The sequence below is a fragment of the Panthera tigris genome, chromosome A3 (genome assembly GCF_018350195.1).
Source record: "Panthera tigris isolate Pti1 chromosome A3, P.tigris_Pti1_mat1.1, whole genome shotgun sequence".
Lineage (NCBI taxonomy): Eukaryota > Metazoa > Chordata > Mammalia > Carnivora > Felidae > Panthera > Panthera tigris.
This window is the reverse complement of record NC_056662.1, coordinates 45,688,440-45,946,286: the sequence shown is the minus strand read 5'-3', so window position 1 is coordinate 45,946,286 and position 257,847 is coordinate 45,688,440. Positions and strand designations below refer to the sequence as shown.

Below are 257,847 nucleotides of genomic sequence, written 5' to 3'. Positions count from 1 at the left end.
TCTCTCTCCCTGGAATCCCCTCTTGGCTCCACAAATCACACTCAATCCTAAAGGCTCACCTCAAGAGGCCACTGAAAGTATTTCTCCTTGCTACCTGGCATGCAATATTCATTGCCCCATCCTCCTCTGTGATCTGATGCCACTTTGTTTAAACTGTTGGTGTGGAAATTAGAGAAATTGTTATCCCATGTTTTACTTAAGAACAGCTGAAACTATTCCAGAGTATTAATGTCTATGGTGAAATCTCTTATGTCTCCTGGAAATAGCTCCTCCTCCTCAAGTATTTGGTTTCCTTGGGAGGTGCTATGTTCTTAGAACTCACACATCATATGGGGGTATGGACAGCTAGGCAAGTTGGGCCATTGAGAGTCCTTGCTGAGCATTTTTGTACTTCGAACCATAAGGAAGGTAAGGCACCCCTCCCATATGGTTGAAAGCTGAAAGATAAGAATGGGATTTATTGCCAGTCTGCAACCAAAGAAGCAGATTTAAGTCCCTGTTTCCGGTGGTTTTTGAATACAGCTAAATCCGTCTTCCTGCAGTTTGGTTGCTAAACCTCTCCTTTAATTCCATGAACCAATAAATTCTTTTCCCCTAAGCTGGTTTGGGCTAAATTCCTATCCCTTGCCAAGGAAATAGTACAAACAACCCAGTAACAACATTTGAGGAGTACACAACTAATTCACTGGGTGCTAAAATTGCTTTGCGTAAATTAGGTACAAAAATTGAAATTTTGGGCAGAAAAGGGGAGAGTGAAAGGTAGAGAAGAGAGGGAACCTGAAAGTGGCAGGAAGATACAGGCTGTGTTGTGAGATACCTTTCTCAGCCTAGTGTTTCCAGTAAAATCTACTAAACTCAGGATGGGTGTCAGTTTTGTTTTGTTTTGTTTTGTTTTGTTTGTTTTGTTTTTTTTTTTTTGTTTTGAAATCAAAAAAGAGGATGAGTCTCATGTTGGGGTCACTGTTGTCTAAACCCACAGAGCTACGCAACATAGCAGATTTCAAGAAGCAGAAGAGGTGAGGAGAATTTATAAGTATTGGAAATTAGAAGGAATATTTAACCAGGTTGTAAACTTCTAAAGGCTGGGAACTATTAGGTTTTGAAACATTAGGTTTTTTGCCTAAGCCTGAAGGGGGCAGAGAAAGGCCCCCAGCTGACATCTGGATTACATTAATATGAAGATAATATGAAATATATAGAAACCAGTATTTTTAAACATTCATAAATTTATTTTAAAGCCCTATTAACATTGTAATTATAGAAAAGAGTCTTTGTGGGGCGCCTAGGTGGGTCAGGTAGTTAAGTGTCTCACTTCAGGTCATGATCTTGTGGTTCACGGTTGCGAGCCCCACGTCAGGCTCTGTGCTGCTGGTTCAGAGCCTGGATCCTGCTTCAGATTCTGTGTCTCCCTCTTTCTCTGCACCTCCCCCAGTTGAACTCTGTCTCTCTCTCTCTCTCCCTCTCTAAAAAATAAATAAACATTAAAAAAAATTTTTTAAAAAGAATCTTTGAGAAACTGTTGCCCGTGATTGCTCTCTGGATTACCAAGTGCTTCCTTTCCCTCATTGTCTTTATAAAATTCATTTTGAATAATGTGATATGTTTGAAATAATAGTTGTGATGGTTAATTTTATGTGTCAGTTTGACTGGGCCACAGAATGCCCAGATACTTGGTCAAATTTTATTCTAGGCTTTTTTTTTTTTTTTTTTTTTTTGTGAGGGTGTTTGCATAGGAAATTAACATTTTAATTGGTAGAGTAAAGCAGCTTGTCCTCCATAATGTGAGTAGGGCTCACTCAGTCAGCTGAAGGCCTGAATAGAGCAAAAAGACCAGCTTCCTAGAGCAAGAGGGATGTTTCCACTAGACTGCCTTCAGACTTCACCTGCACCCTCCCCTTTGCTGGGTCTCCATGCTGCCAGCCTTTGGACTGGAACTGCACCATTCATTCTCCTGGGTTATCCAGCTCATACTGCAGATTTGGACTTGACAGTCTCCCTAACTGCATGAGCCAATTCCTTAAATATATATCAAATAAATAAATAAATAATCATTCTGTTTTTCTGGAGAACCTTGACTAATATAGATTTTGGTACCAGTCTGGTTTTAGAGGACTAGAATCTTCAAGATTAATTTTCTGAATTGGTTTTGGGGCTTCTGGAATTGACTGTCCAATCTGATTAGAATTAAGCACACTAATGACTGTCTCCATTAGTAAAGAGAGCACTGAGAGTCCACGGTGTGACCTGGCAATAGAGAGATGCAAAATATCACCATTGGATACCCTCATCAACCTAATCAACTTGTAAGAAGAACAAAACATTTTTGTCAACCAACAAATATGTAATGAGATTGGCTGGTTGCTCCTGGCATCATGGGGCAAAGTAGAAGAAGAAAAAGATGAGATCAGGGATTCAATTTCCCAGCTCAAACATCATATAAATGACCTCACAGTGTCTGCCCTGAAAGAGACATTTATCACCTATGGCACAGCTGATATTGCTGAGAGCCAAACTCCGAACCTCATCATGGGAGTAGCTGACTTATAACACAGATGGCATTCCCAGCCTCCCAGGTGTCTACTGTTAAGATAAAGGCACTGACTGGAAAGGAATGAGGTCCTGAAAACTGGAATGCCGACATGTGAGAAAATTGATGGTGTTGGGAGCCTATGACCATTCATTCTGATTCGTCTTTGCCCATAGAAGCAGCCTCTCTATTCCCACCTGTGGAGATTAACTCTGCATTGCCTGGGGAAACTATAATGGCCTCCCCTCTTTCAAGGCAGTTGCCTTGAAAGATGATACTGATTCTCCTCAGGACCCACTCCCACCTCCCCTCTTTGCTTCTAGGCAATGTCTTAGTCTCTTTGGACTACTGTAACAAAATACCATACACTGAGTGGTTTATAAACACTAGACATGTATTTCTTACAGCTCTAGAGGCTGGGAAGTCCAAGATCAAGGAGGTAGCAGGTTCAGTGTCTGGTGAGGACCTGCTTCCTTATTGACAGTCCTCTTCTCAGTGTAATGTCGCATAACAGAAGAGGCAAGGGTTCTCTTTAGAATGCACAAGCATTCATTCTATCTATAGCAACCTGTAATTAGACACAAGTCCCAGCAGGCCACTAAAAGTGAGGTGCAAAGTGTGACCCATGAGGTGCACTACATTCCAAAAAAACTACTTAGATTTTCTAATTTATACAGACAGAAATCCAGAGAGTATGTGTGGGAATGGATACAAAGTGTGTGAAATAATGGTAGAAGAAACCTAAAGTTGGGTCAGGGCAAATTTATTGATGTGGGCACACTGAGCAGGGATTCTGCATTGAAAGTAGCTCTGGGGCTTAGAAATGGGTCTGACAATTTGGTTGGCTGAAACATGGACAAAAATATGGCACACTGTGAGCAAGTTAAAAATGCTGGACCTGCCTTGGTTTAATATAAAAGAAGAGAAAACTCAAGCCTGGTTTACAAATGGTTCTGCATAATATTCAGGCACCACTGCAATACTATAGCCCCTTTCTGGGACATCCTGAAGGACAGTGGTGGAGGGAAATCTTCCCAGTGGGAAACACTTTGAGCAGTACACCCTTGTTCATTTTTCTTGTTAGGAGAAATGGCAGATATGCAATTATATACTGATTAATGGACTGTGGCCAATGGTTTTTCTGGGATCAAGGACTTGGGAGGAACAGAAGTGGAATATTGGTGACAAGGAAGTCTGGGGAAGAGGTATGTGAATAGATCTCTGTGGAATGGTAAATCTCTGTGTCTTGTCAATGCACACGAAAGGGTGACGTCAGCAGAGGAGGATTTTAATAATCAGTTGGATAAAATGCCCCATTCTGTGGATAACAGCCTCTTTCAGAGCCACCCCTGTCATTGCCCAATGGGCTCATGAACAAAGTGACAGCAGAGGCAGAGATGAAAGTTATGCATGGACTCAGCAACAGGGACTTCCACTCTCCAAAGCTGACCTGACTACAGCGATGCTGAGTGCCCAATTTGCCAGCAACACAGACCAGCACTGAGTTCCCAGTATGTCACCATTCCCAGGAGGCATCACCCACTACCTTGTGGGAGGTTGATTATATTGGACCACTTCCATCATGGAAGGGGAAGCATTTTGTTCCTAATGGAACAGATGTGCACTGGATATTGATTTGCCTTCCCTTCACACAATGCACCTACCAAAACTACCATCCGTGAACTTACAGAATGTCTTGTCTATCATTATGGTATTTCAAACAGCATTGCTTCTGATCAAGGAACTCACTTCATATCAGTGAAGTGTAGCAATGGTCTGTGCCCATGAAATTCACTGGCCTTTCCATGTTCTCTACCATCCTGAAGCAGCTGGTTTGCTAGAACAGTGGAATGACTTTTCAAAAAATGTTTATTTATTTTTGAGAGGGAAAGAGAGAAAGGGTGCAAGTGGGGAAAGACAGAGAAAGAGGGGGACAGAAGATTTGAACCAGGCTCTCTACCAACAGCAGAGAGCCTGATGCAGGACTCGAACTCTTGAACCATGAGATCATGACCTAGCTGAAGTTGGATGCTTAATTGACTGAGCCACCCAGGTGCCCCTGGAATGTCTTTTTAACTACTCTGTTACAGTATCAGGGGGGCAATATCTTACAGGACTGGAACAAGTTTCTCCAAAGAGGCTGTATATGCTCTCAAACAGCATTCAGTATATGATGCTGTTTCTCCCATAGCCAAGACTCACCAGTCTAGGAATAGAGGTGTGGAGATAAGATTGGCACTACTCACTATTACCCATAGTGACCCAGTAGCAAAATTTTTGCTTCCTATATTTGTGATCTTACACTCTGCTGACCTAGAGGTCTTAGTTCCAAAGCAGCAATGCTTCCAACAGGAGACACAGCAATGATTCCGTTGACCGAGAAGTTAAGACTGCCACCAGGCCATTTTAAACTCAGGCAAAAAAGGAAGTTACTTGATGGACTGGAACTACCAGGGGAAATGGGGCTGCTACTCCATGGTGGAAGTAGGAGAGGGTGTGCCTGGAATGCAGGAGACCCCTGTGTTATGTCTTAGTGAGATTAACATTCAAATAGGTGGACTTTGAGTAAAGCAGATTACTCTCCAGAGTGTGAGTTAAAGTCTTCATAGAACAAAGACTTCCACTGCACAAGAAAGAATTCTGCCAGCAGACTGCCTTCAGACTGGAACTGCAACTCTTCCCTCAGAATCCAGCCTGCCAGCCCCACTCCCCATCAGATTTTGGACTTGCCAAGCTCTCTCAATCTCTCTATGTCTCTCTTTCTCTCTCTCTCTCTCTCTCTCTGAGTGTGTGTGTGTGTGTGTGTGTGTGTGTGTGTGTCTGTCTCTATGTCTCTCTCTCTCTCTCTCTCTCTCTCTCTCTCTCTGTCTCTCTCACACAAACACACACACACACACACACACACACACACACACACACACACACACACTTTTGATTCTGATTATGTTTCTCTGGAGAACCCTGACTAATATATTGGTCAAGATACCTAACCTTTCTGCACCTTAGTTTTCCCAACTATAAAATGAGGATTATATACTTCATGGAGTTTCTGTGAAGATTCAATGATACGACACTCAGAGCATGGCCCAAAACATGCCAAGCACCCAGCAAATGTTAGCCATTGAATGGTTATCTGTTGGGTTTTTGCCTTGAGGAAGCCTCACAATTTTGTTAGTGTGATCCACCTAAAAGATCTTGGACAATTTAATCACCTAATGGAGCTTCATTTTTACATCCCCCACCCAGCATTAACTTTCTGGCATTGAGGCTGTCTTCATTCTCTCTTGGTTGTATTTCCTACACATTCTCACCTCATTGAGTGTATGCTGCTAGTCTTCCCACCACCTTCCTGCCAATTCAAATTACACTTTTTCTCTCTCTCTTCTCCATGAATGTCTTCCAGAATGTGAGTGCAAACTGGCTCCTGCCCACTGTCATCTTCCATAGCATTCCCTGACTTCTACATGGCATCTCATCTTCCATTTCATTATTCCTATGAACATTGTGTTTAATCTATCAGGGTAAGCTGGGTTTTGCTATGGTAATAAATAATGCCTGAAATCTCATTAACTTACTGTAAATGGGGTTGGGCTACTCCCCAGGGATATCCTCCATAAGGTGACTCAGGGCTTCAGCTGCTTTCTTCCTGTAATTCTGCCAGCTCAACACATGACCAGACCATTGTTACTAAAAGGAAAGACTGAGCAGGAGGGATGTCCTGGGTGGTTTTTTTTCTTAAAAATTTTTTTTAATGTTTTTATTTTTGAGAGAGAGAGAGAGACAGAAAGTGAGTAGGGGAGGGGTAGAGAGAGAGGGAAACACAGAATCTGAAGCAGTCTCCAGGCTCTGAGCTGTCAGCAAGAGCCCAACGTGGGGCTCTAGCCCCTGTACCATGAGATCATGACCTGAGCTAAAGTTGGATGTTCAACTCGGGTGCTCCAGTCCTGGGTGTTTTTAAAGTCCAGGCTTGGTTGTGGCTTATTCATTTCCACTTTGGTCCATTTGACCAAAACCCAGTCACATAGTCCCAACCCAACTGCAGAGACACACCTGCAGAGGAGATAAGGAAATATAGTCTTGCATGCCCAAGGATAGGAAAAGGAAAGAGGATTGGTGAACACATGGCTTTGTCTCTGCCACACTCCTCAGCAAATTTGCAAATCAAATTGGCAAATATATATTTATGGTCCACAGTCTTTGCTATGTATGTTGGGTACCATAAGCAAAATAAATTATTTCTCCCAAAGAGCCTACCATCAGTAGCAAGGATAAGCAACAGCCACAAAATATAAAATAATAAAATAAGTCACAGTTTAGCCAACAATAAATAAGTCTCATATCACAGTGTATGACTGCAAGCCCAAATGAGCTGCATAGATAATAATTGCTACAGACATTGAGAAAAGACAGAGATCTAGTCATCTAACAGGGTCGTCAGATGATAGGGAGAAAGAATACACTGAGTCTTGCAATAACAGTAAGATTTGATTGAAAATAAAGAGGTGTGGAAGGAGATACTGTAAGTTCCCTGGAATCCAGCAGATTCTCAATAAATACATTGATTGAATTGAATTCTTAGAGCAATAGTTCTCAAAATGTTGTCCAGAGATCCCTTGGGTCCCAGAGACTCTTTTGAGGGGGACTTGAGGTCAAAACTATTTTCATAATAATATTCAAGTGTGATTTACCCTCTTCACTTTCATTCTCCAAGAGTATAATGGGATTTTTCAGAGGCTATAGGGTCTGATATCTTAACAAATTGAATATCAGAAGTAGATGTGACAGTAATCCAGTTGTCATCTATGAAGCCAGACATTGAAGGATTTCAAAAAATGTAAAACAATGTCATTCTTCTCACTAAATTTCTTCTGTTGGGGAAATATAGATACTTTCATAAGATAGGTTAACGTGCATGAGTTTCCTGCTATTTTAAGTGAATTAATAAATTAGTATTTTAAAATTTTCTCAAGTTTGATTTGTAACATGGGAAATATTGATAGATATTACACAAAAGCCCCTTGGAGTGGTCATAATTTTTAAGAGTATAAAAGAGCCCTGAGACCAAAAACTTTGAAAATCTCTGTCTTAGAACATAAAATGGAAATAGAATCTACATGTTTCTGCTCTTAGAAACAATGCAAAGCTTACTTTTCAATTTTCCAAGATTTTTGTATATTGAGATGTTGTCTCAAGTGCTCCTTGCTACCTAAAACACTCTGCAATCATTATCACCAAGTACAAATAATAGCTACAAATGAACATGACATTGGCGAGCTGACACACAAACATGTTTGTTGATACACATCCTATCTCTGTTGAACTTCAGACTGGAGCTCAGAAATAAAGGTACAGGAGGGCAATACAGGGATGTAGATAACCAAAAGATGTATTTTTTAAAGTTTGTTATTTATTTTGAGAGAGAGAGAGCACAAATGGGGTAGGGGCAGAGAGAGAGGGAGAGAGAATTCCAAGCAGGCTCCACATTGACAAAGCACAGAGACCAACGTGGGGCTCGAACCCATGAACCGCGAGATCATGACCTGAGCTGAAATCAAGAGTCAGGCACTCAACCAACTGAGCCACCCAGGCACCCCCTTCAAAAGATTTATTTTTAAGGCCGTAATATACACATTGCTAAATTTATTCAGAAAGATTATTTAACTCTAAACTTTCTCAGTGTATACTCATGCCTTAAGTTAACCAAAGAGCTATAACAATAAGTAGTGTACTCCAAAGTATGTGAGAAATAGGATCTGTGGTCAAATAATTTTGGGAGCTTTGGGTTAAATTGAGCTGAGTAGACCGCAATTCTATGGCCCTCTTTGAGCCTTTTTGTATGCCCCATTTCTACATTTCTCTAACCATGGGAAACCCCCCCCCCTTTTTTTTGCAAGGCATTTTGCAGGTTTTGTATCCCTGGGAAACAGTGTGAATAGATGCTATAAGTGTAAGTGTGTACAGGCTGCTACTGATGTTTTAGCAAGCTTTGGCTGCCTGTACTCAGGTTGCCAAGAATAGGATTTGACCAAAACCGTGAGTCTAAATCCATACTTGTTATTACATGGATTTAGATGACAAATCCCATGCTCTAAAATGTAACCCCAAACAGTCAAAGCCTGCTAGAACATGATTCGCTTGTAAAGCAGGTACAAGATGTCCTAGATCCAGCACTATGAAAGGGTCCTACTACATTTTATTTCCTAATATGACATCTGAGAAAATTCTGGCAGATTTCTGTTTAAGGCCACAGTTTGTATTGTCTCCTAAAGCAAAAGACAGGGAGTTGACAGAAGGCACATATTTCAAAGAGTTGAACGGTAATAATTCCCTCTGGGTGTATAAATGGGGGAAGCTGGCTAGAAAAGACCTTGTTTAGAGGATAATAAAGTGTAAAGCACTCAGAAGTGTTGAAGGTAAGACCTCAACCCTACAAGCTGATAAGCAGGCCCAGACTTTTATTTATAGTGACATGAGTGACATTTATCTGCCTTTCACTAGAACATCTAATCCACTTGTCAAGGTGTGTCTTGAACAGAGACCTGGTTTCTGGCCATGGTTGGCAGGCTTCGCATACAAATGTGACTACCCTGGCTGAAATTCCCGATTGAAAAACACATCAATGGTATATGAAATTATGGAGTAAATATATCAACCCAGTTTCAATTTGCCTCAGAGACAACATTGTCTGAAAAGGGTCTTGGCTTTGTGATAGAAATTATAGTCTGTCCATGAAAGTAGAAGTAGAGATAAATTACTGAGGGGTTCACAAATCCCAGTGTCTTGCTCCTTAGTCCCGAAGTACAAGCATAACAGGGCCGTAGATGTCTCTTCCTTACCCTCAGTTGTTAACACAGTTCACTTTTAGGAACTGAAAATCAAAATGAACCGAGAACACCTACAAAAACTGCCCAGCTGCTATAGTTAAGGAACCGTTAGAGATTCAGGATACAGTGCTCTCTTAAGGAGCTTTTTACAGATTATAAGGCATGACACATTTAAAGTTAGTAGTGATAAGCAATTTGAAGAACAGTTCAAGAAAAAGGCCATGGTTATTTACAGACAAATTAAACTTACTAGAAGAGTACAGAGGAGAGAAAGAAGAAATGGTTGCTGTGGGTAGGGACTCCAGCTAGAATTTATGAAGTGAAATTGGAAGTGGGTCTTGATGGAAGAGTAATATAAACAAGATCTTCAGCAAAACTGATATGTTATTAATTAATTTCAGGCCATAGGTATCCTTACACACACACACACACACACACACACACACACACTCGCATGCACACTCTCCTCCTCTATTTCCTATTCATATGCTGCTTTGGTCACTTAATCCACACTGCCATTTATTGTTCTTCAATGTAGGGCCTTTATGTCATAGGACTTCACCTCATCTTCATACTAGATGACAAGCACCTTAGGAAAGTTTCTTCTGTCTCCTCTTTGCCATGTGTAGAACTGTGCCCAAACAGTTCTTTTGTTCTTCACCAATCAACTTTATTAAGATATCATTTACACACATTAAAATGAATCCATTTTACATGTACAGTTCAATGAATTTTGACAAATGTATGTACTCGGGTAACCACCACTACAACCAAGATATAGAACAATTCCATTGTCCCCAAAAGTTCCCTGTGCTCCCGTGTTGTGGCAACTCCTTCCTCACCCCTGGTCTCAGGCAACGTTGATCTGCTTTATGTTCCTGTAGATTCGTTTTTTTCTAGAGTTTCCTATAAATGAAATCATACCATTTGTAGTCTTTTGTCTGCATTCTTTTACTCAGTATATGTGTTTTTAGAATTCATCCACGCTGTGTGAACCCATCGTGTTTTTACTGCTGTGTAGTATCTTGTTGTGAACAGGGTACCACAGTTTGTTTACCCATTCACAAATTGATGGATACTTGATTTGTTTCCAGCTTCTTGAAATAAAGCTCCTATGGACATTCCTGTACAGGGTTTTTTTGTTGTGAGGAAGTACATTTTTACTTCTTTGGAGTAAATACCTAGGGATAAGGGTTGCACTGGAGGTATATGTTTAGCTTTGTAAGAAACTACCAAACTGTTTTCAAAGTAATTGTACCATTTTACCTAACTATGTTTGATGATTATAGGAATGACCTCCATGAGCATTTTTGTCACTGGAAACCTTGGAAGGCTCTCTGATTTCCATAGAATAGAATTCACACTCCTTAGGCTAGCATCCTTGGCCCTCTACAATCTCCCTTTATTTTATTTTTTTTTCAGACTTTGTCTTCCACTGCTCTGGTATATGCTCACTTCACTCTCTCATGCACCACTGTACTACTTGCTCATCCACAGATGAGCCATACCTAAGTCACAGTGCAAGTGGATTTGTACAAGTCCAGCTCCTCTGTTTACCTTGTTGTCCATGTAACAAATGTCACATGCTTGGCAGCCAAATGGCCAGGGTTAGGGCTCAACAGGATCAGGATTAGGCAACAACTTACATGTGTGACTCAATACAGTCCTAAGACAGATTTCATAAACATTATTTTTTTGAAGTTTTTATTTCATTTTATTTTATTTTTTTAATTTACATGTAAGTTAGTTAGCATATAGTGCAACAATGATTCTAGGAGTAGTTTCCTTAATGTCCCTTACCCATTTAGCCCATCCCCCCCCCCCACAACCTCTCTGGATTACTACAGAGGATAGTAATCCTCTGTTTGTTCTCCATATTTAAGAGTCTCTTATGTTTTATCCCCTTCCCTGTTTTTATATTATTTTTGCTTCCCTTCCTTTATGTTCATCTGTTTTGTATCTTAAAGTCCTCATATAATGAAATCATATGATATTTGTCTTTCTCTGACCAATTTCGGTTAGCATAATACCCTATTGTTCCACTCCACCAAAAGTCTGCTAGAACTGATACATGAATTCAGCAAAGTCGCAGAGTACAAAATCAATGTACAGAAATCAGGTGCATTCTTATACACTAATAATGAAGCAACAGAAAGACAAATAAAGAAACTGATCCCATTCACAATTGCACCAAGAAGCATAAAATACCTAGGAATAAACCTAACCAAAGATGTAAAAGATCTGTATGCTGAAAACTATAGAAATTGAAGAAGATATAAAGAAATGGGAAAACATTCCATACTCATGGATTGGAAGAATAAATATTGTTAAAATGTCAATACTACCCAAAGCTATCTACACATTCAATGCAATCCCAATCAAAATTGCACCAGCATACTTCTCGAAGCTAGAACAAGTAATCCTAAAATTCGTATGGAACCACAAAAGGCCCTGAATAGCCAAAGTAATTTTGAAGAAGACGACCAAAGCAGGAGACATCACAATCCCAGACTTTAGCCTCTACTACAAAGCTGTAATCATCAAGACAGCATGGTATTGGCACAAAAACAGACACATAGACCAGTGGAATAGAATAGAAACCCCAGAACTAGACCCACAAAAGTATGGCCAACTCATCTTTGACAAAGCAGGAAAGAACATCCAATGGAAACAGGACAGTCTCTTTAACAAATGGTGCTGGGAGAACTGGACAGCAACATGCAGAAGGTTGAAACTAGACCACTTTCTCACACCATTCACAAAAATAAACTCAAAATGGATAAAGGATCTGAATGTGAGACAGGAAACCATCAAAACCCTAGAGGAGAAAGCAGGAACAAACTTCTCTGACCTCAGCCGCAGCAATTTCTTACTTGACACATCCCCAAAGGCAAGGGAATTAAAAGCAAACATGAACTATTGGCACCTCATGAAGATAAAAAGCTTCTGCACAGCAAAGGAAACAATCAACAAGACTAAAAGGCAACCAACGGAATGGGAAAAGATATTTGCGAATGACATATCGGACAAAGGGCTAATATCCAAAATCTATAAAGAGCTCACCAAACTCCACACCCGAAAAACAAATAATCCAGTGAAGAAATGGGCAGAAAACATGAATAGACATTTCTCTAAAGAAGACATCCGGATGGCCAACAGGCACATGAAAAGATGCTCAACGTCGCTCCTCATCAGGAAAATACAAATCAAAACCACACTCAGATATCACCTCATGCCAGTCAGAGTGGCTAAAATGAACAAATCAGGAGACTATAGATGCTGGAGAGGATGTGGAGAAACGGGAACCCTCTTGCACTGTTGGTGGGAATGCAAACTGGTGCAGCCGCTCTGGAAAACAGTGTGGAAGTTCCTCAAAAAGTTGAAAATAGACCTACCCTATGACCCAGCAATAGCACTGCTAGGAATTTACCCAAGGAATACAGGAGTACTGATGCATAGGGGCACTTGTACCCCAATGTTTATAGCAGCACTCTCAACAATAGCCAAATTATGGAAAGAGCCTAAATGTCCATCAACTGATGAGTGGATAAAGAAATTGTGGTTTATATACACAATGGAATACTACGTGGCAATGAGAAAGAATGAAATATGGCCTTTTGTAGCAATGTGGATGGAACTGGAGAGTGTCATGCTAAGTGAAATAAGTCATACAGAGAAAGACAGATACCATATGTTTTCACTCTTATGTGGATCCTGAGAAACTTAACAGAAGTCCATGGGGGAGGGGAAGAAAAAAAAAAGAGGTTAGAGAGGGAAAGAGCCAAAGCATAAGAGACTCTTAAAAACTGAGAACAATCTGAGGGTTGATGGTGGGTGGGAGGGAGGGGAGGGTGGGTGATGGGTATTGAGGAGGACACCTTTTGGGATGAGCACTCGGTGTTGTATGGAAACCAATTTGACAATAAATTTCATATTTAAAAAAAAATACCCTATAGTTCCATCTACGTGGTTGCAAATGGCAAGGTTTCATTCGTTTTGATTGCCGAGTAGTACTCCATTGGTGTGTGTGTGTGTGTGTGTATACACATATGTGATATATATATACACACACATATATATACACACACATATAGATCTATATGTGTGTGTATATATATGTGTGTGTATATATATGTGTGTGTTTACACATATATATACACACACATATAGATCTATATGTGTGTGTATATATGTGTGTTTGTGTGTGTGTGTGTGTGTAGTGTGTGTATATATTTATACACATACACATCTTCTTTTTTTTTTTTTCAACGTTTTTTTTTTTTTTAATTTATTTTTGGGACAGAGAGAGACAGAGCATGAACGGGGGAGGGGCAGAGAGAGAGGGAGACACAGAATCGGAAACAGGCTCCAGGCTCCGAGCCATCAGCCCAGAGCCTGACGCGGGGCTCGAACTCACGGACCGTGAGATCGTGACCTGGCTGAAGTCGGACGCTTAACCGACTGCGCCACCCAGGCGCCCCAACACATCTTCTTTATCCATTCATCTACTGATGGACATTTAGGTTCTTTCCATACTTTGGCTATTGTTGATAGTGCTGCTGTAAACATTGGGGTGCATGTGACCCTTCAAAACAGCATACCTGTATCCCTTGAATAAGTACCTACTAGTGCAATTGCTAGGTCGTAGGGTAGTTCTATTTTTTAATTTTTTGAGGAACCTTCATACTGTTTTCCAGAGTGGCTGCACCAGTTTTCATTCCCACCAGCAATGCAAAAGAGATCCTCTTTCTCCAAATCCTTGCCAACATCTGTTGTTACCTGAGTTGTTAATCTTAGCCATTCTGACAGGTGTGAGGTGGTATCTCCTTGTGGTTTTGATTTGTATTTCCCTGATGATGAGTGACATTGAGCATTTTTTCATGTGTCAGTTGGCCATCTGGGTGTCTTCTTTGGAGAAGTGTCTATTCATGTCTTTTGCCCATTTCTTCACTGAATTATTTATTTTTTGGGTGTTGAATTTGATAAGTTCTTTATAGATTTTGGATACTAACCCTTTATCTGCTATGTCTTTTTGCAAGTATCTTCTCCCATTCCATTGGTTGCCTTTTAGTGTTGCTGATTGTTTCCTTGCTATGCAGAAACTTTTTATTTTGATGAGGTCCCAATAGTTCATTTTTGCTTTTGTTTCCCTTGCTTCCGGAGACGTGTTGGGTAAGAAGTTGCTGTGGTTGAGGTCAAAGAGGTTTTTGCCTTCTTTCTCCTTGAGGATTTTGATGGCTTCCTGTCTCACATTTAGGTCTTTCATCCATTTTGAGTTTATTTTTGTGTATGGTGTAAGAAACTGGTCCGGGTACATTCTTCTGCATGTCGCTGTCCAGTTTTCTCAGCACCACTTGCTGAAGAGACTGTCTTTATTCCATTGGATATTCTTTCCTGCTTTGTCAAAGATTAGCTGGCCATATGTTTGTGTGTCCATTTCTGGGTTCTTTATTCTGTTCCATTGATCTGAGTGTCTGTTTTTAATTTCACAAACATTATTAAGTTTGAAATTATGTTTGTCTCTAAACATGCCAAACATGTATCTAGGATTTGAGAAATCGTTTTTTGAAAGGGAAGGGAATACAGAGGGCATTCTCTCTTCATAGATGCAGTCCACAAACATTTAGTGAGCATCTTTTATGAGCAAAGCTTTGTGGGACATACAGGCACATAGTGTCTCTGCAGGATGAGTGTGAGTCACTGCAGCAGTAGGAAAGGGGAAATAGCAGATGGCTCTTAGAGAGCCTAAAGTATCTAAGTGGGTAGATGTGACTTTAACTGAAGCACAGACTGGAAAATTAGAATATATGATTCATGACAATTACAAAGAGGAAGAAAAAAGAAAAAGAGCAATGTAGTTCACCCTGCCTCATTATTCATTCACTGCTTAAGCAAATAAACTTAAAATCATCCATTTGGTGATGCTGAATTTGAATGAAGTCTATTGCTATTAGAAATATCATCATGGGCAAGATTAGGCTCCATAATGTCTCCTGGGCTCAGCTTGTGGTTTCTTCAAGGTAATGCTAATCGTGAGAATAAGAACAAGGTTAGAAAGGAGCAGAATTGTGCACTTAAAAAATTTCCAATGGCTAATTTTGCTTGTAATACAATGATATCAATTTGAACAAGAAAATACATCAGTAATTTAGTGTATAGAGTGTGCAAGCACTATTTCTCATTTCTTCTCTCTTTTTTTTTTTTAAACCTGATTCACACTGTTCTGCGAATCCCCATATTCTTTCCCGAAATGAATCTTCCACCTGAACTAGTGTGTTTCTTTGTCCTAACAGATGTTGCTTAAATAGAATGATTCAAGAAACTTGAATAAGAGCTAAAAGATAGAATTGGACTCTTGTTTTATGCAAAAATGAGTCATTATTTGGTTTATGGCTGCACAATGTGTACTGCTCATACTCCAGATGTAGTATAGCATAATAGAAGAACACCTTAAATTAATTAGCACTCTCAGAAATGCAACAAAGGTAGGGATCCAAAAGCTTTTCAGTGAGTGAATAGCAGTAAAAATGTTTCTATCTTTCTATCATGGAATCACTTTCCTGAGAATTGGCTCAAATCTCTAGCTTTTACAGAGAGTTCTTTAGCTGATGGTGGGGGTGGGGAGGAGGGTGGGAAGGGAGAGGATTTTATGATACCAAAGACCAGGAAACTTTTTCACACAGCTTATCCCACCACCCAAGGCAAATCAAATGACCTAAAAACTCCAAAAGGAATGCATTGCCCTTCTGTGTAGTACACAGAGATTTTGCCCAACACATGAGCCTGAATTGTATCATACAATTCGTATCATCCAACTCATAGTCTTATTTCTAAAATCTCATTTGTTTGTGTCCAGCCAGCATTGCCAGGCTAGGAATGCTCATTTCCAAAAAGTTGCTGTACTGAAGAGAGGGCTGTCCTTCTCCAGAAGAATAAAATACCTGGAGTTTTAACTTTACCTCGTTACCCAAGTCATGGAGCCTGGTTCCTAAACCTACTGCTGTGTGACCTTGAACAAGGGTCTCCCCTCCTTTGGATCCTACCATCTTCACCTGTAAAATGAGGAGCAACACCAAGTCACCTCTAAGGATCCTTCTGGCTCTAATGGCTCAGAATTAGACATTCCTTCCATTGTCTGAAAGCCTGTGACAATTGTGATCTGTATTTAAAATGTTGATATACATGGCCTTAGTGCCACTTATTTTCTGCTGTGTGGGTCTTCCTTTCCTGGAGTCATTCAATGCAGTCAATAACATTTGAGAAATCTGAACTGAGCAGCTACTGTGTGCCAGGCTCTGTTGTATGTGCTGAATATTGGGCACAAAACGCCTGGTCTCCTAAATTTTACAGTTTTATTTGGGGTGGGGGATGGGGTGGGAGAGAGATAGCAAATAAGTGAAAAAACAATGTGTAATACTATGTTGAGTTGTGGTAAGTGCTTTTTGTTTTACTATAAAACAGGGCAAAGGGATGGGAGGTAATGGTGGGCTGGGGCCTCTTTTTTAGGGTCAAGGAAGGTCATTTTTCTATTTTTTAAATCGGGCTATAATTGAAATATCATAAGATGAACAGTTCTTAAAGGTTCAGTCAATGGGTTTTGGCAATTGTTCAGACCTGTGGTGTGTTAAAACATGTCTGACAATTCTGTGGCCTTAGTGACTTGATTCCAATGCACAGAATGTGGTGGAAGGGACATAGTGTAACTTTTGAGGTTAGGTTAGAAAAGGCAATACAGCTTCCATCTGACACTCTTTCTCCCTCTCTTTCTCTCTCAACCCATCCACCATGCTGTAAGGAAGCCAAGCAGTCACATGGAGAGGCCAGTGTAGGTATTCCGGCCCACAGTCCCAGCTGAGGTCCCAGTCAACATCAACATCAACCACCAAATATATAAGTGAATGGGCCTTTCCAGCTCCCAGCCTTCAAGTTTTCTAGCTAAGGTCCCAGATATTACAGAATATATTGTTCCTGTTGTGTTCTGTCCGAATTCCTGTCCCACAGAAATTCTCAGAGATAATAAATAGTTGTTTTGCGTAACTGAGTGTGGGGTCGATTTGCTACACAGCAATAGATAACAGAAACATCCATGGGAGAGTCACCATCCAAAATGAAATATAGAATGTTCTCTTGTGCCCTCCAGGCAATTCCCCCTCTACCCAGAGGCACCTCCCTCTAACTTTTACTGGCATAGATTAGTTTTGCTTATTCTAGAGAAGGAAGATGCTCAGGATGAAATGAGTTTTGATTAGACACCTGCAGGTAGTAAGGGAGTGAATGACACTGGCAAAGATCCATGGGATGTAGACAAAGGGAATAGCCAATGCAAAGGCCCTCAGACAGGACAATGACTAGGGAGTTTGAGAAACATTAGGGACTAATTTGGCCTGAATGAGGTGAGTGGTAGATAGGAGCTGGGAAAGGGGGCAAGGATCAGATGAGATAAAGTTGACAACCACAGTGAAGAATTGCAGTTTTAGTCTGGACAAGAGGAGAAGCTACTAGAGAGTTTTTAGGATAGGAGTGACATGGTCTGGCTTATGTTTTCAAAGGAAGTCTGGAAGTTATGTGGAGAATTATGGGGTGGGAAAAGTGGAAACAGGAGCTATGGGGGGTTAAAAATGACCACAAATTCTTGGCTGCTCTGCTCATCCAGAGGTGGACTTTATTCCTCCTGATTTAAATCTGGCCAGTCCTGTGACTGCACTGACTAAAAGAATGCACAGCAGTTATTCTGTGTAACTTCCAAGGCTGTAATTTTAAGGACTGTGTATTTCCCTTTCAGTGCTACTCCCTCATAGAAGTCATGCTGTGTAGCAGCCTAACCAGACCCCTGGCTAATAACTCCAGCTGAGCTCCTAACTGGGAAGTCATCACAAACTGCCAGCCATGACAGTAAGGTCATAATAATCCTTCTAGCCATCCCACACCCCAGCTGACACCACATTAAGCTGTAGAACCACAAACAAACAAACAAACAAACAAACAAACAAACAGAACAAAAGCTGTAGAACCACCTGTTCAACTCACAGAATCATGAGAAATAATAAAATGGTGTTGCCTTAAGCCATTAATTTTGGGATTGTTTGTTACACAGCAATAAATAACAGAAACAACCTGTAGGAGACTATTAGTCTGGGTGGGAGATAATGGTGGTGTGACCTAGAGTAGTAGAAGCAGAAAACAAAGATGACAGGATTTGTTATTATGTAATAAAAGAGAGAGACAAGCTCTGGGTGATGCCAAGGATTTAAGCCTGAACACTTAGAAGAAAAAAGTAGTCATTTACTGAGATAAGAAGAATGCCTGAAAAGCAGGTTTGGGGCGAAATCAGGAACTCAGATTTGAACGTGTTGAGTGTGATATGCTGATTAGACTTCCAAATGGAGATGTTGAGTAGGCAGGTAGATTTGTTGCTCTGAAACACAGGGGAAGAATTTGGGCTGGAGACTTAAATTTGGAAGTCTGCACTGTATATTATTTAAAGTCATAAATAGAGATGTCATTACTTTGGACTAGTGCTAAAAAGGAAGAGAAGAGTTCTGAGCACTAAGCCTCCAGGGAACTTCAATATGTAGAGTTCAAAAAGATGAGGAAAAATCTCAAAGGAGACTGAAAAGAAGCTGCCAGTGAAATGAGAAAGAAATCAAGGGACTGTGTCCTAGAGGCCAAGAGAAAAACATGTTTCAAGAAAGAACAACTGTGCCCAGTGCAGCTGATGGACTCCTTGAGTACAGCCATGAAGTCTGCTATTTTACCAATCATTTTATATTTGTTGAAACTTGCTCTGTGGCTGAGTATGCAATTGATGTTTGTTAATGTGTCTTCTGCAGCAGAAGGGAGCAGTATTCTGTACATGTCAGATAAAACTTGCTAATTGTTTTCAAATCCTTTATATTTTTCATTATTCTTTTGGCCTGTTTGATCTCTCTATTACTGAAAATAGCTTATTAAAACTACCCACTAATGGGTGATTTTATATATTCCTCTTTGTAGTTTTGTTAATTTTTTTCCTTTGTATATTTTGAGGCTATGTTATTAGGGGCATTCAGATTTAAACTGTTTAGATTATTACAGTGTTACATCCTTATGAAGTAGTTCTTTATTTTGAGAAATGCTTTGTGTCATAAAATCTAATTTGTATAACATTAATATAGCTATACTGGCTTTCTTTTGATACTTGTCAGGTATATAATTTCTCCTTCGTTTTCTTTCACTTATCCTATATTCTGCTTTTTTTATGTGTTTCTTTCAAATGAAAAACAGCTTTTTTTTTTTTTCCTTTTTAAATCTGACCATCTCAGTTCAGGTGCCAGACAGAGAGTTAAGAAGCCATCCTAGACATCCAGCCCAGGTGAGCATTCAGATGACTCCATGTTCAGCCATGGGGTTACCAATGCAAGATCCCAAGCAAGCACCGCCAAGCTAATCCCAGTCAACCCACAGAACTGTGAGAAATAATGAATTATTATTTAAAGCCGTTAAGTTTTGGAGTGGTTTGCTACACATCAGTAGGTAGCTGAAGATAAAACTAATAAGAGAAAATAGAATAGTGGAAATACTCCCTCCCCCATAAAAAAAAGAGCTAATGATTTGACTATGTATAAAATATTAAACTCTTGTATGTTCAACTAAAAAATATATAGAAAGATAGAGACCTATTCTGCTTCCAGTATCATGTGAAACCAAGAGCTCTGGGCCCTTCTAGCCCCACAACAGGTAGATACTACACATTCTTTTATATATATATATCTATAATTTATTGTCAAGTTGGCTAACATACAGTGTATACAGTGTGCTGTTTTGGGGGTAGATTCTCCTAATTCACCGCTTAAAGACAATACCCAGTGGTCATCCCAACAAGTGCCCTCCTCAATGACTATCACCCATTTTCCCCTTTCTCCCACTGCCCCCCCCCCCCCGCATCAACCTTCAGTTTGTTCTCTGTATTTAAGAGTCTCTTGTGGTTTGCCTCCCTCCCTCTCTGTTTGTAACTACTTTTTCCCCTTCCCTTCCCCCATGGTCTTCTGTTAAGTTTCTCAAGTTCCACAAATGAGTAAAAACATATGATATCTGTCTTTCTCTGACTGACTTATTTCACTTAGCATAATACCCTCCAGTTCCATCCACATTGCTGCAAATGGCAGGATTTCATTCTTTCTCATTGCCAAGTAGTATTCCATTGTATATATAAACCACATTTTCTTTATCCATTCATCAGTTGACGGACATTTAGGCTCTTTCCATAATTTTTGAAAGTGCTATTGTGCTAAAGTGCTATTGTGCAATAGCTAAGTGCTATTGTTGAAAGTGCTGCTATAAACATTGGGGTAAATGTGCCCCTATGAATTAGCACTCCTGTATCCTTTGGATAAATTCCTAATAGTACTATTGCTGGGTTGTAGGGTAGTTCTATTTTTAATTTTTTGTGGAACCTTCATACTGTTTTCCAGAGTGGCTGCACCAGTTTGCATTCCCACCAACAGTGCAAGAGGGTTCCTGTTTCTCCATAACCTCCCCAGCATCTGTTGTTTCCTGAGTTGTTAATTTTAGCCACTCTGATTGGTGTGAGGTGATATCTCAATGTGGTTTTGATTTGTATTTCTCGGATGATGAGGGATGTTGAGCATCTTTTCATGTGTCTGTTGGCCATCTGGATGTCTTCTTCGGAAAGGTATCTGTTCATGTCTTCTGCCCATTTCCTCACTGGATTATTTGTTTTTCAGGTGTTGAGTTTGGTAAGTTCCTTGTAGATTTTGGATACTAACCCTTTATGCGATATGTCATTTGCAAATATCTTCTCTCATTCCATCAGTTGCCTTTTAGTTTTGTTGATTGTTTCCTTTGTTGTGCAGAAGTTTTTTTCCTCAACGAAGTCCCAATAATTCATTTTTGCTTTTATTTCCCTTGCCTTCAGAGATATGTCAAGTAAGAAGTTGGTGCAGCCGAGGTCAAAGAGTTTGCCGCCTGTTTTCTCCTGTAGGATTTTGATGGTTTCCTCCATTTAGGTCTTTCATCCATTTTGAATTTATTTTTGTGTATGGTGTAAGAAAGTGATCTAGTTTCATTCTTCTGCATGTTGCTGTCCAGTTTTCTCAGCACCATTTGCTAATGAAGCTGTCTTTTTTCAATTGGATATTCTTTCCTGCTTTGTTGAAGATTAGTTGGCCATATATTTGTGGGTCCATTTCTGGGTTCTCTATTCTATTGCTGTATGCGTGTATTTTGTGCCAATACCATGCTGTCTTGAGGATTACAGCTTTGTAATACAGGTTAAAGTCCAGGATTGTAATGCCTCCTGCTTTGGTTTTCTTTTTCAACATTACTTTAGCTATTTGGGGTCTTTTGTGATTCCATACAAATTTTAGGATTGTTTGTTCTAGCTCTGTGAAGAATGTTGGTGCTATTTTGATTGAGATTGTATTAAATGTGTAGATTACTTTGAGTAGTATCGAAACTTTAACAATATTTGTTCTTCTAATCCATGAGCATGGAATGTTTTTCCATTTCTTTGTGTCTTCTTCAATTTCTTTCATAGGCTTTCTAGATTTTTTAGCATATAGATGTTTTACCTCTCTGGTTAGGTTTATTCCTAGGTATTTTATGGTTCTTGGTGCAGTTATAAATGGGATCAATTCCTTGATATCTCTTTCTGTTGCTTCATTATTGGTGCATAGAAATGCAACTAATTTCTGTACATTGATTTTATATCCTGCAACTTTGATGAATTCATGGATCAGTTCTAGCACGGTTTTTGGTGAAATTTTTTGGGTTTTCTATGTAGAGTATCGTATCATCTGCAAAAAGTGAAAGTTCGACTACTTCTTTGCCAATTTGAATGCCTTTTATCTCATTTTGTTGTCTGATTGCTGAGGCTAAGCCTTCCAACACTATGTTAAACAACAGTGGTTAGAGTGGACATCCCTGTCATGTTCCTGATCTCAGAGAGAAAGCTCTCAGTTTTTCCCCATTGAGGATGATATTAGCTGTGGGCCTTTAATATATGGATTTTATGATGTTATGTTCCTTCTATCCCAACTATCTTGAGGGTTTTTATTAAGAAAGGATGCTGTATTTTGACAAATGCTTTTATTGCATCTATTGACAAAATTATATGGTTCTTATCCTTTCTTCTATTAATGTGATGTATCACATTGATTGATTTGCAAATATTGAACCAGCCCTGCAGCCTAGGAATAAATCCCACTTGATCATGGTGAATAATTCTTCTAATATACTGTTGAATTTGATTTGCTACTATCTTGTTGAGAATTTTTGCTTCCATGTTTATCAGGGATATGGGCCGGTAATTCTCCTTTTTAGTGGGTTTTTTGTCTGGTTTGGGAATCAAGGTAATGCTGGCTTCATAGAATGAATCTGGAAGCTTTCCTTCATTTCTGTTTTTTGGAACAGCTTCAGAAGAATAGGTATTAACTTTGCTTTGAATGTCTGGTAGAATTCCTCTTGGAAGACATCTAGCCCAGGACTCTTATTTGTTAGGAGGTTTTTGATAACTAATTCAATTTCTTCACTCGTTATGGGTCTGTTCAAATTTTCTGTTTCTTCCCTTTTGAGTTTTGGTAGTGTGTGGATGTCTAGGAATTTGTCCATTTCTTCCAGATTGTCCAGTTTATTGGCATATAATTTTTCATAGTATTCTCTAATAATTGTTCATATTTCTGTGGTATTGGTTTTGATCTCTCCTCTTTCACTCATGATTTTATCTATTTGAGTCCTTTCTCTTTTATTTTTGAGAAGTCTGTCTAGGGGTTTATCAATTTTGTTTATTCTTTCAAAAACCAGCTCTTAGATTCATTGATCTATTCTACTGGTTTTTTTTTAAATTCTATATTATTTATTTCTGCTCTAATCATTATTATTTATCTTCTGCTGGCTTCAGGTTTTCTTTGCTGCTGCCTTTCTAGGTGTGAGGTTAGGTTATATATTGGGGACCTTTCTTCCTTCTTGAGATAGGCTTGAATTGCAATGTATTTTCCTCTTAGGACTGCCTTTGCTGCATCCCAAAGGGTTTGGACTGTTGTGTTTTCATTTACATTTGCTTCCATATATTTTTTAATTTCTTCCTTAATTTCCTGAATGACCCATTCATTCTTTAGTAGGATGTTCTTTAACCTCCATGTATTTGGGGCTTTCCAAATGTTTCCTTGTGGTTGATTTCAAGTTTCATAATGTTGTGATCTGAAAATATGCATGATATGATCTCAATCCTTTCATATTTGTTGAGGGCTATTTTGTGACCCAGTATATGATTTATCTTGGAGAATGTTCCATGTGCACTCAAGAAGAATGTGTATTCTGCTACTTTTGGATGAAAAGTTCTTAATATATCTGTTAGGTCCATCTGGTCCAATGTGTCATTCAGAGCCACTGTTTCCTAATTGATTTTCTGTCTAGATTATCTGTCCATTGCTATGAATGGAGTATTAAAGTCTCCCACAATTATTGTGTTATTATTAGTAAGTTTGCTTATGTGTGTGATTAATTGATTCATATATTGGGGTGCTTTATATTGGGGGCATAAATATTTACAATTGTTAGCTCTTTTTGATGGATAGACCCCTTAATTATGATATGATGCCCTTCTTCATCTCTTGTTACAGCTTTTGTTTTAAAATCTAGTTTGTCTGATATAAGTATGGCTATTCCAGCTTTCTTTTGACATCTATTAGCATGATAGATGGTTCTCCATCCCTTCACTTTCAATCTGCAGGTATCCTCAGGTCTAAAATGAGTCTCATGTAGACAGCATACAGATGGATCTTATTCTTCTTCTTTTTTAATCCATTCTGATCCTATGTATTTTGATTGGGGCATTTAGTCCATTTACATTCAGAGTGATTATTGAAAGATATGGATTTAGTGCTATTGTATTATCTGCAGGTTCTGTGTTTGTGGTGATACCTCTAGTCCTTTGTAGTCTTTACAGCATTCCACTCAGAGTCCCCCTTAGAGTCTCGTGCAAGGCTGGTTTAGTGGTCATGAACTCCTTAGTTTTTGTTTGCCTGGGAAAGCCTTTATCTCTCCTATTCTGAATGACAGCCTTGCTAGATAAAGGATTCTCAACTGTATAGTTTTACTATTCAGCACTTGAATATTTCCTGCCACTCCCTTCTGGCCTGTCAAGTTTCAGTGGACAGGTCTGCTACTACCCTTATGTGTCTACCCTTGTAGGTTAAAGTCTGTTTGTCCCTAGTTGCTTTCAGATTTCTCTCTTTATCTTTGTATTTTGCCAATTTCACTATGTTATGTCATGGTATTGACATAATTTTGTTGATTTTGAAGGGAGTTCTCTGTGCCTCTTGAACTTGATGTCCGTTTTCTTCCCCAGATTAGGGAAGTTCTCAGCTATAATGTGTTCAAATAAACCTCCTTCCCCTTTATCTCTCTCTTTTTCTTCTAGAACTCCTATGATATGGATATCATTTCATTTCATTGAATCACTTAGGTCTCTAATTCCCCCATCGTGGTCTAGTAATTTCCTTTCCCTCTTTTTTTTCAGCTTTATAACTTTCCATAGTTGTATCTTCTGTTTTACCTATTCTCTCCTCTGCTTCTTTCATCCTTGCTGTCACTGCATCTGGTTTATTTTGCATCTCATTTACAGTATTTCTTAATTAATAGTGACTATTTCTTAGGTCTTTGATCTCTGCAGCAATAGATTCTCTGCTGTCTTCTATGCTTTTTTCAAGCCCAGCTATTAGTCTTATGACTAGTAGTCTAAATTCTTGTTCAGATATATTGTTTATATCTGTTTTGAGCAATTCTCTGGCTGTCATTCCTTCCTGGAATTTCTTTTGAGAAGAATTCTTCTGTTTCATCATTTTGGCTAGATTTCTGTCTTTTTTGCTTATGTGTCCTGTACTTGTAAGTACTATATTAAGGGGTCATATGCTGTCCAGGGCCTGGCACTTCAGGAAGTGTTTTTGGAGTGTGTTGCGTGCACTCTGTTGTTGCATATTTGGCTGCCCTATTCCACTACTCGTAGTGGTGGACTGTTTGGACCTTCCACCAGGTGTGCTTTGATTTGCTTGTTGAAGTAACCCTGGAAAAAAGGAAAGAGGACACCTTATCCCATACAAAGAGAGAAATGAAAGGGGTGGGAAAAAAAAAAAAAACACCAGGCAGAGCTTCAAAGAAACTATAAGGCTTAATTTAGGGGGGGGGGGCGGGAATAATGAAGAAAGAGATACAGGAAAGGTGTAAAAAGAATAGAGTAAAAATGTCTGATTAAACAAACAACCAGAACAGAGGAAGAAAGAAAGAAAGAAAGAAAGAAAGAAAGAAAGAAAGAAAGAAATATATGATAAGAATGGACCAAAAATCAAATCAGAAACTATGAGCCTGATTCCAAAGGAAAAAAAAAAAAAAGAAAAAAGAGACGGGTAGAAAGAAAAAGAAGGGAAAAGAGAAGAGAAGAGAAAAAGAGAAAAAAAATGAAAAATAGAAAAAAAAACAGACTAATGTACAAAACCGTAGGACAGTTGTCAGTTGGTGCCTGGGACTGATGGCTGTACTGGTTTGGAGGAGAGGCCAGCTGGTTCGGTCAGTGTTAGTCCCACTCAGTATACAAACAGTTACCAGGCTCAGAGAGGTGAGGCTTGGTGTAAGTGGTCCCGCCTCCACTGGGGGCCCTCTGTTCTGTTCCCTGAAGGAAGATGGGGAGAAAAATGGCAACAACCCAATCTTTTATCCCTGGACCAGGTGCCTCAAACCACACTGTTCAGGCAGCCCTCACAGAGTAGTGTAGGTGACCAGCTTGCACTGCTCCACAGTCTCCCTCACCTTCTGGGCGCTCAGCTGAGATTCAACCCCCAATGTCTTAAAGGGTCTCGCACCTCGCAGACCTGGTTCCGGGGTAGCACCACTCTGCCCTTGCCCAGCTGACACAAGGTCTTGAACTCCTGGTTCTTTTGTCCTTGGGGGTGGCAACAAAAACTCTCTTCCCACAGTGCTCAAGAGAAGGGACTGTTGTCTCCCAGTGCGCCCCTGAGATGGCTACTGTTCCCCCCCCCACCCCAGGGGCTGGCTCCCTCTCCTCCAGATACACCCACAGGGCAGGAGCTCCCGTCTAGAGAACATTGGCATCACTGAAAATTGCAATCTTCAGCTCCTAAGGCTGTTTGTAAAGTAGAAACTGTATTTATTGCTCCCCAGCCCATGGTCTGGAGAGGTTTTTCTCTTGTCCAAACACACAATCCCACACTTCCACAGCCTCTCTTTCTCATCCTTTTGTTTCTCCACAGAAGGGGTTCCCTCCCTTCCGTGCCTACATTTTATCTCTTCCAATTCATGTAAACGCACCTCTGTCCAGCCAAGTTGTCTCCATCCACCTGTGGAGATTTTTCTGTCACTCCACAGCCTGTATACCCGGGTGTTCCAGTGTTCTGACCTCAATACAGCTGAGTTTGAGGGACGAGGGCAATCCCGGTGCCCCTACTTCTCCACTGTCTTAACTCCTAGTCTAATGCAATCTGCCTCTGGTCGTGCCTGTGGCTGGCTCAGCCTCCAAACAGACTGCAGTCTGTGTCTTAATTATTTGTAGTATAGTGCATTGTAAAATACTTATTAAAAAGAGAGACTTTTGGTTATGGTCTCATGGTTCGTGAGTTTGAGCCCCGTGTCTGGCTGTGTGCTGAGAGCTCAGAGCCTGGAGCCCGCTTTGGATTCTGTGTCTCCCTCCCTCTCTGTACCTCCCCCCCCCCATGCTCTCTCTCTCTCTCTCAAAAATAAACATTGAAAAAAAGTTAAAAAGGGAAACTTTGGGGCACCTGGGTGGCTTAGTCGGTTAAAGGTTGACTTCTGATTTCAGCTCAGGTCATGATCTTGCTGAGAGTGTGGAGCCTGCTTGGAATTCTCTCTCTTTCCCTCTCTCTCTGCCCCTCCCTTGCTCATGCTCTCTCTCTCTCTCAAAATAAATAAATAAACTTAAAAAAAAATTTAAAAAGAGATACATTTGATGTACTCTATATTTTTAAATGTCTTATGAAATATAATAAATATAATATGGTTTCCTACCTTTTGTTTTGGGTAAAATGAATATTTTCGGCCACACAATGGGGTACATAAGCTTCTATAGGCTTATCTGAACACCTTCCTATAATCATGTAGAGTACAGTATGGGAAAATGCTTTCTGATGGTAAAAACAACCAATTTGTAAATGGACTTTGAAAGATAAATTGTTCATAAGATGGGTTCAAAGGCAGTTGAACTATCCAGTAAAGTTTAAATTCTCCATTACTCCTGAAATTCTTCTGCTTCTATTCATCTGTAATTACCTTTAATTGGGAACCAACTCAAAGCTTGACTCTTGCCATTGTTGGAAGGTATTATTTTAGCATATAACTCAGCTCTTCTATTCTTTTCCATGTTCTACTAGGGATCAGTTCAGAAAATATTGTCTAATAAACTGCAAGAAAAAAAGGGATTTTCTACCATGTCACATAATTTGGAGACATGGTTCTCCCAAAGTATGAGGATGTGCAAAGAAAACAAGGTGAGAGAAGGTAATCGATGCCACAGAGATCTAAGGCAGTGTTTCTCAAACTGTGGCCCCTGGACCACCAATAATAGCATCTCCTGGAAACTTATAAGAAATGTATGTTCTCAGTCCCCACCCCCAGACCTCTGGATCTGAATCTTTGTGGGTGGGGCCCAGGAATCTTGGTTGTAAAATGCTTTCTCCAGGGGATTCTGATGATTCTGATGCCACTCAAGTTTGGGAACTGATGTTCTAAGGAGTGGGGGAGGAGGGTTAGAGCTTCACTGCCTAACAAGCCAGCTGGTTTTCTAGTGGACACAGGCATGCAAGCAGGAAAGGGAAGCATCTTATACTAAAGGGGCAGGTTCAAACAGTGCCAGGTTTGTCCAAATTCAGGTGTTCAGGTGAACCAGAAATTGCAGGAACATCTCCAAGTAGAGAGTTTTCTATGTTCACAGAAAATCCACAGGGAACATGTTAAAAGACAAAGTGAGGCATATTAAAAATTATAAGTTAATTTTTGGAGTGCCTGGCTGTCTCAGTCAGTGGAGCATGCAACTATTGATCTAGGGGTTGTAAGTTTGAGCCCCATATTGGGTGTAGAGATCACTTAAAATCTTAAGTAAAAATTATAAGTTAATTGGATGAAAAATTGATTTGAATCAGGGAGCACCAAACAGGAAGTGGTTAGGAGCACTCCATGCACAAGAGCTAGAAAAGGAAGGACTTCCCTAAAGAAGAGGCTGAAGCAAAGCAAGGAAATTATTGATTGGCTGTAACTTGAGTGGTTGCCTTATTTGGAAAAGTCTAGTTGGCTGTGATTGCTTGTCCTTGGGTTTTGATTTCTAAACTTTGAGAGATTTATAGGCTTGAGTTTTGGTTTGTTTATGCAGGCTACTAAGGCATTAAGGCCACCTCACTGATTGGCCTCCTTGTTTAATTAATTTAACACTAGTGAGAGCAAGAATAATTTCTGTTTGCTGTCTCCACTGGCTCCCCAGCCTATACCTGATTCTGTTTCAGAGAAATCTTCTTGGGATGTTGGTTTTCTCATTGTTGAGTCTCACCTGACAAGTAAGAATGTGGAGGTTCCAAGATAATAGCTATGGGAAGCCTTGGCAGAATAATCTTATGGGGAAAAGGTTGGGGGCCAGGGGCTGAGGGCTAGTGGGTAAAGACAAAGGTGCAGGGAGCTTCTCCCTGACCTTGTGGTCTGCCTTTCACAGGCCAGAGAGCATCCCCCAAGTCCATCCCTTCAATAAGAATGTGGCCACCTCAGAATCTCTGTTTATAATCATGAGGATGGGGGAAGATGACCATGATCCCAAACTGCAGCCATAATACTATTTGACATCTATTTACAATTTCAGGATTAAACTTTTTGCTGTCCTAGAAAAAGAGACTGATGGGTTTGGCAAATGGATGCAGAGTTACAATGGAGGGGTGAAGAATGGTTTCAAACAAGCCTTGTAAATAAGCTATGCAAACAGGACCTGGTGTGCTATTCTGGACTCGTGTGGGCCAATGTTATCTCCCACTTTCTGCGAAGAGAGGCTCAGAGTGACTTAAACCTTAGGCTTCTTCAGCAAATTACAAAGCTAGGAGCTGTGACAAATTCTTTCCTGACCAGGGCAACAAAGGTAGCATGAAGATCTAAACACTTTGTACTTAAAGATGAATTCAGGCCAAGACTGGCCTCAGAGGGAGAACCGCTTAGTCTCTTTCTGCCCACTCAAAGCCAGGCTTGAGAGTCCTACTGGGCTGAGAGGCTCTTCAAGGATCTCAAGTTTGCCCAGCAGGGATGATGTTGACCTTCTGTTTTAATCAACGGTTCTTCCCCTGAGGCCGCACAGAAGATGGAGCCTGCAATCTGTCCTTTCCCCTTCTTTTCTCTCTCTGAAGCCCTTCCTTAGTCCTTGCAGAGCTGTTTCCTTGGGAAGAAATAGATAAACATTTACCTCTGACTTCCATGGTCCTAGGGATAGTCTGTGGGGTTCCCATAGTGGTCTGTTTTCTGATGGTTTCCTGGGATAGAAGGTGGAAGAGGGGAACTGTCCAAACCAAAGGTCATGCATGGTCCCTTTCCCTGCAGGCAGAGGACTTACAGGAAAGGGACTGTGCCTTAGAGAACTGAGAACATGAATAAACCTTCCAAAGCCCTTGTACACATTTTGGTGTCTATTAGAATAAAATAATGACTTCCCTACATGATGCAAAAGCAGTAGAAGCTCATCAGGACCCTTCAGGATCCTTCCATGCAGTATCAATAAGAAGCTTGTGAATTTATTTGACTTTAGGCTAGATAATGTGCAAACCAAGAAGAATTAGAACAGTGTATGTCTGGTTCTTCCTGCAAAAAAAAAAGATTACTTTTGTTAATGACATGACTAGTGTTAATAGACTCTTGTATTCTGGACTCCTCCCTGTTTCTGGAGATATGCTACCATCTCTTCCACCAACAGAAGCAAGAAGGTCCTGAGCTGACTTACTTTCACTCTCTTGATACCACATTGCCAAAACTGTCCACCCTCTTTTCTTCCTAATCACCGGGTCTCATTCTTTCTAAGCATCACTTCCCAGAGTGATTAATCTCTACTCAAAAAAGGTACCCTGAAGTAAACATTAAGGAGGTAGGCGTTCCCCTAAAGGAAACAACTTGGAATTACTAATATTATTACAATATACCATATAGCAAGGACACTAAGTGTTTATGTATGACCATAAATGAAAATAATATATATGAAACATGTTATAACCTACAAAAGACTAGTTTAGAATAGTCTTTACCACAAATGATAGCCCCTGTTAAAACTCAGGACCTGTGACAAAGGTAGAAAAGGTGTTGCTCCCCATTCTGAGAGGAGCAAATTGCTGCCAGGTAATAATCACACTGTGAATTTCTAGTTATGATCCTTTTCTTCAGTAAGTTCAAGAATTCTACATGTCTCTAAAAACCAAATGCAGTGAGTAAGCCTCAAGTAGCTTCTGCAGCTTAAAGAAAATTGCCCTAAGGATTCATTTGGGCACAAATAACAAAACTCAAATATAGACTATCCGTTGAATGCCATTGCTGAGTTAATGTTAATTGTCTTAAATATGACCATAGTAACGTGATTAGGTAGGAGATGTCCTTATTCTTCAGAGATGCAAGCTGGAGGATGTAGAACATCCATCAGGGAAAAGGGTACCACAGAGGAAAGGAGAGTAGAGGTATCAGAAGCCCCCACTGGTTGGCTCAAGACCCCACTCAGTTAGATGGAAAACATACTTTTTTGCACATCTCTTTCTGCATAAATAAACCAGCCTGAAACATAGAGGCTTACAACAACAATTGCTTGTTTGTTCCCAATCTGCACTTTGGGCAGGCTGCTAGTATCTCCTTTGTGTGGCATCACCTCTGGTGCTCAAAGGGTTGAGGGCTGGACTTGCTGTTGTCCAGGTTCCTTGGTTCTCCTCCTCAGATCTTCTCATGTGGTTAGCTTGGGCTTCCTTACAGCATGGTGTTCTCAGAGAAGTCAGATTTCTTACACAGTAGCTGATTGCCCTTGAACAAAACTTGGAACCTTCCGAGTGTTCATAAGTCTTAGGCCTAGAATGGGCACTGTGTCAGTTCTGCTGCAGGCCATAAGGCCAGGCCAGATTAAAAGACTTAAATACCAGAAGGAGGGGCTCATTGTGGGGGTCACTAAATGAACAGTTTGCCACACATAGAGATCAGGGACTGTGACCAGTGATATTTCCAATGGGGCAGCAACTGCTGGAACAGGGTACATGAGAGGTGACTATGTTTCAAAAATCTTTGGCTCCTTGATCTCTGTTAATAGTAGTTGAACTGTTCCGTAAAAACAGAGGGAAACAAAGGTATTCTTCTTGCAGCTCCTCTAAAAGAATTGAAGAAGCTCATCTACATTGGGATATAGTATAAAATATTTCCCAGACATATTTGACCATGGTGAACACTTTATAAGAGTATGCTTAGAGACATTAAGAACTGTAAAGACTCAAATTTAGATGAAAGTAAATTTAAAATTTAATAACACTTTAAAAAACTGTGGTAAAATATACATGACATAAAATTTACTATCTTGGGGAACCTGGGTGGCTCAGTTGGTTAAGAATCCAACTCTTGGGGCGCTTGGGTGGCTCAGTCGGTTAAGCATCTGACTTCAGCTCAGGTCACGATCTCGCGGTCCGTGAGTTCGAGCCCCGCGTCGGGCTCTGGGCTGACAGCTCAGAGCCTGGAGCCTGCTTCAGATTCTGTGTCTCCCTCTCGTTCTGACCCTCCCCCATTCATGCTTTGTCTCTCTCTGTCTCAAAAATAAATAAAACATTTAAAAAAATTAAAAAAAAAAAAGAATCCAACTCTTGGTTTTTGCTCAGGTCATGAACTCGAAGTTCACAAGTTTGAGCCCTGAGTCGGACTCTGTGCTGATGATGCAGAGCCTGCTTGGGATTCTCCCTCTCTCCCCTCTGTCTGCCCTTACCACCCCCCGCACCCCTCTCAAATAAATAAATAAATAAATAAATAAATAGAAAAAAATTACTGTCTTAACCATTTTTAAGTGAATAGTTCAGTGGTATTAAGTGCATTCACATTGTTGTGCAATGATCACCACCATCTGCAGAAGTCTTTTCATTTTGTAAAACTAAAAGGCTATATTCATTAAACACTGATTCCTCATTTCTATCTCCTCTCAACCCCCCAGCAACCACCACTGCACTTTCTGTCTCTACAAAATTTATCCACTCTTAACTATGTAAGTGGAATCATACAGTATTTGTCTTTTTGTGATTAGCTTATTGATAGCCACCCTTGCTCTCTTTTGGTTACTATTTGCATGGGATATATTTTCCATAGTTTCACTTGCAATCTGTTTGAGCCTCTAGGTTTAAAGTGAGTCTCTTGTAGACAGCACAGAGTTTGATCATGTTTGTTTTTTTTTATCCATTCTGCCAATCTCCATCTTTTGATCAGAGAGTTTAGTCCATTTACATTTAAAGTAATTACCAATAATAAGGGATTTGTTTGTGTTATTTTGGTATATTTTATATGCCTTGTAGCTTTTTTTTTTTTTAAATTTTTTTTTCAACGTTTTTTATTTATTTTTGGCACAGAGAGAGACAGAGCATGAACGGGGGAGGGGCAGAGAGAGAGGGAGACACAGAATCGGAAACAGGCTCCAGGCTCTGAGCCATCAGCCCAGAGCCTGACGCGGGGCTCGAACTCACGGACCGCGAGATCGTGACCTGGCTGAAGTCGGACGCTTAGCCGACTGCGCCACCCAGGCGCCCCTATGCCTTGTAGCTTTTTGGTACTTCATTTCCTTCATTATTATCTTCTTTTTTGTTTAGTTGATTTTTTTTTTTGCAGGGAAATGTAATTCTTTTCATTTCCTTTTGCGTATATTCTATAGCTATTTTCTTTGTGGTTGCCATGGGAATTACACTTAACATTCTAACATCATAACACTCCAATTGGAATTTATACCAGATTAACCCCAGTAGCATACAAAAACCTTGCTCCTATACAACACTGTCCTCACCCCCTTTCAGTTATTGATGTTACAAAGTTACATCTTTATACATTGTATGTCCAAAAACATAAACTAGCAATTGTTTTTTAATGCATCAATCTCTTAAATTATGTAGGAAGCAAAATGTGAAATTATAAAACCAAAGCTATAATAGTAGCTTCTAAACTGATAGTTTTAGAAAGTATATTAGTCTCTTAAATCATGTAGAATACAAAAATTTGAGTTATAAACCAAAGTTAAACTAATACCAGCTTTTACACTTGTTTGTGTGTTTATATTTACTGAGATCTTTATTTCTTCATGAAACTTCAAGTTACTGTCTAGTGTCCTTTCATTTCAGCCACAGCATTCCTTTTAGCATTCTTGCAGGGCAGATCTAGTGGTAATCAACTCTCTCAGCCTTTGTTTATCTGGGAATATCTTAATTTCTCCCTCACTTTTGAGGGACAGTTTTGCCAGATGTCAGATTCTCGGTTGACCTTTTTTTTTTTTTTCCTTCAGCACTTTGAATATAACAGCCCACTACCTTCTGGCCTCCAAAGTTTCCGATGGGAAATCTGCTAATAATATTACTAAGGATCCCTTATATGTGATGCATTGCTTCTCTCTTACTGCTCTTAAGATTCCCTCTTTGTCTTTGTCATTCAACAGCTTGATTATAATGTGTGTTGGTATAGTTCTCTTTGAATTCATCCTACTTAGAGTTTGTTGAGCTTCTTGGATGTTCATATTCATGTCTTTCATCAGACTTGGGAAGTTTGGGGCATTATTTCTTTGACTAATCTCTCTGCCTCTTTCTCTCTTCTTTTTCTGAGACTCCCACAATGCATATGTTCATCCAATTTATGGTGTCCTACATGTCATTTAGGCTCCATTCACTTTTCCTCAGGCTTTTTTCTTTCTGTTCTTCAGACTCGGTAATTTCAATTGTCCTATCTCCAAGTTCACTGATTTTTTTTCTTCTTCTGGCTGCTCTGCTATGCCTTTGAATCACTCTAGTGAATATTTCTTTTTAATTATTGTACTTTGTATTTCCAGAATTTCTTTTTAGTTTCTTTTTATGTTTTATATCTCTATTGATATTTCCATGTTGCTCACATTATTTTCCTGACGTTCTCCCTGTCTTTCTTTAGTTCTTTGAGCATCCTTACATACAGTTGTTTTAAAGTCTTTGTCTAGAAAGACTGCCCTCTGGTCTTTCTTTGTGACAGTTTCTGTTGGTTTCTTTTTTTTCTTTTTCCTTTGAATGGCCATACTTTCCTATATACCTTGTGATTCTTTTTTTTTTTTTTTTTAAATACTGGACAATTGAACCTAATAATGTAGTAACTCTGGAAATCAGATTCCTCCATTTTCTTGGGATTGATGCTTTTTGTTTTTGTGTTTTGATTTTTGTAGGCTGTGTCTGTGCTGGGGATAAGCCTGAGGCATAAACTTAAGGTCTTCTCAGGGCTTTTTTTAAGCCTGTGCCTTTCCTGGCCATGTGTGGTGATTTTTTAAGTGCCCTCATATATGTGATTCCTTTTGAAAGTCCTAGACTTTATATGTCTGGCTCTCATAAAGGGGAACGGAGAAAGGAGAAAAATGAAGAGGATAAAAGAGGGAAATAAAAGGAGTGCTGGCCCTTGAATTCCCCTGGAAGTTGTTTCAGTTGGAGTGGGAAGGGCTTGCAACATTGTGAGGAGAGGTGCAACAGTGGACACCTGCCTATGTTTCTGCATCTCCAAGATCAGAAGCAACAATCAACAATCAGAACACAAATCCTCAATTTTTGGAGGACGGTGTCCTTATTGCCCACCCTGGCACCCAGTAGTTGACTGATGCCACGTGCCATGTGGCTGAGTGCAGGAGGAGGGGAGAGTGTTACAATGTTGGGAGCTGAAATTGTCCAGAATTAACTGCGACAGGCATTCCAATTTTCCTCTGGAAGTTGCAAGTCTTGAAGCATACTCCAGAGTTCCAAAATAGTTACATCAGCCAGATTCTGCCAATGCAATCACTGCATAGGTCAGGAGACAGATTCCTGGTGCTTTCTACTCTGCCATCTTCCCAGAATCCTTTCTTCTCTAGTTTGGACTCTTGTCCTCCAAACATAGAGGATGAGTTTCTCATTGTATTATAATTCTGGTTTTTCTGCTGTCTGTCTTCAGTGCCAACATGACACTTGCCCCTGAGTCTCATGATGTATGTTGATAGTCTTTCTTCTCCTATATCCTGCCAAGGGGATCTGAGGTTCAATGTCACTATAGAGTCAGAATGTGAGACTCAGGAGCCTAATATGAGCTCCTTTGGTATGAGAAAATCCTAATTGCTCAAAGGTAAAAATAATTATGTGGTCACGTAGTTCCTTTGGCACATGCATGCCCAGAATGACTGAACTCCCACTTGCTCAATTTCTATTGGTCCTTTGAGACTTAGCCAAAGTTTACCTTCTTATATAAGCCTGATAGGACTCACTCACAGACAGTAGTCTATTTAATCCTTTAACTGTATTTCCATGGAATGGCAAATAATATTCTCATCTAATACTAATTGGGTACCTACTATGTGAATGATATTGTGTTGCGTACTGGGATTCAAATATAGGCTCGTTTGCCTCCTGAACCTGAGTGTTTAACCATTTCATGATTTGGCCTCTCCAGAGATGTTCCTCTATCAATATTTAGCACATAGCATTGTGTGTCAAAGGCTACCAGTTTTCCACCAAAATCCATTGTCCTCTTTTTCCTGGCAATATGGCTGCCCAGCTGGAGATTGTTTCCCAACCTACTTTATAGCTAGGTATGGCCAAATAACTAAGCATTTGCTGATGAAATGTAAACAATAACCATGTCATCCCTTAATAGAAAATTCCTTTCCTAGGACTTCCAGTCTCTACCTCCTCCTGTGTCTGCAACCCAGTTTGGCCATGCAGACCAAGATGATGCCCTAGGAATGGTGGAGGAAGAAAATGGAAGGAACCTGGATTTATTTTTTTTAAGTTTATTTATTTATTTTCGAGAGAGAGTGAAGGAGCAAGGGAGGGGCAGAGAGAGGGAAATATAGAATCCCAAGTAGGCTCTATGCTGTTAGTGCAGAGCCCAATGTGGGGCTCAAACACACAAACTGTGAGATCATGACCTGAGCCGCGATCAAGAGTCTGACACTTAACTGACTGAGCCACGCAGGTGCTCTGGAACCTGGATTTCTGAATGTGTAAGAAAAGACCATCTGCCAAACCTGGGGCTGTTAATGAAAGAGAAATAAATTTCCATATTCTCAAAGCCACTGTATTTGGGGGCCTATTTGTCATAGCAGCTAAAACATCACCCTAAACAATTTGCATATAGATGACCTGTTTCTTTCCTATGAGACAGGGAAGTCCTTGATTCATCTCTCCATATATTTGGCCTGGCATAATGGCTGGGGCATAGCAAGTGCTCCAGAATGAATGCTCTTATTAAACAAGTGATTGAATAAATTGTTACTTCTCATACAATTGCAAAGATGCCTATGAGAAATGTTTGAGCACTGAGAGTACATACAGGCATATCTGAAAAGGGCGAAAGAACTGGTCCTTGGCAAGAACTGGGACCAGGATGTAAGACTGACAGCATTCTTGTTGCACCAGAGGGAGGGATGTATTTTGATTTCAGCTAATTTCATACAGTTGCCGTAACTATGCTTGCAAGTGCTATTAAGGCCTGGCCAGCAGGGCCCTATGAATACCATTTAGTAAACTATCATGGTGATTAAACCACAGGATGCTGCAGAATGGCTTCCTAGCTCTTTTCTCCAGCATGTTCCCTTGGTTGAGAAGCATCCAGCTTTAAATTTGGGAAGGCAGGGGATGGCAGCCATACTGTCCATCAGTATCATCTGTCGCCATCTTTGAGCTGCCAGCATGACAGCTGGGGTAGAGCAGGATCAGGTTGACTGGCAGAATGTTTTACATCTAATGAGTTTGTGCACAATAATAGTATAATAAATAAGGCTCTAGAGGAACTCGGTTATCGCTTGCATTCCAAAAGTGAGATATGGCCTTACCAGAAGCTCACAGAGCCATCTGTCATCAAATATTAGTCTTTGTGTCAATGGCTGGACTGGCCTGAGGAAATGGAAAACATCAGCGCAGTGAGGCAAATGGCGACACCACGTCGTTCAAAAAGATTTAAAGGGAACTACCTTAAGGAGCCAGAGATTTCCAGATGATTCTGAAATAAATACACAGGACCACTACCAGAAGCAGTTAGACTTGAAATCTTGGCTGCTGAATGCTAATGAGTGTTTCTACTGGATGAGTTCAGTTTCTGTCACTCGGGGTAAGTTCTTGAGTAATATAATCCTTATCTGCTTGGATTTGGGGCTGGAATTATTGCAATCTTCTTTAATGTGTTTTTGCCAGTTTGATACATCGAAATCTGATCATCACCGAAGCACTTTGCTGATGACACAGCTGTAGTGACAGGAATATTGAAAGTGGACGAAAGCTTGAGAACTGGATAAAAGCTTTCAGGATTCATAGTTTGGTTTCCTTATTTTTTCTTGAGGGTAGGGAGGAGGGAACTCATGAGCTGTCACCAATGGAGAATTGGTCAGTAATGCCACTAATGCTGAGAGTGGCAAACCACACGGTAATGAGAGAAGCCTGGGAGGACACAGTGGCGATCAACAATTTAAAAAGCAAGTGCAATTAGAAAAGCAATTCACCAAGATGAAAGGTTCAAGGCTAGCCAAATCCCAGTGGCAGAAAACATGGGAGATTTTATGGGCCTTTTTCTAGACCATGTCTTCATCCAGCACTGACCTTCATAGGATTTATGCCTGGAGGAAATGTGATTTCCCACTGTTGTTGGAAAACCCTGCCTACACTTCCGTGGGGAGCTACAGGGATGGATCCCAGGGACAAACTTCAGTGAGGGTGACTTTGGTCATTCAAACTCAACGTAATCCGCCCCTGAATTTGGCTTCCCTGTTTAGAACAACCCTTCCCAAGTGTATTCCAGGACCAGTACTGGTAGATCTTTACAGTAGATATGGTAGGACGGTGCTTAGCATCCATTCCAGCAGCCTGTGGTACGCTTGCTATACTGCAGATCCTGGAAAGCTAAAAATTACATTTTCTAGATTCCCCTCAGCTAGAGTTTTTTGTGATTTAGGCAGGTCCTACCAATCAGCTGTATGGGATTTGGACAGTGGTTTCATAACAGTGGCTGAGATTGGTCAGTTGGTGTTTAATAGGCACAGAGCTGCAGTTGTACAAGATGCAAAGAATTCTGGAGATGGATCGTGGTGATGGCTGCCCAAAAATATGAATGTACTTACTGCCACTAAACTGTGCCCTGAAAATGGTTATGATGGCAAATTTTACTTTATGTGTGTTTTACCATAATTAAAAAAAAAAACTTAAAAAAATATTCCACTTTTGTGCACATATAAAAAGGCAAATGTAGTAGACCAATTAAATGTCACTGCTTTCCTAAAACTCCTTCACATATAGAATGTGCATCTTCTAAACCATTTTTTTTAATTTTTAAAAAATATTTATTTAGTTTTGAGAGAGAGAGAGAGAGAGCGTGAGTGGGACAGGGGCAGAGAGGGAGGGAAACACAGAATCTAAAGCAGGCTCCAGACTCCGAGCTGTCAGCACAGAGCCCGACACGGAGCTTGAACCCATGAACCGGAGATTATGACCTGAGCCAAAGTCAGACACTTAAATGACTGAGCTACTTGGGTGCCCTTAAATCACTTTTTGATTCAGAGTTGCTGATGTCAACAATTCTCCATGTTTTCCTTGTCTGTGCCATGAGGTGTGTTGGCAGGGTAACATTTAAGAGTGCTCCCCAGGGCACCTGGGTGGCTCAGTTGGTTGACTGTCTGACTCTTGATTTGGGTTCAGGTCATGATTCCAGGGTTGTGAGATTTGAGTCCCACCTCAGGCTCCAAACTGAGCATGGAGCCTGCTTAAGATTCTCTCTCTCTGTCTCTATCTCTCTAAAATAAAAAAAAAAAAAAAAGAGTGCTCCTCTAGTGTCCCCATAATTTTCACCAAGTGGCTGCCGTGCATTCTGCACATTGGTGCATCAGCTCAGGCAATGACGTCTATGCCCCGAGTGTTAACTGGGCAACACGATACATGCCAATTGCAGAGTTATTCAAATAAAAAAAAAAATGTGTTAGAAGCAATGACATATTTTTCCTGACTGTTATTAGATGATGAGCTGGATAAGCCTGAGATAAGAGTGCAAAATTCTCTCTCTAGATGGAAATCTCTTCCTGTTTAAAACTCTTCAATGGGGGCGCCTGGGTGGCTCAGTCGGTTAAGCGACCGACTTCGGCTCGGGTCATGATCTCACGGTCCGTGAGTTTGAGCCCCGCGTCGGGCTCTGTGCTGACAGCTCAGAGCCTGGAGCCTGTTTCGGATTCTGTGTCTCCCTCTCTCTGACCCTCCCCCGTTTATGCTCTGTCTCTCTCTATCTGAAAAATAAATAAACGTTAAAAAAAATTAAAAAAACAAAAAATAATAAAACTCTTCAATGGCTTCCAAATACTGATCAACAGAAGAAAGTCCAGACTCCTTAGCATGTGATACAAAGTTCTTCATGACTCGTTTCTTTAAAAAATTATAAACTATTTTATTTAATTTATTTTTTATTTTTTTTAATGTTTTATTTATTTTTGAGAGAGAGACAGAGACAGAGCATGAGTGGGGGAGGGGCAGAGAGAGAAGGAGACACAAAATCCAAAGCAGACTCCAGGCTCTGTGCTAACAGCTCAGAGCCTGATGCAGGGCTCAACAGGAACGAGATCATGACCTAGGCTGAAGTCTGACACTTAACCGACTGAACCACCCAGGTGCCCCCAAAAATTGTAAACTATTTTAAACACACAAAAAATGCAGAGAACAGCATTACATGAATGACATGAAACACCACCCAAATTGGACAGGTATTTGACAAATGTTAACATTTGGCTATATTTGCCAAGAATATTTGCTTATTAATCTAAAGAAAGAAGCTGTTACTGATGCATTATACTTCTCTATTTACCACTCATCATAGTGTCTTTTTTTCTTCCCCAGAGCTAATCACTTTCTTGGAGATGTTGTGAACCTCTTCCTTGCATGTTTTTATACTTTTGTCATATACAAACCTTCTCTCCCCTTTCTATAAACAACACACTGAATTGTTTCATGTTTTTCACTTTTACATGTATTTTATGAACTGTATAAATCCTCCAGCAATGTGTTTCTTATTGTTTTCTTGTTGGTGGGCACTAAATGTCCAAATTTTTACTATTTCAAACAATACTGCAGCTAAGTTTTTGTCTCTCTGTGTACTACAGTGAGAGTTTCTCTTTGTCCCATAGAGATATCAGAGAGCCACAAATGTGTGTCACATAGTAATTTAAATTTTCTAGTAGCCACATTAGAAAATGTAAAAAAAAAAAAAAACTGGTGAAATTAATTTTAACAATATATTTTGACTCAACATATCCAATGTCTCTATTTCAAGCTATAACCAATATACAAATTAATGAAATAATGAAATAATGAAAAATATAATGATTTTACTTATATGTGGAATCTAAAAAAACAGTTAAGCAGAAACAGACCCATAAATACAGAGAACAAACTGTTGGTTGCCACAGTGGGGGATAGAGGGATAGGCAAAATGGGTGAAGGGGAGTGGGAGATACAGGCTTCCAGTTATGGGGTGACTAAGTCATGGGGATAAAAGGCACAGCACAGGGAATATAGTCAGTGGTACTGTAATATTGTTGTATGCTGATAGATGGTAGCTACACCTGTAGCGAACATAGTGTAATGTATTTACAAAATTAGTGAAGTATGTTATGTTATTTCTTTCAGAGACAGTCTTGAGATCCAAAATGAATTTCTCAGTTTGGACTAAGCCAAACTGCTCACGTGCTCAAGAGTCACGCACGGCTGGTGATGACTGTATTGGACAGTGTGGCTCTATATATTTAGAGGGAGAACCATAGCGTCATAGGATCTGATATGCCATCTGCAACCTTACTTGATGTGTGTTTCTTCATAGTTAATGAAAGTCCTTCTTTCCTGCTTCCTACCCAAACCTCAGAGTGATCTGCCTCCAATCTTGGCCAGTCTACTGGCTATGAAATGACACCCCACTGTACTTTTCTTTTGCTGTTTGCTATACTAGTAACTCTAAGTACCTTTTATGTTTACTGATCATTTGGTTTTCTTTGTCTATGAATTGCTCATTCTAATCCTTTTTTTCATATTCTGCTGAGTTGTATTTTTTATTGATCTATGCTTCTCTATGTATACAGATCTTTGATGGGCATGTATCCTACATAAGTCATCTTCTAGCCTATAATTTGTCTTTTCATATTGGTGTTTCAGTTATACGGAATATTTTCATTTCAATGTGGTAGTATTTATCAATATTTTCTTATGTGAGTTTGTGCATTTTCCTCATGGGTTAAGAAATTCTTCTTTGTTCTGAAGTCATAAAATTAATTGCCTAATTTTTTTTATTTAAGAATTTTCAAATTTTTCTTTTTCACATTTGCTTCTTTATTTGAGCTGAAATTTCCTTTGTATTGAGAGTGAGGGGGGTGCCTGAGTGGCTCAGTCGGTTGGGCATCTGACTCTTGATTTTGGCTTAGGTCATGATCTCATGGTTTGTAAGATTGAGCCCCACACAGGGTTTTGCACTACAGTGTAGAGTCTGCTTGGGATTCTGTCACCCTCTCTCTCTCTCTCTCTCTGCCCCCCACCCCTGCACTCTCTCTCTTTCAAAAAACATAAATAAAAAAACTTAAAAAGGAAAGAGTGAAGTAGAAATTTAATTTTACCACCTCACCACCTGAGGATGGTTACTATCAAACAACAGAAAATAACTGTTGGTGAGGATGTGGAGAAGGTGGAATCCCTATGCACTCTCCTTGAGAATGTAAAATGGTACAGCCACTGTGGAAAACAGCTTGGTACCATAATTATCATTAAACAAGTAAAAAATAGTATGGCGTTTCCTTAAAAAATTGAAAATAGAATTCAGGCACCTGGGTGGCTTGGTTGAGCTTCCTACATAGGCTCAGGTCTTGAAGTTTGTGAGTTTGAGCCCCAGATTGGGCTTGCTGCTGTCAGCACAAGCTGTCCCCCTCTCCCTGCCCTTCCCCCACTTGCACTCTCTCAAAAATAAACATCTAAAAAAAAATAAATACAAATAAAAATAGAATTGATGATCCATATGATCCAGCAACTCCACTTCTGGGTATATATCCAGAAGGCCTGAGATCAGGATCTTGAAGAGACGTTTGTACATCCATGTTCATAGCAGCATTATTCACAATAGCGGAAACATGGAAGCAACCCAAGTGTCCATTGACAGATGAATAGATAACCACATATCCATTCCACATATCCATGGAATAGATTACCATGTATATGTGGCATATACATACAATGGAATATTATTCAGCCTTAAGAAGGAAAGAAATTCTGACACACATCTCCAGTGTGGGTGAACCTTAGGGACATTTATATGAGTGAAGTAAGCTGGTCACAAAAAGACAAACGCTGCATGATCCCACTTATATGAGGTACCTTGAGTAGTCAAAATCATAGTGACAGAAAGTAAAATGGTGGTTGCCAGGGGTTGTAGGGAGGGGGAATTCAGAGTTTTAGTTAAACAAGATGACAGAGTTCTAGAGATGGATGGTGGTGATGGGTGCACATTGTGAATGTATTTAATACCACCAACTCATACATTTAAAAATTCTTCAGATGATACATTTTATGTTACCTACATTTTGCCACAATAAGAAAGCTTGGGAAAAAATGTACTGGGGGGAGTTGGAAGGGCATCGAATGTACCCTGAATGAATAAATGAATTAATTAATGGTGGGAAGGAGTGAGGCAGGGAAGAGGGAACGGCCTTTACTTTCTTTAATCTGGAAAGAAAGGAGATGTCAGCCACTAAGAGGTTGCAGCAAAAGGAAAACAAAGCAGCTTATACTTCAATCTCAGCAAAATAGGGGACAGATTACATCCTTCAGCCAGGGGAAGAAAGAGGTTCAGAAGGGCTGGGGCAGTGGCGTGCCATTGATAAAGGGCCCTAAATATGTCACTAGGCACTGAGAGTGAAATTTATGCAAAAATAAACATTTCATGATGACCATGTAAAAAAAAAATTAGCTTGGTATCTTGCCACGTGGTTTGCCAATTGGTCCAGTACCATTTATTGAAAAGTCTGTTACCGCCTCCCTGATTTCTAAAACTACATCTGTCTACACTCAGTTCTCCTGCCTGGGAATATCACTAGAGCCTCCCTTCTGCTCCATGTTTTTATCTCCGAGCCACTACCACAGGGACTAATTACTATTCTTTATAATAAATCCTAATGTTTGCCACCACAAGACCTCCTTTCTATTCTTCAAACTTGTCATGGCCATTTTGGTCCTTTAAATTCCTTCTCAGTTTTATGACCAGTACTGCAAAAGACCTGTTGGGATTTTGATTGAAATGGAATAACTTTCTGGATTAATTTGGACAGAATTGTGAATTTCAAGATACAGGATTGTCCCCAAAATGGAACATGTCATTCTCTCTTGTCTCAGTAAGTGTGTACAATTTTGTCTTTCAATAATTCCTTTAAAAAAATTTAGATTTTTGATACATCATTTTGGTTGTTACTGTAAGTGACGTCTTTCAAAAATTTAGTTTCAAACTGGTTTTCCTAGTGCATTGCTGAACTGTCACCAACTTTGCTGAGCTCCATGGTTCTAATACGTTGCCTTTAGAGTCTTTTGATTTTCTTTGGAGATAATCAGATTGTGTGAAAATAAAACACAGAGACCAGTCTTGAAAATTCTGGGCAGGGGCACCTGGGTGGCTCAGTCGGTTAAGCATTTGAGTTCAGCTCAGGTCATGATCTCATGGTTTGTGGATTCGAGCCCCGTGTCAGGTTCTGAGCTGACAGCTCTAAGCCTGGAACCTGCTTTGGATTCTCTGTCTACCTCTCTCTCTCTGCCCCTCCCCCGCTCATTCTCTCTCTCTCTCTCTCTCTCTCTCTCTCTCTCAAAAATAATAAACATTAAAAAAACAGTTCTGAGCAGACAAAACCACTTCAGTCGTACAAGCAAAGCTTAATTTAGCTTATTTTGTGAGACAAGCGAGGCTAACTTGACCTTTACCTCTTGCTTATACTTTTGAAAATCATAAGTGAAACTTAAATTGTTACCCCAAGTTGATAAGTGGTAGCCACTAACCAATTCCCTTTCATTTAAGAATATTCTAACGTGGGACACCTGGGTGGCTCAGTCGGTTGAATGTCCAACTTCAGCTCATGTCATGATCTTGCGGTTCATGAGTTCGAGCTCCACAAACTGCTGTCAGCTTGTCAGCGTAGAGCCCGCTTCAGATCCTCTGTTCCCTTCTCTCTGCTCCCCCCCCCCCCAACTTGCACTCTCCCAAAAATACAAAATAAAAATAAAAATAAGAATATTCTAATGGAACCAATCACTATGAAGAATAAGTCACTGGTTCTGTACTGTTAAGCTGCTTGATGAAAACAGACCCCTGGGCCTCATTCCATGTTTTGGTTTCAGTGCTCCTGGTTTGCAAACATTTTGGCATGTGCATGACAAACTTCTATGAATTACTACTTCAGTGATTGAATAGTTTTGCTTCTGGTCTTTTCGAAACATTTGACATCTGTGGCTAATGAGCACAAATTCTTTCCCTCCCAGCCAGAGTTGCTACCTTCTCTTGGTGTGCCCCCCTGCCTTCGCAGATGTGTGCTCATGCTTGCTGCACACATGTCTTGTGCTAGCCTCACACAAGCATTGCTTGTTTCCTTTACACACATTCTTTTGGGTCTCAGTCTTGCAAGAGTCATCTCTCTGCCTGTAGTCCCTTATTCCTCCAGCACCGCCCCATCCCAACAAATGTTACCTTCCCTAACTCAACCCAGGAGGGACAATGTTTTCACTCCTCTGAGCCTGTGTGTGTGTTTAAGATTATCTATCATCTGTCATCATCTTACTGTACATAATGTACCTCGCTTCAGGCTTTGTCTCCTTTGTTGAAGTGTGAGCACCCTGAGGTCAATGACTATGTTAGATCCTCCTTGTATTATTCCCAATGACTAGCACAAACAGTGCCTGACATGCAGAAAGTGTCAGAAGAAGCTTGCTAGTAAGCAGATGTTAAAGCTGTGTCTGAAGCTCGATTGGTAGGTGCTGGAAGGGCAGTTACTTCTGACATAGAGTTGGGTCCTTAGCACTGAGCTATAGCACTTGATTTTGTCAGGTGTTCAGGTCTCCATGCTAACCAAGCTCACCAAAGTCTCATTTATAAATTTGAAGACCACTGGAAATTAATAGAGAATGTATATTCTGGTCCTCTGCTCTCTGGTTCCTGACACAGAGCTCTAAACAGTTTTAAACTCTTGGAATTTCCCTGGGTGACAGGAGTGTCTTTTGTTCTGATGAGGTGATTCTGGGTGGGCTCCTGGTAGCTTCAGATTAGGGGCTCGTCACCAGGAAGACCAAGTCATGATGAGAAGCTTGGAACTTTCAGGCCCATCCCCCCATTCTTTGGAGAGGGGAGTGGGGCTCTGTAGAAGTGGGGTTGATAATCTATCATGCTTACATGATGAAGCCTCCATAAACATCCCAAAAGTAGGAGGTTTGGGAGCTTCCAGGTTGCTGAACACAAGCAGGTGCCGGTAGAGTGGCCCACCTGGCCAGGGCATGGAAGTTCCGCACCCCTTCCCACACACCTTGACATGCACCTCTTCCATCTGCATGTTCATCTATATCCTTTATCATACCTTTCATGATAAACAGGTAAAAGGAATTGAGTGTTTTCCTTAGTTCCATGAGCCACCTAGCAAATTATCAAAACCAAGGAGGGGCTGTGGCCATCAGATTTGTAGCCAAGTCAGACAGAAGTTGTAGATAACCTGGGGACCTACTACTTGTGACTTGTGTCTGAAGTCGGGCGGGGGTGGGGCGGTCAGCCTTGTGGAACTGTGTCTTTAACCTGTGGGGTCTGCACTAAGCGCAGGTAGTGTCAGAACTGAATCGCATTGCAGGACGCCCAGCTGGGGTCAGATAATTGGTTGGTGTGGGAAAACCCCACATGTCTGGTGTCAGGAGTGTTGTGAGTTGTGGTAGCGGTATGAGGGGGCAGGAGAACGTGGTGGAGGGAGGGTGGTTCATACAAATAGTTTACAAACTTACATTGTCCCACTGCCTTTACCTGGGGAAACAAGACCACCTATGGGCCAGTGCATGACCCTCCAGGAATTTAAACCCCTGGAGACCCCAAAATGGACCAGAGAGCTGTCTGGTGAGCACAGCACAGTGGAGCTTAGTTAGCCAGCCCCTTAGCCATGCCCACCAATCACTTGTCCTGTTATTTTCTTAGTATAATTTAAAAAGTCAATTATCTTCTTTTCTTTACAATGTATACAAAAGGGAAACTTTATATTACTTCTATGCATTTTAAATCAGGGTCACTTGAGGTCAATAGGAAGGAAAAAAAGAATGTTATTAAATTTAGCTGGAAAATTTGCCTGCAAAAGGTGTTGGGCCCCAGGCCTACTCTACCACTATTCAGAAGTAAGATTAAGCATTAGGAAAGTGGTAGACTGCACAAAGCTAGGCTTTGTTCTGGGTCATCATCAGTACACATGACATGTGATCTCCAGCAAAAGGTGTTCAGATGTAGGACTCTGTATTCCACGAGCACTGCTGACAAATACCTGGCTAGTGTGCTGGCTGAAGGGCTGTGTTATTGTCTGCTAAGATTTAAGAATTAAAAAATGAAATGTTCAAGACAATTTGAAAAACAAAGAAAAGGTAAAAACATAGAAAAGGTCTGGAAGGGTATCACCCAAATGTTCATGTTTACTGCTGGATTTTTGTGTGTGGAATAATTTTAGATTTATAGAAAAGTTGCAAAGATAATACAGAGTTCTTGTTACATCCCTCTGATCTTACCTTACCACAGTACATTTGTAAAAACCAAGAAAACAACACTAGTATAATTACTATCAACTAAACTCCAAACTTAATTTGGGTTTCCCCAAACTTTCCATTAATGTCCTTTCTTGGTTCGAGGATCCAACCTAGGATCCCACATTGCATTTAGTTGTCATGTGTCCTTTAGTTTGTGACTGTTTTTGTACATTTTCTTTGGAGCAATGTCGATTCAGAACTTTTGCTCATTTTTAAATTGAGTTTGTTGTATTTTTATTGAATTATAAAAATTCTTTATATATTCTGGATACAAGTCCCTTTTTAGATATATGATTTGAAAATATTTTCTCCCATTCTTTTTACTTTCCTGATGGTGTCCTTTGCAGCAAAATGTTTTAATTTGGGTGAAGTCCAATGTATCTATTTTTCTCAGTTAAGGGCTTTTGGTGTCATATCCAAGAAACCATTGCCTAATTCAAGGTCAGAAAGATTTACACAATGCTTACTTCTGAGAGTTTTATAGTTTAGCTCTTACACTTAGGTCCTTGATGCATTTTGAGTTAATTTTGTATACAGTGTGAGGTAGGGATCTAACTTCATTCATCTGCAGTTCTTTGGCTCTTCAGTTGTCGCAGCACCATTTGTTGAAAAGATCACTCCTTCCCCATTGAATGGCTTGGCACCTTTGTCAAAAATTAAGTGACCATACACATGAGGATTTATTTCTGGATTATCAGTTCTAGATTATATATAAATTGATATTTCACTGATCTGTATGTCTATGCCAGTCCCATACAGTCTCAATTACTACAGCTTTCATTTATTTGTTTGTTTATTTCAGCTTTTAAGTAAGTTTCAAAATTGGGAAGTGTGAGTACTCCAACTTTGTTTCCTTTTTCAAGGTTGTTTTAGCTATTCTGGGTCCCTTGGATTTCCATATGAATTTTAGGACCAGCTTGTCAATTTCTACAAAGAAAGCAACTTACATTTTGATGGGCATTGCATATCACTTTGTTTTTTGATAACACTTCAAATGAATATGCTAGTTTATGTTTATGCCATGGAATTTCACTCCAGTAGCAATATGGTCCCAAGTGCTCCTATTAAACAATTAGGAAGCTTTAAAAGACATGCTTGTTTAGGACATCACATACAAACACAGGGTTTTAGGTTATTTAATGACTTTATGTCCAATGGTTGTTACTGCTTATTAGTCATAAAAATCACCAAAGTCATCGGCAGATGTGTTATGGTTTCTAGGGCGTAAAGCAGCTTCAATTTCTGAGTTACTGTCGTCGGATTCATCCCAAAAGGCTGGAAGAGAAAAAAAGACAGCTATTTAACATCTCTCCACTCTGATAAGCTTGGCTTCATCAGTAGACTGGTTCCAGGGGACTGGAAGCACTGGCCTGCAAAAGGCCTACTAGGGACACTGAGGGCTGAACCTGACCAGGTGCATCTGGACGCATGTCCATACTGCACAAATTTGCACATCTCAGTGTGTTCTATGGCAACACTGCAGAATATTTCCTTCCCCTTTTGTTGTGCTCAGCTCTTTACTGCAGGATGGGGATTTTAAATCAGGATTAACACAGAAGCAGGGTTAGCCAGGTATTTCACCAGGCCTGAGACCACCTCAGCTTAGCTGTTCTTGCACTTTGATCCCCTTCTATACTTCACAAGGAAGACATGGTGGAAGAACAGGAGGCCTTGGGTGCACATGGTTTACTTGGGCGGTGATCCTGGGAACGATGGGAGGGGCTGGAATAGTGACACAGGAAGAGAGGAAGCCAGCAGAGGGTGTGTTAATGAGGGGGGCTGGCAGTGGACAAGGCGGCTCAGGCCTGCAGGGCACTCTCTGAGAAACTCAGAACTCTCCTCGAATTGTCCCAACAAAGAGTAAGGCAGTGGGGTTATTTATTGACCAACTTCCATTTCTCATTAGTTGAAGGTTATTCTCATTCTCAACCAGGGCATCAACTCCCGGGTACTCTGGGCTGCCCCATTGGGGCTGGGCATGCGCCTGCAGCCAGAGAAAGCCCTTAGGCAGATGCACAGCTGCCTGTGGTGGAAGGCCACAGCATGCCCACGAACTGCACTGTGATCTCCAGCGTGGTCGGACAGGATGTGGTGGGACACGGTCTGCTATACGGACAATCCCCATGACCACCGCTATCTCCATGGCACTACCTGCCATTCTGTGATGACTTCTTACACACAACCCCATTTCATCCTTGTACCAACCTGGGAAGGTAAGTGTTAATGTCTCCATTTACTGAGCAAATGGGCTGAGAGAGGTTAAGTAACTGGCCCCAATCACAGAATTAGCGGGTGTTGAAGCCAGGAGTCCCACCCAGGTTGTCGGACTTATACCCACGCTCTCGACCACAACCTACTGGGACGGGGGTCTAAGCAGACAGGAATAGAACAAGCCCAAGCTCTGCATAGGTATATCCTGCATAGGATATACCACAGTGTTAGCATGGAAGGTGGGGCTGAAAGACAAATAGGAGCTCATGGTGCTAAAGAAAAGGGGGGGAAACAGCATGAGCAAAGGCACAGAAGTACAAGCGTGGTATACAGGCATACCCCATTTTCCTGTGCTTTGCAGAGACTGTGTTTTTTTTATAACTGAAGGTCTATGGCAACCCTACACAAGGCAAATCTATTGGTGCCATTTTTTCAACAGCATTTGTTCACCTTGTGTCTCTGTGTCACATTTTGGTACTTCTCTCATTATTCCAATTATTATTATTTCCATTATTATATTTCCTACAGTGATCTGTGATCAGTAATTATGACTCACTGAAAGCTCAGATGATGGCTAGCATCTTTTAGCAATAAGGTGTTTTTTAATTATTTTTAAAGTATTTTAAGTTAATTTAATGTTAATTAACACTTTTTTAGACATAATGAATGCCGTTGTACACTTAAGAGACTACAGTACAGTGTAAACACAACTTTTACAGGCACTGAGAAACCAAAAAATTTACTTGGCTTTGTTACGGTGGTCTGGAACCGAACCTGCAGTATCTCTGAGGTACATCTATATTTGGAAAAAGCTGACTGTGACTAGATCCACAGAGGACAAGATCTTGGTAGGGACTGAGCTAGAAAGTAGGGATGTGGCCAGACCACAAAGGGAGAAAGTTGTGGACTCTATCCTGCACGTAGCAGGAGGCATTAGCAATTTTTAACCAGGAAGGTAAGAAGGTTACGTGAGATTTTAGATGCTGGTGGCCAGGTGGAGGACAATGGGGAGTGGGAGAGGGGCCACATGGGAGGAAACCAGTTAGTGTCTACTGTAAGAGCCCTGTCATGTCATGAGCAGTGGGTACTCTCAGGGCATTAGCCATGAGGATGGGGACAGAGTCAAAAACCATTTCACAGGTAGAATATACCAGTGTTGTCAATCAATTGGATGTGGAGGCTGGGATACCCTGCAAATTCATACTTGCAAGTTAGAATGCTATGCCACCGTGGCCCATGGCACGCCATATATTGTCAGCTCATAGCCCTGTCATTGAAGAATGGTTCCTCGATAGCCCTCCAATCCCCTCAGAGACCATAATCACCCTGGGGAGAGCCACAGGGCGCCCAGTGATCGCACACACGCTTCACAGTCCTTACAGGAGGGTGCAGGAAACAAGAAACACGTCACAAAACAACTCTGGGTTAAAACACAAGATGAAAATCTAGCCTCCAGTGATTTCTCTTACCTTTAGACTCTAAATTGGTAGTTAGTTTCTTTTCATTTTCATGCCTGAAAAATAAAGAAATAGCCTGAGTCTTGCAAAGAAAATGACAATCAGACTGATATTTTTACAATGAGCACATTAGCAAAGAAGTACTGCACTGAAAGGCCAGAAATTTTACACTTCTCCCTGAGTCTTAAGAGCAAGAAGAAAATGTCAGGCGGTGCCTGGGGGGCTCAGTCAGTTGAGCTTCTGACTTGTGATCTTGGCTCAGGTCATGATCTCTCGGTTCGTGGGATAGAGCCCCGCACCGGGGTTGTGCTGACAGCATGGAGCCTGCTTGGGATTCTCTCTCTGCTCCTTCCCCGCTCTCTCTCTCAAAATAAATAAATAGAACACTTTAAAAAAAGAAGAAGAAGAAAATGTCAGGACCTCGGTGGCCAGAGGTACTTGCTGATGCTTTGGTGGGTGGGTCCCTATTGCGACAGCATCACCAGTATCCCTGAGTGCATTCTCTGCTGGCCCTGCAGACACCGGGTCATAGTGTGCCCTGCGGGCATCGCTTGCAGCGCAGGACAATGAGCACATGGTGAGGTAGAGGATCCACTTCCCTTCAACAGCCTTCCCAAAACATGTCCAGACAAAGCTTTGGCACTTTTAGACAAGCTAAAAGTGAAATACCCGAAGTAGAGAATCCAAGATAGAACACAAGGAGAAGCTGGCGGGGAAGATAAGATCCTCATCTCCATCAAGCCAGTGATACCAATCCTTAACGGCTTGACAAGGGAGTCCAAGATAAACTCTCAGTCTGCTTAATTAAAAACACTAACTCAAGACAGAGAAAAACGTAAGTATCCTGGACACCGAGGTGTAGGTTTCTGGGTATCACATACACAAAGATGCTAGTGTCTATGGCATCTAATACCTAGCAACCTGTTCTTGCCAAGGTATTTGTTGGGATTTACATTTATATATTATTGCATTAAAACAGATTCCAGTCTCTTAGAGGAGAAGAATGTCAAGAAAAGACAGACCCCAATGTGTATGGTCACTGCTCATGGCCAGGACCCTGGTCCTCTTAACATAGGAAACCCTGTGAACTTATCTTCTCCCTCCTTTGTGTCAAGTCTGGCTAACCTATGGCTTAAAAATCTGCTGTTTTCCATAGCTGCCATACTTGTTTTTTTTTTTCCTGTAAAATAAGCTCCATTTAGGTATCATTTTCTAGGCTCAATATCTGTCAATGCTTCCTTTAAACTTGGTGCCTGTTTCATTATCTGTCATGACCAACTAGTGGCCCACAGCTGTTTCTCCATGAAGAGTGGATGGTCCTATGAAAGGGCCCAGCACTAACCATCAGTCATGGAGGCTGCAGGTAAGGTGGCCACTGACCATATGAATCCATCTTTCATAAAGTACTAGTGTATACACACACACACACACACACACACACACACACACACTAAATGCAACTGTGGGTTGTATGTCTACTATTTACCTACCTCTCATTTCATGAGGACTAGTCTAGATGCTGGAGGCAGAGGTGGGTTAGAACAGTGCTGGTGGGGGCCAGAGAGTCTCCGGCTGTAGTCCAGGTAATAAGAGCAACAGCGGGGAGAGGGGTAGAGCACTGAGGGCTGGGAGAACAGGGAGCAAAGGGTGGGTGATGGGTGGCTGCAGGACCCCTGAGGAAGCAGGGCATCTCCTGGACTCTGTTTTGAAAGCCAGAGAGGATCACACAGGCCAGTAAAGGGGTGGGGGGATGCAGTGGGATGTGGTAGCAGGGAGCTCTTGTTAAGAGCAAGGACACAATGGCAGATAAGCACGGGCCAGATCCCCGTGGCCCCAGCCACTTCTCTGAGCTCCAGAAACATGGCCTGTGCTCATGTGCTAGTTCTACTTGGCCGCCTCCCAAGCACCTTGTGGGCAACATGCTCATCCATGACTAAATTCACAATCTCCCCACTGTGATTCTCTTCTCCTGCCAGGCCAGGTCCCTCCTGTTTCAGTCAAGGGCACTCGGATCCTCTGCTCCCTCCCCAACCCTTTCCACTCCTAGGCCCTCCTGCACCCAGTCAGCTCCGATGTGTAAATCAATAGACGGGGCTGTATTACAATTCAATCCTTGCTCTTCCCTCCACACTGCCACAACCTGGCCAACTACACCAGCACCTCTTGCCTGGACCTTCGTAACAGCCCCTAACTGGTGATGCCACACACACCCTGTCCCCTACAGTCCATCTTCCACTCAGCAGCAAGAATGAACTTCTCACTCCACTTCCTTGCTAAAGCTCCTTAAAGCCTTCCCATTGTTTTTTGATGAACTCCCTAAATCGTGAACAGCACCTCAAAGGCTGATCCCCAGACTTGGTTGGGTCCTTCTACTGCAGCCTCACTTCCCCTACTGCTCCCCCACCCACCACTGATTCCTCACCCACGTTGCTGTTTTACACTCATTTGTGTAACTAATGCATGTGTGATCACTTCTGCTATAGACTATGAGCTCTGTGAGGGAAGCGATGGCACCTGCTTCAGCTCCCCTGGGTAACCCAGGGCTTTGCGCTTGGTGATTATGTGCAGAATGAAAAGATGAAGCTCACCAAGAGCAGGGCCCTGCTTAAAGACACTCGACCTAGTTGCTGGCACATTATTTGACTTTCATGTTTCTACTTCTGTGACTTCAGAATCAGGTTAAGTTTCTTACCGGAATCGTGCAAGAAATCTGCAGAACTAAATGCATGTACGTCACCCACTGAGAAAGGTGGACACTGCTTCCAGGTGTCTCCTACTCCATCCCCATGCACTAGGGGCAATTATGTTTCCCTTTGGGAAGCCAGCTCTGCCCACCAATGTGACACCCCAATTCAAAGCTGACCTAGAGTCACATGCAATTCTTAGGGTCAACGGTTCTTTCTGAGTCACACCTAATGTGTAAAGCTAAGACAAGGCCAACGGGCATAGTGGGAGAACTTTCCCTGGAATACTGGATATAGTCAACTTGAGCTACTATAATAAATAAGATGAGGAACACATTCACTCTGGCAAAGTATAAGAAATGGAAGAGTTAGTCTTATAGGCCATGGGATTGGGTCACACATACTTGGAGTCTGACTGCTTCGTCTTCCCTAAGAGCACGAAAGTAACATTTTCATCTTGTAAAACAGAGGTTGGCAAAGGTTTGCTGTAAAGAGCCAGAGGGTAAATGGTTCAGCTGTTGTGGGCTATATGGTTGTAGGACAACTCACCTTTGTGGCTGTAGCATGGAAACAAGCCATGAACACGATAGGTGGGGCTGTATTGTAATTCAACCTCACTTATAGGCACTAAAATTTGAATTTCATAGAACTTCCAGGTCAGGTGTCATGCAACATCATTCTTCTTTGGATTTCCTCCAACCATTTAAAAATGTAAAAACCTGGGTGGCTCGTTGGTTAAGCGTCTGACTCTTGATTTCAGTCCAGGTCATGATCTCATGGTTGTGAGATCGAGCCCTGTGTTGGGTTCCATGCTGAGTGTGGAGCCTGCTTAAGATTCTCCTTCTCCCTCTTCTTTGCTTCCCCTCATCCCCCAAAAATGTAAAACCCGCTCTTAGCTTGAAGGTGTACAAAAGCAGGCAGAGGCCAAGACTTGGCCCTGGGGCCACAGTGCACCGAGCCGGTTGAAGAGGTGACACTGCCATACTTACAGCACACCAAAGGGTCTGCCTGTCCCCTGCATGGTCTTTCATGGGTAACTCTTAGAATCCAAGATGGCAGACTTGATTTTTTTTCCCCAGAAGGTTACAATTAGATTGGAGGTCCTACTTCAAAACAAACCATTTTCAGGTAAAACACCACAGACAATGGATTAAATTAAAATGTGACCATGTTCTGCTGGTCTCATCATAATGGGACAATGACCTCTGCAGAATTTCCCAGCAGGTTAGGTATTTTTTTCCCCATAGCTGTACAATAAATACCACATACCCATGAAGGGGATGCTTAATTTACCTTTTGCCATATTGGCTTTATCACATATCTTCCCTCTGTCTACCCATCAAGCCATCTCATTTTTTGATGCTTTTCAGTAATTGTTTATGAATTCCCCTGCTATTGATAAACCAGATTAGGACAACTCTAATCAAAGTCACTTTTGTTCTCATCCTTGCTAAACTTAAGAAGTCAAGGTTGGTCAGGGCCTTAACAGTTTTTATTCGAAGAGCAGCACCTGGCACCCACGTGCACAATCCACAATCGTGGTGAAACAAGGTATCACTGAAATTATGTGTGTCAACTATTCATGTTATATGAGCAAAAGGCTAATGTAGCTAGGAATACTTAGTTAACACAGTCAACATAAATACAAAATTAGATGGCAAGGCCTACTGTAAGCATGAAGTTTTGCTTTGTGGAACTGGCAAGTAGAGACAAAATGAGAAGTGGAAAACCTATGAGCTTCTAAGAAACCCATTATTAAATTATAGCAGAGCACTTATAGATTATCCAGCGCTTTCACTGTATGGGTGGTGGGGCCCAGAGAGGCTGTGAAGGCTGTGCTTCAAGACACACAGAACTGTCAGATGGGGGTGGGGGCAGACGAGGACAGAGCCCCCTAGCACATGGATGCTTCCCAAATGCAAACACCTGTCTCACCTCGTGAGATGTGGTCAAACAGCAGGGTGGAGAGAACCTGGGTTGGGGCAGCCGGTCCCTGTCCCAGTGCAGGACTGCTGATGGGAGACAGTGTCAGCTCTGGGGCCAGACAGCCTCTACTCCCTTGATGCTCTACTCTGCTCCCTGTGTGGCCCTGGGCAAGCTCCCTACCTCTCTGAGCACCCGTTTTCTGTCTGCAAAATGGGGGAAGTAGGCCTTCGTTGCAGTGTTCTGGTAAGTATAGAGAGAATCCTGCTTGACAGCCTGGCTACGGCAGGTGTGGGGGACTGGTGCTGCTCACTGTCACAGCATTCGGGTGCACAAAGGCATGTGCTTGGTTTGGTGATGGCAGTCATGGGTTCTAAGTGAAGGTGACAAGTACTCTGGCACAGTGGCCAAGGAAAGGGAAAATGTGGGGACAGAGAGAAAGGAAACAGGCCTGAGATGCATGAAGTCTCCTCCTTAAGGAGCCTGATGGGCAGGAGCACTTGGGACGGGGAGGACACAGGGAAATGGCCTCTGCCAGGCCTTGCACAAGCAGGTCGGCAGAGCAATGGTTTGTTCATTCATCCATTCCCTTACTCATTCACTGTCTCATAGGTCACACTACACATCAGCTCTATGCTGGGCCCGCAGCAACAAACAACACCCATTTGATCTCTGTCTTTGGGCCTCTCATGCTCCAGTGGGGAGACAGATACCAAAATAACTGTGACACAAGCCAAAAAGGGCAACTGTGGGGTAAGCTGAGAACTGACAGCAGCAGAATTAGGGGGTAACGTGCAGGCCCCTAGCACATACCAAGAGCCCATGTCAAGTTCAGGGCCAAGAGCCAGATATCCTTTTACCAATAGACAGGACAGCAGTTAGGTGAGGACCCCAGTAATGCACTGTATGAGGGTGCATACCCAGTGTGTTTCCTGGAAGCCAAATGCAGGGTGCATGATTGGAGAGGGTGCAATCGAGGTTGACTGCAGGAGTCTCCTTTGGGAAATGTGTGTGTGCCCTCCCTCTCCTATACACTCATGCAGAGACCTTTGTGGAATGCATGATTTCCTGCAGCTTGGGTACGTGATGCCACCCAGAGGTGAGGGCATCTAAGACAAATGCTTGAGTGAATGTGGAGCTATACACAGAGGTTCACTTACTCAGCAAGTCCAACAGTTATTGAGCACTGGTAATCAGAAAAGCCCTCCAAGCCCCCAGTGAGGAGCTCACAGTGAGGGGAAGGTACCTGCAAATGGCTACAATCCCTATGCTACAGATGATGGTAGAAATAGCCATGGGGCCACAGGAGGCGTGTCTTGTATGACCAGATCCTTTGCTTAGGAGACTTTTAGAAGGTTAATAGTTAAGCCCTGACAATCTAGTAGGCATCAGCCAGGTGAAAGTGTGGGGCAGAAGCATTCCAGCAAAAGAGCAGGAATAGAAGCTGGGGCTCATGACATAGCTGGTTGTATGAGGGCATGACATGAGGCTGTCAAGTGGGCACAGGGACATGGGGGAGCAGGCTGGAAGGCGCTGCAGACTGTAGGCCATGCAGTGCTTGAGGGGGGTATGGGTAACAGAAGCCCTTGAGAGACTCACAGCAGCAGAGGTGCAACAGTCAGGCTAGGATTTCAGACACTCATTCTTGGCCCTGTGGGAGGAGGAATCTGGAAAACAGCAGACCTGGGGGATGTCCTAATATTAGTAACACAATGATTCTCAACCTCATGGTCAATACTGTGTTGAAGGAAATAAGTATCCACAGCCTGTCAACAAACTACCCAAGTTATTGTGACCTTGAGGTCATGTCAGTGGAGTCTGGCAATGAGACTCTGAGGGTCCTGCCAAGAGCAGGGGTCTATGGGATGGGAGCTACTAGTGGGAAGTGTCCTTCCTGTTCTAGGGTCTTACTATATAAGACTGAAAATATTAACTAATGAGAAGATGTGGTCTCTAGACTCCAAATTCTGTAATTTTTAATGATTTTGACTGCTAGCTAAAATCGGTATTAAAATGTCTCAAATAGAATCTTCAGCTACAATTTTGCTCAAGAGACATATATTTCTGAAAGATAGAAGGCATAAAATTATTCAGGAAGGAAAAGAACCCCATGAGTATGCCAACAAATCTCTGTAAATTCTAATTTTAAGGGCTGACCAAAGGCTGAGACAGTTTTAATTTGACAAAGTCCGAGCGCCCCCTGATGGTTAGCCAGGGACCCTGCAGCAGAAGCCTTTTTTCTTTTTTTTTTTTTTTTTAAGCTGCCTGGGGTCAATTTGCTAACTTCTTCCCTTCGGCTAATCTAGCAAGTTACTGTTCTTTCATGCTCTGTGTAGAAAAAAATAAAGTAGGTGGGTCTATGAGGAGAACACATAGGATATTTAGGCAGCTGCTTATTCAGTAGGATTTAAGGCGATTGCAGATTTGCTAAGCCAGAGACGGAGAACGGGTGCTTTAATAAAACCTAAAGGACTTCCAGGAATACCTGATTTTTATTTCACTGGTATTGATTCCATGCAATCTTTGTATTCTCCCAAGGGAAAATGGCCCAGTGACCAGGCAAGGAGAGAGACACGGCATCAGCTGCGGCCAGGCGCCCTCCGCTGGCCACTCTGGTGGTTGCAGGGTGGACACAAAATGCCACCCACAGCGGCCCTGCCAGGGTGCCATGGCTGGGTGACTTCTGCTACCTTTCCCCCAAGCAATTATGTTGCAAGCACACATCCTTTTCTTCGGTAAAATGTTATCTCGATCCAGACGGTAAACTGAAGTTACATGGCAGGCTGTTAAAATATACTCTCCATTGAATAAATGGATCCGGGAGCGTGAAAACCGCTTCCTGGGGAAGGTAAAGCGAGACAATGTTTGCAGAGGAGAGGAAGCTCTGGCATGCACCCCTGAACAAAAGGGAACAAGTGGTCTTTACTTGGAGAACGGCTTCCTATTAGGACTCACTCCTTCGTACATTATGCCTTTCATCCCCACTCAACCACAAAATGATTTTGCTGAAGCAAATACAATGGTAGAAAAAGATTTACACTGAAAGAATCTTTAATAATAAACTGTTGCCGATCTGCCTACTTGCCCGTGATTTATAATACAATAAACATCGGATTCTATTACGGCTCATGCACTGAAGCTGCTGCTCGGAAAAACGGAATATGAAAGCACCCGGATCCCACCACCATCACAATGAAATGAGCATGGATAAATGTGCTAAGAGTATCTCTTTGCATCTTTTATAGCTGGTGTGTATTAATCTGTAACGCTTATTAAGAAAGTCATTGCTATGCAAAGCAGCACCCAATCCCTTTCTCTGGCTTTTCAACAGAGTGCACTGTTTAGCCAATAGGACGGACCCTCTGGACCTCATTCTGCATTCATCACAGGCAACATTTGCACAATGTATCTCTCAAAGGCGGCTGAAAAGAAGGCCTTAATACTCATGTAAACAACTGCAAACCAATTACTTAATGAATCAGGCCCACACATAATGAGGTGCAGACAAAGAGCTATAAATGCATTTTTGCACCCAAGCCGCTGCTTTAAAGTAAAATCCCTCAGCTGTAGTTTGGGCTTAACTAGCACATCATAATTATTGTCTCTAGGACATCAGAAGAAGCCATTTTTTTTTTTTTTTTTTTTTTTTTAGGTCCAGCAGGGTCTTTTTTTTTTTTTTTTTTTTTTGAGGTTGCTCATCAGCTCACTGACAAAATAGAGCAAAGAAGAATTTTTAAAAGTGCTACAGCAGCACTGCACTGTTATGTTTATTCTCAAGTACTGGGTTTCGAGACCACTTGTAAAAGCAATAAAGCACGAGGAGTGACTGCAGTAAGTGGGATCCTTAAATGTAAGCCTCTAAGAAATTTCAGTGAATCCAGGCACAAACAGCAAAACCAGAGCTCTCCAAAGCCCAGGGTGGTGTATTAACAACACCAAACCCAGCAAAAGAACTAAACCGTAGCAAACAGCACGCCAAACCCATACACTCAATGCCCAGACCTTTTTCATCTCTGGATTATTATCAAGTGTCTAGAACCAAATGTTCCTTGAAGACCTTTTTTTTTTTTTTTTTCTTAAAGAGGGTTATGAGATTACTCAGGATTTATTTAGAAAATTAATTTCATGCAGGAGCAATAGTAACACAAGGTCCCTGCCTCAAAATGGATGGGGAAGAAAGTATGAATTTAGTTTAGTGAAATATAGACACAAGACATGAAATTACCAGGCCGAGAAAACATTCTTTGGGTCTAGCTGCTTTCTGAATGTATTTTAACATTGCCTGAAGAGTATATACATATAAAGACAAGTTCAAGAAGAATTGGGTTTTTTAATGCCTCTAAAATATAATGGAGATGACCATTTCCAACGATCTTTTAACAACTACAGGATGTGTTAGTGAGCCAGATGGTAACAGTGAGTTCTGACACCTACCTGTAGAACTTACTGTCTTTTAAAATACCCTTTAAAAGACCTAGAACTTGAATTTACAGGATAATCAAAAATATATAACACTTGAACATTCTTCCCGTCCCATAATTCATTTCCTCCCACTTCTTTCAAAACCAAGGATGAAAACCCAGGTATTAAACATGCTAATTTTTGGTAACTACATGAGTAGTTTTCTAAAACTGAACTTGTCGGGTTTCGAAAAGCAACAACCTAATTTTAGAAAATCCATCTCATTTTAAGATATTCCAGTCCTAAAAATAGTATAATGTTTTTCAAAATATAAGTGAAAATAGGATTTTTTTTTTTGATTTAAAAAATACTACATTTCCGGATCAAATCACTTTATATTATAGGATACTGGATATGATGTTAGAAATGTAAAGTTTCTGTTTTAAAATTTTGTCAGGGCAAGTTAATTCTAATGTAATGTAAGCATCTAAAAGACACCTTTTTAATGAGAAATGTTATTAGAAAAGGAAATTTGTGCAGTTTTAAACAATATGCAGCCAAAGCCTAAAAGGCAGGTATTTCCTCAGACAATTGCTTTGATTCCCATCTATATATTTTTTCCGACCCAATGCCATCGCATGGCTAGTATTTTATGTCGATGACAAATCCAGCACACAACTCACCAACTCACTTACATTGCTTGAAAAACTTTTAAGAGGTGCTGGGGTTCAGCAAATGTTGGATACATCTTGTTCTTTATGGACAATAATCAAGGAAGTATCAGAAAAGGGAAGAATAATCTTGCCCAAATGCCTGGTGAAAAAGAGGAATACAGAAACAAATACCCAGCAATTGCCAGTATATATATCAGCCATCTCAGAAAGCAGAAACGGGCCACTTTATTTCTTTTAAGGCCCGATGTTTTCTCTCTGCCCTTTTCCGACACCCTCCATTGTGTGGTCTCTAAGCAGCCCTACTGCGAGCAGCTGTAGACGCTAATTTGTGGTTCACTGAGGTGTCAATTGAGTCTTAAACCAACGAAACAACAGCTGCAAAACAATACTTGGCTCTCTGGCACAAATATTTTCAAAGGTAGACTGGAGTTTCAACTGTTATTTTAGATAAACAAAAAACCAAACCATAACCTTCCCTCAAGTCACACAACAAAATAATATGCAGCCAGAGTTGCATTCATTACGGAGTGACAGTTCTCATCTTGTGACCGCTGTGCAGAAAGGCTTTCACGACTTTACCTTGACAAAGGACTTCCTTCGCTCGATGAAAAACTAGCCTCCAAGGCGATTTTGTTAGTTGTCTTTGTCTTGAGTATACCGCTGCCAATGTTCAAACCTGTGATAAGCACAAACGTGGAGAGTGAGTGCTGGCCGCCACGCAGCAGAGAAATGCACTGAATGAAGAAGCAGCCTCACAATAACTTTGGTGAAACAAACGTCGACGGGGGAAGATGCTGTCCAAGCCACAGAAGGCAAAGGAGCTTCTGAGGCAAGGAACAACATGTTGGCAGAATACTGAAAGGAAGTGTGTGTGCGTGTGGGTGGGTGGAGGGGCTTCCTGTGACATGCAGAAGCCACAAAAACGAAAAAACAAAATCATTCAAAGACCTCAATTTTAAATGACCAAGTCACATGTCTGCGCATATGGGTCTCTCCTATGACACTAAATGCTGATAATTTACCTTGTTGTAACACATGGGCAGTGAGAAATCACCAAAATGATGGGTGCTGGGAACCAGGTCTCAGAACAGAAATCACTGACATCCCAGGATGACAGATACCCCTCTGCCAAATCCTCTCTCTTCCATCTTGTGGGGAAGAATGAAACTCCACTGAAAGCCATCAAGGCCACTCTTTAATCAGCCTGAAAAGGTTGATGACAATCCACCTTTTCTCTGGAGCAGGGGAACCAGACCATGCCCATGGTACATCCAGCTTGCAGGGCAACCCTCACCTCATCTCCTGGGTGCCCTTGGATGTCAGCTACCAGTCTGATTCTCAACTGGTGGTCACTGGGGTCATGGATAGAGAGTGCATGGGCATCGCTGGGAAAGGCACTGGCAGAGTTTCTGACCTGTAACCTGCCTGTCTCACAGAACCTCTGCAGCCAAGTGATCCCCTTAATGAGGTGTCCATGTTTGCCCAAAGAGAGTCCCCCATGCTTAACAAGACAAGGTCTTCTCAGACATGAACATGAAGGCACAAGGTTTAAGTGGCTTGCCTTAAGTGGTCCAGAGACACAGCATAAGACCTATGAGCAGAAGTTAATTGAAACCTGAATTTCTTCAACAGTTAGATGAACTCTTGAGTTCAGGGTCCACAGCGCTACGGCTACCTGTAACAACGCTGTGAGGTCTAATACGGGTACGTGGCTTCCATTTCCCTTCACTGTCCCATCCCACTTCCTGCTTTTCTTTGGAGCTCAGAGAAGTCCCTAGGCTCGGAGTAAGCATGAAAGTGAAAAGGTAGCCGTGACCAAAGGTAAAATAAATACAAGAAGCAATGTCTAACTACAATGACAGCCAGGACCATCAGAAGCACCTCTGTGAGCCCAGTGTTAGAAAATATGGAATCTTGCAAAGCATATAGTATAATTGTGAGGGTAGGTGAGGAAATTGGATCTAGGGCTGCTTGACTTGATACAACCTATCACTTCACTTATGAATAGATTAAGAAATGAATATATTAATTATTACTATCTTAACAGTACCAAACTGTTTAATATACATCCAAGGGACTATAACTTATGTCAAACTTACTTATCCTTTGAACCTGTCCATGGAACTATCATGAATATACTTAGCAGAAACAGACTTGTGGAGTCCCCTTCCAAATGTGTGTCTGCTAACAGGCTGTACTGTTCTGAGAGAGACATCACTGTCTTGGGGCCTCATTTGTAAAATAAGGGGTTGGATAAATACTTTCTAAGATCCCTCTGGACTCTAATACTGTGACTCAAATGTGAAGAAGGTGATGAAAAGCACAGTTGCAGGTTCACAGTACTGTATCTTTCCATCCGGGTAAAGGCCCTGCATTATACAGCAAGGTCTCATGTTTGTGGAGTTCAAATAATAACCACCATTCTCCTAAGGGCTTTTCTCTAACAGGCACTGTGCTGGCATTTAACCTGCAAAGACTCACTGAATCCTCAAAATAGCCAAAATAACTGAATTTTACAGTAACTGATTCTAATACTAATATTATCTAGGAAATAGCTCTCCAAAGACAGCTAAGTCTGATACACCGTAAGTATGTCCCTCAAAAGAAAGGTCTGTCTCATGAGACAACTGGGCAACTTGGATGTGGACTGGAAATTACATGATACTAAAAAATCACTATTCATTCTGTTAGGTGAAATTATGACACTGTGGTTTATGTGAAAATAAGGTCAATTAAAGTATACTTTAATGCATTTTCACGAAGAGAGCTGAGGTGACTCCAACTAAAAAAAAAGGTACAATAAGATAAAAACTGCTGAAAATAATAAAAATACAATAACACAATATATGAAAACAAAGAAAGTTACAGTTGAAGGAACTACATTTAAACTTAAAATTTAGCTTTACTGGGATTTGCAGTATTTTTATTTAAAGAACCAACATTCTAAGGAGGGAAGGTAGCCCAGCCTGATGCTCCCACTGATGATTAATAAACTGGGAGGGGGCACCTGGGTGGCTCAGTCGGTTAAACATTCGACTCTGGAAATCGGCTCATGTCATGATCTCATGGTTCGTGAGTTTTGAGCCCCACATCAGGCTCTGTTCTGTGCTGACAGTGTGGAGCCTGCTTGGAATTCTCTCTCTCTCCCTCTCTCTGCCCCTTCCCTCCTCAAAGTAAATAAATAAACTTAAAAAAAATGAGAGAGAGAGAGAGAGAGAGAGGGAGAGAAACTGGGAGATATTGGGAAAAGAAGGAGTTTGGGGTGTTTCCAGTGGTACTTAGTGACAAGTTACTATCATGACATACCAGGTAGAATCCAAGGGACTGTTTGGGCCATTGCCATGCTGGGGGCCTGTACATATCCAGGAGGGAAGACTTCCAAACTGTTGTTCGTTAAGAACTGAAAAAGTATTGGCTTATTCTGACCTGATGGCAGCTTATTACAAAGCAAACTCCAGAAACCTTCAGAGGGTGACCACCCTTGCTTGGACCAGGCACTGGCTGCCCTCCTAGGTCCCCTGGATCCTCACTTTGAGCACTGAATATGCCCTTGCTTACCTGACAGTTGTATTACAGAAACATCCGCTTTTTGGAATCTGTCTTCAGTGTGATTTATATTATCCTGAAGGGTAGACTGCTTCAGCAACTGGTAGGCTTTTGTTTCTACAGATTAAAAAGAAAGACACAGATAACTGGAAATTCACATGCAAAAGAATAAATTTGGACCCTTGCCTTACACCATACACAAAAATCAATTCAAAATGGATTACAGACTTAAACATAAGACCTAAGACTGTTAAATCCCTGGAAGAAAACATAGCAGAAAACTTTTAGGACATTGGAGTTGGCAATGATTTCTTGGATGACACCAGAAACATAGTCAAGAAAATTAAAAATGGACAAGTGGGACTCTAACAAACAAAACTTTTGCATGTCAAAGGAAAAAATGAACAGAGTGAAAAGGCAACCTACAGAATGGGAGAACATAATTGAAGTAATATATTTGATAAGTGATTAATATCCAGAATATATACGGAACTTCTACAACTTGGCAACAACAACAACACAACAATGACAACAACAACAACAACAACACAAATGACCCAGTGAAAATGTGGGGAAAGAACTTGAACAGACATTTCTCCAAAGAAGGTATACAAAAAGCCAAGAAAAGATGCTCAAAAATCACTAATCATTAGGGAAATGGAAACCAAAACCACAATGAGGTAATCAGGTCTGACCCATCAGGATGGCTATTATCAAAAGAACAGAAAATAACAAGCGTTGGCAAGGATGCAGAGATGTTGGAATCCTGTGCACTACTGTTGGGAATGCAAAATGGTGCCACCATCATGGAAAACAGTGTAGAGATTCCTCAACACATAAATAGAACTACCATATGATTCAGCAATCCTACTTCTGAGTATATATCCAAAGGAATTGAAAGCAGGATGTGGAAGAGATACCGGCACATCTGTGTTCACTGCAGCATTATTCATAACAGCCAAGAAGTAGAAGGAGCCCAAATATTCATCAACAGATGATACACAAATGTAGCATATACCTACAGTTGAATATTAAGCAGCCTTTAAAAAGAAGGAAATCCTGACACCTGCTACAACATAGATGAACCTTGAGGGTATGACGTTAAGTGAAATAAGCAGTCACCAGGAGATAAATACCATATGATTCTGCTCATATGAAGTATTGAAAGGAGTCAAAATGATAAAAACAGAAAGTGGAAAGGCGGTCACTGAGGGCAGGGGTGAAGGGGAAATCAGTGTTTAGTGGGTAGAGTATTTCAGTTTTGCAAGATGAAAAAGCTCCAGAGATCTGCTGCACAACAATGCGAATGTATTCAACACTATTGAACTGTACACTTAAAAATGGTTAAGATGGTAAACTTCATGTTATGCATTTTTATTCACAGTTAAGAAAAAAAAAGGAGAATGACCAAACATCGCAATTGGTCCATGACAATTCAAGTTTGTGCCTGTTGTCCCAGTATAACTATTAATAGAATCCCCTTTTGTTACCAAATGTTTCCTTATTTAGATGGTGACTTATGTGGTCACCCAAACCAAACACAGTGTATTGGCATAGTCTGGCTACTGACTCAAGAAAAAAAAAAAAACTGTGAGGAAGAGTAGAACACTGATGGGATAGTTGATGATACTGATACATTATTATTAACTGTTTTAATTGTGGGGAAAAAAGACACATAAATACAGAAAATTCTACTGCCCAGAGAGGTTTCTTAAATTCCTCCTGTGATGATACTTTAAAATGCATGCAGATTATTTTCTTGAACTGTCACTTTTTAGAAATTCTGAAGACAAACAAAAAACAATTTAGTTGAACCCAGGTTTCAAAACTCGAAGATAAGTTGTATGAGTTTATCTGAAGTGGCCAAATTCCAGTCATTATTTTGAGTTGGTCTGTGGGTAGTCTCAACATCATAGTAAAATGGTTTCTCTCCTCTTTGGGCCTTGCAGAAGCCACTAGAGGAATGAATCTCAAGAGACAGAACTGATTTCCTTGGTTTCCTGGTCCCTCCAGAGCACTCCTCACCCTGGAGTGAAGGGGGACCAGAGGAGAGGCTGGGTGGGGACAGGAAAGTCAGGAAGACTAGCAGCCACAGATGAGCTCCAAGGCCCGCAGCTGAGAAAATCGAATCTGGGCTCATCGTGCGGACAGAGTGTTTGCAGGGAGCAAAGCCAGGCACCCCTGAGGGATCAGCAGCAGCACAGACCTGGCTCAGGTCCACTTGACTGAGGTTCCCACAGGGCTTCTCATCGTGTCTGCTGTGAGTTAATGTGGGGACGACTGTTGGGAACAACGACAAATAAAAAGAACCCGAGTGACACAACCTTCTGTATCCCCTCAAGTCTCAAGGATACCTGAATGAAACTGATAGCACAAACATAACAAAACAACATCCATGGCTGTACCTTCAACGTGGCCACAAAATAAAAGGATTCCTGCTGTCAGCACTGGGGGCTGGCAATCAGCTGCATCCCTGTGTTTGCTGGCTCCATTTAAGAACTTAACCATGAGGCCCTTCTTACTGGATTAAAACTACCGTCACACTGAAGAAGAAGAATATAACTTCTCTTGCCCTACTGAGAATCAAGATAAAAATAAGTATTGAAAATGAGCATCATATTTTGGAATGTTAAATGATATATAATTAAAAATATGTACAGATCAAGGACTCTTAACTCTGAAAATAACAAATTCTAAGGCAACATTTTTTTTTAACACTGCTGGATTGTGAACACACTGGAACCAGAGTTAGTACAGAAAACACCAGAGGCAGTGGATGCAGAATGGGAAAGTATTGTTTTGTGTGATGCGTGTGTGTGTGTGTGTGTGTGTGTGTGTGTGTGTGTGTGCATGCATGCGTGTGTGAGCTGCCCTGGGACAGAAAGTGTTTTTTGCTATAGGTTAGTCTCATTGTCCTAGGATGGCTTCAATAGGATGGCATCATAATACTCTCTAATTAAAATCATCACGTCCATATTACTCCAGACTTGTAAGGTTATTTTGGAAGAGGGGAGGTATTAGTAAAATCAAAGACAGAGCATCTGGATTCTAAGTAGGTAAAGAATCATTGTAAAGGAGGTGAAAATGCACAGTTTTGTTTTTACTATATAAAAACTTTCCAGCCTTTAGGATACGAGTCCAGAGCATAATGACCATATGCTATTTCTGCATTCAATTACATTTATTTGGTCAAGGAAGAGATAGCAAAGCCAGACATTTAACAACAACAACAGAACACAAAGATTTTGTTTCCTGGCATCTGGAAACTTGAAGTGGGGTTTTCTCTCAGCTGCTGTCTTAAGTGAATCATTTCACCCCAATGAGCTGGCTCTCCTGCTCCTCAGAAACCAGGAAAATGTGTACCTTTTATTTTCAGCTTGAAAAATGGCAAGCTAGTAGTTGAGAGGTAATTTCAGATTTGGGGGGATTAAATGTGTGGTCCAAATATTAGTGCTGATATTGTTACTGGTCCGAGTCTAGCAAGGGAGAAATGTAAAGTGGGTTCATGCTTAGCAGTAAGGGGCCATTTTACTACTCTGGAAAGATAAACCATTTCCACGTTCTGTGTACTTTCTATTCTGGTTTCCTTCCCTTCTTCTTCTTTTTAAAAATTGGGGTGTAGTTGGCATACAACATTATGTTAGTTTCAGGTGTACCACTTAATGATCTGATAGTGTATATATTATAAAATGATTATCACAATAAGTCCAGTTACCGTCCATCACCTTACACAGTTACACTTTGTTTTTTCTTGTGATGAGGACTTTTAAGATCTACCTTCCCTTCCTTCTTGAGGGACTTGGGCTCTGTGCTTTCAACTTTACAACAGTATTGGAGAGAGATAGCTCATCTCTCCTGTTCTTTTCAAGCAGAACCCAACCCCCTTCCCAAACACAAATCCTTGTTGGTATTTAATCCTTAAACCTCCTGTGGCCCTTCTCTGAGCAGGGTCATCGAAGCTCGCCTGGAAAACTTTTATCTTAGATGTAGCTGCCCTGAACTGAGTGATAGAGGGAGGGTTGGCAAAATCAAGCTGGGGGCTGCTGGGCACATCGCCTGCCCCATCCCCATGTGTGATTCTTCCAATGGTTTCATGGCAAAGTGAAGCTTAAAAGGTAAAAGGATTAAATGCATTCACTTGGAGGAATAAACACCAGAGACACCAAAACAGCTGGAGGCATTGGAGCAGCCAGGCGCGTGCTGCTGGCTATCAGGAAGTCTGTGTTGGGGATCAGACACTCAGAGCTGGGAGTCACTTTCCCATGGCATGTTCACATCCTTATTTTAGCCATTAGAGCTGCAACACACAACATATGAAGGGCTGGGAGTGGACTCGAAGGCAATTTGGTGAAAAAAATAATTAGGGGAGGTTGAAGGCTACAGAGCCTGTAAAGAAAGAGGGGAAGAAGGGCTCAAGTCCATAGATACTGCATACAGACTGGACAGGGTGGGACCATAAACGCAGACACTTACTGGGGCCGAGCAGGTACCATACAGAAGTAACTCTGGCGTAGTGGGAACAGTGGGCAGGGGAGCGCTGTAGCAGGGCTGGAGCCCTATCCACAGGGGACAGCTATTCTCTGGTGACAGCCAATTGCTGCCAGTTGGGAGAGTGGGCCAGACTTCTTGCCAGACTTCTGGCAAAATTAAAAAAAATGTTTTTAATGTTTACTCATTTTTGAGAGACAGAGACAGAGTGAGTGGGTGGTGGAGGGGCAAAGAGAGAGAGAGAAAGAGAGAGAGAGAGAGAGAGAGAGAGAGAGAGAGAGAGAGAGAGAGAGAAAGAAAGAATCTGAAGCAGGCTCCAGGCTCTGAGCTGTCAGCACAGAGCCTCACTTGGGGCTCAAACCCATGAACCGCAAGATCGTGACCTGAGCTGAAGTCAGACGCTCAACTGACTGAGCCACCCAGGCGTCCCTGGACTTGTCTTTTTTAAAAAATAAAACACTGCACGTGTCAAACAGAGAATACCTGTAACCTCAAAACTGAAAGGCAGTGAGCAATTTTTTCTTCACTGTGTAAGCACAAGAACCCTTAGAGAAAAACTTCAGCCAAGGGATACAAGTTTGATGTTAGGAAAAGCTTTTTTAGCTGAAAGTTGATTGGAACATATTATCAAGGGGGGCTGCAACAGCTGTATGGAGATTTTTAATGAGCCATCTTTGGAGACAAGACTCTAGTTTTTGCTAGGGGTGCTCCAACAATTCAGACATCCTCTTGGAGTGGTTTAGAAGGTGAGTATATCAACTTTATAAAGCAAAAGAGCAAAAGTTACTGGCATGAGGTTTGTGGCAACTAAGGCCCAGGCATTCCTGGAAGGAAGGGAAATAAAGGATCAGGCTGTTAAAAGTTGCACTGTGTTGCCCAGCAAATTCATAGTTACTTAATGAATGAATGAAAAACAAAGAACAAAAAGTAACAAATGTAGAGGTTCGAGTTAGCTGGCTTAAACAAGGTAGGGGCAAAGTTCATATGGTTCCAAGGGATAAGACTTTAGTTTTCCCAACTGCAAGTAAACTTTAAATCTGCAAATTGGAGGCCTGGGTGGCCCCTTAAGTCTTCACTTTCCAGCCTGTGACTTAGAACTCCAGAAAAATGTTTCTTCCCATTGGTAATGTCAGACTCTCAGGAAATTATTGAGTAGTGCAAACAGTTTGATAAATGTTTCTAAAGAATAGATTCGAATGTTCTGGCGTACACAGAAACAAATACACATGTGTCCTCAAGCTTTCCTTTCTGGGTCTCTCAGTCAAGCATCCATTGTATACTCAAATCTGTGTCAAGATTTAGTTTAAAAAGTAGAAAATAGTGGAGGTTTAAAACATAAAACATGGCAAGAGGTCCCAGGGGGTTAAAATCTATCCTTGGTGATTAATTCCAGAGCAGTGACACAAGATAAATATATTTTTTCCTACTTTGTTACATATGCTGGCCAAACCCAATCATGTCTTCCTGCAAAGTGGTGAGGGATCACTGAGACTGTGTTTTTCTTTTGACATGCATTTTGTGTCTAGAAAATGAAACAGCAAGGGAAAGAAAGAGAAAACATGCTGAATAAAGGGAGGTAGGAGATGATGTTGGTGAGAAAAGGAGAAAGAAAAAGCTTCAACTTCTTATCGGTCGTTCTCTTTTATATGCAAATGTACACCTGCTAAAATACTTCTAAATCTACAAATAAAAAGAAAATATCTGATGAACAAGTGCTTTTAACAACCCGTTACAAGAGCCAGATAAATGTGGGGTTCACCAGCCTCGAAGGGGTGTCTCCGAGGCAGAGAGTCCGCCCAGGGCTTTCGCAGAAATCCCCCGTGAAGAAAGGGAAGAGCTGGGCCCGGAAAAGGAATAACAAAGAGGGATGCAAACAATACTATCACTCCGGCTAGAAAAAACGACCTTGAACTGACAAGAACTGGGCATCTTCGAGTACAGAAGGATAATTACTATTCCCATCTGAAGTGTGCAGTAATTTTAAAATGAAATTTGAAAAGTACTTTCCATCTGCTGAGTTTCCCACTGCTATTACTCACATATTCCTACACCCATGCAATTTCCCCCCCGCCCTGTGCTAGATATGTGGCTGATGCAGCAAACCCAGTCATCTTTGCAAAAGAAAATAAAAATTGGGGGATGCATTTCTAAAATTAATTCTGAAGATAAAGATTATCGCTTAAAATTCAGAATTATTCATCTAAGTGTAATCTGCTCAAATGAATATGAGAGACTATGAGGATATGGGTGCTTCCATGATCTGAAAATACAGAATACTCATTATATTTAGGATTTTTAAAGTTAAAGGCCGTAAGTCTATGTGAAGGTGAGACATACAAGGTTGGATCCATAACTACAATCGCTTTTCATGTCTAGATTTTCTGCCATTAACCTCACTCCATCAGTTGTCCTGGGCTGGTAAACTATTGCCAGGGAGAAGGCTGATGCATACAGAAGAGAAGAAACGCTGGATTCAGCTGACTTGCCTGGAGCTGCTTCAGAAAATAAGTATTTACATCACATTCTTAAATTCTATGGAGCAATTCAACAATTACACCTGAAAATAAATGGCAGGCTTGAAACTGCCCGTTAATGAATGTTCCAAAACCGAACTGAAACACTTCTGCTGGTATTACTTCCCATGTAAACTGACAGCTCTAGTGCCTGCCACTTAACACTGCTCAGTCCTGGGAGGTGAATTTTCAACTCTGAAAGTCATAGAAGCTTTAACTTTTCAAAGACGGCACAATCTGATGAGGAAGCTGTATTTTATTGGCACTATTTGTTTTTCAAAACAGTATTTTTAGTGGCTTTGCAGGCAATGATTTATATGAGAAGAATCAGAAATAAAGACAGTACTATTATTATTTCATCATTTATAGTAGGACCAAGAATAATTGCTGTATAAAGATGATCTGGATGCTAGAAACATAAAATACACAGAAAACCCCTCCTCATCCAGTGTAGTGAGTTGAAAAGTATCTCTCCCCAAATTTATGTCCACCCAGAACCTCACAATGTGGTCTTCATTGGAAACAGGTTCTTTGCAGATGTAATTAGCAATGGACCTTATGATGAAATCATCCTGGATTTATGTTGGCCTTAAATCCAATGACTGGGGTCTTGGTAGGAAGAGGAACAAACAGAGACAGAGAGAAGTCAGTATGAACATGGGGCAGAGACTGGACTGATACTGCCACATGTCAGGAGCCATCAGCAGCTGGAGCAGCCATGGAAGATTCTCCCCTGAAGCCTTCAGAAGAGCACAGCCCCCCTGACACTTTGATTTTAGACTTCCAGCATCCAGAACTGTGAGATAATACAGTTCTGTTGGCTTAGGTTTGTGGTACATTGTTATAGCACTCCTGGGAAAATAATACACTCCCTGTTCCCCAGTTTTATTGAAATATCTAAAGCCCAATCTCTCTTCTTTCTCTTTCTTCACTTGAGTCTCTTGTGTAAAATGGCAGTGTTTCACCACCTGACTTGCAAGGGCTCTCTCAGCTTTGAGACCCCCTGCTCCATGGTCCTCAAACTTGGGAGACCACCTGGGTCTATGTAAGACTGATGCCTGGGTCCCACCCCCTCAGAGGTTCTGATGTCACCGATCAAGGGTGTAGCTGGGGCACGGATGTGTAAAAACCCTGCATGGGATTCTACTGCACAACCACTGAGAAGAATTTCTCTAGGCTCCTATGAGTTGATTACCTTGAAGGCAGGAGCATCCAATCAAGAGCACTCTACAGAAAGATATCTTTCATTCTTTACTGACCACTTTAAATCAACACCACCACCCTCAATGTCACGAGTGAGGAATATTTTGCTCTAGCAAGCAATAGGCAGTAGGCCCCATGGGTGAAGCCCCAGCAACCTGACCCCTACCATATAGGAGGGCCATGGGGACTGCACTGGACAGCCCAGCAGCACATAGCAGGTTCCCTCGGTTTTGCACGAGTTGGGCGCTCCCTGTCTCAGGTACAGCAGGTAACATGTCTTCACATGACTTTTGTGCATTTCTGGGACAGGACAATGAGACACACTCGTAGAAAAGTCTGAGCAGTGGAGGTTGTACTCTGGCCGCCAGCAGTTGTCACTGCAGTCTTGTCTTCCAGGAAAACTCTAGTCACCAGCGACCACCTGGCTCTTGTGTGTTTCCAGACCTTTCCCAGTGTGATGAGAAACTCAAGTAATCGTGTTTTGGGAAGCAGCGCCCAGAACCCCAAGTGGCAACCTTCAAATCTATGCTGACCTCCCACAAAGCTTTTAAATGGACGTACCTCAGTATGACCTTGAATATTTCAGCTTGCCAAAGAATATCAGTGAGAAATGGCACAGTCAGGCAACCACTTTCAACACAGCTTGACCAAGAGAATTGGTGTCAAAAGAATGAGAGGCTGAATGGACATTCTTAGAGGCTTAATCCTCTTGAGATAAAAGCTGAGAGGCCTTTTCACATGGAGCTTAAGGAGATGAGTTTTGCCAGGATGGGCACGTGGGGTGGGAAAAGAACTGGTGGAGTGAATGACTGAAAGAGATAGTATTCTGGCCTGAATCAACAAGCATTAAAGAAACTCCTTAATACTCTCATTTTTATTCATTCATTTGACGAAATAAGTACCCACTGTGTGCCAAATACTGTGTTAATGGATGGGTTTTTATGAAATTTAGCATAAGCATGCATTACTTGCTGAAAAACTCATTTACCCTGCAAAGGTAAATTTAGTGCAAATACAAGGAAAATTCCCAATGTGGGAAATTTTACTCGGGGGTACAAGCTGTTCAGAGGGAGACTTTCTCTCATAAGGTAGGTAAGTATCACTTTAATCCTGGCTTAAGTGTTTCAGGGAAACACTGAGCTGAATATCCAACTACTGGCACATAGTCTCAGGCCTAAGTGCACTCAGGCTCGCCCCTCTTTATCAAGGGCAGACCTCTGGTACAAGCTATGCCCGGAAAGCCTCACAAGCTGCCCACCTCTCTAGGTCTAACATAAGGGAAAGGAAACACACGGCTTTGTTCATCAGTGCTCTCAAAACATCCTTTGCACAGCTCCTCTTTCGCTGGGATACACACTGACATTTCACTGACCCAGACATCCTGATGCAGTCGACTCCAACATAAAAAGAAATTGGAAGAGTGGTGGGATGGAAGGAGTTCAAGGCTTAAATCTTAAAGTTTGTGTTCAAGATCTAACACTCTAGCAACATGGCCTTGAGCTGGAATCTTAACCTTTCTAAATTTCTGTTGGACCATCTGTAGAACAAGGCACTGATGTTTACCTCACAGGGCTGTTATGAAGATTGGGGGTGACGGAGGCTTAGTGAGGGCAGGGTCGCATGCAGTCTTTTGCTGTCCTGGTATTTCCAGGATGCAGCCCAAGTAAAGATGCAGCATGCATGCAAATGAGAGACTACTTGGTGTACACAAAAACCACATATTCACTGATATTCAAATTCATCTTTGATTTCTACCTGGATTCTTTAGTGTGAACAGCCAGACTAATAGAAGGAGCAGACTGCATTAACAACGGCAGATCATACAGGCTATGGATGTGGGTGTGGGTGTGTATGGAAGGATTTCTGTGTAAATTTAAGCACAGATTATGGGAGCCAGAGTTATGAAACTCACACTCTCCCAAATGATGATTAACAAAGCAGATGCCTTCAGAGTGACAGCAAATTCTTTAAAGATGAGCCCCCTTGCCAAGAAAACCTGTGTTTGAGAGTGATAAACAAATAAGAAAAGGAAAAGAGGAAATGAGAATGGTGGTACACTTGATTCCTTCAATATGGACTGAGGATCACAGACTTCTAGCATTAGAAGGAATGTCAGCATTCCCAGAAACAGGAATCCTTCCACAGAGCCCCTCTAGACAGTGGGTTCCTGCCATGGTTCAACCACCCGGCAGCTGGAGGACACACTTGCTTTTGCTGAAATGAAGAGTGAGGAAGTTCTTCCATGACTGAGCTGTGAATTCCTTCCTGCAACACTCACATAAGGGCCCCCTGGGCTACATTCTGTAATTATGCTTGATAAATGTTTGGTATGTGGCAGCCCCACAAATATTTAAAGATAGCTTTTGTGCCCTTTTCAAGTTAAACTTTCCCAGGACCCTTGTCATTCTGAAAACAGTTCTATTTCAGAGCTTCCCACCCATTCTGCCCAGCTTCCTGGTGCCTGCCCTGAATTTTGCCTCAGCCTCTCTCTTTACTACATCTCTCCTGAGATGGCTGTAAAACAAATAGTGTCACACAGAGGACCCACGCTGAAGAGGAGCACTTTGGACTGTCATAAGTTACTACTGTAACCTGCTGGTTGTCCATTCGGGGAGCATTTTAACATATAACTAACATAACTTTCAATCATAACATCATCTAGGTTTACTTACACTAAAGCAGCCCAGGGTCTTATTAGAAGCTAGCTTATCCATGAGGGATGTTCCCACAAAAAGGAACCACAGGAAAACACTGAAGATAAATTTAGACTGCTGAGAAAACCAGTGTCCTCACTAGACTTAAGGTTTTAACAAACGTTTCACATATATTTGTGTATATTTGTATTTCCCAAAATGTGTCTCACAGAACATTAATTCTGTAGGCCATTTATAGGAAGGATTCCATTTTCAGATAGGAGATTATTTGAAACTCTAAATTCACACTTTTAAATGGTTCATTTACAGGGCGCCTGGGTGGCTCAGTCTGTTGAGTGTCTGATTCTTGACTTTGGCTCAGGTCATGATCCCAGGATTGTGGGATCGAGCCCAGACCTGGGCTCTGTGCTGAGCATGGAACCTACTTGGGATTCTCTCTTTCTTTCTGCCCCTCTCCCTGCTCACACGTGCTCACTCTCTAAAATTAAAATAAATAAATTGTTCATTCACTGAAAGTTCTAAAAGTCTTTAGCAAGCTCCAGAGCACTGTGCTGGCTGTAGAGAGAAAGAGGGGTCAAATAGGGTTTGGTCACAAAACACGTATTCCTTGACATATCTTCTGGGTGGAGCACTGCACAGAGCAGATTTGGGGAAATGCTGCATCAGCTCATCAATACCTGTGAGAGCACACCAAGGGAAGACTTCTCTGGTGATGAAGGACCCTGCAATGTCCTCAACCGTGGGCACCTCAGGCTTATGGTGCATAAGCCCTCACAGAGACATCCGGCCTCCACCAGGGAAAACTCCAGGAACTACTTCATTAACTTCTTCATGGGACTAAGTAGAAGTTCCTAAAATATCATGGAACTCTCCTTAAGATTCTTTTTTGATAAAGTAAACATCCTTCTGGATTCAAACCATCCACTGAGTTTTCAAGTGGAAATTTCCTGCAGAAACTAATTTAGCAGTACTATGCAAAGTACTGTCTATGAGAAATTATGGCAGCAAAAGGCTTGGGTGGGTCTTGGTCCCAAGTGGTTACTACAGTTCAGGAGGTAGCATTCATGTATTGAGTGTGTAGTACATGCTTGGTGCTTTCACACACATGACCTCATTTCAACTTTAGGACAACTTTTCCAGGTAGTATGTCTTTCCCAATACAGAGGCTCAGAGGGGTGGAGAAATAGAGCAGGGAGTAAAGAGCTGACATAGACAGCTGATGCCAAAGCCCAGGCTCAGCTGCCACATCTCTCCCAGAGGACAGCCCCTGGAATATTCTTTTCCTTTGGAATACTCTAGAAGGAATGCAGCTCATACAACAGGAAAGCCTCAACAAAATTATTATGAAGGGGGTGGCGGACTGTATCTTAAGCCAAACAGGACACCTGCCCTACTCTACCAAAGGCCAAATCTCCAAATAATTATGCCAAAAGTCACAAAGACCTAATAAAGAGACGATGGTCAAGAACTTGGAGACTGAACTAATACAATGTTATATGACAATTATATCTGGAAAAAAATGAAAAAAAAAAAAGAACTGAAGATCAAAGTAACTTCAGTGACACATGGTACAATATAGTATTAAGCAGAGCCAAGGTGCCTGAGGCCCTCAGACATCAACTTCATGGGAAGTCTGGTGGGTCTCCACAGAGGAGAGTGTGGTAGCCAGGACAGAAGGCAATGCTCAAACAAAGTCACTGGCTTTGCAAGTTTTTTTTTTTTCTTTCACATTTCCCAAGTTAGTTTATGACTACTACTTTGGCATAGAACCAGGCGCAAGGCATTTTTTTTTTAACTGCCAACTATCAATGGGTCAATGGCATGATGATGGAATTGCAATTTCTTTAAAGATTCTAATGGCAAATAATCCTTGTTACCTCTAGGCTTGTCACACCCCTTTCTTCAGGAAGAGGAGAAAATTTTGAAAGCCCAGTATTTAACTATCTCTTCTATTCTAAAGAAAGTCTATGAGAAAATACCTTCTGCATTAATTTGGGGAAGAGTCATCTATATGCAAGGGATGATTCCAAAGAATACTGGAGAAGTAAGAATGGGTAAGTGGATCATTTCCTGGTTTCCACCCAATAAGCCTTTGTCATTTCATCTGAAATAACTTCAGGGGTCATTAGATACTTGTGCATTCAAAGGTAAATTGCAAAGGAAAAGCATCTAAATGACTTCTTGGTTATTTGCAGTTTGGAATCATCCATACTTCTATTAATAAGAAGAGACTCTACCAGAGTTCTCTCAAAACGAAGAATAAGAAAGCAATAAATATCTCGCTGGGAAAAGGTTTAAAAGAAAAGAAAACCTCTGCATTTTGGAGTGAAATATTATCTGATGCAGAATATATACAATAATTGCTCTACTATAAACTCCCTTTGCAAAACCAGAGTTCATCACAGAAACATGGGCGTAAAAAATTAATCATGAGGCCATGAATTGTATTGCCATAAAGGAAAGCCATTCTTTTCTGCTTATAAACAACAAAACTACCACATATGCAGATGCATGCCTCAGTACCTCCGTGCAATGGTGTATTTACTTGTATAAATATTTAAAGTCAGACCTTTGAATTTCTAATGAAGTAGGACACCACTTTACAAAATAAGGTACTAGTAAATTTAGATGTATGACAAATAGAACTCTGTTCAGAATACTAATTGCTGCTGTTGATATTCTAAAACTAAAAAAAGTAATGATATTCAGATTCCATATAAACAAGCCTAATACATGTGCAGAAATCTTAATAGGTCTTGATGAAGCCTTACTGCTAAAATTGTTAAATTATCAGACAGGCTAACCACCTCCTATTTTTGGTTAGTTTTAAGTTATCAGAGGTACAAGACAAGCTTCCCAGATGGCATTTCCCCCTCCCTGCTCTTATTTTAATAATACACATTCAATTATCACAGGAAAGAAAAGAGTAACATCAGAAACATCTGTAGTTTGCCATATAATGACTGGGTGTTCCCCATGGAGACTGACCTTGTCACCCAGACGCAGGTGCTGAAAGGCTGTGTGATGGGGGTGCTCACATGTGTAAATGTAAGACACGATTATGAAGAATTCAATAGACACGGTTATTTTCCACCTTAGTTTATGTTAACGTAAACTCACACATCCTGCTCTTACAATTTAATCTCCTGCTCCAGCATGTAGCAGTTGAATATCCTTGCTCTTAGCGGAGTCCACAAACCACTAACCTAGAAGGTTCTGATTACATAATAAGGTTGAATCCTGTGTTTGAAACTCACAGGCGACCGTAACTTTACCTGTGATGGGGATCTTTGCTGCCACGCTTTCTTCCCTGGTCTCGTCTCCACAGCCACTGGAAACTTCTAAAAACAGAACACATGATGATAAAAGTGTATTTCAAGGATATATTTATGGAGTAGACCTTCGTCCTTTTATTTTAACTGCCATTCCTTTTATTTTCATTGCCTCTCCATGTCCGTTTTTTGATTAGTTTATTTATTTTTTTGTCTGAAATAGTACTGTTTCTAAAAGGAAACTGATTCTAAACCAAAAGTTCTCTCTATGCTGTCTTCAAGCAAAATAATTTAGCGTGGCATCTATCAAATTCAAATGGGGCTTAAAACAAGTAAGCTTCAGGGCGCCTGGGTGGCGCAGTCGGTTAAGCGTCCGACTTCAGCCAGGTCACGATCTGGCGGTCCATGAGTTCGAGCCCCGCGTCAGGCTCTGGGCTGATGGCTCGGAGCCTGGAGCCTGTTTCCGATTCTGTGTCTCCCTCTCTCTCTGCCCCTCCCCCGTTCATGCTCTGTCTCTCTCTGTCCCCAAAATAAATAAAAAACGTTGAAAAAAAAATTAAAAAACAAAACAAGTAAGCTTCAAATCCTGCACATGTATATCAACTGCTGAGTATGTCCTGAGCAACTCACAGCTCTCTTGGAAATACCATCACAGCAGTTTACTGGCATGAATTGACAGTAACACTAAAATTATCACAATTTCTGGACACTAAACATTGGCTATTAAATTTGGCAGGCATAAATTCAGATTCTTGGTCATCTGTTTAGACTTTTATGAGGTTCCATTACAATTAAAAAGAATGTTTACAAATTATGAGTAAATTTTACTAAGTGATATCAAAAACTTCACAGTATTGTATGGAATCATTTTAATGGAATCATCTTCATCTTTGTGACACAATCAAAATGATCTACTGTCAAGAGGTTAGTTTTGCTAAGATTTCATTACTTATGAAAACTTATTTTGTTGGAAATTCAGCAGAACTGCAGACCTACGATTAGGTTTTCCATTCCTGTTAGACTAAAGGAAAACAAATACATTTACTAAAAGGTGGCTTAAAACAAGTAAGATATTATGCATATTAAAATCAGAGGTATTCTCTGGTCAGCTTAATTTTATACGTATACCTTGAGAAAGAGGGTGTTATGGTGACTTTGAACGCATTTCTTCTGTGGACAGAATTTGTAACAATAGTTACCTTGTTCCCTTGTACGAACACTGTTGAGCCACAGAGTGGGCTTTGCTTCCTTTATTCCACTATTGTCATTCAGAATAGATGGCAGACTGCAAGATGATTCATTACTGTGAATAGCTGACCTATCATCACACTCTTCTGTAAGGGCTTTTTTCAATAATGCCGTTGCCTACAGTGTTTAAAAGAAAGCACAAAGAAATAAAAACAAACTCTAGTCACATTACCCTTGGTCTCAAAAACCCAGCCTTCAAATGTAAGTTCAGGTTAAGCTTTACTTGGGATTTAATTTGCTTCCTGACATTTAACTGAAATTTAAATGTCTTCAAGATAAGACAACATCTGATTATTTTCCAGCATAATTTCTTTACAACAACTTGCACTTGCAGTGACACCTTTTTTGAGGACTTACAGAATGCATAAGTGTTGACTCGTGAAGTATGTATATGAGATGTGAGCATCTCTGTTAATCTGGGCTTGTTTATCCAAGATTTACTCTTTCATTGCATGAATCTGTTTTTCGGGCATGTAAGACAGTTGGGTTTGGAAAGTAAAAGAGATCTGGAAAAATGTGACCTTAAGATATCCCCATCCTTCTATTTTTTTTTATTTATTTATTTATTTATTTATTTATTTATTTATTTATTTATTTTGAGAAAGAGAGTGAGCATGAGTGGGGGAGGGGCAGAGAGAGGGAGAGAGAGAGAGAATCTCAAGCAGGTTCCACACTGCTTGAGCTCAATCTAATGAACCATGAGATCATGACCTGAGCCAAAATCAGGAGTCAGACACTCAACCAGCTGAGCCACCCAGGTGCCCCAATATCCTCATCCTTCTAGAAATGACCCCTGAACTTCCCCCAAACGGGAAGATTACAGAAAAACTTTGTGGCTAAGGAGGATATACTAAAGCAAAAAGAGAACTAATCTTATTCTAAATCATAGTCTTCAATCAAGGATAAAGACACTCTGCACTTTGCCCCTCAGTCTGCTGGGGAGCTTGGGAAACTTGCCCACCACACTGCCTATCTGTTTTCAAAGGGCCCTGAAATGTCTTACCTGTATCAGCTCATGCCTCACGGGCAGGCAGGTGGCACAGATTTCATCATGGCCAACTTGAGCAGTGGAGAACAAGTGGCAATTAACAGGACAGGTTAATACTCACGTCTATTCGTCAGGTCAGCACTCTCCTCCCAAGAAATAAAAATACACTGCTAACAAGAGGTAACCAATGATGACATCACCTCCTTCCAGAGAATATGTTTTTACCTCTCTTCCTACTTAGAACTGATGATTTGCCCAGTCTTTTGGCAGAGGAAAACGAGGTGGTGGTGCTGACCTATCACTGGTATCAGACAACAGGAGTAAACACAGGGTGGTGTTGAACCCAACCTGTGGGAAATGAACACAAGACTCTAGAAGAGTGGAACTGCACAAAGCCTCACAGGTTATCTTTAGTCTAAGTGAAAAGTGGTAAAACCATAATTATCTAGTAAACAAGAGGGAAGATAATAATCTTTCCTTGTGATTAATATGAAAGAAAGTGAAGATGCCCTGACAAAGGGAATTACTGAGGCAGAACATGGAAGATCCAGCCCTGTGAGTTTGGCTTGGAACATACTTTGAGGTCACTGCTATCAGCCTTGACATTCCTGCAAGGTTCTTGCCTTCTGCCTTTCCTAGGACCAGCTGGCCTCCTGGACTCATGCCCATTATAGAGGATTTCCATGATTGTAGAGGATTTAAGGAGTTCTGGCCTAACTTTGCATCAAGTTAGACTTATAGCAAGGATCTGTCTGTAGTCCACTTCTAGTAACCAGGTGCTTTTCCTCTATTTATTTAAATTAGTCCTTGATTTTACTCTTACTCCAGTTATGGTAACTCTGTACTGGGATGATCTGCACAGTATCTGTGCTTCTGCAGACTAGAGTTCAGGTGTAGAGTCCTGTTTCCAAAGCTCAAGCGAGAGCTGGTTCCCATCACTGGCTGCTATAGTGCCCTAATTCCAGTTGCCTACATGGACCACTGTGCTGCACCTGCTTCCAGAATCTGTCCAGGAAGAGAGGTATAAAGAGTAGGACCACCTCTTTGAACTGCCATCTCTCTGTCATTATGGTCTCTGGACCATTCCAGCATGTCTCAGTTCTAGATCTCCACCCATCCTGATCTAGTCTCTTCCCCCAGAGAGTTAAGCTCCAATTCTGTGTCCCCAATAATGCTGGCTATGTGAAAAGCATTTTAGAATGTGAACAAAATGAATTCGCCCCAATTCTGTAGTGAAAGCTGTACATTTCTTTTTCTGATAGTTAAAATAATCCAAACATTCTGAAAGAGCCTCAAATATGCATTTCTTCCCCATCTTACCTTATGCAATAGCTGTAACTAATAATTTCTTGGCATGACTTCATAATAGCCTCTGTCTTAACACATATCTTAAGAATAGAATTGTTCAAGGGCTATTGAAGCTTCTTGTGCTTTGTGCTGTAGAATTTGCAGACACCAGAAACTGGGGTTGCCAGTGATTCAAACTACTTCTCACTAGCTCCTCAGAGATGACACATAATTTATCTCACTGGTTTATGCATCCCTTTTCATAGAAGGGATCCCTTCCATGAAGCAAATGGGATCCCTTTTGCTTTAGCTGGGTTCCAACTGGGTCTCAAAAAGAACACAGAATAAAATGCTATACTAATACAGTAAATTTCTTTCTAATAAGTCCTTATATGCTTGATAACCATACAGCACTACCACTAGTTCTATACCAAGCACCCCTCGTCTTTCACTCCAGAGAGGTAAGTAGAGTGATAGGAATACTGCAGGTTTTTATTTATTTTGTACATTTCATGCCATTTATCTTTACTCAATACTCCTGTCTCTGGAATTTCTCTTACTTTTTTTCATAGAGACATTTACTAAAAGGACTCATCTTCTAAGATAAGTCTATAATTTCTCTTTTTTTCTAAGTTTATTTATTTACTTTGAGAGAGAGAAAACAAAGTACATGAGTGGGGGGGGGAGAGAGAGAGAGAGAGAGAGAGAGAGAGAGAGAATCCCAAGGAAACTCCATGCTGTCAGTGCAGAGCCTGACTCGGCTCAATCTCATGAACTGTGACATCATGAGCTGAGCTGAAATCAAGAGTCAGATGCTCAACCAACTGAGCCACCAGGCACCTCTATGTCTTAACAATGAATTTTTTATATCTGTAAAGATTTTTGGTAGAGGGTCAAATTATAACATAAGAATGGCTAGGTTGGCTTTACTGGATCATGGAGCCAAGAGAGAGCAGATGTGCCCACTGGGTCATCTGCAGAGGAATCCACAATATAAGGCCCTAAAAGCAGGGAATAATGATAAGCAGGACAGAAAGAAATGTCAGCCTCAGACAAGGAACAGTGAGAAAGTTTAAAGTCAAAAAAAACTTCTGCAGAGTCAGAAGAAACATCTGTAATACATTCTCAAGACGTACTGTTTGCAGACCTTTCAGAAGGGCATATTTCTAAGGAAGCCCCCAGTTTGAAGCAGTTTGCAGTCTGAGGCCACAACACTAACCAGTACCTGCAAAGGAACAAAAGCCCAGAGAAGAGAGAACAAGCTACTTTACACAGCTCATGCTGGGACTGAATGGGCTCTGCAAATTGGAGCTCTCTATGTGAAAAATGTCACCAGACAACAACTTTACTAGCGGCCTCCTGATGGTGCTTATGAATGGACTATGCTTGGGTTTCAACTTACCCGTTAGCGAATAAAGGCTATCTTTGATTTCATACATTTGGAGCCTAGGAGGGAGATGGAGACTGTCTCACTTCTCTCAGTTGTCTGATGCCTAAGTCAATACCAACAAACTAGTCCCCTCACTTTTCTGGCTTCCCAGGAGCCAGGAGAAAGACACACACTGTTTTCAGGATGACTGATGGTGGTAGCTCCACATTTCAGATCTTATGAAAGATAAATCGTCCCATGAATTATATTCAGCAGGATACCTAGTTACTGGTTCAACTCTACTAGAATTTTTCTCAAAGTCCGGTTTAAATATGGATCCTGCTAGGTCTAAAATCCCAAGAGTCGTCTCTTAATTTATATCCAGAAACTTATCAATTATGATATTCACATGCATAGATAAATGAAGATATTACTGGAAAAGACATTATGTCCAAAACACCATTAAAAGAAATGAAAGGAGAAAATCAAACTGCTCCAAATATTGTAACAAATTGTACCAATTTATATTAAAAAAGTTCCTACAAGTCAGTAAGAAAAAATATTTCTAATCTAATAGAAAAATGAGCAAAGAACACGGACCTGCAAATTATAAAAGAAGAAATACAAATGGCTAACAAATAGGTAGGGGAAAATTTGACCTCAACTATAATGTAAAGGTCAAATGAACAAAAAAATTGGATGTCATTTGCACTTCTCAATGCTGGTGCTAAAAAAAAAAAAAAAAAAGTCTGTAGTATCCAGTTTCATAAAAAGTTCACAGAAATGATATTTTCATTCATTCCTCATAACTGATGACCCTTCCAGAGTGAGATGTACCAGTGCATAGCTATAGCCTGAGAGATGCACACACCCTCTGACTTGACAGTTCCACAGCTAGAAATTAATCCTAAGGAAATAGCATAAACAGTTGTAAAATCTGAATTACTCAGATGTTCTTTGAAACTTTTTTTTACTAGAGTAACAATTAAAAACAAATGTTAGGGGCGCCTGGGTGGCTCAGTTGGTTGAGCATCTGATTCTTGATTTCGGCTCAGGTCATGATTCCAGGGTCGTGGGATCGAGCCCCGTGTTGGGCTCTGTGCTGAGTGTGGAGCATGCTTAAGATCTCTCTGCTCTCTCTCTCTATGACCCTGGCCCCAGCTCACGCTCTCTAACAATTAAAAAAAAAAAAAAAAAAAGAAACCACAACAACAAACAAAAGCAAACAAAACAAAACAAAAAAACACAAATGTTCAACAGAAGTGTGGTTAAAGAGACTGGAGTATTCACACAGAGGTCTCAAACATCCATACAGATGTTTGAAATGATGTGATGTGATGATATGAAGGGAATGTGATGATATGAAGGGAAGTTCACTTGTGACAAGTAGGAAAAAAAGAAGCTTTGTACACAGTCAGTATAGCCCACACTTGTCAATACATTAAATATTAAAAACCACACACTGCAATTTCAATTGACAATTTTCTTTTATTCTTTCTGTTTACCTTAATATTCCAAGTTTGGAAGTTTTTTTGCTGTTAGTTTTTTGGTTTTTTTAAACTTATGCTAGCCCTAAAAGAATGTGATTTCTGTGATAGGCAGTACAAATACAACAGAAAGGGAATGTGAAAGCATCTAGTAAAAATAAATCCTGCTCTATATGTAAATCAGTGCTATTAATGCTGATACAAAAAAGCAAGAGACTTAGGGCTGTCAACAGCACATAACATTTTCTCCTAATACACATATTTAACTGACCTTCCTCAACAACCTCACTTTTGCACACCAAAAGTAATTTTTCAGAGTTTAAAATGAAATGCTCTTAAGTTATAGGAGGGGAAAGGGATAGAAAGAGAAGGGGATTTTATCTATGGAGCAATTGGAAGAGAGGGGGAAGTATTCATACAAGCCGGTAAATGAGTATTCAAGAGATAAGATAAAAAAAACAAAAAACAAAAAACAAAACCAAAAAAACAGGCCATCATTTAGGAAGAGTTTGAAGGGATTTCTGTGACCAGTCACCTGTCTCTTCTGGCAATGTGTGTGTGGTAGGGGACAGGACTGACCTACTGTATGAATGATACCAACATGCCCCTCTGCTTTTGCGTGGAGAAATTCTCTTGGGTGGAAAGAGACATCACTTAGGAGAAAAGGAGTATTAAGGCACTTTGTGTTTTAATGAAGCACCCAACTCATTTTTTTTTTTGGTCCACATAAAGTAATTACAAATTTTTCTGATTTAAAAGCATGCAGCTCAATTATGTAATTACCTAATAGGTTATGCAGGTGCTGTGGATCTTATCTGGTCTCGAGGGGACATAATCTGAGTTTCGGTGGCTTTAATGATGTATTTACTCAAGAGACGGGATTGACTCCAGCTGACAGCAAAGGGACCCACAGGTAAACATCATTTACATGTGGCTGTTTAATTAGCCATTTACCCAAGAGATCAAAGTAAATATTTCTGAGCTTCATTAGATTCTTAACCAAGTAATTTCTAGCAGAGCTTCCTTAAATTTTGAAAATCTCTTAGTTTCACAATTTTTATCTATGGGGAACTATTTAACTGATACTATTTACTAAATGTGTGTATTGTTTCAATGCAGAGAAACAACTCAAAGACACTTGATTTTGCTAATTGTGACAAGATGATGTGTGAACGAAGTAAGTCCTAGGACTCACAAAAGCATTTTGTCATAAAGTTCACAAGGCCTGTCCTGCTCATGTCATTTTGGTAATGTACTTCTCTCAGGCTGTGCATTTCTTTGGTCCCAAACTAACAGAAATTGCCTGCTTACTTCTATTTTTAAGGACAGACTTTGTCATTAATTTGTTGGTAATTTTTTTGATTGTCACTAATATGAGATCAGGATCATTTAAAAAGGAACAAAAAAACCTACCAGGGGACTCTCTCTAGAATAAAGAAAAATTTTAAAAAGGGGCATCTGGGTGGCTCAGTCAGTTGAGTGTCTGACTCGTGATTTCAGCTCAGGTCATGATTCCAGGGTCATAGGATCAAGCCCCGTGTTCAAGGGCTTATGATTTTCTTATGCTTGTGATTTCTCTTAAGATTTATGATTTTCTCTGTTTCTCCCTCTGCTCCTCTCCTCCATTCGCACTCTCTGTCTAAAATTAAAAAAAAATTTTTTTAAAGAATCTAAAAAAAACCTGCTAGGGGAGGCATACTATCATTTGAATCCTAAGCTATTAATTGGGCAGCCCCCTTTCCATTAATAATGGAGTTTTTATTTGAAAAACCATGACTGAATTGTCTGGAACTTGGGACATGTTTTCTAATATGAACAACTTAAAAAAATAAGATGATTAGATAGCAAAGTGAAGTAGACCAATACTTCTTTCACCCCTTTTTAAAAAATGTTTATTTATAAACTCAAAATGGTTGAAAGACCTAAATGTAAGACAGGAAGCCATCAAAATCCTAGAGGAGAAAATAGGCAAAAACCTCTTTGATCTTGGCCACAGCAACTTCTTACTCAACATGTCTCCAGAGGCAAGGGAAACAAAAGTAAAAATGAACTACAGGGACCTCATCAAAATAAAAAGCTTCTGCACAGCGAAGGAAACAATCAGCAAAACTAAAAGGCAATTGACAGAATGGGAGAAGATATTTGTAAATGACATATCAGATAAAGGGTTAGTATCCAAAATCCATAAAGAACTTATCAAACTCAACAACCAAAAAACAAATAATCCAGTGAAGAAATGGGCAAAAGACATGAATAGACACTTCTCCAAAGAAGACATCCAGATGGGCAACGGACACATGAAAAAATGCTCAACGTCACTCATCATCAGGGAAATACAAATCAAAACCACAATGAGATACTACCTTGCACCTGTCAGAATGGCTAACATTGACAACTCAGGCAACAATAGATGTTGGCAAGGATGCGGAGAAAGAGGATCTCTTTTGCATTGTTGGTGGGAATGCAAGCTGGTGCAGCCACACTGGAAAACAGTATGGAGGTTCCTCAAAAAGCTAAAAATAGAACTACCCTATGACCCAGCAATTTGCAATTCTAGGCATTTATCCACGGGATACAGGTGTGCTGTTTCAAAGGGACACATGCCCCCCCATGTTTATAGCAGCACTACTGACGATAGCCAAAGTATGGAAAGAGCCTAAATGTCCATCAATGGATGAATGGATAAAGAAGATGTGGTGTATATATATACAATGGAGTATTACTCAGCAATTAAAAAGAATGAAATCTTGCCTTTGGCAACTACGTGGATAGAAGTGGAGGGTATTATGCTAAGTGAAGTTAGAGAAAGACAAAAATCATATGACTTCACTCATATGAGGACTTTAAGAGACAAAACAGATGAACATAAGGGAAGGGAAACAAAAATAATATAAAAACAGGGAGGGGGACAAAACAGAAGAGACTCAGAAATATGGAGAACAAACTGAGGGTTACTGGAGGGGTTGTGGAGGGGGGATGGGCTAAATGGGTACGGGGCACTAAGGAATCTACTCCTGAAATCATTGCTTCACTATATGCTAACTAATTTGGATGTAAATTTTAAAAAAATGTTTATTTAGTTTTGAGAGAGAGAGAGAGTGCACAAGTGGCGGAGGGTAGAGACAGAAGGGGTAGAGGATCTGAAGCAGACTCTGTGCTGACAGCAGCAAGCCCAAGGCAGGGCTCAAACTAATAAACCATGAGATCATGACCTGAGACAAAGTCAGAGACTGAGCCACCAGGGCGCCCAATACATCTTTCACCCATGACATGGCTGAAATGTGAAGTACTTGCAGTGAATGGAATGAATGAAAAACACTGTTGTTATAAAATAGTACTAAATAAAATGGACAATAAAACCTGAGAAAATCTTGCTTAAGAACTACATTTATCAACAGATATGGAATGGACCTGTTTTTCCTTAAGAATATTGTTCTTTATTTACTGAGTCCCACAAAATGCAGTAAAATGCAAATGTGTGTGGGAAGGATACATACAAGGTTATCTGTGAAAAGGGAAATGGGATCCATGAAAGGCACATGGGGGCTGTGTCTATATCTGCAATAATTTATTTCAGAAGAGGAAAGGGGGGAGGAAGCAGGTAAGAGGAGAAAGAGGAGGGGTAGGGCGATGGGGGAGGGGAGGCAGAAGGTGAGGTTTGAAACAAATATGGTGCAATGGTAACAACATCCATGAACTTGGGCAGGCATGGGATTGTTGAGATCATTATATCATTCTATGTGCATATTTTGAAATGCTTAAAGTCTCTCTCCTCTCTTTTTTAAAGAGGCGAGGAGTGGGGGGAGGTGCTTGGTAAGGGCTGAAGGTGCTCTGAAAGGTTTGTGGGGGCGATGGCAGAAGCTCTGGACCACAGTGACACAGACATGTGACTTTGGTGCAGAGGGGGCAAGGCTTGCCTCCAGGAGGGACACATGTCGAATCCTTGAACTTTGAACATGATAAACATAAAAACTTAAAAGGATCAAAGCCAGAAAACCCTACATTACAAAGATGAGAAAATATACTTTGAGACAAAACACACTGACAAGACAATAAATTTAGAGGAAGTGCCACCTCTCTCAATAGATGGCCTTCTAGGGAACAAGGAAGACTACAATGGGCACACTTTAGACCTGGGCTTCTGGGTCCTCCCTAGTGCTCCTCTAGGGGATCTACTCCATCGCTTTCCTCTTTCTGCTCAGCATCTTCACACTCACCCTCGGGTGCCTCCTTGTCTGTCTGGTCAGAACCATTGTAGGGGTCCCTCCTCTGCCTTCTCAGTCCAAATCCAAGGGGGTACAATTCCCTAAGGCACTGCAGAAATCTTATTACAGCCCTGCTCAAAAAGCTCTCAGGGCTTTCCAGGGTCTAGTAAAGCAAACACAAACTCCCTACTTGTGCTGGATGGTCACTGCACACAGGGCCCAGCACTACTTTGGACCTTCTCGCCCACCACCCCTGGCCTGAAGCCTGCCTTTCAGCCAGGAGGACCAGAGCTTGGCTCTACTTCCTGGGTCTGTTCTTTGGCTCCTAACAGCCCTTCCCTGTCACCCCTGCCCCTCCCTGCCTGATGCAACCCCCTGCAATCTTAGCCTGTCAAAATTCTGTCTTTCTCTCTTTTTTAAAGTTTATTTATTTATTTTGAGAGAGAGAGAGAAAGAGAGAGAGCACAAGCAAGGGAGGAACAGAGAGAGAATCCCAAGCAGGCTTGGTGCTGCCAGGGCAGAGCCTGACTCGGGGATCCATCTCACAAACCATGAGATCATGACCTGAAATCAAGAGTCAGACACTTAACTGACTGAGCCCCATTCTGTCTCTCTTTTAAGGGTCACCTCAATACTTCTCTACTCCCTCCACTGTAAAGTCTGCCTCACTTGTTCTCCAGATGGCTTGGCTCCTTTTACTGGAGGCCCATATTCTCTGATATTTTCTTATTACACACATCCTATTATGCCATTTCCCAGAAGGAAATGTTACATTTTATTTATCTCTTTCCCTTCAATGGATCTGGGCTGGTACCTTTATACAGAAATGGATTGGTACATATTTGCTGAATTAACATGTATGATTGCTCAGTATTTTTTGTTATTTATTTTTTAGAGAGAGAGAGTGTGTGAATTGGGAGAGGGGCAGAGAGAGAGAGAGAGAGAGAGAGAGAGAGAGAGAGAGAGAGAATCTTAAGCAGGCTCCACATTCAGTGGTGAGCCTGATTTAGGGCTCAATCTTCCAAGCACAATCTCTCAATCGCAAGATTATGACCTGAGCTGAAATCAAGAGTCAGACACTCAACCAACTGAGCCACCTGAGCAACGGGTGCCCCAGACTGTATTTTTAAAGTATAGAGTGGGGAAAGAAAACCAGAATGCTACAAGATGCTTCTAAGTTACTTGGAAAATGTTGTGGTCATTATGCTCAGTTAGGTTACCTCCAGGATCTGAATGTAGGAAGTTGGGATTCCTACACAAAACTCTGCACAAAAGGCCTGAGATCAGAAAGTGTCAACAAACAAACCACAAAACCTCACTTATTACATAACATTTTTTTCCAAATATTTTAACCATGTTTAAGAAGGTGACTTATTTCCTCAAATGAATCATTTGTATAATCTTGAAACTTCATTTTTTTTTTTAAATAAAAATTACTAACCCTTGTCATCTGGTTCACTTTTTTGACTGGGAAAACTTCAGATGGCTTAACTACTACTTCTCTGATAGAATTATCATGTTCTTTCAAGGTGGCAACATGCTGACCTGGTGCTTGTTCAGATCTATAAAACAGAAACAGGAGACACATTAGACATTGGCAGTATTGTGTGACTAAATGAGATTCCTTCATTTTTAAAGGCCCCATAATCAAGCTAGTGAAGGATTATTTATTCAGAAAAGTCAGGAACCTAATATATTCTAGACTAAGGTAATTTTCAGAGTTCAGGTATGTTTTTTAAAAATTTATTTTGGTTATGATTTCATTGTTAAATGAGCATTCTCAACTTTGACCACATACTGGAACCACCTGGGGAACTTTGCAAAATCTAGGTGCCTGGTGCCATCACTAAAGGATCTAGTCAAACTGGGCTTGGGTGTGGCCTGGCCATTGGGATTTTTTTTAAAGGCCCTCAGAGTGGTTCTAATATATAGTAGCCATGGTTTCAAATCATGGGATAGATAGTCCAGCTCCTCTTACGTGTGGTTAAGAGAAACCCATCACATTTCTTTCTGAACAATAATTTATCCTTGTTATACTCTCACTAAGGTCTACTTGTAATTAAAAAGCATTGAGATAATATTAGTAAAGAGTTAAAAAGTGAGCATGTATTATACGTGCAGACTCTGGCATGTAGTACATCTCTAGGGTAGGAGATGTACGAGATGAGCCTGGAACATCTGGGCATCACAAAGTAAGGAAACTCTCAGAGGCTACTGAGTCATGTTAAAAGGCCTCAGAAGCTCCCCTGAAGGGGATCCCACTGGCCCAAGATGAAACATTTTGAGCACCAACAACAATAATGACTGCAATGGACTGAAACACAGCAAATATATGAAAATCATGAGTTCATTTAAAAAATAAATAATAAAAAAATACTTAAGTTTTAAAAATAATAAAAACCTTTGGATTCAGCCTTGCAAAGCAAGTACATCTTGTCACATGCTACATGGATGAATCTTAAGGACATTATGCTAAGTTAAATAAACTAGTCATAAAAAGGCAAATACTGTATAATTTGACTTAATGTAAGCCATCTAAAATGGTCAAATTCACAGAAATAGTGATCATAATGGTGCTTGCCAGGGGTTTGGGGGGAAGGAGAAATGGAGAGTTGATTAATGGGTATAGAGTTTCAGTTCTGTAAGACGAAAAAGTTCTGGGGATCTGTTGCACAACAGTATGAATGTACTTCATGCTACTGCACACTTACTTAAAAATGGTTAAAATGGTAACTTTTGTGGTGTGTTTTACCACAATTAAAAATATAAACCAACCAACAAACAAACCTTTGGAGGCTGGTAAGGCAACTACTCATTCTGAAAATTGGTAAGTAAAGGGACAGTATCATTTATCCTGCCTTTGTGGTAAAAAAATGCATTTCAGGGTTACCAAGTAGTTGATGGGCAAAGTTCTTCCAACTAATAAATGCAGAACAAATGAATAAATTAGAAAAGCCACCATTTCTAAGTCCAGATTAATGAATGCATCTAAGAGATGATTATAATTTTGTGAAAATTGTGTAACAGTAAATGCTGTACTAAAGGTATCAGTGTGCCAACACTCGAACCCATGGATCAGTCCCAGCAACACTACCAGTGGGACGACCAGCCATCGTGTGCTGCCTGCAGAGGTGTACCAGAAGTACTAGCGCCACTTATGATGTCGTCTTGCCAAAATAACTGGCCTGGAACATAATCTTGTATTTGTATCAAGCTACCAGTTTATGGGTAATATCACTTGGATCCTAATTCAAACAAATCAAATGTAAAAAGACTGAATCAAAGACTGAGACCATCAAGGCCAACTGGCAAAAAACAGGTATTAGATAAGGAATCTAATTAATGTATTGTATTAATGTATGTACATTACATTACATACATGTATGTATGTACATGTATGTACATTATGTACATTATGTACATGTATGTACATTAATGTATGTACATTTAATACAGTAATGTATTAAATGCTTATATATTAAAGAGATAAGCATTTGTATTTGTAAATGAAATGTTTTGTCTGTTTTAAATGACTCAGGAAAAAAATGTGGGGAAGGGAAAGAGATAACACAAGTCTAAAAAAATGTTGACAATTGGTGGATCGGGATGATGAATGCATGAAATTTCATTATGTTGTTATATTTGCTTTTGCGAATTTTTGTTTCAAAGTAAAAAGTTAAAAAAAACAGTGCATTAATATCTGTGACTTGATTGGAAATGCATAAAAATAAATGACTCAGATTGATGGATAGATGGAAGGATGGAAAGACAGACATAAAACGTCAGTGCAATAAAACGTCAGTGGTAGATATGGGTGGTGGGCATATGGATGCTCACTGTACCATTCCCTTTATTTTTCTGCATGTTTGGAAATTTTCAAAATAAAATGTTTGGGGGGAAAAGTAAGTCTATATACAATTCAGAACCTTCTTTAATGCATCTCAATTGTTATAATCTTTGCTTCACCTAACCAAGACTTGCATAAAGTGGGATGTGTCATGGGGATCCCTGAACTTCTTTAAAAACTTCCTAGAATGATTCTAAAGTTTCTGGCTCGTCTGGTAGAAAGGTCCTTCAGCAAGTTGAATTTCTTAGTTTCTACCAGACTTCACTGAAGTCATAATGCCACCCAATTCCTTTGTTCTGATTCTATATAAATGAAGGAACATCCATTTACATTTGGTTTCACAATAGATTTCACTACTGGGAAAATGCACTCACAGGGCATGAGCAAATTCTAGTCTATTCAACTGTTGTATTTCTTATAATGAGTAAATCAATTGTGTTTCTGGTCTGAAAGCATGTTTAGCTAAATTGAATTAAACTTGAAAACAGGTTGATTTTGGATGAATTAAATTAATTAAATTAGTTGGGATGGATTGAATGAACAGAGACCAATCTCTCTGGTGATTGATACACATGACTTCTGTAGAGGCAAAGCCAAGGCAAGACTCTGGCTACTAATACCCCCACCAACCATAACCATCCCTTGGGTCCTGGGATGAAGAACTTGCTAAGGTTTCCTATAATTATTATACATACTTCACAAAAGGACAAAACCATTAATTGACTTGCAGGGGGTCAAACAGCAAAATGAGCTCCTGAAGGAGGTACAGCATCAAGAATTTGTGACTTTGGAACAGCTAAGTCAAAAATCAAAGCACAAAACCAGGCTTTTCTGCAGATTTATTTCAGGATAGATTGGGCAAGGAGTCCAAGAGTCATGGCTGCCTTTGTATGAAGTGTTGCCCATGGTTCTACATGAATACACCATATCAGAAGATCTGCAAAGTGGTACAAAGGACTTAAAAAAGTTTTTTTTTTAATTTTTCCACCTTGATTGGAAAATTTATAACATCAGTGCCACACAGAAAGAAAAACAAAATTTGGTGTCAGATAAATTATATACTCCTCTAATTAAAATTTTAAATTATTTATTTACTTTTGATAGAGGAGAGAGAGAAAAGAGAGAGAGAGAGAGAGGGAGAACGTGACCAGGGGAGGGGCAGAGAGAGAGAGAAGCATAAAGGGAGAGCCTGAAGCAGGCTCTGTGCTGTCAGCACAAAGCCCAATGTGGGGCTCGAACTCACAAACTGTGAGATCATGACCTGAGCCAAAGTTGGACACTTAACTGACTGAGCCACCCAGGCGCCCCAATATACTCCTCTAATTAAAAATATAACAAAAGAAGAGACTTTAATTAACTTCATATATTTGGACTGGCTTCCAATTAGAAAATTGCAATTAAAACAAATGTACCAGTTCTTCCTAACCACAACTGATTTATAACAGATTGGTAATTTGACCAAAAGTTTTAAATGGAGACAAATTAATAAACAGCCTGAATTTTGTTATGAATACAGGCAGAATAAAATAAAGAGGCTTTTGCATACTGTAACCCAAACAATATAAAGCTGACTCAATTTTTCAGCATGATTTTGAGAGTACAATTGGGCAATTGTATTTGAGAGTAGCCAGTAAAAGAGACAACTAATTAGTTGCGCCTGGAAAAAAGTATAAAGTAATAGGTAGTCTCATTATGGTTTTTGTATAAGATAAAACTACTTATTTAGTAACCATTTTCATTTTAAAATATGTTTTCCTAAAGGCAACAATGAACAGAACTTTTTATCAAGTACCCCAAATGACATGAATCAAATTGTAATAACTCATCATTGTCTAAAATAGTGACTTGATACTCTACCTAATAGGAAGCCTTTCTTTCAAATGAAGGACTTTGAACACTTAATCCTTGATATAGCAAAAATCAATAATGATGATAAGAATCATTTTGTTCTTTTTTCCTTTAAGATGCTTCATTTTATAAGCAGGAATTTGGAGGTCTTCACACTATCTTTTAGAGTATGCTATGAGGCAGGTGTCCCATTCTACACATGAGATTAGAGAGACAGATGTCGATTGCCATGGTTTGGTCAGGGGCACAAACAGGAATTCGGACACACCGAACATGGCTCTACTGAATGGGCTTTAAGGAGTTCATAACCTGTTAGAGGCTTCCCACTCTGCCTGGCTTACACTTCTATGACATCAGAGTCATTAGCAATTGAAGAACAAAAGCACATAATTCTTTCCAAATCTGTGTTTCTGGAATGGTTTATCAAATTGACTAGTCTGATCCAGGGGAGATCACCAAGCATACAGGAATATTTCACTTAGGGGAGTAGCCAGCAATAACTACTGATGTTGAGGGGTGCAGGGGGTGGCTGGAGCAAGGAAGGCAGTGGGGAGCTGGATGCCACGGTTAAAACCATTAGAAGGAATACGTATTTAAAGACTTGACTACTTGTCTCTCACAGGTCATATAAACACTTGGCACTTTTTCTGAAGCTAGAGAGTGAAGCAGTGACAATCTGAACGCATTAAACACTACTATCCCCAGTCACAGTACATGGGACAATTCTAATTGTAACAGAACATAACACTGACATTAGTAACCATTCCTGACTTCTTTATCTGGCTTTAAAAATGATTGTGGTAACCAGTCTTGAAGGCTCCAGATATTAATTTTAAAATTTGTGTTGGTCATAAAGAAGGCTCATTTCTTAGGAAAGGCTGATTTATACATAACTGTAGGTCAATAGTAATGTAAAATGCAACCTTTCATAATGGAAATCAATGCTTTATCATGCATGTTGAGAAACTATAACAAACATCAGTCTAGTAGATGTAGATATTATATCTTCTCACCCACAATCACACTTTGGCAGCCTAGGTTAAGAGAGTCAAACAATGAATCATTTAGTGTAACAAGTCAGTTTGCACAGAGAATTATAAATGCATATATGCTTCCTATGCCACACGTCACACTATGGTTTATGCCAAATAGTATATCAACAGACATAAAAGGCAGTGAGAAAGAAACAGGGGCCCAGGGAAAGAGCCTCACGACACATAAGCACTGAATGACCTATAGAGCACAGAAAGACTCCTCCCAGCCAGCTTCTTCCACCACCTTGTAAAGGAGTATTTTAAGACTGCTGTTTTTTTTATTTCACATGATAAATATATGCCAGAGGATTTTCTTGCCTTTATTGCTTCAGGCTGAAAAGCTATTGAATAGGAAGGTCATTTCCAACATTTTCCATAACTTGGGGATCACTAGTGGAGATGTAGAAGTTGATGTAAATATACTCAGGACTCGTGAAGCTCATCTTGTGGTCTGCGAAATGGAACCATTCGCTTGGCCAAGTTTTCTTGTGACAAGGCCCTTTTAGAGACCATTATTTATTTGACTTCTCACGCCTTAATGGGATCCAATACACACTAGACTTAGGCTGAACTCTACTCTAAAAACTTGTGAACATAAAACAGCCTACAGGGCACATTAAAGATAGAGAATGATATTGGAGGTAAGATAACCAGACCCCAGAAGCCCCTCCCAGGCTCTCAGCCAAACAAGGTCCTTGCAGATGGACTTTCACAGACACCGTTCTGCTGGTCACGCCTGAGTAATCATCTGTTCTCAACTAGTAAATGGCAGGATATATTTTACAAAGAGGAAATAGAGTCAACCCCCAAAATACAAATCAAAGTTAGAACACAGGCAACATTTACGCCACATGAATTAGGAACCCACCAGATAACAGTACTGGATAAACCATTACACACATTACACATTTGTAATTCTATGAACTCAATAAGCAGCCCAATGCCACAAAACTTCTGAGGCCATGAAAAGAAACCCAACTGCCTAAAAGGCGGGTAGAGGGTATGGAATTGGTTTCTAATTGACTTAGGAAAAGTGTACAAGAGTCATGGTTCATATGTGCTGACTACCTTGCAAATAATTAACTCTCCCTCTCTCTCTCTCTCATCCCAGAATTGTGGCCATTTAAGGGATATTTCTGAAATGGTGGCTCTCAAACTTGAGGGAGCAGAGTTCCCTTAAGGGCTCATTAAAACACAAGTGGCCGCACCCACCTCCAGATTCCTGATTTAGTGGGTCCTGGGTGAGGCCTGAGAACGCATGTTTCTAACAAGCTCCTAGGTCTTGTTGACGGTCCAGTGACCCATACCTACAGATTGGAGACCGGTATCACTAGCACGACCTTGGAAATTAAGGAGTGCTTCCCTCCGGGTGGTGGTTATACTGGATGGTATCCTGGGTTGCTCTCGGGTATACGAGTATGCCAAAGGCTACCTGTGCTCCCTCCCCCCTTCCAAAGTAAACCCTTAAAACATTGCTATGATCAGGGATTGAGTGTATATATCCAATTAACAGAAACAAATACATTTACAAAGTAGTAAATGATACAGTTTGTAAGAAAAGGCTAAATTGACAATTATAAGTGACTACCCCAGGGGAGACTGTGTGAGTTCTTCTGTGACCCTTTACATTTGGAAGTGTCTGGGAGCAAGAACAGCCATCCCACCCCGCAGTGATTAATACTTGACTTGCTTTTCATCACTGCCACCCCCAGGTAAGAGTCCTGGGGGCTGGTGAAGGACAGCTGCTCTGCAGGCTTCAAGGTCTCCTTTCAGAATGTCACTGTGATTATAGAGCCTATAAAACAAAACAGGTGCTGCATGAGATGTTTATTTAAGCACAGACGGCCCGCTTCTAGAATCTATAGTGGTTTTCGTGGCTTATTGAAATATATCTGTAATATAATCTAGACATAAAAATGCACCAACTAGACTCTCTCTCGACAAAAATGTAAAATGGGGCAGTTTGGGAAAACTTGTTTGTGTGCATGTGGCAGTTTTAAATCCATCAGAGGAAGCAACTTTTAACCCTTTGAAGACTTTAATGTTTTCAATCTACAGCTGTGCAATCTCATGCCACATTGCACCTGACTGATAGGAATGCTAGATAATCTTAACAGCGGAAAAGGCTAATTTTATATTGTCAATCATAAAAAAGTTAGAGCCCCACAACTCATGTGAAATTTACTTAAATTGTCACTGCCTAGAAATTGAAAACTGTTGGCTAGAGTATAGGTTATATCCTCCATTCCTGAATAATAAAAAAAAATGACTATTATTTCTTCATTTGGATCTCACTACAATAACATTTTCTTTGTAAGAACAGGAAGGCAAGGGAAGAGGGATTTAGCCTTCATTGTCTACTTCCAGGTAGAGGGGAGGAGTGGCAGAGGCTAACAACTTGGCCACTGTTTCTAGTTAGGTCTGTCATGGTACCAATAGCCTCCAAAGAGATTGGCTAGCAACTTGCCTTAAAAAAAGGTGTCTGTTTGGGGGAAAGCATGATTCTAAAAAGCTATTGGGGAGGATATCAAAAAACAAAACAGTATTTCTACATTAAAAAAGATCACAGTTGGGAATGTTTGATACATGCCCCCAAATGAAAATGAAGCAATTCCTAAGGCAATGGGTTAACAGCAAAGTATTATTAATTTGTAATTAGTTCTATAGTTGGTTAAGTCACTGGATCCATTTGATGGCCATGTGCCTGATATCATGGGGATAAAAGAGATGTGATCTGTCCTACTTGAGGGTGAGAAAAAACTGTGGGCATAGTACCCTCCCTACCGCTACCCCCCCCCCCCCCCCCACCATTCCCTTACTCTGATACAGGCTTTTACCCTGGGCAGGAAATAAAAATGGATCCCTGGATTCAAAACCTGTTCCGGGCTCTGGGCCACACTGTCAGTGCCCCAGCTCCTTGCCCAGTCCTGACCTGTTGTCTAGACTCTGAGTTTGGAGTCTTAGTCCCTGTGGGCCAGACCCTGGGTTGGGCCCTTCACTTATGAGCTCTGCTGCCCAAAACCTTCCAGACTCCTGGCCTATGTCACTTACAGTACCTAAGAATACTTTTTTCTTGGGTAAAATCTGTGTCCTAATTCTTCCTGGAAGACTTTATCTTACTGCCACTCAATTCACACAACAATACTTGCCCTTAAGAAGAGGAAGATAAGCCCATCAGTGGTGAGCCAATTTTAGAGATGTAAAGGGGAGCTCAGGATGAGGAGGTAGACCATCAGGAATGATGAGGAAGACCTTTTGCCAGCGATCATTAAGACAGAAGGGGAGATAAGACTGCAAGCTCAGGAGCAGGTGATAGGAAATGCCAGGTAAGGGGGGGTGTGGGTGCCAGTAAGGAGACAAGTTTGGCCAGGTAGGGATTGCTGTTGGTGGTGATAAGCTAGTATGGGTGACTGGTGAACAACACGGGGGTTACGGGCACCGGACGCCCATGCAGTCAAAAATCCATACATAACTTTTGACTGCCCCCAAACTTAACTACTAATAGCCTTCTGTTGACCTGAAGCATTACTGATAACATGGTTAACACATATTTTGTATGTTATATGTATTCTATACTGTATTCTTACAGTAAAGCTAGAGAAAATAAAATATCATTAAGAAAATCATAAGGAAGAGAAAATACATTTACAATACCATATTTAGTGACAAAAAAAAAAAACAAAAAACACGTATACGTGGACCTGTGCCATTCAAACCTGTTGTTCAAGGGGCAACTGTAATGGGAAATAAAATTCGATATAAAACTCTGGTGAGAAAATAGCAACAAATCTTTCAGATGTCCACGCAATGGCTGGTTTCCTAAAAGCAGTGTTTTTGAGAGGGTTAGCCTGGCGGCCATATGCTAATGCTACTGGTGAGGCCCCAGGAGCCAGGAGACTAAGCTCATGCTCTAGGAGCCAGCAGGGGGAAAGCAGTGGTGGGTGAGGCAGAGGAGGGAGGGATCACCCACAGTGGGGGCTGGTGGGGCAGTCGTGGAAGGCTGGGGCCCGTGCTTCCTGCAAAGGGCCAGCCACTCACAGCTCCCACTGTGAAATGGGGGTCTCAGTGATGCTGATCTTCCTAGTGTTCAAGAGAAGCTAGAAATCTACAATTGCAAAGTTTATTTTTATTTGCCATGTTCTAAGTTTACAAATGTGGCAGTTAACTCAAAAGAAGGTTAAATACTATGCTGCACAGAGCCTGCCTGTGGGTTTGGGGTCTCCAGTTCGACTGCCTTTAATTTGATTTTCAGAACCAGGTGGTGCACCCTGAACAAGGACCATGGCTTGGATGTTTCTATATCACCTCTAAAATGTTCCCACGGGTAGTGGAAGTTAGCAGACACTCACTAATGCTGGGGTACCAACGTAGGGTGTGGGCAGGGTGTTGCTATGAGAACAGCCTCCCTCCAGGGGAAGAGTGTTTTATCTTTGCCATTCTTAGGAGTGGTGATAAGAGAAAGCAGACAGTTTTTTGTTACTGTTTATCAAATTCTCTAGAGAAAGCGCATCCCTCGTTGCCTGTGTGTGCATCTCTGTCCCCATTGAGCATGGTGTGCCAGTGTTCAGTAACACCTGATTGTCCAGTCACATAACCTTTGTTCTTTTCCAAATGTGAGCCTCCTGTAGACTAGCTTATCTCACACCAGTCTAGATGCTTCTCTGACCATCTCATTCATCGGGCTCTTTCTTATCCCTGATTTCCTTTAGCACTCACCATACAGACGGCATCCTTAGTTACACTGAACAGTCCCCTAGTTATGTCCTTTCTGCTTAGCCTTCTCAACAAAACCAAAAGCTTGTTGAGAACAGCAATTGGACTTGTGAATTGTTATGTTTTAAGTTTCATGTAGCACTCAGCATGACACTGAAGACACACTTAACAGCAATATGTGTTGAATGGCAGGCCAAGATTTAAACCCAGATTAGAGAAATTCATGACACACCTATTTCTACAGTTTTTACATAGTTGTTCTACCAGTCCAGTACTTCCAGGGCTGGGCAACAAGTGATCAATGAGATGGATAATTACTATCTGCACAGAGCTTACAACTACTCTAGATGAACTCAAGTTTCTCTGGCTGAAAGAAGAGTTGGTATGTGCTGGGGATTTCTAATAGGTATTCCCCCACATGGTACCTGGCTCTAGTTTGCAAAATATCCATCAGTCCTTTGCTAAAAATAACTCTATTCAAGAATTCAAACACTATGGAACTAAAGATTAAAGACTATGTGTTATGGAAACACTGACTAACTATATTGGAATTCAGGACTCAACTTCTTTTGTGTCTTCTATTTGTATTCCTACCAAAATGATTCCTGCTGGAGGGGCATTGGTCCAGTGAGGCCAGGTCCAGTCTTGCCTGGGGAATGTGTGGACTGGCCTGGCCTCAACACACGGGGCCAGTTTGTTCTTTGTGAAGTCCAGCAGGTGGACAAATCTGCTGGTTGACAGGGAATTGTTAGACACACAAAGGGAACCTTTAAGAGGTGTATTTTATTTTACCCAGCAATGGTTAAAGCATACAATACATAAAATTTTGGGAGGGCCTAATTTAAAATAATTCTTCCTAGTTTCATTTTCATCTTTTACTCACATCTTTCATCTTTTACTGAATTTTGGAGGTAATTTGAAAGAAAACAACCCCATTCTAGGCTAATGTGAACACTCAGTATATGTATTTTAAAGTGAGGAAGAGAGAAAAGTGCTATGCTTTTTTCTTTCAGTATTGTGACCTGAGAATTACTTTTTGACAAGACAAAAACATAAAAATAGAAACAAACCCTGTATGAGGGTTACAGAAAGTAAATGATTCCTTAACGCTGCCAGGTAACTCTCACCCATTCCTGTAGGTGTTACCTTTTCAGGGACTTCGAATTTAAGCATTTCAGCTGCAGCACTACAGGCTCAACTTTCAGGTTTTATTTTCTCTAGGGAACAACAGTCTCAAAATAGTATGGGAATCACTGATGGTAAATGGTAATGAGTTGGCTTACAAAATTTTTAATGCTGAAGGATTGTAAAGCACCAGGGCTGGTCACAGAGCAAAGTTTTAGTGAAGGAACTCTGTATTTCCAAATAAGCAAAATGAAAAGGCATCATTCGAAGAGGTGGTCCACAAGCTGGGAGCTTGCAATTTAGGAATAACCCATACACAGAAAGGTGGGAAAGGAGCAATACATAGGACCTTTGTTTCCAATTCCAGTGCCTGCAGCAACCCTGGCTGGAAAACTCAACTTGCTCCTCTTCATAGGTTTGACCTAAACATAAGAAGGCTTTGATCTTTAAGCTAACAGCACATGTTCGGGACAGAAAAGATTACTTTTTAAAACCATCATTTTATCTAGTTCTGGTTCTGGTTTTTTACACTTTATTCCTATGGACATTTGTTGATTACAATTAACATTTAAAATCCTAAGAAGCATGAGGATTCTTTAGTTTAAATAGAACAGAGTGCATTCATGTACCAAACATTCAGACCACAATTGCTACAAAATATAACTAACGAACCAAAGCCGGCTGTTGTCAGTCAAAACCGGAGACGTTAATTCAATTTGTGGAGCTTACTGGTCATCCTGAGGCAATTTAGCACCTTCACCAATAAGAGAAAACCTCCAGTGACCTCCCACCCATAGGTATACAAATACAACAGAGAACCAGAGAGGTCTCTAGAAGCTCTACCTCCATAAAGATGCAAATTAAGATTTAAACAGTGTAACAATTGGCCAGAGCTAATCCTTTTACAGAGGTGTAAATGGCTATTGAGAACTGAATTCCGGGCTGCTAGCTTTTGTTAAGTATCATTACAGACAAATTTCATCAGAGAGTAATGCCAAGCCACCAACTCTGAGGACTATGGATAAAATAGTTTCATAAATCCAGTGCAATTTGTTTGTTTTGATACCAAATTTCCTGACCATAAATCCAAACAAACGTGTAAATATAAACCACATCAAGAATTAGTGCCCTGGGAAAATAAACTGGAAGCTACTATCTCAAGCCTGACACCCGATGGCTGGAACAGCTGTATGTGCGGCCACAGTGAAGTTTGTATATGGGGTTTTGTTTGCCACACAAAACAGTTGTAGAAAGGACAAACACATACATAGTTAAACAGTATTTTTCTTTTAACGGGCTGTCTTACAAAACCTATGTTTTGGTGGCTACCTCGGTCCCCATTGTGCAGCCCCCTGGGTGGTCCCTTCCAGGGGGCCACTTGAAGGGAGCACAATGACAAAAAGGAGGAAGGAGGGGACTGCGACACAAAGGCCAACAGAGCAGGGCGGTCTGCGCAGGCTAAGGACCAGGGGTCAGCAAACAACGCTCCTTCTCTTTACCCAGGAAACAAGGGCTCCTTCTCTTTACCTGGAAACAGTGTGATTAAGCTGACAGCTTGAATTATGGGTTACATTTTGTAGGGTACTGTCCGTCTGTGTTAAGGTCCCCTCCATTGTATCAGAGGCTGCACAAGCAAAACCCTTGCCTTTTCCCCCACTTTGGCCTCAAAACAGACCTCATCACTCTGTAATTTTCAGAACTGCTCTCTCTCCCAGGCCACCTTTTTTTTTTTTTTTTTTTTTTTTTTTTTTTTATTTTAAGTTCCTGAACGAGACACTGGACAGCCTGAGAGAATTTGTAGTAGGTGTTTTCTTCACCCTTAAACAGAGATAAGCAGCCTGAACTTATAAAGAGATTTTAGTAGCCCAGAATCATTAGTTCCAGCTGCAGACATCCTTTTTGAAATATGTAAGGGTTCCAGTCTGTTTTCTCCTTGATAATCTATGGATCCCCTACTTAACACTTTGGTTGATAAAAACCCTTGCAAGGAGGGTGAAGACCAGAAACATTTACTCTTGCTCCCTGGGTTTCCTTTCAGTCAGTGCTGACATGTTAGCAGAGTGGTGTTGTCATTAGGGCTGCACTCCCCCAGTCTCAGGCACACACAACAGATTTATGGAGCCATTCACTTAATTACACCTGGCTTCAAATATCTGCTGCAAAAGAGAACACGGTAAACGTCCTACCACCATACACCTTATGCCTTTCAAAAATGGAATACAATCAGGATCTTCATTTTGGAAAAGTTTAAAAAATATTATGAACATAATAAATTTCTGCTTATTAGACATTATCATAATCATTTCTACAATTAAACTCTAGGGAGTGCTTTTGGTAAAAGGGCATCTGATATTGTCAGGGTAGTTCCATCTTTGTTGGGACTTCATGACTGATGGAGGACCATAAAACAAAATCAAACTTTTGCTGTGCTGTTACCTGTCTGCCTCTGCATGTGTGTGTGTGCATGTGTAAGAAGGGAAGCATGGAGCCTCAGACTGGGCTGACAAGGGTTACAGCACGGGAGGGGATCCAGAGAGAAGGGAAACCAGAGGATACAATAGTGTGTTGGGTGGGCTTAAGGAGGGCTCTTGCCACATCCAGACCCCATAATAAGTTAGTATGCCAGTTCGGTGGGATAGGTGAGTCTCCTTGGAGGCCAATAACTGATGAATGGGAATGAGGTCCAGTGCAGTCACCCTCACTGAGGGGGAGCTCAGATAAGTAGACCAGTTCCCTCTCTGGATTCTGACTCCATGTTCTGGGTCCACCACCATGAAGACAATAAGATGGAAGTGGCAGCTCCCTGGGAGGACACTGCCAAAAAGAACACTTGGCTGTTGACATTTGCCTTCTGCTATGCCAGGATGGTAGAAGTCAAATGCAGGACTGCTGAAAAGACTGCTGGTTTGCTGCTGGCCCTTCACAGGTCATTGCTCTATTACAACGAAGAAGCTGAATCAACTTATTACTTAAATGTGCATTCACCTAAGAGGCTGCTCAGAAGAAGCTAAAGACGAAAAGAGAAAACAAGAAACAAGAAAGTGGGAGATACTAAATCATCAGTATGAATTAATAAATGGATTAACTGTGGAGGAAAGGCAGGCAGGATGCAAACAAGAAAATGAAAGCTAACGGCTCTGCCCTCCCACATAGACCTTGGGAGCCAGGTGATAAGGCTTCTTTCCTTTGGGTCAGAGTTCAGGGGATGTCCGACAAGCAAATCCCTGATTCCTGCTAAGTATACTTTTCAAAACAGTGGGAACCAATTCCAAGTGTGCTCATTATTACACATGTAATAGTGCTTCCAAACTACCAGGTGCAGTGCATGTCCTTGTAAATACATAACACAGCTCATCAGTAAGGACATAGGATGCATGACTCAATACCAGAAATTCAGGGATTTGATTGCCCAGGAAAGTAGTGCTTTCCAATGTTTAAGGTGGCAGAACACCTGGAATTCACAGAACTTTTTTTTTCAAAATTGCATGAAATATTGATATATTTCATTTCATCATATAAAATAGAAACATTTTTATAAGCAATGACTATATGTATGCAATATAAAAATCAAACCACAGGTACATATATGCATGATTAAAAAATCAATCTGTCAAAGCTAACAAGATCAGCTGCTCCACATTTTGTTATTATTCATCTGCTGCTCTCATGCATTTTATCTTGAAGTAGGCAGGCAGTAGCAGGTACCAAAGTTTTAGTAAAATGATTTTGAGAAAGTTCTCAAAATCACAAAGATTCATTGTCCTACAAACTTGGGAAAGATCATTATACTCAACTGCAGAATAATTCTACTGAAATACATGTGAGAATCACTGCCAAAAAAAACCCCCAAAAAATGAAACCACATTATTTTAAACAGCAGATTCAAACACATTTCCTGTCCATCAAAATAACAAGCAGATTAAAATAAATTTACACTGACAAAGGAAAATAGGAAAAAAAGACAACTAGTTCAAAGCCATAAAAGACAGGGGATCCAGAACTGCTCCTCACATCTGGGGCACTGGGGTGACTTGGTCGGTTAAGCATTTGGCTCTTGATTTTGGCTCAGGTCACTATCTCACGGTTCGTGAGATTGAGCCGTGTTGGGCTCTGCACTGACAGCACAAAGCCTGCTTGGGATTCTCTCTCTCCCTCTCTAAATAAATAAGTAAACATTAAAAAAAAAAAAAAAAGAATTGCTCCTCACATCTCTCTTACAGGCAACAGTGCAATAGTTGGAAACTAGGACTCAAATGGTAAGACTGAATATAAAAGTACAAGCAAATATATCAAAGTCTCGGTTTTTGCTTAACTTTTGAGTTTTTCCTTGTCTCACCTGCTTGTCCTGTCTGCACACACTCCCTGCAAAAGCCCTCACTGAAGGGAAGGTTTCCCACTCAGCTCTCAGGCTCAAATGTTCTTTTTCAAATCCCACCTTAAGATGCATTTGGGTTTTCCAGAAGGCTATCACTAACAGCTCCAAGACTGTTCTTTAAAGGTGAGAAATATAAGTTAAAGAGACTAAAAGGAAAGATGAGCCATAAGGAAGTGAAGGAGGAGGAATAAAATAGGCAGCAAAATGGGGAAGTGAAGCCAGAGATGAAGTGTTGAGGTTTGCCACCCAGCAACCTGTAACATTTCAGTTTTGCTCTAAAGAACTACCACTCCCCCATCCCAACCACCCCCCACCATGGATGGGGCTCAGGGTGAAGTCTGGGGTCCAGGTGCAAGCTAGTGGAGCTCTCCCCTTGCTACAGTGACTGAGGAAGGGCTAGGAACAGGATGGGATCAGAGCCAAAGAAAGACTTTGGCTCAGCACTCCAGGACAAAGGCCACCAGGATGCTGGGGCTGAGAACTGAGCCAACTCAGGGGAAATGGAGCCAAGAAAAAGAGAGGAGTCAGAGCCCAGTGGCATCATCTGAGCCTTGGATGAAGCCACGCTGCAGACTATCTACCACAGGACTTCTTGCCACATGCCAATAGAGTTCCCTCTGACTTAAAGCTGTTTAAAATAAGTAAATACAACAGAAATAGTAATGGACACAAAGAGTAAAGAAATTTTAAAAGAGGTGAAAAGGCAAAAATTTTCAGTAATTCCTTGCTTTTGCCTCAGTTTTATTTTTATTATAAGCATGCTAAGCATTTGATTATAAAATAGAAAATACTTTCTAAGGATATTTAGCACACATGTCCAAAAAACTGGCCATTAAAAGCATCACCGTTACAGGAAGCTTTCCAAGGCTGTCAGTGAAAGCTATGAAACCAGCCATATAATCAAAGGTGCCCTTGCCTCCACAGGGCAAACACCACAGAGCTGCAAGACATGTTTTTTAACCTTTGGAATTCAGAAGATTAAAAAAAAAAAAAGCCCACAACAGCTTTACTGACATATAATTTATATAACATAAAATTTGCTCATTTAAAGTATATATTCAATGGTTTTTATTAACAGACTCATAGTTGTGTAATCTCCCACAATCTAATTTTAGAATATTTCCAAAAGATAGTTTTGAGGGCTTGTTTTTAGCTTAACTATTTTCTGATTATAAAAGCAATACTTATTCATTATTAAAAAAGCCCAAGTGCTATCTTGGACACACCTCCTTTGGCTGTTTCTGCATCCACAAAGTCTTCTTTTGACCAAGTGTAGCAGCACTGTGGCTGCCTATTCACTGCCCAGATCCTTACTTCCCTTTCACAGAACCTCAATTTTGTTTAGGAATCAACCTTCCTCTCGAGTAACTCCAATTCAGGACTAGATCACAATTAGTCTAAGCCAGGGGTAACCAAATCCAGCCACGGCCTTCTTTTGTACAAGCCTGGAGCTAAGATTTAAAAGAGGAAGAAGGAGGGAAAGGCGATGGGGGTGGGAAGAGGAAAACAAAGCCTAAAATATTTACTACCTGGTCCCTCCCACTATAGGCTTCTTTCATCTCAGCCAGTTATAATAACCCTTGCCAGTGATTGACTTAGGAATGGGCCTGTGACTGAATTTAGGTGATGAGATGTTAGAGGAAGTCTACTGAAGGCTTTCCCTGCTTCTAATAAAGAGAATGGAGAAGAGCAAATGTCTTTCTATCTTTGGTGTCTCTTTACCTTTGTGGTATCTAGATGAAGTTCTTGGCACTTGCATTCGTCAGCTTTTACTGCTATAACAAAATGCCACAGATTGGGTGCCTTAAATAGCATATTCATTTTTCACAGTTTTGGAGGCTAGGAAGTCCAAGATCAAGGTGCAAGTTGATTTGGTTCCTTGGTGAAGACCCTCTTCCTGGCTTATAGACAGCCACCTTCTTGCTGTGTACTCACTTGGCAGAGGGAGAAAGAGAGCTGTCTCAAGTTACTTCTTAAAAGGGCACCAATCCCATTATGAGGGCCCCAGCCTCAATGACCTCATCCAACCCTAAACACCTCTTAAAGCCCCCATCTCCAAATACCATCACATTGGGGTCTAGGGCTTCGACATGAGTTTTGAGGGGGCACAATTTAGTCCATAATAGCATTCTGCTGCCATCTTGCTCCTGGCCATAGGATAAGGCCAGTACTGAGGCTGACAGCAACAAAATGGAAAGGGTCTGGGTCTCTGATGACAGAAGTGAAGGGTGGCATTAACCAATCTCAGGGCCTGCTTTATTCCTGGACTTCCAGAAATAAGAAATAACAAATATATTTATTATTGAAAGGAGTTTGAAACAGTGTTCCTGTTATTTGTAGCCAAGAGCAACCTGATATATCAAGATAATTTATAGTTGAATGTTCAACAAGGCCAAAACACTAACTTTGAAAAACAACAAACTCTTACAGATGGCTTTTCAGTAATTCAGATTCATATTTCACTGAAAAAAATTTAAGGAGGTATCTTAAAATGACAATCCTGTTCCTGTCACCCTGGCCCCCACCATATCTCCTCTTATTTTCATAAATATGAGCAATAGAAGGATCCTTGCTCTTGGTGTGCTTGGCACTGGAGAGATAAAGAAAGACTCTTGCGGCTCCTGAAGTGGTGCTATATGCTGCCACATGAGCCACCCTTTCAGTTGGAGTCACCAACAGTCTCCTAGACATGGGCTGTGGTGGCTCTTCTCTAGGATTGCCCTCCTGCAATCTGGAATGGCTGATCTCCTTCAACTGGCCAACCAGTCATCATGGATGGTCTGGTTATCCACTGCTGTGTAACAAGTTAATCCAAATTCAGTGGTGTTATTCAACTTGCACTATGCTCATGGCTTTTGTGGGTCAGTAATTAGCAGGTGGCTTGTCTGCTCCATAATGTCTGGGGCCTCAGCTTGAACATCTAGGGGTGGCCTGGAATTCAGGGGACTGTAACTGTTTGGGAGCTTGTGCACTCACACCTGCATCCTAGGCTGGGATGGCTTCAGGCTTGGCAGGACCTACTGATGGCCAGGCCTATACATGGCCTCTCCCTGAGGCCCGTTTTGCTATTAGCCCCATTTTCTTGAAAACCTAGCCATGTTCCAGTCTTTCCTACCTTGTTTGGGTCTTAAACAACCAGGGCCTGACTGTCAGAGTTTCCTCTCCCAACATCTGAAATCATGGTAAACTTGTCCCACTCAGAATAAACTACTTACAGATCTCAAATTTGTGTTGAAGGAGGTTTAGTTTTGCTACACACTGAGCAGGATTTGGTCCGTTGTTCCCTCCCTGGCAGAGGTGTAGGTCTGCTACCTTCTCCCACTAGCCTCCCTCATCTTTCCCTCCTCTACCATCTCCCTCCCCTCCCTTTCCAACTCTTGTTTGGCTCCCAGAAAGCTGGGGCAGGGCACCTTCACATGCCATTGGGAGACTGCCCTTAAAATGTTGTGATTTACCCAAATATCAAATGGTAAAAAGAATTCTAGGAAAATAGTGTCAGCGTACTTTTTTTTTTTTTTAATCTCTCAGAATTCCCCTAATAAAATAAAAAATAAAGACAACAACTAGTAGAGCAAACCAAAAACTCACAAGTAATATCTACCAAAAAATTAGGTGACAGAACACAAGGCAGTGTGACCAACTCAAAAGCAACCCAACCCATTACATCTGCAACTGTACAAAAGGAAGTGGAGGGACAGCAAAGAGACACAGGATGTTCCCCAGAACACAAAAACCTCCCCTCCACACCAGCAGGTGGTACTCACCAGAAGGACAGCAGCCCATCTGGAAGGGGGTCTGCAGGCCCATTTCAAGGGTGAGAACAGAGGGGCTTGTGGCAGGGACAGGAGCGGCCCTGTGGTCTGGGACCTCACTGTTCTCAGTGCTTTTTCAGCAGAGAGTTCAGCCCTGAGAAGAAACTGCTGGAAGTGACCTCTAAGTTGAACTGAACTGAGGCAATAAGAAAGACTCTTTCCACTTAATGTGGATGAGGGGAAAGAAGCAAGAGATCCAAGAAAGCTAGAAGCCACACTTAGAAACATTATGGGAGAACCACAGAAGAGGGAGCTCTGGAGCCATGAAAGCAGGAAAGCCAGCCTGGTCCACCTGCCCTTCCAGAGTGCGGGAGAAGGCATCTCATTGGAAGGCAGTCCCAGAGGTGATTCTCGTCCCCTTATCAGTAAAATGCAGGTAATGACACCTCTACTACATAGGACCATTGTCATAAATGAGATAATGTGTATAAAGTGACTGGCACAGCATCTGCTATGTAGCAAGCACTCAAAGATAATAGAAATTATCACTATTATTATAAATATTAGCATATCAAGTTTATATGACAACCTTAAGCCTAACCCTAACAAAATATTAAAGATTTTGGGTAGGTCAGGTGAAGTGTGGTAAAACTCCACTGTTCCACTCCAGGGGACACCTCCCGAGTTGTCCGCCCCTGGACTTGGTGCGTCTCTCCCCACATCAGTACTGGATGTGGAACTACCTGATTCTGCCTCAAGCCTTCCCTTTCCTGGGCTGTATGCTGCCCCTGTTCCACATGTTCACACATCCTTGCTTCAGACAGACCCTACAGCTGATTAGTCTATGACCTTCCTTGAAGGTAACTTTTCAACCCTGATTACAGGCATGCCTCAGAGATACTGTGGGTGTGGTACTAGACCACCGTGATAAAGCAAGTATCACAATAAGGCAAGTCAAATGAATATTTTTGTTTTCCAGTGCATATCAAAGTTATGTCTACACTATACTGTAGTCTGTTAAGTGTGCGATAGCATTATGTCTAAAAAGACAATGTAAATACTTTAATTTTAAAATATGGCTAAAAAAATGCTAACCAGCATGTGAGCTTTCAGTGAGTCATAATCATTTTGCTGGTGGAGGGTCTTGCCTTTATGGCTGCTGAGTGATCAGGGTGGGAGTTGCTGAAGGCTGGGGTGGTTGTGGCAATTTCTTAAAGCAATGAAGTTTGATGCATCAATTTACTCTTCCTTTCACAAATGATTTCTCTATAGCAGGTGGTGCTCTTTGATAGCATTTTACCCACAGTAGAACTTCTCTTATGATTGGAGTCAATCTTTTCAAAACCTGCTGCTGATTTATCAACTAAGTTCATGTATTCTAAATCCTCTGTTGTCATTTCAACAATCTTCACAGCTTCTTCACCAGGAGTAGATTCCACTTCAAGAAAACACTCTTTGCTCATCTATAAGAAGCAACTCCTCATCCATTCAAGTTTGATCATGAGATTGCAGCAATTCAGCCACATCTTTAGGCTCCACTTCTGATTCTATTTCTCTTGCTGTTTCCACCACATCTGTAGTCACTTCCCACTGAAGTCTTGAACCTTCAACTTGTAAAAAAATGCAGAATATGTGAGGCTCAATAAAGTGAAGCACAATAAAACAAGGTATGTGTCTTTTTTCTGGAAAGTATCCCTTTTTAAGGAAAACTTCTGGTCACACCCATTTGGATTATGACTTCCTGGTTGAACTCTCCAAGTTCTGGGGTTTGCTGGTGACCTTATATATTGATGTTAAGTACAAACTATACTTACAGTGAGTGCACCATACCCAACACTTTTCAAGGGTAAAGTAAAACAAAATGCCCATTTTGTCATGATTCTGATTATTTGATGCTAGAAAAGAAATTTACCAAATTACCAACAGTCAGAAATAAGAGACACAGAAGCCAAGTTCATTTCTAACTTAAAAAAAAAATGTTGGCCATTCCTGTTTTACTTCATGTATGTCCTGGATCTTGACTTCTAGAACCATCATATCAGGTTATCATCAACTAATAAAGATTCAAATTATAACATATGCCACCCACTGTACAGGTGCTTTAGCTGAAAGAAATGAATCTGATGAAGGTGGAAATGAGAATGAGAAGTCAAGTTCAATTAGTCAATTTCAATACTGGCCACAAAGAGATACAAGATGACAATTACAAGAGGTCATGGCTTTGCCATTCCTCCTGTGATTTCACATGTCTAGAGCAGGGAGACAGCAAGAGAACATTCCAAACCAAACAAATGTGTTCCCGATTTGTTTCTTGTGATCATCTCTAGTTAAAGAAATGGAATTAGCATTAGCCTGACAAGAGAAACAAAAGGAAGGAAACAAGTTCATATTCTGGATGATTTTTCGTAAATGGGTGTAAACCATAACAACATTTTGAAATAGCATATTCTACAGGTCAGCAGACAGTCATGAGTTTGGAAGGCTTTCCAGTAACTACACATACGAAAACAAGAAAGTATTGTGTGCAAACTACAGAGACAGACTGTTGAAAGACTTGAGAGGGTTCATACAGGCAAGAAAGATAAAATGGAAAGGAAGAAAACCTTCCAAGTAACAGATTTAAAGGGGAAAGGCAAACCAAATTAGGAAGGCTTTGGCCAAAGCTATGCATTTCATAATTAAAACTCAAAGGGGCCAAATGATATCTGGTTTCCTTGGTCTTCAGAAAGGAAGCAGCAGTTAATGGAAGTGATGATGAGGGAGAAGCGTGGGAGGGGGACAAAGAGCAGGCTTTGGGTACCAAAACCATTTCTGGACAGGGAGGGGCTACCAGGGGTGTTCACTCTGTGATAATCAATCAAGCTGTATACTTATGATTTGTTCACTTTTCTATGTGTATGCTATACCGCAATAATAAAATTTATTTTTAAAAGTGCATATGACAAAGACTTCAGGTTCTCCTAATGGCATCCTAGGTAATGCAGGTGAAACCTTGCACTAAGAACAACAACATATATTTGAAAAATCTCCTTGACAGCATTAGACAGATAAGGTAATGAAGGACTACAGGATCAAATGTAAAAAAAAAAAAAAAAAAAAAAAGAAAAGAAAAAAAGAAAATTCAGTGAAATGAGCTTAGTATGTGCGGCAACTTTTCTTTGAAGGGCATGTGTAAATTCCAGAACAGGAAGCTGAGAATCTGAGATGCTAAGTAGAGCTTTGGACAAACCCACAGAGTTGGAGAATAAAAACCGACATTGGGACTACTAAAGAAGGGAGCCCTAATAAATCACCCACACTTTGAACTGGAACCTCAAAGGGCTACTTTCTATAGATAAGAGTGAAATAGAATAGTCTGGTCATCAAAGGGACTAAAGTCTGGCTCCAAACCATCAAAATCCTCACACCTGGATGAAAGAATCCAGGATTGCTTCTGCCCCAGACACATGTCAAAAGCATATGTAAATCCTCTCCAGAGGAAGAGAACTTCCTAGGTCTCAAATCACTTCAAAAATGCTTCTATACAATATCCATTCAAAAATTACCAGAGATTTGAAAAAAACAAGACAGTGATTAAGAAACCAAAGAAAATAGACCTTCAAGGAATAAATGGAGATATAGTGTCTAAGGTACTTATATTGCCTAGGAAGAATGTAAATTAATTAATTAACAACAGATTTTTGAAAGGTCTGAAACTTATAGATCAAAAGTTAGTGAACTCGCAGGTTAAAACTATGTAATTAATAAGCTTGAGCTAATAAAAGTAAGGAAACAGGTTCATATTGTGGATGATTTTTCATAAATGGGTGTAAACCATAACAACATTATGTGAGCTGGGAGGCGCAGAGGGAAGGGAAGAAAGAGAGAGAGAGAGAGAGAGAGAGAGAGAGAGAGAGAGAGAGAGAGAGAGAATCTTAAGCAGGCTCCACACTCAGCAAGGAACCAACACAGGGCTCAGTCTCACAACCGTGAGATCATGACCTGAGCCGAAACAAAGAGTCAAACACTTAACCAACTGAGCCACCCAGGCACCCCAGAAATGAATGAGTTTTTAAAAAGCAATAGATGGGATAAAATCTGATTTGAAGAAAAGTAATAGCATAGACAAATCTTATGCAGGATTGACTCATTAAAAAATAGGGCAGACAAAAAAATTATGAGTGAGAAAAGGAGCATAATTATGCATACAGTAGAAATCCTAAAATATAAAATAGGCCCACACATTTGAAAACTTAGAAAATGGATCTATTTCTAGCATAGTATACATTTGCAAACTGAGTCAAGATGAATGAAAACATAAACATATGAGCATTTAAGAAGTGGAATAGGTAATCAAACACAAATTGACGGGCTCTTCATTGGTAGAGCTGTCTTGTAAAAAATGTTTAAAGAGGTTCTTTAGGCTGTAAACTTCGCAAGTGCTCCTCAGTACCCCACAAGACTGTCTTTGCTACAGGTCACTCACCTCATCTGACCCAGGCCATCAACATAAGATGGCTGGCAAAGGCTGAGGTTCAAGATGGCCAAGGGAGTTGTTGTTTTTTTTATTCCCTGCATAGACACCAAGGAACAATGACTGTGATTATTGACTATTTTGCTAATGATCAGGTATCAGAACTACCGCCCTCTTAGAAACCTGGCCCTGGACTTTTACATTTTTAACCAAAGTAAAGATAAGGAGGTCCCAGATTTTTCAGACTGAAATAGGTTCGCTAAAACAAGAGGCACAGGCAAAACTGGAGAATGATACACTGATGGCCTCACCGCTGGCACTGGGTTATTTTTCCAGAAATGTAATGCACAACCTGACTTTGGGAACAAAGGCAAGAATCTATGGGGTGGCAAGAAAAAGTTCAGGGGACCACCTGCATTGAGGGGTAGAGGTCATAGCCAGGAAAAACAAGTGACAGTGGTGAAGAAAAAAAGCAACTGAAAACAGATATCTGAAGGCATCACAGCATCTGAAGGAATGCTGAATTTGTGTGTGTGTGTGTGTGTGTGTGTGTGTGTGTGTGTGTGTGTGTGTTTTCAGCTCTTAAAGTGAATTTAGGGAAAATTCTAAAGGAACACAGTTATAACCTGTGATTCCTGGCAATTATGATTTTCAGCAGCAATCCTTTCTCAAATATAAGAACTTCCTTCCTATGTTTAACTTTGAAGAGGGGCTAAATTAACATCACTGGATGAGATTCAATCTATGTGATCACATTTTTATGACCTTGAGAAACCAAGGCTTTCATTTGACTTAACTTAAAAGGCAGCATTACATTTTGCTTTCAGTCGTACTCCAGGGGGAAAAGAACAAAGCAACTTTGCAAGTACTTTGTTCAAGTTTGAAGAAAGGCACACAGCTCTTCACCAGATTATTTGAGACTGGAAGGTACAAAAATCAATATGGATGGAGCAAAAGATCAAATTGTCATGGCTTGGTTTTCCTTTCTTTTTCAATTAAAGAATCTAATTTGCTTCCCAAACTTCATTATTCGACCCTATGAAATAATACCTTCAATGACACTCCAGTTATTTAGGCAGGGGAAGGTTACTGGGAAATAGCCCAGGGTACCAGTTAGGACTGTGGAGGCAGCCAAGTTCAAAGTGCACTGAGATACTTTGTAACTCTGAACATAGCCTCTCTGTGTCTGTTTCCTCCTCTGTAAAATGGTGATGATAGTAGGAAAAAATGGATTTACAAAGCTGTCAGAACAGTGCCCAGCACAGAGTTGGTGCTATTGAAGGATACTGTCACCATTATGATTGTGATTTGGGGGATAGAGCACAGAAATTGAGAGCATGAATTCTGGCATCTGACTATCAGCATGGATGCTAGCAGCACCTCTGACTAGCTCTATGATCTGGGAATGTTACTCAGTCTTTCTAAACCCCACCTGAGACACTCCACTTGACACCAACGGCACAACTTCTCGGTTCTAATGGCTTCCGGGTATATGATTTAAAAATGCATTTATAGTCAGATGATTTAGTAAAATTGCAGAATACAAAAACAACATACAAAAATCAGTTGCATTTTTATATAACAACTCAAAAAGGAAATTAAATAAACAATCCCATTGACAATAGAATTAAAAAGATAAAATATTTAGAAATAAACTTAACCAATAAGGCAAAAGGCCTGTACACTGAAAACTACAAACCATTGTTGAAAGAAATTAAAGAAGACACAAATAAATGGAAAGACACCTCATGTACATGGATTAGAAGACTCAATATTGTTAAAATGTCAAAATTACCCAAAATTATCTACAGATATGATAGATATGATTCCTATCAAAATCCTAAGGGCATTTTTTTACAGAAATAGAAAAAAACAATCCTAATTCATATGGAACTACAAAGGACTCTGAATAGCCAAAGTACACTGAGAAAAAAAGAACATAGCTGGAGGACTCACACTTCCTGATTTCAAAGCATATCACAAAGCTACAATAATCAAAATAGTATGGTACTGGTAGAAACAAAGGCATATAGCCAAGAGGAATAGAACAAAGGGCCCAGAAATAAATCCATGGAGTCAACTGATCTTTGGTCAAGCATATACAATGGGGAAAAGATAGTCTCTTCAACAAATGGTGATGGGAAAAATGGATATCCAAATTCAAGGATGAAATTGGATGCTTATCTTATTTTTTCTTTTTGAGAGAGAGAGAAGAGGGAGAGTGTGTGTGCACAAGTGAGAGCAGAGGAAGGGAAGAGAGAGAGGAAAAGGGAGAATCTTAAGCAGGTTCCACACTGAGCATGGATCTTACAACCATGAGATCATGACCTGAGCTGAAATCAAGAGTCAGGTATTTAACCAACTCAGTTACCCAGGAGCCCCTGGACCCTTATCTTATACCACACACAAAAGTCAATTCAAAATGTACTGAAAATGTAAACATAAGATCTGAAGCTTTAAAACACCTAGAAAAAAACAGGGGAACAGCTTCCTGGCATTGGTCTTAGCAATTATTTCTTGGGTATGACACCAAAAGCACAGACAACAAAAGCAAAAATAGTTGTCTATTTGTATGGGAATACTTTGAACTAAAAAGTTTCTACACAGCAAAGGAAACCACAAACTGAGTGAAAAAGCATCCTATGGAATGGGAGAAAATATTTTCAAAACATATATATGATAAGGCATTAATATCCAAAAAATATAAGGAACTCCTACAACTCAACTGCAAAAAAAAAAAAAAAAAAAAAACCCAATTTAAAAATGGGCAAAGGATTTGAGGATCACCTGGGTGGCTCAGCTGGTTGACATCCAACTTCGGCTCAGATCATGATCTCATGGTTTGTGGGTTCGAGCCCAGTGCTGGGCTCTGTGCTGACAGCCTGCTGTCTGGAGCTTGCTTCAGATTCTGTGTCTCCCTCTTTCTGCCCCCTTCCCACTCATGCTTCCCCCCCCCCCCTCAAAAATAAACATTAAAAATTAAAAATAAAAATTTTTTATTTTAAATAAAAGGCAAAGGATTTGAATAGATATTTCTCAAAAGAAGATATACAAATGACCAAGATATATGTGAAAGGATATATATGAAAGGAACTTCAAATTAAGACCACAATGAGATATCACTTCAATGATGTTAGAACACCTATTGTTTGGGGGGGATAAAAAGGCCAACAGGAAATAACAAGTGTTGGTGAGTACATAGAGAAAACTAGATTCTTGTGCACTTTTGAAAGGAATGTAAAATGTTGCAGCCACCACAGAAAACAGTACAGAGGCTCCTTAAAAAAAATAAAAATAGAACTACCATATGATCCAGCAATCCCACTTCTGAGTATTTATTCAAAAGACCTGAAATCAGGACCTCACAGTGATAGCATCACTCTCATGTTCATTGCAGCATTATCCACAATAGCCAAGAGGTGGAAAAAAACTAAATGTCACAGACAGGTGAATGGATAGAGAAAATCTAGTGTATATATACAGAATGGAGTATTATCCAGCCATTAAAAGAAGGAAATCCTGTCAGATGCTACAACATGGATGAACCTTGATGACATTATGCTACAAGAAATATGCCAGTCACAGAAGGACAAATACTGCATGATTCCACAGATATAAGATATCTAAAGTAGTCAAACTTAGAAGCAGAAAGAATGGTGGTTGTCCCAGGGCTGGAGGAGAAGTCAATGGCACTTGCTATTCAATGAGCATGAAGTTTCAGTTAGTTAAGATGGAAATGTTCTAGAGATATGCTATATAACATTGTGCTTACAGTCAACAATACTGTATGGTACACTTAAAAATATGCTAACTTTTTAACAAATGGTACATTTTTAACAAATGGTAAAATAACATCCATATGCAAAGAAAAAAATGAATCTAGATACACGCCTTATACCCTTCATAAAAATTAGCTCAAAACGGACCACACAATGTAAAACACAAAACTACAAAACAAAAAGAGAACAAAGGAGAAACCCTAGATGATGTTGGGTTATGGCTTTAACTCTTTAGATACAACAACAAAGGCATGAGAAATCATTGATAAGCTAGACTTCATTATAATTAGAAACTTGAAAAGTAATAGCCAGAGAATGAGAAGACAAGCACAGACTTGGACAAAATATTTGCAAAAGACACATCTGATAAAGGACTTGTATCCAAAATATACAAAGAGCTCTTAAAAGTGGGCAATAAGAAAATAAACAACTTAATTAAAAATGGGCAAAAAGAGACACCTCACCAAACTATACAAATGATAAGTAAATGTATGAAGAGATGCTCAATATGTCACTAGGGAATTGAAAATTAAAACAACATGAGATATTATTACAGATCTATTGGAATGGCTACAATCCAAAAAACTGACAACAAATGCTAATATGGCTTTTAAGCAACAAGAATTCTTATTCATTACTGGTGGGAATGCAAAAAACATTCTGCAAAACAGTTTGGCAGTTTCTTACAAAGCTAAACATAGTCTTACCATACAGTCCAGCAACTGTACTCCTTAGTATTTACCCAATGAGTTGAAAACTATGCTCACATAAAAATCTGCACAGAGATGTCTATATCAGCTTTATTCATAATTGCCAAAACATGGAAGCCACAAAGGTGTCCTTCAGTAGGTGAATGGATAAATGAACTATGGTATATCCAAGTAATGAATATTATTTAGCCCTTAAAAGAAATGAGGTATCAAGCTACAAAGAGACATGGAGGGACCTTAAATGAATATTGCTCAGTAAAAGAAGCCAATCAAAAAAGGCTACAAACTGTATGATTTCAAGAATATGACATTCTAGAAAGGTAAGACTATGGCAACTGTAAAAGGATCAGTGCTTACCAGGGGGTAGGGGTAGGGGTGTGAATGGGTGGAGCACGGAGAATTTCTAGTGCAATGAAAATACTCTTTATGATACTCTAATGATGGATACATGTCATTATACATTATCGAAATCCACAGAATGTGCAACACCAAGAATGAACTGTAATTTAAACTATGGATTTGGGGTAATCATGATGTGTCAATGAAGGCCCATCAATTGTAACAAATGAACCACTGTCATGCAGGATGTTGATAATGAGGGAAACCATGTATGTGTGGGGGCATAAGGTATATGAGAAATCTTCGTATCTACCTCTCACTTTTGATGTGAACCTAAAACTATTCTATAAAAATAAAGCCTTAAAAAATGTTAGGGTAAATCTCATGTTATGTGTGTATGTGATTTTTCAACACATACATTTATATTTCCAGAATTTGACTACTTCTCACTGCTGCTACTGTGGTCAAGGCAATACCATCTCTCCCTGGATCACTGTGATATTCTCCAAACAGGTTTCCCTGTTCCCACCCTTTCCCCAATAGTTCACTTTCCATTAAGTAGCCAGCGTGATTCTTCATCTCCCTTAAAGCACAATCCAAAATTCTTCCTATAGCCTACAAGACCCTTCATGATTTGCTCCATTGATACTTCTCTCACTCTATCTCCTACCTCCCCCCCTCACCTCTTGTTGTCCAGCTGGATTGGCTTGTGTGCTGTTCCTGGAAACATCAAATATGCTCCCACATGAGGGCCTCTTTACTTGTCATTCCCATTGCCTGGTATGTTCTTCCTCAAGATATATCCCATCCATCGCCCAGATATGTAAGGGGAGAAAGGAAATATAAATTGATAAACAAATATACCAGGGTGAAAATTAAGGTGACAAAGAATAAAGCAGGTTAGGTGATAGAGAAGGTATGGGTACAATTTAATGTGGCTTACTCACTCACTTTAGGTCTCTACTCAAATATCATCTTACTGGAAAGACTCTCCCTAACCATCCCATATTAAGTTGCATCTATGCCTTCTTTATACACTTAACCTGCTATTCTTTGTCATAACACTTTCCACATAGACTGTTTATCAGTTTATGGTATCTTCCTCCCCTCTACATGGATGATCATAAATGTAAAAGCAAAATAGTGCCTGGCACAGGGGAGGCACTCAATAAATATTTAAGGTAAAATGAACTAAGTCTTATAGTAGTTATCTGTAGACTCATAACAAAGTACCCCAAAACTTGGTATCTTATAACAACCATCATTATATTATATGTGATGATTTTGTGGATCAAGAATTAGGCAGGGCTTGGCTGAGTGATTCTTCTACTTCATGTGTTAAGAGAGGTTGGTTGGGGTGAATGCACTTGTCTGGAGGGTCCAAGAAAGCTTCACTGCATATCTGGCATCTTGGTGGAGATAGCTGGAAGGATGGGCCCAGCTGGGACTATAATCTAGAGCACCTAACATAATTTCTTCAAGCACAGCAGTCTCAGATTAGTCAGATTTCTCATAGTGCTTCAGGGTTCCAAGAACAAGTGGTGTAGCAAACAGGGCAGAAACTGCATGGCCTTTTACAACTCAACTTTTAAAGTCAGAGAGCATCAATTCCACCATGCTCTACTTAGTTAAGCAGTAATTAGCCTACTCAGATTCAAGGGAAATGGACAGAAACCCCATCTTTTGATAAGAAAAGTGTTGAAAAAATTGTAGCCATATTTTTCTTTCCTTTTTTTAAAATTTAGATTCAAGTTAGTTAACCTATAGTGTAGTACTGGTTTCAAGAGTAAAATTCAGTGATTCATCACTTACATATAACACCCAGTGCTCATCCCAACAAGTGCCCTCCTTAATGCCCATCACCCATTTAGCCCATTCCTCCACCCACCTCTCCTCCAGCAACCTGCAATTTGTTCTCTATATTTAAGAGTCTCTTATGGTTTGCCTCTCTCTCTGTTTTTCTTATTTTTCCTTCTCTTCCCCTATGTTCATCTATTTTGTTTCTTAAATTTCCACATGAGTGAAATCATACTTGTCTTCCTCTGACTTGACTTATTTCACTTAGCAAAATATACTCTAGTCCCATCCACGTTGTTGCAAATGGCAAGATTTCATTCTTCTTGATCACTGAATAATATTTCAATATGTGTGTGTGTGTGTGTGTGTGTGTGTGTGTATCTCACATCTTCTTCATCCATTCGTCAGTTGATACACATTGGGTTCTTTCCATAATTTGGCTGTTATTGATAATGCTGCTATAAACATTGGGGTGCATGTGTCCCTTCAAATCAGCATTTTGATATCCTTTGGATAAATTCCTAGTAATGCAACTGCTTGGCCATAAGGCAGTTCTGTTTTTACCTTTTGAGGAACTTCCGAACCATTCTTCCCCTTTCTCCATATCCTTACTAACATCTGTTGTTTCCTGAGTTATTATATTTTAGCCATTCTGACAGGTGTGATGTGGTATTTCACTGTGGTTTTGATTTGTATTTCCCTTACGATGAATGACATTGAGCATCTTTTCATGTGTCTGTTAGCCATCTGGATGTCTTCTTTGGAAAAGTGTCTATTTATATCCTCTGCCCATTTCTTTACTGGATTATTTATTTTTGGGGTGTTGAATTTAATAAGTTCTTGATAGATCTTGGATACTAACCTTATTCTATCTGATATTCACTTGAAAATATCTTCTCCCAGTCCGTTGGTTGCCTTTTAGTTTTGTTGCTTGTTTCCTTTGCTGTGCAGAAGCTTTTTATTTTGATGAGGTCCCAATAGTTCATTTTTGCTTTTGTTTCCCTTGCCTCTGGAGACATGTCTAGTAATAAGTTGGTGTGGCCAAGGTCAAAGGGGTTGTTGCCTGTTTTCTCCTCGAAGATTTTGATGGCTTCCTGTCTTACATTTAGGTCTTTCATCCATATTTTAAATTGCCACAACCCCATAGTGCATAGTACCGAGCTTTGGGCCTAGCAGGCATTCAGAATATTTTGGTTCAAAATGGAATTATACAGTGTGATTTTCAATTGTATATTCAATTAGTTATATACTGTAACTAGAAGGAAGAACAGTTTGATTCTTTTATACAGGGCTTCGAAAAAATAATTAATTTAAAACAGTCTACTTAAGTGCAAAACCAAAAATGTACACATCAAACTCAAATCTGAATACCTGTGATGGCCTCACAAGTAGACAGGACATAGCTGAGGAAGGAATCAATGAGCCAGAAGATATGCTAGTATACAAACCTGCCAAAATGAAATGCAAAGAGAAAGAAGAATGAACAATAACAAAAAAGGAACAGAATATCCAAGAACTGTGAAATAATTACAAAGGGTGTTAACATACAAATAATGGGAATATCTGAAGAAGGAAGAGAAAGAAGCAAAATAAATATTTGAAGTAATAATGGCCGAGAATTTTCCAAAGTTAACGACACCAAACTATAGACCTAGGAAGCTCAGAGAACATGAAGCAGGATAAATATCCAAAAAACCACCTTTAGGAATATCATGAAAATCCTTAATGTGTATGCACCTAATAACAGAGCACCAAAATACATAGGCAAAACTGATAGAACTTCAAGGAGAAACAGGTAAATTGACCATTACAGCTGAACACTTCAACACACCTCTGTCAGTAACTGGCATATCCAGCAGGTAAACAAGCAGCAAGGATATAGCTGAAGTGAAGAGCACCATTAATCAACTGGATCTAATTGACATTTACAGGATACTCCATTCAACGACAGCAAAATACACATTCTTCTCAAGCTCAAATGTAACATTTGCCAAGGCCAAATATATTCTAGGCCATAAAACACACCCCAAAGAAATTAAAAGAACATAAGTCAGAGAGAGTATGCTCTCAGACCACAATAGAATAAAACTAAAGATCATTAACAGAAATACAGGAAATCTCAAAATATTTGGAGGTTAAAAAACACATTTCTGAAGAACACATGGGTCGAAGAAGTTTCAAGAGAAATTTAATATTTTGACTGAGTGAAAATGAAAGTGCAACTTATAAAAAGTTGTGGGCTACGTCAAAAGCAGGGCTTACAGGGAAATTTATAGCATTGAACACGTATATTAGAAAAGAAAAAGATCTAAAAATGAGTAATCTAAGCTTCTATATTGGGAAATTAGAAAAAAAAAGGGAGGGGGGTAATTTTCCAAAGTAAGCAGAAGAAATCATAAAATCTAGAGAAGAAATCAATAGAATTGAAAACAGGAAAACAATAGACAAAATCAACAAAACAAAAAACTGTTTCCTTGAAAAAAAATAAACAACAAAACAGATAAACCTCTAGCCAGGTGTATTAGTCTTTTCAGGCTGCTATAACAAAATACCACAAACTGGGTGATTTAAACAACAGAAATTTATTTTTCACAATTCTCAAAGTAGGGAAGTCCAAGATCAAAGTGCTGGCTGATTTGGTTCCTGGTGAGACTTGCAGATGGCCACTTTCTCACTGTGTCTTCACATAGCTGGAAAGAGCTCTAGTGTCTCTTCCTCTTCTTATAAGGGTTCTGGCCTTATGGGATTAAAGCCTCACCTTTATGAGCTCGTTTAGCCTAGATCACCTCCTCACTGTATTTGTATATCTCTGAATACAGTCACTTGCAGCACTAGAGCTTCAACATATGAATTTGGGGGGACACAGACATTCAATCCATAATACAAGGCTAACCAAGAAAAAAAAGATATACATAAGTCATAATGAATGACAGACCATCATTATTGATCCCATGTACATTAAAGGGAAAATAAAAGAATAATATGAATAACTCTAAACTCACAAATTTGGTAACCCAGATGAAATGACCCAATTCCTAGGACACAATATGCCGAATCTTACACAAAGAGAAACAGAGAATCTGAATAGAACTATATATGTTAAAGAAATTGAATTAATAATTGACAATCTTTCAGAACAGAAAGTACCAGGGCCAGATATGTTCACTGGCAAATTCTACCAATCATTTAAAGAAGAAATTATACCAATTCTCTACAATCTCTTTCAGAGGATAGAAGGCAAGAGAATACTTCCTAACTCATTACATAAGGCTAGCATTACCCTAACACCAGAACCAGATAAAGACGTTATAAGAAAGGAAAACTACAGATCAGAGTCTCTCATGAATATAGATGCAAAAATCCTCAAAAAAATGGCAAACTGAATCCAAGAATGTATAAAAAAAATTACACACCATGACCAGTTGGATTTTATCCCAGGTATATCCCTGATTTAACATTTGAAAGTCAATGGATATGACCCATCACATCCAAAGCTAAAGAAGAAAAATCATATGATTGTACCATTACATGCAGAAAAAGCATATAAGAAAAGTCAATACTCATTCACAATAAAAACTCTCAGCAAACCAAGAATAAAGGGGGAATTTCTTCAACTTGATAAAGAACAAATGTTCTTCAACAGATAAAGAACAAAAACCTATAGCTAACATCATATTTAATGTGAAAGAACTAGAAGCTTTCCCCAAAAGATCAACAACAAAGCCAGAATGTCTCCTCTCACCACTCCTATTTAACATTGTACTAGAAATCCTAGCTAATGCAGTAAGAAAGAAAATAAGGGAAATCTGGGTGGCTCAGTTGGTTGAGCATCTGACTTCGGCTCGGGTCATATCTCACGGTCTGTGAGCTCAAGCCCTGCATCAGGCTCTCTACTGTCAGCACAGAGCCCACTTTGGATCCTCTGTCCCCTGCCCTCACCCCTCAGAAACAAATAAACATTAAAAATTTTATTTAAAAAAAAAAAGAAAAGAAAAGACATATAGATTGGGAATAAAAAAATAAAACTGTCTTTATTCACAGATCACATGCTTGTCTATGTTGAAAATCCCAAAGAATCAAAAACAAAATACTCCTGAAGCTAATAACAATTATAGCAATATTACAGGATATAAGGTTAATCTACAAAAGTCAATTGCTTTCTTATATAGCAGCAATGAACAAGTAAAACTTGAAATGAAAAACACAATACATTTACATTAGCACAAAAGAGAGAAAAGTACTTAACAATAAGTCTAACAGTTTATGAACAAAAACTACATGAAGAAAACTACAAAACTGATGAAAGAAATCAAAGATCTAAATAAACAAAGAGATATTCCATGTCATGCACAGGATGACTTAACATTGTTAAGATGTCAGTTTTTCCCAACTTGAATTCCCAGTTCTGGATTCAAAACAGTATCAATCAAATCGCAGCAAGTTATTTTTCTGAATATTGACAAACTGATTCTAAAGTTTACATGGAAAAGCAAAAGACCCAGAGGAGTCAATACAGTACTGAAGAAGAGCAAAGTCAGAGGACTGATACTACATGAATTCAAGACTTACTATAAAGCTAACATAATAAAGACAGTGTGATACTGGTGAAGGAACAAACAGATCCTAATGGACCAGAACAGAAAACCCAGAAATAGACCCACACAAATAAAGTCAACTATTTAACTCTCCAATGGAAAAAGGATAGTCTTTCAACAGACGGCACTGCAAAGAATGACATCCATAAGCAAAAAGACAAAATGAATCTGGAAACTGACCTTGTGCCTTTCACAAAAATTACCTCAAAATGGATCACAAATCTAAGTGTAAACTGCAAAACTATAATATTTCTAGAAGATAACATAGTAAAAAATCTAGGTCACCTTAGATTCAGTGATGGGACCTCAAGATGGTGGCAGGGAATGCAAGTGGCTAAGCCCTGCAGTACTGGTGGGCCAGCACTCACTGCTGGGGTTCACTGCCCTGGGAGAGGTTAAATAAAAAAGAAAAAAACACAAAACAAAAAACTTCTGCCTTGAAAAAGACACTGTCAAGAGAATGGAAAGACATGCTACAGACAGGGAGAAAATATTTACAAAACATATTATCCCCCTGATAAAGGACTTGTATCCAAAATATGCAAAGAATTATTTAAGCTGAATAATAAGAAAACAGACAATCCAGTTAAAAACTAGGCAAAAGAACTGAACAGGTATCTCACCAAAGAAGACATACAAATAGTAATTAACTACATGAAAACATGCTCACCATCATATGTCATTAGAAAATTGTAAATTAAAATAATATACCATTGTGTACCTATCAGAATAAAATTAAAAAAAAAAAACTGATAATACCAAAGGCTGACAAGGATATTTACTGATGTCTACACAAAAACTTGCACGTAATTGTCCATAGTGTCTTTATTCATAATTGACAAAATGTGTAGGTCACAAAGCTGCCTTCAGTAAGTAAATGGATAAATAAGCTGTGGTATATCCAGGTAACAAAATATTATTTAGCACTAAAAGGAAACAAGCTAGCAAGCCATGAAAAGCCATGAACAAGAGTTCAAAATATGCATATTGCTTGGGGCGCCTGGGTGGCTCAGTCTATTTAGTGTCTGACTTTGGCTTGGGTCATGATCTCACAGTTCAGAGTCAGGCTCTGAGCTGACAGCAGGGAGCCTGCTTTGGATTCTGTCTCCCTTTCTCTCTCTGCCCCTTCCCTGCTTATGCTCACACATTCTCTCTCTCCTAAAAATAATAAACATTAAAAAAATTTAAATGCATAATGCTTAGTGAAATTTGAAAAGGCTATATATACTGTATAATTCTAAGAATATGACATTCTGGAAAAGGCAAAACTATAGACAATAGAAAGTTCAGTAGTGACCCAGGGTTTGGGTGAGGGGGTGGAAAGAGAGATGAGTAGTAGACAGAGCATAGGGGTTTTCAGGAAGTGAAAGTATTCTGTATGATGTAAAGGTACATATATGATACTATGCATTGTAAACAAAGCAAAACCAAAAAACCATCAATACATTGCTTCATTCACTAGAAAAGTCACCAGAGAAATACTGTTTGCATGAGAAACTGCTTGTTGAGTAATGCAGTTTTGCACACCCACTTTTCTAGGTCCCTACCAGTCAACCATGTTCCATGCCTGCTCACCTGCATGTGGCCATGTGTGAAAATGCACTTGCTCAGATGGTGAGGGTACAGGGCAAGAGAAAGCACAGGTCAGTTGCTGGGCCCAACCCAGGTAGCTGCTAGGTCACTCACTTTGCCACCCTGGCACCATGTGCTCCCACAATGGACCCTGAACACATCTGATTCAGCCTGCCTTGGGTCACTATGGGTAGTGACTTCTACCCATCAAATCTTGCAAAGATACAATCCCTGATTCCAATTTTTCAATTGGATCATAACTGCTGCATAACAAATTACCACAAATTTCACACTTACCATAAACCTTTCTCACAGTTCCCATGGGTCAGAGGTCTGGGTCTAGGTTAGTGGAGCCTTATTCTCAGAGTCCCACCATGCTGACATCAAGTTGCCGGCCGGGTCTGCAATCTTGTTTAAGTCTGGGTCCTCCTCCAAACTCACTGGTTGTTGGCAAATGAATTTCCAGCCAACGATTTCCTACCATGTGGCCTTCTCCACAAGATGGCAGTTTGCTTTTTCAAGGCAAACAGGAGAGTACATCAGCTGCTTTGAATCTCTGACTTCAGTAAGGACCCAGTCCCTTTTAAAAGGCTAATCTGATCAGTTTAGGTCAGGCCCACCCTGGAGAATTCCTTTTTTGATTAGCTCAAAAGCAACTGATTTGGGACTTTATCATATTTGCAAAAGTCTTCATATCTGTCATTTAACATAGAGTAATTGTAGGAGGGAAATCCATCAAATGTACACTCCTGCCCACACTCAAGGCAAGGGGACTATACACAGTACACACCAGGAGGCAGGACTCTGGGGAGCCACATTAGAATTTTGCCTACCTTGTGGATAATTAATCCTGACAAAACTAATCAAGTCAGATTAATTCTCCTAAGTCAAGTTACGCACCATACTATCCTTCAGCAGTTGTGCAAAAGACAGAAAATCAACTCTAAATTTATTAACCAGATATTCTAGGCCTGTTCTCAGCCATGCCTCAGGCACCATTTTAAACCTTTATTTTAAGGAGTCCTGCTCACTGAGCCTCAATCACACCCTTTGCTCTGCCCACCCATCCCCTCTGTGCACTCAGCATCTACATGCCTGCCAGCACTCCTCTCAGAGAACTAACCCACCTCTTCCTACCTCCTTCTTACTCAAAGCCTCAACAGCCTTCAAGATGCCACATCAACACCTGTTATAAAACCTTTCCTGACCTTTGGACCCATGCTGAACTTACCTTCATTTGAATTTGTCCTAAAATACTGTGAGAGGGTTGCAAAAAATGGCCATAAGCTTCCCATCCCTGTGTGTCTCCTCTTTTGCAATGTGACTCTGCCACTCATCTTATCAAGAGGTGGACCTCTTGACTTTTTCACCTGTTGACTCTGGGCTGGGCCTTGTGACCTTCTTTAGCCATGGGACACTTGCAAATGTGACTTAGACACTATAAAAGCATCTGGGCACTGGGGCTTGCCCTCTTGCTGTCTTAGGAACTCTGCTACCACCACCAGATGACAGGCTAAACAACTCTCCTGGATGAAGAGGGGCACATAGCTAAATTATCCTTGAGGCCCCAACTGACACTGGGCCAACACCCGACACATGAAAAGCAGCAAATATCAGGTTAAGTCATGGAGTTTTGTACCAATGTTTGCAGCAAACTGTTTACTGTTTAAGAATAAAAAGATTCTAGGGGCATCTGGGTGGCTCAGCCAGTTAAGTGTACAACTTTGGCTCAGGTCATGATCTCATGGTCCATGAGTTCAAGCCCCACATCTGGTTCTGTGCTGACAGCTCAGAGCCTGGAGCCTGTTTCAGATTCTGTGTGTCTCTCTCTCTGCCTCTTCTCCACTCACGCTTTGTCTCTCTCAAAAATAAAAAATAAAAACATTGAAAAAAAGAATAAAAATATTCTAGGTCTTCCTTTTTGACATTTGTTTTAAGCTCAGATTTATTTTGGTATGCTTTCTTGTGAAAAGGGTTAACTCTAACTTGCGATGAAGGAATTATGCATGAAGCACAGCCTGGTTTTCAATATCTGGAAGTATCCATGGGAGTGGGTCATGAAGCTTCTCAAAAACACTTGGCTTTTAGGTAGAAGCAACCCAAGTGTCCATCAACAGATGAATGGATATACAGAATGTGGTATGTCCATACACCAGAATATTATTTAGTCATAAAACAGAATGAAGTTCTGATACCTGCAACAACATGTATGAACCTAAAAGATCTTATGCTCACTGAAATAAGCCAGACAAGTGCAAATAATGTATAATTACCAACAGAATAGACAAATTTACAGACAGAATGTACATTAGAGGTTACCAGAGACTGGAGGGAGGGAAGAATGAAGAGTTACAGAGTTTATATTTGGGGTGAGGAACAACTTTTGGAAAGAGATAGTGCTGATGGCTGCACAGTACGGTGGATGTAATTAATGTTACTAAATTATATGCTTAAAATCGCAATTTTAAAATGTTTTTTACATTTTAGCACATTTTTCACAAATCAGTAATGTAATATACCCCGAACCCTTGGATTATACACTTTAAGTGGCTGGACTGTATGTTATGTGAAGTATATTTCAATAGAGCCATTAATTTTTTTTCTAAACAAAACAAACAACAACCAAACAACACAAAAATAATCCTTGGCTTCACTTTTCCCCTCTAATGGAAACTATCCAGCATACTGTATTCCTCTTTTCACCTTTACTACTAGGAAGCTTAAGACCAAGTTTCATGTCCAAACACAGCAATTTAGTGGGCATACAGATGTGCTAAAACATAATAACTATCATCATCATCATCATCAAATCAGAGGGTCCAGTTTCCTGTCTGTATCTTTCTATGTGTCTGCCTTTGTCCCATCTCTCATCTTTCTTAACTAAAATTCGTTCAAGTGACTTTTCTCCAAGCCCCCCCAAAGACCCTAAAGTTAACTGAGGTAATGAACCTTTGAGGTCACAGTGTCAGCTCTGTAAATACAATGCTATAGCCCCAGATTAATAATTAACCTTCAGAGCAAGGGAGAACAACTCATGCTAAAGAATAAATAAGAGAAAGTAGGGCCTCAAAAGCAGTAGGAATGTCAGCAGGTTAACCAGCATCATTTAAAAGCACTTCCAACCTATTCGTGGGAGTACTTTCACCACAGACAACCAATATGCTCAAATTTGATAGCACAGACATCAACCACTGCTGACTGACCTTTTATTCTGGGGACATTCTTTTAAGACAAATATTCAAAAATTCACCAAATGACCATATTTCCCAATAAGTTTTGGAACACCATATCCCAAATTCCCAAGGAGCTTGGCTTTAAGGTCATAGGAAAAAGTCATTCACATAGGAGAAAAGGAGATAGAGTGTTCTTAATTCCACACACATGCTCATCGTTTTTCATCTCAGGAAAAGACTGAATTCTGAGTAAAGACACTAGTACATGAGCCCCCTTGTTAGCCTACCAAAGTGCTAACTTGGCCAATGGATTGGTATGAAAAGAAGCCTGTGAATACAAAACCCAGAATAGATGATTTTATCTCCGGTAATAAAGTTTCTGATGATATAGTATATAATATCTGTACCTCTTTGATGAGAGAGAAGTATTATGACTAGAAAAATCCATTTGGCTTGCCTCTACAATAAGTAAGTCCAGGAAGTTTGTCAGTGCTTCCAACCATAGTGCAAGTGCTTTGTATTTGATGTGCTCCTAATAAATCTTTCTTGAACTCTTGGAGTCAAACTATAAATTAAACTTTTCACCATAAGTAGATTATGAATGGTGAAAAGCAACATATTGAAAGGTACAACAGTGCTCTAAAAGAGAGTATATATCCCAATACACAACAATGCCTACTTGTCTTTTCACTGTTGCTGAGACCATTGAAAAGAAAGTGACATTATCAGGGGCACCTGGGTGGCTCAGTCAGCTGAGTGTCCGACTTCGGTTCAGGTCATGATCTCATAGTCTATGAGTTTGAGCCCCACATCTGGCTCTGTGCTGACAGCTTGGAGCTCAGAGGCTGGAGCCTGGAGCCTGCTTCAGATTCTGTGTCTCCTTCTCTCTCTGTCCCACCCCCTCTCATGCTCTGTCTCTGTCTCAAAAATAAATAAACATTAAAAAAATTTTTTTTTAAAGGAAGAGTGACATTATCATAGTATAAGAGAAAGTTCTGAGGGTAGCATGTAAGTTGAGGAGGCAGGTCTGCCCCAATGGCACAAATGTCATTCCTATGCCCCTGGCCTTGGTTTCCCCATTTTTAAAAGATAACATCTACCTTAGGTTGTTTACTTAGGTTTCTTCTACTCCTACAAGAGATGAGATCCTATCAGTGCTATTTTTCATTGCAGAATAAGTTCCCTAATAGTTTCAATGCTTTCTACATAATTCCACCCAGTATCTCTAGTCAATAGTGAAAAATCATATGTGAGCTTTTATAAGTTGGATATTAGAAGTGCTCAGAATGTTTAACACTAATGTTGTTCCTATTTAATATTAAAGATTCCAGTGTCTTCATTCAAAAAATGAAAGCTGACTTGGAAATATACTTAGCAGAACTTATAAACTCATGTTTAATCGTAAGACACAGTGGCAAGGAATAGAAGGATTAAGCAAATTAATTAGATACAAAGTTCTTAGCCTCTAAAGCTGAACTCCTAGTAAGTTTAACTATTTGTTACCTTCTGTGCTACCACAACTTCAAAAATGATTTACTTTCTAGAATGCTGGAGGGCAGGGTGTAGGGGGGAATGACTTATGAATTAACCAGGGGTTGTTTGGATATAATTATAAACTGCCAACCACCATGAGTCAATGATATTCAGACTTTTAAAGCTATTTCATTAAAAAGAAAGAAAGAAAGAAAATTAAACCTTATCTAAAAGACTGTTTATGGGACTTAAGGAACTTACACATCCATGGCTGAAGGTTCAATAATACATTCCCAGTGGAATGGTCTCTAAAAATGTCTATAATTAAAAACAGAACAGTAAAAAAAAAAAAAAAATTGAATGTCTTACTCTCTTGTTGGTGAGTGAGTGGCGGATTCCTTTTTTGAATCAGGAGAGCTTAGGGTTTGCAAAATACAATTATGTTTTTCGGTGGATAGGGCATCTCGTTCTTGCTCAAAGTGGATTAATTTTAAGGCCTCTATTCCATTTTCTCCTTCCATCACGTCACCCGGATTTGGCTGTGGTTCTGAACTCTTGAAAATCAGATCATCTTCACTTACAGAGACTGTGAGATCACTGCTGCTGCTGCTCAAACTTTCCTCCTCTTGCTGTTCCTGCATTTTTCTGAAGGGTTTCTGTGATTCTGGGTCCCCAGGAGGAAGATGATCTATAAGAGGGAATATGAACAGACTACAGATCACAACTTCAGGGAGAAGCAAGGTTAACACATTCTGCCTCACAGGGCAGATAAATTACTCAGTTAAAAACATGTAGAAACAATCCACAATTAATTATATAGTATGTGAAAAATCATTAAAAATATCTTTAAACCTATCACAGTGGGTTTTAAAATCAGTGAATTAGCTTGCAAAAATATTTCCACCTGTGTATTTAAGAACTCATGAGAATGGAATTTTTTAGCCAAGTCACTGGTTTGCTTTTTGACAGAGATAAAATTAAAGAATGTATTTTGTTCTTACATAAGACCACCACCACTCGCAAAACCTAAACACCAACAAAAACCAGCAAACCATCTCAGCCTCTCAACCCACCTGGGAAACCTTCCCAAGCAGAATCCTTCTCTTGAGAACACTTATTTACAGATGCACAGTATTCTGAGGCTGATAGCGGAGAGACTGGCGGTCTGGCTCTTTCTTCCTTGACTTCAATACATTCCTGTGTCAGTATTTCTCCCTCTGATCCCTCTGATCTGCTGCAACTGTCACACTTTAAATCAGTGGTTCTGTTCTCTGGACTTAATCTTTCCCGTAACAGGGAATGGAGTTCAGCAGACTTTTTGCCTTCAGATAAACTACTCCCGCCGTGACGCGTGTTGCTTCCTATCTGTAAGCAATGAGTTTGTTCCTCCTCAGACAATGCGCTGGCTGTGACTGGCGTTTTCTCACCAATCTGAAGAGATGTCTTTCCATCTATTTTGTCAGACTTATTTAAGCACTGTGTGTCACTATTAGTTTGTACTACATAGCTGTCTGTCACATTACCGCTCTGGGCTGTCTGTCGGTGTGAATGTGGGTCAGGAATTGAAAAGTTCTTTGTGGGCTGGGGAGATTTCTGCTCTGTACTGAAACCTCCAATGCTTGAGATGGCTGACATTTGGCGGCCCATAAAGATTGTTGCCGGTTGATACAATCCTCTTGACATGGCTGTCCCCGAGTTAGTTCCTGCCTGCTTTGTAACCTGCAACGCCAAGGGAGAGGTGAGTTAAACATACTGTGTCTGGACGATTAGGTTGTTTACATCCTTCTCAAAAATGAAATGAGGAAAAGGAAGCACGGCCACTGAAATCAATACTGACCACATTTTATAAAACCCACGGCTTCCACAAAATAAGTCAGAAAAACGGTACAGTCCATAGTATTTACTTTGAATCACAATATTGGTTCCTCAAACAAATATTATCTAACAACTATGTAATCTACATTTCAAAAAGAGATGCACACATTGCACAACTATGTGAAAGTACTTAATGCCACTGAATTGTACACTTAAACATGGCTAAAATGGTAAATTTTATGTTACATATATTTTAGCACAATTTAAAAAACTGAATTCTAACCACTTTTCACAGAGAGGCTTGGATTTAATAGAACTAGGGAGATACTATACCAAAAAAAAAAAAAAAAAGAGAGAGAGAGAGAAAGAGAGGGAGGGAGAGATGCATACAAAGGACTATATGAGTTTTAAAAACTCTTTCTAGTATTATGGGTAATATAAAAAAAAACTTCCACTAATCATATACAGGATTGCATTAAAATATACTCCATTTGTGCAAAAATAATCCTGATTGCCAGTCAAACTGCAAATAACAGTTTTTCCTCCACATCTTCAAGTAATTTTATTTATTTATTTTTATTTGAGAGAGAGAATGAGTGCAAGGTGGGGAGAGGGGCAGAGGAGGGAAGACAGAGGGAGAGAAAAAGGGAGAGAGAAAGAGAAAGAGAGAGGGAGAGGGAGAGGGAGAGGGAGAGGGAGGGAGGGAGAGAGAGAGAGAGAGAGAGAGAGAGAGAGAGAGAGAAAGGGAGAATCTTAAACAGGCTCTATACTCATTGTGGAGCCCAATGCGGGGCTCAATCCCACAACCCTAGAGTCATGACCTGAGCCAAAACCAAGAGTTGGATTGTCAACTGACTGAGCCACTTAGGTGCCCCTCAAGTAATTTTAAAGACATGTAAAGCAATTTAAATTTACAGTCATGTCTATGGGGAGAATGAGCATTGTCTCTTTTTTAAAAAGAGAGGGGGCTGGGTGAAGCAACAGAAGCAATTGGTTCAGTGGCTTGGTCAAGGACACACAGTGGGAAGTAGAACTGGATGTAACAATAATGAAGCCTTGAGGAAGTTACATGCTTTTCTTTTGAAGGGACCAAAGCATCTCTACAGACCTGATAGCATTTAGTTTACAGAGGCTTACAGAATACATGGGGAGATATATTTGCATCTCTCTTTTGCAGACAAGAAAATCTGAGGCCCAAATTTTCGAAGAGAAAATGTCACATACACAGCTGAAACAGAATCCAGGTCTTGCTTCTCTTCAAATATACCATCCCTCCCTGAAAGCATAAAACTTCTAGAAGAAAACATAGGCAGTAACCTCTTTGACATAAGCCTTAGCAATAGTTTTCTAGATATGTCTGCCTCCTTAGGCAAGGGAAACAAAAGCAAAAATGAACTATTGGGACTACACCAAAAAAAGCTTTTGCACAATGAAGAAAATCATCAATAAAACACGAAGACAATCTACTGAATGGGTGAAGATATTTGCAAATGATATAGCTAATAAGGGGTTAATATCCAAAATATATAAGAACTTCTATAACTCAAGACCAAAAAATAATCTGATTGAAAATGGGCAGATGACCTGAATAGACATTTTTCCAAAGCAGACAGACAGCCAACAGACACATGAGAAGATGCTCAACATCACTCATCATCAGGGAAATGCAAATCAAAACCACAATGAGATATTACCTCACACCTGTCAGAATGTCTAGAATCAAAAAGGCAAGAAATAACAAGTGTTGGCAAGGATGTGGAGAAAAGGAACCCTTTAGTGCACTATTGGTGGGAATGTGAATTGGTATAGCCACTGCGGAAAACAGTATATAAGTTCCTCAAAAAATTAAAAATAGAAATACTGTATGGTCCAGTAATTCCACTACTTGGCATTTACCCAAAGAAAACGAAAATACTAATTCAAAAAGATACATGCACCCCTATGTTTACTGTAGTATTATTTACAATGTCCAAGATATAGAAGCAACCTAAGTATCTATCAATAGATAAATGGATGAAGAAGATGTAGTGATTACTAAAGTAACACACACACACACACACACACACACACACACACACACACACACACACACACAGGAATATTACCTGGCCACACACACACATACACAAATAAGATCTTGCCATTTACAACAACACTGATAGACCTAGAGGACACTATGCTAAGTGAAATAAGTCAGATAGAGAAAGACAAATACCATATGATTTCACTTATATGTGGAATATAAAAAACAAATGAACAAACAAGCAAATTTTTGTTTAAAAAAAAAAAGCAGAAACAGGGAACCTGGGTGGCTCCATCAGTTAAGTGTCCAACTCTTGATTTTGGCAGCGCAGAGCTTAAGATTCTCTCTCCCTCTGTCTGCCCCTCCTCCCCACTTGCTTTCTCTCTCTTTCTAAAAAAAAAGCATAAACATACCCATAAATACAGAAAACAAACTGATGGGGGGCTCATGGGTGGCTCAGTCGATTAAGCACCTGACTTCATCTCAGGTCATGATCTCACAGTTCGTGAGTTTGAGCCCCAAGTGAGGCTCTGTGCTAACAGCTCAGAGCCTGAAGCTTGCTTTGGGTTCTGAGTCTCCCTCTCTTCTCTGCCCCTCTCCTGCTCACTCTCTGTCTCTCTCAAAAATCAACACTGAAAACAAACAAACAAACAAAAAACACAACAAACTGATGGATGCCAGAGGAAGGAGGGTGGAGGGATGGGCAAAAAGATGAAGGGGAGTCAGAGGTACAGGCTTCCCGTTATAGAATGGATAAGTTATGGGAATGAAAAGTACAGCATAGGGAACACAGTCAATGCTATTGTAATAGCATTGTATGGTGTCAGATGGTAGTTATAGTTGTTATGAGCATTGTACAATGTATACAGTTGTTGAATCACTATGTTGTGTAGTGAAACTAATGTAACATTGTGTGTCAACTATACTTCAATTTTGAAAAGGGAAAAAAGTGGGCACCTGGGTAGCTCAGTAGGTTAAGTGTCCGATTTCAGCTCAGGTCATGATCTCACAGTCTGTGAGTTTGAGCCCCATATCAGGCTCTGTGCTGACAGCTCGGAGCCTGGAGCCTGCTTCAGATTCTCCCTCATTCTCTTCCCCTCCCTCACTCATGCTCTGTCTCTCTCTCTCTCAGAAATAAACTTAAAATTTTTTTTTAAAAAGGGAAAAGAGTGAAATAAATAGCACTAATAAGGGTAACTACGTTGGTAAACATAAAAGATAGCATAAATATATTTTTGTAACTTTTTTTCTCCTATATGATTTAAAACACAATTGCATCAAGCAATGATTACAAATATATGTTGATGAGCAGCATATGAGATATAAAGACATAGCTCGTACTATAATTACAACACAAAGGAACAGGAAAGGAATAGAACTGTATAGCAACAAAGTTTTGGCATGCTATTAAAATTAAGTTGGTATTAGTCTGACTAGATACTTATAAGATATTAATTATAACACCAGGAAACCCACAGCAACAGAAATGATAGGGAATCAAAATGGCACACTAAGAAATACATATTTAAAGCAAAAGAAGGCAGTATGGAGGATAAAAGGACATAAAAAGATATATGGAAAAGAAAGTACAAAATGGCAGAATAGAATCCTACCTTTTTAGTAACCACATTAAGTTTAAATGGATTAAACACTACCATTAAAGTCAGAGATTGGCAGAAAAGATTTTTTAAAAGCCATGATCCAACTATACGCTATCTAAAGTGACTCATTTTAGATTCAAAGCCACAAACAGGTTAAAGGAACAGGAGAGTAAATGATATATGAACAGAACCTCATGAAAAAAAATATACAGACAGTAATCAAAAGAAAGCTGAAGTGGCTATACTAATATCACATGAAATAGACTTTAAGATACAAAATTGATACTAGAGACAAAGGACATTTTATAATGTTAAAATGGTCAATTTGTGAAAAAGATATAACAATTAGAAAAAATACATATATATGTCAAAAAATTCCTAAAATACATGAAGCAAAAACTGAAAGAATTGAAAGGACAATTCAATAATAATAGTTGTTATTACTCCACATTCAATAAGACTCCACATTGCACAATATATAAAGCTAAATAGAAGGTCATTAAGGAAATAGAAGACTTGAACAACTGTAAACCAACTAGACCTAACAGACATACATAGAAGACTCTACCTACCAACAGCAGAATCCATATTCTCAAGTGCACATGGAACATTCTGTGAGATAGACCCATATTTTTGGCAATAAATCAAGTTTCAATACATTTAAAGGGTTAGAAAGTATGTTCTCTAATGACAATGGAATGAAATTAGAACTCAATAAAATAAGGACATTTGGTAAATTCACAAATATGTAGAAATTGCAAAACCCTCTCTAAATAACTAATGGGTCAAGGAAGAAATTACAAGGCAAATTAGAAAATAGTCAGAGATAAATGAAAAGCAAAACACAACATACTAAAGCCTACAACAAGCAGTTGTAGAGGCAAATTCATACCTACAAAAGCCTATATTAATATTCATAGCTATAAAAGCCTATATTAAAAAAGAAGAAAGAACTCAAATCAATAGCCTAACCTTCCATGTTAAGAAATTAAAAAAAGAAGAGCCAATTAAATCCAAAGCAAGCAGAAGGAAGGAAATAATAAAGATCAGAGCAGAACTAAATGAATTAGAGAAGAGAAAAGCAGCAGTGACAATCAACAAAACCAAAGGCTGATTCTTTGAAAAGATCAACAGATTGACATATGTCTAGCTAGACTAAGAAAAAAAAACCTTAAGTTATCAAAATCAGAAATGAAAATAAGTACTTTGTTACTAACCCTATAGATATAAAAAAGATTATAAGGGAATACTATGAATAATTGTATGCCAACAAATTAGCCAACCTAGATGAATTGGACAAATTCTTAGAAAGACACACACTATTAAAACTGACTCCAGAAGAAATAGAAAATCTGAATAGACTTGTAACTAGTTAAGAAACTGAATTGTAGTAAAAAAACTTACCCCAAAGAAAAGTCAGGATCACAACTCTTCACTGGTTAATTCTACCATAGGTTTAAAGAGTTAACACCAATCCTTCATAAACTCTTCCAAAAATAGGCAAGGAAGAAAAACTTCTTGACACACTCTATAAAGTCAGTCCCTAATACCAAAACCAGACAAAGATATCTCAAAAAAGGAAAACTACAGGCCAATATTTCTTTGAATATAGATGGAAAAACTTCTAACACAATACTAGAGAACTGAATTCAGAAACAAATATAAGGAATTATACATCATGACTAAGTAGGATTTATGCCAAGAATACAAAGTTAGTTCAACGTATGAAGATCAAGTAATGTAATAGAATAAAGGGGGGGAAAACTCCCAAAAGATTATCTCCATAGACACAGGAAAATCATTTGACAAAATCCATCACATGTTCATGATAAAAAGCACCAAACCTGGAATAAAAGGGAACTCCCTCAACCTGATGAAGTGCATCTCTGAAAAACACCCAACAACATAGTCAATGGTGAAAGACTGAAAGCTTTCTTCCTAAGATCAAGATTAACACAAGAATATCTGTTCTTACCACTTCTATGTAACACAGCATGCAGATTTTAGCCAGGACTGTATGGTAAGAAAAAAAGAAAAAATGAAAGACATCTAGATTTCAAAGAAAGAAGTAAAACTATCTCTATTGGCAGATGACATGATCTCATATAAAGAAAAACCTAATGGGGTGCCTGGGTGGCTCAGTCGGTTGAGTGTCCAACTCTTGGTTTTGGCTCAAGTCATGACCCTAGGGTTGTGGGATAAAGTGCTGCACTGGGCTCCATACTGAGCGTGGAACCTGCTTAAGAAAGATTCTCTCTCTAGCTCTCCCTCTGCCCCTCCCCTCCTCAAATTAAAAAATGAAAAGAAAAGAAAAACTTAAGGAATCGCAAGAAAAGATTAGAGGTAATAAGTTCAGCAAGGTTGTAGGATACAAGATCAATATACAAATAGAAATAATGTATTTCTATTCATTAGCAATAAACAATCTGAAACTGAAATCAGAAAACAATTCTATTTATAATAGCATAAAAACACAGAAGAATAAATTTAACAAAGAAGCACAAGACTCGTATACTGAAAACTACAAAACATTGATGAAAGAAGTTAAAGAAGGCCCAAATAAATGGAAAGACATTCTGTATTCAAGGAACATAAGACTTGATATTAAGATGATCAAATCTGGGGTGCCTGGGTGGCTCATGGCTCAGTCGGTTAGGTGTCCGACTTTGGCTCAGGTCATGATCTTGCGGTTTGTGAGTTCGAGCCCTGCGTCCAGCTCTGTCTGATGGCTCCGAGCCTGGAGACTGCTTTGGATTCTGTGTCTGCCTCTCTGCCCCTCCCTGCTCACGCTCTGTCTCTCCCTGTCTCTAAATAATAAATAAACGTTAAAAAAAAAAAAGAGGACCAAATCTTACTCCCAAATTGATCTACATATCCAATGCAATCTCTATCAAAATCTTGGCTAGCATTCTTGCAGAAATTGGCAAGATGACACGAAAATTCATATGGAAATCCAAAGAACCCAGAATAACCAAAGCAATTTTCCAAAAAAGCAAACTTGGAGACCTAATATTACCCACTTTTAAAACTTACTACAAAACTAGGGTAATTGTAGACCTCATTGGCATAAGGATAAACATACAGATCATTGGAACAGAATTGAGAGCCCAGAAATATTCATGCATCTACAGTCAACTGACTTGTTTAAAGACATTTTTAAAGAGTAGTTTTTGATTCAAGGCTAGAAGGGGCTGGAATTGGTTATTTCCCTTCCTCCACATTGAAGGCTATGCCTTCTGGGTTGGTATTTCTCTTCTCTCAGGTCAGTTAGGCTCTGGTCAGTTTCTCCTGAGGGCAGATCTTTTTAAGAACAGAATTCTTTCCTATATTTCAAAATGATTACTTTTTCCCTGCCCATGCCTGAATTATAGGGGGATTTTTCTCTGATATTCACTGTGTGGAACTGGTAAAGCTCCCTGGAATTAAAACACAAAAGGTGGGATCGGGGGGCTATGACTAGGTCTCTCTGGAGTTATCTCTCAGACCTGTCCATGCTGAGCCTCCAGCAATTTGTCAATTACAGCTTGGATTTCTCTATCCTGGCACCAGTTATTGTAGTGGTTTCAGCTCTGCTCTAACAAGCTGTGATTCTCTGTATTCCCTGTTGGTCTCTCCAATTTTAGAGGCAGCAGATTGTTCTGTAACCCCACTTCTCTGAGAGATCTAAGAGTTGTTGATTCTTTGGTTTGTTCAGCTTTTTACTTGTTAGGACAGTGTGGTGACTTCCAAGCTTCTTATATGTTGGGTCAGAAAGCAGACTACAAAGTAATTTCAGTAGCTGAATATTATCCTATTCTATAAATGTACAATAATTTATTTAACCCATCTTATTTTGATGGACCTTGGTTTGTTTCCCACCATCTACCATTCCAAACCATGCTGCAATGATGATCCTTGAGCGTATGTCTCTCTGTACATATGCAAGTACAAGACAGCTTCTTATAACTAAAATTGCTGGATCAACACTTGACTTATAGGATATTGCCATTTTGCCATCCAAAGAGGCCATTATGTCATTATTAAGAATATTCCATTGCACCATAAGGTTTAAATAGCAAAATTATAGTAATCAACATTCTGATTCACCTGATATAAATATTATTTGTGACTTCTATTCCTTTTGTCTCTCTATTCCTTTTGTAATTGAAAAGCTAATATAAGAACAAAGACAAATTTAAAATAGGCAAAATCACCTATTACCATTATCCTAATCTAACAACTACTTTCACTTGTCCTATTGTCAAAAAAAAAAAAGTTCTTTAAATATATGGCTTCAAGGGATGGGCTCCTGTGTAGAAGTTAAAGCTGGCCATATGCTGAGGTCAGCTAGTACAAAATTGAGGCAAATCAATGATCAGACTTATGGGTTTGGGAGGTCTTTGATTTTTCACTTTCAAGACCCATTTAGAGAATGTTAATGAACCAATACCAGAGTAATTACTAACCCAGCACAGGGAATACACACCTGCCTCTTTGGTTGTCTGTTAAAGGCCAAAACATAAAGCAAAGGAGTAGGCATGTCTTAGAGAGAAGAAAGCCACCTGGGGAAGGCCAAAGGAAGTACCCTGGATTACTCCTTTCTACCAGTAATTCTCAAAGTCCTCTAACTTACTAAGAGGCCAAAAACTCCAAGTCCATTCCCACTGAACAAAGAACCCCAAGAGCTAAGAAATGGAGAGAAACAGCAATATAGTAACCTGCACAATCAACAAAATTAGCATGTAATGATTTAACTTACAGTAAATGCTTCTAAAACCATAGTAAGTGAAAAACAGCAACAACAATTCAAAACAGTGCTGTTAATGAAGAATACTTCATAAAAGTAGGAGAGATTCCAAATCTCTATGACAGCAAATGGTTATAAACTGCCATTTTTGCCAAGCGTTCAACACTTTTTAGAATATGGAACTGTGGATCCTCAACAAACTCTACTAATATACTACTTACCAATATAGTAATTAATGAGAACATCACATTTATTTTAATTTTTTTAATATTTTAAAAATGTTTATTCATTTATTTTGAGAGAGAAAGAGAGACAGTGAAATAGAATATGAGTGGAGGAGGAGCAGGAGAGAGAAAATCCCAAACAGGGTCCATGCAGTCAGCACATAGCCTGACTCAGGGGTCAATCTTACCGACTATGAGATCATGCCCTGAGCAGAGATCAAGAGTTGGACACTTAACTGACTGAGCCACCCAGGCACCCAGAACATTACATTTTAGTGGCCTATAATAAATCAGAAGTTATGGAAAGGTGGCCTGTAATTATGCATAAAATTAGAATCTACAGACTGGTGCATTTGTTTGCCTATAGGACCAAAAGAGACAACTTGCATTTGAGGATCTGTTGAGACCCAATAGGAAGTTTTTTCTGCGCTATCTCTAGTTGTTCATTTGTGGGGGACGAGAGTTAAGTTTTTGGTATGATTTCAACCTTACAGAAAAGTTTCAGGAATCATAAGAAAAACTCCCCTAATATCTTTTGTCTAGAATAATCAATTATTTACATTTTGCCCCATTTGTTTTATCATTCTCTCTCTACATATATGTGTATGTTTACACACACACACACACACACACACACACACACAATTTTTTCCTGAACCATTTGAGGGTAAATGGAGATATCTGGTCGCTCTCCCCCAAACATTTCAGTGTATATTTCCTGAGCACAGGGACATTCTCTTTCATCAGTAGAGAGAGTTCAATGATTAAAATCAGGAAATTCAACATTGATAAAATGCTATTTTCTATTCCACAGTCCTCATTCAAACTTTGTTACTTGGCCAAATAATATCCTTTATATAGCTACCTTTTTCCCAGTTTCAGGATCCAATCTAGAGCCATCTCTCTTTGAGCCTATTTTAACCTGGAACAACTCCTCAGTCTTTGTCATTCCTGACCTTGACATTTTTAAAGAACATAAGCTATCTACTTTGCAGACTGTCTCCCAATGTGTGTTTGACTAATGTTTCCTCATGATTATGTCCAGGTTATGCATTTTTCGCCAAGGAAAACCACAGAAGTATGTTTACAGTTTTCAGTAACAGGAATACTACTCTGATAAAGCAAATTTATTGGGATGGAAATTAACCCCCAATCCTCCCACTATGAAGCAGAATAATTAGAAATATTTGTTTAAAAATTTGCCTTCTTAAAAAAACAAAAAAATTAAAAAACAAGAGGGACAACAACATAATATTACTTTATACCTATTACATTAAATTTTAGAAATTAAAATTATAACACCCAATCCTGGATTGGGTCCTGGAACAGAAAAAGGACATTGAGGGAAAATCTGATGAAATACAAAGTCTGGAGTTTAGTTAACAGTAATGTACCTAAGTTAGTTTTTTACATCTGATAAATGTGGCATTGTAATGTGGACCATTGTGGGAAATGGGTGAGGGATCCAAGGAAGCTATATTGTTTCTGCGACTTTTCTGCAAATCTAAAATTATTCTAGAATAAAAAGTTTACTTAAAAAGATAACCCCTTGGGGAGGAGAAGCCAAGATGGTGGAACAGCATGGAAGTTTTTTGTGTGTCTCACGTCCAAGAAATACAGCCAAACCAACACTAAACCATCCTACACACCTAGAAAACTCACTGGAGGATTAACACAACAATCTGCACAACCTGAACCACAGAATTCAGCAGGTTCGTGGCACAGAGAGCTGAACTTGGGAAGCGAGGAGCAGGAAGGGAGGTGCTTTTGCAAGCAAAGAGAGGATGGAGACTGGTGGAGGGAGAATATGGGTAAAGCACCCCTCCCCAAAAGCAGCTGGAGAGAAAGTGGAAAATTGGAAACAGCTGCAGGGACTAAACTAAAAAGGGAGAAAGGAGAAAGGAGAGGGTTTAAATTCCAATAAGACTGTAAACAAGGGGAGTGCAGTCTGCAACTCTGCATCTTGATACCTGGCAGTGCTCTGCTGGGAAGGGTGAATCCCCAAGAAAAGAGTGGGGTCCAGGAGGTTCTCAGGCCACACAGGGAAAAGCAGTTTCAATGCTGGAAGGACATTTGGTAGAGACTGTTGAAGCTACCTGGTCCCAGCAGACTCCAGAAGGTGGCCACATTTCCTGGTGCTGGGTCAAGGTCATTAGGGTCTGGCCTGGTGCCAGATGTGTGTCATGATTTTCCACAATCCCTGAAAAGCTACTGCTACACTATCTCGCAAACTTTTTCTGGGGCAGGCTGGTACCTGGCCGCAGTCTCAAGGCACCGGCAGCAGCGGGGTCTAGCAAGCATTCCTGGGCGCAGCCAACATTCGGCCATTGCTCACTCCACCATTGTGCAGTGAGACCCTCCTGCAGAGGGGCAGAATGGGTCAAAGCCACAGTCCTTCAGAAGTAAGGGGCTGGGAAAAACAGCCACATTGGAGACAAAACTCAGGAGACAGATACTGCCTGGGGTCTGGTCATGGAGAGTGAAAACGCAGGGAGTGGACAAAAGCTGAAGACAGAGGACAGGTGTGCGATTGCTAATCTGGGAGGACAGAGTTCCAAAACTAGAGACTGGGTAGCTGGGTGGCGCCATTTTCACCGCTCCCGCGCATGTGCATACACACCTAGGAGCGCTACAACACTCCACCCCACTAGGGTAGCAGCGCCATCTAGTGAAGAGCAGAGTCGTTATACTGAGCCCTGTCCAACTGGGCCAACTTCACTCTTCAAGAACACAAGTCTCATCGCCTGCTTAGTTTATGGACTATAAAGCACTACATAGTCTGACTTCTAGGGGAAAGTGAAGTAATTTCACTCCTACTTCAATCTGTTAGCAGGTCCATCTATTCAATTTTCTTTCTTTTTTTTCTCTTTTATACTTCTTTTCTTTTTCTTGAATACAGAAAGAGAAAAAATTCATTTTTATTAAAAATTTTTTCTTTAATTTTTATTACTGTGTTTTTTACTTTTGTGGAAAAATTTCCAAATTCTATTTTACTTCCATCATTTTATTTTAGTCTACTTCAGTGTATTCACTTTTTCAAATTTTCAAACGATTTCCTTTTATTAATCTTTTTTCTTTTTTGTTTCTTTTCATTTTCTTGAATACAGAAAAAGAAAAAAATTCATTTTTATTTTTAATTTTTATTAAAAATATTTTTCTTTAATTTTTCTACTATATTCTTTACTTTTGTGTATATTTTGTCAATTTCTGTTATATTCCCATCATCTCATTTTAGTCTACTTCAGTGTATTCATGTTTCCAAATTCTCGAACGATTTCCTTTTTTTTACTCCCCCTGATTTTTTTCCCTAATCTGTCAAACCCCTTTCAACACCCAGACCAAAACACATCTAGGATCTAGCATCATTTATTTGATTTGTGTGTGTGTGTGTGTGTGTGTGTGTGTGTATAATTTTTAATTTTAATATTTTTTCATTTTAATTTTTCTACCTCATTAATTCCTTTCTCCCTTCAAAATGATAAAAAAAAAAAAGGAATTCACCCCAAAAGAAAGAGCACAAAGAAACGACGGCCAGGGATTTAACCAACACAGATATAAGCAAGATGTCTGAACCAGAATTTGGAATCACCATAATAAGAATACTAGCTGGAGTCAAAAACAGATTAGAATCCCTTTCTGCAGAGATAAAAGAGGTACAAAATAGCCAGAATGAAATTAAAAATGCTATAACTGAGCTGCAAACATGGATGGATGCAGTGGTGGCAAGGATGGATAAGGCAGAACAGAGAATCAACGATATAGAGGACAAACTTATAGAGAATAATGAAGCAGAAAAAAAGAGGGAGATTAAGGCAAAAGAGCACGATTTAAGAATTAGAGAAATCAGTGACTCATTAAAAAGGAACAACATCAGAATCAAATGGGTCCAAGAAGAGGAAGAGAGAGAAATAGGGGTAGAAGGATTATGTGAGGAAATCATAGCAGAAAACTTTCCTAACCTGGGGAAAGACACAGACATCAAAATCCAGGAAGCACAGAGGACCCCCATTAGATTCAACAAAAACCAACCATCACAAGGCATAACACAGTCAAATTCACAAAATACTCAGGCAAGGAGAGAATCATGAAAGTAGCAAGAGAAAAAAAGTCCCTAACCTACAAGAGAAGACAGATCAGGTTTGCAGCAGACCTATCCACAGAAACTTGGCAGGCCAGAAAGAAGTGGAAGGATATAGTCAGTGTGTTGAATCAGAAAAATATGCAGCCAAGAATTCTTTATCCAGCAAGGCTGACATTCAAAACAGAAGGAGAGATAAAAAGTTTCCCAGACAAACAAAAATTAAAGGAGTTTGCGATCACTAGACCAGCCCTGCAAGAAATTTTAAGGGGGACTCTCTGAGGGGACAAAAGATAAAAATGTATATGTATATATACATATGTATATGTATATATACTTTTCCATCTTTTCTCCCCTCAGAGGGAGGTATTTATTTATATAAATAAATAAATACCAAAAGCAACAAAGATTAGAAAGGACCAAAGAACACCACCAGAAACTCTAACTCTATAAGCATCATAATGGCAATAAATTCATATCATCTAGAGTATCAGTACTCACTCTAAATGTCAATGGACTCAATGCTCCAATCAAAAGACATAGGGTAACAATGGATAAGAAAACAAGATCCATCTATATGCTGTTTACAAGAGACCCACTTTAGACCTAAAGACACCTTCAGGTTGAAAATAAGGGTATGGAGAACCATCTATCATGCTAATGGTCAACAAAAGAAAGCCAGAGTAGCCATACTTATATCAGAAAATCTAGACTTTAAAATAAAGACTGTATCAAGAGATGCAGAAGGACATTATATCATAATCAAGGGGTCTATCCACCAAGAAGACTTAACAATTGTAAACATTTATGTGCCAAATGTGTGAGCACACAAATATATAAATCAATTAAACACACAAAGAAACTCATTGATAGTAATACCATAATAGTAGACTTCAACACCCCACTCACAACAATGGAAAGATCATCTAATAAAAAAATCAACAAGGAAAAAATGGCTTTGAATGACACAGTGGACCAGATGGACTTAACAGATATATTCAGAACATTTCATCCTAAAGCAGTGGAATATACATTCTTCTCTGGTGCACATGGAACTTTCTCCAGAATAGACCACATACTGGGACACAAATTAGCCCTAAGTAAGTACAAAAAGATCGAGATCATACCGTGCATATTTTCAGACCACAATGCTATGAAACTGGAAATCAACCACAAGAAAAAAATTTGGAAAGGTAACAAATACTTGGAGACTGAAGAACATCCTACTAAAGAATGAATGGGCTAACCAAGCAGTTAAAGAGGAAACTACAAAGTATATGGAAGCCAATGAAAATGATAACACCACAACCCTAAACTTCTAGGATGCAGCAAAGGTGGTCATAAGAGGAAAGTAGATAGCAATCCAGGCCTTCCTAAAGAAGGAAGAAAGATCTCAGATACAAAACCTAACCTTACACCTTAAGGAACTGGAAAAAAGAACAGCAAATAAAACCTAAAACCAGAAGAAGACAGGAAATAATAAAGATTAGAGCAGAAATTAATGCTATCAAAACAAAAAAAACCCAGAAGAGATCAATTAAACCAGAAGCTGGTTCTTTGAAAGAATTAACAAAGTTGATAAACCACTAGCCAGTCTGATCAAAAAGATAAAGGAAAGGACCTAAATGAAATCAAGAATGAAAGAGGAGAGATCACAACCAACACAACAGAAATAAAAACAATAATAAGAGAATATTATGAGCAATTATATGCCAATAAAATGGGCAATCTAGAAGAAATGGACAAATTCCTAGAAACAGACACTACCAAAACTGAAACAGGAAGAAATAGAAAATTTGAACAGACCCATAACCAGTAAGGAAATCAAATTAGTAATAAAAAATCTGCCAAAAAACAAGAGTCCAGGGCCAGATGGCTTTCCAGGGGATTTCTACCAAACATTTAAGGAAGATTTAACACGTATTCTCTTGAAACTGTTCCAAAAAATAGAAAAGGAAGGAAAACTTCCAAACTCTTTCTATGAAACCAGCATTACCCTGATTCCAAAACCAGACAGAGACTCCACTGAAAAGGAGAACTATAGACCACTTTCCCTGATGAACATGGATGCAAAAGTCCTCAACAAGATATTAGCCAACTGGCTCCAACAAAACATTAAAAAAATTACTCACCACAACCAAGTGGGATTTACACCTGGGATGCAGGGCTGGTTCAATATCTGCAAAACAATTAACGTGATTCATCACATCAATAAAAGAAAGGACAAGAACCATATGATCCTCTCAATAGATGCAGAGAAAGCATTTGACAAAATACAGCATCCTTTCTTGACAAAAACCCTCAAGAAAGTAGGGATGGAAGGATCATACCTCGAGATCATAAAAGCCATATATGAACAATCCAACGCTAATATCATCCTCAATAGGGAAAAACTGAGAGCTTTCCCCCTAAGGTCAGGAACAAGACAGGGATGTCCACTCTCGCCACTGTTATTCAACATAGTATTGGAAGCGTTAGCCTCTGCAATCAGACAACACAAAGAAATGAAAGGCATCCAAATCAGCCAGGAGGAGGTCAGACTTTCACTCTTCACAGATGACATGATACTGTATATGGAAAACCCAAATGACACCACCAAAAAACTGCTAGAACTGATTCATGAATTCAGCAAAGTTGCAGGATATAAAATCAATGCACAGAATCAGTTGCATTCCTATACACCAACAATGAAGCAACAGAAAGACAAATCAAGGAATCGACCCCATTTACAATTGCACAAAAACCATAAAATACCTAGGAATGAATCTAACCAAAGAGGTGAAAAATCTATATGCTGAAAACTATAGAAGGCTGATGAAAGAAATTGAAGAAGACACAAAGAAATGGAAAAAGATTTCCATGCTCCTAGATAGGAGGAACAAATATTGTTAAAATGTCAATACTACCCAAAGCAATCTATGTATTCAATGCGATCCCTATAAAAATAACACCAGTATTCTTCACAGAGCTAGAACAAATAATCCTAAAATTTGTTTTTGTTTAATATGAAATTTATTGTCAAATTGGTTTCCATACAACACCCAGTGCTCATCCCAAAAGGTGCCCTCCTCAATACCCATCACCCACCCTCCCCTCCCTCCCACCCCCCATCAACCCTCAGTTTGTTCTCAGTTTTTAACAGTCTCTTATGCTTTGGCTCTCTCCCTCTCTAACCTCTTTTTTTTTTTTCTTCCCCTCCCCCATGGACTTCTGTTAAGTTTCTCAGGATCCACATAAGAGTGAAAACATATGGTATCTGTCTTTCTCTGTATGACTTATTTCACTTAGCATGACACTCTCCAGTTCCATCCACGTTGCTACAAAAGGCCATATTTCATTCTTTCTCATTGCTACGTAGTATTCCATTGTGTATAGAAACCACAATTTCTTTATCCATTCATCATTTGATGGAAATTTAGGCTCTTTCCATAATTTGGCTATTGTTGAGAGTGCTGCTATAAACATTGGGGTGCAAGTGCCCCTATGCATCAGTACTCCTGTATCCTTTAGGTAAATTCCTAGCAGTGCTATTGCTGGGTCATAGGGTAGCTCTATTTTTAATTTTTTGAGGAAACTCCACATTGTTTTCCAGAGCGGCTGCACCAGTTTGCATTCCCACCAACAGTGCAAGAGGGTTCCCGTTTCTCCACATCCTCTCCAGCATCTATAGTCTCCTGATTTGTTCATTTTAGCCACTCTGACTGGCATGAGGAGATATCTGAGTGTGGTTTTGATTTGTATTTCCCTGATGAGGAGTGACGTTGAGCATCTTTTCATGTGCCTGTTGGCCATCTGGATGTCTTCTTTAGAGAAGTGTCTATTCATGTCTTCTGCCCATGTCTTCACTGGATCATTTGTTTTTCGGGTGTGGAGTTTGGTGAGCTCCTTATTGATTTTGGATACTAGCCCCTTGTCCGATATGTCATTTGCAAATATCTTTTCCCATTCCGTTGGTTGCCTTTTAGTCTTGTTGATTGTTTCCTTTGCTGTGCAGAAGCTTTTTATCTTCATGAGGTCTCAACAGTTCATGTTTGCTTTTAATTCCCTTGCCTTTGAGGAAGTGTCAAGTAAGATAATGCTGCGGCTGAGGTCAGAGAGGTTTGTTCCTGCTTTCTCCTCTAGGGTTTTGATGGTTTCCTGTCTCACATTCAGGTCCTTTATCCATTTTGAGTTTATTTTTGTGAATGGTGTAAGAAAGTGGTGTAGTTTCATCCTTCTGCATGTTGCTGTCCAGTTCTCCCAGCACCATTTGTTAAAGAGGCTGTCTTTTTTTCCATTGTATATTCTCCTGCTTTGTCAAAGATTAGTTGGCCATACTTTTGTGCATCTAATTCTGGGGTTTCTATTCTATTCCATTGGTTTATGTGTCTGTTTTTGTGCCAATACCATGCTGTCTTGATGATTACAGCTTTGTAGTAGAGGCTAAAGTCTGGGATTGTGATGCCTCCTGCTTTGGTCTTCTTCAAAATTACTTTGGCTATTTGGGGCCTTATGTGGTTCCATATGAATTTTAGGATTGCTTGTTCTAGCTTTGAGAAGAATGCTGGTGCAATTTTGATTGGGATTGCAGTGAATGTGTAGATAGCTTTGGGTAGTATTGACATTTTAACAATATTTATTCTTCCAATCCATGAGCACGGAATGTTTTCCCATTTCTTTATGTCTTCTTCAATTTCCTTCATAAGGTTTCTATACTTTTCAGCATACAGATCTTTTACATCTTTGGTTAGGTTTATTCCTAGGTATTTTATGCTTCTTGGTGCAATTGTGAATGGGATCAGTTTCTTTATTTGTCTTTCTGTTGCTTATTAGTGTATAAGAATGCAACTGATTTCTGTACGTTGATTTTGTATCCTGCGACTTTGCTCAATTCATGTATCAGTTCTAGCAGACTTTTGGTGGAGTCTATCGGGTTTTCCATGTATAATATGTCATCTGCAAAAACTGAAAGCTTGACTTCATCTTCGCCAATTTTGATGCCTTTGATTTCCTTTTGTTGTCTGATTGCTGATGCTAGAACTTCCAAAATATGTTAAACAACAGTGGTGAGAGTTGACATCCCTGTCATGTTCCTGATCTCAGGAAGAAAGCTCTCAGTTTTTCCCCATTGAGGATGGATGATATTAGCTGTGGGCTTTTCATAAATGGCTTTTATGATGTTTAAGTGTTCCTTCTATCCGGACTTTGTTGAGGGTTTTTATGAAGGATGCGTTTTTTTTGTCAAAAGCTTTTTCTGCATCGATTGACAGAATCATATGGTTCTTATCTTTTCTTTAATTAATGTGATGTATCACGTTGATTGATTTGCGAATATTGAACCAGCCCTGCAGCCCAGGAATGAATCCCACTTGATCATGGTGAATAATTCTCTTTATATGCTGTTGAATTCGATTTGCTAATATCTTATTGAGATTTTTTGCATCCATATTCATCAGGGATATTGGCCTGTAGTTCTCTTTTTTTACTCGGTCTCTGGTTTAGTAATCAAAGTAATTTTGGCTTCATAGAATGAGTCTGGAAGTTTTTCTTCCCTTTCTATTTTTTGGAATAGCTTGAGAAGGATAGGTATTATCTCTGCTTTAAGTGTCCGGTAGAATTCCCCAGGGAAGCCATCTGGTCCTAGACTCTTATTTGTTGGGAGATTTTTGATAACTGATTCAATTTCTTCGCTGGTTATGGATCTGTTCAAGCTTTCTATTTCTTCATGTTTGAGTTTTGGAAGTGTGTGGGTGTTTAGTAATCTCTCCATTTCTTTCAGGTTGTCCAGTTGGTTGGCATACAATTTTTCATAGTATTTCTTGATAATTGCTTGTATTTCTGAGGGATTGGTTGTAATAATTCCATTTTCATTCATGATTTTATCTATTTGGGTCATCTCCCTTTTCTTTTTGAGAAGCCTGGCTAGAGGTATCAATTTTGTCTATTTTTTTCAAAAAACCAACTCTTGGTTTCATTGAGTTTTTTAGATTCTATATTGTTTATTTCTGCTCTGGTCTTTATTATTTCTCTCCTTCTGATGGGTTTGGGGTGTCTCTGCTGTTCTGCTTCTAGTTCCTTTAGGTGTGCTGTTAGATTTTGTATTTGGGATTTTTCTTGTTTCTTGAGATAGGCCTAGATTGCAATGTATTTTCCTCTCAGAACTGCCTTCGCTGCCTCCCAAAGCATTTGGATTGTTGTAGTTTCATTTTCCTTTGTTTCCATATATTTTTTAATTTCTTCTCTAATTGCCTGGTTGACCCATTCATTCTTTAGTAGGGTGTTCTTTAACTTCCATGCTTTCGGAGGTTTTCCAGACTTTTTCCTGTGGTTGATTTTAAGCTTCATAGCGTTGTGGTCCGAAAGTGTGCATGATATGTTCTCTGTTCTTTTATACTTATTAAGGGCTGTTTTGTGACACAGTATGTGATCTATCTTGGAGAATGTTCCATGTGCACTTGAGAAGAAAGTATATTCTACTGCTTTGGGATGCAGAGTTCTAAATATATCTGTCAAGTCCATGTGATCCCATGTATCATTTAGGGCCCTTGTTTCTTTATTGATCCTGTGTCTAGATGATCTATCCATTGTTGTAAGTGGCGTATTAAAGTCCCCTGCAATTAACACATTCTTATCAATAAGGTTGCTTATGTTTATGATTGTTTTCTATATTTGAGGGTTCTCATATTTGGTGCATAAACATTTGTAATTGTTAGCTCTTCCTGATGGATAGACCCTGTAATTATTACATAATTCCCTTCTTCATCTCTTGTTACAGCCTTTAGTTTAAAATCTAGTTTGTCTGATATAAGTATGGCTACTTCAGCTTTCTTTTGACTTCCAGTAGAATGATAGATAGTTCTCCATCCCCTCACTTTCCATCTGAAGGTGTCCTCAGGTCTAAAGTAAGTCTCTTGTAGACAGCAAATAGATGGGTCTTGTTTTTTTACCCATTCTGATACCCTATGTCTTTCGGTTGGTGCATTTAGTCCATTTACATTCAGTGTCATTATAGAAAGATATGGGTTTAGAGTCATTGTGATGTCTGTAGGTTTCATGCTTGTAGTGATGTCTCTGGTACTTTGTCTCACAGGATCCCCCTTAGGATCTCTTGTAGGGCTGGTGTAGTGGTGATGAATTCCTTCAGTTTTTGTTTGTTTGGGAAGACCTTTCTCTCTCCTTCTATTCTAAATGACAGACTTGCTGGAGAAAGGATTCTTGGCTGCATATTTTTCCTATCCATCACATTGAAGATTTTCTGCCATTCCTTTCTGGCCTGCCAAGTTTCAGTAGATAGATCTGTCACGAGTCTTATCAGTCTTCCTTTATATGTTAGAGTATGTTTATCCCTAGCTGCTTTCAGAATTTTCTCTTTATCCTTGTATTTTGCCGGTTTCACTATGATATGTCGTGCAGAAGATCGATTCAAGTTATGTCTGAAGGGAGTTCTCTGTGCCTCTTGGATTTCAATGCCTTTTTCCTTCCCCAGATCAGGGAAGTTCTCAGCTATGATTTCTTCAAGTACACCTTCAGCACCTCTCTCTCTTCCTCTTCTGGAATACCAATTATGCATATATTATTACGTTTCATCGCATCATTTAGGTCTCTAATTCTCCCCTCATACTCCTGGATTTTTTTTATCTCTCTCTCAGCTTCCTCTTTTTCCATAATTTTATTTTCTAATTCACCTATTCTCTCCTCTGCCTCTTCAATCCGAGTTGTGGTCGCCTGCATTTTATTTTTCAGCTCATTTATAGCATTTTTTAGCTCCTCCTGTTTCTTAGTCCCTTGATCTCTGTAGTAATATTCTCTGCTGTCCTCTATACTTTTTTCAAGCCCAGAGATTAATTTTATCACTATTATTTTAAATTCATGTTCTGTTATATTGCTTAAATCGTTTTTGATCATTTCGTTAGCTCTTGTTACTTCCTGGAGTTTCTTTTGAGGAGAATACTTCCATTTTGTCATTTTGGATAGTCCTTGGAGTGGCGTGGAACTGCAGGGCTCTTCCTCTGTGCTATCTGGAGTAACTTGCATTGGTGGGCGGGGCCACAGTCAGACTGGTGTGTACCTTATCTTCCCCTCTCCCAAGGGCAGGACTCACTGTGGAGTGGTGTGGCCCCTGTCTGGGCTACTTTGACACTGCCACACTTGTGGTGCTGCTTTGATGGGATCTGGCATATTAGCTGGGGTGGATCCGCAAGGTGCACAGGGGCAGGAGGGGCAGACTCAGCTAGCTTTGCCTTCGGTAGTCCGCTTCGGGAGGGGCCCTATGGCACTGGGAGGCAGACCCGTCGGAGGGATGGATCCACAGAAGCACAGCATTGGGTGTTTGCGTGGTGCAAGCAAGTTCCGTGACAGAAACTGGTTCCCTTTGGGATTTTGGCTGGAGGATGGGCGAGGGACATGGCACTGGCCAGCACCTTTATTCCTCACCAAGCTGAGCTCTGTCCTCTGGGGCTCAACAACTATCCCTCCCATTGTCCTCTAGCCCTCCCACTCTCTGAGCAGAGCTGTTGACTTATAACATTCCAGATGTTAAGTCCCACTGGCTGTCAGAACATACTCCATCTGGCCCCTCTGCTTTTGCAAGCCAGACTCAGGGGCTCTGCCCTGCCAGGTGGGCTGCCCCTCCACCGCCCCGGCTCACTCCTGCCAGTCTGTGTAGTGCGCACCGCCTCTCCACCCTTCCTACCCTCTTCTGTGGGCCTCTCGTCTATGCTTGGCTCCAGAGAGTCCATTCTGCTAGTCTTCTGGTGGTTTTCTGGGTTTTTTAGGCAGATGTGGGTGGAATCTAAGTGATCAGGAGGACGCGGTGAACCCAGCATCCTCCTATGCCACCATCTTCCCCACACCTAAACCCAAATAATCCTAAAATTTGTATGGAACCAGAAAAGACCCTGAATAGCCAAAGCGATCTTGAAAAAGAAAACCAAAGCAGGAGGCATCACAATCCCAGACTTCAAGATATACTACAAAGCTGTAATCATCAAGACAGTATGGTACTGGCACAAGAACAGACACTCACATCAATGGAACAGAATAAAGAACCCAGAAATGGACCCACAAATGTATGGCCAACTGATCTTTGACAAAGCAGGAAAGAAGAGCCAATGGAATAAAGACAGTCTCTTCAGCAAGTAGTGCTGGGAAAACTGGACAGCGACATGCAGAAGAATGAACCTGGACCACTTTCTTACACCAGACACAAAAAATAAACTCAAAATGGGTGAAAGACTTCAATGTAAGACAGGAAGCCATCAAAATCTTCGAGGAGAAAGAAGGCAAAAACCTCTTTGATCTTGTCCGCAGCAATTTCTTACTCAACACGTCTCCAGAGGCAAGGGAAACAAAAGCAAAAATGAACTACTGGGACCTCATCAAAATAAAAAGCTTCTGCAGAGCGAAGGAAACAATCAGCAAAACTAAAAGACAATCGACAGAATGGGAGAAGATATTTGCAAATGACATATCAGATAAAGGGTTAGTATCTAAAATCTACAAAGAACTTCTGAAACTCAACACCCAAAAAACAATCCAGTGAAGAAATGGGCAAAACACATGAATAGACACTTCTCCAAAGAAGACATCCAGATGGGCAACCGACACATGAAAAAATGCTCAACGTCACTCATCATCAGGGAAATACAAATCAAAACCACAAGAGACCACCTTACACCTGTCAGAATGGCTAACATTAACAACTCAGGCAGCAACAGATGTTGGCGAGAATGCGGAGAAAAGAGGATCACTTTTGCATTGTTGGTGGGAATGCAAACTGGTGCAGCCACTCTGGAAAACAGTATGGAGGTTTCTCAAAAAACTAAAAATAGAACTACCCTATGACCCAGCAATTTTACTACTAGGCATTTATCCAAGGGATACAGGTGTGCTGTTTCGAAGGGACACATGCAACCCCCATGTTTATAGCAGCCTATTGACAATAGCCAAAGTATGGAAAGAGCCCAAATGTCCATCCATGGATGAATGGATAATGAAGATGTGGTGTAGTGTGTGTATGTATATATATATATATATATATATATATACATACACACACACACACACACACAATGGAGTATTACTCAGCAATTAAAAAGAATGAAATCTTGCCATTTGCAACTACATGGATGGAACTGGAGGGTATTATGCTATTAGTCAGAGAAAGACAAAAATCATATGACTTCACTCATATGAAGACTTTAAGAGACAAAACAGATGAACATAAGGGAAGGGAAACAAAAATAATATAAAAACAGGGAGGGGGACAAAACAAAAGAGACTCATAAATATGGAGAACAAACTTTGCTGGAGGGGTTGTGGGAGGGGAGATCGGCTAAATGGGTCAGGGGCATTAAGGAATCTACTGAAATCATTGCTTCACTATATACTAATTTGGATGTAAATTTTAAAAAATAAAAAAATAAAGTTAAATCAAAAAAATAAATAAATAAACCTGGACCCCTCAATGTAAGACAGAAAGCCATCAAAATCCTCGAGGAGAAAGAAGGCAAAAACCTCTTTGATCTTGGCCGCAGCAACTTCTTACTCAACACGTCTCCAGAGGCAAGGGAAACAAAAGCAAAAATGAACTACTGGGACCTCATCAAAACAAAAAGCTTCTGCACAGCGAAGGAAACAATCAGCAAAACTAAAAGACAATCGACAGAATGGGAGAAGATATTTGAAAATGACACATCAGATAAAGGGTTAGTATCTAAAATCTACAAAGAACTTCTGAAACTCAACACCCAAAAAACAAATAATCCAGTGAAGAAATGGGCAAAACACATGAATAGACACTTCTCCAAAGAAGACATCCAGATGGCCAATCGACACATGAAAAAATGCTCAACGTCACTCATCATCAGGGAAATACAAATCAAAACCACAATGAGATACTACCTTGCACCTGTCGAATGGCTAACATTAACAACTCAGGCAACAACAGATGTTGGTGAGGATGCAGAGAAATAGGATCTCTTTTGCATTGTTGATGGGAAAGCAAGCTGGTGCAGCCACACTGGAAAACAGTATGGAGGTTCCCCAAAAAGCTAATAATAGAAGTACCCTAACGACCCAGCAATTTGCAATTCTAGGCATTTATCCACGGGATACAGGTGTGCTGTTTCAAAGGGACACATGCACCCCCATGTTTATAGCAGCACTATCGACAATAGCCAAAGTATGGAAAGAGCCCGAATGTCTATAGATGGATGAATGGACAAAGAAGATGTGGTATATATATACAATGGAGTATTACTCAGCAATCAAAAAGAATGAAATCTTGCCATTTGCAACTACGTTGATGGAACTGGAGGGTATTATGCTAAGTGAAATTAGTCAGAGAAAGACAAAAATCATATAACTTCACTTATATGAGGACTTTAAGAGACAAAACAGATGAACATAAGGGAAGGGAAACAAAAATAATATAAAAACAGGGAGGGGGATAAAACATAAGAGACTCTTAAATATGGAGAACAATCTGAGGGTCACTAGAGGGGTTGTGGGGGGGGGATGAGCTAAATGGGTAAGGGGCACTAAGAAATTTACTCCTGAAATCATTGTTGCACTATATGCTAGCTAATTTGGATGTAAATTAAAAAAAAAAAAAAAGATAACCCCTGGGAAGCAGGGTGCTGGGGATAGGCTTAACAGTATAAACGTGCATTGAATAGTAAGTCCTAGAGATCTAATGCCCAGTACAATGAATATAGGCAACAATATTGTATTACAATCATCAAACTTGCTAAGAGACTAGAACTCAATTATCCTAACCACTGAAAAGAAATGGTAATTATGTAATGCGATAAAGGTGCTAATTATCACAAAATGGCAATCATATTAAAATATATATGTAACAAATTAACCTGTTATACACCTTAAATTTATACACTATTATAAGTCAAGTATATTTCAATAAAAAAATAACAGTAACAATTTTCAGAATCTCCAGTAGTGATGAAGGTTAGGTGAAATAGATGCTCCTGTATTGTTGGTAGTGAAATAAACAGGCAGAATCCTCTGAAAGCAAATAGGAAAGAATCCAGCATCAAGAGTCCTAGACATTTTTATTGTCTTTGATTCTTTCATTTTACAAGGAAACACCTTAAGGAAATAAGCCTTACAGGAAAATAAAAAGCTATGGGACAAACAAGTTCATTTGCAGCATTACTTACAATCATGAAAGGTTAGAAGTAAACCACATAAAATAGGGCAAGTCACAAAAATGAGGCAAATGAAGACTATGCCATAACAAGGGAAATGTTTAGATATGGCAAAAGAAAAATAAAACCCAAATTATATATTTAATATGCTTACACCTATGTAAAGATAAATCAACAGAAGAGAAAGAAATTAACCAAAATGTGTTTATATAGGATTATGCCAGGAAAATGAACATTGTTCTGCTCATCTTGTCCTTTTTCCAATTTCACAAACTTAACAAAAACCATTTTATTGAGATATAACTCACATACCATAAAATTCATCCTTTTAAAGTATACAATTCAGAGGCTTCAGTATAATCACAGTTGTGCAACCATCACTATATCAATTTTAGGACATCTCATTACCCCAAAAAGAAACCCAGTGCCCTTTAGTAATCACTCCCCATCCTCCCTGACCAGCCCCCAGCCCTAGGCAACCACTTATCTGCTGCACCATTTTACATTCCTACCAGCAATTACTTAAACTTTTATAACAACAAAAAATGTACAATAGGCCTGTACAATTGAACTGCTGCTTGCTGTAAGGCAATGCTACATCTCAACTGGCTCAACATTTGCAAAGTAAAATAGTGGCTCCAGTAAAATACAAGCTGGGCTTCTACAGGTTGGCAGCTTTCCTGTTTGCTGAGATGGGTTGTGAGACAGGTGCCTCTTTTCTTTTTTTTTTTTTAATTTTTTTTTAACATTTATTTATTTTTGAGACAGAGAGAGACAGAGCATGAACAGGGGAGGGGCAGAGAGAGAGGGAGACACAGAATCTGAAACAGGCTCCAGGCTCTGAGCTGTCAGCACAGAGCCTGACGCGGGGCTCGAACTCACGGACCATGAGATCATGACCTGAGCCGAAGTCGGACGCTTAAGGGACCGAGCCACCCAGGCACCCCTAGTTGCCTCTTTTCTTTTTTAAAACAGACTGCATTTTGTTTGCTTAGCAACAGGAAATAGGGTGGTCTTTAATCTTAAAATTCTGACATTGTTATGTGTCTCAAGCAGTTTCTGAGCCAGGAAAGCTGAAGAGAGAATGTTGTGTTTCACATTCTTGTTGACACAGGAATAATATTAGGAATTGAACAGTTTGAGACAGACATTATTGCCAAAAGAAGGTGCATGTATCAGTATTTAAGGATCTGAAATAATTATCAATGTTTCTACGCCTTCCTATTACTTTCTGTAGCTCAGTGCTTGAGGTAAATCTCTAATCCAGGATTTTGGTTCAGTTCTTCCTTTTCCTGACACAATTCTCTATCTGTAGTTTCTTTAAACATTTTAGGAGCTGGGGAAAGTGATTGCAAAGGAAATGGATATGACTAAAAATAATGTTTATTTTTGAGAGAGAGAGAGACAGAGCATGAGTGGGGGAGGGGCAGAGAGAGACAGACAGAATTCGAAGCAGGCTCCAGGCTCTGAGCTCTGAGCTGTCAGCACTGAACCCAACACGGGGCTAGAACCCACAAATGGTGAGATCATGACCTGAGCCAAAGTCAGACGCTTAATGGACTGAGACACCCAGGGCCCCCAGAAGGTAACTTTTAAAACCAGGACTACATCTTTACTGGGGGGAAAGAAGAGAGACCTAGTTTACAATTATTATAATGATGACTTAGTTAATAATTACTAACTACAGGGGCACCTGGGTGGCTCAGTCAGTTAAGCATCTGACTTTGGCTCAGGTCATGATCTCGTAGTTCATGAGTTCAAGCCCTGTATCACTCTCTGTGCTAAGAGCCTGGAACCTGCTTCAGATTCTGTGTCTCCCTCTCTCTCTGTCCCTCCCCTGCTCACACTCTGTCTCTCTTTCTCTCTTAATAAACATTTAAAAATTAAAAAAAATTACTAACTACAGCTGTCAAAGCAGGTAGATCTTAATCATTACTGTACTTTGAAAAATACATGTTATACTTCACATTCTTTAAAAAATGCTCAGAAAATCTTAATTTTTTTCTTACTATATTATTATTTCTTTCACAGGTGAGGGAACTGAGAAATATCAAGATGAATGCAGACTAGAAATGGAACTATCAGACCAAATTTTCAGCTTTCACACAGTTCAATGATTATTTCTAGTTTCTGTGTAAGCAAGTCCTTAAGTCACATTGAGATTTCAAAAACAATCCCTTAATAAAAATTTACATATAACAATCCTGAAGGAATTATTTTACTTCATCATGTGTTATAAACTGAATTGTGTCCCCCTTCCCCAAATTCTTATGTTGGAAGCCCTAATTCCCAGTATGACTACTGGGAGACAGGGTCTTTAATGGGATGACTCAGGTTAAATGAGTTTGTAAGGGTGGGGCCCTAATCCAATATGACTGGTGTCCTGATAAGAGGAGGAGATACCAGAGATCTCTCTCTATACACACACACACACACACACACACACACACACACACACACAGAGAAGAGGCCATATGAGGACAGAGAGAAGGGACAGCTGTCTGCAACCCAAAGAGAGAGGCCTGATCTTGGACTTCCAGCTTCCAGAATTGTGAGAAAATAAATTTCCATTGTTTAAGCCCCCAGTCTACAGTATTTTGTTATGGCCACCTGAGCTGGCTAAGACATCATGCCAAAGTAATTCTTAACACTTCTTTCATTTTGCCACTGTGATAGATTATAGACACAATCAATTCACAACTAAGGCCACAAAGAGATATCTCTGGCCATTAAATCCAATAGTCACTAGAACCATATTAATTTTAAAATGGATCCGTTAAGTTTAGGCTTCAAAGGTATCTTCTAGAAGTAACTTTGTTGGGCAAATCCCTATAACATAAATCAACTACAAGCTGTTACCACCCGGTGGCTTTACGTCCCCTTTCTTTAACTCATAGGTAGCCTCTCCATCCCCAGAGCTCGTGTCACCACTCTCTAGATAAGTGGCAAAAAGCTGGACCAAAGAATGGCTACTCTCACGGAGACCAAAGACGGAGATGATGGGGACAGTGGTGAGAGTGGTGGCAGGATCAGTGAACATTTGCCAAGCACTTACCAGGTGTCAAACAGATTTATATTCATTACCTTTTTTTAATTCTCAAAACAACCATTATTATTGTACTCATCCTTATGGGACTTAGCAAGGTTGAACAATTTGCTCTTGGTCACAGATTCAAACCCACACACGAGGACTCCAATGCCCATCTCTTATAATGAAGCTCAAATTGTATCATTGAACCACAGCTTTTTTGAAAAACAAACATAAAAGTCTCTAATAATAAATTGGAAGTCTACATCCAATTTCCTACTAAATTCAACCAGTATAAAATCAGACCTATTAAAATAGGACACTAAGTGGAACCTGTACCTGATAAATAAAACCAAGTCTATATAGGGTAAATGGGAAGAGTAGGAGAAGAGCAGATAAAAACTTCAACATAAATTCAGCATTCCTAAATTGTACCAATTGGTGATTTTCAAAAAATAAACACACACACCCCAGCACCAACATTTTCCCCAATACCCCTAGGTTTATGCAATTAACCTTGATCAAAACAATAGAAAGCCACAGCATGCAAAAAAAGAAGCTTAACAAGTGTCTGAGAATATCAAGACAATAGCATTTTCTTTTATAATACACTTTAGTATGCTCTGTACATGCTCTGTGGTTCCTATACAGGGTGGCTCGGGATATAACTGTGTCTCTTAGAGCTTCCTGTTAAAAAAGAAATGTGCAGGACTACATTAGAAAGACAGAATGCCAACTCCAGTTTCTAATTTTGAGAGAGGTGAGGATAGAAGCAACTAACATACTACAATTAAAAGAGCGATCCCATACACAGGCAGGCTCTTTCTTCCTAAAATGGATTAACCACTGCTCATCCCTTCCTCAAACTTTTTGGGTTTTTTTACTGTATTAACATTATTTTAAAATTTTTTAAATGTTTATTTATTTTTGAGAGAGAGAGAGAGAGAGAGAGAGAGAGAGAGAAACAAAGCACGAGTGAGAGAGGGGCAGAGAGAGAGGGAAACACAGGATCCGAAGCTGGCTCCAGGCTCTGAGCTGTCAGCACAGAGCCCGACCCAGGGTTCGAACCCACGAACCACAAGATCATGACCTGAGCCGAAGTTGATTGCTCAACTGATTGAGCTACCCAGGCGCCCCTAGTGTATTAATGTTATTAAACTAATTAGAGTTTCTATTTCTTGAGGATAGCTGGATTGCTGGCACAAAGCATACGTGTACATCCAACCCCCTGAACAGTCAAAAATCTGTATATACCTTAACTACTAATAGTCTCCTGTTGACTGGAAGCCTTATCCACAACACAAATGGTCAATTAACACATACTTTTAATATTATATGTGTTATATACTTCATTCTTACAATAAAGCAAGCCAGAGAAAAGAAAATCATAAGGAAAATACATGTACAAACTGTACATAAAGTTCAACATCTGTGAATAAGTGGACCCGTACATTGTTCAAGGGTCAACTGCATATATAATTGTGATAGTTATTGCCAGATTCCTTTCCAAAAAAGTTCTAGGCATGAATACATTTTTTTCAGACTACATGAAAAAGACTTTTTTTTTTCTAATACATTATTTCATAGAATATAAGTATATGAAGTTTGGAAAATCTTATAAAAAATGGAAATCAAAATTTGTTCTCCTGTGGAGGCTTCCATAATCCCTTGTACCATCAAAGGGAGAAAAGAAACAGTGTTTTCCACAAATTTTGTCTTCCTCTTGCCAAATCGGCTTGTTTCCGTTTCCCCTTCTCCTTGACTTTTTCTCTCTTCCCTATCACTCTACTACAAGATGTGTACCTATATATATATGAATGCAATTTTCTCACCTGTAAGAGTCTTTGACACATAACACACTTGTCACATAATTCCACCACAGAGACAGCAAAGGAGTGATAGTTGTGTAGCCAAATGTCTTCACAAAAGGAAAATTTAAAAATATGGTTATTTTCATTCTTGACTGTGAGAAAGAGGTTAAGTCTCTTCCAGAGAGACTTCTTCCCACCATTCTCCTAAGTGAAACCTTTCTTGCAATGACTGAGAAGCAAAGTTGATGTATTTATTAATTAAGGCTCTGCCACTGACCAGCTAGGTGATCTGGAGACAAGTTACTTAATTTCTTTGGGCCTCCATCTCCTAATTTGTAAAATGGGCATAAAAATAAATCTTACTTCGGAAAGTTGTTGTAACGAGTGTGTGTAGACATGTGTGTGTGTGTACTGTATTCTATAAAGTCCTTAGAACCGTACCTGACACAGAGTAAGACCAATGCAAATGTTAGCTGTCATTCTGAGCCACACTACCCACTTGGGAGGTACCCTCAAAAGGAAGCAGGATGTGGAGAGTTCAAACTTCACCCGGCCTCAGACTCCAGTGGAATGGGGCACACCCCTCGCTCAAGAAGAATGGCTCCCTCCTCTTCCTCACCAGGCTGGTGGGCTGCTACCACTCACCAGGTGGAGCAGTGGATGGGCCTAGACCCTACCGTGCAGGAGATCATGGTCTAATGAGCATGGAGAGAAGAGCATTTTCTAGCGTCTCCTGAAAAAAAAGGCCTGCAAATCTAGTATTAGCGCCAGGACTTGAAAAACTTTGTGTAATTCAGTTTAATTTTTAAATGTCTTGTGAATAGAAACACATACAAGTGAAAAAGCTATTTAGATAAAAGAGGCCCAGCTGAACACCTTCTGACTTTGTCATTGCTCTAGGTCAAATAAAGTCACAACTCTGCGAGGGTGTATCACTATCCCAAGCAAGGTACAATGTCCTAGTATTAGAAACCTGGGCAACCGCTCAGAGCCCCACTTTAGGGAGATGCTTGCACTCTTCAGAATTGAGCAGTGGTTCAAGGAGACTGCTGGTGAATGAGGTACTGTGGGCCAGTAAGGGTAAGAAATTGGGGCCTATATAGATAACTTTAAGTAATAACCCAACCACTTTACTCTTGCCCTGCACTGCTCTCTCCAGTGGCCGGTATGACAGGGCCAGACCCACATCTATGGGAACCTCACCATCCCAGTACATGCCCACAGTGTCCTTCTGGCCTGGGAGCTTCCCTCACTGCTCTGCAGCAGCCAGGAGTAGAGCCAGCCACAACATTCAGTCAATGACAGATAGGAACTGAAGAATATATCCCCACTCCCTTTTCTACGCCCATGTGTGAAGACACTAAGGCATGCGCTACACAGTCTTCCAAGGTTCCCCAATAGGACTGAGCTCTGGCTGCTCACAGTAGTAACCCATTCAATCATTCAATCACACACTACTGGTTGTGTCACCTTCCTCTCTCCTCTGTGCTTCCTGGGACCACCTCCCAAATAAACCACTTACACTCCAATCCTTGTCTTAGGATCTGCTTCCAGAAGATTCCAACCTGAGTCATTTTCTCTTTATGGGTATTTCAGGAGAGTCTTACCCTTTACCCTTGCCATCATGTTATTTCAATCACTTGTCTCCTCCACAATGCCGGTCACTTCAGCCCTTGGAGATGAGCCCAGGCCCTACAGTGGCTGCCTTGGTCTTGTGAATACTGCTCAGATCCCAGGAGCCATGGTCTGTCCTCTGGAAACGGAACTCTTCCCATCATGTAATACTGGGCTGTCTTCCCTGTTTGGTGCCTCCCCTGCAACAGGGCTGCTCCCCACCACAGTTTCACCACCTCTCCTGACACAGCTCCAACCCACAGGTGAAGCCACTGTACACAAAGTGCACATGTCTTCTCAACTGGAAGTTCTTCTTCAGCAGAGCTTTAAGGTATTTCTTCTGCCCTACCAAGCCAACTCAAATGGATTCTCCTTTAAAAAAAAATTTTTTTTTAGCATTTATTTATTTTTGAGACAGAGAGAGACAGAGCATGAACAGGGGAGGGGCAGAGAGAGAGAGAGAGAGAGAGAGAGAGAGACACAGAATCCGAAACAGGCTCCAGGCTCTGATCTGTCAGCACAGAGCCCGACATGGGGCTCGAACTCACGGACCGCGAGATCATGACCTGAGCCGAAGTCGGACGCTTAACTGACCAAGCCACCCAGGCGCCCCGGATTCTCCTTTTAGTGTAAACATGAGCAGTTCAGAGACAGATGCTCTGCTTTCCTTGGCTCACCTGATTTAGCTGGAATATTATAGCACCAAATGAGACCAAGGTTAGGCACAAATGCAGCATCTAAATGGATAATTGGAATATTTTGCATGATGTTGGCCAGGGTGTTTTTATTGGATCAGGAATTTTTCCCAACTTTTGAAGAACATTTCACCCACACCACCTCAGATGGCAGGGCAGCAAGATGGCTAACTGCATGGACACTGAAGCCAAAGAGTCTGGATTTGAGTTTTGGCTCTGCCTCGCTGTGTAGTCTTGGGGAAGTTAACTAACCTCTCTGAGCCTTCCCATGAAATGAGGATAACAACAGCATCTACTTCCAGGATTGTTGAGATGATTAAATGAGTTGATGACCATAAAGTGCTTCATGTAGCACCTGGCACAGAATAAGTGTGCACTGATCATTACCCATTGTTACAATTAACATGAGAAGTAGAAGTAACAGCCCGCATAACCATTCTCCATGTGACCCTTGCAGGAAGTATTACAACAGTGAAATGGACCTCTCCAGTTAGCCTTCAGCCCTGTGACAAAATTCCCTGGTCCTCCACAGATCTCCAGCCAGGCCTAGCACGGTACACTCTTGCTGTGAAGGATCCAGTTCACTTCTGCTTTTAGTAGAACAAGTTTCATAGTATAATAGTTCAAAGATTGCCTCGGGTAGTTTCAACATTTTAACAATATTTGTTATTCCTATCCAGGAGCATGGAATCTTTTTCCTTTTTTGTGTGTCTTCTTCAATTTCTTTCATACAATGGAGTATTACTCACCAATCAAAAAGAATTAAATCTTGCCATTTGCAACTACATGGATGGAACTGGAGGGTATTATGCTAAGTGAAATTAGTCAGTCAGAGAAACACAAAAATCATATGACCTTACTCATATGAGGACTTTAAGAGACAAAACAGATGAACATAAGGGAAGGGAGACAAAAATAAAAACAGGGAGGGGGACAAAACAGAAGAGACTCATAAATATGGAGAACAAACTGAGGGTTACTGGAGGGGTTGTGGGAGGGGGGATGGGCTAAATGGGTAAGGGGCACTAAGAAATCTACTCCTGAAATCACTGTTACACTATATGCTAACTAATTTGGATGTAAATTTTAAAATATAAAAAAAAATTTTCTCTCTCTCACACAAACACACACAAAAATAGTTCAAAGAAACTTCACAAACCCCATCCCAAAATTGATATCTCATTCACAAATGACAATACATACGCTTTGATTTTTTTTTTTAATTTTTTTTTTTAACGTTTATTTTTGGGGAGAGAGAGACAGAGCATGAGAGGGGGAGGAGAGAGAAAGAGGGAGACACAGAATCTGAAACAGGCTCCAGGCTCTGAGCTGTCAGCACAGAGCCCGACGTGGGGCTCAAACTCATAGACCGCGAGATCATGACCTGAGCTGAAGTTGGACGCTTAACTGACTGAGCCACCCAGGTGCCCCTTGATGTTTTTTTATGTACGTTCTCTAGTCACTGCTCATATAAAAAACTAAGTAACTAGAACATGCCAAAAGACCAACAGAATTAGAATTTACACCCTGCCCCAACAACAAAAAAATGCAATGTATAATAGAGGGAAAGGATTACTGAATTATAGTAAAATTTGTGAGGATCCGAATGGGGGCTTGAACTTTGTCTTTTTGCTATCTATTAACCAAAAACCAAAAGTTTACTAGGTAAACTAATCATGGAAATAAGCTTGGGGAACAAGTAGACCAATTATTAATTCTCTTAAGAGAACACAGGACTCTGAAAAGTAGCCAGAGGAGGCATGAAAACTCTGGATGCCTTATTATGAAACTGAGCTAGAGTTTTACATTGAGAAAATGGACAATCACTGCTTGATGACTTTTCTTGATAGAGTATCCATGTTACTGCTATGGTTGAAAGGTATACAATCACTTAAAAAATATAGCTTCTTATAATTCAGAATTATCATTAATTTGACAAGTCCTCTCCCCCTCATCAGTGTTTTCCACTTTAATGGCAACCCTCAAGTTAGGCTCTTAGTTAATTCTTCCTGTCTGAACGAACCCTGATTCTTCAGTTCCACCAACTCCTTCCCCCAGTTCGTCCTCCATGGCACCTCCAGCCTTATCTCCCTGCTGCTGCACAGCTGTGATGTCACTGCTCCATCCACAAGTCCTGCCTTTACCTGCCCCAACACATACACACACACACTATTACACATGCCCACGCATGCGCGCGCGCGCACACACACACACACACACACACACACACACACACACACGATTCCAGGAGGAAATCTCAATTCTTAATGTGGCACTAAGAAGTTCCATGATATAACTTTCCAACCTTACTGTCTACCACTTCCGTACAAGAACACTGGACTTCAGCCAGGCTGCACAACTGCCCACTGGGCTTTCCTGCTTCTACTCCTTTAATCATGACATCTCCTGGCCTTCGAATGTCTACCACATCCCCACTGACTGATATCTTTCCCATCCTTCACACTAGTTCAAACACCACCTCCTCCACTGAGTCTTGGGCCACTCATTTTGGTAGAAGCATACCTTCTTTCTTCATGCAGCACATGCCCACCACATGTAACTGGCATTCATTACATACTATCTTGTGCCTTAGAAAGGACATCTCCTTGTAGGAAGCACCTTGAGCACAAGCACTGTGGAATTCATAGGGGGATCTCCTACTGTGGCTTCTCACACAGATCACATGCTTAAAAACGATTTATTGACTTCAACCAGTGACACCATATTGCGCTTCAGGCCAATACCTGAAGACCAACAACTCTGGGAACAGAGACTAATTCATATGACTGTCTAAAGAAGACATGTATGGATTTCCACAGGAAAAAAAATGTAACTCATATGATAAGCAATTATTCTGGAATTAGCATATAATAAGGATTCATTAATTCATCATTTTACTAAAATGTATTTACCTTTTAATTAATGGAACACCAATAAGAAATTGAATATAGGCAAGAAAGAAATTTCTCAAAATGTTACCTAATTGATTGTTATATACAGTCAATAATCAAAGCTTTTAAGATGACACTTTATAGTACACAGGAAAATACCTGTCTTCTAATTATTATATGTAACGTCTTTAAGGGGTTGTCAGCTGTATGTCTCTTGCCCTAATTTTAAATATAACTTAAAAGGAGACTATGTAATTGTATGTAAGGTAAGGGATCACTAGTGCAAATACAAAAAAAAGTCTCCCATTTTACTTAAGTACCATTGACACTGCCGTACTAAGAATGCCTTTATCAGGAATGGCATAGAAAGAACAAACCGGCTTATAGATTAAAAACACATCAATTATTTCATGACCCAATGTCAAACAGAAAAACTGCCTGAATGGTTTAGAAGTCTATCACATCATACCACATTCGGCATACATCTAATGGCACAGAAATCATTTATCATTAAAAGGCCTTTTTATATAGGTCAAGGTTTCTGGGGCTTGGTGTTTTGTATCTTACAGTTTAAAGAATGCTCTAAATTCTAGGTTTTTTAACTTTTTAATCTTTGGGAAGGAAAACTAAAACTTCCTATAAACTCAGATTAATGCCTGCTAATGCATGGAAAAAAGGAAAACTAAAACCTTCCTCCTACTATAAAAACAAAATAGTGTGGCCTCTGTTTCTTTTCTGATAAGAGTCTTAAATACCAAACAGTTAACTGCATAATAACATTTACTGGCAGCCAGGCAGTCTGCTTAGCAGATATATAAAGCAGGTAAAAGGAGAAAAAGTTAATTTCTTGGCTGAATGATTCCATCGGTAGCTATAGGGCAAACCTGAAAGTCTTTTAGTAAAGTAGCAGTTGGTTCTTCTATCAATCTGTAGCACACATACTCTTCCAAGGAAAGCATTAAATATGAAAATCATATCCCGTTATCATCTGTTTCCAGCTTTCAGCCCAGTAAGCTTTTCTTAATGAATGCTGCAGCCTAAGGAACAAGCACGCTGTTGGCTTTTCTGAATAATGGAGTGATGCTACCATTTTTGCTTATTACAATATCGACTGGCTGAGGGGGTTTCACACATAGTCACAAGTGACTACTCTTGCCAGCATGCTCCAAGTTATTACAAGATGTTTTTAGACATTTCATCTAAAAGAGCTTTACTGCTTTTAGTGAAGAAAACATCTATGGTCTTGAACAGAATCATTTATATGGAGATAGGCTGCAGGATTAGAAGCCTGCATTACGGCAGATACATAGCAGAATTTATTTAAGTATTCCTTGCCAGTCTTTTTGTCTGTTGCTTAGATATGCAATCTTTTCTTTCCACTTTCTCTGTGAAAAGGTTAAAATGTACAAAATTATATATACAAAGAAAAGAAGCAAAATTCCACATTTTGTTTACCTTTTATTTAAAACATTTCTGGAACGAAGAAAAAAAGCAGTGACAAAGCATTATTTAGAGAAACATAATTTCACCTGCTAACAACACTAAGGTTTTCTTTGGAACCTATCTCTTTTAAACCTGCTGCCTTTTAAACCTGCTGCCTTTTAAACCTGCTGCCTTTTAGCAAATTTAATTGAATTAGACATTAAAGCAATACTCTATAAGTCTTTAAATAATACTTAAGGTTTAATAAAAAAGATCTCTGTAATAAGATGATTTTATTTAAAACAATATAGTAAAAGAGAAACACTCCAGAAATCCTCTGTTAACAGAAAGTTTATTGTTTTAACTTATTACCTTTTCTCTGTCTTCATCTTTCAGTTCACCTTTTATTCCAGGTCTATCTTTTGAGAGTAGCTGTGTCTTCTTAATTTGAGCCTCATATTCGGTCTAAACAGAAACAAAGTTTTGATTTTGTGGTGGCTCTTATTATAACCAGCATCTGCCTATATTTTTTAGTCTTTAGAGTATAAAACAGTAAAGTAGAAAGTAAAAGTTGATGTTACTAAGAAATTCAACTTATCTTAGAATAGAAAATTTCACAAATAAAATGTCAAAAGCTGAGGTCTATAAAATGCTGTATGTTTTTAAATAAGACCTGATGGCTTCTTACTGTCTTCCATCAATTTAGGGAATAAAACCTTAGCATATTAAGCTATCAGGAAAATCCAGTTACTTTATTATGAAAGCAGCACATTAGACAGTGTTTACCCTGAAAAGTTTTGTCCTAAAGGAAAATAAATCAATCCTACAGACTTCTTATCTTTATAGATATCTACATTAGTATCATGGTCCTACTAATCACAGGAACAGAGTATATTATTTGCTAGCTCATCGACCTGAAACAAACTCCATTTTCTATGAATAAAAATATACAGGAAACATCAATGATCAGCACCATAGGAATGAAGTTTGCTCTGGCACTAATAACTACATGAAGATGCCTGCATCATTATCGCACTATAATTGATGAAAGTGATTCCATCATAAAATGACTTTTTCTTAAAAGCAAGGCATAAAAAGGGCTTTGATTCAGTATGTTAGTAATTAAAGCCTTAAGAAATTCACGGATGGTGGTTCATCACAGATAAGTATCAGAACATTTTCTAAATTAGGCCGTGATGCACTGCAATTAGAAAAACACCTATGAGATAATCAGAGAACTGTTTCCTTAGTTCTTAGTCTGAACATGAAATTGGCCTGAGCTTTGTTTTGACATATAAAAAAACAGACAATCATCATGAAAACTCACTTGTTTCCCTCAAAATATCTTAAAAGATATTACATGCTGCCCCATTTCTAATAAGAGTTTAGCAGGGAATTTTTTTTCTCTATCAGAATGCTATTAACATGATAGATGACAGTAATAATCTAAAGAAATACCTAATTAAATGGAAGTTTTATAAGGCCGGTAAAAAAGATAAACCAAGAAAAGATTTAAAAATAAGGCAACTAATACAATACAATTTACATCTCTCTGTTCTACCTACTCCTTTGGACTCAGAGATAGTTACTTTTCAACTCCAAGAGCTTTCAAAAGGCATACTTTACAGATTCTAAGGGAAAGTATCTTTAAAAAGGGATGGGAGTGGATTATGAAATAAACAAAATAAATATTGAGGTTTATTAAATAATTGCTGGTTAAATAAAAACTCTGTTCCTGTGGCTGCAAATATTTTCTTATGTTCTTTGAGATCAGTTATAAACACGCAACAGGCATTATACCTACTTTTCTCATTATGGGATCATTTCAGAGCCAATACCTTCTAAAGACAGAGCACTTTCTCATGGAAACATGACTTTTGTTTAATTCATTCTGCTGCAGCAAAAAACTTGTAACTGCATTAGGACTTTATAAAGAATAGTAACAGAAGTCTCAAGAGTCCAAATTACATTGCTCTCAATGGACCTGAAAAATTCACTGAAGTGTAGGTACTTTCCTAAATTAGTGATACAAATAAAAACTGAACAATGTACTTGAAATCAAAAGTTGCTATGATAAATTGAAAATTGATGCAAACTATAATTCTGCATCCCCTAGGACCACAGATTTGCACCTACAAACATTTTGTTCTCTTTGCCATTTATTCATACATATGATACTTGGTTACTATCCATCAAATTTACCTCCTAAACATTGGAGAGCAGGGATTTTCAACCCCACCTCCTATTCTATCTGCATATAAAGGGTTGTACTATGTTTAAAAGTTTTTTCAGTTTGGAAAACTGTATAGACAAATCTTTCCAAAAATTCCCTAGCTAAAAATGATAAAACAGCAGAGCATGTGCCCTATTTTTCCAATTATCAGTCTTTCCATGTTTTATGCCCCACTTCTTCTTTGATAAGGTCCCATTATATTTCCACAATACATCAGGATTTGTACTGCATCCTTTCTGTCTGGTGCTGATTCAGGTCTCTGTTCCCTTCTTGCCATGTGGCCCAGATTCCTCTTACATTTGCTGTTTCAGGGGCCAAAGTTCTCATGGCCCGGTAGCATCTGCCAGTCCACAGCACCTCTAAGGACAGTCCCCTCTTCCCACAAATCCCCCAGGGAAACCTATTTTAATGAACTCAAGAGCACTGAATCAACCTATCAGGTAACTAACTTGTTCCGTCTGCTAATGTATTGCTTCCCAGCACTGAGCTTGATGCTGCCCACCTAAATTTAGGAGAACTTTCTATTCACTTCCCCGCTGTGCACAATTTCATCTCAGCTCAACTGATGAAATCTGTTGACGATCATCTGGGGTTATCTGAAGGAGGTGGAGGTCATGGGATATCTTTCAGGTCTCTGGGATATGTTTCCATGTTAATAGCACATCTCATTTTCCATTCTTTTCTTCTTTTCTTCTGTATCCCCACTTACATTCCTTCAAATTCCCCTCGTCACATTACCATTTGCCTGAAAGTGCCACCACTACCTTTTTGTTTTTTTAAACAGGCTTCCTTCTTTCAGTGGTCTCCAGGATTATATAAAAATTCTTGGTTACAGAACTGAACAGACATTTAAGATCTGCTGGCCCAGCTTCCACATGTTAGAGTTGAAAAAATGGGTACAGAGAGTTACATAAATTGTTTGAGTTCACCCTCAGGACTACAAGTCACAGTCTTTTCTCTTCTATTTTTTCCAGGATATGGGTTTCCTTTTATTATTTCTTAAGCATTTATTTATTTTTTAGAGAGAGTGGGGAAGGGGCAGAGAGAGAGGGAGACAGAGGATCCGAAGCAGGCTCCAGGCTCTGTGCTGACAGCAGAGAGCCCAGAGTGGGGCTTGAACTCACGAACTGTGAGATCATGACCTGAGCCAAAGTCAGACACTTAACTGACTGAGCCATCCATGTGCCCCTATGGGTTTCCTTTTTAGATGTTTTTTTACAAAAAGGTATGCAGGAACACTTATTTATATTCAACTAATACATATTAACAAGTAAGACACTCTGGTTGATAAAAAATGGGAAAAGCTACAGACTGTCCTCCAGGAGCCTGAAGGTCCTGCCCTGCCCAGAGTGGCTGTCACAATGCTCAGTAGGAATCAAATGAGGGCTCAAATATTTGTTGTCTTCAAATTTTATCCCTCATAGGCACATATACCCTAATGACTGAATTTCCAACAAGAATCACATCTTTAAATAGTGACATTGTATCTTCAGAGTGCCTCTGCTATTAAACAGAAATGCTCCTGGGAAGGTATAACACAGGATAGAACCAATACCACATTAGCTCTCACATAGTTGTTCATGGTCCAGAAGAGAGCAAGTTGAAAAATACAGAATTAATTTTCAGTCAAGGGAGAAGTCCCAGTGCTTACTGAGTGCTTAAAGAATAGGGAGGTGCTCCTCAAAGCTTACTGAGTGCTTATTATGTGCCACATTGTGGCCCAGATACTGACAGCACTGAAATAGTAAGATGAGGAGCCCACAACGAGGTGGAAAAACAGACATGTAAGCAATGACAACACTATGAAGGAAGTGCTTACTGAGATAATTACGGCCCAGACCTAAGGCAGGATAGAGAGAGAGAGGGCTTCTAGTTGAAGAAGATAGGAAATGATGTGATGCTTTCAAGAAAATATAGCAGTCAGCATGTTTAAAACTTGGATGCATGTGAGTGAGTGTATTAGTGTGTAAGAGAAAGAATGTGCACATGATTGGAAGATAAAAGATGGAGAGGGACAGTGGGAAGACATGGGAGTGGAGGGAATATTGCATAAGAGATGGGGGGGAAATGGAGGAGACAGGTGCGGGGAGAGCAGAGCGTGGGCAGAGAGTGAGCAGAGATGGGAGGCAGAGATGGGGAGAGAGGAAGGAGGTGAAGGGAGGCAGTAGGGAAGAAAAAATGTGCACATGTCTGTATATTTGTGTGAGACAGAAATGAGAAAGGACATGTGTGTGTTAAGGGTCATAAGGTTGAGCTGCAGGGTGGTATGCAGGCAGACGCCAGCATCTGGGCTTTATCCTGAAAGGCTGAGCAAGCACTCAAGGATTTCAGGGAGATGAGAGATATCATCAGATGGGGACTCTCCCTGAATGCCCTGACATACCAGCCTCATGCCTGGCACTTGAATGGGGAAGGCTGAAACAGATGCCATGCTCCACACATGTCCCTGGGACCCTTTTGGGTGCTCCTAAGTCTCAACATTCCTGTCTCTGTGCCTAAGGAGCCTGTGGTTAATTTCTCCCCCCCCCCCCCATCTCTTTGTCATCAGCCTTTAATCAGTGATGCTCAGGAGCCATGTCTGCATATTCCAAATGCTCAGAACCATTTGCCAGGGTTTCCCTGTAAGTTAAGTTCCAGATGCTGACTATGGTAGTTGGCTTGATAATACACCCTTTTCCATGGGGGTTGTTGGGGGAGGTGGGATGATGGCGTCCCGTGGTGGCGGCGGCGAGGCCTGTTGGGCGGTTGCCCATTGGGCCTACAGCAGCACGGCAGCTTTGGGGCTGGCGCCCTTGCGGGGCCCTTAAGGTGTCAGTGTTGAGGTGGTGGCTTGCGGCCCCTGGTCCCCCACCTCGCTCGCCCCCACCCTGTCCAGGTACCTAGGGCATCGCCGGCGCGGAGGTTTAAAGACCCTTTGGGGGGTCGCCCATCCGCTTCGGGTCAGGGTGGTCAGGCCTGTGGGGAGTTGTGGAGGCTGGTTTAAAAAAAAAAAAAAATATATATATATATATATATATACACACACACACACACAATTTATATATGTACACACATATATACATATATGTATATAAAACATACATTTGTGTATATATATAAAACATATATTTGTATATATATATAAACATATATATGTATATATACACTAGTATATACATATCCGTATATATATTTGGATATGTATATACTAGTGTATATATACCCTTTTCCAGCTACCTGTCCTTCCCTGTTTCACCTCCCCACTTGCCTCCTGACATCCCATGCACTTCCCAGATGAACCACTTACATTTGAATCCTTGTCTCAGGGTCCACTTCAGGAGAACCCAACCTGAGATAAGCACAAAGGGCACCAAAACACCTGCTTTAAGGCCCAACTGGGGCTCTTCGACAAGCACCAACGCAGGGAGGGGGAGTAGAGGCAGGAAGGGGGAGAGAAGGACACAATCTTCACAGTACTACTAATATTTATATTCTTGAACTGAGCTTAGTTGGCCTCTTTATCTGACAAGTAGCAATATAGCCACAACACCGTGTTTTCAAAATGACATGACAAATCAACATCCTTAAAAGCCCTGAAAATTATCATAGGACCCCAAAGTAGTATAATTCATAAAATCAGTTTAAAATAAAAAAATTCATAAAATATGTTTGCCTTTATCCCATTTAAAAAGATTTTAATATTATATAATAAATAGTCTTACAGTCTTACAAAAAGGGAGAAATTCACTTAATACAACTTGGGCCAAATCCCCACTTCTCACATACTGCCTCATTTCGTTTCACTTTCTGGAACTCTACCAATTATTAGTCCATTTGCATCAACTATATTCTATTCAAGGGGAAATACCCCTAGCATCGTGGGGTGTGTGGGCAATATGCTTCCCCAGAACACCTTTCTCCTAAGACTTACATGTGGTCAGTCAGTGGAGGTAAAGATCTGCTACCTGAGTGGGGCAGACTCCAGCCTTCCTAAGGCTACCACTGGATACCAAGATGAAATGAAGAGGAGGAAAGGAATGGGAAGACAGCACGGCAAACATTCCCCACTCTGAATCTCTGCTTACTGTACAGCTTGCTGAGGTAAGTGGTGTCACTGGCTGGAGTTTCAAAGATTGCTGCCTGCATTCAGCTTTGGACTCAGGGTGACTCCCAATGGTGCTCCCATCTTTCCCAACTGTAGCTACATGATCTGCTCTTCTGTGCCCTCACAGACTGTTCTCTAAAGGCATTCCTTATCCATTTCAAAATGCTCTCAATATAAAAGTATGGATTCTCCCTTTCAAATTCCTCCCTCTCACATTTGGCTATATCATCAAATCAATAATTAAGTAAAAAAGCATCAATGTGAAAATAAAAGGAAAACTTCTATTATTTCCTTTTTTCTATTGGGAAGGCAAAATTCCCTACTTTGTCCATCACTTTTACTTTCTCTGTAAAATCTCTGAACAGCAAAGAGATTTACAATGTTTATAATAATTACTTTTTGAATGTTAAGTATTCTACTTGAAAACTAAGAAAGAAAAAAAAAAACTGTAGTGCTGTAGCTAAAACGTGCTATTGTTTGAGCACATCTACTTCCAGATCTTGGTTTCTAAATACCCTTCCCCACTAAAAGGAACCACAGCTCCTTGGAAAAGAGGCTAATTCCATGTCTGAGGCAGCGGTGTACAAAGTAAACCTGGAACATGTTGTGCCCCAAAGCAAAGAAGGCTCAGGATTAATGAGGTCAGGCCAAAAGGACACAGAAGCCAATTTGAAGAGACACTCCCAAGCAAAATTTGGAGAAATACAAACAACAAAAATAATAACTACAGTAATTGATAATATACTAAGTAAAAATTTGTAAGTCTATGGTGATACTTAAAAAAAGAGAAAGAGGAGAGAAAAGAAAGAAAGCTCTTCTTTATAGAACAATTTAAGCTAATAAAGAGGAAGATTAAATTAGAAAATCCCCATTCCACAACCTCCACCACACTGATTCAAGCATCACTAACAGATCCTAAAACCACTAAGTAAAAGGCTATTTAGAAACAAGATGTTCCCAAGATGTCAAACTATCACTCCACAGATTATATGCTCAGTTGCAAATGGAAAAAAAGGTCCTTATAAGAGAGATCTAGAGCTTGCCATCTTAAGCAATGCATCAAACTCAACCTCACTCAGGTCAGACCACCTGACATCACGACTCATAAGCCTCCTGATGGGATACAGTAGGACGTATGTAACCTCAGCTGTGATTATTTAAATTTAACCAATTAAAATTAACAAAATTAAAAGTTCAGTCCTTAGTGTCACAGCCACATTTTAAGTGCTCAGTAGTCATGTGTGGCTAGTGGCTACTAAATTAGCACCAGTATAGATCGGGAACATTTCTATCACTACAGAAAGTTCTATTGGGCAGTGCTGGTCTAATCCAAATTTCCAGTTAAATTATACCTCAAAGAAATAACCAAATTCTGAATGTGAGTCATTATACAGGCAACTAAATTGCCTTCTTCAAAAAGCCAGTGTCATGAAAAAAAAAAAAAAAAAAGGAAGAGTGGTAGGACACTAAATTTGATTTAGAGACCAAAAAACCAAAATAGCAAATGTAATGTGAACCCTAGTTGGCTCCTGGTCTGGAAAAATAAAGAAAATTTTGGGAGGAACTGGGGAAATTTAAATATCAGATAGATATTAAGTGGTATTATGAAATCATTATTAATTTTCTTGGGTGTGATAATAGTAGTGTGATTGTGTAGGAGACTGTCTGTGTTCTTAGGAGATCCACACTTAAGTATTTAGGGGAGAACTGTTATGGTGTCCACAGCATACTTTCAACAGCTCAGGAAAAAATGTACACACACACACACACACACACACACACACACACACACAAAGCAAATATACCAAAATATTTACAACTACTGTATCTGGGTACAGAATATGTGAGTTATCTTAGTCCATTCAGGCTGCTATAACAAAATATCCCTGACTGGGTGGCTTATAAACATCAGAAATGTACTGCTCACAATTCTGGAGGCTGGAAAGTCCAAGATCAAGGTACCAGTGTGGTCACCTTCTGGTGAGGGCCTCTTTCCTCATTCAGAGCCAGTACCTTCTCACTGCATCCCTACCTGGTAGAAGTGCTCCAGAGCCTGTTTTAGAAGGCACTAATCTCATCCATGAGAGCTCCACCCTCATGACACAAGCCCCTCTCAAAGGCCCCTGGTATGAACACCATCACATTTGGTTAGGATTTGGTTAGGGTTAGGATTTCAAGATACGAATTTCAGGACACAAACATTCAGACCACTGCATAGTATTTTCATTTTCCTGTGTACCTGAAATAAAGCCTCAGTGGGGGAAATTGCTAGAGGAAAAAAAAAAAGTAATTAAAGGCAACTTCTTCTATAACCAGTATTTTGTTGGGTTAACATGAGCAACAACCCTTGGCCAGCACAACTGCTTAGAGAAAAAAGGCCTAGCCCTCCTCACTGGGCATAATCTGTGGAGGAGAAGGTTGCCCAGCACCTTAAAGGAACGAGATGCCATAATCAGAGAGGGCTGCAGAAAGCAGTTGCTCTGGGTCACACAGATGAGGAGTATGAAGGTGAATTCCGTGGGGCCAGTTCTACCCTCAGTGTTTCCCAACACACTGCCTGATGGGAACAGAGGAGCCCAGGGAAAAAACCCATTAAAGAAGGAAACGGTCTCTGGAGAGAACCCTAATGCTGCTCAAATTCAGTCATGAAGCCACCAAATACCACGTGCCAGGTAGTAACTAGTGCCCATGTCTGTTACAAGTTAATTATTTGTGCAGTATAACAAAGTACAGATATTCCATTAATTCCTCAACTAAAGTAGAATCTAAGAAAATTCAATTTCAAGTTCCCTGATCAAAATTTGGCCACATGGTAAATCACAGAGAAAATGAGCAATTCTCTTATGGATGAACAACTGAACATTAATGACCACCACTGATCTGAAACTTAGTGCTCGTTACTTCCTTCCAATTTTAGCAAAAGAAAGAGAGATAAAGAGAAATATAGTGAAAAACAAGATGTTACCTTTAGTTCCTGAAGCTTCTCTGTATTTGTAGTAAAGTGTCCAACATGAGCTTGGACATGCTCAAATCGCTTTAAATATTCTCGGTTTCGAGTACGAGCCTTCTTTTCTGATTCACATATTTCCTTCAGATATCTCTTTAGTTTCACATACTTCAGCTTAACTCTAGAAAAATAAAAGCAGATTTTTAAATTATGCAGTTAAACACTAACAAATCAAAGAAAGAGATTTTTCTCAAACAAAATTGTTAATGAGACAATGTATTCTGAGATACTTTACCTAACTAAACACTGAAAGCTAAAGAGCAGAATGTACACACATTTTTAGAAGAAATTAATGCAACATCACTGAGTATCACATCCAGGCATAACTCTCCTGAGAAATGTATACAAGACTACATTATAACATTCACACAATAAAGATTTATATGGATTTCTTTCTCAATATTAAATGTGGTTTCAAGAGCGGTGGCTATGTGGCCATGGTCGGATGAATAGTCCATTAGCATTCTTTTTATGACAGACAATTTCAGAACTATCTGCTCATATGGAAATAGAATCAAACTACAAACCACAATCCATAAACATTGAGAAATTCTAAAATTTAAAATACCCAAAAAGTTCTCCTTTAGATAATATTAAAATTTTATTAGGAACTGCAACAACCTACTATATTTTAAAATATTTTATGATAATATATAGGCTGTGACTCTACTCAAATTGTGAACAAAACCTTTAGAGACTCTCATCCAAAGTGTAAAACAAAAGGCACACATTGGGGTGCTTAGGTGGCTCACTCAGTTGAGCGTCCAACTCTTGATTTTGACTCAGGTCATGATCCCGAGATCGAGGAGATTGAGCCCCGTGTCGGGCTCCACCTTGGGCATGGAGCCTGCTAAAGATTCTCTCTCTGTCTCCCTCTGCCCCTCTCCCTTGCTCCAGAGTACTTTCTCTCAAAAAATGAATGAGTGAATGAATGATGAATAAACAAATAAATGAAAAGGCACACTGAATGGCTCAAGTTGTGCAGCCCACTCTTCCCACAGAACCAACCCTGCATGTTCTAGCTCTTTCTTCTTCACAAATTTTACATCATAAGAGTACGTGATATGAAGCATTTCTATTGTTAGTTCAATAAAATAATTCAACATTTTTATTATCTAATAATTCAAGTATATATTTTAATTCAAGTATAGTTAACACACTATGTAATATTAGTTTCAGGAGTATAATTCTATACATTACTCAGTGCTCACAATTTTCATGTTCTTCTATCAAGGAAAACTAAGATGAAAAGCACAAAAAAGTTCACCCTTAAAAACAGATTCGCAAACATGCTGCAGATATTAAAAATTAATCAGCAACTACTGGCACAAAAACAAACACTCATATCAATGGAACAGAATAGGGAACCCAGAAATGGACCCACAAACGTATGGCCAACTAATCTTTGACAAAGCAGGAAAGAATAGCCAATGGAATAAAGACAGTCTCTTCAGCAAGTGGTGCTGGGAAAACTGGACAATGAGATGCAGAAAAATGAACCTGGACCACTTTCTTACACCAGACACAAAAATAAACTCAAAATGGGTGAAAGACCTCAATGTCAGACAGGAAGCCATCAAAATCCTCAAGGAGAAAGCAGGCAAAAACTTCTTTCAACTTGGCCGCAGCAACTTCTTACGCAACATGCCACTGGAGGCAAGAGAAACTAAAGCAAAATGAAATATTGGGACCTCATCAAAACAAAAATCTTCTGCACAGCGAAGGAAACAATCAGCAAAACTAAAAGGCAACCAATGGAATGGGAGAAGATACTTGCAAATGCCATATCAGATAGAGGTTAGTATCCAAAATCTATAGAGAACTTCTCAAACTCAACAAATAGTCCAGTGAAGAAATGGGCAAAACACATGAATAGACACTTCTCCAAAGAAGACATCCAGATGGCCAACCGACACATGAAAAAATGCTCAATGTCACTCATCATCAGGGAAATACAAATCAAAACCACAATGAGATACCACCTTGCACCTGTCAGAATGGCTAACATTAACAACTCAGGCAACAACAGATGTTGGCAAGGATGTGGAGAAAGGATCTTTTTTGCATTGCTAGTGAGAATGCAAACTGGTGCAGCCACTCTGGAAAACAGTATGGAGGTTCCTCAAAAAATTAAAAATAGAACTACCCTATGACCCAGCAATTGCACTAGTAGGCATTTATCCGAGGGACACAGGTATGGTGCTTTGAAGCACCCCAATGTTTATAGCAGCATTATCGACAATAGCCTAAGTACAGAAAGAGCCCAATGTCCATTGATGGATGAATGGATAAAAAAGTGTATGTATGTGTGTGTGTGTATATACACACATATATATACATATATATATATACACACACATACATACACACACACACACACAATGAAGTATTACTCGGCAATCAAAAAGAATGAAATCTTGTCATTTGCAACTACGTGGATGGAACTAGAGGGCATTATGCTAAGCAAAATTAGTCAGAGAAAGACAAATATCATATGACTTCACTCATATGAGGACTTTAAGATACAAAACAGATGAATATAAGGGAAAGGAAGCAAAAATAATATAAAAACAGGGAGGGAGACAAAACATAAGAGACTCTTAAATATGGAGAACAGAGGTTTACTGGAGGGGTTGTGGGAGGGGGGATGGGCTAAATGGGTAAGGGGCATTAAGGAAACTACACCTAAATCATTGTTGCACTATATGCTAACTAACTTAGATGTAAATTTAAAAAATAAAATAAATTTTAAAAAAAGAAATAAGGAAATGGAAAAAAAATTCATTAGCAATAGACCTTAAACCTCTACACCTAAGCCAAAAATTTTCAAGAAATTCTTTATAATGCTAATAATTTTGTGCTTTTGACCTTGGTTGGCTGTCCCCATTTTTCCTTCTGAAACAAAAAAAACTTAAAACTGGTTTTATTGTTGCCCATGTCTGCCACTTTCGACGCTGAGCGACAATAATGGAGGTGGAACCTAACATACTGTCTTCCACATGCAGGCACCTGGTGAAGTTGCTGGTGGTGGCCAGTGTCCAGCTGGAGTACATACAATAGTAACCATGCCTTCTCCACCCAAAGTCTAGTTTCATTCCTGCCCACATGAACCTTCAAAGCTCACCACTTCAGTCATCCACCCACTCGTTCAGTCATTCATATGTGCAGTACTGTGAATAGGAAAGCCACTCACTAGTCAACAGGGAAAACAAAAAATTAGATGAGTCCAATGCAGTGTGATAAATGCTAAGAGGGAAAACTGCCAGGGACTCTTACAGAGTGGGCAATCTGACCCAGTTGAAGGGGTCAGGAAGGCCTTCCCAACAGAAATTAATTTTTAGTTTAGACATGAAGGGTGGGTGAGAATTAAACCCAAAACTGGGGAAAGCAAGGGTGAGAAGATGAGGGGAAACACTCAGTCAGGGGAAATAGTATGTTGGAAAGCTTAAAGGCAATAATTAAGAAGAATAACAGTAATACTGATTTTAAAAATAGCAACAAATAATAAATTATTGACTCTTACACAGGGCCAGATACTGCTTTAAGGCTCTGTTAAGTCCTCATAGCTACCATTATCCCCATTTGACAGATAAAGGAATGGAGGTACAGAATGTTGAAGTAATTATCCTAATGGCACATGGCTAACTGCTGGTGGGGCTCAGACTGAACAGAAGTCCCTGGTAACAAAACCCACCTGCTTACATGATACTACGAAAGTCCTTGTCATGCTTCAGACACTGAAGATTCTGTGTAACATGTTAGTGGAGGCTGATGAAAGAGGGTGATGATGAAAATGAACCAGGGGAAGATAATGGAGGGTCTGGTAAGCTGTTGTTCCGGATACTTCTCAGGCCCTCCTTACATCCTCCTGGCCCAGCATTTCCTCTCCAGCCATGGTAGCACCTGGTATCTTGCTTTTCCAGGGCTGCTTCTCTGTGTTTGCAGCATGGATGTGAGAAGGAGTTAACATCTCCCTGGTGGCCCTATCCAATGTGGGATTACGGATAGGTAAATGGCCCCCCTTCCTTCTCTTGAGTGAACACTTGTGAGGAGCAGAGAGGCAATCTACATGGCTCCTCTGAAGATCTAAAAGGGTGGAGCCCCAGGTGCCCACAGCAGTGACCAGCTCCTATTTCATTCTTCCCAGCCCTGCTTGCCAGTTTTATGTGACCACTTCCTAAAATAAACTACCATCTACATACAAACCCTTATCTCAGACTCTGCCTTCTCGGGGGGAAACCAGGTTGAAACAGCCATGTTAGACAGTTTGGATTTTATCCTGTTGGGCAGTCAAAGAAAGGATATTTTTTAGCAAATCATACCCTCTGTCTTCTAGGAAACAAGAGGGGAACAGACTCAGCAAACTGACAGCTTGCTAAAAGTCTCCAGTCTCTTCTTACCTCCCCCTTCCCATCACCATTATGCCAGGAAGCCGCCCCCAAACAGGCTGCAGGAAAAGTCTACACTCCATTGGCCACCCTCTTGGCTGCAGTCTAGAAAACTGGCAGCTGCCACAGATGCTCTCAGACTTGGGCCCACTTCTGAGGCCATGGCATCCATAACACTGCTATTCCTTACACTATTTTACTGGCTTCTTGTCTCTTCTAGAACTACTGGGGACATATCAATGTCCACCATGACTGGTATCCTTGGAAGTACACTCAATCCTAAAACCAAAGAATAATTTTGCATAGGAGGAAATAAATGGACCCGATGGGTGATTTGGTTTTAAATCTCTCTTCTGGATGAGGTGTTTTCATTTCTCACTCATCTTATGATGTGGCTAAATCACAAAATTAATGCTATCATAGCCAGAAATTTTTCATATGAATAATATTGGAGGTAATACCACACATTTGGCTTAAGGATGAAGTTCAATTTACATAAAATAGAATTAAAAATATTAAAAGTTGGCTCTTCAGATTAAGTAACCTGGAAAGGACAACATTTATATTATCCATTGCTCATAATAATTTTCACAGGCATTGTCAAATATCCATGAACAAATGAGACATCACGTAACCCTGCCTTCAACAGTTTGTTGAAAGGTCAGCTATAGTCATTATGCCTTAATCATTACACAGGCTCAATGTGTTTAAATTGTGATCAAAAAGATAAAGACTATGATGCATCTTATTCCTCAGACATTTAAGCAAAATAGATTCTGAAATACCACGAATACCAAATAGCGAAAATAAAATCATCTTACACAAAATTTAGCCAAATTTATTCCTACATTTGATAGTGATTATATTAAATTTCAGTATTTACTTGAAATGATTACATATTAGACATAAGAGAATGGTAAAAGTACTGCAATTATGGTATCTGTAACATACATTAGGGTTACACTTTTTTGATTAACATATGCCAATTGGTTTAAAAACTGTTCCCACTATCACATCTTACCTGCATACATCAGACTGATTATATTCATAAAGTTTCTTTTCCAGGTCCAGTCTCTTTTTTTCACTATAAAATAGAAAGAAAACACTTTATGAATAAATTACACTGATAAGTAATAAGCAGCTGGATTTAGAACATGATCTCTTTTGAAATTACACCTTTGTGAGAATGCATCTCTGGACTAAGAAGCAGAAAATGCCAGCTGATTGAAACTCAAGTCACAAAAACATTTGGTAGTCACCATGGGAGTCTAGAAAGCAAAACGATACCAATATGAAGTAAAAAGAACAAGATTTTCAAAGTAAATGGGGGAAATGCACTAAGAAAAGGCTGGAAGGTAGATTCATTCATTCAATAAGAATTTCTTGAGTTCCATGATGAGCCAGGCACTGTTCTAGTCCTGAAGACTAACATGGGGAACAAGACAACCAAGGCCTCTGCTGTCAAGCAGCTGACATTCTAGTCCTCACCTGGACCATTGTTTTAATGTTTATTTATTTATTTTGAGAGAGAGAGAGAGAGAGAGAGAGAGAGAGAGAGAGAGAGAAGGGGAGGGGCAGAGAGAGAGAGGGAAAAAGAGAATCCCAAGCAGGCTTTGCACTGTCAGCACGGAGCCAAATGCAGGGCTTGAACCCACAAACCATGAAATCATGACCTAGGCCAAAACCGAGTTGGAGGCTTAACCACTGAGCCACCCAAGTGCCCTGAATTTGTTTTTGTATTTGTTTTTTTTTGAGAGAGAGAGAAGTGGGGAAGGACAGACAATAAGAAACATGAATACATAAAATATAATATGGCCAGATTTCTCTGGACAGTGGCATATGCATGATAGGGGTCCCGCCAGGTCAAGACACCACACTTCCACAAATCCACTTTGGAGTGAAGATTGGTGGCTTGCTCTACTCCCAACCAGACTTGGGTAGAGCCATGTCTCTGAAAAGTAGGCCCAACCCCATTCACATTTAATAAAGATCAAGTCCCCTAACACAATTACTTCAAATTTGGAGGAATTTCTTTCTATATCTTTGTAACATCATGATCTGTCACTGACTGCCATTCCATAGAGCTACTCCACTAAAGATTTATTAGCTTGTGTTGTTCAGGTGACTGCTGGCAGTAAGCTAGAGGACAGACCTTACTCTGCACACCTATATGCCCAAGCCTGATAAGAGGAAGGGAAACTGGGCAGCAGACAAGGTGGCAATAGCCAAAGCCAAGGGGCTACGGGGTAAAGCTGCTGAACAGGACTAGCCATCCCAATCCCAGAAAGAACCCTTGGGGGGTTTGACCATGGGGGGTTCTGTTCTACCACCAACATACCAGCTTCCACTGAAGCCAAATTGCTAATCTAAATTAATACTAACTAAAGGCCAAAAGAGAAATCACATAATGTCTGCAAGAAAAATGCCAAGAAAAAAAAAAAAAAAAAGACTGTGAATCAAAGACATATCCAAACAGAAGGTGACCTCAGCTGGCCTGCTAAGGGAAAGGGGCTGAGCCCACATTCCATTTTGGAACTCTTAATTATTAGTTTCCGTTTTCCTTCAGATATATTTTCCCTCCTAAAAAAAAAATCTCAAAAGTTACTCTGTTAGTTGCATTATAAGTAAATGTCTTTGCTTAGCATAATCTAGAATGGAAACTTCCATTTAACCAAATTCTGTTAATGGGAAAATGGGGTCCAAAATCCAAACACTGAATCTTGGCTTGGGCAACACAATCTATCTTTTTTTTTAATGTTTGTTTATTTTTGAGAGAGAGACAAAGCATGAGTGAGGGAGGAGCAGAGAGAGAGGGAGACACAGAATCCAAAGCAGAGTCCAGGCTCTGAGCTGTCAGCACAGAGCCCAAGGTGGGGCTCAAACCCACAAACCATGAGATCATGACCTGAGCCGAAATTGGACGCTTAACCGACTGAGCCACCCAGGCACCCCACAATCTATTCCTTAATTGGGGTATGCCCATGCCTAAAAAGAAAAAAAAGATTACAAGGAAAAAATTCAGAGACACCATTTTTTTAAGTAGTAGCTCCACACAGATCTTTACTTTCTCATCTTCTAAGAGTGAACTTAGAAAAGAAATGAAGGAAATATGATATAAGTGCTTCCATGTTAGAAATTTTTATTAGTCGCTTTTTCCTCTTCTAAGATTTCATGCTCAACACTTAGCTCATATAGAATGAATGACTGGACAGTCAGCTAGCTGTCACTAAATTACAAAGACAGAAAGACCCTAAGTGTATCTATGACCTTGTGCCCCTGATGTCATGCTTCATTTCTATGCTATTTTTGTCAAGAAACGAGATCAGAGTCTGGTCATGAGGAACCATCAGATGGACCCAGCTTGAGGATCACCCTCTGGAATGAAAGTTGTACTCTATGAAACTTTCAGGAACACAAGACAGGGAATGACTAAGGAATAGCTCCAGACTGGGTCTGGGGAGACTAAAGAGACATGGCAACATGGGTGCACAGATGGGAGCCTGGACCATTAAAGGAAAAACACAGCCTTGGGACAGTTGGCAAAATGGACACATGGTGAAATTTTATTGGAGTCTGGGTACTGGTATCAATCAGTGTTGATTTTCTTACTGGGAGAGTTATAGGGTAATCATGTAAGGGAGCATCCCTTTTTGGAAATAGACAATTTTTAGGAGTAATAGGGCATCATTTCTGTAGTTCTCAAATGGTTCAGAAAAGACTAATGATTTTAAACAGGTTGATAGACAAAATAGAAAAAAATGGAATACAATGTTAAGAGTTGGGGAATCTGGGTGAGGGGAATACTAGACACCTGCAACTTTTTTTGTAAGCTTGAATTTAATTCAAAATAATTTTGAGGTGCCTGGGTGGCTCAGTCAGTTAAGTGTCCGACATCAGCTCAGGTCATGATCTCACAGTCCAGGGGTTCAAGACCCACATCAGGCTCTATGCTGAGAGCAGAGAGCCTGGAGCCTGCTTTGGATTCTGTGTCTCCCTCTTTCTCTCTGTCTCTCTCTCTCTCTCTCTCAAAAATAAATAAACATTAAAAAAATTAAAAATAAAAATAATTTTAAAAATTCACCTATGACCTCTAGTGAAAAAGGACCACAGCCTTTTTGGGAATCCATAATCTCCTGTGCAGCAAGTTCTTTTTAATCACAAAGATAAAACTTCTTTGTTCCTGCTCTGTCTTTAGTACATACAGACATCTGCAGGTCACACTTCTCTATTATGCCACTTCATATGGTGAAAAATCGCAAACACTTTCTGGCCTTACGCTCCAGACAACATAATGCTAGTCTCATTAACTCTTAATCACAGGCCCTTTCCCCAACCTCCTCACCACACTGCAGAGCTTCAGAATGCTGTCCTTCATTTCTAGTTTAAATTTAAGACGTAAAACAAAACATCTCCCTCAATAAAAAGCCACAGAGGGACGCCTGGGTGGCTCAGTCAGTTAAGCATCTGACTACGGCTCAGGTCATGATCTCACAGTTTGTGGGTTTGCGCCCGTGTCGGGCTCTGTGCTGACAGCTCAGAGCCGGGAGCCTGCTTCGGATTCTGTGTCCCTTTCTCTCTGCCCCTCCCCCTCTTTTGCTCTTTCTCTTTCAAAAACAAATAAACATTAAAAAAAAATTTTTTTAAGCCAGAGAAAGGTTTACAGGGAGGATCTCTTGCAACCCTTACATACTAAATCTTTATTTCAGAATATCTGAAACACCAGCCCTGGGATGTGTATCCATAGCCTATGGTTTCCGTCACCTGCACCCCTCACCTGGACCATTGTTTTAATGTTTGTTTATTTTGAGAGAGAGAGAGAGAGAGCGCAGGGGAGGGGCAGAGAGAGAGGGGAAAGAGAGAATCCCAAGCAGGCTCTGGGATTGGGCTCATGGAGCCCAATGCAGGGCTTGAACCCATGAACCATGAGATCATGACCTAGGCCAAAACCGAGTTGGAGGCTTAACCACTGAGCAACCCAGGTGCTCTGTTTTTTGTTTTTGTTTTTGTTTTTGTTTTTTGAGAGAGAGAGCTCACACAGGAGGGGAGGGGCAGAGGGAGAGAATCCTAAGCAGGCTGCAGGTTCAGCACAGAACCCCAAGATGGAGCTTGATACTACAACTGTGATATCATGACCTGAGCCAAAATCAAGAGTCAGATGCTCAATCAGCTGAGCCACCCAGGTGCCCCTGGACCATTCAAAGGTTAACACAGCTGGGTGGTCTTTACAGCAGAGCCACATGGTTCCCTTTTCTCCTTTTAAGCCACTTTTTATTCTGTTTTTGCCTCAACACCAACTTCAGCTTTACTCAACTAATACCTTAGAATCAATTTCTGGACCATTATGATATCTCACTCTGAATCAATACTGGCATTGAAAGAACTGGGGCTGGTTAATGGGCCTTTTAAAGGGATGTTTTTATATAATTATAAGAGTCAATTCCACTCACATGTTTCTACCGTGCTCGTGGCACTACACACACGGTAATGAGTCACTCCAGCAGGCTCTTTAAGATTCTATGACTGATTTCACCACAGTGCAGAGAAAACACCATATACAAAGAGGAAAAAATTAAGACTATATAAGTACACCTACATGTGACTACAGCTGAGACAATCTGGGCTAGAAATATACCACTTACAAGAGAAAGGCCCAGTTATTAGAGCTAACACCACAATGTCCCAGCTCTAAGGAGGCCAGAAAAGGGCAAGTTTTGTTTTTTTTTTTTTTTAATCTCCCACCTCCAGGAAATTTCTGGACTGATAAAGCAGCTGTGATGATCCAGGGATGCAGATTTTAAAAGGACTCTGAAGTTTTACAATCCTTGCAGTCACTGAAATTGGTTAAAAACCAAAACTAAACAAAAAGCAAGTACACTCAAACAGTCAAATAGGATACAAACAATGATATTCATTACTTGTTGCTTTGCAAAACTACAGATTCCTTTTTTTTTAATGTTTATTTATTTTTCAGAGAGAGAGACAGAGAGCGCACGGGGGAGGGGCAGAGAGAGAGGGAGACACAGAATCTGAAGCAGGCTCCAGGCTCTGAGCTGTCAGCACAGAGCCCAATGCAGGGCTTGAACTCACAGATCACAAGATCATGACCTGAGCCATAGTCAGATGCTTACCTGACTGAGCTACCCAGGCACCCTGCAAAACTACAGATTTCAACTTTTTTAGTATGAAGGTAGTTACTAGAGAAAAAAAAAACCTATGGTTTTACCTTACATATAATTCAATGCTCTTCATTTCTGGTGAAGAACTAAGGTTCAGAGAAGCTGAACAAACTACTCAAGGTCACACAACTGTTCCTAGAGTAGAAACCAACTTTCCACATGTCTACTGCAGTTTCTCTGTATTCAAAGTTATTTGCCTCTGTGCTTACTATGCATTGGAGACAGTTATGGACTTTTAAAATGAAATATGAATACACACTGCAACAGATTTGTACTAAGTAAAAAAATAAATTTAAAACCTCCAAATGCAGAACCGTGAATAGGCTATAAAATCTGATTTGAATTCCTTATATAATTTCAACAGCCTCACCTTGCTTAACAGTTAAAACATTAAGTGTTAAACATAAAGTGAGTACTAATCATTACAGTTATTATACCATAAGGACTATAAGCAGCCAGGTGTTCCTAGCATGGAAGCAAAAATGATAACTCACAATGAACTTAGTTCAAAAAGAATGCCATTTGAACCAGTAACATTTTAAAATTAGAAGCTGGGCTAAGAGGGGTGCCCGGGTGGCTCAGCTGGTTAAGTGTGCTGACAGCTCAGAGTCTGCTTCAGATTCTGTGTCCCCCACTCTGTCTCTTAAAAATAAACATTAAAAAAAAAAGAAGTTGGGCTAAGAGATAACGGAAGGCCTTAGATAACTAAGCTATTCTTCTGGCAAAACAGAGTCAAAAAGCACTTTGGGTGCACTAATGTGCAGACCAGTGTCTTGTCTTTTAACTATAAGGTGTGTGCAAACATTTAATACTGTCTTTGAAATATCATACTGTTCACTTTTCCTGGTTGACTAAAAATGGTCATGATTTAGTGACAATGGGTGGCTACAGTGTTGTATATAAAACATTCATAACAGCTGGACCCTGGATGGTTGACTTTGGGATTTCTGCCATTCACTCAACAAACATTTGTCAAGTTCCTCCTCCACCTCAGCTACTCTATTATCAGCTAAAGATCCAGCTAGATATGGTTCCTGTCCTCTTGGAATTCTGCATCTCAGCAGGGAGCGAGTTACTTAAGCCACTTGTCTACAGTGCTACAAAAATATAGAGATCACATAATTTAGAGAATGGGTTGATCAATACTTGCCACATGGAAAGCACTGCAGGAAGTGATATTTTTTTTTAAGTTGGAGGTGAGGCGGTCCCCAGAGTGGGTGAGTGGCAATATGTCAGAAAGAAAAATAGGATATAGAAAAGGACTGAGGGATAAAATATGGTGAGGACAATTATGGAGGCCTGTTGTGGATGCTCTATAAATATTTGACAAGAATTAAATCTAGGATAAGATGAATATAATTCTTTTTCATAACCACTTACTCCTGCCTTTACATGTAATTATTGTTGTCATTTTAGAATTGTCACACACAAAGCTCTCCTCTTCACTGAAATGATTTTGTAACTTTTAACATTCATTAAACGCTTTGTTTATCAAGTGATCCAAATATCTATTTCCTTTCTTGTCAACTAATGAGATTTCCAACTCCAATTAATTTAGCAGCTAAATAATAGTTCCAACAACTTATCTTTTATGTGGTTATTTATAGTAAATTGCTTTATAATTTTCTCTCTGTGCTCTCAGATCTAGCTGTTTTCAGTGGCTCTCATCTTTCATGTCTTAATCAAAGTATGATGAACCCTCTGGAAGCTGGACTTCTGCTGTAAATTTCACCTCTGCTGGAAATCTGGCCAGCCTTCGCTCCTCCCCAAAATGCTTCCTGCATTTAAATGTTTCCTGCATATGTTTCTCACACACACACACAAACACACACACACTCCCCGCCTGCGTTCCTGGACTTGTCATCATTGATGCAGTGCAGCTGTCAGGGTGGGATGACAATTTGAAGAGAGACAGGGGAGGAGGCGTGTAGAAGGGGAGTAGAGAAATTCACAAGGCGTGACTGAGAGTGACAGGCAGAAGAATCCCACTCTCACTTCTAGGCACATGCAGTGATGCGGCCGCATCTTCCGGCAGAGACCTCCAATAAAGGCAGTGGGCCACGGTATTTGGTAAACTTTGTCCTCCAGGCCCCACCAGAAACTTGGGGCGGGGGGGGGGGGGGCGTCGCGGGCGGATCCGGGCCCTGGGAAACACGGCGCGGGGAGTGGCAGGGAACAGGGGTTAGGGCACCAGCTAACCCTCGGCCGGGCCCACTCCCCGCCCCCGCCCCGGGTAGGCCGTACCTGTCCCGCAGCCCGTGCTGGAGGCGGCCCAGCCTCTCGTAGTAGTCGGGGCTCGCCAGGGGCGCTGAGGATGAGAAGGCCGGGTGCATGCCACCGCCGCCGCGCTCGCTCTGCAACGCCAAGGGACTGTCGGGTGGCTGGGTTGTCCCAGGCGACGGCCCCACCATGCACCGCGGGTAAACAGGGCCTAGGCCGCCGCACAGGGGGCGGGGCGGAGGTCTGCAGGGGCGGGGCGCCGTGGATGGGCGGGACAGAGGGCCGCGGCGGGGCGGGACGGCGTGGAGGGGCGGGGGAGAGGGTGGGGTAGGAGGCGGGGCCTCTTTTAAGGCTGCGCAGGTCGGCTCCGAAGGGACTGGCCTGTGTCCAGGCAGGACGCGGCGTGGCCGCAGTGCCCTGGCCTCTCCGCCCGAAGTCTGCAGTCTCCCTTTCCTCTCACCCTTCAGAATTCTCCTGAGACAGACCGTAGCCCACCCCGAGGCAAGGAGCCCCTGTAAGGGACAAGTGAGAAGTGGTCCTGACTACTAACCCCCCACCTTGATAGAGGCTGGGAGGGTGGGGGCACCGCTGGGCGGGAGCACTTTACTTGATCTTTTTTTTTTTTTTTTTTAATATTTATTTATTTTTTAGAGAGAACGCGCGCGCGCATGAGTGGGGGAGGGGCGGACAGAGGCGGACAGAGGATCCACAGCCGGCTCTGCACTAACAGCGAAGAGCTCCGTACGCTCTTCTTGTGGAACTCACAAACCCTGAGATCATGGCCTGAGACCAAGCCGGATGATGCTTAACCAACTGAGCCACCCAGGCGCCTCTCACTTGATCATTTTTGCCTTTGGCATCAGACTGCATGAATTTTCCAAAGCTCATTCTCTCCTTCCTCCCCCAGCTGTCCCTCCCTTCTTTCAGGATTTCTGAGTTCCAGGCACTGTGGTAAACTTGTTTTCCTACCACACTTAAAAGCAGAAAAAAACACTACAAAAAAGACAAAACCCAAAATACTAAGCAACTGCTCTCAGCCCTGACAGTAGAACAATCCATTGCTTGAAAGTCCATGCTGACCAAGGTTGTGGTGAATGCTGATGACATTATTGGTTGGTGAAGAGGGAAAAGTTGCTAACTAGGTGCTCATGAAGCAGGCATTTGTTTGTGTAGACCAAGCTCGGTGTACAAACGCCCTGGTGAATCCTTCCTCATGGATTCTGGACCCAGACTCCTGGGCTTGAATCTCCTCTTCCTCTGCCCAGCTGTGTGACTGCTGGCAAGTTACCCTCTTGATGCCCAGATTTCTTCTTGTAAAACAGGGAGGCTATTAGTGCAGGACCCACCTATGCTACTGTTATAATAGTTAATTAATGTGTGTGATGTTTATAAGAGGGCCCCACACATAGTAAGTTTGTATCATCATCATCATCATCATCTTGGGGGATAAGCTTCCTGCAGAAAAACAAACATAGTCTAAACCCACAGTGCAGAAGAAAAGGAACTACTACAGTATAGAGTTTCTTTACTCTCTTATTCTTCACTTGGCTTCTTTTCTTAGTCATTAATTTCACTTATTCTTAGGTGTGACTTAAGCTAGTAAGACAGATGGACCACTTAAAGGTTGGCAGTATAAAATTATGATGTTACTCAGCCTTCTCTTTGTATTTGCCAGGTCTAGGGCAAGAGTACATGGAGGCCTGTGTACTGTCTCTTGAAGTATTAATTGTAACTCATGATGACAGGTTATAGATAAACTATATTCTCTCCTCCAACCTTGACCAATGTACCTTCATAAGAACCTGGGAAGTCACAGGGGAATTTAGTTCTGTGACTCATTCCCCAACTTACCCTCTTATTTATCACCCCCAGGCTCAGTCCTGCACTGTGAGGGGCTCCCTGTACGGGCAGTAATGTGTCTCCCTCACTCCAGTCCACAAGTCCCAGATCTATCGTCATTCCAACCTTAGTCTCTTCTTGGCCATGCATCAAGCCTGATGGTGAGCACACCAGTGATAGTCACCCTCACAGGAAGGATCCAAGAAAGAGGTCTTTAAAGGCCTTGGAAAGTTAGGCCCCTTTGAACAAAGAATGTTGGTGTTGTAGGGACCTGAAATGTGTTCTGGAAGGGTGTGTGTATGTGTGATCTTCAGGCAAGCATGTACCCTGGCCTCGGGGCCTCTTTGCTTTGTATGGAGTAGCATGGCCAAAAAAGAGCCAAAACAGCCTATGTAATACACAGAAGCTAGGGCAGAGGCCCTCTTACCTGGGTCTAAGATTAGTACTAACATTCCATTTTTTAGTTGTTGTATGAAATCATTACACCAAATTGATTCTATGGTCATGTACAAACGTTTATTTTGCTGATTTCAACGCAAACTACATTTTGCCACCACTCTGGGAAAAAAAATGCATATTTTTAGCATATTTTATTTAGGTTCACTTTCACCCAGGTAAGTTTTTAGAGGGAAAATATTCCTCTATTAATATAACTAATTATTTTCAGCAAATATACAGAGTAAGCAGATGAAGCAGTCACTTAGCATCTCAAATTTTTATTAGGCCATTTTAGGGGAGCCTAAAATTAAATATAATTAAACAGTAAATAGATATTTCAAAATAATTACAATTTGCATTTTATGGTTGGATTTATTAATGACATATGACAAATCTAGATGCAGGACCTCCTTTATTAACAATAGCACATAGCAAACTAAGTGAATATTTCTAGAGTATTTATGCCAAAATTATGCATTCTAAATGGTGACACTTTTAATAAAATGCAGTGTTCTTCACTTTGAATATTTAATTTGCCGGAGCACTGTCTTTTAATATTGTTCTTAAATCCCTTTACATTAGCAGAGGTGATTTCTGTAAGCAGCTCTCTTTTACTTACCTGGCCTACAGGCCAGCAAGTCTGCCTAGGTGGGCAAGGCTTCCTATAAGCTACACAATGTCGTAGGTGGAAGTTAGAGAGAATCTAGTCACCCCTTTATTTTTTAGAGGAAGAAAAGGATTCAGGGCAGGTAAGGGACTTGGCCAAGGTCACACAGCTGGCAATCTGTGTTATACCAGTGAATTGTTCTAAATATGGGTCCCCTGGAGCCCCACTAAGCAAACAGCAAGGAAAGCCAGTGTGTCAGTCCTGTAGTCATGGATCTTAGGGTGACCCAAATTAAACTGCTGCTTTTGTAAGCTCAAAAGCAGATTAACAAATAGAAAATTGGTTTTGGAAATACGTTGAAATTAGAATTGGACAATTTAAAGTTTACGTTTTTAAATGCCATTTTAAAAATGGATCCCGTATATTTGAGTCGATAACTGTTTGAATATTATGTTTGTTTGCTAGGGCTGCCATACTAAAGTACCCCACATGGGTACTTTAAACAACAAAATTTTATTGTGTCACAGTTCTGGAAGCCATAAGTCTGAGATCAAGGTGTCAGCAGGGTTGGTTCCTTCTGAGAGCTGTGAGGGGGAATCTGTTCCATGCCTCTCACCAAGCTTCCAGGGGTTTGCTGGCAATCTTTGCCATTCCTTGGCTCATAGATGTATCACCCCAGTCTACCTTCATGTTCACATAGTGCTCTCCCTGTGGACACGCACATCTCTGAATGTCTCCTTTTATAAGGACACTAGTCATACTGGATTAGGAACCCACCTTCCTCCAGCATGACCTCATCTTAACTAATTACATCTGCAATGACCTTAGTTCCAAGTAAGGTCACACTCTGAGGTATTGGAAATTAGGACATCAACATGTGAATTTGGGTGGGAGTTGGAGGAGAAGCAACTAAACCTACCACAAACAGGAGCATGGAAAAGTATTTCATTATGTGCAATCACTATGCAAATATTAGACCTTGTGTCCTATGCTATGAGAAAATTCAGTTTGTGAGAAAAGATGACTCCAAAGTGGAAAGTAAGAGAAAAAAAAGAAGAGAAGGTAGGAGAAAAGACTATCACATACATGTGTGGATGCAACCCCTCCAGCCACTGAGCATTTACACTGATATAAGCATTTATTGCCTCGTTTAAACCCCGTGAGTGAGGGTTCTTTGAGGGCTCCACAAATTTAAACAACAGGCCTAAGATTATGCTGCCAGTGTCTTCTTGGCCAGCTAGCAGTAAGTAGTGCTAGAATTCCAACACAAACCTTTTCCAATTCCAAAGTCTTTTCTTAACCTCCATTCTACATGGCCTTGAAACTCACCATTTTCTATTCATCAATACCTACTGATATTTTTTATTTTCCAGTATTAGATGTGTAAAATATAATGTATGCAGGAGGGTTTTCACATATACATGGTTCATTTGTTTGGGGGAATAGTAATTATATACTGACATAGAATGCATTTTTCTACATGCTGTGATATAGCGCTATGTGTTCACCATTCTGTTCATTTTCCTCTTTGGCACTACATTTCTCATCCTTTCTAGCAGTTTAGATGGGTCTACATGATGGAGTCTGGCCAATGAAATGTGAACAGAAATGATGCAGTCACTTCTAGGCATGACCTGCAAATATGCTATACGCTCTTCCCCAGTTTTCATTCATTGGCCGCCTACATGCAGAGATTCCAATGGAGAACTCTGTGGCTCTGGAAGAAGAGAGAATTCCTGAAAAGAGCACAGGATGTGACTTGGGCAAGCAATCAGCCTTTATTGTGTTAAGCCAGTGATATTTGGGGGTTGTTTGTTTCAGCAGCTGGCATTACTTAGCCTGATTAATACACAAGCATTCCACAGAACACTTATACAAGTGCATCAAAATGCCTTTCCACAACATTCTCAAACAGGATTTGCATGACTATCCAGATGGTCGAGGAGACACCAAACCTGGAACTCAGAGATTGAGGGTCGATATCTGAGGAAGAAGCATCTAGAGTAGCTCTATTAAATGAGACTTTCAGCAATGATGTAAATGGTCTATTTGGTGCTGTCCAATATGGTAGCCACTAGCTACATGTGACTGTTGAGCAATTGAATATGGTTAGTGCAAATGAGGAATTGAATTTTTTATTTCATTTAATTTTAATTAATTAAAATTTAAATTTTATAGGACATGTGTATCTAGTGGCTACTATGTTGGACAGTGCAGATCTAGAGATAAAGTGGAAAGATGGATAAGCACAGTGAGTTAAGGGGAGATTATAAGTTACCAGGAGGTAGAAAGGTAGAAGCTAGAGTGTGAGATGCCATCCTTGGTGGGAGGTAATGGTGGTCAGCAAGGGAGGTGTGATCAGTAATTTTATGTGTCAAGTTGGCTAAGCCATGATGCCCAGTTGTTTGGTCAAATACCAGTCTAGATGTTGCTGTGAAAATATTTTTATGATTTAAATCAGTAGATTTTGATTGAAGCAAATTGTTTTCCATCATATGGATGGGCCTCATTCAATCAGTTGAAGACCTTATGAGAAAAGACTGAGGTCCCCAGAAAAAAGAATCCTGCCTCCGGATTGCCTTTGGGTTCAAGACTGTAACATCAATTTCTGCTGAAATGTCTAGACTGCAGGTCTGCCCTATAGACTTTGGACTTGCTTGCCCCTACAATTGTGTATGCCAGTTCCTTAAAATCTATCAATCTCTCCCTCTCTTCAGATTCTCTCTCTCTCTCTCTCTCTCTCTCTCTCTCTCTCTCTCTTATCTATCTATCTATCTATCTATCTATCATCTCTCTATCTGTCATCTGTCTTACCTACCTACCTACCTACCTACCTGTCTTACAGGTTCTGTTTCTCTGGAGAACCCTGGCTTATACAGGATAGCATGAGGTTACTAAGCGAATTTTGCTCAAAGGCATTTATAACAGCTAATTTGAAACAATAAGAATTGGGTGCAAATTCCAATAAATAAAGTGAAAACATAGTTTTCCTCATTTTATTTCATATCATGTAAGCCACCAACTAATGTGCGGGTTTCTAAAATACGCAAGTTCTGTGATAGCTAAATAACAGCCAAAAATAGAATAACAGAGCATTGAAATGGATCTAGCTAGAGACTTCTAAAATGAGATGGGTTCACTTCATCTCACAGCTCTTGCATACCTATGATTTCCATGGAAGTCCTTGCATTTGTGCTTCCATGAGCCCTCCAGGACTATCCCTTTGTTGACAAAGAGGAATCCCCAGAGGCGATAGATTTGCAGCACCAAATCTTTGCATGTACTCTTTTCTCCCCGTAGGCCTGGATGGTGGCTTGGTGCTGCCTGGCAGGGACTGCTCTGTAGCCGTGGCTCCCTGGGTGCATGAGTAGCAGCCCTGCCTCCCTAGGTGTTGACGTCATGCGTGAACAATCTTTGAATGCTGAGATTCTCCTTAAAAATCATTTGGTGGATTTTATAATTGTTTGCCACTTGGATGCACTTCTCATCAGGGTTCAACAAGTACTCCTAACGACAAGGATTGGAAACAAAGGGATGCTCTGGGCTTGCTCTTACAACTCACAGACAGGTTGAAACCAAACGGTTTTGCATAATAAATACCATTTAATTTGCCAGCTATGTAGTTTATATTTATAAGGTTGACAGGGTGAAGAATGTTCCACTTCTCATCGTCTGCAATTATCTGTAGCATGTGTCTTTGTAGAAATGTTGACTTCATTCATTCCTGGGGCACTTGGATGGTGGCTGCCACACAGAGCACCCTCCCTGCTCCAACAAACACTTGCCATCATGTCCTACAGAAGTGGTAGAATACAGAGGTTAAGAATTTTGGCTCAGGTCCCCCTCTGCATAGTATACCTTCTCTTACAAACTATGCAAAGTTGGGCAGATTACTTAAACTTGCACTGCCTCAAATTCTTCAGGCTTGTTGAGCAGATTGAGTGTGGTAACCTGTGTGATGCACTTGAACCATGTCTGATAGAATTAACCCTCAATAAACATAAGTTAGCATCACTTCTTCAGCAGGCAAGAAGAATATCCCTTTGTGAGATGGAGAGAGCCATCAGAGGTTAGGGCCCACGTTCTGCTTCTTCCTAATTGTCTGTCTTGCAAAGACATTTCCCAAGCTTTCTCTCCACTGTCCTTCATCAATCCTCACATGCCCACTGAGAGGGGTTGAGTCACCTGAACTTATCACCAAGGACTCAGTATGTGGTGTTCAGTTGGGAACCTCAACCATGGTTCAGTTTCACTCCTTTTGTGTTAGCCCTTGAAGCTGAGGAATCCTAGCTTACCATCTCTCAAGAATAGAAGTCAAGGGCACGGGATGGGGTATGTCAAAAGATCACATACTTTAACATCTGGAGACCTGAGTTCAAATCCTAAACTTGCATCATACCATCTGTGTGACTCTGAGCACATGTCTTAACATCTTGAATGCTTCATTTTGCTAGTTTCAAACTTGAGGGTAATGACATTTTTTAATGGAGTTACTGTGAGGTGTGAATAAGGTACCATTTGAGAGGCTCTTAGCACAGAACTGGCCCATAGAAAACATTCAATAAACAAATGGAGATTAGTAAATGGTCAGTATGGAGGTTAGCTTCCAATGTCTCCCTGAGGACGAGGAGAATTCCTAATTTCTTAGGACTTTTACTTAATTTTATTTTTTAAGTTTATTTATTTTGAGAGAGAGAGCAAAACATGGGAGGGGCAGAGAGAGAGGAGAGAGAGAATCCCAAGCAGGCTCCATGCAGGGCTTGACCCCACAACCATGAAATCATGACCTGAGCCAAAATCATGAGTCAGTGCTTAACCGACTGAGCCACCTAGGCACCCCAATTTCTTAGAACTTTTAAATGTAATCAAAGAGGATGACAACTGGTTCATTTTGTTAATGGTTGTGTGTACACACACATGAACCAATAAATATCATCAAATAGCTACCATTAATGGAGCTTTACTTTGTTCCTAGTTCTTTATAAGTATTGCCCCCATTTTCCAGATGAAAAATCTGGGGCACATCAAGGTACACAATCCAAATGAGGCCACACAGCTCATAAGAGGAGGAGTGGTATTATAACCTACACAATGTAGCACAGAGCCCAGACTCTCAACCACTCTGTTCTACTTCTCACAATGACAAGTATTTGTTCATCAGGGAAAATGAGGCATGAGAGGTAATACATGACCAGGGCAGACCACTGTAGCTGGAGCAGAAGTTGGAGTGGGCCTGTGGAGGTGTGATGGAGGTGTTGTGTCTCCCCAGTGGTAGACTTTCTTAGGCTAGACTCAACCTGGAACCTTGGCAGCTATTTAAATAATACATTGGGAATATTTTAAAACCATGTTTCATTATCACAACTTAATTGTAAGTCTTCTGCAGGGAGGAAGACTGGCATATATTTCTTTGGTGTTCTTTAGCTTAGCTGCAGGACTAAAACCCAGCAAGAAGATTATCCCCAAATACCAACTGATGGGCAGAAGCAGCAACAAGAAGCATTTTTAAAAATTGCAGTATAGTTCACATATTATAAAATTCACCTCTTTAAACCATACAATTCAGTGGTTTTTAGTATATTCTCAAAGTTATGTAAACATCACTGCTCTGTAATTACAGAATATTTTTATCACCCCCAGAGGAAACCCTATAACCATTAGCAGTTCTCTTCATTCCCCTGGACCTCTAGTACCTAACAACTGCTAGTCTACTTTTGGTCTCTACTGATTTGCCTATTCTGGAAATTTCATATAAATATAGTACATAGCCTTGTGTCTGAAGAAGCCATTATTTTTTATTTTTATTTTTATTTGACTTTTATTTATTTTTTAAAAATTTTTTAATGCTTATTTATTTCTGAGAGAGAGACAGAGCATGAGTGGGGGAGAGGCAGAGAGAGAGGGAGACACAGAATCCAAAGCAGGATCCAGGCTCTGAGCTATCAGCACAGAGCCTGACACGGGGCTGGAACTCACAAACTGTGAGATCATGACCTGAGCTGAAGTCGGTCGCTCAACCGACTGAGCCACCCAGGCACCCCTATTTTTATTTGACTTTTAATACATTTTATTAATTTATTTAAAAATGTTTTAAAATTTAAATCCAAGTTAGTTAACATAAAATGTAATAATGATCTCAGGAATAGAATTTCATGATTCATCACTTACATATAACACCCAGTGCTCATCCCAACAAGTGTCCTCCTTAATGCCCCTTGCCCATTTAGCCCATCCCCCACCAAACACCCCTCCAGCAACCCTCAGTTTTTTCTCTGTATTTAAGAGTCTCTTATGGTTTGCCTCCCTCTCTATTTTTATCTTATTTTTGCTTCCTTTCCCATATGTTCATCTGTTTTGTTTCTTAAACTCCACATATGAGTGAAATCATATCTTGTCTTTCTCTGACTTATTTCGCTTAGCATAATACACTCTAGTTCCATCCATGTAGTTGCAAATGGCAAGATTCCATTCTTTTCAATTGCCAAGTAATATTCCACTTTATGTATATATACCACATCTTCTTTATCCATTCATCAGTCAATGGACATTTGAAGAAGCCATTATTTTCAAATGTGATAGGATGGTCAATATGGAGGTTAGCTTCCATAATGACCCTTGCCTTTGTTTGCTGGGGCTGCCATAACAAAGTACCACAGACGGATGGCTTAAACGAGAGATATTTATTATCTCAAAGTTCTGGAGGCTGAAAGTCCAAGACCAAGGTTTCAGCAGGGTTGATTTCTTCTGAGGCCTCTCTCCTTGTCTTGTAGCTGGCCACCTTCTCCCAAGTGTCTTCATGTGGTTTTCCCTCTGTACTTGCCCATGTCCTAATCTCATTTTATTAGAACATCAGTTATATTGGATTAGTCCCACACTAGTGACCTCATTTTAATTTAATTACCTCTTTTTAAAATATTTATTTATATTTTTTGAGAGAGAGAGACAGACAGAGAGACAGAGCGCATGCAGGGAAGGGAAAGAGAGAGATGGAGACACCATCCAAAGCAGGTTCCAGGCTCTGAGCTGTCAGCACAGAGCCTGATGTGGAACTCAAACTCATGAACTATGAGATCATGACCTGAGCTGAAGTTGGACACTTAACCAACTGAACCACCCAGGACCCCTAGTTTAATTATCTTTTTAAAGTGCCTATCTCCAAATAAAGTCACATTTTGAAGTGCTAGGGGTTAGGGCTTCAACATATGTATTTTGGGGGGAACACAATTCAACCAATAGCAGCCCCTCAATGTTCCTTTCCACCAGGAGTTCATGCCTTCTTCCACATTGAATAGAGGCTAACTCATGTGATGGTGATAACATCCAAGGATGGCTCTCTTTGTGAGGACACCTAAGCAGTCCTTAGGAAGGGGTCATTAGGAGAGTAACTGAGGCTTCTTGCTAAAAGCCAGTACCAACTTAATGGCCATTTATGTGAGTGGGAGTGGATCCTCTAGCCCGATCTAACCTCCTGATGACTATAGCTCTAGCCAACATCTGACTATAACCTTGTGAGAGAACTCAAGAGAGAACTGAGCAACCAAGCTTTTGTTGAATTCTAATCCACAGAAACCGTGAGATACTAAATGATCCTTGTTATTTTAAGCCATTGTTTTGGTATTATTTGTTATGCAGCATCAGATAACTGATACAGCTGAGATGAAGAGCAGTGATTGAAGAAGCTAATGACTATTACATGCCCTCTGTCTTCTAGCCATAGAATCATCTGTGGGAATCCTCTCCAAGCCTCACAAGAGCTCTGTAAAATGTGTGTTATCATTACTATTTCATCGAGGCTCAGGGGTTAAGGAGATTGCTGAGGTCTTAAATATATGTACTTTCCACTGTTATCACTGGATCCCTATTGTAGGATACTCTCATACCATGACTGATGTTGTGCACGCACTTAACAACTTGCTATTATTTAGCAGCAATGAAAGTGAGCTAAAAGGTGTCATATATTTACCTTAGAATTCTTCTTTGGAAAAGTCACCCTTTTTTACGCAACATTTTCTTCTTCTTTTTTTTTTTTTTTGCCTCTCATATATTTCTCTTCTCTCTCTCTCTCTCTCTCTCTCTCTGTGTGTGTGTGTGTGTGCATTTTAGTGTTTTCAAAGAAAAATGACTTATTATTACCCATGAATCTGTGACTTGGCTGGGCTCAGCTGGGTGATGTAGGTTGCATATTAGGCTGCATTCAATCAGGAGCTCAGCAGAGACTGGAATGTCCAAGACAGCTTCACTCATATCTGAGCTCTGGTGTAGCTATTGGCTGGACCTTTCTTTCCACATGGTCTTGCACCATTTAATGGTTTAGCTTTGTTCTACAGTGGCCAGCTTCCAAAAGAGCTGTCATATATTTCATTATTTTTAAAGCAATATGTCATGCAAAATTCAACTGAGAAGATGTACAGTGAAAATGTCCCTGCCACCAGAGCCTCTGTGCTTCTTTCCCCAAAGGCAACCAGTTACCACTTTTTAAATTAGATTTCCTGAGTCTATATGTATATCTATATATTTTTATCTATGAAGCTAGCTATTATAGCATTTAAAATATAAATGGTATTATTCTTTACACACTTCAGCATCTTGCATTTTTGCTAAAGCTATCTTGGTGATCTTTCTATATTAGGATATGGAGAGCTATAGATCCATCCCATTCTTTTTAAATAGCCATACAATGTTTCATTTTACAAATATTACATGAAGCAACTTAATGAGTCCCCACTCAATGGACCTGTTTTTATTTAATATACAATGATATTGACAGTGGTGACACTTAATGCAGTAACTATTCACTTTAAAAAATTGGCTTTATACTGTTGTAGAGATAGGTATCTTTCTGGTGCACCACTGGGCCACCCCATTGTAGCACTACGAGTGGGTCATTCATCAAATGTATACATGTATCATGCTTATGAAAGCATGATCTCAGAAATGCTGCTGACTGAAAACTCTGGTGTTTTTAAAACTTGCATTGTTAAGTTATACTTACAGATATGCTCTACCACTTTAAGGTCTCTCTCCCCAGTTTTCATTAGATTTTTTTAATACCCCACACACCACTTCTACTCCATTTTCTTAGAGAAATTATCCCTTCTTGGTTTTAGTGACCTGCACCTGAGCCCCTCCTTCAATCATTAGCCATTTATGTTGCTGCCTGAAACCACATAGAGTCAGATCTATTACTTTGTAGATCTATTACTAGCCTTAGGAGACAAGTGGGGCAGAGTCAGTACTGCACCATTAGTATCCAAGTACATGCATCTCAATGTTGTATCATCATTATTTCAAGTGTATACTCTCATATTCAGTAAGACTAAAGGACATAATCTAGAGCCAGAAGACCTGAGTTCTAACTCTAGCTCTGCTACTGGCTTGATCATTTGTCAAGTGACCTGCCTTAATTCAAGTCCCAAAGGCAGATCTCAAGACAAGGTGTTTTGTTTTGTTTTGTTTTGTTTTGTTTTGTTTTGTTTTGTTTTGTTTTGTTGTTGTTTGGCACAATTGGTTCATGTAAGGTGTGATCCCAGGAAGTGGTTGACAGAGAGGGAAAGTAAGACATGAAAGGGAAGGAAGCAGACATAACATGCCTTAATGAGTGGGTCACCACTGTGGGAAACTATTCTCAATTCAACTGTGACATCTAGGCGACTTTGTAGCAAAGAACAGAAACATCCTGATTTAGGGATGTGAAAGTAGGGTTTTTATTATCTACCTACTCTCATCACTCGCTGATGGAAGATTGCTCCTGGTGTTTCCAATTGTCCATGCAGCTCCAGGACCAAAGAACATCCTCAGGCAGAGAGATGCAGGATGTCCTTGGCTATACAGAAACTGTGAAGGTTGCTTCTGGGGGGAAAAAGGGAAAATGGATTTGAACAGAGTTTGTTGTGTTTGGAAGTAGCATGTACATTAGCTAGGAATTTAGCCTTTGGCCCCTTAATGGAGTACTTCATGGTAGGGCTTTCTGAGCACTTAATTCTGGGCCTAAAGGGTGCTTAGCATGTGAAGGTGCAAACGAAATTACTATATGGTGTTTAGAATATCAAGCATGCTAAGTGTTTGCCCTGGGTAGGCCTTTAACATACATGATCCCACCAATCCTAATGTAGTATGGCAAAGTAAGCATTATTATCATGAGGCTCAGAGATTGTTCAAGATTCCACAGCAGATAAATAGAGGTCAACCAACCCATGGTCATCTATGTGACAAATGTCCTCTAAGCTGGCTAAAGGTGAGTGGGGACACCAGGCTATGTCTGACTCCCCTTCAGAATGGCCTGCTGAGAACTAATAAATGAGGTTATTAAGGCTGTAGGAGAAAATATCAATATTTTTAAAAAATCCATGTTTCTATATACCAGCAGAAAACAATGAAATTTTAAAAAATACTATTTATAATAGCATACAAATTGAAATACTTAGGGATAAATCTGACAAAAGATGTGGAAGTTTTATACAGTGAAAACTGTGAATATTGTTGAAAGAAATTAAAAAAGATCTAAATAAATGGAGGGAACTCTGGGTCAGGAGACTCAACTTTGTTAAGATGTCAGTTCTCCCCAAACTGATCTATAGATTCAATGGATTTCCAAACAAAATCCCAGAAGGCTTTTTTTTTTTTTTTAAGTAGGCTTCACACCCAACACAGAGCCCAATGAGGGGCCTAAACTCATGACCCTGAGATCAAGACCTGAGCCAAGATCAAGAGTTGGATGCTTGACTGAGCCACCTAGGTGCCCCCTACCAGGCTTTTTGGTAGAAATTGATAAGCTGACTCTAAAATTCATATGGACATGCAAAGGACCTAGACTATCCAGAACAAGACTGATTTCTAGATTTATTACAGGGCTGCAGTAACCTACTACCTTGCTTAAAAAGAAATGGTTCAACTGCCTCCTCGTGATTTGAGTTGAAGAAGTCAGTGGATACACTCAGAAGCTGGAAGGTAGGAGGGGATTGAGCACAAGCAGGTTTCATCCTGAGCCTAAGTCTTGGGCCAGTTTGTTGTCTTGTGACAGTGGCAACTCCAGTGCATTCAAGAAAGTGACTTTTTTTTTTCTTGCTGATTATATACTTGCGGATTTTCTGGCTCTTGTTTTTGTAAGATTGGGAATAGCACTCTTTTCAGCTCTCTACATCACCAAGAAGAAACTGTAAATCAATGAAATGAATTTTAAATAAAAAGGAGAGGGGATGAAATAATTCAGTGGTCTAGAAGTGACAATGTGAAATAAAAAGAGGGCCTCAGGCCAACTGGTTGCTTAAAGGTGTGTAGAGAAACTAAGACTGTCAGAAAGCCCTAACGTCAAAGTCAAGGTTCTCTGTCACTTTCCCATTTTCAACACCACATGAGATTCCTTCTCCACCATTCTATAAATTACTTACCTCTTAAAGCTTCCTTGAGTATTTCAAAGCGGATTCTCTAACATGTTGGAACATGTTGGAAATTGTGACATCATTATCTTTGGGCAATAAAAGGATAGAAGGGGAAAGAATAGTATGCTATCGCAGTAGAAGAAAAATGCAAGGAGTTCCCATGACGTCCCAAATCTCAGAAAATGCCCCTGGCATTCCAAGAGTAGAATATTGGACCTCACGTTATTTCCATTAAGATATTCAACTATGTCTCTAGAACATTTTGGCCACATCATTGACAAAAATGATTACCTTTTGGACTTTAAGACACAGAACAGATGAACATAAGGGAAGGGAAACAAAAATAATATAAAAACAGGGAGGGGGACAAAACATAAGAGACTCTTAAATGTGGAGAACAAACAGAGGTTTACTGAAGGGGTTGTGGGAGAGGGAGTGGGCTAAATGGGTAAGAGGCATTAAGGAATCAACTCCTGAAATCATTGTTACACTATATGCCAACTAATTTGGATGTAAATTTAAAAAAATTAAATAAAAAGAAAAAAGTGATTACTTCTTGTTCTGTAGAATGCCTATAGACATAGTTGATTGCCACTGTGTTTTACAGAAGCATTAGATAAGAGCTCCCTCATCATGAAACCACAGAAATATTTAAGGTTTATTTGAGCAACTTTATAGAGAAAGTGAAATAAAGCTTCTTTCACCTTAACTTACCAACTATTTAATTCCATAACCTCTTTAGGTCCTACAATTTTTATAGTTCAATAGTTGGTCCATATTATTTCATTTTTAATTGTTTATTATTTTCTTTGCCTCAGTATTAACAAATTATGTGTTATCAATTTAACAACAGCAAAATATTCCATCTCACTAATAAGTCTTGGGATTTTGAGAACAAGAAATTTTGAAAAGATCTCAATGATAAATCTAGAAGATATTCACTGTAGAAATGATGAAACTGAGACCCAGAGAAGCAGAATATAGAATATAGTAGACAGTGTCAGTTCCTGTTCTGATTATTTCTTGTTTGCATGATAAATTATTTTTTTAATGTTTATATTTTTGAGAGAGAGAAAGAGGGAGCTAGCATGAGTAGGGGAGGGGCAGAGAGAGTGAGGGAGACACAGAATCTGAAGGAGGCTCTAGTCTCAGAGCTGTCAGCACAGAGCCTGACAAGGGCCTTGAACTCACAAACTGTGAGATCATGACCTGAGAGGAAGTTGGACGCTTAACCACTTAATGGACTGAGCCACCCAGGCCCTCAGATAAATGATTTTTTATTATCTTTCATGGTTCTGTGGGTTGATTAGATTAGAATCAGCTGGATGGTTCTTGTTTACAGTCTATACCAGTGTCCTCCAAGGAAACAGAACCATTTATATAATATATAAATACTTATATATCATATATTTATGTATACATTTGGTTTATAATTTATATAATGTATATAATATTTATATAATTATTTTACACATTAATATAAATATACATAATTATAGTTATCATCTTAATTATATAATTATTGTATAAATTGTATTATATAATTATATGCTATATCAAGATAATAACTATAATAATATATAATCATAATTATATATTGATAATATAAAGAAATGTAAATTAATAATTATATTATGCAATTTATAATATAATTTATATGTTATATATTAAATTATATACATATATACTTTTTGAAATCTTTTTTTGAAATCCTGCTTGGGCAGGAGTTGGTGTAGGCAACTCCTACAGTCGTGAGGCAGAATTTCTTCTCTTAACCTTAGTTTTTTTTGTTAAGGCCTTCATGATTGGATGAGACCCACCCACATATTTGAGGGTAATCTCCTTATTTAATGTCAACTGATTTTTGATGTTAACTACATCTACAAAATACCTTCACAGTAAAATCTAGATTGGTGTTAGATTAAATAACTGAATACTATAGCCTAGCCAAGTTGACACATAAAACTATCACATGGCCTCTCATAGGGGTATAGTCAGATGTCTTCTGAAGACTCAGTTGGGTGTGATGTCCAAGATGAGTCATTCCCATGGCTGGTGATTTGAGCCGGCCATCAGCTGGAAGCTCAGCTAGGGCTCTTGACCATGCCAAACTTATCCCTCTCCATTGATTTGGAATTCTCTCAGCAAGAGGGCTGAATTCTGAAGGGAGTGTCCTAGGAGCCAGCATTCCAAGAAATAGGAAATGGAGGCTGCTAAGCCAGTTAAGACCTATGCCTGGAGCTGGTACAGTGTTCTATTGGTATGTACTATGTTCTATTGGTCAAAGCAGTCATGGAGCTCACTCAGACTCAAGAGGGTGGAAAAATAGATTCCATCCTTTTATGGAAGAGTGGCAAGGCCACACTACAGAACATATGGGCTGGGAGATTTAGTTGTGGACATTTTTGGAAAATATAATGGCACTCACCTTTTCCATGTACACTGGCCAGCCTTCCAAACTACCAGCACCTGCAATCCTGTGCCTCAGAGCTTTCTCTGGTGACCAGGGTCTGCTGTGCTTCTTGTGGGACAGGTTTGCAGCTGTGTGGAATTAACACTCACCTCCTATAGTTCCCAGCCAATAATTGACAAGAGTTGGATACAATTCCCTTGCTTCCCAGAGCTCCTCTAGCAGGATTAAGTTCCAGTTTCAGACAATGGTAACTTGCTTGATAATTCACTCTTTATTACTGCCTTCCTTTCACTGTTTCTCTTCCCTCATCCCCCTACTATATTGCTTCCTGAGATCACCTCCTGAAAAATTTACTTGCTCTCAATCTTTGTCTCAAGGTCAGTTTATGGGAGAACCCAACTGAAGTTATAGACTAATGTGTCCAAAGTCAGAGCTAAAACTAGAGGCTAAGCTAACCCCCGCCACCCCAGTCAAGAGTACTTCCCATATTTGTTACATTCTGAAAGTTTCAGAATAATCAAGTGCTTGACTTTATTGAGTGATGGGGGAAGGGCTTATAAAAGAGAAAAATTTGAAGTACATATTAGCTATACTAAGCAGATGTTGGTTGGAAAGAGCACTGGACTAGGAGTCAAGGAATCTGGGTTCTTGCTTATTATTCTGCATCATGAATAAATTGTGTAATTTCCCCAAGCATGAACTGGAAAGACTAAATTCCCATTCCACAATCATAGCATTCCTGCGAGAGTCAGATGATTGCAAAAGTGGTTAACTGGAAGAAAAACAGGCAAATGAATGGAACAATTTATTTTTTCTCAATTTTAATGGTTCATTCAACAAAATATTGGGCTTTTTTCTTTTTTTAAATTTTCTTTTTTATTTTTAAAAATCTACATCCAAATTAGTTAGCATATACTGAAACAATGATTTCAGGAGTAGATTCCTTAGTGCCTCTTACCCATTTACCCCATCCCCCCCTCCCACAACCCCTCCAGTAACCCTCAGTTTGTTCTCCATATTTAAGAGTCTCTTCTGTTTTGTCCTCCTCCCTGTTTTTATATTATTTTTGTTTCCTTTCCCTTATGTTCATCTGTTTTGTCTCTTAAAGTCCTCATATGAGTGAAATCATATGATTTTTGTCTTTCTCTGACTAATTTCACTTAGCATAATATCCTCCAATTCCGTCCACGTAGTTGCAAATGGCAAGATTTCATTCTTTTTGATTGCCGAGTGACCCATTGTATATATATACCACATCTTCTTTATCCATTCATCCATTGATGGACATTTGGGCTCTTTCCATACTTTGGCTATTATTGATAGTGCTGCTATAAACATGGGGGTGCATGTGTCCCTTTGAAACAGCACACCTGTATCCCGTGGATAAATGCCTAGAATTGCAAATTGCTGGGTCGTTAGGGTACTTCTATTATTAGCTTTTTGGGGAACCTCCATACTGTTTTCCAGTGTGGCTGCACCAGCTTGCTTTCCCATCAACAATGCAAAAGAGATCCTCTTTCTCCGCATCCTCGCCAACATCTGTTGTTGCCTGAGTTGTTAATGTTAGCCATTCTGACAGGTGCGAGGTGGTATCTCATTGTGGTTTTGATTTGTATTTCCCTGATGATGAGTGACGTTGAGAATTTTTTCATGTGTCCGTTGCCCATCTGGATGTCTTCTTTGGAGAAGTGTCTATTCGTGTCTTTTGCCCATTTCTTCAGTGGATTATTTGGTTTTTGGGTGTTGAGTTTGGTAAGTTCTTTATAGATTTTGGATACTAACACTTTATCTGATGTGTCATTTTCAAATATCCTCTCCCATTCTGTTGGATGCCTTTTAGTTTTGCTGATTGTTTCCTTCGCTGTGCAGAAGATTTTTATTTTGATGAGGTCCCAATAGTTCATTTTTGCTTTTGTTTCCCTTTCTCCAGAGACGTGTTGGGTAAGAAGTTGCTGCGGGCAAGATCAAAGAGCTTTTTACCTGCTTTCTCCTTGAGGATTTTGATGGCTTCCTGTCTTACATTGAGGTCTTTCACCCATTTTGAGTTTATTTTTGTGTCTGGTGTAAGAAAGTGGTCCAGGTTCATTCTTCTGCATGTCGCTGTCCAGTTTTCCCAACACCACTTGCTGAAGAGACTGTCTTTATTCCATTGGCTATTCTTTCCTGCTTTGTCAAAGATTAGTTGGCCATACATTTGTGGGTCCATTTCTGGGTTCTCTATTCTGTTCCATTGATGTGAGTGTCTGTTCTTGTGCCAGTACCATACTGTCTTGATGATTACAGCTTTGTAGTATATCTTGAAGTCTGGGATTGTGATGCCTCCTGCTTTGGTTTTCTTTTTCAAGATTGCTTTGGCTATTCAGGGTTTTTTCTGGTTCCATACAAATTTTAGGATTTGTTCTAGCTCTGTGAAGAATGCTGGTGTTATTTTGATAGGGATTGCATTGAATATGTAGATTGCTTTGGGTAGTATTGACATTTTAACAATATTTGTTCTTCCTATCCAGGAGCATGGTATCTTTTTCCATTTCTTTGTATCTTCTTCAATTTCTTTCATCAGCTTTCTATGGTTTTCAGTGTATGGCTTTTTCACCTCTTTGGTTAGATTTATTCCTAGGTATTTTATGGTTTTTTTGTGCAACTGTAAGTGGGATCAATTCCTTGATTTCTCTTTCTGTTGCTTCATTGTTGGTGTATAGGAATGCAACAGATTTCTGTGCGTTGATTTTATATCCTGCAACTTTGCTGAATTCATGAATCAATTCTAGCAGTTTTTTGGTGGAGTCTTTTGGGTCAACAAAATATTGTGTTTTAAATTTTCTTGCAACCTTCTCATGTAGACTTGATCCACATTCTACATTTCAGAAGTACATAATTGCCTAGTCCATCATTCCACACTGTTTGGATGATCAGGTTATATTGAAAGTCTCTGGGTGTTTTTGTTTTTTTTTTTTAATTTTTTTTTAATGTTTATTTATTTTTGGGACAGAGAGAGACAGAGCATGAACGGGGGAGGGGCAGAGAGAGAGGAAGACACAGAATCGGAAGCAGGCTCCAGGCTCTGAGCCATCAGCCCAGAGCCTGACGCGGGGCTTGAACCCACAGACCGTGAGATCGTGACCTGAGCTGAAGTCGGACGCTTAACCGACTGAGCCACCCAGGCGCCCCTCTGGGTGTTTTTTTTTTTTTTTAAATTAATGTTTATTTATTTTTGAGGGAGAGAGACAGAGCATGAGTGGTGGTGAAGGGGGGATGGGGGGGAGGGTTGCATAGAGAGGGAGACACAGAATCCAAAGTGGGCTCCAATCTCTGAGCTGTCAGCACAGAACCCAACATGGGGCTTGAATTCACAAGCGTGAGATCATGACCTGAGCGAAAGTCAGATTGAGCCATAAAGTCTGTAGACTGTGCCCTGAAAGTCTCTGGTTTTAAAAATAAGTCTTCAGATATAATTTTTAGCAGAGAGTTGCCAGTGGCCTACTTTAACAAGAAAGGGCTCCTGGAATGGAAAGTGATCTCTCTGACCAGACAACAAATGTTCTATCATTGCAGAGCATACATAGGCATGAATGGCCTGGATAAGATTTTTTTTTTCCATTGGTTTATTTAAAAAAGAAAAATCTATGTCTTATAGCTCCCTCCCGCCCCCACTCACTAGCTTCTTTAGGATTTATGAAATTCACCTAGTTCTTGGTGTGTGTGTGTGTGTGTGTGTGTGTGTGCGCGCGTGTGTGTGCGCGCGCGCCTTGGGTTTTTGATACCTATCTCTTTGTGTGCTAGTGAGTAGGGTTGAAAAATACAGACAACAGATTAATAGGAGACAGGATATCTCAAGAATGGTCTTGGACACCAGTAATAATATTGATAATTTTCTGTGATAAAATGTAACCACAGGGTCAGGATGTATCTATTTATTTGCTTACTAAATCGATCACACTTTACTGGTTGAGAAGGTAAAATGTGATTTAGGTTCTAAGGATTTGGAATTTACTTTCATTTGACATATATTTTTATGTTATATTTTTAAAGGGAAATAATTTGATTTGGTCTACAGTTTGTTTAGAAAACTTTACTTTCCAACTTGACTGAATCCACAGTTATTTCCTACAGGAACTGGCCTCTTGCTACACCTAACCTTGGCTTCTGCTAAGGTGAGAAAAGACTTAATTTCGGAATTACATTTCCCTTAAAGACTAATTTCAAACTGAATATTAAAAAAATATGTTGGTTGACAGATTCATATCTACATTACCCCCTCCAGGGCAGCAGATGCTCTTTTGTTTATTTTCTGCTGTTGTGTTAGATCCTGAACACTGAGAACTAATTAGCCTTCTTTGTGTCACTAAAACAACTTTTTATGAGCACTTGCTTCTTCATTGTATGGAATCAAATCCTACGAACTTTCATTCAATTGGTGTATTCATTTAAAAATATCCATCTAATAGAGGGAAAGGGAAAAAAACTAGAAAATAAAATCAGTTTCTAAGACTTTAGAGTGAAACGCATAGATTAGTTTTAAAAAGAAAGCCTCAATTTAAGGATTGAATTGAAAAAAAAAACACCTTTATTTTCCTTTCTTGACATCTACAGTATGCAAAGGTAAGAAAGCCCTTTTGAACTGGGGGGGAAGTTGTCCTTTGAAATGACTTCAGTGATATGATTTCATCTGTATTTCAAACGCATTAATTTCACACCGTCCAAGCTAGGTAATGAAGATGCACAGATTCGGGTCAAATTCACCCTCCAGAAAAACTACAAATTAAGATGCTGCTGATTGATCCGCTGCTGGCTGTCTTAATCATCTTGATCAAAATCCAAACATTAAGAAAAGGGGCCCTGAGAGATGCCTTTGGGCTTTTGACAAACCCTCGACCAAACTCTAGGCTAGGCTAGGCTAGGCTGTAAGCCCAGCCTGTGCTTTCCTAATCTTTTTCCAGGCAAGAGACCCCATCAGCCCGCGTGGGGCTCGCAGCGTTCCTCGCGAGGGCTTCGACACCCCCACCCCCACCCCCCAAACCCAGACACACCCCGACCCCGCGAACGGGTCTGGGCTGTCAAAACACGCAGCGGCGTGCTGAGTCCCAGTAACTCGCATGACGATTAATGAGCGACTTGATAATTTAATATCGCGTGTGATTAAATTATAAGGCGTGGGGGAGGGGAGCTCTGAGCTCCCTCGCCCGTCAGGGCCGACGCCGCCAAGCCTCCGGGTCTCCTCTGAGTGCGGACCGCGCTCTTCCTTCGCTCAGTGCCTGGCAGGCTCGGCAAGCGGCGGGTCCGCGCCTTCCCAAGGTCAGTGGGCCGCGGGAGGGGAGGGCGGCGGGGTAGGGGTTTGAGGTGGGGGGAAAGGTGACTCGAAGAGCCGAAGGGGGAGGTGCTGGCACCAGGCAGCGTGGGTCTGAGCGGAAGAGGTGGGTGAGCGGCCGGCTGTTCCTTGGCAAAGGCGCGGAGGGGCCGGGCAATGGCTTCAAAGGGAAGATCTCTTTCTGAAATCCCCTGTCCCTCTGGGACCCCGAAACCCCTGGAAGAGGGGGCGCGCGGCCTGGTCCGGCTGGGTCTCCGCCCGGCCCCCACCCCATGCGCCTGGACTTGGAGAGGGTTTCTCTGCAGGCAAGGGGTGGCGGCCGGGTTGAGCCCCCAAAGCCCCTTCTCCTCCCCAGCCGCGGACCCAGCCCTGTCCAGTGCAACGCGGAGTCCAAGCCAGCCTAGGGTACGTCCGGAAGGAGAGAGGGAGTATAAAACCACGCAAAAGCCTGAAGCCTCTGGAAAGCGGACAGACGCTGACAGTCTCTGGGGTTCCCAGCTTGATTTATTGGGGAGGAGGCGCGGGAATCCTATCTAAGCCCCTTTGAGGTTACTGGAGGGACTCCTTACTGTCACTCCCTTCTCCTTAAAGACTGGTCGGCAGGCTCAGGCGTGGCCATCCCTTCCTCTGGAAGTGTGAGCTCAGGTTTCGAGGCGAACGCCCCGCGTGGGCCCCCGTGGGTAAAGGGGCCGACTGCCCGCACAGTCCCCGCAGCCCTGGCGCAGCCCTGCACAGCCCTAGCTCAGCTCCTGCGCGCGAGATGTAGACGGCTGCCTTTGCTGCAATGCAGAGCCCCTACTCTGCGCGGAGGACGGCAGTATTGGAGGGGGAACCTGAGAAGCCCCTCGGTGGGCCAGAGGGAGCGTCGCGTCTTCGTGGTCTCATCGGAGGGCTTCACGTTCATCACAGGGAGGGCAGGCCCTCGAGAGGCGAGGATGTCATCAGAAGACCCTAGGAAACCACCTGGGGCTGTTCAGACGCGGAGCAGGAGGGTGAGAAATGAAAACGCCCGATCAGGGCTCCCGAGGGTGGGGTGTCCAAGCTCTGCTCCGGGCCTGGCAAGAGGATGGGTACTGGCTGGATTTTCAGCCAGGCAATGAATGCTAGAGGCGATGCTGCAGGCTGAACCCAGGCTACCTGCTGATCGTCAACTAGAGGCCCGAAAGAGCTCCAGGAATGGCGCGTCTGGTGTCGGGTGTTTTGGGCTCCAGGTGCAATGGCAGAACGTCCCTCCGAGGTGCGGTGGCAGATGCTCCCTGCTAGGAAGGGATAGAAGCTTCCCAGGTCGGGTTCCTCGGATATGCAGGAATCACCACCCTTTTCTTTGGCTTTTTTAAAAATTTGGAAGTAGCGCCAAGCGCGGAGGGTGGTGGTGGTGGTGGTGGTGATTCCCGCCTGCTTGGCGTAAACAAAGGTCACAGTACTGGGGGAGACTATATATATATATATATATATATATATATATATATATATATATATTCAAAACATCCAGAGAGACTATGAAAATGTACCTGCCTAGCTAGAGCAGAAACAAACCACAAATTTGTTCTAGGAGGCTTAGCCCGACATACCTCAAGTTACCAGAGGGTGTAGGTAGGCTGTACCTGCAAACCCAGGATATTCAAAACACACAAAATGCTCCTTAGGAAAAAAAGTTTGAAGGTGCGGTGGGGTGGGGTGGAGAAAACACACCCAGAAACCTTCTCTCACTCTTGGCCTGCGTGTGTCCTTGGAAGCGCCTTTACCCCGGGTGGCTTTGTTCCGGTCGAACTCCACTCTGTCCAGGCCCACAGGTTCTAAGGAGGAGGCAGCCCCCTCAAGGTGCCTGAGTACTAAGTAAAAGGGTTTCATAGGCAAGGATGCTGCCTGCGACCGCCTCCATATCTGGGAATAATTCTGCAGAGAGGTAGCCCCGGACATCACCAGTGTGCATGCTGGCACTGGACCCCAGCATACTGACACGCCCCAAAGCCAGACGGGAGATTATGGAAGGCTGCTTATGTCCCTGTTCTTAAAACATTCCTGAAGTTTGCTCCTCCTCCGTGCTTCTGTCTGATACAAGCTGCATCCCTTTATCTGGTTTCCACCCAAAACAGTGGCTGGGCCCACGGAGGACAATTTGAAAGGACGGGGCCAACTTCTTCCTCCAAAAGGTACCATTTACTGTGTGAATAACAGACGCCTCGTGGACGCAATACCTTTCCCCGGAATTAAATCTGGGTTCCAGAAATGGGACTGGGAAAGTCCTAGACAGAAGTGTGTCCTTGGAAGGAGGGACCCCCGCGTTCACGATATTAATGTGTTGTGATGACGGGCGCCAAGCTAGGTTTTCTTTCCCAGATTATTGTCCATCTGTAGTCGGACTAAACGGCGCCAGGATACCGTGAGAGCGATGGCCATATCCAATTTCTAACGACTCCCAAAGTTGCAAAAGGAGGAAAAGTTAGTTTTCTTTCATCCACAAGATCACTCCTGTTTAATGATGTCGGACATCTGCAAAATGACGTCGAAACCCGCGGCGCATTGGGTGGCATTGTTCACTCAACCTGCCGGGACTGAGCGCTAGTGCCTTTTCCCTGTCTCCCGAGGGCGAGTTCGCGCATTGATTTCACCCCTCGCTCTCAGCCTGCTGCCGAACACCATTTAGGCCAAGATCGGGTATAATGGGAAACACTATCAGCAGACAATTACCCTTTCAGAGGATTCACTTCTCCTCACAGACACTGTTATTTGAGAAATAGGATCATTTGATTTCATATTGCACTAAATAACACCCAGCCGGTTCAAATTGCCAGCTTCTTAAAAACCGCCCATTGGAATAAATTGCGGCGGCCTCTTTTGCTTTTTCAGGGCAATATGATGGGCACCGGGCAGAACTTGTAAAAATAACTACAAAGCCAGCCCTGAGCTGTCGCTATTGGTGGGAACAGCTCTGCTACCCTGCAGGCAAAGGCATTTAGCCACCCGATTTCCTTCCACCTCCCCCTCCGCCCTCCAATTTAGCGATGGTTTATCCACCTGGATTTGGGATTAAAATGCACAGCCCTAGCCGCTCTGAGAAAGTGCTTCGGAATACACCGCGAGTTAGGGATGAGCAGAGAGAGATGGGCGGGTGCGAAAGGCACGGATTTGCTTGGGTGCCGCCGAGGTGCCAGCAGGGCTTTGACGCTGGCAGACAGCCGGGGGTCTGGGGTTCGCAGTTGGGCTGTGCACTCCGCAGGTTCTCGGGTCATGGGTTCCCACCTGGAGCGTGACACTGCCGCTGCGCCCGGCTTACCCGTGCACTCTCCAGACCTGCCGGCCGCCGCGACACACTCTGACCTCAGTACCTGCGCCAAATCGGGAGCTGTGGCTCTCGGGGTCCGAGTTGGGACGGAAAGAGAAGGGAGCCTCACTGTGGCTTCAGTAAGGAGTCCAGAGGGACAGAAAGCGGGCGAAGGAGAAAGGGAGAGTTCGCTGCACACCCGCCGCCAGGGACATTTCAGAAAGAATTAAGCTTTTTAAAATTGGTCACGAGCTGAGGTTTAATAGACACTCTGTTCAACTGAGTGACAATTGTTCAGCTCGATGGGGGCGATCCATCCCCCCTCACTTTTATGTAAAACAAGATTTGATTCCTTGGTGCTTGTTTCATTCGTGCTAAGGGGATGGGTGAATTTAAAACCAACGGGGCCTTGGCGAAGCTGCCCTTTGCAGTCTTTTATTACATTTGTGTTAATGTACTTCACGAAGACCGAATTAGACTCCCTCAGGTAAATTGAAGGCCGCATCCTGGGAACTCATATGTGCACCCCAATTCGAGGCATGAGTTGGATCGCGAGCCCCAGAGGGAGTTAGTCTGGGCCTTTGGGGACTGGGTGGGAGCGTTTTCTCTTCCCTGGCACTGGGAGGAGCCAGGGAGCAGGAGTTTGTGGACATGAGTCCAGAAGGAAGGTTGCAGGTGCGTCGAGTGAGAAACTAAATTTCTTTTGCTGGGTTTGGCGCAGACTTCAGTGCCGGGGCAATGTCGGGGGTTGAGGAAAAGGCGCGGATGCCCGCCCTAGATGGAGTGATGGTGCTCTGAGAGTGCCTACACCTTCCACTTGGCCTTGCCCTGCGGACCCTGAGCCGCGCTGCGCCTTAGCGTTTTCCCCCTTTACTCATTTCCCCCAGCAAATAAAAGCGCAGTCCGCGAGCATCAAGTGTGCGTGCCCAAACCAAACTCTGGACCAAGTTGTGCGCCTGGGCCTTTGAAGCTGCCTTCCGGGCCTGGGAAGAGGCTGCGATGCGCAGTTTCCCACGCAGCCGGCTCTGGCCCTGGGCCTCTAGATCCAAGGCAGGCCTTGGGCTGCCCACCAGAGCCTACGAAGAGTCCCAGCGCGTGCTCCATCCAGGTCCCTACCTCAAGGCCCTGGCGTCCCCACCCAGCTCCCCTCTCTGCCCCAGCCCCCCCGCACTCAGGGCGTTCTCTCCCAACTTGCCTTCGCTTCCCCGTGGGGGCGCAAGCAAGGAACCCTTTTCTTGCCAAACGCCAAGCCCAAACGCGGCCACTTTTCGACGAGGGAGGGAAAGGGTGATCAAATTCGGAGGAGCCGGAAAACACGTCTTGACCGACTCCAATCTTCTCAGCAGGCAAGAATGGAACCACAGAGCTACCTCTGTGGAACCACCGCGCCTCTGCCCTCGCGATACTGACCCGGGGCCGGAGCCCTGGAGCAGGCAGAGGCTGCTGCCGCGACTAGTTGCGCCCCTGGGGTTCCCGAAGGGGGCTCTCAGGACCTCGAGGGTGGGCCTTTCCCTCCGCACGCACCTCTTTCTCTCTCAGACCAGGGCCGGGGCAGCGCGTTCAAAATCGGCCTCCAGCACTGGGTGGGAGCTTTGTGTCCGCCCTGTCCCGGCCTGGGAGCCCGAGGTGAGGGCGGCGAGAACCAGTTGTCGCAGCTCCCGTAGTCTTTGGCTTCGGGCTTTGGCTTTAGCTAGGGCGTCCTCCCCTTTGCTCACTATTCCCGCCCCCATCCCTGATCTCCTCTAGGCAGCGCGGACCCCCGCGCCACCCTCCCTCGCTTCCTCTCCTTCCACGTCGCCTAGTTTACCAGCGCGTTTTGTTCCCTTGTCGGATTCCCGGCCGAGGGGCAGTTACCGTGCTCTCCTCCGATGGACGCTAATCAAGTAATTTCCCCATCCCAGCCCCATCAAATTGCTCTTTAGCTGTTGAACCGCGGAGTTTTGCTCGCCTTTTCACATGCTAATCATACCCATTCAGCGGCTCTCGGTGGGGCTGTTTGTCGCGGGATAAATCTCCTTGTTTGCCGGCTGCATGATTAATTGATATTGTTGTCTGGCTTTTGTGGGGGCCGTGAGGAGCTGAAAGGCGGCGCGTCGTGACTGCGCCGGGGGCCGCTGGCTACATCATCGGGCTGCCGAGGTCCCGGCGAGGTCGAGCCGGGGCTGATGACATTATGCGCCCGATTTGGTTTTCCTTATTAAAAGGATGATGAAAGACTCGGAGACCCCAGTTTTACAACCCACCACTGGGGCGTAGAAACCTCACAGAGTTTAAGCCACAAGCGCAGACAAAGCCTGGACGTTTGCTTAATTCTGAGAAAAGAGAGGGTGTCACTCTCCACGCAAGAGACAATTAAATCACATTTCGGCCTACCCGGGATTTCCATAGGAGTTGAACTTGAGCGCGCAGCGGTGTGTGTGTGTGTGTGTGTGTGTGTGTGTGTGTTCAAATAAAGAATAATTTTTTGGGGGGAGGGAGAGGGGTGTTTGTAAAGACAGGTTAAAACACTTAAAAAATAAGTAAAGGGAATCCCGAGCACAGAAGACCTTACAGGTTGCGGTCGAGGAAAGCAGCGCAAAGGCGCTTCCAAATCTGGACCCGGGTTTGCCAACCGCTCGCTGTTTAGACCTAATCACCTGCCACTAAGGGGCCCGGCGCTAACGCTCAGCTCTCAGGATCACTAAGACCGGTAACCGCCTGCAGGCCAATATATTATTAGCTATACGGGTCCCAGCTCATTGCTGCAGTTTTCCTCCTTCCGCAGGTGTACAGTCAAACCAACAAATTCCTCCGCGCTCCGCACCCCTCCCGCCTTCTCCCCTGGGTCATGGGGTTTTATCCTCTACGGACATCCCTGAAAACTTGGAGATTCAATTAAATAATTCCAGTTACGCGGTGCTCCTACCGCCTGCTTATTGCAAATATTTCCTTTTTCGAGTTCCTTAAAAAAAAAAAAAAAGCAAAGAGAAGAAAAGAAACTGTCGCCTTCGCTTTCACTGCGCGCGGGGTAATTGATAGGCGCCATCGGAGGTCAGAATTTGCATAAGAATTAAGAGCAGTAAATTAATTTAATATTCCATGCACATCTCCAATTATTCCTGGAGACCTTTGTCTCCGCGGCTGCCAGAGAGGGGATTCAGCTGCTCTTCAGCCAAACAACATCTGTGCGGTTAATAATTTGATAAACAGCTCATACAAATAGTTTCTGAATTATCTGGCAACCCAATGACTATTCAGTTTGGAAACGCTTTGGCAGGGTCTCCCAGCGTCCTCCGAGGGCCTCAGGCGCCCGCTCAGACAAATGTCTTCTTATCTTTTAAACATCAGCAGACGACAATGTGTAGGATAAGTCATTATCATTAAGTAATAACCCTACCCCTTAAAAAAAAAACAAAAAACGCCTGGGTCATCACGGTGTCGGCAGGTCGTGTATCAAATACCCTGAGATTAATAGACCTGCTGGGGAGGGGTACTGAGTGAAGAACTGCCTGAAGGAAGAAGACTTGGGTGTTGGGGGGGGGGTGAAATAGGGGGCTGCTTTCTTTAATGTCTGGATTGAAATTGACTGACTACACTTATGTATGCAAATATCTACTGGAAGGGGAATGTGGTAGGTGGTTGAGAGGAGATCAGCTTTTCACTGGATTGCCTCTTGTACCTTTCAATGTTTCCCTACATGCGTATTATTTATTCCAAAAATAAATACATAAAAGACAAACTGAATTACCAAAAAGCAGGGGTGAATTATTTTGGCTGCCTATAGTCCTTACCTGACTTCTCCCCATTCTTCCTCCTGACCACAGTTCCTGCTTCCTACCTTCACCCCCAGCCAGTGCCTCCCACCCCCATCCTGATAGCAACTTCCCACAAAGCACAAGTATGTCACCTAAACGTTGAGTTGGCCACAGTTTGGAAGGAAACACTTTGCACAATGATGCCATACTGTTGTCGAAACAGACCTGAATTTAGACACATTTCCCTTGCTTTTCCTGTTCCTATACTGAAGATTTCATAGCTGTGATTATGTTCCTTTATCTTTCTGCCACCCATAGCAGAACGCTGTTCCTGATATTAAGTCTAGAAAAGAACCATTTGATCTTGAATGAGACTCAGACCGCTCTAATTTTGCAACCTGTGCATTGCAGCTCTTTTGACTATGAGTCTGTGTTTACCCTGGAATTGTTCTGCACTGACTTCACTATAACAGGATGTTCAACTGGGATGCTTATCTTTGTCTATACATTCTTACATGTTTGATGTATACACCTCACCCATTCAGTATTTTTTCTGTTTCCTACACTGCTAACAATCTAAGTACTTGAAACCACTGAAAACTACCCTGAAGTTCTGAGTAGTGTCTAAGCAGTAATATGATCCAGCTCTGTCCTTGTACTCTAATGAGCCTGGGGTAGCACTGAGCTTTAAATACAAGCAAGCTCTTCAGACTATAGGTCTAAATATACTTTACAATGAATACAATGTTTGCCTGGCTCAATTGAAGAATTACTTTTCCAGAAAATAAGTCATTGTATCACAAGAATACAATAGCATTTCAACCAAGCACATTCATTTCTATTTTTTAACATTTTCTTCTTGCATTTCATTAGGTGCCCCCCCCACCCCGCCCCCGTGCCTTGCAGGTTTTAAAAGCATACAAATCGTCTCTGTTATTTATGATTAGGGGTCTCTGTCTGCATCTTTTTATTAATTTCTGACTTTGATTCAGACTTGCAGTCAGCAGAGTGATTTGAAAACATTTCTTTTCTTAAATGGAACATTATCAATTCAATTGGGAACCATTCTAAACACCAACATATTCAGTTTCTTAATCTGCAGCTCTGATGTTACTCATTTTTATGCACACAACCTATCCCCTATGGCGTTAGTTTGTTTATGCTTGATATTTATCTTTTTTTACATTTGTTTGACTATTTTTCAAGGCAGTATATGGGCAGAAAGTGGCTATTAAACAAGAATATGGGGACTCTGATTATATTTTGACTATGTAAGTCAAGCCATAGTACATTGAAATTTTGCGGGTATTTTTCTTTTTTTTCTTTTCTTTCCTTTATTTTAAACTAATGAGCCCTCTCCAGAAAAGCCGTCTGGATACCATTAAAGTTGATGAGTTTGGAAGGATTATCCTGATAAATGCTTGGCTTCTTGGTGATTAGACACATATTTTCAGCAGTTTCCTAAATGAGACTGAGATCTGCATTTGGAGGGAGGTTTGCTGAACATAACTGGAAACTGTTGGTGAAAAAAATCTAGAGTATCACTTTATTTTGTAGAGTTCAAATCAAAGGTAACTGCTACTCATGTACACTTGCAGTAAAAATATTGGAAATACAGTATTAGGTGATATTCAGTAATTTAACAACACATACCCTGTCATTTCCAACCTAATTATAAAAGAAATAAGCCTTCTCTCTTGTGAAAAGTTACAGAATAGACAAGGAGCAGAATAATGATTTTAAAAAGTGCTATCTTCTTCAAGGATAAAAGACTTTTTTTTTAATTTGAAGGAAAAGAACAGTGCAGAGCCATTAAAGAAATTCTCCCAATAAACAAATTTTTGCAATTATTTGAAAGAATGAATGATTCTTATTGCTCTTTAAAGAAAGTGATTTTTACATATGTGGCCAGCTCAAACCCAAATCTATTGAAAAACTGAGTTTGAAAAATATAGGTTAGCTTGTAAAAGTTAGGAAGAGAATTCACTTAGATAAACCTGTCTCCTCTCATTTTCTTCTATTTTAATACTTAAATAAGCTATGCTGGGTTTTGATACTGGGTTTAAAAGGAAAGAGCTTCAATACTTATCAGCCTATGGATAATTGCAAGCCACAGAAACAAGTCCAGATTCCTCAGAGATGACTGCAAAATGTCTCTGATCATTGTGGACGTCAGCCTGCCCCATGGTTCTTTCCCTCCACTCCCACCAGGAGTCATGATTACAATCCACAGGTTGAGTTTCACCTAACTCCAGGTGCACCATTCAACACCATTGTCACTATGGATGTGTATGGATTTTCAGACACTGCTCTGTGGTATGACAGTAAATTAAAGTTGAGGGAGAAGGCTGTTATTATTATTATTTTTAAAATATGTACCAAGGAGCTACATGGGTTAAGTGTAAGTCTAGCTGGCTCTGCTTAAAGAAGACGGTCATGGATAGTGGGGACTGTGGACTCCCTGGGCCATTGGCTTTGGCCAGAAAGTTCAATCCAGCATCCTAGTGTAGACTGAATTTAAGAGGGGTTCCAAGGACTTACTCTGCTTTGCTGACTCTGTGAGGAAAGCAGATGGATCCTGCAGAATACCGGACTCATAAGCATGACATTTGAGACCTGCCACAGTCTGGTTGGAATCAATGTCGGGGTCAGAAGGAAATAAATGGTGGGCAGAAGGCTTATAGTTCTATCTGTCCACTAACTGGCTGTAGACACTTGGGCAATCACCTGATCTCCCTGTGTCAGGGATCCTGTCTGCCACTTCTCACCAATTTATTCTCTTCTTGCTAGGCACATGGATGCCCAGTTGGACTACATTTCCCAGCCTCCCTTACAGTTGTGTAAACTCTTGTGACTAAGTTTTCACCAGTGGAATGCAAGCAGAAGTGATGGGAGTAATTGTCATCTCATACTTGCACCTTCCTGTTCCTTCTTACTGGCTGGAATGATGCTAATGGAAGCCACATATGGAGGATGACAAAACTCGCCCAATGACCTGGAGGATGACAAAACTCGCCCAAAGACCTGGGTTCACAAAATGACTCCCTAGATCAGAGTCTGCACTTTCACCCTGAACTGTTATATGGAGGGAAATAAATGTCTATTTTGTTTGAAAAACTGCATATTTGGTTCACTTTGTTACAGCACTTACCCAAAGTAATCTACATCCTGGCTTTCTTTTTCTTTCTACTTTTTTTAAGTGCTTATTTATTGATTTTTGAGAGAGAGATAGAGTGCAAGTGGGAGAGGGGCAGAGAGAGGGAGAGAGAGACTCCCAAGCAGGTTCCACGCTGACAGCACAGAGTCTGACGTGGTGTTCAAACCCACAAACTGTGAGATCATAACCCAAGCCAAAATCAAGAGTTGGTTGCTTAACCCACTGAGCCACGTAGGGGGCCCAGGCTTTATTTTTCTTAACTGTAAAGTGAAAGTATCTTAGTTTGGGTTTCCCCCAAAGCAAGCAGTTTATTGGGAAGTGATCTGAGGAAATGCCAGTTGAGGAGTGGGGTTGACAGACAGGAAAATGCAGGCAGCCATTAAAGTGCACTTTAAAGCAAATTACCATTGTGGGTAACTGGGATTTAGTTCTATCGAGGCAACTTTGAGAAATGGTATAGAACATCTGCCTTAGAATAAGTCCACCTGAGCCAAAGTATTTATACACCAACTCCCATCAATCATTAGCTGAGGATTACTTTTCATGGGCAGTATTTCCTCAGCATGTCTGGCCTGTTTCATAGGCAAAGTAGGCTTTAGGGACCAAAGGAAGTACTCAGGCAATGTACCGCATATGCTGGTGGTTGGATATTGAGCTGGTAGGCACTGAAGTTTAAGGGCAAAGGTCTACTGATAGGACACTGACCACATCTGCTACAGAAAGCATTGATGAATAGTCTTGAAGCTCCCCTTCCTACACTGAAGTTATCTGGACTCAGTTTATCAATCTGTTCTTCCAGTTGCTAATCTGAAATGCCTGCCCCAGCCAGGGTGGTTTACTTGATTTAGTGCTCCCCAAATACCATGAGCATTTATTCCCCTTTTATTTGTACCATCCTTTCATGGAGAAAGTATCCCATCATGGGTGTACTCCTCTTTTTTGTCAGCATTTAACCAACCACTCTAGAACTTAGTGCCTTAAAACTACAATAATTTGTTATTTTTCACAATTCCATGAGTTAGAAATTAGGGCAGGATCTGCTAGGCACTTCTCCTCCATGGAAGGTCAGCTAGGCTTATTCACCTGGAACCACCAGGATGGCCTCTTATCTTCAAGGACATCTCTTTGTGTGGTTGTGTATCATTCAGTAGCCCAGTGAGGACCTCCCTGCAGGACAGCAGCTGGGTTCCATAAGGGAAGAAGTAGAAGCTGCTAGTCCTTTGAAGGCTTGTGCAGCCAGAAGTCTCAAAATGTCATTCCCATTTCATTCTATTGGTTAGAGCAGATCACAAGGTCTGCCCAGGTCAAGGGGGGCAATAGGCTCTTCCTCTTTGTGGGAGGAGCTGCATATGCATAAAGGAACAAAATACAGTGGCCACATTGTATACTGTCCATCATGCCTACCTGCCCCTTTTGCACTTATTCAAATTCAAGACATATTCCTGCCCATGCTCATATAGAAAGCTTTTGTTGTTATGCTAGGCCACTGGGGTCTTCTATCCCCACCTGAACTCTGTGGGCGCTTCTTATCACACACACTTCTTATCTTGTCCTTAATTATTTATTGTCTTGTAACACTTTGTTGCTACCCATTGCTGCCTCTTTGAGAGCAGAAAATGCATATTAGATTTCCAAGAATATTTTGTATAGTGTGTATCTCTGCAAAAGCAAAGGAAGGGCATAGAAGTAAGAGGTGGGTGGAAGGAGTCACTAGCATGTATATGCCCTTAGGCTAAGAACTAGATCAGTAGAACTCATTTCTAGTAGATTTATCTGGAGTCTTCAACTGTAAATTCTGAAGATCAAATAATTCTGAAATCCTTCCAGCCTAAGTGAGGCTTAGGTGACACACATAGCCACACGAGGGAATGGACATGTTTGTGAATGGAATGGATCACCAGGAAGGCCTCCCCTTCCCAAATACCACTCCTCTGCCATAATGATTCCCTTGTGTCAAGCTTTGCCCTTTTTTAAAATTCAAGTACTACCTGAGGGAGATGAGTGGGAAGGAGAGGGGAGGGAATTTGAATCTCTGATGTTTTAGTGATAAATTAACTGATAAGAGAAGTGTTTCTCTTTCAACAGAAGAAACTGGGACAGTATGGATGTGCTGGAAGATTGGAACCCACTGATGCTGAGGGGGGTAGAATTGAGGAGGAGGGATCCTTATGGCCAAGTGGTCTCCTTTCATTTCAGCCAGGCCAGTTGTGAGGAGACATTCTCAAGAATGCACTGCCCTGGGTATTAGAAGGTAGCTGCCATTCTCAGAGACAACAGAGAAAAATAAAAACATGAGCCAAGGGAAGATTCTAGAACCTATGCATATGTTTTTGTGGGTTTGTAGTCAGCAAATGGACATCCCTCCAGTCTCTGGCATTCAGTCTCCTACACTGTGACTGGTCCTTTGTCACTAGGTTTCCAAAGGTAGAGTAAGCCTTTAGTGGGTCTATGGTTTCCACAGAAAATGAAATAAGAGTTGTTGTTTTCCTTTAATAGAACCACTAAGGGAAGATCAGCAGACAGCAGGGATGCATAAAAGTGCAAAAGACTGACAAGACTTCCTCTGTTTCTCCTAGTGACAAGTGGGGGTATTTCTATAGCTCCCTGAACATGTTCTCTCTGTAACTCCCACCCCACTTTTTTATTAAATGCCCTGAATTACCCTTTGGGATCAAAACTTTATCATGTCAATCAAAGTAGGCTTGCTTCAGCTCACCTCATGGCTAAAGATATCAGATGTGTAAAAGATGATGGGTTAGACACATTTTCAGGACTAGTAGCTCTTTGTGCATCGATGTTAGCTAGCATGCAGAAAATGCATTTTACTGGGCTCGTGGAAATGTGTGATGGATGTCAGCTCTAGGAGAGACAGAATACAGTATGGATTCTGCCCTGGGTCATACCTGGGTTTAAATTCTACCTCTGTTGTTAGTCTTGTGACCTTGAGCACATTTGAAAACTCTGTTGGATGTGTGAAAAGTTTTCCTCATGAGGAAAGTGAGAATAACAATAACAATAAGTCACAGCGTTGTTATATTGAATAAGTAAAGATGTACTAATTTTTTAGAAAGTTCCCTGAAACAAAATTATGTTTAATAAATGACTTTCAAAGAAAAGTTACTATTTTTTTTCCTGGAAGCCTGTACCTCCCATTCCCTTTCTCCATTTTACCCATTCTGCCGAACCCCTTGCCACCAGTTTGTTCTCTGTATTTATGGGTCTGTTTTTGCTTTTTTGTTTGTTTGTTTTTCACATATAAGTAAAATCATATGTATTTGTCTCTGTTTCTGACTTATTTCACTTAGCATAATATGCTCTAGGTCCATCCAGTTTGTTACAAATGGCAAGATTTTATTCTTTTTTATGGCTGAGTAATATTCAATTATATATATATTTATAAAATTATATATACCACATGTTATTTATCCATTTATGTATGGATAGATATTTGGGTTTCTATATCTTGGCTATTATAAATAATGCTGCAATAAACACAGAAAGACATATAACTTTTTGAATTGGTATTTTCATTTTCTTTGGGTAAATACTCAGTAGTTGAATCGAGGGATCACATAGTGTTTCTATTTTTAATTTTTTGAGGAGCCTCCATTTTCTACAGTGGCTGCACCAATTTACATTCTCACCAAGAGTACCTGGGGATTCCCTTTTCTCCACATCTTCTCTAACACTTGTTATTTCAAGTTACCATTTGATCATTTTACCCTATCATTATGCTTGCACATTCTGTGTATGCATTTTCCATTAACTATCAGAAATTATATGAAGGTGGCTCAGTCGGTTGAGTGTCCAACTCTTGATTTCAGCTCAGATCATGATCCCAGGGTCACGGGATCAAGCCCTGCATTGGGCTTCATGCTGAGCATGGAGTCTTCTTAAGATTCTTTCTCTTTCTTCCTCTGCCCCTTCCCTCCTGTCCCTGCCTTAAATAAAAAAAAAGAAAGAAATTATGCAAAGGCATGATTCCTTAAGATCAAGAAGATTAAGGATTACCAGCCATCCTGTTACTTGAAGAGAATCTTTTGGTTCCAGTATGGGGGTTCATAAAGAAGATGAGATGTTAAAGCCATAACAACAAGGAATTCTTTTTGATGGTTAAAAACACAAATGAGCTGGTTATAAAAATTGGCAGAAACCCCTGGATGGATCTCTTCCTTCTGCTTAGAGCATTCAACCCCAGATTGTCCATTGACTGGGAACTCCTATAGCTTCACTGTTACAATCTCTTATAAGTGTGTAAAGAAACCCTTCTCTTTTGGATGATCTCTAGTTATTGAGAGTCATCCTTTTTGGCATTCGCTGAATCCCAACCACACTGAGACTTGCTCTTCACATGGAAAACTTGGTAAACAGTCCTGCTTGTTCCATCTTTATCACTTGACTAAACTTCTCCAGATGCAATCATGTCTCAAAAAAAAAAAAAAAAAAAAAAAAAGCAAGAGTATTTTCTTCTCTTCCAAAGGCTATTTGTTGGTTGATGACACTACAGAATTTGCAGTGTCCTTAAACCCTTGCTGAAGCAAACATCTCTCCATTGACTCTTTAATTGGGCTGAAGCACCCCGATGAGGGGGGCTTTATTTAGCCTTTTCAGTGAGTTATTTGCCAAGAAGCCAGGGCCCAGGGATTTCAGAAGGAACAAAAAGAACTCAGTAACTTTATAAGACTCTGCTCCAAAAATTGAAAGAAGGAAAGAAAAATGCCTGAAAAAAATTAATTAATTTTTTTAAATGTTTATTTATTTTAGGGAGGGACAGAGAGTGAGAGAGAGAGGCAGGGAGAGAGAGGGGAGAGAGAATCCCAAGCAGGCTCCACACTGTCAGTGCAGAGCCTGATATGCGGCTTGAACTCATGAACTGTGAGATCATGAACTGAATGGAAATTGACATTTGGACACTTAGCCAACTGAGCCATCCATGTGCCCCTGGAGAAAATTAACTTAAAGATAAATACCAGACAAATATAGAAAATCACTAGAAATGAATGTATTTACAGATGTCACCTTTCCAAAGGCAGTTAGATTTTTGAGTTTCATTTCATTCATTGTAGTCTGTGCCCATTGCCAGGGATGTATTCTTCCAGGGAAAGTAAAGGCAAATTCCTTAGCATTTGTTTTACATCGCCCCACTGGAAAACTCATCAAAGAGCCATTCCTGATGGCAATTAGAGATGTAAATGAAATGGCCTCTTTTTAGTATTTGGTTGAGATGGCCCAAATGTTTGGTAGTCATTAAACCTTCCCCAAGCAGTATTCATGGTAATAAACCAAAGTTGTCAACACGCAACATCATTAAAGCTATGTCAGTAGTCACCAGTGGAGGGAAATGGAAATCAAGTTGCATCAGAATGCACTCATTTCCAAACTATGGCTTCTGTCTCCACTTTTTGGGGAGGGGGATAGGTTCCACAGTCTCTTTACTGAGTTTTTAATCGAGTTGCTATTCCACTCTTTCTTTTATGGAGCCATAGAAGTGTCTGTAATGAAAGATTAAAATGGTTCTGTGCAGTGGTTTGCAGTGGCTGTGCCCAAATAAAATATGACAGCTCTCTCCTAGGGCCTATGTGTAAGCAGAGGGAGCTTGGTAACAAGCCGCATTATGCTCTCTGCCATGCATACTGATTGCAAATTGCGTGGGTTCTCCTCCATGCCATGAAAAAAGGGAAAAGGGGTGTGTGTGTGTGTGTGTGTGTGTGTGTGTGTGTGAAAGACAGAGACAGAGAATTTTTTTTCTACCAACTGATTATGAACCTCATGCACAGGAAGCAACACAGAAATCAGGCTCAGATTTCCTGTAGTGGAGGGCACCCTCCCCCAACCCCACCGCCCCCCCCCCCGGCCCCCCCCCCTCCCACACACACACTGACAGGCTAATGGCTACTTTCCCAAAGAGTGGTTAGAAAGTAGTAAATGGGACTGTGTTGATGCCGCGAGAAGACCCGGGCAAAGATCAAGATACCCAGCAACATATCGGATAACACATAATTGGCGGGTCACAGCCAAATGAGTGTAGTCATGCATCGCCGGGCAGGCCTTTGCTGGTGATAAAGACACTTGTAAACAATTCAGTCCCAGAACATGGCAATAATATGTTGATCCGGCGTGTAATGAGGTGTCCCTGGAATCAATAAGCAGTCCTGGAGAGCAGGGAGCAAGGGCAGTGGCTGTCTTTTTGATGACCTTTCCTCACCACCGAGGACCCCATCTCCCCTGAAGAGGACTTTTCTCATTTTGCAGCCAGCTCCGAGTGTCAGAACTTCCATTCGCAGCCGGCAAATGAACAGCCAGGCCCTGCATGCTAATGAAGTCCGGGCTATTTTGCACCTTTTCATCCGCACATTATGCTCTTGACTCTGGAGAAGGTGGGAATTAGGCCGGACCCCGGTGTCAGACTGCCTGATGGCTCGGCTCCGGAAAACTGGTAATTGAAGCTGATGACTGATGCGAGGGAGGCCTGAATTTGGAAATAAACAGTTTCAAGCACTGCATGTCATTTCTAGAGAGACTGCTGCGGGAATGGAAATGAGCTCCGTTTCTTGAATCTAATGCAGTTTCTCAGCAGGAAAAACACCGTCTTTTAGACAACAATGCCAGTCATTAAGATTTAAATGTTCTGGCGATAATAGAAGAACTGGCCTCCCTGTTCACAAACAGCACTTATGTAAATGTCTTTCAACACCCAGATCTACATTTAATCCACGCCCAAGAAGATAACTGTGTCGGAAATCGGAAGCAAATGCAATTCTTAGTCTATAAATATCATTCATAAGGAGAGAGAGGAAAACAGTAAAATTGTTTGCTAACCTGTCACATAGCACGGCCTGTCAGCACCGGTGGTGGGAAGGCAACTCCTTGTGGAAACAATGAGAAGACACTGGGAAGTGTACAATAAACACCTGGAAGCCACACTTTTACTGGCTCTTTGTGCACTGCTGTATTTCCTTCCAGATGCCCCATCCTAGCCTTTCATGTAGAAGGGGCAAGAAAATTCCCTAGCTTAGATGCAGAATCTGTGTTTGGATAGTGGATCTCTCTGTTCAGTGTTGCAACAGAAGCCCAGATCTGGAGCCATTCACTTGCAATCTTTTAAAAGAAGTTCCTTCGTCCGGGGTTTATATCATTTTCCCTGCACATTCCTGGGTTGTCACAAAACCCCAGACCAAACATGACATACTGTTTCATCCCCTCTCCCCGGTCTGCTGAGATTAGTTGGACATTGTGCTGCCTATGCAAAAAGAAGAGCTTGTAACCCCCACACGGCCTTTTGTGTTTTAAGAGGCTTTAAAAATCATTTTTACTAGCATCCTTCCATCCCAGTTCTTCCTGTGCAGGTGGAACACCGTCAGGGAGAAAATTATGAGCCCGGAGAAGAGGAGAGTGAGGCCAGGGGTATCATCGCAGGCCAGAGTGATTCATGAATAACCATCGGTTTGCTCTTTTCTCAATTCTCTTCCCTACCAGAAGTGAGATTTCGATACTTCGGGCCTTTTTCAATTTAATGGTGACATACAAGATTCTCACTGGCAGTCTTTGGTTTGTTAGCGACATCAAGGATATCAGTACAACTTGAGAGAAACCGAAGACGGCTGGGGTGTTATTGTCACTTCAGTTTAAAGGTAGCAAACCTATCTCATAAAGGATCAACACTGAATTATTTCAACATTTCAGAAATATAGATAAGCAATGCATTTCTAATAGCATACTTGTGGATCCTAGATAGATCAATGAATATTCAGCAATCCTTTGCATGAAATATATGAAACTCAATGAGAAAAAGGATAAATCTTAAAAACACACGCATACAGGCAAACCTACCCCTCACTGTGACAATGTCCTTGTGTCTCGTGGGGTCTCCCACAGCATAATGGCTAAAAAAGAGGGAGAAAATTGGGGTCACTAAAATGGGATAATGATAACCACAAGGCTTTCTGTGCACGGTGTACACGTATACTGGGAATTCAATATTTATAGAGTGATTCTCTCCGTGGTCAGAGCAGCGTTGATTTTTTTGAAAAGCTTTTATGTGTATTTCCTCACTGGACTCTTCATCACAAGCCTGGCACAAAGGTCTATTTTATTAACACACAAGAAAAGGGAGCTAAGAGAAGTGATACGATTTTTTTTTTTTTAAGATCACACAGCCCATGCAATAGTGAAACCAGGACTGGAAATTTTGTTTTCAACATTTGCCATGGTATTCATTTCTGTAAGCCCATGCTCCCCTGTATAGACACCATCAATCAATAAAGGAAGTTATGCAGTATTTGGTTATTTTACTTTTATCTTTCACAAGCGCTACCTACCTCTTCTGTTGCCATTATGAGGTTGAATTGTTCTGACGTGGAAGCAGGATGTGCGACTCCAATTGTCCTGAGGAAGAATAGCCAAGAGTAAGATTTCTTCCAGTCTTTAAGGGCCACTGGAGGTGACTGTTATAGTAAAAGCATCCCTTTTGTGTGGAGAGAAGCTGCCTGGATAAAGAGCAGTGATTCGACATAGATTAAGGGTTACAATCATGTGCTTGGCTTTGGTTCAAATCCTGGCTCCATCACTGTCTCAGTAATAGCAGGTAGATATCTAGGGTGGAAATAGGTAGTCTAAGGTGGAAGAGAACAGGCCCCATGATGCTATCAGTGTCCCACGTTCCTGTTGTCTCCCTGTTCTGCCTTGTTTTGAACTCATTTCCACCTTAAGGTTGCCTAGGGGTTATGCCCTGGCTGTACAGCTTGAGTCAACTTATCTTAAGGAGGAAGAAGGGAGGAGAGCAAAGCAGAGTCAGATGGTTGCTGTCCTTTCAAGGAGCTTTGCTGGAAGCAGCTCTACCCCTCAACAGCGTCAATAGCTCATGCGCAAGATTTCTCATGGTTATTGCTACCTACAAAGTAGGCTGGAAAGGGGAGATTCAAAGCTGACAGGTTTCTGCTCGTTCCACAGTCTGGGTTCTCTTACTAAGGAAGAAGAGAACAGATACTGTGTAATTAGTTAGAAGAAGAGTTTGCTGCCACCAGCACTTACTAGATGTGTGAATCCACACTAGTTCTCAGTTGACTTGCCTGTCTCATGGGGGATCTAGCGGCTCTTTCCTCACTATCAGACCAGGATGGGCTGTGAGAATAAAGTGAAATATTTTGCATGAAACACCCATTGTAGTTCTGGGCACATAAATATTAAGATATGGTGACCTAGGGGTGCCTGGGTGGCTTGGTGGATTCAGCATCCAGCTCTTGATTTTGGCTCCAGTCATGATCTCACAGGTTCGTATGATTGAGTCGCTCATTGGACTCTGTGCTGGGTGTGGATCCTGCTTGAGATTCTCTCTCTTCCTCTCCCTCTGCCCCTCCTCTGCTTGTGTGGGTGCAGGCATGCACATGCTCTCTCTCTCTTAAAAAAAAAAAGATACAGTGACCTAATAAATGAGGTATGCAAATATGCTCAGCTTTACTAAAGATCACAGAAATGCAAATTAAAACCTCAACAGGATATCACTTTTCTCTCCTTTCCAGTTGACAAAAATTAAAATGAACAATAATGTACGCTGTTGGCAAGTTCATGGGGAAATGGGCATTCATAAACTACTAGTGAGATAACTGGAACAATGGTTTTGGAGGGCAATTTGGCAGTAGTCCCCCTGGGAATCCACTCTAGGGAAAAATATTTGCACAAATGTATAAAGAGATCTGTCTGACGATGGTCATTGAAGTACTGCTTGTAATAGCAAAAAACCCCCCACAAAAAAAACCCCCAAAATTCAGAAAACAAAAAACAGCAAAAACTGAACACATCCAAAAGAGGAATGTTTAATTAAACTGTAGAACATCCATAGTATGTCTCATTATGCAGAAAATTAGAAGAAAGAGGAAGATCTGTGGGTATGTAGTGATAAGGAATGAGAAAAAGGGAAGACATATTAAGACCTTGTTAAGTGAAAGTAACAAGTTGCAGAATGATATGTAGAATATGATGTCATATATGGGGTACCTGGGTGGTTCAGTCGGTTAAGCATCTGACTTCGGCTTAGGTCATGATCTCACGGTTCCTGGATTTGAGCCCCGTGTCCTGACAGCCCGGAGCCTGGAGCCTGCTTGGGATTCTGTGTCTCCCTCTCTCTCTGCCCTTCCCCTGCTCATGCTCTGTCTCTCTCTGTCTCTCAAAAATAAATAAATTAAAAAAAAAAAAGAGTACATGGGTTTAGAATATGTGTCATATATTTAACTCATTCCATACTGTATTCCAAATCACTCTTTTCTCTGTTTTTCTGTCTCTGTCTTTCTCACTGTGTCTCTGTCTCTCTAGACACACACATATATATATTTATAATATATTTATACCATTTATAAAATATTTATACCGTTGTATATAATGGTATAAATATATGGTATAATTTACACCATTTATAATATATTTATACCATTTATAATATATTCATACCATTGTATAGCTAATGGTCTAGAAATGATTACACCCAACATTGATCACGTCTTGACTTGGAACAGGAAAATGGTCAAAGAAAGTTGATCTTTGGCCTTGTCTGGTTAGTGATTTACTTAAGTGATTTTTTAAATGCACATTTTTATTGCAATATTGTTAGTTGGCAAATTTCTATGGTTCTCATATTTATACTTCATGTCTTATGAGTGGTGGCACCAAGAGTTTTTGTTCCAGACTATGTATTCAACTATGTTTGTACAGAAAACAACCTTTGAAGACAGAGATGGTGTCTCTGAGGTGAGGATAAGTTTATCTGCTGTCCAATGTAGTAAAGACACTGTCCCCATCTGGGACAAAGTTTGAGCAGTTTGCTTGTAGCCCCTTTAAAAGGCAGACTTTCTAAGCTTAGGGTCCCTCAGGTCTGCTGCAAACCCTGTGCGTGTGCTGCATTCACAGGGGCCCAGCTCCCTGTCACCCCCACAGTACTTAGAGGTCAAAAGGAACCGATACAAACATGAAGTCCATCATAGCCCATAATAAAGTCCGTCTCTGACCCTGAAGTCTCATGTCTTCTGCTGGCATCCCTGAGATTGTGGCAGGCTAAAATCTCAGCATGTTCACAATGCAATGTAAATATTGAACAAGTGGATTCACATGTATAACCAGCACCAGATCCAGAAAAAGATCATTACCAGCATCACAGAAATCTCCTTGATGTACCCTTTTAGTCACTATCCCCCCAAGGGTAACACACTCCTATCTAACCGCATAGATTAGTTTTGTCTGTTCTGAACTTTATATAAGTTGAATTATATGACATGTACTCTTTTGTGTACATTTCTTGCAACATTGTGTTTATAAGATTCATTCATTCATATTGTTACAGGTAGTTCATCATAATCATTACTGGATCAGTAAACCACAACTTACATATTTATTTTATTGTTGATGGATATTTACATGATTTCTAGTTTTTTACTATGTAATTCTTTTTTTTACTAGTTTTATTGAGATATAATCAATGTACATCACCATATAAATTTAATGTATGCAGCATAATGGTTTGACTTACATGTATTATGAAATGATTACCTCAGTAAGTTTGGTTAGCATCCATCATCTTACACAGATACAATAAAAAGAAATAGCAAAAAAAAATTTTTCCTTGAGTTGACAACTCTTGGGATTTACTCTGCTGACAAGTTTCCCATATACTTTATAGCAGCATTAGCTGCAGTCATAATGTTGTACATATCCCTAGTATTTATCTATAACTGAAACTTCGTAACTTTTGATCACCTTCCTGAATTCCTCCAATTGTTTCTTCTTTTTAAAGAGAGCATATTTATATATTGCTTACATGATTTTCATTATAGAAATTTTCAAGCATGCACACAAGTAAAAAGAGTGATATAATGATTCTCTTATGTGTCTGTGGCCCAGCTTTAACAATGATCAACTTCTGAAATTTTGTTTAAAATTTTTTTTAACATGTATTCATTTTTTGAAAGACAAAGAGAGAGCACAAGCAGGGGAGGGGCAGAGAGAGGGGGAGACACAGAATCTGAAGTAGGCTCCAGGCTCTGAGCTGTCAGCACAGAGCCTGATGGCGGGGCTTAAACTCAAGAAATGTGAGATCATGACCTGAGCCAAAGTCGACGCTTTACTGACTGAGCCACCCAGGCGTCCCAACTTCTGACATTTTGTTATAATTAAATTATAATTACAACTTAATGGTATTTAAAACAAAATCAGTCTTTTTGTTCCCTACTTTTCTTCCCCAGTTTCAAGATGAAAGTGTCTCTATAGTGGAAGAATAATACCAAGTCCCTCTCATGATCATGCCATTAAGTACATTTATATCTGGTTGACATCCAAACTTATTTCTCTGGCCAAAAGCCCTCTGATGAACTCCAGGTTCATATATCCATCTCTGCTTGGATGTCATTTTAGGTCTGGTTCCTCAGAAGCAGACTTTACATGAGGGTTTGTGTTTACGTGATCTATAAGGAGCTACTTTCAGAAGAAACTAGAGAGGGGATGGGGAAAATAGGACAGGGATAGAGCAGGTGAGGAAACAAAGCATCACACAATATCAGGCAAAGTTCTGCAGAAGGCAGCTTCAACTTGGTCCCACAAAGGTTCTCTAAAGTATACGTTATGTCTTGAAGTTTGTTCCAGTGCAAGAAACAGGAGCTGGGCTATTATATTCTTGCACTCATCCATCATTGTCCGAGGGTGGCTTTGTGGGGGGGTGGTGGTGAGCGAGGACACAAACTCCCAGCCACTTCCAATTTGGCAGTGGAGCAGCAGCAGGGTCTGCTTCTAAGTCCATTAAACATCTCAGACTATATGTGTCCAAAACTCCTGAGACCCCTCCCCCAACTCCCATTCCCCAACTCCATCCTTCCAATTACTTATACAGAGCACCTTGGAGTCATCCATGACTCTCTCTCTCTGTTACGCCTTGTCAATATATCAGGGAATCAGGTTGTCTCAATGTTTAAAATGTATCCAGAATCTCCTCATTGCTTCCACTGCTACCCTGCTGAGCCACCATCTTGTCTCATGGACCTACTGCTACAGCTTCTTAGTTTCTCTTGGCTTCTACCAGTTTCTACACTTCTACCTTCCCCCAACTTGTCTCATCCTAGCAAAGCAGGATGAAAAGTCCTGTCGAAATGGAAGTGATCCTGTTAGTCCTCTGATCAAGCTTTTCATTGGCTCTCCATTTCCCTCAGTGTAAGTCACAATCCTCACAGAGTGGGCTACAAGGTGGTTCCTTCCACCCTTACCTGTTTATCTCTTGACCTCCTCTCCTACCATGGTCCTATTGCTCACTGTCTGTGGCTGCATGCTCTCCTGGCTGCCTCCTGAATACACTAGGTTCCCTAGCTGATTCCTTTGCCTGCTACATTTTCCTCCCAATCACATAGCTCCCTCCCTCATCTCCTTCCAAACAGCTCAGTGTCACCTTCTCAGTGAGGTCTACCTGGACAAGGCTATTTAAAACGGTAACTATTCTCCATTTCCCTGTACTCTTTATCTCTCTTACCTTGCTCTTTTTCCCCCTTATACTATATAACTCACTTTCTTATTATGTGGATTGTTGACTCTCTGTCTTTTCTCACTAGAAGGTAAATTCCATGAAGACAGGAATTGTTGTGTGTTTAGTTCACTGATGTATACCAAATTCTTGGAATAGTTCAGATGCACGGTTTATGCTTAATACATATTTGCTGAAGGAATAAATGCTTTTCCATAAATCTCAATTTAAGAATACTGTCTCAAAGGAATATGCTTAGATTCAAGATCAGCTGTCTTTTGAGTTGTACCCCTTCAGTGACCAGTCAGTGGATATAGATTGCTCCTAACCAGGGGCAGAAACTTGGGCCAGGCAGCTCCCTTCAGCTAATGGCTGTTTCAGGGTGGGACTCAAGAGTAAGTCCTAAGTAGGCAATCTGTCATGCAACCATACAGTGAGTGCTCCAGACATAAAGAAGGACTCTGCATAGTCTTACAGCATCTGCTGTAGAACACCCCTTGTCCTCCGAGGTGCACTTGCTGCATATCAATTGATCCCTTCTGGATTCTCCTTGTTTCTTCCTGGCAGAATGTAGTTATAAAAGCAAAGTTAGTGGGATGAGAGCCTCTGGTCTCCAAGTCCTTCATAGACTGTTGCTGCTCTTGATCATTTACTATCAAAACTTGTCAAGGAAAGACTAAGAGGCATTCAGTGGGTCACCTGGGTGCCCTGCATGTTCCTCCCTATCCCACTAGGTAAGAGCAGCCCCACCTCTTCCTGATCAGGGCCCATTACCCGGCCAGGATAGTGACCCATCTCCTGGCTTGCTGGTCTCTTGGCATGAAGATCCTGAAGTTGGCATTCATATATCAAAGTTTAGTGGGCTACTTACATCCCTGGTGGAAGTGTTCCCCTTCTTGGGAACTGGAATGTCTAGAACTACAGAACCTAGAATTACAGAGATAGAAGTACAACTTCTCTAAATAAACCACTGAAAGTGATGGTGTGTGGGGCCACTTCTATGTTCACTCTAGACCTATTGATTTCACCTACTGGGAACATGGTGCCATAAAATGGTCATTGATTTTGGGTGTATGCCACAATCTGGAGGACAGAGGCCCATCCATGCATGATGTTATTTCTCAGCTGGTATATTGGCTGTGCTTTGAAAGGATCATTTAACTACTCTGTCAGGCTGACAGTTTCTTTGTGGTGGTGAATGGAATAGAGTTGTTAGACCTCATGGACATGAGACCACTGGTGGACCATCTTTGTTATAAAGTAGACCCTTTGGTCCAATGTGACATAATGAGGTATCTTATGTTGGTAGATTAAATACTCTAAGCCCTATAAATGTGCTTCTGGATGAGACCCTAAGGACAGGAAAAGCAAACTCATACTTGGAATATATCTTGACTCTGGTGAAGAGGAATAGCCCATCCTTCCAGAATGGGAGAGGTCTAGAGTAATTAACTTGCTATTAAGTGGATGGTTGATCTCCTTGAAAAATGGTGCCATAATAGGACCATTGGTCCCTGTGGTTGGCATATTGGACATTCAGTAACAGCATTAGCCATGGTGAGATGGACCCCATGCTGTTGAGCCCATGCATGACCCCCAAACCTGCCATCATCCCATTTTAGTTCACATACTTATTTTGCTGACACTAGAATAATTGGTAATAGAGGAAGGCCGAGTCATTTTGTCTACCTAATCTTCTACTGTCTTTTCTGTGATGGAAATTTACATGATATATGAAAATTCTTATATTTCATATTCACTTCAATATGTGCATTCACATGCCTCTATCTTAGAAGATCCATCCATGTGATTCAGGTATTAGCTTATGGAGAGAAACTGCTGGTGGATGGCATGGAAGGATGGCCACTTGTTTATGTAATTACTGGCCCTTTAGGATCTGTACATGTCCCATCCTGGATCTGCCATGTCAACCTCACAAAGGATTACTGTTGGGCCCACCTTTCCTTAAGAATCTGAGTCTCATAGAACCCAGCTTATGTCAGGCTATTCTGGCTGCGGAGTCACTTGCTGCCTCATTTAACATGTATTCCATCTTTTTTATTTAAAAAAATTTTAATGTTTATTTATTTTTGAGAGAGAGAGAGACAGAATATGAGCAGAGAAGGGGTAGAGAGAGAGGGAGACACAGAATCTAAAGCAGGCTCCAGGCTCTGAGCTGTCAGCACAGAGCCCGACATGGGGCTCAAACTCATGAACCATGAGATCATGATCTGAGCCGAAACCAGACACTTAACCTACTGAGCCACCCAGGAGCTCCTAACATGTACTCCATCTTTGCCTGGCCCCAGAAGACTACCAACAGCAATTTTTCCCCAATCTTTTTTTTATTGTGGTAAAATACACAAACCACAAAGCTAACCATCTTAACCATTTTTGACTGTACAGTTCAATGATAATAACTACATTAATATTGCTGGGTAGCCATAACCACCATCCATCTCCAGAGCTTTTTTCATCCAACAGAACTGAATCTTCATGCCCATTAAACAGTAACTCTCCATTCTCTCCTCTCCCTCAACCCTGGCAACCACAATTCTATTATGTGTCTCTATGAATTTGACTACTCTGTGTACCTCATAAAAGTGGAATCATACAATATTTGTCCTTTAAATGTCTGGCTTATTTCACTCAATGCAAAGTGCTCAAGCTTTATCCATATTGCAGTGTATAGCAGAATTTCTTTCCTTTTTAAGACTGAATAATATTCCATTGTATGTATGTACCACACTTTGAGAAGCAGGGTTTTGGATGGCATAAAGTTCTGTACTGCCGATGGTATGGACTTATTCTAGAACTCTAGAGTCTATATTGTGATTCATTTCCTGAGTCTTACGTAAACTTCACTGGCCATCATTTCTTGCTACATATGCCTCTAATATCACCAGTACTGTCAGATTGTATGGCCCAAGTAGCAGGCCTGATCTGCTGCAGAGCTTTTTTGCTCTAAGCCCCATTAAAGCTGGCAGCCTTTTGTGTCACTCAGTAAATGGGTTGGAAAATTTTTCAAAATGTGGAATATTTTCCTACCAGAACCTGAATAGGTTTACCAGGCATTGTGTGAGATGCAGTAATTTGTTCTTTTCCTTGAAGGGGATGTTACATCATGCCTCAGACCACTAAAAACTTCACTGATGGGTAGGTTCCTGAATATGGTTTATCTCACATTTTCTGGAGCACATATATTGTACTACTTCTTGCTCATTTGGTCCTATTAACTTAATGTCATTAATACACAGACCAATGTGATGCTCTGCAAGATGTCCAGCCAGTCAAGGTCTCTATGGGTCACAGAGTCATGCCTAAATCCAATAGGCCTAAGGGAGGGAGTGTTTACATAGCCCTGGACCAAGCCTGCAAATGTAGTGTTGTCTATCTTGGGTTCTGCTCTGGTTCTCATTCTTGATAAGTGTGGAAAAGAAAACATCCTCCAAATCAATGGCTACATGCCATGACATCAAAACATAGTAATCTGTTGTACAGGTACCATATCTAGCACAGCTATCATTGTGGCTATGATCTGGTTCCATTTGAACTTAGTCCATGATCATCCTTGAATATCTGTCTTGGTTTTGCAGAGCCAGATTGGTGAATTAGATGAGAATATAATGGAGATAACTCCTCTTTCCTTTAACTTATAATTTCTTTTTTCAATAATGTCTACAATTTCCCCTGAATGATATTGTTTCTGTGTAACTTCTTGGTGAAGAGTGGGGTGGGGGGGGGTTGTGTCAGAGGGGCTATTTCACTTGTCTTACTCACTATATAGCCTTCACATTATTGGTAGAGGAGCCAATGTAGGTATTGTGCTAACCACCAAATACGTCCATTTTATACCAATAGATAAGTCCATGGATTCAATGAACACAATGGGAGCCTGGCTAAGACTACTTATACCTGCCCCAATCTAATAGGAATTCCATGATGATGCTTTGGTTCCTTGGGTATCAAAATCACATTAGACCCTGTGACCAAGGGCCCTCAAAATGTTTGGGAGGCGATCCCTCTTCTGGAAGGTTAACCTGAGGGGATCAGATGTGGACACATTAACCCTTCCCAAGGAAGGGTAAATTTAGATCCCAATCTTGTATTAAGGTTGGGTTATGTAAAGATTTTCAGGGGAGGGTCCTTTTTTTTTTTCCTGCCCATTGCTCATGTTGAGACAGAGCCATTTTTTGCTTTCTACTTACATGGAGGAGATTTTCTTTTCTAGTTTACTTTTCACTGAGGTATGGTTTTCTGGGAGATGCTGTTTTATGTGAGGTATTTCTATTCCCCATCTAGTGTAGGCACTGTCTTCTGTCTTTATAGGCAAATCATCAAAATGGAAGCTTTTTGCTATCAGTTAATGATATCTGACCTCAGGTGAGCTGATTTCAATGCTTGCGTATCTCTCTGTATTTCTGTTTTCGCTTTGTTTCGGCTCCTGGGGATTTTGTTTTCTTTCTTACTCATGTGTTATGAACTGAATCAATGTGTTGAAGTCCTAACTCCCAGTACCTCAAAATGTGATTGTATTAGGGATAAGGGCTTTAAAGAGGTGATTAAGGTAAAAGAAGTCATTAGGGTGGGTCCTAATCAAATTTGATTGGTATCCTTATAAGAAGAGAAAACTTGGACACACAGAGAGACACCAGGAGTGTACATGCACAAAGGAAATACCATTTTAGGACACAGGGTGTCACAGGAAATACCATTTTAGGACACAGAAGGTGGCCATTTGCAAGGCAAGGAGAAAGGCCTCAGGAGAGCCCCAGTCTACTGACACCTTGATGTTGGATTTCCTAGTCTCTAGTACTGTAAGTAATAGATTTCTGTTGTTTATAAGTTACCTAGTCTGTGATATTTTGTTATAGCAGTCCAAACGGACTAAGACAGATGTGCAAGTTGAGAATATTTTCTCCCAGCGTGTGGCTTATCTTTTCACATTCTTAATGGCGTCTCTTTATGAGTTTAAGTTTACATTTTGATGAAGTCCACTTTATCAGTCTTTTTCTTTTTTTAATGGTCCATAGTTTTTGTGTCTTGTTTAGGAAATCTTTGCCTACCCCAAGTTCATGATGATCATGATGATCATCTCTATGTTTTCTTTTAAGACTTTTATGGTTTTAAATTTCACATTTAGATTTATAGTTTATCTTTAAAAAAATTTTAATGTTTATTTTTTGAGAGAGAGAGAGACAGAGTGTGAGTGGGGGAGGGGCAGAGAGAGAGGGAGACACAGAATCTGAAGCAGAATCCATGCTCTGAGCTGTCAGCCCAGAGACCAACGTGGAGCTCAAACTCATGAACCATGAGATCATGACCTGAGTCGAAGTTGGACACTTAACTGACTGAGCCACCCAGGCACCCTTAAAAATTTTTTTATAGTTAATTTATTTATTTTGAGAGAGAGAGTGAGCATTGGAGGAGCAGAGAAAGGTTGGCGGTGGGGGAGAGAATCCCAAGCAGATTCTGTGCTGTCAGTGCAGAGCCTCATGCAAGGCTTGATTTCATGAACTGTGAGATGATGACCTGAGCCAAAGTCAAGAGTCAGATGCTTAACTGACTGAGTCACCCAGGCACACCTGATTTATAGTTCATTTTGAATTAATTTTTGTGGGTGGTGTGAGGTAAGGGTCAAGTTTCATTTTTTAAATATAGGTTTCCTGGGATGATATATTCAAAATGCTAAAAGAAAGACACTGCTAACAAGCAGTATTGTACTCAGCAAAGCTGTCCTTCAGAAATGAAGGCTAGATAAAAACTTTGCCAAACAAAAAAATGCTAAGGGAATCCATCACCACTAGACTTGGTTTACAGGGAATGTTGAAAGGAGTTTTTCAAGCTGATATGAAAGGGTGCTAACTAGTAATATGAAAACATATGAAAATAAACAACACACTCATAAAAGCAAGTATATAGCCAGCTTCAGAATCCTGTAATACAGTGGTATGTTAACCACTTAACTCTAGTATAAATGTTGAAGGACAAAAATATTAAAGACAACTATTGCTATGATAATTTGTTAATGGATACAAATATAAATATAAAAACATATAGAGGCACCTGGGTGTCTCAGTCAATTGAGCATCTGACTCTCGATTTCGGCTCAGGTCATCATCTCACAGTTCCTGAGACTGATCCCCATGTTGGGTTCTGCATGGACAGTGCAAATAAGTAAGCTCCTGTTATCTAGAGAGCGGGGGAATATTAATCACCCCTAGTGCCTTTCTTGTCTCTTGAAAACCTCCATCCCAGAGTGCTTCACTAAAGGAAATAAATCCTAATGAATAAAAGACAACACCATTCTGAAAAAAAAAAAAAAAAACAACAAAAACATGTGAAATGTGACATCAAAAACAAAATGCGTGTGTGTAGGAATGAAAGGTAAGAGTTTTTGTGTGATCAAAGTGAAATTGTTATCAACTTAAAATACACTGCTAATCTATCCAATTTTACATAAGCTTTGAGGTAACCACCTATAAAAACCCAAAACCTATAACCAATACACACAAGATTGGGAAAGTATACCACTTTGGAAAATCATCAGTTCGAAAGGAAGGCATCAAAAGAGGAAGAAAGGAACAAAGGAACTACAAAACAGCCAGAAAACAATTAACAAGATGTCAATAGTAAGTCTTTACCTACCAATTACTCTAAGTATAAATGGATTAAGTGCTCTAGTCAAAAGGCATAGAGTGGCTGAATGAATTAAAAAAATAAAAGACCCAACTACAAGCTGCCTACAAGAGACTCACGTCAGCTTCAAGGACACTCATAGGCTCAAAGTGAAGAGAAGATGGAAAAATATATTCCAAGCAAATGGAAACCAAAAGAGAGCCAAGGTAGCTATACTTACATCAGACAAAGTAGACTTTAAGCCAAAAACTGTAAAAAGAGACAAAGAAGGTCGTTATATAATGAGAAAAGGGTCAATTCATCAACAGGATTTAACAATTATAAATATATATGTACCCAATACCAGAGCACCTAAATATATTAAGCAAATACTAATAGATCTGAAAGGAGAAGTAGACTACAATCCAGGGAATAATAATAGCAGGGAACTTCAAGAATCACACTTTGAACAATGAATAGATCATCCAACGGAAAATCAAAAAGGAAACATTAGACCTGAACTATACTTTAGACCAAATGGTACTGACAAACCTACACAGAACATGCCATCCAACAGCAGCAGATTATACATTCTTCTCAAGGGCACACAGAACATTCTCCAGGACAGATTATAGGTTAGGTCACAAAAAAGGACTCAGCAAATTTAAAAACATTGAAATTATACCATGTATCTTTTCTGACAAAAATGGTACAAAACGAGAAATCAATAGGAGCGCCTGGGTGTCTCAGTTGGTTAAGCATCCGACTTCGGCTCAGGTCATGATCTTGCAGTTTGTGAGTTCGAGTTCCACGTTGGGCTCTGTGCTGACAGCTCAGAGCCTGGAGCCTGCTTTCAATTCTGTGTCTTCCCCTCTTTTTGCTCCTCCCATGCTCATGCTCATGCTCTGTCTCTCAGTAAGAAATAAACTTAAAAAAACAAACCCTAAAATCAATAATAGGAGGAAAACTGGAAAATTCACAAATATTTGGAAATTAAATAACACACTACTGAGAAATCAATGGGTCAAATGTTTCTCTTTTCTTTTTTTAAAAATTTTGTCTTGGGGCACCTGGGTGGCTCAGTCAGTTGAGCGTCTGACTTCAGCTCAGGTCATGATCTCACAGCTCGTGAGTTCGAGTCCTGCATTGGGTTCTGTTCTGACAGCTCAGAGCCTGCTTTGGATTCTGCATCTCCCTCTGTCTCTGCCCCTAATTCACTTGCATTCTGTCTCTGTCTCTCTCAAAAAAAAAACATTAAAAAAAATAAAAAAAATTTTTTTTCTGTCTTCTAGTAGTTGTCTCCAAAACCCAGTTAACATGGTCTCCCATAAGTTCTTGATTTTTTAAATCTTTTCATGTTTTCTACTGAACTTCTGTTATATTACATGAGGATCTGGTTCATGTATATCCTTTCCTTATCTTCTGCTCCTAAGTTTTGGTAGGTAAGTCTTTTGTTTACCAAACTTTCTTTCCCTTATATTTTCTTTTTTCTTTTTCTTAAAAAAATTTAAAATATATTTTTAATTTTCAATTTATTTTTGAGAGGGGGAAACAGTGTGAGCAGGTGAGGGGCACAGAGAGAGACAGAGAGGGAGACACAGAATCCAAAGCAGGCTCCAGGCTCTGAGCTGTCAGCACAGAGTCCGATACGGGGCTTGAACTAATGAACCACGAGATCATGATCTGAGCTGAAGTCAGACGCCCAACAGATTGAGCCACCCAGGCGCCCCATTCCCTTATATTTTCTAATTGAAACCACTTAGCCATATATTGCTGCTACTGTAGAAAAACAGCATTTGCTTTATGTATATGAAAACAGTCACTTACATGTCACTTTTCTGGATGTAAATATTTTTTTCCTTTTGGATATAAATACAGTTTTCATCTTTGATTCAATCTGTAGCACTTCAATTAAAGGACAGAAAAATAAAACTCACATGCGAATCCTGTGTGTGTGAAATGGAAGCCTCATCAAATATTAAGCTACACACACACACACACACACGCACAACCAAAGTTAACACCTGATTCTTTCATCTGAGGAACAAGGGTGAGAAACTCTTTGAAATCCTCCCTGAGATCCATGTAAATGACCAAGATAGTTAGGTAGCAAATGATCTTCAAAGTGGGCATCCTTCCAACAAATGTTTGCATTGATTTCATTATTTCTAAAGGCTGATTGATGCCAGAAAGAACAAAGAGATAAGGCAAAAACCATCGCTTTTATTGTCCCCCTCCCCATCCTGTATTTTAGAATGAGCATGTGATATTGGGCAAATTCTGTGGTCATTTAAGAAATTTCAGACATTCTCTACTGGGGGCTAATATATGCTGATGGGTAGGGTGAGGACAAGCTGTACCATGGGCTCAGGTGTCCAGAAGTTCTGTCTGCTCTGTTGTTTATTTGTTGTTCTTTGTGACATTTATGGGTTAAACTGCTTAAGAAAGGGTTAAAGACAACTAACCAGTTGTTCTAACCTAATATCAAACAATTACAGGAAAACCTTGGATTGGGAGTAACTTGTTCTGTGAGTGTTCTGCGAGGTAAACAAACATTTCTAACAAATTTTCACTTGATAAACAAGCGATGACTTGCAATATGAGTAAGTACCAGGTATCGAATGTCACATGATCACAACTGAGCCTGTGTTCTTGAAATTCCCTTTGATATACGAGTGCTTTGGATTACAAGCATGTTTTTGGAATGAATTATGCTCACAAACCAAGGTTTTACTGTATTTGTTTGAATTTTTAATTCTTTAATTTTTAATATGTGAAATCAGTGTGACTTTTCCATAGTGCAGATGAAGAAATAAGAGTGGGTTTTCAGCTTGTGTTAAATAGATATAAGGAAAGGGTATATGATGCCTTATCTGAGAATGTCTTAGCAACTGAGGCAGGAGGACAGAATACAAAGATGAGATCACAGGAGGACAAATGAAGCCAGGTGGTATAGAGAAAAAGCCAGAGCCACCAGGGTAGCTGGATTCATTTATAGGCAAGAATTTTTCATTATGAAGAAAATTATTCCTGATTCATAAATATAGTGTTTGTTAACAAAGTTTTGGTGCTGAAAGCATTATTGAGAAAATGTATATATATGGCAAGAAATGGGAGCTTTCATCATATATAGTTGACCCTAGAACAACACAGGTTTTGAACTGTGAGGGTCCACTTATACATGGATTTTTTTTCAATACAGTACAGTTCATGAATATATTTTCTCTTCATTATGATTTTCTCAATAATGTTTTCTTTTCTCTAGCTTACTTTACTATAAGAATACAGTATATGTATATAACAATATAATACATCTAACATACAAGATACATGTTAATTGATTGCTTATGTTGTCAGTAAGGTTTCCAGTTGACAGGAGGCTATTAGTAGTTAAGTTTTGGGGGAGTCAAAATGATACATGGATTTTCAACTGTACAGGGGTCCATGCCCTTCACCCCCACATTGTCAACTGTATGAGTACTCAAGGAGAAATGTCTGGTTTCAGTTATCCGAATCTTAGTACAAAGGACACAAAAGGACATGGAACTTTAATCATTTTGGCTAAAGGAATTTTTCCTTTAGTTTACCCACTGACTCAACTTTGCTGAGTGGTGGGATATTGGAGGACTAACATTCTTTTTTTTAAGTTTATTTTATTATTTATTATATTTATTATTTTGAGAGAGAGAGAGCAGGAGAGGAGCAGAGAGAGAGGTAGAGAGGGGATCCCAAGCAGGCTCTGCACTGCCAGGGCAGAGCCTGGCACGGGGCTCAAACTCATGAACCGTAAAATCATGACCCAAGCTGAAACCAAGAGTCACACGCTTAACCAACTGAGTCATCCAGGCACCCCATGGAGGACTAAAGTTCTAACCTGATGCTGTCCAATAGAAATGTAGTGCAATCCAGATATGCAACTTTGAACTTTCTTATAGATACATCATAAAAAGTAAGAAAAAATTAATTTTAATAATATATTTTATTTAATCAATATTAAAAATATTTTAATTTCAACACACAATCAGTAAAAATATTTTAATGAAATGCTTTACATTTTTACCCTGTTTCAGATTTCATTATGTATTTCACACTCATAGTGTATCTCAACTGAGACACTAAACTTTTAATGGTTGAGGTATAATGTATCTCTACTAGAACAATAAAGTTGTGTTTCATAGAAACACATTTTATATTTATTTGGTTCTAAAACTTAAATTAATTACAGTGAGGTAAAATTAAAAATTCATTTCCTCAGCCACACTAGCCACATTTTGAGTGCTCAATAGTCACGTGTGGCTGTGGACTGCTATTTTGAACAACAGAGCTCTCACCTAAGGATGCCTTTAGGACTCTCAAGTGGTCCAATTCTGTTGTTAGTCTTCTAGCCAGAACTTCTTGAGTTAGAATAGTCATGGTTTGTGCACATCCTGACTGCTATGGGCTGAATTGTGTCCCCTCCCTCCATTCATATGTTGAAGCTCTAACCTCCAGTACCTCAGAATGTGACTGTCCTCAGAAATAGGGACTTTGAAGAGGTAACTAAGGTGAATGGAGGTCATATGGGTGAGCCCTAATCCAATATGACCGGTGTCCTTATAAGAGCAGGAAATTTGGACACATGGAGAGACATGAGCCTTGCCTGTGCACAAAAGAATGGACCTGTGAGGATATGCTGAGAAGGTGGCCATCTGTAAGGGCAAGGAGAGAGGCTTCAGAAGAAATCAAACCTGCTGCCACATTGATCTTGGATTTCACTCCAGAGTTGTAAGAAAATACATTTCTGCCATTGAAGTCCTCTCAGTCTGTGGTACTTTGTATGGCAGCCTATGCAGACTAATATACTGGCCCAGCATGTAGAGGGTTAAAAGAAATAGATAAGTCCTTCACCATTTCAGATGTTTTCTTCCTACTTTGTCACCAGCTTCATATTTGAATATCCCACAAATCCTTAGATCTTGGCTCTCTGAAAACCAGCTAAAGAAAATAAATGTCCATAGGGTGTTTTTTTTTTTTTTAACTGGCCTTGTGTGAAAGTTCTTTAGTGGTTGATTGGGCAGGATGTTGTGTGTGTTTTCCTTTTGGAAGGGGAGTGAATGAGTCACATCAACAAACCACAAACACATAGCTTTGAGGTTCAAAATGAAGTATCTGTCCCCATCAAGCTGAGCCTCTTGCCTTTGTCCATCACAGACGTGGAGCCTCTTCAGGATTGCCAAAGTTCATTAATAGCGTTTGTGACTATGCTAATACAATCAGAAAATTATGCAGACCGTCTATTTCTTTCCAGAGAGAACAGGGTGATCAGCCATTAGTGATTCACACTGATGAGCCTCCACTAATTGCGCAGAATGTAATTAGTGATTATATAATATTTGAGCTCTTGCAACTGTCATTAATGTCCACGATTCACCAGAGGTGGGCTCTACTGAATGGAGTATGATTGCCGCATGCTAAATGTAGTTAATCCAAAGTATGTTAATCAGCACAGGATGCACTTTAGGCAGTGGTTAAAAGCTCTACTGACCTCACAAAAAACCCCTCACATCCACCAAAGTCTGAATTGCTTACAATAGGGATCCTTTTTAAAAGAGAAATTTAATAATTAAATGGCCTGGAAAACTTGAGGACAGAGTTATTGGATGGTATTAACACATTTAGATTCTTCTGTAACAGATATGGTGACGAAAATGTTGTATTTGTGCTGGCATTAATTTATGATACGTTTGACTGTTGACTCAGGGTGTATTGTACTCTAAAATTATCATGGTTGTCATATGGCTAAGGAAAACTAGATTAAGAAATAATTCTTTTTAAGAGGAAAGATGAATATAATTGCCCAGATTCTCATAGAGCACAATTTTGGAGGTTCATTTTATGGAACAAAGTTTTAGCAAGCAATAACATTATAATGATATTTTGTTCCTTGTAATAAATAAAAGTTGGGTTCTAAAATGCATTCACATTTCACTGTGTTTTGAGTCATGATAGATTTTTGACATTTATTTGTAGCAGATGCTGTGGATGTGGATGTCCCAACCAGTGCTCCCATGGTCAATGCATTCACCTGCAGCTGCAGTGGACAGTCCCTGAATATACTGTAAACTTCTCACCCCAAGCATCTTTGTCTTTCTCTTTTTCTTCCAAAAGGCTTTCTTCAGCACCCCATGAGCTTGGTCAACCGACTTGTAGGGCAACCTCTAAATGTCAAGGATTCAACAACTTGGGGTAAGTCTCAACCAAAGGGGACTGGGAATAGGTGGATAAATTTCCCTGCTTACCCTTCCTTTGGCGGGATTTTTCTGAAGGTGTGTTCCACATGGTTTTTCTGAAAGTCCCTAGCACCTCTGAGCACCATTTGCCCATAGTGGTAACTCTCTCATGAATGCTGTCCTTCTTGGCTTTTCTCTCTTCCCATCTAACTTCCAGATTCCTCCACTTGTGTTTCCTGGCATTATTTTCTTTAATGCTTAATTTTTTGCATCAGTTTGACTGGCCCTCGAGTACCTAGATTAAACATCATTTTCTGGGTTTGTCTGTGAGGGTATTTCTGGATGAGATTAACATTGGAATTGGTGGACTCAGCAAAGTAGATTGTCTTCACCAGTGTGGGTGGGCATCATTCATCCAATCCATTGGGGGCCCCAATAGAACAAAAAGCAGATGAAGAAGAAATTTACCCCTTTTCTTCCTGACTCATTATAGAGTTTGCCTCCTGAATTTAGGCCCAGATTGAATTACACCACCAGGTTTCCTGGCCTCCAGCTTGCAGACAGAAGATCATGGGACTTCTCAGCCTCCATAATCACGTGAGCTAATTCCATATCTATCTATCTATCTATCTATCTATCTATCTATCTATCTATCATCTATCTATCCATCCTATTGATTCTGTTTCTTTGAAGAAACTTGACTAATACATCTCCCGAGTAAACTGTCTCTACCCAAGCCCTTGCCAAGGTTGGATTTTGGAGGAACCCAACTAAAAATTCTTCCCTACTTCCCCTCCACCCAATCCTGCTACCACATCACCCAAAGAGAATGTAAAGCACTGCGAATGTAACTAGATGAAACCAGCAGCCTCCTCATACGTGCGATAAGCCCTGAGTAGTTCTGTCCTGGTATGTACTTTTTACTGGTGAATTGATGCGAATTAAGATATTTTATACCAACCATAATTTGTGTTTTAAGTGACAGTACATACAAATGATTGTTTCCAGTGTGGAATTTGTACAGGCTTACAAGTTTCTAAGGCCTGAGTAATTTAATATGGTCCAGTTCTTCATGAAATAATATAGCTATTGTAAACTCCAAGAAAAGTAGCAACTTATGATTTATGTGATTTCCTCCTAGTTATGCATTTTATATAAATAATAAATGCTCTAGCATTTTTGCTTTGTAAGGTACTTTCTAGTGGTTGTTTAATCAGCTCAAAGTCCTTCAGGGATAGTTTGAGTAAAGTTCTGTTGAGTAATAATGGTAGGAACTTGTATCAACTCTGACTCTGTGCCAGACACACCGGTAAGCTTTCTGCTATAAAAACTATAATCATCCCCAGTTGTAGGTGAGGAAAATATGTCTTAAAAAGATTAGGTGATGTGGTGCCTGGGTGGCTCAGTTGGTTGAGCGTCTGACTTCAGTTTAGGTCATGATCTCACGGTTTGTGAGTTCGAGTCCTGCATCAGGCTCTGTGCTGGCAGCTTGGAGTCTGCTTCAGATTCTGTGTCTCCTTCTCTCTCTGCCCCTCCCCCGCTCACACACACACACACACACTCTCTCTCTCTCTCTCTCTCTCTCTCTCTCTCAAAAACAAATAAACATTAAAAATATTTTTTTAAAAAAGGTTAAGTGATGACTTGCCTAAGGCCACAAGACCTACAAGTGGTGGAGACAAGAATCAGCCTAGACACTCCTTAAAGCCCTCATTTGCTTTAAGGCTGAAAATCTAAAAGATTAGAAAGTTTCCCTTGCATTTCCTGCTGAACCTCTTTTTTGGCCTTCACCCAGTCAGAGGCCAGGATGCTGTAGCAGACAATGCCAGGTCTGCAGGCATTCTCATGTACAGTAGCCCCCCAGAGCCATTGCCTGTGTTTCTTTGTCCACAGGTGGGCTCAGGGCTCTTCCACCCTGATGGTTAGTGCAGGTGCTAGAATTGACCTTGTTACAGGTGCAGTCTGTAACAGTGTAAGAGGGGAGCAGTGTGCTCACTCAGGAGGGGCCTGTATCGTCTCCAGAGATTTCCTGTTGGACTGAACCAAAGTCACCTTCCTAGGTGATTTGCTTGATACTACACTTGGTGTGGCTTCCTTCCCTGTCATCCTTTCCCACCATCCCACCAGTTTTTCCTGGACTCTGCTCCTACTAAACCATGTTCACAGGAATGCTCATCTAGGGGACTGCTTCTGGAGAGCCCAGCTCAAGACAGAACCCATGAAAAATGCTGTCAATTCTTAGAGTCAAATATACTCAAAAGGTAAATGATGAACTTGAATTGGGAGTACGAACAGAGTTTTTCATTATTTGAGATAGAATATGATTGTAATACAGTTGGAAACATCTTAAATATCTATCAATAATGGATGATATGGGGGGACCTGGGTGGCTTAGTCGGTTAGCATCGGACTTTGGCATGGGTCATGATTTTGCACAAGTTTGAGACCCACGTCAGGCTCTATGCTGACAGCTGAGAGCCTGGAGCCTTCTTTGGATTCTGTGTCTCCCTGTCTCTCTGCCCCTACCCCACTCATACTCTTTCTGTCTCTCAAAAATAAATAAAACATTAAAAAAAATAAAAAAAGATAATGGATGATACAGGTAAATCACAACACATTCATTCAAGGGAATACCATACAGCTGTAAAAAAAGAATGAAGAGACTGATTTTATTACTTTTTTTCTTACAAGATTTTATTTAAATTCAAGTTAGTTAACATATGGTCTAGTTTTGGTTTCAGGAGTAGAGTTTAGTGATTCATCACTTATATATAATAGCCAGTGCTCTTCACAAGTGCCCTCCTTAATGCCTATCACCCATGTAACCAATCCCCCTACCCACTTTTCCTCCAGGAACCCTCAGTTTGTTCTCTATAGTTAAGTCTCCGGTGGTTTGCCTCTCTGTTTTTATCTTATTTTATTTTTCCTTCCCTTCCCCTATATTCATCTGTTTTGTTTCTTAAATTCCACATATGAGTGAAATCATATGGTATTTGTCTTTCTCTGATTTATTTTGCTTAGCATGATACACTATTTCCAGCCTAGTCTTTGCAAATGGCAAGATTTCATTCTTTTCGATGGCTGAGTAACATTCCAGTGTGTGTGTGTGTGTGTGTGTGTGTGTGTGTGTGTGTGTCACATTTTTTTTTTATCCATTCATCAGTTGATGGACATTCAAGTTCTTTCCATAATTTGGCTGTTGTTGATAGTGCTGCTGTAAACATTGGGTGCATGTGTCCCTTCGAATCAGTATTTTTGTATCCTTTGGATAAATACCTAGTAGTGCAATTGTGGGGTCATAGGGTAGCTCTATTTTTAACTTTCTGAGGAACCTCCATACTGTTTTCCAGAGTGGCTGCACCAGTTTGTATTCCCACCAACAGTGCAAAAGTGTTGCCCTTTTTCTGCATCCTTGTTAATATCTGTTGTTTCCTGAGTTGTTAATTTTAGGCATTATGACAGTTGTGAAGTGATATCTCATTGTGGTTTGATTATTATTTCCCTGATAATGAGTGATGTTAAGCATTTTCTCATATGTCTGTCAGCCATTTGTATGTCTTCTTTGGAGAAATGTCTGTTTATGTTTTCTGCCTGTTTCCTAAATGGATTATTTATTTTTTGGGTATTGAGTTTGATAAGTTCTTTATAGATTTTGGTACTAGTCCTTTATCTGGTACATCATTTGCAAATATCTTCTCCCATTCCATCAATTGGTTGCCTTTTAGTTTTTTTGATTGTTTCCTTTGCTGTGCAGAAGATTTTTATCTTGAAAAGTCCCAATAGTTCATACTTGCTTTTATTTTCCTTGCCTCCAGAGATGTGTCTAGTAAGAAGTTGCTGCGTCCAAGGTCAAAGAGGTTACTGCCTGAATTCTCCTCTAGGATTTTGATGGTTTCCAGTGTAACATTTAGGTCTTTCATCCATTTTGAATTTATTTTTATGAATGGTGTCAGAGAGTAGTTCAGTTTCATTCTTCTGCATGTCACTGTCCAGTTTTCCCAACACCACTTGTTGAAGAGACTGTCTTTTTTCCATTGGATATTCTTTCCTGCTTTGTGAAGAGACTTCATTTAAAATCACCAGGAGTAAATTTCATCTATTGAATAAGAAGGATAAAAGAAAGAAAAGAAAATGAGCTAAATAGAAAATATAAAATAAGCAAGTACATTAACTTCTAATGAATTAGTAATTGGAATAAATGTTTGTGGCTTAAAAACAGATGTTTAGGCTGGAGTTAAAAATCTAGTATACAAAAGATACTCTTAAAGTGGAAAGGTAAAAAATACTTGAAAATAATAGGATGAAAAAGTTATACCAGGAATATATGAATCAAAACAAAGTTGGTATAGCAACATTAATATTTCACAAAATAAAATTTAAGGCAAAATATAATTAAAACAAAACAAAATGTTATAATTGCAGAGGAACAATAAGACAAAAATATATATCCATCCTGATTACATATGGCCCTTATATATCAAGCAACAACTGATAGCACAGCAGGGAAAATTAGATAAAACATGTTTTTGAGGTTTTAATACAGCCCATTCAGAAACTATTAGATCAAATAGATTAAAAATAAGCAGAGATACAAAAAATTGGAACAGTATAGTATAGCTCGAGTTAACACACATATATGGAGTTCTATACTGAGAATGAGAGATTGATTTTTCTTGATCACCGTGAAACATTTTTTTTTCAATATATGAAATTTATTGTCAAACTGGTTTCCATACAACACCCAGTGCTCATCCCAAAAGGTGCCCTCCTCAATACCCATCACCCACCCTCCCATCCCTCCCACCCCCCATCAATCCTCAGTTTGTTCTCAGTTTTTAAGAGTCTCTTACGCTTTGGCTCTCTCCCACTCTAACCTCTTTTTTTTTTCCTTCCCTTCCCCTATGGGTTTCTGTTAAGTTTCTCAGGAACCACATAAGAGTGAAAACATATGATATCTGTCTTTCTCTGTATGGCTTATTTCACTTAGCATCACACTCTCCAGTTCCATCCACGTTGCTACAAAGGGCCATATTTCGTTCTTTCTCATTGCCGTGTAGTACTCCATTGTGTATATAAGCCACAATTTCTTTATCCATTCATCAGTTGATGGACATTCAGGCTCTTTCCATAATTTGGCTATTGTTGAGAGTGCTGCTATAAACATTGGGGTACAAGTGCCCCTATGCATCAGTACTCCTGTATCCCTTGGGTAAATTCCTAGCAGTGCTATTGCTGGGTCATAGGGTAGGTCTATTTTTAATTTTCTGAGGAACCTCCACACTGCTTTCCAGAGTGGCTGCACAAATTTGCATTCCCACCAACAGTGCAAGAGGATTCCCGTTTCTCCACATCCTTTCCAGCATCTATAGTCTCCTGATTTGTTCATTTTGGCCACTCTGACTGGCATGAGGTGATATCTGAGTGTGGTTTTGATTTGTAGTTCCCTGATAAGGAGCGACATTGAGCATCTTTTCATGTGCCTGTTGGCCATCCGGATGTCTTCTTTACAGAAGTGTCTATTCATGTTTTCTGCCCATTTCTTCACTGGGTTATTTGTTTTTCGGGTGTGGAGTTGGTGAGCTCTTTATAGATTTTGGATACTAGCCCTTTGTCCGATATGTCATTTGCAAATATCTTTTCCCATTCCGTTGGTTGCCTTTTAGTTTTGTTGGTTGTTTCCTTTGCTGTGCAGAAGCTTTTTATCTTCATAAGGTCCCAGTAATTCATTTTTGTTTTTAATTCCCTTGCCTTTGGGGATGTGTCGAGTAAGAGATTGCTACGGCTGAGGTCAGAGAGGTCTTTTCCTGCTTTCTCCTCTAGGGTTTTGATGGTTTCCTGTCTCACATTCAGGTCCTTTACCCATTTTGAGTTTATTTTTGTGAATGGTGTAAGAAAGTGGTCTAGTTTCAACCTTCTGCATGTTGCTGTCCAGTTCTCCCAGCACCATTTGTTAAAAAGACTGTCTTTTTTCCATTGGATGTTCTTTTCTGCTTTGTCAAAGATTGGTTGGCCATACTTTTGTGGGTCCAGTTCTGGAGTCTCTATTCTATTCCATTGGTCTATGTGTCTGTTTTTGTGCCAGTACCATGCTGTCTTGATGATTACAGCTTTGTAGTAGAGGCTAAAGTCTGGGATTGTGATGCCTCCTGCTTTGGTCTTCTTCAAAATTACTTGGCTATTCGGAGTCTTTTGTGGTTCCATAAAAATTTTAGGATTGCTTGTTCTAGCTTCGAGAAGAATGTTGTTGCAATTTTGATTGGGATTGCATTGAAAGTGTAGATAGCTTTGGGTAGTATTGACATTTTAACAATATTTATTCTTCCAATCCATGAGCACGGAATGTTTTCCCATTTCTTTGTATCTTTAATTTCCTTCATAAGCTTTCTATAGTTTTTAGCATACAGATCTTTTACATCTTTGGTTAGGTTTATTCCTAGGTATTTTATGCTCCTTGGTGCAACTGTGAATGGGATAAGCTTCTTCATTTGTCTTTTTGTTGCTTCATTATTAGTGTATAAGAATGCAACTGATTTCTGTACATTGATTTTGTATCCTGCAACTTTGCTGAATTCATGTATCAGTTTTAGCAGCCTTTTGGTGGAGTCTATTGGGTTTTCCATGTAGTGTATGTCATCTGCAAAAAGTGAAAGCTTGACTTCATCTTTGCCAGTTTTGATGCCTTTGATTTCCTTTTGTTGTCTGATTGCTGATGCTAGAACTTCCAACACTATGTTAAACAACAGTGGTGAGAATGGACATCCCTGTCATGTTCCTGATCTCAGGAAGAAAGCTCTCAGTTTTTCCCCATTGAGGATGGATGATATTAGCTGTGGGCTTTTCATAAATGGCTTTTATGATGTTTAAGTGTTCCTTCTATCCCGACTTTGTTGAGGGTTTTTGTGAAGAAAGGATGCTGAATTTTGTCAAAATCTTTTTCTGCATCGATTGACAGGATCATATGGCTCTTATCTTTTCTTTTATTAATGTGATGTATCACGTTGATTGATTTGCAAATGTTGAAGCAGCCCTGAAGCCCAGGAATGCATCCCACTTGATCATGGTGAATAATTCTTTTTATATGCTGTTGCATCTGATTTGCTAGTATCTTGTTGAGAATTTTTACATCCATATTCATCAGGGATATTGGCCTGTAGTTCTCTTTTTTTGCTGGGTCTCTGTCTGGTGTAGGAATCAAAGTAATGCTGGCTTCATAGAATGAGTCTGGAAGTTTTTCTTCCCTTTCTATTTTTTTGGAGCAGCTTGAGAAGAATAGGTATTATCACTGATTTAAATGTCTGGTAGAATTCCCCAGGGAAGCCATCTGGTCCTGGACTCTTATTTGTTGGGATATTTTTGAGAACTGATTCAATTTCTTCGCTGGCTTCAAGTTTTCTATTTCTTCCTGTTTGAGTTTTGGAAGTGTGTGAGTGTTTAGGAATTTGTCCATTTCTTCCAGGTTGTCCAGTTTGTTGGCATATATTTTTTCATAGTATCCCTTCATAATTGCTTGTATTTCTGAGGGATTGGTTGTAGTAATTCCATTTTCATTCATCGTTTTATCTATTTGGGTCATCTCCCTTTTCTTTTTGAGAAGCCTGGCTAGAGGTTTATCGATTTTGTCTATTTTTTCAAAAAACCAA

At 40.4% G+C, this 257,847-nt stretch overlaps 1 protein-coding gene across 2 annotated transcripts; it reads right to left on the bottom strand.

Annotated features, from left to right (window-relative positions):
- Positions 1–48,500: 48,500 nt before the first annotated feature.
- KIZ (kizuna centrosomal protein) lies at positions 48,501–191,982 on the bottom strand. Of its 2 annotated transcripts, XM_042980994.1 has the most exons (14): positions 191,780–191,982; positions 184,381–184,443; positions 178,930–179,092; positions 170,020–170,112; positions 132,647–133,292; positions 131,943–132,261; positions 97,408–97,512; positions 90,430–90,550; positions 79,604–79,769; positions 78,408–78,473; positions 64,287–64,391; positions 61,308–61,404; positions 51,059–51,102; positions 48,501–48,653 (listed from the first exon to the last, which is right to left on the bottom strand). In XM_042980994.1, exons 1-14 carry the CDS (start codon positions 191,944–191,946, stop codon positions 48,550–48,552), a joined length of 2,259 nt encoding a protein of 752 aa, XP_042836928.1. In that variant the 5' UTR covers positions 191,947–191,982; the 3' UTR covers positions 48,501–48,549. The 2 variants fall into 2 exon arrangements, with proteins under 2 accessions (XP_042836928.1, XP_042836929.1); XM_042980995.1 differs by lacking the exon at positions 97,408–97,512 and having other exon boundaries at positions 191,780–191,981.
- Between the last annotated feature and the right edge of the window lie 65,865 nt (positions 191,983–257,847).

Excerpts from the sequence above, each read along its gene's own strand:
- KIZ (XM_042980994.1), bottom strand. The coding sequence starts at position 191,946 with ATGGTGGGGCCGTCGCCTGGGACAACCCAGCCACCCGACAGTCCCTTG. Across the intron at positions 179,093-184,380 it reads AATCAGTCTGATGTATGCAG|AGTTAAGCTGAAGTATGTGA; the intron begins GTAAGATGTGAT and ends TTATTTTTCTAG. Across the intron at positions 61,405-64,286 it reads TTCTGTAATACAACTGTCAG|GTTTGAACATTGGCAGCGGT; the intron begins GTAAGCAAGGGC and ends TGCTTATCACAG.